The 259,609-nt window shown below is 45.1% G+C and overlaps 1 protein-coding gene across 3 annotated transcripts; it reads right to left on the reverse strand.

Annotated features, from left to right (window-relative positions):
• Positions 1–122,252: 122,252 nt before the first annotated feature.
• On the reverse strand, positions 122,253–241,476 carry GCGR (glucagon receptor). Of its 3 annotated transcripts, none has more exons than XM_082272686.1 (14): positions 241,228–241,476; positions 185,903–186,040; positions 174,697–174,793; positions 172,709–172,816; positions 171,766–171,881; positions 159,734–159,840; positions 158,333–158,480; positions 152,945–153,098; positions 141,386–141,446; positions 136,908–136,977; positions 133,503–133,591; positions 130,157–130,295; positions 128,372–128,413; positions 122,253–123,093 (listed from the first exon to the last, which is right to left on the reverse strand). In XM_082272686.1, exons 2-14 carry the CDS (start codon positions 185,954–185,956, stop codon positions 122,809–122,811), a joined length of 1,470 nt encoding a protein of 489 aa, XP_082128812.1. In that variant the 5' UTR covers positions 185,957–186,040; positions 241,228–241,476; the 3' UTR covers positions 122,253–122,808. The 3 variants fall into 3 exon arrangements, with proteins under 3 accessions (XP_082128812.1, XP_082128813.1, XP_082128814.1); XM_082272687.1 differs by lacking the exon at positions 241,228–241,476 and adding an exon at positions 216,998–217,071; XM_082272688.1 differs by lacking the exons at positions 185,903–186,040; positions 241,228–241,476 and having other exon boundaries at positions 171,766–171,876.
• Positions 241,477–259,609: the final 18,133 nt, after the last annotated feature.

Consider the following 259,609-nt stretch of genomic DNA (forward strand, 5'->3'; position numbering starts at 1 on the left):
GTCCCTTCTTAAAAGGAGGACTGTTCCACCGGTGGTGGACACCCCCCCCAGTCTCTAGATAGAACAAGGCAACCATGATTCTGGTTGAAGAGTTCCCGGCTTTAAGGCTGCATTCACATGTCAGCTTATAATCGCGGGCAGAACCGCCGCGGTTCCGCCCGCGATTCGGAGATTTATTGCAAATCGCGGGACGCCTAGCGTTGCCCGTTGATTTGCAATAGCCCCCCAAACGCCGAGCGATGTTGCCGCGATTTACGCCCGCCGAATCGCGGCAACATCGCGCAAACAAAATCGCGGGACACAATACGCTCCAAAGAAGCTCTTGTACTTTTTTGGAGCGTATTGCGTCCCGCGATTTTGTTTGCGCGATGTTGCCGCGATTCGGCGGGCGTAAATCGCGGCAACATCGCTCGGCGTTTGGGGGGCTATTGCAAATCAACGGGCAACGCTAGGCGTCCCGCGATTTGCAATAAATCTCCGAATCGCGGGCGGAACCGCGGCGGTTCTGCCTGCGATTATAAGCTGACATGTGAATGCAGCCTAAAGGACCCAGCTGACAGGAAGGCGGAGGCTGTGGCCCGCAATATGTACACTGTGGCTGGTTTGGCACTGAGGCCGGTATTTACCATTGCCCTGGTGTCACAAACTCTGACAGAGTGGGCTAAGCTTTTACGCCGTGACCTGGAGGGGGGGGGGGGGCAGCAGCTCCCCCCCTGCCTTTGCTGAGCTGGCGGACCAGCTGGTCCAGGGGGTGCAGTTTATCTGTGATGCCTCTTTGGACGCGGCTCCCCTAGTCGCTAGGCTCTCTGTTTCAGCAGTGGTCCTTCGGCGTACTGTATTAACCACTTAAGCCCCGGAGGATTTGGCTGCTTAATGACCAGGCCCAATTTTGCGATTCGGCACTGCGTGACTTTAACTGACAATTGCGCGGTCATGCGACGCTGTACCCAAATGAAATTGACGTCCTTTTTTTCCCCACAAACAGAGCTTTCTTTTGGTGGTATTTGATCACCTCTGCGATTTTTTTTTTTTCTTTTTTTTTGCGCTATAAACAAAAACAGCGACACATTTGAAAAAAAAAACAATATTTTTCACATTTTTTTTTATATGAAATTCTCTAAAAAAAAAAAAAAAAAGTAAAAATCTAAACTTTTTAACATTTTAGGCCAATTTGTTTTCTGCTACATATTTTTGGTAAAAAAAATCGCAATAAGCGTATTTTGATTGGTTTGCATAGAATGCATTAAGATAAAAAACCTTCTGATATTAGAACCACTTTAGGTGATTTGGTAACCGGTCGCAGGCCACAATGAAATATGGGGTTTTACTGGCTACCCAAACTGCAAATGTAAAGAAGCCCTTACTGTCCTGAGCCCCCTATAAGGCTGCTTTCACAGTGATGCCCTGCGGTCTACCCACACAGCGAGTGCAGCGCTGTGCACCTGCGGGTTAGCTGCACTTTGCCATAGGCTTCTAGTACATCTTGAGGGTCTGATGCACTTTCTGAAAGCGCACCAAAACTCCCGCATTCAAAAGTTTTGGTGCAGTTTTAGTAAAAGCATCAGTCCCGGTTCTAACTTATGCGATGCGGGAACCCTGCGGATCTACTGTGGGTTCCTGCATCGCATTCCCAGCGCAGGCAGTTCACACTGACATATGCGAATCGCTGGGGGTGTCAATTTAAAGTTAACGACACCCCCAGATCAGTTCACATATCGCAGTGCGAACTGACATTCGGACATGAATCTGATCGCATAGGTGTGAACCACCATGCGATCCGATTCTGCTGCAGACCCAAAAAAGGGTCATGTGCGAGTTTGTGCTGAATCAGATGCGAATTCAGTCATACAATCTGTATGGCTGAATTCACATCACACAGACATCACATGTGATTTTCAGAGCAGTGTGCTCCGAATTTACATGCCATGTCTGTCATCCCACTAATGTGAACCGAGCCTCAAACCCGCAGGATAGAATAGAAGTCTATGGCTCAGTCCAGCTAATCTGCAGGTGCACTGCATGTGCGAATCAGTGTGAAAGTAGACTGATAACCCTTTTTTATTTATTTATTCTTTTTTTTTTTTTTTTTTTTTTTATAAGGGGACAATGATGGATGGGGACACTGTGATGGGGGACATCTGATGTATGGGGACACTGATGAGGACCCCTAATGTAAGGGGACACTGGGGTGGGGGACATCTGATGGATGGGGACACTGTGACGGGGGGGGGGGACATCTGATGGATGGGGACACTGATGAGAACCCCTGATGTAAGGGGACACTGGGGTGGGGGACATCTGATGGATGGGGACACTGTGACGGGGGACATCTGATGTATGGGGACACTAATGAGGACCCCTGATGTAATGGGACATTGTGATGGGGACAATTGATGGATGGGGATACCTGATGTAAGGGGACACTGTGATCGGGACAATTGATGGATGGGGACACCTGATGGGAACAGCTGATGGATGAGGACACTGATGGGGACACCTGATGTATGTGAACACTGTGATGGGGAAAACTGATGGATGGGAATAACTGATGTATGGGGGCGCTGTGATGGGAACACCTAATGTAAGGGAACACTGTAGTGAGGACACCTGATGTATGGGGACACTGATGGGGGACACCTGATGTATGGGGACACTGTGATGGGGGACACCTGATGGGAACAACTGATGGATGAGGACACTGTGATGGGAACAACTGATGGATGAGGACCTTGTGATGGGGACAACTGATGGATGAGGACCTTGTGATGGGGACAACTGATGGATGAGGACCTTGTGATGGGGACAACTGATGGATGAGGACCTTGTGATGGGGACAACTGATGGATGAGGACCTTGTGATGGGGACAACTGATGGATGAGGACACTGTGATGGGGACAACTGATGGATGAGGGCACTGGATGTATGCGGACACTGTGATGGGGACACCTGATGTATGGGGGACAACTGATGTAAGGGAACATTGTAATGGGGACACCTGATGTATGCGTACACTGTGATGGGGACACCGGATGTATGCGTACACTGTGATGGGGACACCGGATGTATGCGTACACTGTGATGGGGGACAACTGATGGATGGGAACAACTGATGGATGGGGACACCGGATGTATGCGTACACTGTAATGGGGGACAACAGATGGATGAGGACACTGTGATGGGGGACACCTGATGTAAGGGGACACTGTGATGGGGACACCTGATGTATGTGTACACTGTGATGGGGGACAACTGATGGATGGAAACGACTGATAGATGGGGACACCTGATGTAAGGGGACACAGTGATGGGGGACACCTGATGCAGACTGGTAGGGGCCCCCAGTGCATTACTTTGCCCAGGGGTACATGACTTTATTAAGATGGCACTGTTCACACCACAATAGAGCTAAGAAGAGTTGTGGAAGAATACAGCATGTCTGCTCTGCTGCAGTGCATAGAAATGTCATATAAACTAACAATGAATTTCTCATCCCAGTTGGGGATGTTCTATACATTAATATTATTTATAAACCATTGAAAATGTTTTGTTTTATCTGATCAGTGCAAAATACACCAGTTGACCCTGTCAGAAATCTAGTGAGCTGATATTTAATAGAGTTTGAGGTTTTCAGTAGACCCATTTTAGGGTGACAACACTGTTCCTTCATAGATACAGAACTGTAAGAGTTGTCACTGTAGCACAGGAAGTGCGTTACTGGCAGGATCAGCAGGTGATAAAAAGAGAACCAACACAGCCACCACATCAAAGGCTGTTTATAGTTGCACTGCAACAAATTCTGTTCTAACAAGCACAATATAAACATTTCATGTGATGGTTCTGTTGTCCCAGCTGCAGCACATGACAGTAGTGATGTGCTTCGCCTCCGGAATGTACTAGACCCGGGTCGGTAGATTGCTCAACCCTTCAGCCAGATCAGCTTGTACTTAAACATAAGCGGGTTGCCTGGCACACGCAGAGGAAAAAAAAAAGTCTCTTGGCATCATTAGCCAGTTTGCTAGGAATTCCCAGTACGAAAGTGTGAGCTCATTACTTGATATTGAAATAATGTCAAATAAGAAGGCAAAAATAGACGCTGGGGCCTGTTGACGTGCGCTGCTTACTGATAGCGACTGAACTCGGGAAGAAAGTCACAGGTGTTGCCCAGGGCACAGTGCCAATACGTAGCAATAATCAGCAATACAATAAGCAGTTGAAAAAAAAATGTGCACACCGGTGTCTTATCCTTCAGTTTTTTTTGTTGCAAAACTTTATTGTCCATTAACAGACACAGAAATTCTTAGAATTCTCACACTGTTGGGTTATACTGTAATCTATAAGAGAAATGGACACTGGCAACAAAGAAACCATTGGTCAGCACAGTACAACCCGCCCATAACATAGTTGCCAACATTTGAAAAAAATTTTCCCGGGACACTTTGCAGCACAGCTATCAATTACTTACCACACCCACTTCCCTGAAGCCCCGCCCACTCTGCATAATTAATCTCCACCTACTTATCAGATTATAGGGCCTACTCAATAAAGAGAGAATTACGGGAAATTGAAAAGGGAATTTCAAACCTAGGGCCAAAGTAGCAGAGTTGGAATAATTCTCCCATTCAGCTGCACTACTTCTGCCTAAAGTTTAAACTTCTCATCACAATTCTCTGTAAATATAAATAAAGTGCAAAGTGTAAATAAGTACGATAAAATCGAATTATACTATTGGGTATAATTAGGTTTTAATGGCGCCAGGCGGCGCCATTACGTAACTGCGCATGCGCTCGCCCGGCCGAGCTTGTACAAGCTTTCCCGAGCCCAGCAGGCATCGAAACAGCGCATGCGCCATTATGATGTTGGCCCGTAACCATTTTTTTTACGGGCAGCCCAATTGACAGGGACAATGATCTACATGATTATGCACAGCCGAGCCACCCTGCCGCAGTAAAGCTGCGTGGGGCGGTTGGCAAGTGGTTAAAATAAAGGCAAATTTTTTTTTTTTTTTCATTTTTGGATACAGTAGAGAGGGATTAGAACACCTGTTAGAGAGATTCATAAACTGAACAAAATTATAAACCCAACACTTCTGTTTTTGCCCCCATTTTTCATGAGCTGAACTCAAAGATCTAAGACTTTTTCTATGGACACAGAAGGCCGATTTCTCTCCAATATTCTTCACAAATCTGTGTAAATCTGTGTTAGTGATCACTTCTCCTTTGCCGAGATAATCCATCCACCTCACAGGTGTGGCATATCAAGATGCTGATTAGACGGCATGATTGTTGCACAGGTGTGCCTTAGGCTGCCCACAATAAAAGGCCACTCTAAAATGTGCAGTTTTATCACACAGCACAATGCCACAGATGTGACAAGTTTTAAAGGAATGTGCAATTGGCATGCTGACTGCAGGAATGTCCACCAGAGCTGTTGCCCGTGAATTGAATGTTCATTTCTCTACTATAAGCTGTCTCCAAAGGTGTTTCATCCAACCGGCCTCACAACCACAGACCACGTGTAACCACACCAGCCCAGGACCTCCACATCCAGCATCTTCACCTCCAAGATGGTCTGAGACCATCCCCAGGACCTCCACATCCAGCATCTTCACCTCCAAGATGGTCTGAGACCAGCCCAGGACCTCCACATCCAGCATCTTCACCTCCAAGATGGTCTGAGACCATCCCCAGGACCTCCACATCCAGCATCTTCACCTCCAAGATGGTCTGAGACCAGCCCAGGACCTCCACATCCAGCATCTTCACCTCCAAGATGATCTGAGACCAGCCCAGGACCTCTACATCCAGCATCTTCACCTCCAAGATGATCTGAGACCAGCCCAGGACCTTCACATCCAGCATCTTCACCTCCAAGATGGTCTGAGACCAGCCCAGGACCTCCACATCCAGCATCTTCACCTCCAAGATGGTCTGAGACCAGCCCAGGACCTCCACATCCAGCATCTTCACCTCCAAGATGGTCTGAGACCAGCCACCCGGACAGCTGCTGCAACAATCGGTTTGTATAACCAAAGAATTTCTGCACAAACTGTCAGAAACCGTCTCAGGGAAGCTCATCTGGATGCTCGTCGTCCTCATCGGGGTCTCCACCTGACTGCAGTTCATCATCCTAACCGACTTGAGTGGGCAAATGCTCCCATTGGATGGCGTCTGGCACTTTGGAGAGGAGTTCCCTTCATGGGTGAATCCCGGTTTTCTCAGATCTTTAAGTTCAGCTCATGAAAAAATGGGGGCAAAAACAAGCGTTGCGTTTATAATTTTTGTTCAGTATAGTTACCATTGTCATTGAAAGTGAAAGAAAATCCCAATCAGAGCAATAATTGATAGAACATTTTCTAATGGGCACACTAGTTAGTGAGCCTGGTGACAACCAGGAGTTTCCTTACTTTGGAGAGATTCTCTCTCATTTCCTGTTTTGGATATGGGACAGGAAGTGAAGGGAAATCTCCCCAATGGGACACAGATAGTAAAAAAAACTTACAGGGTTATAACCCTCCCTTGCTCTCTCCAAAATGGAAAAAAAGTTTTGCCTACAGTTTTATTTAAGTGTCTGCATGTTCTAAATTTGGCAAATCTTCCACCAGATGGAGCTCAAATATCAGCACACGCAGTGAAACAATACGGCGTTTCCAGCAAAATAGTGCACTGGACTGTCCGTCATACTTTTTTTTTTTTTTTTGCACTAACGGTTAAATTTGCGGGACAAACTTTTAGGGGTCAAAACTATGTTTTTGCTAAAGTAGTGCTTGAGCCGAGATGAAGGGGGGTAGACGCCCTAAAGCTTGTTAGTGTAAATAGATAAAAAAAATCAGATGGTACTCAACTGTGTTGTTGCAAGCACACTAATACAGTTAGCTGCAGGAGGAAAATGGAGGAGATTGGTTCCTCTGTATGCTGTCCCCCGTTACTCCTCCTATCCAGTTCACTTGTGTTCTGCTATCCCTGGGCCCCTGAGTCCTCCCCTGGCAAACCCTACTGTGCTGCCCCCCCCTCCCTGTCCTGCCGGCTGCTGCAGGGGATGTGTCACAATAGAGAACCAGGAAGGGGTTGGTAAATATGTAATTTACCAGCTCCTTCCTTTTCTGAATGGACAGAGTCATAGTCAGTCACATTGTAAAAAAATAAAATAAAATTATAAAAAATAATACAATTAAAATTCCAAAAAATAAAAACTACTGACACCAGTGGGGGAACTTCCAGGATCACAAAGGTCACACTTGCGACCGGGCCCTGGAATTCCACCACCGTGGGGAGGCCCCAAGATGGCAGGAAGGGAACCCACTGCAGAACTTGTGAAAGGGTCCCACAACGAGAGTAAAGGGCCCCAGGATCAGTGGGAAGAGCCCCAGGCTTGAAGGGAAGGGCCCTGGGGGGCCCTTTGTGGTTTCTTGCACCGGGGCCCTGAAGGTTCTAGTTACGCCTCTGGACACTGCTGGGTGCGTTGCAGCAGGCGTACTCACGGGAGGACGTCATATGACGCCCTCCCGGGAACTGGTCGACTGTGCTGTAGCCAACATTTTGCTATAGCGCGGTCGACAAGTGGCTAATCTTTAATGGCATCCCATCGTATGTATTCTTGGTGAATCTTTATAAGGTAGGTTGCCTGGTCTTTCCTCAACCCTCCCCAATCATGCTCATGCATACAGAATGTGGTAACATGTGTGCATAGGTAATTTGTACACACATACTAGGGCCATGACAGAAGCCAATTAATGCATCAGCATGTCTTTGTAGCATTGGAAGAAATTGGAGAACCCTGAGGAACCCCACACAAACCCGAGGAGAAAGAACTCAAATACAGGAATCTTATTAATGGAGCACCTAAGAAATTTAAGAAGAGTTTTTTGTGACTACATTCCCCACCATCCACTCAGAACTGTAATTTTACGTTTAAATGGATGGACACTGAAAATACGGCTTATTCAATTTATACATGGCATGCTTCTTCTACAAAGCCAAGTCCACAGTTTGTTTCTGCAAGGACTTTTGCTTCAGTTCTACAGAAGGAACTTCATCTTGTACATAGTTCTTTTTGGAGTATCCCACTCAATTCCCCAACCCTATCATATGGCGCTTTTCCACTGCATGGTACGGATCGGTTTGGCGCTTTTCCACTGCATGGTATCGCATGGTATGTGTTAAGGCGCTTTTCCACTGCATGGAACCGAACTGTTCGGCTCGCTTTTGCGCTTTTCCACTGCATGGTACTGCATGGTACGGTGTTGGAACGATTCGGTACGGCAGCGCTTTTCCACAACATGGAACGGTTCGGTACGGTACAGTACAGCAGCGCTTTTCCACTACATGGAACCGAACGGTACGGCTTGCATAAACAGTACCACCTCAATTGTGGTTCCAAGAGGGTCATACCGGTACCATATCCCACAATCCTTTGCATGCAGCCTTGACTGTTTGTCACTACTAGCCACTGATTGGTCAGAGAATCGTTGTTATTCCACCCACTTACTACTTTAGTGGAAAAGCAAACCGTACCAAACCATACCGAACCTTTCCAACACCGTACCATGCAGTGGAAAACCAAACCGAGCCAAGCAGGGCCGAGTGGAGCCGAGCCGGTACTTGCAGTGGAAAAGTGCCATTAGAACGGTTCGGTACGGTTTGGTACAGCGGCGCTTTTCCTCTACATGGTATGGCTGTACCACCTCGGTTGGGGTTCCAAGGAGGCCGTACCGGTACCATATCTCACAATCCTTTGCATGCAGCCTTGACTGTTTGTCACTACTAGCCACTGATTGGTCAGAGAATCTTTGTTATCCCACCCACTTACTACTTTAGTGGAAAAGCAAACCGTACCAAACCATACCGAACCGTTCCAACACCGTACCATGCAGTGGAAAACCAAACCGAGCCAAGCAGGGCCGAGTGGAGCCGAGCTGGTACTTGCAGTGGAAAAGTGCCATTAGAACGGTTTGGTACGGTTTGGTACAGCGGCGCTTTTCCACTACATGGTACGGCTGTACCACCTCGGGTTGGGGTTCCAAGCAGGCCGTACCGATACCATATCCCACAATCCTTTGCATGCAGCCTTGATTGTTTGTCACTACTAGCCACTGATTGGTCAAAGAATCGTTGTAATCCCACCCACTTACTACTTAATGGAAAAGCAAAGCGAGCCGAGTAGAGCCTATAGAGTGCTGAAAGGTGCCGACTCGTACCACGCAGTGGAAAAGCAAACTGAGCCAAGCTGGGCCAAGCAGTGCCAAGTGGAGCCGAGCCGGTACTTGCAGTGGAAAAGTGCCAATAGTCATCCAAAAAATAAAACACCACCAAAAAGAACACCCCTGGACATGTTATTGAGCCAAAGAGTGACTGTAATCATGTGCCTGGGTGCGGGACATCTACTGGGCAAGAGAACCTGGGCAATTTTCAGTGGCTCCAACGGGGGTAGCGCTACAAGGGTTCCCCCAGTTATTTGAAGGGTTCCTCTAGGGAAAAACGGTTGAGCAAGGTACTGAGTGTTGAACTTTGTGTTCATTGAGCAGTGTATGGTCGTTGGCTGGAGCCCTGTGGCTTTTGTGTGTAATGACCTGAGTTCAACATCTCTCCAGGGAATCATTATTTTATTTACCACAAACCCATTTAGGAGATGACAGAGGGCTGAGATGGTTTCTTTATGGCCATCTAATGCAGCTTAATCAGGAGTTTCAGCTGTAACAGGACTCCATCCCATCAAGTCCTACTTCAGCCTTGGGCTTCCAGCATGGACGCAGGAATGGATTGAAGGAGAGACATCTCATAATCCTATTAAAGTGGATGTAAACCCTCACTGGATGACATTCAGTTTTGTACAATAATGTGTATCGTAAGCAGTTGCCATGTTTTTTTTTATTTTCACCTTTTTTTCTGGTACAATATTTTTTATTGAAAAAAAAAAAAACGAGGAGAACATGACAGAATATGCATGCAAAAGAAACAAGTCCCACACAGGGGACATAAACCAACTACCCCTGGAAAACGGTGTTGGAGGCAACTATGAAGGTCTGGGCACAAAGGCCGAGAGCTGGGTGTGGGGGAAGGGAATGGAAAACCCTATCCACTAGAGGTAGAGGGACCGTAGTCCTAGTGTGGGTGGGGGGAATAAAAAAAAAGGGGGGGGGTGTTCAAAAATTTCATCGGACCCATGAAAATTCTGGACTCTCGTCACTTCCGGTGACGCTACGTCAGAACCAGCTGGTGCGACAGCTGTTGCGAGCCCCGGTGCGCATGCACACAAGACATTTTTGAGGTCCGATTAAATTTTAAGACTTAGCGAACAGCTGACTGAGAGGAGGCGGAGCTGAGGTGGGATGGAGTTACACCGCCACGTCATCGAGTTCTTACAGGGAGGCGGTATGGAGCTATAGAGATGACTTAGAGGGGGCGGGACGTAGGTGCGTAATGAATGCATTAAAAGCGGCTCCTTCTATTCTAAGTATGCTAAATACAGATCCATATATATATATATATTCACTTCCTTCCCGCCTCCTCTAAGTCAGCTCTGCAACGTGTTGTAAAATTTTTCCGCGGGGGTGTGTGCGTCCCACCTCAGCCCCTCCTCCTCTGTCACCCGTTCGCTAAGTCTTAGAACTTCATCGGACCTTGAAAATGTCTTGTACGCATGCGCACCGGGGCTCGCACCAGCTGTCGCACCAGCTGGGTTATGACGTAGCGTCACCGGAAGTGGCGAGGTCCGGAATTTTCATGGGTCTGACAAAATTTTAGAACAGGTGCATAAGAAGAGAGGATTGAGAGGAAAAAAAGAGATAAGGAGACAGCAAGACTAGGAAGAAGAGAGAGGTTCTCGCAAGCTAGGTAAGGAACTATGGGAGCCAGGAGTGCCCAGGCGAGTCGGGTGCAGGGTCAGGAGAGCATATGACACTCATACCCACACTTTGAGAAATTTGAAGTGGGAACCATGAAGGGTACTGGACATCTTACATAGTTACATAGTTACATAGTAGGTGAGGTTGAATAAAGACAATAGTCCATCCAGTTCAACCTGTGTAGGCATGTGTGGCTGTAATCATCTCCCATACCCCTGAATGTTCTGATCCTTGAGATGTAAGTCTAAGAGTCTTTTGAAAGCCACCATACTACCCGCCGAAACCACCTCTTGTGGTAGAGAATTCCACAATCTTGTTGCCCTAACAGTAAAGAACCCCCCGCGTTGCCTGAGGTTAAAACGCTTCTCCTCTAATCGCATTGTATGCCCTCGAGTCCTCATGCAATCCCTTCGAATGAACAGCTTTTTTTCTAAGCTGGGATCCCCATTAAGATATTTATAAATTGCTATCATGTCCCCCCTCAGACGTCTCTTCTCCAGGGAGAATAAATCGAGCGATTGTAGACGCTCTTCATAGTCAAGGTCCTCCAATCCCCTAATTAGTTTAGTTGCCCTTCTCTGGACTCTCTCCAGCTCCAACACATCCCTCCTGAGGACTGGCGACCAGAACTGGACGGAATACTCCAGATGCGGTCGGACCAGAGTTTTATAAAGTGGAAGGATTATAGTCTTATCTCTGGAATGCATCCCTTTCTTTATGCATGCTAATATTCTGTTGGCTTTGGAAGCTGCCGCTTGACATTGCATGCTGTTTCCTAATCTATCATCAACCAATACTCCCAGATCCTTCTCCATTTTTGATTCCCCCAAGGGCTCCCCTCCTAACGTGTATTGTGATTTTATGTTTTTAGTCCCCAAGTGCAAAACCTTACACTTCTCCACGTTAAACCTCATTTGCCATGTCGTTGCCCACTCTGTTATTTTGTCCAGGTCATTTTGCAGGATATCTGCTTCATGTTGTGAAGTTATTGCCCTGCCCAATTTTGTGTCATCTGCAAAAACTGATATCGAACTACTGATCCCGACCTCAATGTTGTTTATGAATAAATTGAACAAGGTTGGTCCCAGGACTGAGCCTTGGGGGACCCCGCTTACCACCTCAGACCAGTCTGAGTATGCGCTGTTTATTACTACCCTTTGGACCCGCCTTTTTAGCCAGTTCCGTATCCAAGAGCAAACCCTGCTATCGATACCTGCAGACCTTATTTTATAAATTAAGCGCTTGTGGGGAACTGTATCAAACGCCTTAGCGAAATCCAAGTACACCACATCCACTGGTCTCCCCCTATCTAGCTCACAGCTCACCTCCTCGTAGAATGTAAGGAGATTGGTTTGACAAGAACGCCCATTTGTAAACCCGTGCTGATTACTGCTGATGATGTTGTTGTCCTTAGCAAACTCTACAATATAGTCCCTTATCATCCCCTCCAGAAGTTTACATACTACTGATGTCAAACTGACAGGCCTATAATTTCCCGGGATATGCCTCTGGCCCTTTTTGAATATTGGAATCACGTTAGCTTTCTTCCAATCCCCTGGTACATCTCCTGTCCTAATACTGTCAGCAAAGATCAGGAACAGTGGTCTCGATATAACTTTACTGAGTTCCTTGAGTACTCTCGGATGTATGCCATCCGGTCCTGGTGATTTGTTTGTGTTAAGTTTATCCAGCCTTTCCCTGATTTCCCCCTCTGTTAGCCATGGTGGCAAGTCCTGTTTATTACTACTAACCATACAGTCATGGTCAGTGTACCCCTCCTTTTCCTGTGTAAAGACTGACGAGAAAAAAGCATTTAGCACGGTTGCTTTTTCAGTGTCCTCTGTAACCATCCTCCCATCATTGTTAATTATGTGTGCAATATGCTCTGCCTTAGTTTTTTTGCTGTTGATATATTTAAAGAATTTCTTTGGGTTTTTTTTACTATCCTCCGCTATTTGTCTCTCAAAGTTGATTTTAGCCATCTTGATTTCTTGTTTACTTTTCTTATTTGCCTCCTTGTATTGCTCGAAAGCCGATACTGTGCCCTCTGATTTATACTTCTTGAAGGCCAATTTTTTCCCCCTAATAAGTTTTATGACGCTACAGTTTAGCCAGCCAGGTTTGGCTTTGTCTCTTCTAAATTTATTTCCCATAGGAATGCACTGCAAGATGCCTTTGCCTAATATGTTCCTAAAGCATTCCCATTTTTCCTCTGTGGTCAGGGATCCCAGGGTTTGGTCCCAGTTTACCCTTTCCATCATTGAGTACAATTTTGGAAAGTTTGCCCTTCTGAAGTTTAGGGTTCTTATGTTCCCCACTTGTCTTGTTATGTTGTTATTTACACTAAATGTGATCATCCTGTGATCGCTAGAGCCCAGGTTGTCCTGGACTCCTACCTCCGAGATTATGTCTGGGTCATTAGTGAGCAATAGATCCAGGACTGCGTTTTCTCTGGTGGGGGAATCCACCAACTGTGACATGTAATTATCCAGTAAGGTTTCCGTGAATAGGCGGGCCTTCTGTGAGTGTGCAGTCCCCTCTTCCCAGTCAATGTCGGGGTAATTGAAGTCCCCCAATACGATGACTGATCCCAATTTTGCCACTTTACCCATTAGTGCTAAAAATTCCAGCTCTACCTCCTCCCCTTGGTTAGGTGGCCTATAGCAAACCCCCACAATTACTTTTCCCTTTTCTCCTTCCCTATGGAGTTCAACCCACACAGATTCTAAATCCATGCTCATCCCATCCGTAATGTCACTCCTTTCTGTCACCTTTATATTGTTCTTGACATAGAGACATACCCCTCCCCCTCTTTTTCCTCCCCTGTCCTTCCGGTACACCGAATACCCTTGGATATTGGCCAGCCAGTCATGTGAGGGGTCGAACCAAGTCTCTGTTATTCCCACAAGGTCTATGTCCTCCTCATGTACTAACATTTCCAACTCATCCATTTTATTAGCTAGGCTCCTGGCATTAGCATATACCCCTCTTAGTTTTAAGGAAGTTAAGCGCAATTGGCGGTTATGTTTATTCCTGTTTGGTCTGAGGTTCTCCCGCACAGACCTGCCAATTGACCTTGTGGACCTACTGTCGCTGCTGCCACTACAGCTGCCTTCAGTCCTCTGCTTCCTCCTGACTGACTCTACTTCTGAGCCCTCCCCCCTGTCTCCTAGTTTAAAAGCCCCTCCAACTTGGTGGCCATCTTTCTCCCCAAAAGAGCTGTACCGTCCCCATTAAGGTGCAGCCCATCCTTACTAAAGAGCCGGTAGCCGACTGAGAAGTCAGCCCAGTTCTCCAGGAACCCAAACCCCTCCTTCCTACACCAATTCCTCAGCCACTTGTTAAGTTCCCTAATCTCCTTCTGCCTCTCCTGTGTGGCTCGAGGTACAGGCAGTATTTCAGAGAAAACCACCTTGGAGGTCCTTTTCCTCAATCTATTACCTAAGTCCCTGAAATCGTTCTTAAGGATCCTCCACCTACCTTTAACTTTGTCATTAGTGCCCACGTGCACCATGACCGCTGGGTCATCCCCAGCCCCGCACAACAATCTGTCTGCCAGATCTGCGATGTGCCGAACTCGGGCGCCCGGTAAACAACAAACTGTTCGGTTCACGAGATCTTTTTTACAGATTGCCCTCTCTGTCCTCTTGATAATTGAGTCCCCCACTACCACAACCTTTCTAACCTTTCCTGAGTTACGGCCCCCCTTCTTCCTGGAGCCGTCCCTCCCCTGGCAGCTGGGGGAGGGTGCATGCTCCAGCTCTGCCACCCCTGAGCTGATATCCCCCTCAACCTGCAACTCGACAGATTTGTTAGGGTGTACCAACTCAGGATTGGCCTCCCTGGCTCTCCTCCCTCTACCCTTCCTAACAGTCACCCAGCTGCGTACCTCTGCTTCTTGCGTCTCCTCTGTTCCTCCCTCCTCTATGCTGGCCCCTACCAGCGCCTGATAGGTAATGTCCAAGCTCCTTTCCAGGTTGTTGATGCCACGCAGTGTTGCCACTGTGTTCTGTAGGTCCAGGATCTGGTCTACCAGAGCAACAAGTTGCTCACATCTTGCACAGCAGTATTCGCCCTCGAATGGTTCATCAAGGAACGCATACATGCAGCAAGAAGTGCACTGAGTGGCATCCGCAATCCTGTCGGACATTATTACCCACTACTCTATGGGGATATATTAACGAACTGCTCTTCCTAACCTACACTACCTCTAACTTCCCTGGTACTGAACCTGGGGTACTCACCAGTCGCTAATATACTAACCAGTCGCTAAGATACTCACCAGTCGCAAAGATCCAACAGACGCAAGATTCCAGTCATGAATCATTAGGAAAGTCAGGATGCTCTTCACTTTCTGGGAATCAGACTAAGGGTTTCTTCCAGGCTTCGGCTATAGTGCGTTTGGCGGCAATGAAAAGGTATGTGGCCAATTTCTGTTGGTGTGAAAAGAGGCCCGGAATTGGGCAGTGGAGAAGCGCATGTCTTACATATTTGTTGAAGGGGACATGGAAGAGTGTCATCAAGAGGCCAAAGACCCTTGACCAGAACCCCACCAATCAGGGGCAGGACAAACCAGATGTGGATCTCACCCCGCACAGGCCACATCCCCGGAAACATCTATCACTATATGACGGGTTTGAGTGGGCAATACCCAGTACCAGTGGAAAAGGACTTTATAGGCTTTCACCTTTTTTTTTGTGAAGTACCTTCCAACCACACTTTATTACAAAAAATTGTATGTACTCACAAAACCAAAAACGTATAGGAATGTCACCGTTAAGCTCTATCTTACGCGTTTCGTCCGAAGTACACCTTCTGAAAATGCTATTTTCTTAATTGTCATGCTGACCTCTTAGGGCCCTTTCACATGGGCTTTCCAGTCAGGTCAGCCTGTCAGTTTTTGATGTGGACCTGACTGGACGCTCCATGCAGCCCTATGGGCAGTCTGTGTACACCTACCTATCTCCGAGTTCATCCAGATCCAGTAAAAAAAAAAAGCGGAAAAGGACTGCATCCTTTCCGTTTTTCTAGCCCCAGTAGCGGGACAGGGTTATCCAGGGCAAGGATGCAGAAAAGGGCCCCCCTCCCCCACTAATAATATATGCAGTAGAATAGGATTTAAAACCCTACGTCCAGTTTTAGCCCCTTAGCTTTGCTGCACCCAGAGCAACTGCCCAACGCTTGTGTTGGCCCTGTCCGGACCTAAACTAAAAGGATCAGAGGTAGTCTGATGTGAATGGACACAAGTCAGTTTATTTCAGCAACCACTGGAGCAATCATGGGTCCACCCCTGTCCGCTGTCTAAATGCGAAAACAAACCGAATGGGCATGGCTGTAAAAAAAACTGACATCTGTCATGTTCTGCTCAGGTTCAGCAGGGGATCTGCTCATGCTGAATGGAATGGAAGGAAGCGGCACCATGCAGAAGGGCCATTAGAAGGGTCTTTAGCTCTGCCTAAATGGCCTTACAATCACAATCATCCTTTACAGAACATTTCAGCGATCTTCCAATTCCATATCATATACATTGCTAGCCTTGTAGTTGAAGGCATTAGAAGTCTCCCGGGGGGGCCCGCTCTATTGTCTCATCCTCTGCTGCTACACCTTTGTGTCCTCAGGTTCCGATCAATACGTCTGCCATTAGTAAAAAGGAAATCAGCTATTAGTGTGGGTGTATAAAGGCCGGAGGATCATTCTAAGAAACCGAGTACCGTAACATATCTATCCCTAAACAAGATGGCAGTAATTCGGTAAACCCTTAGCAGTGTGTCATTTAATAGCTCATTTCAAGTGTTCCGTAGGAGTTCCGCCATTATCCTGAATGGGCACCTCATTTGATTAATACATTGAAAAATGTCTCCAATACTTTGTCCCTCCTGATTAGCAACATTTATGTTTCCTTTCCATTCTTTAATTATTCATAAATAAATTGTTATGTAGCTGTCAACAAAATGTATAAAAATATTTTATTGGATAAAGATGGAATAGGGAATAAGACAAAGGTAAGTGTATCCAAATCCTAGGCCTAAAAATGAATAGCCAATACTATGTAGCGCCCTCTAGTGTGCTAGGAGTGTAGATAGGTTTTTTGTTTAGAATAGTTACATTTGTGCAGGTTTGGCTGGTAGCCAAGCCTGTCTATGTTTTTTCCTGGGTTGGGCAGAGATCCAGGGAGAGCTGGATGACTCACAGGCAACATCACTGAGACCTCCCCCCCATACTTCTCAAACTTACTGGAAACTTCCAGAAGAATGGGAGGGGAGGTAAGGTGGAGATGCCTGGAGTATTCTGTGGGCGCTGACCAATCCCCAACCTGAGTTGGCAGGTGGCAGACACCCTCTAATACTCTGGGTCAGCCCAGCTGGGGAGGAGTATGTTTAGGTGGAAGCTGGAAGGCTGTCGGTGGCCTTTGAGGGAGCTCCCTAGTCTGGGGGGGTGACCTTGGGCCTGGGCCAGGGTTCCATCAGGACCCTCAAGACACACACAGGTGTCCTGGCCAGCAGGCACAGGAGCAGGGAGAGGGCAGCGGGAGAACACTGTCTCCAGGAGGACAAGGAACAGCCAAGAGGGCTGGTGAGTGCCACACAGTAGAGGACTGGGATGGGTGCAGAGCCAGTCAGGAGGACTGTGGTGGCACAGGCAGTGGAATGGGGCAGCTGCAGCCAGGAGGGCTGGCAGTACCTGAAGAAGTGGCACTGAGAGCAGTAGTCACAGATAGGACAGCTAGCACTAAAGACTTTCATTTTTGCTACACCATAGGGGCCCGCAGTCCCTGCCTGAAAAAGGGCATTCGCCCAGACCCAGCTGAGATTGTGCCGAGTTTGAAACCTGTGCTAGCTGGTCCTGGAAGTGATAGTCTGCAAGCAAGTGTGTGCTGGAGGTAGAAGAGGAGAGAATGTATATACTGGAATGTATATAGTTTGAACTCCCTACAGAGTTTCATCGATCAAATGGGCATCCCATGTGCACCTTTCCCCATCCAAGTTAAATTCCCCTGAATAAAAAAAAAAAACAAACAAAGCTGCAAGGACTGCTTCTTGTCTCTGAGTGACTGGAAATTCGTATGCCTGGCTGTGCAGAGTGGGAGACGATCACATTCACCAGCGCCCCTACGGGGGTTCCGCTACAACTAAGATCTTTAATAAAAATTCTGACCTTCCCCTAATTCTGAACTTTGATTAATTGGGTGACAACATTGCCTTACCGCTCACTGTTAGGAGTGGCAGTTTTGTCACCCTTCTGTGCATGGGGGAGACAGTTCCAGGAAGTATTATGGTGTCATTAGACCTTGCCGGGCACAGGCGCATGCTTGCAAAGGAAAGGCTTTTAACTGACCCTATAGCCCCTGTGATACTGACCCTAAACCCCTGTGATACTGACCCTGTACCCCTTTGATACTGACCCTAAACCCCTGTGATACTGACCCTGTACCCCCTGTGATACTGACCCTAAACCCCTGTGATACTGACCCTGTACACCCTGTGATACTGACCCGGTACCCCTGTGATACTGACACTGTACCCCCTATGATACTGACCCTGTACCCCCTGTGATACTGACCCTAAACCCCTGTGATACTGACCCTGTACCCCTGTGATCCTGACCCTGTACCCCCTATGATACTGACCCTGTACCTCTGTGATACTGACCCTGTACCCCTGTGATACTGACACTGTACCCCCTGTGATACTGACCCTAAACCCCTGTGATACTGACCCTGTACCTCTGTGATCCTGACCCTGTACCCCCTATGATACTGACCCTGTACCTCTGTGATACTGACCCTGTACCCCTGTGATACTGACACTGTACCCCCCTATTATACTGACCCTAAACCCCTGTGATACTGACCCTAAACCCCTTGTGATACTGACCCTAAACCCCTTGCGATACTGACCCTGTACCCTCTTCAAGACACACAGAGGTGTCCTGGCCAGGAGGCACTAAAGCAAAGAGAGAGTAGCAGAAGAACACTGCCAGGCAAGTCCCCAGCCTTTACCACCTGTGTTACTGACCCTGTACCCCCTTTGACACTGACCCTGTACCCCATGTGACACTGACCCTGTACCCCCTGTGATACTGACCCTGTAACACTGACCTTGCACCCCCTGTGGCAATGACCCTGTACCCCCTGTAACACTGACCTTGTACCCCCTTTGACTCTGACCCTGTAACCCCTGTGATACGGACCCTGTACCCCAGGTGACACTGACCCTGTAACACTGACCTTGCACCCCCTGTGAAAATGACCCAGTATCCCCTGTAACACTGACCTTGTACCCCCTTTGACTCTGACCCTGTAACCCCTGTGACACTGACCCTGTACCCCATGTGACACTGACCCTGTAACACTGACCTTGCACCCCCTGTGACAATGACCCTGTACCCCCTGTAACACTGTCCCTGTACTCCCTGTGTCACTGACCCTGTACCCCCTTTGACACTGTCCCTGTACTCCCTGTGTCGCTGACCCTGTTTGACACTGACCCTGCACCCCATTTGACACTGACCTTGTACCCCCTGTGATAATGAACCTGTATCCCTGTAACACTGACCTTGTACCCCCGGTGATAATGAACCCGTATCCCTGTAACACTGATCTTGTACCCCCTTTGACACTGACCCTGCACCCCATTTGACACTGACCCTGTACCTCCTGTTACACTGACCCTGTATCGCTGTAACACTGACCTTGTACCCCCTGTGATAGTGAACCTGTATCCCTGTAACACTGACCCTGTACCCCCTTTGACACTGATCCTGTACCCCCTGTGACACTGACCCTGTATCCGCTATGACACTGAACCTGTACCCCATGTGGCACTGACTCTGTACCCCATGTGGCACTGACCCTGTACCCCCTATGACACTGACCCTGTACCCCATGTGACACTGACCCTGTACCCCTGTGTGCAATTGTTGTTAAATTCAATCAGTTTAGTTGCACTGGAGGATCTCACAGCTGATAGCAGATAAGGGGCACTCGCACTCTTATTTTCACTTTTGGTGAAGCAATCCTATATTTGCTTCCTAATTTTATGATGACTTCCTCTGGCTGATGGGGGGTTTACAGTGAACTCAACTTCACCAGGAGTAAAAAAAAAAAAATCCATAGAATGACCCCATGAATGAGTACGTTCTTTGGATTATAGCACTTTCCCCAGGCAAGGGGGGGGAGGAGATTGTGTCAGGAAAGATTTAACACGCACTGATAATCCTAAATCCTAACAGCAGGTTTTTCTTTCAGATTAAATGTCAGATTTCCGCTCTCGATAATGAGCTCAGGCCGATATAAACAAAGTTTCAATTCACGGCCGAGCGCCCTGTGGGCCGATGGTAGATGCGGCCTCCATGATAACGGTCCTTCAGCACACAATAATCCAAAATTGTGTTATTTTTCTTGATCGTATTATCCACAAATGTTTCCATTCTTTTCATTTGTCTCAACGTAGGAAGAATTAACCGCATTCTTCGGAGGCTGTAAAGATTTATAAGGAAAATTAGAGATCCTTAAAATCCGGTTACTTTTATACATTGCAGCCGGTCCCGAGAAGTTTCTTATAAATGGATTGCAATAATGTAACTGTGCAACAAGTTTGTAAATCTCCATTCATAGTTACATAGTTACATACATAGTCAGGTTGAAAAAAGACACAAGTCCATCTGGCTCAACCAATTAAAAAAAAAAAAAAAAACAGCAATGAAAACCCAACCATACAATCCCATATACACAATCCTATACCTGCCCCAACCATACAATCCCATATACAAAATCCTATACCCGCCCCAACCATACAATCCCATATACACAATCCTATACCCGTCCCAACTATACAATCCCATATACACAATCCTATACCCTCCCCAACCAAACAATCCCCTATACACAATCCTATACCCGCCCCAACTATACAATCCCATATACAAAATCCTATACCCGCCCCAACCATACAATCCCATATACACAATCCTATACCCGCCCCAACCATACAATCCCATATACACAATCCTATACCCGCCCCAACTATACAATCCCATATACACAATCCTATACCGGCCCCAACCATACAATTCCCTATACACAATCCTATACCGCCCCAACCATACAATCCCATATACACAATACTATACCCGCCCCAACCATACAATCCCCTATACAATCCCCTATACACAATCCTATACCCACCCCAACCATACAATCCCCTATACACAATCCTATACCCGCCCCAACCATACAATCCCATATACACAATCCTATACCCACCCCAACCATACAATTCCATATACACAATCCTATACCCACCCCAACCATACAATCCCATATACACAATCCTATACCCGCCCCAACTATACAATCCCATATACACAATCCTATACCGGCCCCAACCATACAATTCCCTATACACAATCCTATACCGCCCCAACCATACAATCCCATATACACAATACTATACCCGCCCCAACCATACAATCCCCTATACAATCCCCTATACACAATCCTATACCCACCCCAACCATACAATCCCCTATACACAATCCTATACCCGCCCCAACCATACAATCCCATATACACAATCCTATACCCACCCCAACCATACAATTCCATATACACAATCCTATACCCACCCCAACCATACAATCCCATATACAAAATCCTATACCCGCCCCAACCATACAATCCCATATACACAATCCTATACCCGTCCCAACTATACAATCCCATATACACAATCCTATACCCACCCCAACCATACAATCCCATATACACAATCCTATACCCACCCCAACCATACAATCCCCTATACACAATCCTATACCCGCCCCAACCATACAATCCCATATACACAATCCTATACCCACCCCAACCATACAATTCCATATACACAATCCTATACCTGCCCCAACCATACAATCCCATATACACAATCCTATACCCGCCCCAACCATACAATCCCATATACACAATCCTATACCCACCCCAACCATACAATTCCATATACACAATCATATACCCGCCCCAACCATACAATCCCATATACACAATCCTATACCCACCCCAACCATACAATCCCATATACACAATCCTATACCCGCCCCAACCATACAATCCCATATATACACAATCCTATACCCGCAGTTGATACCCGCCCGTGTGACTTTTCATGCGACTTTGGAAATCCCGTTCAGATCGGTGCAACTTAACCGCTTGCCGACCAGCCGCCGTAGTTTTACTGTGGCAGGTCGGCTCTGTCCTACGAACTTACGTACCTGTACGTCGCTTTGCGGGACCGTGAGCCGGGGTGCGTGCGTGCCCATTCGCCACAGGGAAGCTGATCAACAGGTCCAGCGGCCGCTAATGCCATCCGGCACCCGCGATTGTTCCCTGTGGAGACAGAATGGCGGTTTGCCTGTACGTCATTTCGCGGGACAGCTTGGCCACAGGGGGGAGCCAATCAGCGGGTCTGGCGGACGCGATGCACCCGTGATCGATCCATGTGAAGACAGAACGTTGTAAACACGGCAGACCGCTGTTCTGTCAGTGATTATTTAGGAACACCAATCTCTATGTTCATGCAGCAAGCCCATCCCCCACACAGTTAGAAAGCACCCCTAGGGACACATTTAACCCTTTGATGTTGTTAACCCCTTCCCTGCCAGTGTCATTAGTACAGTAACGGTGAATATTTTTAGCACTGATTACTGTAGTAAAACAATACAGAGACAATCCCACCGAGGTTTGAACGAGGCACACACTTGTAGGAGGGTAAGAAAGTAACAAAAAGTAAGAAATGATAAAAATATACAATTTTATTCAAAAACAGTTATATAAAAAGGTGAGAGATACAATATCACACGGTTATGATTAAGAGAAAGTGATTTCGTGAAACGCGTCAACTGTGTTTGTCCCCTGTCTCTGATTTTGTCACTATGGATTGTTTTGAACAATTGGATCTTCAATAAATGGATTTTATCGTTTCATACCTTCAAGCCGGAGCGCGGTTGCCTTTTCTATTCATGCACAGCTGCCGGGATTGCGGACCTAACCAGCACCCTGTTTGATCGTTAGGACACATCTTTTCACTTGAGCGGTTTCCTTTCTCCCTGTGTCTTACTACGAGAGATACAATATCACTCAAAACCAATAAAAATGACACAGTACCAGTTGCAGAATATTGTGCTGCGGTCTAGAACAAAAAACGCCGGCACCGTGGAGACAGAACGGCGGTCTGCCATGTTTACAATATAACTATATACTGCGGCAGTCAGCCCCCTACAGGCAAAGTGACGTACTGGTACGTCGCTCACCCACGAGCCTGTAGGGGGTGAGTGCGCACCGCCGGCAGCGCGCTCCCGCCCCCGCTCGTTCCCTGCCATCCCCGCGCGTGTGGCCGGCGGCTCCGATGTCTCGCGATCTCCCGCAGGAGAGGGAGAAAGGCAGGCGGCTGATGTAAACACAACCATCTGTCATTCTCCCTTAGATCATCACAGAGGCTATTCGATCCTGCTATGTAGGATCGTATGTCTCTGTAATGATCTAACAAGCCACACCCCCTGACAGTTAGAATCACGCCCCTAGGGACACACTTAACCACTTGATCACCAATAAAGTTAACCCCTTCCCTGCCAGTGTCATTTTTACAATAACAGTGCATATGTATAGCACTGATTACTGTAGTAATGTCACTGGTACCCCCAAAAGTGTCCAAAATGTCAGTCAGGGGTCCGATCTGTCCGCCACAATGTTGCAGTCCCGCAAAAACAGATCGCCGCCATTACTAGTTTAAAAAAAAAAAAACAATAAAAATGACATAAATATTTCCCGTAGTTAGTAAACGCAATAACTTTTGCGCAAACCAATCAAAATACGCTTATTGCGATTTTTTATACCAAACATATGTAGCAGAAAACAAATTGGTCTAAAATGTTAAAAAATTTTGATTTTTACATTTTTTTTGAGAAAATAAAATATTGTTATTTTTTCAAAATTGACGCTCTTTTTTTGTTTAAAAAAAATAAAAATCGCACAGGTGATCAAAAACCACCAAAAGAAAGCTCTGTTTGTGGGAAAAAAAGGACGTCAATTTTATTTTGGTACAGCGTCGCATGACCGCGCAATTGTCCATTAAAACCACGCAGTGCCGAATCGCAAAATAGGGCCTGGTCTTTGAGCAGCCAAATCTTCCGGGGCTTAAGTGGTTAATTTATGCAAATATGCGGCCGCTTGGTGCCAAGGCCCACCCGCCCAGGGGCCATATATTTGCAGCTGGACTAAGGGGTTAAGGTGGTTTGGTGGTTTATAGGGGGTACAGTGGGCTTTAAATGGCTCCTGGTGGTGAAGGAAGCTTCTTTCCGCTATCTTGCCGCCTCTTCTCGTAACAAAATATGGCCCATCGTTACCCTCATTATTTTATTTTTTATTTTATTTTTTTTCACCTCAACACATAGAAATTAGGCGCCGTTTGCAATTTTTGCAACACACAGGCGACCAAGCATTATGGTGTGCTGTGATTTGTTGCCCAATGGATGGCGCTGCGACACAACCACATCCGTAACGTTGCGTTACTGCGGGAATTTACAATGTGTGACCATGGCACAATTGGTGTGAATTGGCCCCTCAGTCGTGGCTGAATGTTTTTTTGTATCCTGCGGTGAAAGATAAGAACGCTTAAAAGACGGATTTTAATCACAGTGGTGCTCACGGTGTCACCAGCAGGGGGCAGGAGAGCTCAGTCACTCTATCTGGACGCCGCTTGGCAGGCTCTGTGTATTTAAACTTGAACTTTTATCGATCAAAAGCCCTGTTACATGTTAACACTTGTGTAACTGATATTATTTAACCATTAATACCTATTAACAGGGCTGCAGTTAGAAATCACGGGGCCCCGTACTGCCTACCTAGCCCAACCCCCCCTCCCAAATATGTCAAGACAATATTTTCACTAAAATCATTATTAGCAGACACAAACATAACAGAGAATCTGTGTGAATTAGCCATTTTTTTAAATTGTTTTTTACATTTACAAAAATTAACATTTGTTTTAAAAAATGTTACAAATGTTTACAGTTATTTTATTTTACAATTGTTTAAATTATTTATTACAATCACGGCCGCCATCCAGGGCCGTCTTTAATATTGATTGGACCCTGGGCAAATATTTTCTTGGGCCCTCCCAAATCCACTTACCAACTATTTGCAGGCAGTGCGGGCTCAAAGGGCAGTTACTTTGTTAAAGACAGCCCTGCCGCCATCAGGGGGGAACAGCCCATACACATGTAGGGGGCCCGGGTGTCACGAGGGGCCCGGGGATCCCGAGTTGTTGCTGCTGTGGTATCTAGCAATTGATAATGCAGAGTGAGCCGACGTAGCTCACTTAGTTCCGGTTGCAGGGGGAAGGCGGAGGGATATTATCTGCACTCTGCCTCTGCCTGCAGACCGGATGCTGGTTGGGCGCCACACCAGTCGCAGGTCAGCCATATGGAAGAGCTGCACTGCAGGTAGTCTGCAGCAGGTCTGCTCAGTGCTCATTGTTAACTGGTCTGGAGACAAGTTGTTAGACATCACAATGGTAAATGAATTGGCAATGTTGCTGGATGTGGGACTGTGCTGTGAGATTGGGCTGTCTCTTGGCTGGATTGGGCTGTCTCTTTGCTGGATTGGGCTGTCTCTTTGCTTGATTGAGCTGTCTCTTTGCTATATGGGGATGTTTCTTTGCTGGATTGCGATGTCTCTTTGCTGGATTGAGCCATCTCTTTGCTAGATGGGGATGTCTCTTTGCTGGATTGGGATGTCTATTTGCTGGATTGAGCTGTCTCTTTGCTGGATTGAGCTGTCTCTTTGCTATATGGGGATGTTTCTTTGCGGGATTGGGATGTCTCTTTGCTGGATTGAGCCATCTCTTTGCTATATGGGGATGTCTCTTTGCTGGATTGGGCTATCTCTTTGCTGGATTGAGCTGTCTGTCTCTTTGCTGGATTGAGCTGTCTCTTTGCTATATGGGGATGTTTCTTTGCTGGATTGCGATGTCTCTTTGCTGGATTGAGCCATCTCTTTGCTAGATGGGGATGTCTCTTTGCTGGATTGGGATGTCTATTTGCTGGATTGAGCTGTCTCTTTGCTATATGGGGATGTCTCTTTACTGGATTGGGATGCCTCTTAACTGGATTAAGCCGTTTCTTTGCTGTATGGGGATGCCCAGGCCTAAAGCTGTGTAAAGAGCCCCAAAATGTCTGATGGCTGTCCTGATTACAATGTTTAATTATTATTATTTTTTTACAATTTGTGTCAGACATCACAATAGTAAATTAATTGGTAATGTTGCTGGATGTGGGCCTGTGCTGTGACTGTATCTTTGCGGGATTGGGCTTTCTCTTTGCTGGATTGAGCTGTCTCTTTGCTGGATTGAGCTGTCTCTTTGCTGGATTGGAGCAGGCTGAACAGGGAGGGGGATCGGTGTCAGAGAAGCAATTTTAGGAACGATGTCCCGTGCCTATATCTCCGCAGCAGCAGAAAGCTGGCAGGAGGGGGAGAAACTGGCTTTCAGCTGCTGCAGAGAGCCGCCCAGGGCTTCCTTCTGTAATTGCCCCTCTGCCTGACCGCATCGATTCCCCATGCTGTTGGGGCCCCCCCTGTGCCCAGGCCCCCTATAGGAGGGCTGGTGGTCCCCCCCAATCAGCGGCCCTGCCTAATAACGTCCCGCTAAAGTCCCGATCTGTTTACTCCTACACAGTGCGGTATTTATAACCCTCACACACTGCCGGGGCTCTGATCCCGCCGCACGTATTTATCAAACAGCTGTCCAGATTTCTTCAGCTAATACATATGTTACACAACAGTGTATTAATGTCACCAGCTAACCATATGCTTATATTACATCTCTGTAAACTTCTATTGCAATGGCTCAATGAATTGCAAGCCTCTATTACCCACCATCTTCTGGCTCTTGAAGTATCCATGGAGCCCGGTTAGCAGGTAAAAGAATGGTTGGTGTCCAGGCAGAGATATGAGGCAGGCAGCAGGGGAGAGAATGGTCGGTATCCAGGCAGAGATATGAGGCAGGCAGCAGGTGAGAGAATGGTCGGTGTCCAGGCAGAGATTTGAGGCAGGCAGCAGGTGAGAGAATGGTCGGTATCCAGGCAGAGATATGAGGCAGGCAGCAGGTGAGAGAATGGTCAGTATCCAGGCAGAGATATGAGGCAGACAGCAGGGGAGAGAATGGTCGGTATCCAGGCAGAGATATGAGGCAGGCAGCAGGTGAGTGAATGGTCAGTATCCAGGCAGAGATTTGAGGCAGGCAGCAGGTGAGAGAATGGTCAGTATCCAGGCAGAGATATGAGGCAGACAGCAGGGGAGAGAATGGTCGGTATCCAGGCAGAGATATGAGGCAGGCAGCAGGTGAGAGAATGGTCAGTATCCAGGCAGAGATATGAGGCAGACAGCAGGGGAGAGAATGGTCGGTATCCAGGCAGAGATATGAGGCAGACAGCAGGTGAGTGAATGGTCAGTATCCAGGCAGAGATTTGAGGCAGGCAGCAGGTGAGAGAATGGTCAGTATCCAGGCAGAGATATGAGGCAGGCAGCAGGTGAGAGAATGGTCAGTATCCAGGCAGAGATATGAGGAAGGCAGCAGGTGAGAGAATGGTCGGTGTCCAGGCAGAGATTTGAGGCAGGCAGCAGGTGAGAGAATGGTCGGTATCCAGGCAGAGATATGAGGCAGGCAGCAGGTGAGAGAATGGTCAGTATCCAGGCAGAGATTTGAGGCAGGCAGCAGGTGAGAGAATGGTCAGTATCCAGGCAGAGATATGAGGCAGACAGCAGGGGAGAGAATGGTCGGTATCCAGGCAGAGATATGAGGCAGGCAGCAGGTGAGTGAATGGTCAGTATCCAGGCAGAGATTTGAGGCAGGCAGCAGGTGAGAGAATGGTCAGTATCCAGGCAGAGATATGAGGCAGGAAGCAGGTGAGAGAATGGTCGGTATCCAGGCAGAGATATGAGGCAGGCAGCAGGTGAGAGAATGGTCGGTGTTCAGGCAGAAATATGAATAAGACAGCAGGTGAGAGAATGGTCGGTGTCCAGGCAGAGATATGAGGCAGGCAGCAGGTGAGGGAATGATCAATTTTCAGGCAGAGATATGAGGCAGGCAGCAGGTGAGAGAATGGTCAGTATCCAGGCAGAGATATGAGGCAGGCAGCAGGTGAGAGAATGGTCAGTATCCAGGCAGAGATATGAGGCAGGCAGCAGGTGAGAGAATGGTCAGTATCCAGGCAGAGATATGAGGCAGGCAGCAGGTGAGAGAATGGTCAGTATCCAGGCAGAGATATGAGGCAGGCAGCAGGTGAGTGAATGGTCGGTATCCAGGCAGAGATATGAGGCAGGCAGCAGGTGAGAGAATGATCAATTTTCAGGCAGAGATATGAGGCAGGCAGCAGGTGAGAGAATGATCAATTTTCAGGCAGAGATATGAGGCAGGCAGCAGGTGAGAGAATGGTCGGTATCCAGGCAGAGATATGAGGCAGGCAGCAGGTGAGAGAATAGTCGTGTCCAGGCAGAAATATGAGGCAGGCAGCAGGTGAGAGAATAATCAGTATCCAGGCAGAGATATGAGGCAGGCAGCAGGTGAGAGAATGGTCGGTATCCAAGCAGAGATATGAGGCAGGCAGCAGGTGAGAGAATGGTCAGTATCCAGGCAGAGATTTGAGGCAGGCAGCAGGTGAGAGAATGGTCAGTATCCAGGCAGAGATTTGAGGCAGGCAGCAGGTGAGAGAATGGTCAGTATCCAGGCAGAGATATGAGGCAGGCAGCAGGTGAGAGAATGGTCAGTATCCAGGCAGAGATTTGAGGCAGACAGCAGGTGAGTGAATGGTCAGTATCCAGGCAGAGATTTGAGGCAGGCAGCAGGTGAGAGAATGGTCAGTATCCAGGCAGAGATTTGAGGCAGGCAGCAGGTGAGAGAATGGTCAGTATCCAGGCAGAAATACGAGGCAGGCAGCAGGGGAGAGAATGGTCGGTGTTCAGGCAGAAATATGAGGAAGGCAGCAGGGAGAGAATGATCAGTATTCAGGCAGAGATATGAGGCAGGCAGCAGGTGAGAGAATGGTCAGTATCCAGGCAGAGATTTGAGGCAGGCAGCAGGTGAGAGAATGGTCAGTATCCAGGCAGAGATATGAGGCAGGCAGCAGGGGAGAGAATGGTCGGTGTTCAGGCAGAAATATGAGGAAGGCAGCAGGTGAGAGAATGATCAGTATCCAGGCAGAGATATGAGGCAGGCAGCAGGTGAGAGAATGGTCAGTATGCAGGCAGAGGTCAAGGCAAGCAGCAGGTGAGAGAATGGTCAATGTCCAGGCAGAGGGAGGCTGAGGCAGGTGACAAGCAAAAGAATGGTCTATGTCCTGGGAGAGGTCAAGGCAGGTGACAGACACCAGGCAAGAGAATGGTTGGTGTCCAGTCAGAGGTTGAGGCAGGCAGCAGGCAAGAGAATGGTTGGTGTCCAGTCAGAGGTCGAGGCAGGCAGCAGGCAAGAGAATGGTTGGTGTCCAGGCAGAGGTCAAGGCAGGCAGCAGGCAAGAAAATGGTTGGTGTCCAGGCAGAGGTCGAGGCAGGCAGCAGCTGAAAGAGTATTCAAAGTTTAGACAGAGAGTTCACGTTTAGTGACAGCTGCCTAAGGCTGATATCAGGCGGTGGCCAACTCTAGTGAACCTGCCACTGACAATTTCTCACAATCGTCAGGGGCAGGATCATTAAGAGGCTGCTTGTTTCTCCCTAGGGAATCACTCCCTACACTTTAAAGTATTACTTCAGGTAAACAACTCAATACACAGATGAAATATACGTGTGTTTGAAATTTACAAATGCAGCAATTTAGACATTGGATTAAAGGTTTAGCACTAAAAAAAAAATAAAAAAAATAAAAAAAAAGGTTTAGCACTTGGAAACACTTTTTAAATGATACCAGATCGGAAAACCCATGTGAAAGGGGCCTTACAGAGGAGGTCTAGAATTATTGCTTTCACTGTAACGATCGCTGCGATACCTCACATGTGTGGTTTGAACACCGTTTACATATGTGGGCGCGATTTGCGTATGTGTTCTCTTCTGCGCAAGCTCGGAGGGACGGGGCGCTTTACATTTTTTTTCCCCTATTTATTTTACTTTTTATTTTCTAATTTTAACACTGTCCCGTTAAAAAAAAAAAATGGATCACTTTTATTCTTATTAGAAGGAATGTAAACATCCCTTGTAAATAGAAATACGCAGGGCAGGTCCTCTTTATTGTGAAATGTGGGGTCAAAGAACTCAGATCTCATATTTACACTTAAAAGCGAAAAAAAAAATGGGCCCTTTAAGGCTGTTGGGAGGAAGTGACGTATGACGTCGCTCTGGTCCTCCAAGGCCATAGAGTGGAGTGGGGGCCAGCTTTACACTTAAAAGCACTAATAAAAAAAAAAGTGTCAGATTTAAAAATAAAATGGGCCCTTTAAGGCCGTAAGGGGGAAGTGACGTATGATGTCACCCTGATCCTCAAAGACCATAGAGTGGAGTGGGGGGCAGCAATACATTTAAAAGCAATAATAAAAAAAAATGTCATATTCCCCCCCCCCCAAAAAAAAATAGGCCCTTTAAGGCCAGGAGGCGGAAGTAATGTATGACGTCGCTCCGTCCTCCAAGGTCATAGAGTGGAGTGGGGGGCAACTTTACACTTAAAAGCAAAAATAAAAAAGGCATATTCCCCCCCCCCCCCGAAAAAAAAATGGGCCCTTTAAAGCCGGAAGGGGGAAGTGACGTATGACGTCGCTCCCGTCCTCCAAGGCCATAGAGTGGAGTGGGGGCCAGCTTTACACCTAAAAGCAATAATAACAAAAATGTCATATCCCCCCCCCCCAAAAAAAAATGGGCCCTTTAAGGCCAGGAGGCGGAAGTGACGTATGACGTCGCTCCGGTCCTCCAAAGCCATAGAGTGGAGTGGGGGCCAGCTTTACACTTAAAAGCAGTAAAAAAAAGGCATATCCCCCCCCAAAAAAAATTGACCCTTCAAAGTAGGAAGGGGGAAGTGATGTATGACGTCGCTCTGGTCCTCCAAAGCCATAGAGTGGAGTGGGGGAAAGCTTTACACTTAAAAGCAACAATGAAAAAAAATTCATATCCCCCCCCCCCAAAAAAAAATGGGCCCTTTAAGGCCAGAAGGGGGAAGTGACATATGACGTCGCTCCGGTCCTCCAGGGACATAGAGGGGGCCATCTTGCCCTCACTCAACTTCCTGCCTATCTGCACAGGGGATCGGATCGTTTGCCCAACTACCAAATGCTTCGGTAAGCAGGGAAAATGACCGGTAAGCAGCAGGAAGGGGGGGGCACCTCTTCTCCCGCCACTCATAAAAGTGATCCCGCCGGAAATCCACCGCTGGGACCATTTTTATGTTAAAGCGGACTGCCCGCCATTTAAAAATATACCGGGGTTATGGTGGCTATCTGCTACCGGTAACCCCGGTATTTAACGTCAAAGTAGCAATGTAAAGAAAAACGGTGGGCGGTCCGGGAGTGGACAGTAAATGAACACAGCGCGGCATTGATTTGTATCTTTTACATCTAGAGTTCAGCTTTAACCATAAGAAATAAGACACCTGGCGGTAGTAGAGGCTTGGCACGTGCCAGCATGGCGGGGTGTGTGCTGATAATAGGCGCGGGGTGTTTGCCAGGGAAGGCGGGGTGTGTTAGGAAGAGATAGCATCTAGCATGCCGCGGAGTGCCAAGCGGTGCTGTTGGGGTATATAGGCATTATTCAACATACGCAAAACGTCTGCTCGGAGGGAGAGCGATGGACTGTGCCAAACATGCTGCAAAGTTAATAGGGGACAGATGGCAAAGCTTCATACCAACAGCAGTGCACCAGAGGAAGGTCCACAGGTGACCAGGACACGAGAGTGCACACCCGCACAATACGCAGCAACTCCCACACCCATGGAGAAAAACATCTCCAAAATTTGGCTCCTTTCCCACCTACGTGAGATATCTTCTGCAGCATCTGACTTCATTAGAAGAATACTATTTAACATGGAATAGTTTACCTTTAGCTTCAGTTATAAATAAACCATATTCAGTAAGCTTCTCAGAGTGCTTCTGTGAAGGGCTGCAGCATCCCATCATATGATTCTGTGTTGTGTACCCAGTTTCATTGAGAACTACAGAGGGAAGAACAGACCCAGGGTCCAGGGTGCTAGGATTATGAGCTTGGGTTCGTCGGAACCTGGGAGACAGCTGTCCTGGGCCAATCAGCTGCAGCCAGGACCGCGCCCCAAAGCGGGGATGCTCATGACATCATTGACCTAATATGACCATATAAGGTAATGTCATATTAAGTCAATGACATCACATAAAGAAGCGGGGATGCTCATGACATCATTGACCTAATATGACCATATAAGGTAATGTCATATTAAGTCAATGACATCACATAAAGAAGCGGGATGCTCATGACATCATTGACCTAATGTGGCCATATAACGTAAAATCATATTAAGTCAATGACATCACATAAAGAAGCGGGGATGCTAATGACATCATTGGCCTAATGTGGCCATATAAGGTAATGTCATATTATAATGTCTGCTAGACTGGTCCCCACAGCACCTTCTCCCCTATGCTCCAGCAGTACCGTCTCGGCTCCACTCGGCCCTGCTTGGCCCTGTTTGGCTTGGTTTGGTTTTCCACTGCATGGTACCGCATGGTACGGTGTTGGAACGGTTCGGTACGGTTTGGTACGGTTTGCTTTTCCACTAACGGTTTGGCTCGCTTTTGCTCTTTTCCACTGCATGGTACCGCATGGTACGGTGTTGGAACGGTTCGGCACGGTACGGCAGCGCTTTTCCACTACATGGAACCGAACGGTAAGGCTTGCTTAAACAGTACCACCTCGGTTGTGGTTCCAAGAGGGCTGTACCGGTACCATATCCCACAATCCTTTGCATGCAGCCTTGACTGTTTGTCACTACTAGCCACTGATTGGTCAGAGAATCATTGTTATCCCACCCACTTACTATTAGTGGAAAAGCAAACCGTACCGAACCGTTCCAACACCGTACCATGCGGTACCATGCAGTGGAAAACCAAACCGAGCCAAGCAGGGCCCAGCAGGGCCGAGTGGAGCCAGCCGGTACTTGCAGTGGAAAAGTGCCATAAGTGGGTGGGATAACAACGATTCTCTGACCAATCAGTGGCTAGTAGTGACAAACAGTCAAGACTGCATGCAAAGGATTGTGGGATATGGTATCGGTACGGCCCTCTTGGAACCACAACCGAGGTGGTACTGTTTAAGCGAACCGTACCGTTCGGTTCCATGTAGTGGAAAAGCGCTGCGGTACTGTACTGTACCATTCTAACACCGTACCATGCAGTGGAAAAGCGCAAAAGCGAGCCGAACCGTTCGGTTCCATGCAGTGGAAAAGCGCCTTAAGGTTCTAAAACCATCAAGACTGATGCAAGATCCATAGCCCTACACTTAACATGATGATGCCATGGCACAGTTCACCTCCGGAGCATAGGGGAGCGCCATCTGCTGGGGGAGCCAAGGATCAGGTAAATTAAAGTGCTGCTACCTAAATAAACGAATAGTTAACCCTTGCAGTGGTTGCAAATTTCCCAGAGTTGGTCTTTAGGGTCAATGAGCCATGGCTGAATGAAGGAACGCGGCGGTCATACTGGTAGGTGGTCCTGGAGCCATGAGATAAAAATGTCATATCAAACGTCATTTGGTAGCGAAATTGTTTAATTCTCAACGTTTTGTCCCGTAAAAATGTTGCGGAGACAAAAAACCAAGATAAACTTTTCTGAAACCGTTGTGTAAACAGAATTAGGAACCGCAGCGCTTAATGAACAGTAGTCATTCTGTGAATCTCAGCATTAAACAGGAGTCTGTTTCTTTCTGAGAAATAATTTGTGGTTTGAATATAAAAAAGTAACAAAAAAACCTTTCCTGACAGACTCCATGGCAGCATACGTATCGGGTTTGGCCCCGCCTCCAAACCTACCCATAGGACCTCACTCCCATAAATCTTTGCTCCTGTTCAGCACACGTGTTCTTTTTTTGTCCTCCAAAGGATTACCTGATATCCTACCTGAAGATGGATTCCGGGTGATGGATGGCTCTACCTGTCGGGTATGGAGCTCTCCAATAAGCCCCAGCTGCTGCGGGGTATGGAGGAGGGGCGAAGATGTAGCAGCCTTGGCCAAAAAGCCCAGCTGCTGCGGGTGGCCGGTACCCTTGAAAGAGATAAGTCCGGTGTGCATCCATCCCTGGTGGTCTGCGGTTCGTGAGTACACTCCATGGCAGCTATGTTATATGCTTATATTTGCCTTTGTTTATATGTTTTTTCTCTTACCTGGTCTTTCCTGCCTTCCCTGGTGGCTAGTGGTCCGGGGCCGGTCAGCGGTTCACTTCCTGACCGGCCGCCGGTGCGGTGCGCTACTGCGCATGTGCGGCGCCTCCAGAACGAGGCTTGGTTCTCGCGCGTGCGCAGTAAGAGCGCGGCGCATGCGCAGTGAGTTGGCGTCGGCGGCGAGCGCTGATGACGTCACCAGGCGCCATATTTAAACCCCAGAACTGTCAGCAGTGTTGTGTTTATACACACTGCTGATACTGGGTGTTCCATACTCCGCATCTGATCGGTTTTTGGACGCCTGCTGTTCGTTGCCGCTCTGCCTGCTAACCTCTGGTTCTTGGTGAGTACTGGCCCCAGTTTGGGAGCCTCCCCCCCCCTCCTCTTTTGCTGGTTTTCTGACATTGCTGTCCGGCTCATTCTTGTAGGTCAGCATCAGAATGGAAGCTACTTTGCCCTCCGGTGGTCAGCCCGCCCCTAACAGGTATTTGGGGCTTCTTAGTGGGGCTGTGGGTTATAGGGGGTGGGGGTAGGAACTCAAGTGTTCCTAGCTTCCTGTCTGTTTTTTTTTCTGTTTTTTCTCTTGTTCACAGCCCTCCTCGTTCAGAGACTAGGCACTCTTCTCAAAGAAGTGAAAGACGCTCAAGCTCTCGCCACCGGCACTCTACAGGAAAGTCCCGTTCGGGCTCACATCATCAAAAATCATCTACTTCAGCCAGCCACGCACGGAGACCTGACAAAGCAGGTTGCAGAGGCTGTGGCGCTAGTGTCCCGGAGAGGAAGCTTTTCTGTGATAGATGTTTCTCCCAGGCTGCGGGAGAAAGGGATACTTCCGATCAGCGCATTGAGGCTTTGGTCAAGAGAGTGGTTAAGGACTCTTTGGCAGAGTTGGGTGTCAGTCGTTCTCAAGACACTGCAACGGCTTCCCCAAGCCCCTCCCCTGTAGCACTACAGGTACAGGAAGATTTCGAGTCAGCCCACACAAGCCATCAGTCGATGCTCTTGTCAGGTAGCGACTCTGAAGATGAGGATCCCTGCTTGGGTTTTGAATATACCTTGGTGCCTTCCCTGGTTAAAGCGGTCAGAGAGACCTTAAATTGGGAGGAGTCAGCTGTTCCCCCTCCCAAGCAGAAGAAGTACTTTAAACAGCTCAATAAGGAGCGTGTTAATTTTCCCTTCCTGGGAGAGTTGGGTGAAATCATCTTGGAGGAGTGGAAAAAGGTGGAACGTAAGAATTCCTTAGTATCCAAGATGGCTAAACTTTACCCCTTCAAAGAGGATGATGTGAAACATCTTGAGTCCCCTCCCCTAGTTGACGCAGCAGTCATGAGACTGGTCAAGCACGTGACCCTTCCCTTAGAGGATACGGTCTCATTTAAAGACCCGTTGGACCGAAGGATGGACTCTGATTTGAAGAGAATCTACCTTACAGCAGGTATGGCCTGTAAGCCAGTCCTGGCTTTGGCTGCTCTATCCAAGGCCATGGAGTCTTGGGCTGATGTGGTAGACGAATCGGTCAGATCTGTTTCGGAGGAGGTGGCCAGAAGCGCTCCAATCCAGGAGCTTAGGCTGGGCGCGTCGTTCCTTGGGGAGGCTTCCATAGACTTGATCCGTCTATTGGCAAGAGTTATGCTGTCCTCGGTCACAGCTAAGAGAGCTCTTTGGCTCCGCCCTTGGGTGGCGGATCCGGCATCAAAGCAAGTTTGGTGCCGTATTCCCTTTGAGGGGTCCTCCCTTTTCGGGAATAAACTGGACGAGGCCATAACCCGGGCTACAGGCGGTAGGTCTGGGTTTCTTCCCCAGGATCGGCGCCAGTTCAACGTCAAGAAAGGACAGCCTACCAGAAAATTTGTGCCTGACCGGGCCAGGGAAGCTCGTTCTTATAGACCTGGTCGGGAGTTCAACCGGAACTGGAGATCCAGACAGTCTTCCAGGAAGACGACAAAGAATGTCTCCTCTGGGGACCGCGAGCCCACTAAGTCCTTTTGAAGGTGGGCCCGCTCAGACATGTCGGGTGGGTGCACGTCTACGCTCCTTCCGACATGTCTGGGCGGCTTCGATTCAGGACCCCTGGGCCGTCAGGACGGTGTCTTCAGGCCACAAGTGGGTCTTCAAGGAGAGGCCAGGCTCAAGGTTCCTGCCTACTGCCATACCATGTCTAGAAGAAAGGCGTCAGATTTTGTTTTCTTACGTCGAAGCTCTCATTGCTCAAGGGGCTGTCATCTCCGTTCCAGAGTCAGAGCGAGGCCAAGGAATATATTCTCCGCTCTTTCTGGTCCAAAAGAAGAACGGATCATGGAGACCAGTAATAGATTTGACCTTCTTGAACAAATTCATAAAAAAAGAAAGGTTCAAAATGGAGACCCTGTTGTCCATACAGCAGTCAGTCCAGCCGGCAGATTGGATGGTGTCCATCGACTTGAAAGACGCCTACTTTCATGTCCCTGTGGACGAAGATTTTCAAAGGTTTCTCCGGTTCGAAGTGGGAGGATTACATCTTCAGTTTATCTGTCTCCCATTCGGGCTCTCAACATCTCCACGGACCTTTTCAAAAATCTTATTGGCCGTGGTAGCCCTACTGAGATTGAAAGGTATCCGTCTTCACCACTATTTGGACGATCTACTCCTGTTGTCCCAAGACAGAGACCAACTATTAGTTCATCTGGAGCAGGTCGTGTCCACTCTCCAGAAGTTTGGTTGGTTACTCAACAAGGAGAAGAGTCACCTGATTCCAACTCAGTCCCTGATCTACTTGGGCGCTCTGTTCGACACAGAGAAGGCGACTATCTCTCTTCCAGAGGAAAAGATAGGGACTCTCCGAGACAGGATTCGCTTTGCCCTCTCATCCTCTCATCTTCAGGCACGTCAATGTCTGAAGGTGATCGGGACTATGGTCGCAGTAGTCCCCATGGTGAAGTGGGCCCTGTGGAGGATGAGACCCTTTCAGAAGGGATTCCTTCAGCAATGGGATACGTGGCATCTGGATCAACGCATCTTCCTAACCCCTTCAATGAGAGCGAGTCTTCCTTGGTGGCTATGCAGAGACCACCTGCTGAACTGCCACTCTCTGAAACCAGCTCCGTGGGTAGTGGTTACCTCGGACGCCAGCAACATAGGCTGGGGTGCCCACTGTCTGTCGGAGGTGGCACAGGGCAGGTGGGAGTTTTCCACTCGAGGAATAGTATCCAACATACTAGAACTCCGAGCAGCATTCCAAGCTCTTCGAGCATTTGCTCACCTGACAAAAGACCAACCTGTCATGCTGCGCCTGGACAACACCTCAGCAGTGGCATACATCAGGAAACAAGGGGGTACACGCAGCTGGTCCCTATTGAGGGAAGTGGAGCCGATTATGTCCTGGGCACAGAAAAATCTCTCGAATCTTTCAGCGGTTTATGTTCCAGGAGTCCAGAATGTCAAAGCAGACTTCTTGTCCAGAGTGGATCTGGACAACAACGAGTGGTCCCTTCACAAGGAAACGTTCGACTGGATCCTAACATTGGGGTTTTCTCCAGAGGTAGATCTCTTCGCCTCCCCCTGCAATCACAAACTGCCGAAGTACTACTCAAGATTCAGAGATCCACAAGCATCAGGGATAGATGCACTCTCGGATCAGTGGAGATTCCACAGGGCATACGCCTTCCCACCAATTCCGATTGTGTTGCAGTTCCTTCGGAGACTCAGGTCGGAGCCAGTGGAGGTAGTGGCGGTGATTCCCTTCTGGCCGAACAGGCCATGGTTTCCCCTTCTGACGCTACTCAGTGTCCAAGATCCAATCCCGCTACCCTTCAGACCGGACCTGTTGTCCCAGGGGTCTGTACTCCATCCATGCCCAGACCGTTTACATCTCAAGGTCTGGATGTTGAGAGGAGGAGGTTACAGGCTTTAGGCTGTCCAGAAACGGCAATCTCGACACTACTTAGTGCTAGAAGAAGCTCAACGAACAGGGTGTATCAGAGAATCTGGGAAAAATTTTCTGCACAACTGAATACAAGGCCTGATCCTCAATCTTCAATTAAGATCCAGGATGTATTGAGCTTTCTCCAATCAGGACTGGATTTGCCTCTATCAGTGAGTTCGCTCAGAGTCCAGGTCTCGGCTATTTCTGCTTTTACAGGGATCTCCTGGGCCACTCATGCCCTAATTCGTCAGTTCTTCCAAGGGGCAGTGAGAATCAGACCTCAGAGAAAACCCAGGTTTCCCAAGTGGGATCTGCCACTAGTTCTGGATTTCCTGGCGAGTCAAATTCAAGACATGTTTGATTCTTTGACCATAAGAGAGCTTACACTGATAACAGTGTTTCTGGTGGCTATAACCTCAGCAAAAAGAGTGTCGGAAATTGGGTCCTTTGGGACACAAGAGCCTTTCTTAACCTTTTTTCCTGACAGAGTGGTGCTCATCCCCATGCTGGATGCGAGACCAAAAAGGACCTCTGTCTTCCATGAAAACATAGAAACAGTATTACCAACCTTTAGACAGGAAGAGGAAGAATCTTCGGTTCATCCGCTGGATGTTGGAGAGTGTATTAAGAGATATTTAAATGCCACTTCCTCTTTCAGAAAATCAGAACATCTTTTCGTTACCTTTTATGGAAAAAACAAAGGTTCAAGAGCCTCGACGAGATCCATTTCCTCTTGGATCATCCAGACCATCCAGTGGGCTTATAGGGCTAAGGGCTTGACCCCTCCAGCAGTAGTTACAGCTCATTCGACGCGGAGCATCTCTACCTCCTGGGCAGTATCCAGACATGTGGCTCCTGAAGTCATTTGCAGAGCAGCATCGTGGTCCTCTATTAACACTTTCTTATCCCATTACTGTGTTGAGCCAGCGGCTCTTTCTTCTGTGAATTTTGGTTTGCAAGTCCTGTCTGTTTGACAAAATGCATTAAAACTTTTCTGTTCAGCACCTGCCCACCCTGTGTGTACGGCGAGTTATTTCCCGATACGTATGCTGCCATGGAGTCTGTCAGGAAAACGGAAAATTTATATCAAATACTTACCGTAATTTTCCTTTCCTGATGGACTCCATGGCAGCAGGAGTTCCCTCCCGGATTTCTGTGGAGGATAGTTACAGAACACGTGTGCTGAACAGGAGCAAAGATTTATGGGAGTGAGGTCCTATGGGTAGGTTTGGAGGCGGGGCCAAACCCGATACGTATGCTGCCATGGAGTCCATCAGGAAAGGAAAATTACGGTAAGTATTTGATATAAATTTTCCGTTTTGCAGCTCACGTAGCGTCCACCTGTTCCCAGGCACAGTTCCAGCCAGCCGCCACTAGGGGCAGCAGATTGTTGCAGCAAACAATGGGATTTATTGTTTCATTGTTCCTCATTGTAGTATTCAGTGTAGTATTCTAGGCAATTAAATTTTATGGCTGCTCAGCAAGCGATGAGTTACATTTAATGAAAATGATTCAAGGGAGCGATAAGAATGTTTAAAATGAAAACAAATATATAAATATATTTCCTGATTATTGTTATCCGAGAACTGAAGTCATAATCCATCTGTCTGCTGGATTTTGCACCACAGATCTGATATTATCTATTTGCTTTGAGTGTATCATCTGTAAATGAGAGCCGGCATCCATGGCATGGGGTTCTGTTCATGGAAAAAGCAAACAAGTTTTTTTTTCTTATAGTTGTAGCGCTACCCCAGTACGAGCCGCTTAGTAGATTGGGTTTCCTGTTCTTCTGCCTTGACTCGGAGAACAACCTCAGCCCCACTGACACTCCAGCCAGTGGCGGCTGGTGCTCCATGGGCCCCCAGACGGACCACACCATAACCTCCCCCCCTGGACCACACCAGCCCGCACTGTCTACCCCCCCCCACTCACCCTGGGCAGGTAGCGGCGGCTTCCCCCTCAGTCTCCTCCCTCCTCCTCCTCCTTGGCCAATAGCATGGCTTTTCCTTTCGGCCAATCAGGAAATGGGTCTTAGGACCCGCTTCTTGATTGGCCAGGAGGAGAATTAGTGTGGCAATAGCGAATATTCATTCGCTATTGTCACACAATTGGGTGGGCTCACTGCGCCCTGAGCCCACCCTTTTTTGAAGCCTATTACAACCCCTGGCTCTAATCAGGTGCTTAAAGCTGAGTCGATTTTGGGCCATCCACTTCCTATTTGTCACCTGAAAAAGAAATGGGAAGTTACGATTTTTTTTTTACTTACCTTGTAATTGCAGAAAAAAATACTCACCTTTCTTCCACTTCCTCCCTCGGCCGCATGGCCCGCGCCGTCACTTCCGCTTTGCAATGATTCCTGGGAGCTGAACGCCATCGCTCCCAGGAATCAATGCGCCTGCATCGGCCCCGACATCAGTTCCGGTGCAGGCGCGTCATACCTTGCTAAACAGCTTCTGGGCATGCCCAGAAGCTGTGCAGGGATGACGCTGGGGCCCCGGAAGTGACGGCGGGGCCGATGCAGTGCATCGTGGGACGGAAGAGGGCGGAAGAGGACGCAGAAGAGGACGCGCTGGCTTCAAGCTGCCCACACCTGAGATGGCAGCGCTGGAGAAGTAATTTTAAAAGTGAGTATTTCTTCTAAAATGTAAGTGCGAACCAGGACAGATCAGAGGCTACCCATTGTGGAATGCACTAGCCCTGACTGTCCCGGGGGTATGTTCATTGAAATTTTTTTTTGTGGCCGGAACTCCGCTTTAAAAAAATAAAACCCCCATTGGAATCCATATGTCCGATGGCCTGCATGTAGATTAGGGAGCCGGCTGCATGGATGGGGGGGGGGGGGCGTCCCTGCGCCCCCAATGGACGGGCCACCACTGACTCCAGCTTATCCACTTCTGGACCTGAAGGATTTGCCCCCTTAATGACTAGGCCATTTTTTTGCGATTCTGCACTGCGTTGTTTTAACTGACGAAGCCTGTTGGAGCCTCTGGCTCTAATCACGTGCTTCAAAAAAAAAAAAGCCCATTAAAATCCATGCGTCTGGCGCCCTGCATGTAGATTAGGGGGCCGGACGCATGGATAGGGGGGGGGGGCGCTCCTACGCCCCCAATGGATGGGCCACCACTGCCTACAGGAAAGCCTATAATAAGACTTACCTGTAGATAAAATGAATATCTCCTAAACCCGCACGGTTTAGGAGATATTCACCCTGCATGCAGCCGCTGACGTCAGTGGCGCATGAGCTCTGAAGGTCCAGCATACCGTGCCGGAACTTCAGAGATTCTTGCTGGAACTGAGGGCTCCCGCGTGCATGCGCAAAAGTGACGTCATCGCGGCTTCGGCCACTCACAGCGCTGGAGCCCGCGATCCCAGAAGAGAGGACGGAAGAAGATGTCACCCCTCTCAGTGGTGACTGGGCACCGCTGAGAGGGCTTTGTTCTAAGATGAGTATTTCATAATGTGCCAGTATGTGATGCATACTAGCACATTAAACTGTTATCTTGCAGGTTTTTTTTTTTTTTCAGCGGGTTTACAACTGCTTTAATAGATGTGTCCTCTCACCAATCCCAGCGATACAGCAACAGGGATTTCACTGTACAAATGTCAGCTCACTTCTGGATCTGATCAAACAAATAAAAATGACATAAATCTTTCCCCTAGTCTGTAGACGCGATTACTTTTGCGCAAACCAATCAAAATTGGGATTTTTTTTTTTTTACATGGAGCAGAGCAGAATACAATGAATGAAAAATGATGATGAAAAAATGTGTTTTTTAATTATTTTTTTTTTTGGGAATGTTACATAGCAGAATGTGGAAAAAATATTTTTTTTTATTCAGAATTGTTGCTCTTTTTTTTGTTTATAGCGCAAAAAAATAAAAATCGCACAGGTGATCAAATACCACCAAAAGAAAGCTCTGTTTGCAGGAAGAAAAGGATACCAATTTTTTTTTGGGGGTACAGCGTCGCACGACCGCGCAATTGTTAGTTAATGTAACGAAATCGCAAAAAATGGCCTGGTCATTAAGGGGGAAAATCCTTCCAGTCCAGAAGTGGTTAAGAGAATGAAATAAGGAACAGCTACAGGTGATTAAATTAATATAACGAGCTGCTGGATTTTCAGCTATGTAGTCTGCTGAGATAAGACAAGACAAGAGGTATGTGCAACACGTGGGAATGCGATTTACATTTTTACTGCCTGCAAACTGCAAGAGATACACTTTCTATAATGTAGATGAGTCATTTCTATATGTTCTAGTTTGGACACTAAGAGCCGGTTCACACTGAGGCGATCCGACTTCGAGGGGCGACCTGTGAAGGGACTTCACATAATGGATGGCTATGCAAGTCGCTCCCAGGTCGCCCCAAAGTAGTACAGGACCATTTTTCTAAGTTGGAGCGACTCGTGTCACTCCTATTAGAACCGGTCCTGTGCTAATCAATGGCGAGCGTCGCTCTAGTCTGAATGGGGTCTCAATGTGTGTATATATATATATATATATATATATATATATATATATATATATATATATATATATATATATATATCTATACACAGTAAACCCCCGTTATATCGCGGTTCAGTTTTCGCGGTCCCGCTATTTTGCGTTTTTTTTTTTTTTTTTCTGTAAGACATTAATATTATTATATTAATTAGATCATTATTGATGAAATATTTTTGTGTTTTCCATTGCTCTTGCTCTGTCTCTCAGTATCTTTTATGTGTTTAAATATGTTTCTATTGCTTTAAAGTGTGTTTAAAGACCTTAAGAGCCCATTCACATTAGCGCGACTTGTCAGCCTGACAAGTTGCGGTCGGTCGCGGTCCATTGAGTAGTACAGGACCTGCTCTAATAGGAGCGACACAAGTCGCTCCGACTTAGAAAAAGGGTCCTGTGCTACTTTGGGGCGACCTCGGAGCGACTTGCATAGACATCCATTATGTGAAGTCCCTGCAAGTCGCGCTGAAGTCGCGGTGCACAGCGGTGCACGCGACTTCACAGGTTGCCCCCCGAAGTCGTGTCGCCTCAGTGTGAACCGGCTCTAAAATGCTTTTAAAAGTATCGTAAAAGTTCTAAAAACATGCCTTGGGTATATTTCTATTCAGCGGGTTATCACTTATTGCAGGTGGGTCCGCAACGTGTTCCAGCTCTATTTGTAGGAAAAAAAGGACATTAATTTTATTTGGGTACAGCATCACATGACCGCACAATTGTCCATTAAAATAATGCAGTGCCAAATCGCAAAATAGGGCCTGGTAATTAAGGGGGGAAATCTTCCGTTCCAGAAGTGGTTAAAGCACCTTGTTTTTGCATGTTTCAGCACAGTTTTTTGCCTATTTTTGCACTACATGGACTTTTTTGATATTGTACGTGTAGATATATGAATTTTTATAGTCTCTTTTTATTTATTTATTTATTAGTATCCATATTAGCTCATGTTGATTATTTATACTCACCTGTTGTACATTATTGTCTGTGGCGCAGCACTGTTGTCATTTTGAGACATTGTAACATTTTGTCAAACACTGTAACTAATAAACAGTATAAAAGATCAAAATGAAAGTGTTATTTTTTTTTTTTTTACCATGAGTTGCCACAAAGGACTAAACGGGTCCTTAGGTGCGGGTTGGGTTGGGTTGGGGGGGGGGCTTCTCACTGATTTGCTGCACTTTGGCCCAGTGTACCCGTAGTTTTGATGCGGGTTAGCTGTGCTTTGCCAAATAATCCTTTTATGTCCAAGGGTTTTGGTGTGTTTTCTGAAAGCGCTCCAAAACTACGGGACCTAAGGCTATGTTCACATGTGGGCGTACCGGATCGCGATCCGGAAATCATTGCAAATCGCGGGATGCCTGTGCGTTGTCCGTGATTTGCAATGGCACCCCAAACGCTGTGCGATGTTGCCGCGATTTCCGCCTGCCGAATCGCTGTAACATCACGCAAACAAAATCGCGGGACGCATGACACCCCAAAGAAGCTCTTGTACCTTTTTTGGGGAGTCATGCGTCCCGCGATTTTGTTTGCGCAATGTTACCGCGATTCGGCAGGCGGAAATTGCGGGCAACATCGCACAGCGTTTGGGGTGCCATTGCAAATCATGGGTATCGCACAGGCGTCCCACGATTTGCAATGATTTCCGGATCGCGGGCAGAATTGCGGTGATTCTGCCCCCGATCCGCTGCGCCCACATGTGAACGTAGCCTAATAGAAGTACATAGAGAATTGCAGCTAACCCACACCAAAACTGTGGGAGCGATGCGCTGCGGCCAAAGTGCAGCGGATCAGTGAGAAGCCACCCTTAAGTTGTGCTTGACATATTTTTATAGTTTTTTTATTACTGATATTTTGGTCATCGCGTATTGATATTGGCCGATATTTTCGTACATTAAAAAATTATTTTTTTTTTTTTGACAGGTACTCTTGTGGAGGGATCTGGGGATCTAAAAGACCCCAAACTCCTCCTCTGCACTTAAAAACATTCAAAACGCCAAGTTTGGCTGTTAAATGCTGTCATTTTTTTAAATTTGGCGCCGAATACCCGAAAGTGATGTCATGACATTTGGTTTTACATGGAGACCCGATCTGAGCCGAATGCGGCTTTGATCGGGTCTTCGGCGGCCACGCAGATAGGATGCCCGGGATGGGAGACCCGAGCGAGCCGCGGAAGGCAGCGGGAGGGGGGGGGGGGAACGTCCCCTCCCGCTCCTTGTAATGACAGCCGGGCAGCTTCTCAGCCGCATCGGTTTTCATTACAAGACAGCCGACTGTCGGCTATGGATGCCGCCGGTACCGGGGTGATGCCTCTAGCTGCAGACATCACCCCGGTACAAGCACTTTCCCAAAAAATCGGCAATATTGGTAACCTCAGGGGGCGATTCTGATATAATATTATTGTTATTATCATTATTATTATTTCAGGTACTTATATAGCGCTGTCAATTTACGCAGCGCTTTACATATACATTGTACACTCACATCATCGGGGAAAGTTCAGATCGGCTTTGCCGATAATCGGTTGATCCCTACTTTTAAGGCTCGTACACACTATAAGAAAATCAGGCGAACATTTTCATCCAAAGAATTTTCGTACGATTTTCGTATAGTTCGTACACAAACTTTCCACAGCCGATTCCGAATTTTCAAACAAACTCCAAAATTTTTCTCGTAGGGGGAAAAAAACGAACAATTTTCATTTTAATGTGTACTGCTTTCGTACAATTTTTGTTCAAGAAAAATAGGAAAAGAGAGACTGCGCCTGATCAGAAGCAATAAACAACAAAAAAAAAAGTCTTTGTCGTACGAGAATCTTCATACGAATTTTCATTCATCGGTTCCGATTTGCTGTGAAACGACGAGGAAAATAAGACGATCGGTCGCCCCATTTTCTTCTAGTGTGTACCCCACTTTAGTCTTGTTCCTGAAACCCTTTTATCCTTGGTGATGAAGGGGTTAAATATGACATGCTGAAGTCCGGTCTGAGCGTACAAAATCCTGTTTGTGCATTTTCTGTATGGAGGATCAATGAAAAATTCCACGGTTTTGTTATGTTGACATGAATGAGATTTCCTTGGAAATAACAAAAGCACAACACAAAGTAGCTACGGGTTTTTTTTTTTTTTTGGGAAAGCGTGTGACGAGCCGGCATCTAAATTGAGGACAACCCGGGACGATCGATATTGTTCCCCTGAGATAAGGCCGGAGCCAGGAGAGTCTGAAACCGGTGCGGAAACGTGCAATCCTGGCCGAGTGATTCTGCGTGTTTATATCGCTATCGTGCATCTTTTATGACAGTGTTGTTTTAACCATTTGTGGGGAAAAAAAGGACATAAATTTTATTTGGGCATGACCGCGCAACTGTTAGTTAAAATAACGCAGTGCCGTATCGCAAAAAATGGCAATTAAGGGGGTAAATCCTTCTGGTCCAGAAGTGGTTAAGGAGGAGCTCTGGTCAGTATAAAACATTAAAAATCAGCAGCTGGGTACAGCGTCGCACGACCGCGCAATTGTCTGTTAAAGTAATGCACTGCCGAATCGCAAAAAATGGCCTGGTCATTAAGGGGGAAAATCCTTCCTGTCCAGAAGTGGTTAAACATTATTGCTCTGTAAACTGGGGGGAAAACAATTCTGTGTATTCCGCTCCAGCAGCTAGAAGGTCGCAGTAAAAGAAAAAGCTAGATTTTGATTGGCTCCGGGGCTGAGCTGTGTCAGTTTTTTTTTAGAATCAGACCTGTGTACACAAAGCTTTTAGAATTTTCGGTTAGCCTTTGTTCTGGATCTCTGAACTTTGTCCCCGACATTCTCTGTGCTGTGATGTTTTTTTGCCGGGAGTCAGTGTGAGGTTTTGCTAATATTATACCGAGTTTGTGGAAAGGCGTTAATGTGGAAAAATATAAACCAGCAAACTCGGCGACAAACCAAAAATAGCGTGCAGGTTATGTTTGTTTTTTTTTTTTTTAACTTTTAGTTTTACGGTGGATCTATTGCAATCTCTAAAAATAACCTATTATAGAATAAAGTTTGGTGTAGTGGTAGCCTGCCTTCCTGCCTTCCTGCCCTCCGGCCTGCCTGCCTTCCTGCCCTCCGGCCTGCCTGCCTTCCTGTCCTCCTGCCTGCCTTCCTGTCCTCCTGCCTGCCTTCCTGTCCTCCTGCCTGCCTTCCTGTCCTCCTGCCTGCCTTCCTGCCCTCCTGCCTGCCTTCCTGTCCTCCTGCCTGCCTTTCTGCCCTCCTGCCTTCCAGCCTTCCTGCCCTCCTACCTCCCTGCCTTCCTGCCCTCCGTCCTGCCTGCCTTCCTGCCCTCCTGCCTGCCTTCCTGTCCTCCTGCCTGCCTTCCTGCCCTCCGGCCTGCCTCCCTTCCTGTCCTTCTGCCTGCCTTCCTGTCCTCCTGCCTGCCTTCCTGTCCTCCTGCCTGCCTTCCTGCCTTCCTGTCCTCCTGCCTGCCTTCCTGCCCTCCTGCCTCCCTGCCCTCCTGCCTGCCTCCCTGCCCTCCTGCCTCCCTGCCCACCTTCTTGCCTTCCATAATACGAACTGTGAACGTTGTACACAGCACATTCCACTCAAAGCCAAGTGGCGGCTGCTAAAGCAAACACAATCCTGGGATGTAAAAAAAGACAACAAAGGGAGGCTAATCGGAGGTATATTTTTTTTGGGAAGAAGAACAGGTCCAGGAACGTTGAATGGAGCTTCCGTAACCAAAAGCACCCTTAACCACTTCTGGACCGGAAGGATTTGCCCCCTTAATGACCAGGCCATTTTATGCAATTTGGCACTACGTTATTTTAACAGACAATTGTGCAGTCGTGCGACGCTGTACCCAAATACATTTGATGTCCTTTTTCCCCCACAAATGGAGCTTTCTGTTGGTGGTATTTGATCACCTGTGCAATTTTGTTATTTTTTTTTTTGGGCTATAAACAAAAAAAGAGCGACAATTCTGAAAAAAAAACAAAAACAATATTTTTCACTTTCTGCTATATAACATCCCCCCAAAAAAAAAAAAAAATTAAAAATCAAATTTTTTTAAACATTTTAGGTCAATTTGTTTTCTGCTACATATTTTTGGTAAAAAAAATTGCAGTAAGCGTATTTTGATTTGTTGGTGCAAAAGTTATCGCGTCTACTAACTAGGGGATAGATTTATGTCATTTTTATTGTGTTTTTTTTGTTTTTTTACTAGTCATGGCGGCGATCTGCGATTTTAAGAGGGACTGCGACATTGAGGCGGACAGATCAGACCCCTAACTGACATTTTTGACACTTTTGGGGGGGACCAGTGACATTACTACAGTAATCAGTGCTAAAAATATGCACTGTCACTGTACTAATTACACTGGCAGGGAAGGGGTTAACACTGTGGGTGATCAAGGGGTTAAATGTGAGCCTAGGGGAGTGATTCTTACTGTATGGGGGCGTGGCTTGTGAAATGACCACAGAGACCTGTGATCCTATATAGAAGGATCACGGGCGCTCTGTGATCATTCCAGAGAGAAGCACGGTCAGCTGTGTTTGCAACATCGGGGAGCGATCGCGGGTGCCGGCGGCAATTGGAGCCGTCTGCCCCGCGCATCGGAGTCCCCGCTGCCGAGTGGGGGCGGGAGCGCACCCCCTACCTGCAAGCGCGACCTACGTTGGTTTGCGTAGGAGGGGCGGCGCGGCCCTTAAGTGGTTAATAGTATCTGGAGCTCCCAACATGGATTCCCCCCCCCCCCCGCTAAGGTCAGCTGTATCCCTGGAGAAAGTCAGGAGGCATTAAAGTACCCATAAAGTCCAACTGACCATCCAAAAGAGCCTGAGGCAATATTGTAACAGTCTGAAAGACTACAAAGGGAATACATTTTATAAAACTGCAAAGGTCTGATTGGCTGACAGATATCAAAGAAACTAATTTTCAAACACAACAGAAAATCATTCTCCGCAGACCGTCATTAACGCGAGATAACGATCGCACAGTTGTAGGCGGGAGACCTGCTGTGACATCTGCGAAATCTGATTACAGGTGCTACGTGATGTGACAGAACAACAGACCATTTCCAGGAATATTGGTTAGATTTTAGAACCGCGGTTGTTCTTATGTTTGAGCATCTCGCTCTCACGATTGTCCACATCTCATTCGTTTATTTCAGTGTTAGTTGGAATGGATAAAAGGTCACCATTCTATACTTAAAGTGTATTTCCACTTTTGAAGCCACAGTGGGAGAATTTCTGAATTTGTCTGCAAAAGTGGAACTACACATCAAGCTTAAAGCGTAACTCCACTTTTGTTGAGAGAAAAAAACATTCCCCTCTGGGTGATCTCTGTACATTGCAGGGATTGTAACAAACTTTGTTGCAAACTTTGTTGTTATTCTGAATAAATCATTGTTTGTTCTTGTGACGGTGTTCACAGTCACTGGGGGTGAAAGACAGATAATTATTGGTTTGAATTGCTTCAGATGGGACAGTAATATTTGTCAGCAATATCGAAATATAGAAGATTTAATCCCACTTTACACTGGGAGACTTAGACCATTTCCTGTGACTCCTAAATAATGTGTGTATTATATATCCCTCAATGTCAGACAGGTTTTTCCTATTATTTGTGTATTGAGATAATGTGTATTCCAGCTTCAATGTGAGAGAGACACACAGACTGTCATTGGCAGCCTTGTCCTATTGTTTGCGTATTGAGATGGAATGTGGATTGTTCCTGTCCCATTGTTAACCACTTACCCCTCGGAGGATTTGGCTGCTCAAAGACCAGGGCCTATTTTGCGATTCGGCATTGTGTTACTTTAACGGACAATTGCGTGGTTGTGCGACGCTGTACCCAAATGTAATTGACGTCCTTTTTTTTCCCCACAAACAGAGCTTTCTTTTGGTGGTATTTGATCACCTGTGCGATTTTTACTTTTTGCGCTATAAACAAAAAAAGAGCGTCAATTTTGAAAAAATAACAATATTTTTCACATTTTTTTTTTATATGAAATTCCCCCCAAAAAAATGCAAAAATCTAAATTTTTTTAACATTTTAGGCCAATTTGTTTTCTGCTACATATTTTTGGTGAAAAAAATCGCAATAAGCATATTTTGATTGGTTTGCGCAAAAGTTATTGCGTTTACTAACTACGGGAAAGATTTATGTCATTTTTATTGTTTTTTTTTAACTAGTAATGGCGGCGATCTGCAATTTTTTTTTTTTGCGGGACTGCGACTTTGCGGTGGACAGATCGCACCCTTGACTGACATTTTTGACACTTTTGGGGATACCAGTGACATTACTACAGTAATCAGTGCTATACATATGCACTGTTACTGTAAAAAGGACACTGGTAGGGAAGGGGTTAACTTTATTAGAGATCAAGGGGTTAAGTGTGTCCCTAGGGGCGTGCTTCTAACTTTAAATGGGCGTGGCTTTTTAAATGGGTGTGGCTTTTGATGTATCCACAGAGACATACGATCCTACATAGAAGGATCATATGATCTCTGCAGTTACACCAGGGAGAATGACAGGCGGCTTTGTTTACATCAGCCATCTGCCTTTCTCCCTCTCCAGCGGGAGATCGCGAGTGACCGGCGGACATCGGAGCCGCCGGTCACTCGTGCGGGGATGGCAGTGAATGAGCGGGAGTGCGCGCTCGCCCCCCTATTGGCTTGCGGGCGAGTGACGTACCCATACATCACTTTGCCCAGGGGGGGCTGACCGCCGCAGTATATGTACTTGTGGTGGTCGGCAAGTGGTTAAATGTTAATGACCTCACATTGTTGTGTCCAGCTGGCTAGATAATTCGTTTTAGGTTAATTCTGTTTCTGTATACAAATTCATCTGCATATGATACTGTAATCAGGCAGAGGGGAGGGATTGTGTACACTGTATGGGAGTGACTGAGTGTAAAACTCTGTTTTCATTGGATTGTGAATTTCAGGACCTGTTCCCAACAAGGTCCACCTTGTTACTTATATAAGATTGCTAGAATTGTTTTTACCTTGTGTGTTTATTTGTAGCTTTTTGTGCTCGTGTACCAGTAAGTAGCGCCTCATTATACACCTAATTTCACATTTGAGTATCACTACTTAACCACTTAAGCCCCGGAAGATTTTACCCCCATTCCGACCAGGGGGTATTTTGCGATTCGGCACTGCGTGACTTTAACAGACAATTGCGCGGTCGTGCGACGCTGTACCTAAGCAAATTTGGCGTCCTTTTTTTCCCACAAACAGAGCTTTCTTTTGGTGGTATTTGATCACCTGTGCGATTTTTTTTTTTTGATCACGCGCTATAAACAAAAAAAGAGCGTCAATTTTGCAAAAATAGCAATATTTTTCACATTTTTTTATATGAAATTCCCCCCCAAAAAATGTTAAAATCTAAATTTTTTAACATTTTCGGCCAATTTGTTTTATGCTACCTATGTTTGGTAAAAAAAAATCGCAAAAAGCGTATTTTGATTGGTTTGCACAAAAGTTATCACGTTTACTAACAAAGGGAAAGATTTTTGTCATTTTTTGTTGTTTTTTTTTTTTAACGCGTAATGGCGGCGATCTGTGTTTTTTTTTTTTTTTTACGACATTGGGGCGGACAGATCGGACCCTTGACTGACATTTGTGACACTTTTGGGGTTACCAGTGACATTTCTACAGTAATCAGTGCTATACATGTGCACTGTTACTGTAAAAATACACTGGTAGTGAAGGGGTTAACTTTATTTGGGAGGGAGGGGCTGTGTGTATCCCTAGGGGCGTGCTTTCTACTGTGATTGGCTGTGGCTTGAGCTGTAAGGACACTGATCAACGGATCTACATAGTAGATCCATGTGATCAGTGTTTTTACAGCGAGGAGAATGACAGGTGGCTTGTTTACACAAGCTGCCTGACATTCTCCATCTCCCCCGCCGATCGCCGAATGACCGGCGGACATCGGGTCCGCTGGTCACACGCGCGGGGGGGTCCGTGACCGAGCGGGAGCGCGCCTCCGGGGGCGCGCGCTCGCTCCCTAGACCCTCACAAGCTAGTGACGTAGCCCTACGTCACTTTGCCTGTGAGGGGCTGACCGCCGACGTAGATCGGCGTTAGGCAGTTGGCAAGTGGTTAAATTGAAGGCAGCTCTACACATAATAATGTTTCACACCAGGGGAGGCGCTGTGCTCCTTACACTATCCCACAGTGCGATTTATGTCGCAATTGTATACGCTATATTGTTTTTTCTTTATCCCCCCCCACAAAAGTGGAGTTACCCTTTAAAGCTGAAGTTTGGGTACAACGGTTTTTATATAGTTACAGAGATCCATGTTGCACCAATGTAACTATATAAAATTGTATGCATATACCATACCTGGCCAATCCCTGTGGAAGCTTGAAATCACTGTAGTATATACCACCGCCGCTACAGTGATCTTCTCTGGCTTCCAGGCCCCATGCCGTGCCTCCCTTCCCCCCCCCCCCCCGATAGAAACAAGCATTAACCCTTGGGCAGGAAGTCTCTTGACACGGGAGCAATTTTACCTTTCCTGGATTTGGACTTTAACCAGTTACCGACCGCCCGCCGCAGTTTTACTGCGGCAGGCAGCTGCTCCTGGGCAGAGCGACGTAGGTATACGTCATTTGCTCTCAGGAGGCTAGGGGGCAAGCGAGCGCGCCGCCGGCGGCGCTCTCCCGCCTCTGCTCGTCAGCGGGGAAGCCGATGCGTGTGTTAGGCAGCCTGACACCTGCGATCGTTCCCTCACTGAGAGAGGAGGACGGTCGGCTGTTGTAAACACAGCCGACCATCCTTCTCCCTGGAATGATCATAGAGCCCATGTGATCCTTCTATATAGGATCACATGTCTCTATGGTCATTCAGAAGCCCCCGCCCCCCCACAGTTAGAATCACTCCCCTAGGCTCACATTTAACCCCTTGATCACCCATAATGTTAACCCCTTTCCTGCCAGTGTCATTATTACTGTAACAGTGCATATTTTTAGCACTGATTACTGTAGTAATGTCACTGGTCCCCCCAAAAGTGTCAAAAATGTCAGTCAGGGGTCCGATCTGTCCGCCACAATGTCGCAGTCCAACAAAAAATTGCAGATTGCCGCCATTACTAGTAAAAAAAAAAAAAGCAATAAAAATAACATAAATATTTCCCGTAGACAGTAGACACGATAGCGTTTGCGCAAACCAATCAAAATACTTATTGCAATTTTTTTTTCTTTTTTTTTTTCTTTTACCAAAAATATGTAGCAGAAAACAAATTGGCCTAAAATGTAAAAAAAAAAATTAGAATTTTTTAATTTTTTTTTTTTTTGAGAATGTCATATAGCAGAATATAGCAGAATGTGAAAAATATTGTTTTTTTTTTTTTTTTTTCAAAATTGTCGCTCTTTGTTTGTACCAAAAATATGTAGCAGAAAACAAATTGGCCTAAAATGTTAAAAAATTTTGATTTTTACATTTTTTTTTGAGAATGTCATATAGCAGAATGTGAAAAATATTGTTTTTTTTTTTTCAAAATTATGTTTGTAGCGCAAAAAAAATAAAAAACGCAGAGGGGATCAAATGCCACCAAAAGAAAGCTCTATTTGTGAGGAAAAAAGGACATCAGCTTTATTTGGGTACAGCGTCGCACGACCGCGCAATTGTCCGTTAAAATAACGCAGTGCCGAATCGCAAAATATGGCCTGGTCAGGAAGGGGGCAAATCCTTCCGGTCCAGAAGTGATTAAAGAGGAAGTAAACGCCTCAAAAAAATGTTTTCTTTTTTTCTTCCCTGCAAAGTAAATGCATATTGTGCTAGTATTATGCTATGGAGAATGTCGTATAGCAGAATGTGAACATTTATTTATTTTTTTTTTTAAATTGTCGCTCTTTTTTTGTTTGTACCAAAAATATGTAGCAGAAAACAAATTGGCCTAAAATGTAAAAAAAAAATTAGAATTTTTAATTTTTTTTTTTTTTTTGAATGTCATATAGCAGAATGTAAAAAATATTGTTTTGCTTTTTTTTCAAAATTGTCGCTCTTTTTTTGTTTGAAGCGCAAAAAATAAAAATCGCACAGGTGATCAAATGCCACCAAAAGAAAGCTCTATTTGTGGGACAAAAAGGACATCAATTTTATTTGGGTAAAGCGTTGCACGACCGTGCAATTGTCCGTTTTAAAGTATCGCAGTGCCAAATCGCAAGATAGGGCCTGGTCATTAAGGGGGCAAATCCTTCCTTTCCGGTCTTAAAGTGGTTAAAACAGAATTGTATAAAACCTTGAAGTAAGCGTTAAACGTCCGGTAAAACACAAAGAACTATAGCTTCCCTCTTCATTTTACAAATCATGTAACAAAGCAACAGACTGACAAAGTATACAAAGCAAAGACCATCCAGAATCTATTCAGGTGCATTGATCAAAGACCCGATACAGGTCTTCCTATAGAAGAGAAGGACTCGGTAAACACGAGACAGAGAGGAGTTACTGAAGACCCAACAAAGGCCATCTCGTTTAATGGAACATCCTTTTCGTGTCCGCAATTCACTTACAATTCCCACAATACGACTTAACTAAACATGATTCTTTAAATAATTGCCATGCGTAATTATTCGTCTGCACAAAACCACAATGATGGTGGGAACGGTGAGCTCAGGATGAGCAAGCGTAATGGACGGAGGAACAATGCTAATGGATGGAAGAGCGGATACTATTACATAGTGAGGCGCATCTGTTTTCCACAGCTGTATTGCTGGATGTATGGGGTGAGCGGCTCTGCAGTGTCTGCAATCAGGGAATGGTTTTTAGAATTGTGTCTGGCTTCATCTGCCTTCTTCTGAGGTCAGGTTGTTTGTTAACCACTTCTGGACCGGAAGGATTTGCCCCCCTTAATGACCAGGCCATTTTTTGGGATTCGGCACTGGGTTACTTTAACTGACAATTGCGCAGTCGTGCGACGCTGTACCAAGATAAAATTGATGTCCTTCCCCCCCCCCACAAATAGAGATTTCTTTTGGTGGGATTTGATCACCTCTGCTCCTAGAAGTTACAAGTGTTATCCTATGTTTCCATGCACACTATTTCATGCTAGAATCATTTTTCAAGCTTCAGCGTTTAGGAGCAGAAAAAAAAATTGTTTTTGAAGAGCTTTTGGGAGCAGAAAACCCCCTAAATGCAACTAAAAAGCTCCTAATAACTCTGTTCACACCTGAGCGATTTTCAGCTTAAGGCTACGTTCACATGTGGGTGCAGCGGATCACGGGCAGAATCACCGCGATTCTGCCCGCGGCCAGGTGCGTCATGTACCTTTCCCAACCCGGGCCAGGTGCGTCATGTACCTTTCCCAACCCGGACCATGTGCATCATGTATCTTTCCCATCCCGGACCATGTGCATCATGTATCTTTCCCATCCCGGACCATGTGCATTGTGTACCTTACCCATCCCGGACCATGTGCATTGTGTACCTTACCCATCCCGGACCATGTGCATCGTGTACCTTACCCATCCCGGACCATGTGCATCGTGTACCTTACCCATCCCGGACCATGTGCATCGTGTACCTTACCCATCCCGGACCATGTGCATCATGTACCTTACCCATCCCGGACCATGTGCATCATGTATTTTTCCCATCCCGGACCATGTGCATCATGTACCTTACCCATCCCGGACCATGTGCATCATGTACCTTACCCATCCCGGACCATGTGCATCATGTACCTTACCCATCCCGGACCATGTGCATCATGTACCTTTCCCATCCCGGACCATGTGCATCATGTACCTTTCCCATCCCGGACCATGTGCATCATGCATTTTTCCCATCCCAGACCATGTGCTTTATGTACCTTACCCAACCCAGACCCCCTATACCAGTGATGGCGAACCTTGGCACCCCAGATGTTTTGGAACTACATTTCCCATGATGCTCATGCACTCTGCAGTATAGTTTAGCATCATGGGAAATGTAGTTCCAAAACATCTGGGGTGCCAAGGTTCGCCATCACTGCCCTATACATTACATACTTCAGACTCCTGCACTCTGTATAGAGGTTCAGTATTTAAGCCCTTGCCAATTTAGACATACCTAGCATTCACCACGGCACGATGTGCGCTCTGCTAGAACCCCACCCACCCATTCCGCCCCCTACTCCGCCCCCATTCTCAGGGATTCTGATTTTTAAAAGTTCCCAGGTAATATTTTGGGAGGCCCTATTTTTTTTTTTTTTTTTTTTTTTCTTATTTGTTCATAAAAATGCAATAACTACACATATAATCTTATGGGAAGATTGTTGTTAAAGACTGGGTCACTTTAATATCTGAAGTACTGAGTAGGACTGTCTACTCCATGTTGTTTTTATAAGCGATTCAAGGGAGCAGTGGTGGAAATTGTTGCTGCGAGCCTCGGCGTGTCGGAGTTAATTTTAGGCAGGTGAAGGTCTGGTGCTGAGCGCGTTGTTTGATCAGGTCTTTTCACAGAGCAGAAGTTTAATCCCAGGTTACCGTTACCCTGGCAATCTGGACAAGATAATAATGAGTAATTGTGTTTACCTGCCCGGTACGCGCCTGGTCCTCCACTAATTTCCTTCAATTATACAATGTATCCATGTAAGAGCGCCGCGCTGATGTCACCGGGGTCCGAACACGCATACGGATAATATTAATTTTTGTCCTCACCTTAATAGCCACACTCTGGTCTGTCAAGGGGTTTGTTCACAGAATGCAAATAAGGCCACATGAGCGCGGGTGGAGAAATATACACAGGATATCGCCGGCAGAAAGCTGGCCGCTAGATCCAGTGTAAAAAGGGGTCCGTGGTGCATCTCGGCTCAGTTTTATATTTTGTATCAGTTGAGTTGTGATATGTACTATGTAGGCTGAGATCTTTCTTCTCCAAGACCAAAATGTGATGCACCTTTCTCCTGCGCTCAGAGACAGCGCCCCCTGTCCGACTTAATGGAAGATGTTATTCAACGGAACTCACACTTGGCTTCCCAAATGGCCACGGCCTTGCTGTCCCTTTACGACTGGGGTTGTCTGCAGAGGCGTAACTAGAACCTTCAGGGCTCCGGTGCAAGAAACCATGAAGGGCCCCCCGGACCCCTGGCTGAGGCCCTTCCCTTCAAGCCTGGGGCTCTTCTCACTGATCCTGGGGCCCTTTACTATCATTGTGGGGCCCTTTATTGCGGTCCCGCAGTGGGACGCTTTCACAAGTTCTGCTGTGGGCCCCCTTCCTGACATCTTGGGGGGTGGAATGCAAGGGCCTGGTTGCAAGTGTGACCTTTGCGATCCTGGAAGTTCACCCACTGGTGTCAGTAGTTTTTATTTTTTGACATTTTAATTGTATTATTTTTTTATCATTTTATTTCATTTTTTTACAATGTCACTGACTATGACTCTGTCCATTCAGAAAAGGACGGAGCTGGTAAATTACATATTTACCGACCCCCTTCCTGGTTCTCTATTGTGACACATCCCCTGCAGCAGCTGGCAGGAGAGGGGAGGGAGCACAGTGGTGGGGTGGGGGGGAGGGCAGGGAAGCACACAGGGGCCCAGAGACAGCAGAACACAAGTGAACTGGATAGGAGGAGTGGCGGGGGCAGCATACAGAGGAACCAATCTCCTCCATTTTCCTCCTGCAGCTACAGGAGGAAAAAGGAGGACAGTGATTTCTCTACATTCTGCCCCCGCCGCCCCTCCTATCCAGGTGTGCAGGGGAGCCGCACAGGTCCCCTGGAGCATGGGGCCCGGTTGCAATTGCAACCCCTGTAGTTATGCCCCTGACTTGGGTGGAAATCTTCCTCAGATCCCTTGTTAAACATCTGGAAGCAGTTAGTCAACTCAGCCCCACCATTTTATAAGGCCACTTATTTATCTGGTGGTTGCCCTACAAAGTTCCATAAAGTGTGGGATAGTGATTCTTGGATAGAATCGCCATCTATGAATATTGACCAGGACACATATGATTGATATTTTATATTAATGGTAAAATGTGAGCTTTTTTGTACTGGTGCTCTTTATTTGTGTTCTATTACATTGCTAAGTGATTATATCTAGGAAGGTGTTCTGCTTACCTCCTTCTTTCATCCGTAAAGGAGAAGTACAGCCAAAGCTCATTTGGCTGTTCTTCTCCTATGGATCACAAAAGTGCTGTTTGTTCTGCACTCCTGTGACCCATTTTCAGCAGACAGCTGGCTGAAGCCCGCTGTCGGCTGACGTCACAGAGCCGTTCCAGGCTTGAGAAAGATCACAACAATGAGTCGGGATCTGCCCACATTCCCTGGACCAGCACCTGGCTCAGCCTCTCAGGGAGCCTGAGCCAGCTGCTCCTGATCCCTCCACAGCTCAGCGCTCCAATGAACATGGCGGGGGAAGCGCAGAGGGCGGTGAATGACAGTCACCAGCTCTCTGCTCACTAAGCTCTGAGAACCCAGTGATCAGCGGTGTTTCTCAGTCTTAGAGCCAGTAGGGGACAGATGCTGCATCCACCTAGGTAAGTATGATTTTTGAAAAAAACAAAAAACCCATACTTCTCTTTTAACTACAAAAAAGCGACAATTCCTCCGATGTTGGGACTTTAAAGGCACTTTGATCATAGAACATATGGAAATGATTATTATAAAAATGTTTTTATTGATACATTATAGAATAAAACATTACAGAACCCAGTGTATACATGGCATGAACAACTATAAAAACACCAACTGTGAGAGATAACGATGATGTCCTGTAACTCCCTCCAACCGACGCGTTTCAGAGAGTGAATCTCTCCTTCATCAGGGGTGTGGGAGATGTCACTGAAAATCCATCATGTGGCATTACAGATGGACATTCCATATATTCATTAAAACCAAAGCTTGAGAGTTCTGCTTGACCGCCCAACCTTCCGCATACCTTCACACCCCCCACCTGATGACAGGACACTTTGCTCTCTTGCACAAATCTGGATGGAGCTCTCAAGGTCTCAGTGATGCCTGCTCCCTTGTCTTAGGGACAGCAGTTCAAACTTCTTTACTTGCTGTACAACAGACAATGATATATACAATGCAGGAGGTTGGGCGGAAGTTTTTTTTGTTGGAAGACAAGAAAAAAACCTTTTGGAGCCATTGGATTTGTAGGACAACCAGGCGGCGAGCATTGTCAAACCCAATATTTGCTCTCATCACAGGTTTAGAAATAAGGAGGCTGCCAATTCTGACTTCACCTTCTACTGACTTAAAAGGCAATCCCATCTATTAAAATATTCCACAAACCTTTAAACCTTCCATCAAGGCACCCCCAAAAATCAAACTCCAGTACAAAGGTGCCAAAGAAAATAACATTACATTTTTAAGATATTTGTGATATAAATATAACATTTCTTGATCAGTGATAAGATACACCTAGATATTCAACCAAATAAATCTGAATGACAGAATCTTACCACCTTCTTCTTTTGCCATTTTCAGCTATTGCACACGTGAGAACAGTATAAACCAGGTAAGAGATCATCAAAAGCCTCTATGTGGAAATGTTTTGCTAGACATTAAGAATATACAGTACGATCTGCTCTAGATTCAATCACATAAATGCATTGAAATGTTTATTGCAGCAAATCAGCAGAATTTTTATTTTTTTTATTTTTTTTTGCTACAAAACTCAGACATACGCTATATTGTCAAAAGTATTGGGACACCTGCCTTTACATGCACATGAACTTTAGAGACGTCCTAGTCCGTAGGACTCAATATTGAGTTGGCCCACCCTTTGCAGGTATAGCAGCTTCAACTCTTCTGGGAAGGCTGTCTACAAGGTTTTTAGGAGTCTTTCTTTCTTTCTTTCTTTCTTTCTTTCTTTCTTTCTTTCTTTTTCTTTCTTTCTTTTTCTTTCTTTCTTTTTCTTTCTTTTTCTTTCTTTCTTTTTCTTTCTTTTTCTTTCTTTTTCTTTCTTTTTCTTTCTTTCTTTCTTTTTCTTGCTTTCTTTTTCTTGCTTTCTTTTTCTTGCTTTCTTTCTTTCTCTCCTTTCTTTCTTTCTTTCTTTCTTTCTTTCTTTCTTTCTTTCTTTCTTTCTTTCTTTCTTTCTTTCTTTCTTTTTCTTTCTTTCTTTCTTTTTCTTTCTTTCTTTCTTTTTCTTTCTTTCTTTCTTTTTCTTTCTTTCTTTCTTTTTCTTTCTTTCTTTTTCTTTCTTTTTCTTGCTTTCTTTCTTTCTCTCCTTTCTTTCTTTCTTTCTCTCCTTTCTTTCTTTCTCTCCTTTCTTTCTTTCTCTCCTTTCTTTCTTTCTCTCCTTTCTTTCTTGCTTTCTTTCTTTCTCTCCTTTCTTTCTTTCTCTCCTTTCTTTCTTTCTCTCCTTTCTTTCTTTCTCTCCTTTCTTTCTTTCTCTCCTTTCTTTCTTTTTCTTTCTTTCTTTTTCTTTCTTTCTTTTTCTTGCTTTCTTTCTTTCTCTCCTTTTTCTTTCTTTTTCCATAGTTACATAGTTAGTGAGGTTGAAAAAAGACATCAGTCCATCCAGTTCAACCTATGATGTGTGTTTGCTGTTAACCATACATTGTATACCCCTGTATGTTGTACATTGTATACCCCTGTATGTTGTGGTCTTTAAGGTGTCCATCTAATAATTTTTTTAAACTATCAATGCTCCCTGGTGATACGACTGCTTGTGGAAGAGAATTCCACATCCTTACCGCTCTGACAGTGAAGAACCCCTTACGTACTTTAAGGTTAAACCGACTTTCCTCTTGTTTTAGTAAGTGGCCCCGTGTCTTATTGTATTCCCTTTCTCTGAATAGTTTGTTCCTTATGCTAGGGTCGCCAGTACAGTATTTGTACATTGATATCATATCCCCCCTCAATCGTCTCTTCTCCAGAGAGAATAAGTTCAATGCATGTAGTCTTTCCTCATAGCTGATGCCCTCCATTCCCCTAATTATTTTTGTTGCCCTTCTCTGGACTCTCTCCAGTTCCAGCACATCCTTCCTGAGGACCGGCGCCCAGAACTGGACAGCATACTCCAGATGTGGCCGGACCAGAGTCTTGTAGGGAGGGAGAATAATCTCTTTATTTCTGGAGTGAATCCCCTTTTTTATACATCCCAGTATTCTGTTGGCTTTGCTTGCAGCGGCTTGGCATTGCATGCCACTGCCAAGCCTGTTGTCTACCAGTACCCCCAGGTCCTTTTCTATCCTAGACTCACCCAGAGGTTCCCCCCCTAGTGAGTAGCTTGCTTTCTGGTTTCTGGCACCCACGTGCATTACTTTACATTTTTCAACATTAAACCTCATCTGCCATGTAGTTGCCCATCCCATTATTTTGTTCAGGTCCGCTTGTAAGGTTTCCACATCCTGCATAGAAGATATTGGCATGCTTAGTTTAGTATCATCTGCAAATACTGAGATTGTACTCGATATCCCCTCCTCTAGATCATTTTATGAATAAATTAAACAAGATTGGTCCCAGGACAGAACCCTGGGGGACCCCGCTTTCCACACCCGCCCAATCCGAGTACTCCCCATTAATTACCACCCTTTGCACTCTCCCCTGGAGCCAGTTCTCTATCCAGGTACTCACCTTATGGTCCATACCTACCTTCCTTAGTTTGTACAGTAAGCGTTTGTGGGGAACGGTGTCAAAGGCCTTTGCAAAGTCCAGATACACCACATCCACAGGCTTACCTTTATCTAGGTGGCAGCTCACTTCATCATAGAAGGTTAATAGATTGGTTTGGCAAGAACGATTTTTCATGAATCCATGCTGATTACTACTTATAATACCATTTTCTTTACTAAAGTCTTGTATGTGGTCCCTTAACATCCCCTCCAAAATCTTGCAGACTACTGATGTTAGGCTGACCGGCCTATAGTTACCCGGGATACATCTCGGCCCTTTTTTAAATATTGGTACCAAGTTGGCTTTTTTCCAATCAGCTGGCATCATACCCGTCTGTAAACTATCCTTAAAGATCAAGAATAATGGTCTGGCAATCACCTGGCTGAGCTCTTTAAGAACCCTCGGGTGCAAGCCATTTCTCCTTTCTTTTTTCTTTCTTCTTCTTTCCTCTTTCATCTTCCTTCTTCTTTCCTCTTTTCTTCTTTTCTCTTTCTTCTCCTTCCTTCCTTCCTTCCTTCCTTCCTTCCTTCCTTCCTTCCTTCTCTTCTTTCTTCTCCCTCCCCTCTTTTTTCTCCCTCCCCTCTTTTTTCTCCTTTCTCTTCTATCTTTCTTCCTTCTCTTCTTCTTTCTCCTTTTTTTTTCTTTCCCTCTCTCCCTCTGCCCCCCCCCCCCTTCCTTCCCTAGTTTGTATGTAGTTTAATGTCTGAATGTAGGCTGAGTTAGGCCTTTGGTGGCACTTTTGACATCGCGATACTTATGTACTTGGTTTGACCTCTTCATGTACATTGTATGTCTCATGCTTCCCCCCCCTATGTGCCTAATGCTCATTTACGCTTCCAGCGCTCAGACTCTGTGCTCTGTACTGTTGTGTTGTTTAATTTTAAAAACTCAAAGAATTTACACAAAACAAAAAAAAATGTAACTTAGCAAAGCTTGTTGCCATTTAATTAGAATAAATCTTAATCTTAAGTATTCTAATTGGTCATCCATTGTCACCTCTATGCAATTCCAGGCTAAAACTTTGGCTGTGATTGGAGTGCACCTTTTTATCTTCATTCCTGGAAGCACTCCCATCTTTACATTTCTGTGTTTTGCTTTCTATATCCCCTCTCATCCCAAGACATTTATGATGCCTCGTTGTACCTTGCCTGCAGGGATTGTCCTGTTACAGGGATGTTGGGACAATTGTCCTCTAATTAAATAAGCTCCAAGGAAACTGGTTTAATGTCCTAAGCTGATTTTCAGGTCTATGAGACATTCTCTGAATTAACGAGATTACAGCTCACTTCAACCCCTCTGGTACCAAGGAGACCCATTCATTTCGATCCAGTGACGCAAGTGGATTTAACTCATTCCAGAATTATTACTGACAGGCTTTCAAAGCGAATCTGTTGCTTGGAAATACCTTATCCGTCAATCTGTTTAATGAGTTACAAAATGTTCCAATATAGGTGTAGTGTGTGTGTGTGTGTGTGTGTGTGTGTGTGTGTTTTATTAATAGCTACTTTCTATCTTTAGATTTTAGCTACTTGCTCTCCTTCAGGCAATGCAGTAAAGAAGTGATGTCACGTTGAGGAGGAGTGGAGAGATGGAGCGCAAAATGGAGAAAATTTGGTAGGAAAGCTTGGGGGCATGGAGCGGTGGTTCGGGGGAAAACTGACATAGAGGTATGTAGAAGAAATGTCCTACAACTGATGCCATAGTTTAGACCCCTGGTGATAACCCGGAGCCCTTTGGCACAGTTGGGGGGGCCCTGCAGACAGTAGTTTTCCTGTAGGTGCTTTCTGTAGCCTTCCAGTAGGAAAAACGAGGCTTTATGCTTTTTTTCACTTTGATTATTTTTATACTATCTTACTCTTACAGTTGTGCTCATAAGTTTACATACCCTGGCAGAATTTTTGATTTCTTGGCAATTTTTCCGAGAATATGATTGATAACACAAACTTTTCTGTCACTCATGGTTAGTGTTTGGCTGAAGCCATTTATTATCAATCAACTGGGTTTACTCTTTTTAAATCATAATGACAACAGAAACTACCAAAATGATCCTTATTAAAAGTTTAAATACCCCGGTTCTTAAAGCGATAGTATACCGCTTTTTTCCACTTTTAACTACAGGTAAGCCTATAATGCGGCTTACCTGTAGGTACAATCAGGGCAGCCATCAGAAATTTTGGGGCCCCTTACACAGCTTTCGGCCTGGGCCCTTCTGGGCCTGACAACCAATATTCCCCAGGGCCCACCCTCTGGTCATCCCACCAAATCCTCCCACTGGCCATGCCACTGAGTCCTTCAGTGCACACACTTTTATTTTAACACTCTTACAACTTAATATATCAAAATGAATCCAATCCAGCAAAGATACAGCCCCAAATGTTCAGCAAAGAGACATCCCATTCCAGAAAATAGATGGCCTCAAATAGTCAGCAAAGAGACATCCCTTCAGCTGCATCGACTTACTCTGCGGCCACCCTGCTTTAGCAATTGCTAGTTACTACAACAGCAACAACTCAATCTGGTTTGTTGGTGGCTAGGCCCTTAAGAATCCCCGGGCCCCCTACATGTGTATGGGCTGTACCCCCCTGATGGCAGCCCTGGGTACAATTAATATCTCCTAAATCGGCACGGTTTAGGAGATATTTGCACTGCACGCAGCCGCCCACGCGAGCGGCGCATGCGCTCTGAAGGTCCGGCGGACCTTCAGCTTTCCCATGTCGGGAGCTTGCCGGAAAATGACTCCTGCGCGCATGTGCGGGAGTGACGTCATCGCGGCTCCGGCCAATCACAGCGCCGGAGCCACCGAACCAGGAAGAAACGCCGAGGGATCATGTCAGCTCCCACAGCGATGTCCGGGGGGTCCGTGTCGGGGGTTCGTTCTAAGGTAAGTAATTCATAATGAGCTAGTATGCGATAATATCACAATAAGTGTTTAGGCTATTACAATAAACCCCCCTCCATTGCGGGGGTTACGTTCCGGACCCAGCCGCGAAAAGTGAAATTCCGCGAAATAGAAAAACCCTATTAAAATGCATTGTAGGCGTGTTTATTTTACTGTCACTGTACGTGTAAAAGCATTTTAAGGTCTTTAAACACACTTTTAAAACAATAGAAACTCATTTAAACACATAAAAGATACTGAGAGACTGAGCAAGAGCTATGAAAAACACAAAAATCTTTCATTTTAAATGATTTATATAGTAAAATAACATTACAAAAAAAAAACACGAATTACCGGGACCGCAAAAACTGAACCGCGATGTAGCGGGGGATTACTGTACTTGCATTTACCGTTTTTAATCTATAGCTGCTGCTGCACCATTCACTTTAATATATCATTACCTATTCATACCATTGTTTAACCACCTTACCACCGGAGGATTTTCCTGCTTTACGTCCAGGCCACTTTTTGCAACTTGGCACTGCGCGACTTTAACGGACAATTGCGCGGTCATGCAACGCCGTACCCAAACTAAATTTACGTCCTTTTTTTTTTTCCCCCACAAACAGAGCTTTCTTTTGGTGGTATTTGATCACCTCTGCGCTTTTCATTTTTTGCGATATTAATAAAAAAAAGAGCGAAAATTTGGGGAAAAATTGACATTTTCTACTTTTGACAGTTAAAAAATATCCAATATATTCAATTTTTGTCATATATTTAGGCCAAAATGTATTACGCTCATTGAGGATTTTTTTGTCAAAGACATGTAGCTAATTTTTAACCGCTTTAAGACCGAAAGATTTTACCCCATTCCTGACCAGGCCATATTTTGCGATTCGGCACTGCGTTACTTTAACAGAAAATTACGCGCTCGTGCGACGCTGTACCCAAATTAAATTTATGTCCTTTTTTTCCCCCACAAATAGAGCTTTCTTTTAGTGGTATTTGATCACCTGTGCGATTTTTTTTATTTGAAAAAAAAAACAATATTTTTTACATTTTGATATACAACATTCCCAAAAAAAATTTAGAAATCAAAATTTTGTAACATTTTAGGCCAATTTTGTTTTCTGCTACATATTTTTGGTAAAAAAAAAAAAAAAAAATCACAATAAGCGTATTTTGATTGGTTTGCGCAAAAGTTATCACGTTTACTAACTACGGGAAAGATTTATGTAATTTTTGTTTATTTTTTTTTTTACTAGTAATGGCGGCGATCTGCAATTTTTTTTTTTTTCGTGGGACTGCGACATTGCGGCGGACAGATCGGACCCCTAACTGCCATTTTTGACACTTTTGGGGGTACCAGTGACATTACTACAGTAATCAGTGCTATAAATATGCACTGTTACTGTAATAATGACACTGGCAGAGAAAGGGTTAACTTGGTGATCAAGGGGTTAAATGTATGCCTCATGCTTACTGACGTGTGTGGGGGGGGGAGGGGATTGTGTGACACAGACACAGATCGCAGATTGAGCTATGCTGAATCCTGTAATCTGTGACTGTCTGTCACAGAGGAGATCCGCCCGCTATGTTTACACAAGTGGGTGGATTTCCTCACTTGATCCCGCCTCTCCTCCCCTGGCACGACTCCCGCTGTGTCTGAATACAGGGGAGGTGAGCCTCAGGCGGGGCGCGCGCGCACTGCCACCTAGAGGGGGCGGGATCCAGCGGCGTAGGTCTATGTCGCTGGACAATAACGAGCCACTTTGCCGCAGTACCAGCTCAGTGAGCGGTCGGGAAGTGGTTAATATACTCTTTGGCGCGGGGAATATACCTTGTTATATTTTTTTACGTAAGACAACTATTGACCTTGATCTATTGAGAAAAACAGCGCCGATTTTATATTACATTTTATCTGCTGATCTAACCCCGATATTTATCGTCAAAATACCGACATATATACATGGTGGGCGGGCCGGAAGTGGCAGGATCAACTTTTTTATTTTTACTCCTCAAACGAATATAACCGAATGTTTTATGTAAAGTGGAACTAAAACCAACGATTTAAAGCGGAGTTCCACCCAAAAGTGGAACTTCCGCTTTAGGGAGTCCTGACCCCCCGACATGCCACATTTGGCATGTCATTTTTTGGGGGGGGGGGGGGGGAGCGGGTATCTAGTTTTGACAGGTACCCGCTCCCACTTCCGCTCGGCGCCCTGAGCGGAAGTTCCCCTCTCCCCCTCCCTCCCTGCAATCTTCTGGGACACGTCAGAGGTCCCAGAAGATTGCCGGCCAATCACGGCGCGCAGCGCGACTCGCGCATGCGCAGTGGGTACCCGGCTGTGAAGCCGCAAACTGTAACAGCCGGGTGCCCACAGCAGTGATGCCGGCGCCGAGGGAGAGGATCGAGGCTTCCGGCGGCCGCATCGCTGGACCGTTGGACAGGTGAGTAAATGGCTGGAACTCCGCTTTAACAATTTAAAAAAAAAACAGTTACATTCCCGGCATGCCGGGATGCTAACTGTCACACCTGCTTGTGCTCTCAAACTGTCAACCCATCAAATGGCTGGTGTCATAACTGATCGCATGTGCAGCACTATGGCAGTTGCAGATCAAACAGAAGCTAAGATAGCGAAAGGAAGGAGGGTTTAGTTCCGCTTTAGCAGACCAATAAGGCATTGCGCCTCTCCCGCTGCCCATAAAAGTGATCTCCTGACAAATCCACCACCGGGGGCCACTTTTTATTAGATTCCCGATCACCTGGTGTGTAAAAATATAGTGGAGTTATGGTAGCTATCTGCTGCCATAACCCCTGGTACTTAAAGCGTAGTTCCAGCCATTTACTCACCTGTCCAACGGTCCAGCGATGCGGCCGCCGGAAGCCTCGATCCTCTCCCTCGGCGCCGGCATCACTGCTGTGGGAACCCGGCTGTTACAGTTTGCGGCTTCACAGCCGGGTACCCACTGCGCATGCGCGAGTCGCGCTGCGTGCCGTGATTGGCCGGCAATCTTCTGGGACCTCTGACGCGTCCCAGAAGATTGCAGGGAGGGAGGGGGAGAGGAGAACTTCCGCTCAGGGCGCCGCGGCGCTCCGAGCGGAAGTGGGAGCGGGTACCTGTCAAAACTATCCGTATCCGTGAAAACTTGATAAAGGAAAAGGAATTGGCAGCACTCCAGGTTGAGTCAAAATCCAGATTTTATTGACTGGACATGCGATTTGGCACTGCGTGAATTTAACGGACAATTGCGCGGTCGTGCGACGCTGTACCCAAATAAAATTGACATTCTTTTTTTCTCACAAACAGAGCTTTCTTTTGGTGGTATTTGATCACCTGTGCGATTTTTTTTATTTTTTGCGCTATAAACAAAAAAAGAGCGCGAATTTTGAAAAAATAACAATATTTTTCACATTTCCCCCCCCAAAAAAAAATGTAAAAATCTAATTTTTTTAAACCTTTTAGGCCAATTTGTTTTCTGCTACATATTTCTGGTAAAAAAAAATTGCAATAAGTGTATTTTGATTGGTTTGTGCAAAATGTATTGCGTTTACTAACTACGGGAAAGATTTATGTCATTTTTATTGTTTCGTTTTTTAACGAGTAATGGCGGCGATCTGCGATTTTTTTTTTTTTTTTTTTTTTTGCAGGACTGCGACATTGCGGCGGACAGTTTGGACCCCTGACTAACATTTTTGACACTTTTGGTGGTACCAGTGACATTACTAATCAGTGCTATACATATGCACTGTTACTGCAAAAATGACACTGGCAGGGAAGGGGGTTAACTTTATTGGTGATCAAGGGGTTTAATTTGTCCCTAGGGGCGTGATTCTAATGTAAAGGGGCGTGGCTTGTGATGTAACCACAGAGACATACGATCCTACATAGCAGGATCATATGATCTCTGCAGTTACACCAGGGAGAATGACAGAAGGCTTTGTTTACATCAGCCGTCTGCCTTTCTCCCTCTCCAGCAGGAGATCGCGAGTGGCCGACGGACATCGGAGCCGCCGGTCACTCGCGCGGGAACGAATGGGGGCGGCAGCGCACCCTCTGGCGGCGCGCGCTTGCCCCCTAGAGGCTCCTGGGCGAGTGACATAGCCCTACGTCGGTTTGCCCAGGAGAGCCAGACTGCCGCAGTAAATAGTCGTGCGGCAATCGGCAAGTGGTTAACGTCAAAGTACCAACGTAAATACACCGTGGGCGGTCCGGAAGTGGGTAACTTTTAGTGTTTTTATACCATTTAGCAAATTGTACCACACATGTGAACATGCCTTGCTATAACACATGGTAAAATGCGTGTTTTGCCATGCATGACCACAACACAGAAGCGTGAAGCCAGTCACTAATTGGGACTAATCTCTGTGTAATTTAACATTACAAGAGCCTAAAAAGAAACCCAGCATCTGTCAATGACTTGTCTAACGGAAATGAGCCCCGCTTATTGCCCTGTAATGACATTTCACAGGCTTGTCATGCTAATGACATCTTGGTTCGAACGTAAAAATCGTCGCTTTTTCCAACTTTCTACCCGTTTGCTGAACTCTGGCTGATGGATACCATCCCCTTCCCCCGCCTCGCCATCCAATAAAACAAAATTAGATTTCCTCTAATGAGCCGTTTGGCTGCTGGCTGATTTAACAGCTCTTTATGTAATCTATAGGGCTATTAACCCTTCGAGGAGAGCGGTGTGTTATGCCACAAGCCGTACATAGAGGAGGGATTGGCTGCCCTGGTATACAAGGACCTGCGTTTTTATGATCATCGGGGACGGATTTTCTGTGTCTGTAGCCAGGCACTTGGTAATAAGCGTAATCTGTCAGCAAGTGAAAAGCATTTAGAGCCAGCATCCTCCTGCTGCATATATTTAGCAGCCAGAGATGGCTGGGGGGGAAGCGGGGGGGGGGGGGGGGCTTGACAAAACATGAAAAGCAAATTAAACCTTTTTAGAAGCTGCGTCTGAGGTTTATTTTCTGTAATTACCGCTAATTAGCAGTTCCTTCCAATGTTTCCTTACATCAGTAATAAATGCACTGCTGAAAAAATTAAGAGAACACTTTGAAAACACATCAGATCTCGCTGGGGGAAAAATCTCATGCTGGATATCTATACTGGTATGGACTGGGTAATGTGTTAGGATCTATACTGGTATGGACTGGGTAATGTGTTAGGATCTATACTGGTATGGACTGGGTAATGTGTTAGGATCTATACTGGTATGGACTGGGTAATGTGTTAGGATCTATACTGGTATGGACTGGGTAATGTGTTAGGATCTATACTGATATGGACTGGGTAATGTGTTGGGATCTATACTGGAATGGACTGGGTAATGTGTTAGGATCTATACTGGTATGGACTGGCAAATGTGTTGGGATCTATACTGGTATGGACTGGGTAATGTGTTGGGATCTATACTGGAATGGACTGGGTAATGTGTTAGGATCTATACTGGTATGGACTGGCAAATGTTTTAGGATCTATACTGATATGGACTGGGTAATGTGTTAGGATCTATACTGGTATGGAATGGGTAATGTGTTAGGATCTATACTGGTATGGACTGGGTAATGTGTTAGGATCTATACTGGTATGGACTGGGTAATGTGTTAGGATCTATACTGATATGGACTGGGTAATGTGTTGGGATCTATACTGGTATGGACTGGGTAATGTGTTGGGATCTATACTGGAATGGACTGGGTAATGTGTTAGGATCTATACTGGTATGGACTGGGTAATGTGTTAGGATCTATACTGGTATGGAATGGGTAATGTGTTAGGATCTATACTGGTATGGACTGGGTAATGTGTTAGGATCTATACTGGTATGGGCTGAGTAATGTTAGGATCTGTACTGGTATGGACTGGGTAATGTGTTAGGATCTATACCGGTATGGACAGGGTAATGTGTTAGGATCTATACTGGTATGGACTGGGTAATGTGTTAGGATCTATACTGGTATGAACTGGGTAATGTGTTGGGATCTATACTGGTATGGACTGGCAAATGTGTTAGGATCTATACTGGTATGGACTGGCAAATGTGTTAGGATCTATACTGGTATGGACTGGGTAATGTGTTAGGATCTATACTGGTATGAACTGGGTAATGTGTTGGGATCTATACTGGTATGGACTGGCAAATGTGTTAGGATCTATACTGGTATGGACTGGCAAATGTGTTAGGATCTATACTGGTATGGACTGGGTAACGTGTTAGGATCTATACTGGTGTGGACTGGGCAATGTGTTAGGAAAGAAAGGAAATGAAAGTTATCACCCTACAGAGAGCTGAATTCATAGGCACCCCAGAAATCAAAGTGAAAAAATTATGCATTAGGCGAGTCCATTTTGCTGAAATTTCATTCTAGCAACTCAAAATGGTTGTCAGTAATTTGTACATCGGGACATGCTCCTAATGAGACAATGGATGGTGTCCTGGGGTATTTCCTCCCAGATCTGGACCAGGACATCACTGAGCTCCTGAACAGACTGAGGTGCAACCTGGCAGCATTGGATGGACTGAAACATAATGTCTCAGAGGTGTTCTGTTGGATTTAGGTCAGGTGAGCGTGGGGGGGGGGGGGGGGGGAATTCAATGGTATCAATTCCTTTATCCTCCAGGAACTGGCTGCATACTCTCGCCACATGAGGCCGAGCATTGTCGTGCACCAGGAGAAACCCAGGACCCACTGCACCAGTGTAGGGTCTGGCAATGGGTCCAAGGATTTCATCCTGATATCTAATAGCAGTCAGGGTGCCATTATCTAGCCTGTAGAGGTCCCTCCATGGATATTCCTTCCCAGACCATCACTGACCACCACCAAACCGGTCATGCTGAACGATGTTACAGGCAGCATAACATTCTCCACGGCTTCTCCAGACCCTTTCACGTCTGTCACATGTGCTCAGGGTGACCCTGCTCTCATCTGTGAAAAGCACAGGGTGCCAGTGGAGGACCTGCTAATTCTGGTGTTCAATGGCAAATGCCAATCCAGCTCCACGGTGCCGGGCAGTGAGCACAGGGCCCACTAGAGGACGTCGGGCCCTCAGGCCAACCTCATGAAGTCTGTTTCTGATTATTTGGTCAGAGACATTCACACCAGTGGCTGCTGGAGGTCATTTTGTAGGGCTCTGGCAGCGCTCATCCTGTTCCTCCTTGCACAAAGGAGCAGATACCGGTCCTGGTGATGGGATAAGGACCTTCTACCGCCCTGTCCAGCTCTCCTAGAGTAACTACCTGTCTCCTGGAACCTCCTCCATGCTCTTGAGACTGTGCTGGGAGACACAGCAAACCTTCTAGCAATGACACGTATTGATGTGCCTTCCTGGAGGAGTTGGACTGCCTGTGCAACCTCTATAGGGTCCAGGTATTGCTTTATGCTTCCAGTAGTGACACTGACCCTAGCCAAATGCAAAACTAGTGAAAAACAGTCACAAAATATGAACACGGAAAATGTTTAATTTGCCTCCATTCCTGTTTTGGAGGTGGTCCTATTGTTGCCCATCTAGTGTACCTGTTTTTAATTTCATTACCACCAAAGCAGCTAAAATCAATTAAAAACCCCCTCTGCTACTAAACCGACCAGATAAATATCCCAGGAATTTGACTTGATGCTGTACTCTGATTAAAAAGTGTTCCTTTAATTTTTTTTGAGCAGTGTAGTTAGAAGATGCTTGGGTCTTTGTAGAAAATTTGGCGGGCACGTTTTATTTTTCTTATATCCATTTGGGACACATTCCTTGTGCAATTATATCATTTTTATAATTTAAATAGCACCAATACTTTCTGCAGCGCATTTGTATAGGACATTGGCCTGTTCATGTTAGTCTCCGCCCCTGAGGAGCTTATAAGCTTATGTTCTTAATGCAGTCATACACATATAAATATAAGAGACAATCTTGGGAGGACGCCAGCATGTTTGTGGATTGAGTGTGCAGACTGGAGCACCTAGAGGAAACCCATAAAAACAAGGGCAGAACATAAACATTTCATGCAAGTGAAGGAGAAGAGAATTAAATTGGGGCTTTAGTTTTTCAAGGCAAAGGTTCTAATCACTTAACTGCCTCTGTGCATTTTGTACATAAATGGCAAGGAAGAGAGGGGGGGGCATGTATTTTTGAAATGCCTTTTTTAAATGGCTGTTCAAAAAACGCACACTGGTGGCCAGTGCACCCATGAATGATTGTGTCCTGAGCAGTCATTGGACAGTTCAGATCACCGTCACAATTGGGTTGATTTACTAAAACTAGAGAATGCAAAATCTGGTGCTACTGTGCATGGTTGCCAACAGTGGTGGCCATTCCATTGGGGGCGCAAGGGCGCCGCCGCCCCATCCGTGCGCCCAGCCCCCTAATCTACATGCAGGGCGCCGGATGCATGGATTCCAATGGGGTTTTTTTTTTGTTTAAGCACCTGATTAGAGCCAGAGGCACTAATAGGCTTCAAAAAAGGGTGGGCTCAGGGCGCAGAGCACTACGCCCTGAGCCCACCCAGTTGTATAGCAATAGCGAATGAACTTTTGCTATTATCACACGGATTCTCCTCCCAGCCAATCAGGAAGCGGGTCGTGAGTCGCCTTTCCCGATTGGCTGAAAAGAGAAGCGATTTTACTGGCCATTGGCCAGGAAGAGGGAGGAGGAGACTCACAGCCTCTTGGGAAGGGGAGGTAAGGATGCTGACTGTCCGGCTGGCCAGCAGTCCATCCGTCCTGGGGGGAATGGTGGATTTGACGGCTGGCTTGCTGGCCAGCCATCCCACGCCCGGGGGGTGGTGGAGGATTAGCTGGCTGTCCTGCGTGGGGGTGGGGGGGTGAAGTGTTGGTTTTACCACCCCCCCGAATTATCATGTACCAACCGCCACTGGTTGCCAATAAGCTTCTAATTTCAGCTTGTTCAATTAAGCTTTGACAGACAACCGGGGAAGCTGATTGATTGTTCTATGCAGAGCTACACCAGATTATGCACTTTTCAGTTTTTGTAAATCAACACCAATGTAAAGAGTGGCACTGTATCTTGTAATTGCTGTGAACCAATTGCAGCCATCACAAATGTAAACGCTTGTTGTGAATAAGCTGAATGTTTGTAAACACAGAGGGAAGGAGGATTGCGGCATATTGAAGGTGAAGAAGGAAGGGGGGATGTCTTCAAATGCCACTGACCAACCAGTGATAATAGGATCTGTCTTTTAAAGATGGTGGTGAGAGGGGGTTTAAAATGCCAACTGCCACCAATGATTGTGGGATGTATTTTTTTTATGGGGGGGGGGGGGAGAGTAGGTTAAATCACCACTGACCACCAATGATTGTAGGATTTATTTTTTAAAGGCAAAAAAAATGAAAGTTTGGGATGTGTACAGGGGTGAATGAGGTGCTTAAAAGTTTCAAAAATGTTTATTCTTTTTGTAAACCCTTTTTTTTTTCTTTAACTTTATTGGTATGATATAGGGGCTAACAAGCCCGCTATATGATGGCATATGCAGGTGACAGCTCCTCTTTATGGACACATCAGGGGTCTAATATCTCTTCTGCCCTCCATTGCAACTGATCAAGCACAGATTGCACTTGATAAGCTGCTTCCCTGGATATAGTAGCCAGGGAAGGACAGCTCTGAACCCGGAAGTGATCACCTCCACTGTTACATTTGTTTACTGTATGTAGTCCTGAGCTCTCTGGAGGATCATGAGAGCCCAGGAACCACTGGGCAGAGGGAGGGACCATACTGCACTGCACCTTCAAAGCCCAGTAAAAGTGACCTGTTAGGAATTCTATATTCTGTATAGCCTTACCGAACCGACAGTGCACACTTCACAGGGGTTTTACTGCTAAACTGCAGACAGGAATCAGGAACTTTATTACAGAGAAAAGACATTTAGAGCACATGTGTCAAACACAAGGCTCAGGGCCGAATCCGGACCGCAAGGCCATTTCATGTGGCCCTCGCACCTCTCCTGCAGCTACGGCACCACACCTTGTCTCAGCAATTGGCAACAAAAGGACAAATTAACTCTTCCTACAGATCCTGTGCCTCTCTATGCAGCTGCAAGCACCCCTTTTCGCCTCCCCTGGTCTCAGCATTTGGCAGACTCCGGCAGCTGACTCCAGCCCTCCTGTGGTCCTTCTCCTGACCCTTTATTCTTCTCAGCTCAACCCCCAGCTTCTTCCCAGAAGCAGGACAAAGGGGGAGCACTGTGATGTTAGGAAGGGTAGGGGACTCCCAACTTCTGATGTTGGGGTCTCTGGACATCTAGTCTTAAAGACACAACCAGCCCTTTTGAGGGCAACCAAAATGCCGATGCGCCCCACAATTATATGGAGTTTGACACCACTGTATAGAACATACCATATATGCAGATAGAAACTTATAAACACTGCCATCTACGGGCTGAAGAATATACAGTGGGTACGGAAAGTATTCAGACCCCCTTAAATTTTTCACTCTTTGTTATATTGCAGCCATTTGCTAAAATCATTTAGGATCATTCTTCTTCCTCATGAATGTACACATAGCACCCCATACTGACAGAAAAACACAGAATTGTTGACATTGTTACAGATTTATTAAAAAAGAAAAACTGAAATATCACATGGTCCTAAGTATTCAGACCCTTTGCTGTGACACTCATATATGTAACTCAGGTGCTTTCCATTTCTTCTGATCATCCTTGAGATGGTTCTACACCTTCATTTGAGTCCAGCTGTGTTTGATTATACTGATTGGACTTGATTAGGAAAGCCACACACCTGTCTATATAAGACCTTCCAGATCACAATGCATGTCAGAGCAAATGAGAATCATGAGGTCAAAGGAACTGCCTGAAGAGCTCAGAGACAGAATTGTGGCAAGGCACAGATCTGGCCAAGGTTACAAAAAGATTTTGGCAACACTTAAGGTTCCTAAGAGCACAGTGGCCTCCATAATCCTCAAATGGAAGACATTTGGGACGACCAGAACCCTTCCTAGAGCTGGCCGTCCGGCCAAACTGAGCTATCGGGGGAGAAGAGCCTTGGTGAGAGAGGTAAAGAAGAACCCAAAGATCACTGTGGCTGAGCTCCAGAGATGCAGTCAGGAGATGGGAGAGAGTTGTAGAAAGTCAACCATCACTGCAGCCCTCCACCAGTCGGGGCTTTATGGCAGAGTGGCCCGACGGAAGCCTCTCCTCAGTGTAAGACACATGAAAGCCCGCATGGGGTTTGCTAAAAAACACCCGAAGGACTCCAAGATGGTGAGAAATAAGATTCTCTGGTCTGATGAGACCAAAATAGAACTTTTTGGCCTTAATTCTAAGCGGTATGTGTGGAGAAAACCAGGCACTGCTCATCACCTGTCCAATACAGTCCCAACAGTGAAGCATGGTGGTGGCAGCATCATGCTGTGGGGGTGTTTTTCAGCTGCAGGGACAGGACGACTGGTTGCAATCGAGGGAAAGATGAATGCGGCCAAGTACAGGGATATCCTGGACAAAAACCTTCTCCAGAGTGCTCTGGACCTCAGACTGGGCCAAAGGTTTACCTTCCAACAAGACAATGACCCTAAGCACACAGCTAAAATAACGAAGGAGTGGCTTCACAACAACTCCGTGACTGTTCTGGAATGGCCCAGCCAGAGCCCTGACTTAAACCCAATTGAGCATCTCTGGAGAGACCTAAAAATGGCTGTCCACCAACGTTTACCATCCAACCTGACAGAACTGGAGAGGATCTGCAAGGAGGAATGGCAGAGGATCCCCAAATCCAGGTGTGAAAGACTTGTTGCATCTTTCCCAAAAAGACTCCTGGCTGTATTAGATCAAAAGGGGGCTTCTACTAAATACTGAGCAAAGGGTCTGAATACTTAGGACCATGTGATATTTCAGTTTTTCTTTTTTAATAAATCTGCAACAATGTCAACAATTCTGTGTTTTTCTGTCAGTATGGGGTGCTATATGTACATTCATGAGGAAGAAGAATGAACTTAAATGATTTTAGCAAATGGCTGCAATATAACAAAGAGTGAAAAATGTAAGGGGGTCTGAATACTTTCCGTACCCACTGTATCTCTAATATATCTCTAATAAATACTGATGTCTAGTAGTTGTTGCGAAAAATACAATTCTGTATTCCAACATTATTATACAGGATTTATATAGCGCCGACGGTTTGCACAGCGCTTTACAATATGGGGGAAGACAATTTAGTTACAATACAATTCAATACAGGAGGATTTAGAGGGCCCTGCTCGTTAGAGCTTACAATCTAGATCACTTTTACCTAAAATCCCATAGTCCGCTTTAAAAAAACTATAGGAAGCTCATGGCTACAGCTGTGAGCTTGCGTTGATTCTTTGAATACCAAGACGTTTATGTAAGGGCTGGGCTTGCAGCAGCTCTTTTCTCTGTGCTCAGGCTGCTCAGCTGTCGGATAATTGTCGGCACTCATTATTTCCTCAGTGGCTCACCTGGTTTATCTGCTTGTCAGTGCCTCCTACAGCTGGCTGGCTATTTAAGCTGCCTTGCTCATTCTTTTCCTACCTTCGCCTGGTCAACATATCTGGAGTTTCTCTGCTGTGTTCTTGTGAAAGCCTTTGCCTAGCTGACATCCCTTCTGGTTCCTTATCCTGTTTCTCTGCCTCCGACTACGCTGATTTCTGGTTTCCTGGTCACTGGCTCGTCTGACTTCCCGTTTTGGCTTCTGGCCCCTGCCTTGTATTTTGGCCATGTTTAGTGTTCTGTACTATTTTTTACCAATACATTAAAGGTGTGATTTTATTGCATTTTCTGTCTGTCTGATTCATTGTTCCTGACCATTTTTTAAGGTACTTTGGTAAACAAGGTGTGCTTGCAGTTTTACTGAAAAGGAGTTGATGTCAATCTACACTTAGAAGGTAGCTGCATCTGAGCAGGCTTTTATGTATTCTCTGTGCATTTTCTAGGCAACTTAAACTGAAGGACATAAAACTGAATCTGGAATGCAAACCATTATCGCTGCCTACAGATATTTCAACAAGTCAGCTTATTTACTGATCGAAATCAGCCGCTTGTGATATAGAGCAGAGATTCTAAGAAACAAGCCTGCATCGATGACACAACTGGCGGTATTCTTAGTTCATGGTTCTTTATAGGTCAGTAATGTGATGCGTACAAAGTTTTTTTTTTTTTTTTTTTCTTTTTAATGTTTTAAAGTGGACCCTGCATCACAATACAAGGTCTGATTATTCTTTAGTCTCCACCCTCCATGGAAAAAAAAAAAAAAAAGTTAAATCTGATCTCCAGGAAAATGTAATTATTTTAAATTCTGGTCTGTCCAAAGGAGTTACCACTATTGATGGTATTCCAAGGTCTTGCTTTTTGCTGTGTAGTGTAAAAGCAATGGCTTTAGGGATACTCGTGTCGGCACTCTTCTTTTGGCATTGGGACTGAAAGTTACGGCACTCACAGTGCAAGAAAAGTGTAGCCTTCCCCCCTCCTCTCACTTATTCCTGTTCACTGAATACAAGGCATTCTGTGAATGAACTCCTCCTTCATCCCATGTCGTCGTCCTCCTCCTTCATCCCACGTCGTCGTCCTCCTCCTTCATCCCACGTCGTCGTCGTCCTCCTTCATCCCACGTCGTCGTCGTCCTCCTTCATCCCACGTCGTCGTCCTCCTCCTTCATCCCACGTCGTCGTCGTCCTCCTTCATCCCACGTCGTCGTCGTCCTCCTTCATCCCACGTCATCGTCATCCTCCTTCATCCCACGTCGTCGTCGTCCTCCTTCATCCCACGTCGTCGTCGTCCTCCTTCATCCCACGTCGTCGTCGTCCTCCTTCATCCCACGTCGACGTCGTCCTCCTTCATCCCACGTCGACATCCTCCTTCATCCCATGTCCAAGTATAATTTGTATTGGTTCCAAACCTTTTGGCTGGTCTGCTCCTTGTTGAGCACAGGAGGACGCTCGCTCGGCACAGGAACCGTTCAGAGAACACCGCACTATCTCAATGAACGCAAAATGTCCTCTGGTTGAAATGCAGATTGTGACATCACTGCCCCCCCTCTTCACCTTCCCCAATCAGAAACCTCCTGTGTTCACAAGGCAGCTGGGAAGTCACAGGGCATGGGGCCTGGAAAGTAGTGGAGATCACTTTATTAGGCATAGCTTCCAGGCGGGTACCACAGGTATGGCACATACATTGGTTCAGCTTGGACCAATATAAGTATGTAACAGTGGAAAAATTGCCATATCTGGAATTCTTTAGTCGTTGGGTGAAATCGTTTTTCAGAGGAGAGACTATGTCATGCACACAAATACACGAAAATGAGACCGGTTTCTATGTCTTAAAAATGCACCACACTGCAGTGATGTCAACTACCCCATAGAACCAAGTAGGGTTTCCTCCGTTTTTCTGCAGGAAAATGGAAAGCGTGAGGGCACCATAAAATTTCCTATTCTGCCCTTTCTACCAACGTTTTCCCAAGAACTTCCAGCCAAAACCCCCGAAAAAGCACTTCCTGTGAGTTCCAACAGTTGGCGGTGGATTTTGGAGCTGCAAAGTTATGATGTCTCACTAATCTTTATATATACTGGTTTATCTCTTGCGGCCGTTGCTTGGCTTATATGTCAAACTCACGGCAAGCGGGAAGGATAGCAGGGCGCTGGTTACATATCTGTGTGATCGAAGCAAAGCCTTCTACAGTATTCAAGGTTCATACAGAGTGTACAAAGACCTCGTTACGTGCTGTATATGGCTTCCCTCCGCTAACAGCTCCGCTCTGCACTAATGGGCTTAGAGGGTAGCGGGGACATGAGATATAGTGATATTTTTGGAAATTCACGAGGCATGCTGAGTGTTAATCGGTGACAGGATATATTTAATGTATTGTGCCTCTTGAGATTCCTTTGTTGATGTATGTACTTGTCTACAGGCATGAGTGTTAAAGCTCATTACTATATATGACCTTTGCACCACACTAACATTCAAGCTGCCTTTGTCCATATTTATCAAGCATCTGTTGCTGTTGCGCGGTGACTAATCAGATTCTCCATTTCATTTTCCCAGGCCGCACTAGGAGGATAAAAGTGGGCTTCTGACTGGTTGCCGTGGGAAGAAAAAACAGCAGGGACAGTTTAACAAATTGTTCTCTATAAGGGGAGTATTTATGGTTGAGTCCGTGCCCACAGCAACCAATCAGATCTAATCCTTCAATGTAAAAAAAAAAAATAGGAATCTTTATATATCTGTGGGGGTACTTACTTTTTTCACATGGTAAATCTGCTCTTTTTTTAATTTTGATAAGTGGTATTCAATATTTTTAGTACAAGGACCACATCCTACGTTTTTTACAAATATTTGCAGGCCAAAAAAAAAAAAAATCCTCATCAGAGTTGACCCTTACATCAGGGTCCTCATTGGTTTCCCCCTTATATCACGGTCCCTCTTACTTTAGAATCGCCCCCACCTCCTACCTACATCACTGTCCCCCTTACATCAGAGTTCCTCCATACATCAGGGTCCCCATCAGAGTACTCTTTACATCAGAGTTCCTCCATACATCAGGGTCCCCATCAGAGTACTCTTTACATCAGAGTTCCCCTTTAGATCTGCTTTCCCTATACCTCAATCTGTGCGCAAAGAGGATATTTATTTTTTTGTTACAGGTACTTGTATAGCGCCATCAATTTTATGCAGTGCCTAACATTATATACAGTTTATATTTCGCACATTCACATTAGCCCCTGCCCTCAAGGCGCTTACAATCTAAGGTTCCTTGCATACTGGGACGGAAGTCACTTTGGTTGGGGGGCCCATGGAACACCGCTTACCTTCGAGAGGTTGGGAAATTCCTCTCTCAGCTCCCTAGGACCATCTTATCTGTAAGTCACCCTGTGTCTATTAGGGTCACAGGGTTGCCAAGACAACCTTTATGGACACCGAGAATATGGTTTGGATTACTCAAATGGGACCGTAATATTTATCTACAATATACCTCAAGGAATATATGAAGACTCTGGGACTCTAGGCCTAGTTGCCTATTGCCAATAAGAGATTTCCTCACACAGTCAGACTCCTAGCAGATGCTTTTATCATCAGCTCAACCACCTGTCTTCCACACATTGTTGAATATGCTGATTTACTCACTTGTTGTATACCGTTGGTTCTGTGTTTACACTTATGATAATGTGTATTGTATTTCAGGAGAACAACATTAGGACAACATTGGCCGGCCTCATGGGCAGCATTTGGTGGCTGGGGAGGGGTCACAGGAAGTTTAGGGTGGAGCGGTGTTAAGTGAGGAGCAAGTTGGGAGCAGCACGAGAGAGAGGAGTTTCCCACTCGCCCTCCCTATGTTTTTCGGCATGATATGGGTTTGTCATGGCAGCCTGGCAGTGGTGGGTCTTTGAAGGAGGAGAGAATTCTGGATAATAAGTATGGTCGGGTGGTATGGGGTTCTCGGGTACATTCCTGTTAACGAGGGGTTAACTCGGAATATGTAAAATGGAGGTCACTGCCAATAATGAGGATTATCTCCGAGCCATTGTGTTACGGCTTGGGGCCTAAGTGTAAGCAAAGGTTTTCGCAGTGAATACATTATTCGTGACAGACTTAACTGTACACGGAGTCCTCCAGTGCAGCGCTGTTATGGCTCCTTGAGGCTGCCACATCTTCACTTGGCTTTCCTTCCTGGTTCACGGGGTCCAGCGGTATGAGTGGCAGTGATGACATCACTCCCGTGCATGTGCGAGAGCCCTCGCCTCTGGCACGGAGCTCTGAAGGTCCGGCACAGTATGTTGTCCCTTCAGAGTTCATGCGCCGGTGACGTCACCGCCTGCATGTTGTGTGAAGATCTCCTAAACAGTGCAGGTATAGGAGATATTCACTGTACCTTACCTGTGAGTAGAAGTCCAAAGGTGGAGTTATACCTCCACTTTAAGATATGAGCTTTTTTTAACATTTTTTTTTTAAGCTATGTAGATTGTTTGTGTTAAATATGTGATACGTGGGGACAAGTTAAGAATGGAGGTCTTACAACTTATTCATTGCTAGAGAAGGAACGAGAGAGGAGAGAGGTGCCGAACAGTGGATGGCCTATTAATCCAGCGATGGTGACCATCTTGGGTTTTCAAGCACGCTTATCACAGAGGTGGATTGTTTGAATGGGAAATGGATTTAACACAGTTTGGAAAAGTCTTTGGTGTGAAGAATTGCCATAATCTTAATTGAAAGTCTGAATTGGTATTTATGGTGGAATAAAAAGAGGAAACTGGGTGCCAGGTCAGTGCAAGTAAAAACACTTTATTCCAATATCCACTTACATCTGAATAACTTGGTAATCCAAGATGGTAGACTGGGTGGGCTGGAGGGCTGCTGAGGAGGATATCTGGACCCGCTGAAGATGACAACTGGGGCTAACGGCATTAGCAAACTCCAAGGCTCCCACCGCCGAATGACCGAAGGTAAAACTGCCCGATAGAGAGACCACCACTCTCGACGGTGTCACAGGCTCTTACGCACCACTACTGGCTGCAACAAGACTGGGCACGCAAGCAACGCGTTTCTGAGGCCCTGCCTCCTTCAGGCTGACCCAGCACCGCTAGAGGGGGGAGAATATATACTATCAACCGGACAGAAATAGAACTAATCAGGAGGGGGAATGGGCGGGGTAGGGCTGTCCTACAAAACGCTCAGCAGAACCTTTCGGATAGCCGAGAATCGAGCAGCGATCCGGGCGGAGTGTGTGGGGGATTGCCAAAGGCAATCATTTCAAAGACCATTAAAATAATCCATATATAAAAAGGAGCAAGAAAGCTGGTGGGCTTCCATAGTCTTCCAATCCACCCATGTCTAATGTATCAAAAAACATAAATCAATACAATTACCTAAAAATTATTACCAAAAAAACATGTTCTGAACAATACATAATTTTTTATGGATGCAGCTAGATGCCAAAAAACTCAGTATTTTATTTTCCCTTAGGTGACCAGATTTTAGGTAAAAGTGGTCCCCACAGCAGATGCAGGGGGAGGGGGTGCCTTAGGTTACCAATTGGGAAACTCGGGAACCATCCGGCATCGGCAGTCTTTTCCCATAGAGATAAGCGATGGCAAGATGGCCACCACTCATCTCTATACCCTTCGAGGACAGGAGCGATGTCATGTCACCTCCGGTTCTTGGGCCATGTAAATATTTTTTTTTTTTTCCTCAAAGCAAAATATCCAATTTTTTTTTTTTTTGATCTTTTTGCTTTTATGAGTAAAGGAGAGATTTGGGGTCTTTTAGACCCCAGATCGCTCCATGAAAAGGACTTTTCATGATGTTTTGTTATCAGAGGGATGTTTACATTCCTTGCGATAGCAATAAAAGTGATAAAAAAAAAAGTTTTTAAAGGGACAGTGTAAAATGTTTTTAAAGCGCACCTGTCCCCACATGCACATAGTGAACGCATACATAGGTCACGCCTGCATATGTAAATTATGTTTGCACCACACATGTGAGGTATCGCCGCAAACTTCTGTGCGTTAGCAATATTTCTAGACCCCCTTTGTAACTGGTAACCTGTAGAAAATTTTCAAGCATCGCCTATGGAGATTTTTAAGGAACCATAGTTCGGCGCTATTCCATGGGCGTGGGCAATTGTAAAGGATGACATGTTGGGTATCTACAGTGCCTTGCCAAAGTATTCGGCCCCCTTGAACTTTGCGAACTTTTGCCACATTTCAGGCTTCAAACATAAAGATATAAAACTGTAATTTTTTGTGAAGAATCAACAACAAGTGGGACACAATCATGAAGTGGAATGAAATTTATTGGATATTTCAAACTTTAACAAATAAAAAACTGAAAAATTGGGTGTGCAAAATTATTCAGCCCCTTTACTTTCAGTGCAGCCAACTCTCTCCAGAAGTTCAATGAGGATCTCTGAATGATCCAATGTTGACCTAAATGACTAATGATGATAAATAGAATCCACCTGTGTGTAATCAAGTCTCCGTATAAATGCACCTGCACTATGATAGTCTCAGAGGTCCGTTTAAAGCGCAGAGAGCATCATGAAGAACAAGGAACACACCAGGCAGGTCCCAGATACTGTTGTGGAGAAGTTTAAAGCCGGATTTGGATACAAAAAGATTTCCCAAGCTTTAAACATCCCAAGGAGCACTGTGCAAGCGATAATATTGAAATGGAAGGAGTATCAGAAGACTGCAAATCTACGAAGACCTGGCCGTCCCTCTAAACTTTCAGCTCATACAAGGAGAAGACTGATCAGAGATGCAGCCAAGAGGCCCATGATCACTCTGGATGAACTGCAGAGATCTACAGCTGAGGTGGGAGACTCTGTCCATAGGACAACAATCAGTCGTATACTGCACAAATCTGGCCTTTATGGAAGAGTGGCAAGAAGAAAGCCATTTCTTAAAGATATCCATAAAAAGTGTTGTTTAAAGTTTGCCACAAGCCACCTGGGAGACACCAAACATGTGGAAGAAGGTGCTCTGGTCAGATAAAACCAAAATCAAACTTTTTGGCAACAATGCAAAACGTTATGTTTGGTGTCAAAGCAACACAGCTCATCACCCTGAACACACCATCCCCCACTGTCATACATGGTGGTGGCAGCATCATGGTTTGGGCCTGCTTTTCTTCAGCAGGGACAGGGAAGATGGTTAAAATTGATGGGAAGATGGATGGAGCCAAATACAGGACCATTCTGGAAGAAAACCTGATGGAGTCTGCAAAAGACCTGAGACTGGGACGGAGATTTGTCTTCCAACAAGACAATGATCCAAAACCTAAAGTAAAATCTACAATGGAATGTTTCACAAATAAACATATCCAGGTGTTAGAATGGCCAAGTCAAAGTCCAGACCTGAATCCAATCGAGAATCTGTGGAAAGAACTGAAAACTGCTGTTCACAAACGCTCTCCATCCAACCTCACTGAGCTTTAGCTGTTTTGCGAGGAGGAATGGGCAAAAGCTTCAGTCTCTCGATGTGCAAAACAGATAGAGACATACCCCAAGCGACTTACAGCTGTGATCGCAGCAAAAGGTGGCGCTACAAGTAACTTAAGGGGGCTGAATAATTTTGCACGCCCAGTTTTTCAGTTTTTTATTTAACAAAGTTTGAAATATCCAATAAATTTCGTTCCACTTCATGATTGTGTCTCACTTGTTGATTCTTCACAAAAAATTACAGTTTTATTTCTTTGTTTGAAGCCTGAAATGTGGCAAAAGGTCGCAAAGTTCAAGGGGGCCGAATACTTTCGCAAGGCACTGTATTTACTCGGCGTAACATCATCTTTCATACTCTACAAAATAATTTGGGTATATATATATAATTTTTTTTTTTTAATTCACTAAAGCTTGAAAAATTGCAACAATTTTATTCTCTAGGGCCTCTGAAAAAAATAAAAAATAAAATAAATATATATATATTCTATAATATAGTGTTTGGGAGTTCTAAGTAATTTTCTAGCAAACAATACTAATTCTTACTTGTAAATAACAAATGCCAGAAAAAGGCTGGGTCTTTAAAAGGCTATTGTTTAGTTCAGTTGATGACAAAGCCGGTTTTAAGGGCTTTCCAATGAAGTTAGATGACTTGAAGGCAAGTTCAAATGTTCTGATAATGGATATTTCCAAATTTCCAAATTTCCATGCTGACGTTCAAACAAAATTCTATTGGTGTACGGCCAGCTTTAAAGTGTTCACCAAACTGCTCGTGTGCACAGGCAATAAGCTTCTAAATAAAATTTGCTAGGAGAAGGAGTCTTTTTGGCAGAAGACGTAAAGCCTCTGCTGCCGAACAAACTCTACTTCCAAAAAGTTTCAATGGGGGACGCAGTTTTTAGTTCCACTTTAACGTTTATATTTTATCCTCTAGCGATGTGGACATATAAAAATAAAACTTTGCTTTTGGTATTTGCTTTGTTTATTATTATTGGAGCAAAACATTCATGGTAGGTTTCCGTGCGAAAGGGATTTGGAAAAGCGGTCAGGCACTTCTCGCTGTATAATGTAGAATATTACACTATCATTTTTCAGAAGATGAGTTGTCTCAGTGTTATAAATACATGTCTTTGTAAAAAACGATGTTTTAAGATAGAAGCGATAGAACCTCTCCAGTAGGCTTGATGCCAAAGGGGACGGGCTCGTTACCAGCAAAGGGCTCTCTTTCCCTATATATGATGTCACTTTTATTCCTTTTCAGTTTAATTCTTTAGGAATTTGTTTATCCTTTTATAGATTTATATTTTGCACCATATAGTGCACCTGGAGCTGAGGCTAGTGTAGCCAGGTACTTGGCTAAGAATGGAGAGCGAGAGAAACACTGGCTGCAGCTGCTCTTTGTAGCTGCTGCCCTGTGGTGCTGAACTGAGCCGGATCAGCAAGAAGAGGGAGCTGCTGGGACAAAAGAGTTCAATAGACAATCAGGCAGCACTGCACAGTGGGAAATGTAGTCCAGAGACTTTTGAACTGCTTTTTTCAGGCTATTGAGGATACGGCTTCCTCTTGCCATGAGGGAGCCTGGAGAGTACACATCACTGTCCAGTGTGCACCAGCACTGCTGCATAACGGCAGCCTGACAAGGATCAGGAGTGCTGAGTCCAGGTGTGCCGACAGCCAGAGTCACCTGGGTGCAGAGCAGAGATTGGACTAATCGCTGCATCATAAGGGTCCCAGTGAGCCACACTTTAGCAGTTAAGTGATTTTTTTTTTTGTCAAAAAATTTTCATCTATATCTATTAACCTTCTACGATGAAGTGAGCTGCCACCTAGATAAAGGTAAGCCTGTGGATGTGGTGTATCTGGACTTTGCAAAGGCCTTTGACACCGTTCCCCACAAACGCTTACTGTACAAACTAAGGAAGGTAGGTATGGACCATAAGGTGAGTACCTGGATAGAGAACTGGCTCCAGGGGAGAGTACAGAGGGTGGTGATTAATGGGGAGTACTCGGATTGGGCGGGTGTGGAAAGTGGGGTCCCCCAGGGTTCTGTCCTGAGACCAATCCTGTTTAATTTATTCATAAATGATCTGGAGGAGGGGATATCGAGTACAATCTCAGTATTTGCAGACGATACTAAATTAGGCATGCCAATATCTTCTATGCAGGATGTGGAAACCTTGCAAGCGGACCTGAACAAAATAATGGGATGGGCAACTACATGGCAGATGAGGTTTAATGTTGAAAAATGTAAAGTAATGCACTTGGGGGCCAGAAACCAGAAAGCAAGCTACTCACTAGGGGGGGAACCTCTGGGTGAGTCTAGGATGGAAAAGGACCTGGGGGTACTGGTAGACAACAGGCTTGGCAGTGGCATGCAATGCCAAGCCGCCGCAAGCAAAGCCAACAGAATACTGGGATGTATAAAAAAGGGGATTCACTCCAGAAATAAAGAGATTATTCTCCCGCTCTACAAGACTCTGGTCCTGCCACATCTGGAGTATGCTGTCCAGTTCTGGGCACCGGTCCTCAGGAAGGATGTGCTGGAACTGGAGAAAGTCCAGAGAAGGGCAACAAAAATAATTAGGGGAATAGAGGACATCAGCTATGAGGAAAGACTACAAGCACTGAACCTATTCTCTCTGGAGAAGAGACGATTGAGGGGGGATATGATATCAATGTACAAATACTGTACTGGTGACCCGAGCATAAGGAACAAACTATTCAGAGAAAGGAGATACAATAAGACACGGGGCCACTCACTAAAACTTGAGGAAAGGTGGTTTAACCTTAAAGTGCGTAAGGGGTTCTTCACTGTAAGGGCGGTAAGGATGTGGAATTCTCTTCCACAAGCAGTCATATCAGCAGGGAGCATTGATAGTTTCAAAAAATTATTAGATGGACACCTTAGAGACCACAACATAGAGGGGTATACAATGTACGGTTAAAAGCAAACACACACACACATCATAGGTTGAACTGGATGGACTGATGTCTTTTTTCAACCTCACTAACTATATTAGGAACAGACTTGTATTCTCAAAGATACCCCTTGCATTGGTCCATAGTTCCTCCTAGGGCACCTGTATCTGGTTCAGAAATGAAAACTACCCATGACAAAAATTGGTTTCATTCACCGCACTGCAAACACGAAAGCTTATTGCATAGCTTATGAATAATTGGAACAAATTTTCAGGCATTGTTGGTCACGTTGCCCAGTCTTTGCGTGGTGAGGTCAATTGCATACTGCAATTCAGCTGCTGTATTCTCCGACTGACTGTACTCATTTACAGTCTATTATTCAGGGGATTGGGAGGTGCAGCAATCCATTCCTGGGCCTTTCCTCTCATTAGGAGCCTAGATCCACAAACTGTACTGGACGTTTACTAATTGGTGTGCGAGACAGCAGATAAAAGGCCTGGTTCTATTTCTTTTGTGTCATAATTTGCTTAGATAACGGGAGCCTTGCCAGAAAACCAAATGCCGTAAGGCCTCAGACCCCAAAATGCGCAAATACAGGGATACCAGGAGGCCACTGCGTTCCTCTTGATGATTTCTGTTCATACATCACTGAATTTAAAAGCTTGATTAAAGGGAACGTTATGTCTTTTCAAGATTACACTACTACTGTTCTGAACAAAATCAGCATCATCATAATCCTTAAATTAGCCAAACATGGAGAAAATTTTATGCCATTTCCTTATGAATGAGCCACAGTTTGAGCCATTTGGTGGCCCTGTTTGACACTACTTCGTCTGACATCCTTCAGTCTACAAATTGAAGGAGCAAAGTGGAATACTTTTGGCCAAACAGTGACTGCAGCCAATAAGATGCAGCTACTGTTGGGGTATCCTTGCAGCCATGGGTGCTAGCTATCAGGTTACGATACCCCACAGCAAGAGGTTCGTCCATCAATATATCAATAGATTTCTCTCATTTAGCCCCAATGGGCTGAATGAGCGAAATCTAAGAGTGTATGGCTAGCCTTACTGTCAGGAATCAGGCTTGAGGCTGAGGTGACGAGAGGGCTCCCCTTGCGACCTCTGGAGATGGTGACAGAGGGAGTTGTGCCCAAAGGTGCACAGGTTGCCTGAAGGTGTAGCTGCTTCAGGAATCAGATCTGTAGTGAATAAGGTGGTCACCACCACTGGATCACTGGAAGAGCAGGCAAGTCAGTGCAATCAAGGTCAGTAGCCAGGCCAAGGGTCAAACACGGGAGGTCAATCAGGAACAGAGGCAGGTAGAGTAGTCGGGATCAAGCCAGGGTAAAACACGAGAAGTCAATCAGGAGCAGGCAGGAGAAAGTCCATAAAGCAAGCCGGGTTCAGAGTCAGGAGATCAGCCAGAGCAGGTCAAGGATAGCCGGGTCGGTAACAGGTAATCAAGCTGAAGTTCAAGGCACAAGGAACACAGGTACTGGCTGAAGATAATCCAGCAATGAATGATAGCAAGTGCTGAGTTTATATAGGCTGTGAATGCTGGCAATTAGCAAGCACCGTGGCATACACCAATGTGCTGTTGCGTGCACCAATGCGCCATCGGGCACCTATTGCTAACACTGGTTCGCGCGTTAGCACGGCCATCTTGGGTATTGGAATATCTGCCAGTTCTTCTCAAAGTTCTTCCCTGACACTTACTCTCTGATCCATCTATTATAAGCCCATACAGTTTTAATGCCCTGTGAAAGGAGGGTTCCCTGAAATGCGTTGCCTATTTTACCCATGTATAACCACTAAAAACCAGCTTGGACTCAATGACTGTTGGGATGGTGCTTTTTATTGCCTGTTTTAACCTTTGGATTCAACCCAAGGTGTTCCTCTTTGGTGTGTTTTTTGTTTGATGAGAACAGCCTATTCAGCACCAGAGAGCTGTAGAAACTGAATTTATCTTGAAAAGAAGGGATTTAAAGATCTAGCATCTCTTCACTCCTTCGCGCTACCATGTGTATGAATAAATAATAAATTATCAATAATTCCAACTCATCAATTTACAATATATGTAATGATAAAGTGCACTAGTGAAAAAATCTCAAATCAATAAATAATCCAATAGCGAGAAATGCAAATTCAGCAATTGCAATATATTTCTCATTATTGAATTTGTATTTTTAATTTTTGGATTATTGATTGATTTTGAGATTTTTTTACTAGTGCACTTTATCATTATATATATATTGTAATTTGATGAGTTGGAATTATTGATAATTTATTATTTATTCATACACCTGGTAGCGCTGTTTTAAAAATATTTTACATCTTTTCTTGGTTTTTATCTAAGTGAGCAGCAGCTGCAAGTGACACTATTTTTTTTTTTTTTTTTTTATCATAATTTAGCACGGGTTTTAATTTTACCTTTTCTCACAATTTTAGAATTCTGATGGCATTCTTAGCTGGGAAGCAAAAAGAGTTGTGATGTATAAGGAAGGAAGGGGCTGTACTAGGGAATCAATTTTTTTCCTGGAGTAGTCAAATTCCTTAGCAAGTTCAAATGCACATTATTTTTATTTTTTCCCTTTTTTTACCTTCAACTTTTTCGGGGACAGGGACTCTTTTAAAAAATTCAATTTGAGGTCTAGCTCAATGTTGCTTGCTGTTCTTCTAAAAATCCAACAACAGCAGTTCTTTCTCTACTAGAATGAACTCTAAAGAACTTTTTTACTGAATTGATAGTCACTTAAACCTACTCCAGATTCCCTGACTTAGCTTCTCAGACGTCCTTCGAGGAAACAAATGTATTAATACAAGTCACTTGAGTGCAAGCCTCCAAGTAAATCTGAGGGCAGGAGTCCAGAAGCTTCCTTTGTGGCAGTAAGGCGGATGAATTGGCTCATTAGCAGTCGTATTAATTGTCTTGATTTGTGAAACGGGAACATTATTATGACTGTCCTCAGGGCTCCAAATCATACAGCATGCCATGTCCTACGGAGTAGAAATAATTTGTGTATATCTCCTCCTTAGAGTAGTACCAATCCCTGCATATGCAAAATGAAATGATTGCAAGTCAAGACCTTTCCAGGAATTAGCAAACTATAATGTATTAAACCAGAAAAACACACAAATCCAGACAGGCTTTTTTATAAATTAAAATTATGCAATTGATATACCATTACTGTATTTATTCTGTAGATCAGCCGTTCCCAAACTCTTTACCCTAGAGTAACCCTTAAAGTAATTTCTGGGTATCAGGGAACCCCTGCTAAAACCAGTTCATTGGGGTAAATGACCACCAATGTAAGGAGCATTCTTCCCATTGACCATCAATGTTAGGGACATTCTGTTAGAGGCAATGTTAGAGGCCTTACATATGGCCTCCGTGTATCTCTTTATGAACAGCTGATAATGCAATCAGGAGAGCAGTTATGCGGGTGGCATACTCTGCATCCAGGGGGCAGGACTGTGGCGTAGATGCATTGCACCACATAAAAGCAGTGTCGGGACAAGGTCGCCTAGAGCCCAGGGCGAACATGCCAAACTGCAACCCCCCCTTCAAGATGTAAGTAACATTGTGTCAGAAACCCCACCCCCCAAAAAAATAAAGTTTGGGCACTAATCTGCATGGTTACCCCTAAGCATAAATTCCTGATCATCCCAGTATAAGACCTCCCCTTTCTGAAATCCCCTCTCCCCACACAAATCAAAGCACAAAGTGATGTGCTTCCAATCCTCAATCCAGTGCTCCAACCACCAGGGGCAGTGCAAGCTCACCTCAGTTTAAGGCCCACACGGGGTCAACACAGCATAACAGGGGTAGCCACTAAGGGCAGTGGCGGCCGGTGCGTTGGGGGCGCAGGGGCGCCGCCCCCCTATCCATGCGTACGGCCCCCTAATCTACATGCGGGGCGCCGGACGCATAGAGTTCAGTGGGGCTTTTTTTTTTTTTTTAATCACATGATTAGAGCCAGAGTCTCTAATAGGCTTCAACAAAGGGTGGACCCAGGGCACAGAGCAGTGCGCCCCGAGCCCACCCATTGTGTAACAATAGCGAATGAAAATTCGCTATTGTCACACGGATCCTCCTCCTGGCCAATCAGGAAGCGGGTCATCTCTGCATTGAAAGGGGGCACGATGGTATCTCTGCATTGAAGGGGGCACGCTGGTATCTCTGCATTGAAAGGGGGCATGCTGGCATCTCTGCATTGAAAGGGGGCACGCTGGCATCTCTGCATTGAAAGGGGGCACAATGATCTCTGCATTGAAGGGGGCACGCTGGTCTCTGTGCATTGAAAGGGGGCACGCTGGTCTCTGTGCATTGAAAGGGGGCACGCTGGTCTCTGGCATTGAAAGGGGGCACGCTGGTCTCTGTGGATTGAAAGGGGGCACGCTGGTCTCTGTGGATTGAAAGGGGGCACGCTGGTCTCTGTGGATTGAAAGGGGGCACGCTGGTCTCTGTGGATTGAAAGTGGGCACGCTGGTCTCTGTGGATTGAAAGGGGGCACGCTGGTCTCTGTGCATTGAAAGGGAGCACGCTAGTCTCTGTGCATTGAAAGGGGGCACGCTATACCTTAATTACTGAAGGCCCCTTTCACACTTTTGTGACCTCCAAGTCACGCAATTTTTTACAGCGTTTTTTGCCGCAAAGCAATGCCTATTACATTTTTCTGTTTGCGCTCCCCCCCCCCCCCCAAAATTTTTGAGCACCAGCCGCCACTGCCTAAGGGTAATGTTCCTCAGTACAGTAGCTTGACAATCCTCTGGCAACTCCAACATAAGGCCCTTAAGGTTCCAGTTCAACTCCATGAAAAGGAAAAAAGGCTCCCAATAGTGCAGTATGCGGATTAAAAAATCTCGCACACTCCCAACTTCATAAAATACGCTCCAATTTATTATAAAAACTCAAGCAGTTAACATCACAAAAGTTCTCACGTGATCCATCCATAAGGTCCCACCGCACGGCTCCACCTCTACGCCATACGCCACTAACGCACGTGGCTTTATCTGAAGGTATATGAAGCAATTAAAACTGTTTCCAAAAGATTCATTTTTTGCGGTAGTTTCTCTTTAAAATAAACTCTTGGAGTGTAATTCTATTAGAAGAGATTTTGGAACCGCAATGCAAGAAAATGGAGAGCTGGAACATCACCGAAAAGCTGTAATTGCAGCCTCAGGAACAGAACATTGCTCTGAGTCTAATGTAAGCCGAAGTGTCTTGTTGTTGTTCCTCTCCTTTTCAGGAAAATTATCTAATTTTTGTAATTATTAATTATCCAAATGTTCATGTTTTTATAGTAATGTCTTCTAAAAGGTGCTATTTTTTTCATTAGAAGTCTTTAGATGAAAGAACATAAAATATGAGATGGGAGCAAAACAAGGTAAAAGGATCCAAAGTCCCAAATATGAATATATGATACCAACCCATCATGAATGGATGTAGGTGCATGACTCGATGATTAGTACTATCTATAGATGGCTACTATTTTTCCTGAATTTAATTAGAATACTAGTGGGACAGCTTAAGAATCCATGCACACAGGATGTTCAAAAAAGTCTTTCTGGACGTTGGATTGCTGGCAGGAAACTGCTGCTTTAAAAACACGCTTTTAACAGCGTTTTTTAATTGCGTTTTTCAGAGTTTTGGTGCGTTTTTGTAAAATTACACCAGCTTACATTTAGCTCTGTAATGTAAAAAATGTTGATTGCTGATAAAAGCGTGTTTATGCGCGTTAATGCGCGCTTTTCAACATTGACCAATGAGAAGCACTTCCTTCTCCTTGGACACTTTACCAGAAGAAGCTGCCTCAGCCGCACCTTTCTTTGGTCAGCAAAGTCACATGACTGTTCTGAGCAATGAGTGCTTGCCATTGCTAGCACTATGATAAATGTTCACTCTGGGGAGTTGTATGGTGTACGGTTCACTACGTCACAGCTGCTATGTGCAGTGGGGTTCAGAGAGGTGGTCTGGATATTTGGAGTGAGTTCACCATTTCACTATTGGTGAAAGGTGAACTTAACCTTTGAAGAAATTGTAAAAAAAGCCCTTCAGACAGGGGCTGACTGGCAACTTTTGGCCAAGGGGGCAAGTACAAAACCATGGTGCCAAGTACAAGCCCAGGGGGGCAAGTTTGACCCATGGTGCAGGGACTCGGCCCCCCTCCTACTCTCCCTCTTCCCAGGCCTCCTCCTGACCCCCATTCCAGGCTGAAGCTCTGCTCCAGGTATTCTCTACTCACTGGCCGAATTCGGTTTCCCAAACTGGCCCGCAGGGGACGGTTGGGGGGAGCTGGAACAGCTCGGTTGGGGCTGGCTGGGGGAGGAGAGTCTCCAGTAGGGCATGGAACTGACCTCTGTTCTAACACAGTCTACAAGTAGTAAAACAAAACATCCTGCGCTCGAGTGCTGTCTGATGGAGTAAAAAGAGGTGCACTACAAACTCAGATGTAGAAAGAGCTATTGGTCTTGCTGCCCCCTTTTTTGTCTTTTCTAACACAGTCTACACCATCTGTCCTGGGGGGAGGCCTGTGCTCTGTCCTTGTCTTCAACCCACACTAAGTAGGTCAGCGGCAGGGACCTTTTACTTCTCTTCACCAGGAATCCTTTAGGCACGTCTTTGGCAGAAGTGGTGCAGCCTTTTTATGGGGCATCAGAGTGGCCCAGGGGGCAATTTCCCCCTTGCCCCCTGGCCCAGTCCTCCCCTGCCTTCAGATCTTCTAAGCTTCCCCATTATCCAAAGCTCCCCCCCCTCCCATCACCTTATCCAAAACAATGGAGAAAGTTTTTTGGCTGGCGTTTCACATGAACTGTAGAACCCCGACCTATAAATTTTCTTCTGTCCCCCTATCTGTGATATGCACTTATATATATACTGTATGTGCACCTACGGAGTTATCTTATACAGTTTCTTTTTCCAGATGGCTGTGTTCTTTTTTATTAGAGACTAGCTAGTACATTGGCAATTCCTATGGCTGGCGGTAAGAGGGCTAACATAAGTCATATGCGGCAGCACGTCCTGCATGTGCATACTCTGCTACTGGGAACCTATGAATGCTTTCGGCAACTACTTATCGCGGCAATTATGCCCCTTCTACAGTCAAATGATCTCACTAATTGTTATTCAGAAACAAAGGTGTTTGTGGCTGCAGGCGTTATCTAATTACTGCATCAATCTGCTCCCAGATGTTGTTGGGTCTGCCTGGGTATTATCCATCTCTGTGGAGACGGAGCTTAAAGCCTTGGCAAGCAGAAAAACAAGTGTGTAAATCTGGGTACTGGATGCAAACTGCTCGAATGACCTTGTGACCGCACAACAACGATGGAAGCTGTCCACTTGTTTTGAAGTTGCAAGCTCCAGCGCTGATGTTCTGATCCTGGCTTCATACTTGACAACCCACTGACCTGAAACAAGCTTCCAGTTGGTGAAATCAGTCTTGAAGAGTAAGTAAGTCCCAGCAACAAACCTGTTTTATTTGGCCCCCATTGGTCTGTTTTAAATATACAATTAAAACTAAAGGGATAAATACTCACCTTTCCAAAGGTCATCTTCTGGCATCTTCTCCTGTATAGACCAAAACAAAAAATTGGTGCAAAACACCCATCTCCTGTGCTCTGAGCGGTAATCTTCTAACCACATCCAGCCGCACTCATGCGGCTACCGAAGACTTTCTACTTGCTTTGCTTGGATACTACGGCCTTGCAGCCCCTTTTTCAAGACCAGGGTAGTCTGAGACCGCTAAAATCAAAGAACAAACACAAGGGTGCACCGGCCTAGTGCATCATCCTCTACAAAAGGTTTTATTGGATAAAAGGTATAAAAATACTCACGAACAGAGTCTTGGTAAAAGCATATCAAATGGAAACCGTGCCATCCGCATCAGAACCCCCAAGGTATAGCGTGCTCTGAAGCTAGGCTTACGCTTTTCGAGGCTTCGCCTTGCTCTGAGGAAGAGGTGAAGCTTTGAAACGCGTAAGCCTAGCTTCAGACTCTTGTTTGTGAGTATTTTTATACCTTTTATCCAATAAAACTTTTATAGAGGATAATGAACTAGGCTGGTGCGCCCTTGTGTTTGGTCTTTGATTTTAGCGGTCTCAGACTACCCTACTGGTCTTGAAAAGGGGCTGCAAGACCGAAGTATCCAAGCAAAGCCAAGTAAAAAGTCTTCGGTAGCCGCATGAGTGCGGCTCCATGTGGTTAGAAGATAGGTGTTTTGCACCAATTTTGTTTTGGTCTATACAGGAGAAGATGCCAGAAGATGACTTTTGGAAAGGTGAGTATTTATCCCTTTAGTTTTAATTGCATATTTAAATCTTCTCCTGTGTGCCAGTTTTCAGCCATCTTCAATGGCCGGCGCAGGATGGCGTCAGGAGTTATTCCGGCACACAGGGAACTAAAGGGATAAATACTAACCTTTCCAACGGCCTTCTCCTGTGTGCCGGTTTTCTGCCATCGTCATTGGGCAGCGAGGGATGACCTCACTCGTGCACAGGAGCTAGTTATTCTGGCACACAGAGATCGGGCCAGTCGTTTGTAAGCTGAGCTGCGCAGCTCCGTTTATAGTCTAGGGATCATTGTTCAGTGGGCTAACCTAACTGGTTCCTCCATGAAATTCCTCCACACAAATGAAATGGATGGAGGAATCCCCCCCCACTCCGCTGGGACATTATATTCTGACAGCGGGACACTCTGCTGTCAGAATACACAGATCAGTGGCTGCCACTGATCGACAAAGTTTTCCAGCCTGTCCCTAGGGACTGCCACACACTGATCAAAATTTGTCTGGTCCCTGATGGAACTGGCTGAATTTTAATCAGTCTATGGTCAACTTAAGTAATTTAGTGGTGTGCGAGACTGAAGGGGTGAGCAGAAGAGTAGTGGGATAGATCTGGGTGTTGTCAACAATAGAGATGGTATTAGAAGCCATTTGAGAATATCAAGTGATTTGGGGAGGAGGTAGAGATTGAGAATAGAAGGGGCCCATGATGGAGCCTTGCATTGAGGGTAATAAACATCAAATGGGCACTCTGGATTCTTCAAAAGTTGAAAATCGCTTGCGTTCCTCTGAAACATTACCCTCTTTTTGGGATTTCAACAGTTTCTCATATGCATGTTTATATGGCAAAAGCATCCAAAGTATACTTCTGTAGACAACAGAAAATATGAAATCAAATTTATCCTAAGTGCTAATTTCTACAAAACAAAAATGTAATTTAAAAGGCAAAAAAAGTGAAATTAATATCAATATTCTAGTCTAACTATACAGTTAGTCCCTTGCATACGAGCTTATAAGTTGCGAACTTCCAAAGATACGAACATGCATTTGTATGTCCACTCGTATGAGTTTGTAGTGCACTTATTGTGTACAGTACTTTATCTTTATTTCAACCTTTTTTCCCCATGTATTATTTGTAATAAATGTGTTTATAAACCTATTACAGTAATTTTTAGGGCCGATTGTGTTGGTTGGGTACTGGAGTTGGACTTACAAACAAATTTGACTTCCGAATGTGCTCTCGGAATGAAACTCTTTTGTATGTGAGGACTTACTGTAAAAATCTAGAAACACAGAAGAGATATGGCAGAAAAAAAACAAGTGATCGATCCCATCTGCTACTTTTTTTTTTTTTATGTATTTATTTTAGACCAGTGTTTGTCCTAAGCATATTTGAATCCACCTACTGTTGACTAGCTCACTACCTCTGCTAGAAGTCTATTCCAAGCATCAACTATGATGGTGGCCACTGTGCTCATTGGGACCTTCAAAAAATTTCTGTACCCTTCCCCAGATCTGTGCCTCCATACAATCCTGTCTCAGAGGTCTACGGACAATTTCTTGAACTTTATAGCTTGGTTTGTACTCTGACATGCACTGTTAACTATGGGACCTTACATAGACAGGTGTGTGCCCTTCCAAATCATGTCTAATTAACAGAGATTAGAACAGGTGGGCTCCAATCAAGTTGTAGAAACATCACAAGGATGATCAGTGGAAACAGCATGCACCTGACCTCAATTTTGAGTGTCATGGCAAAGGCTGTGATACTTATGTACATGGGATTTTTTTTTTTTTTTTTAAATTTGCAAAGATTTTAAACAACCTTCTTTCACGTTGTCATTATGGGGGATTGCTTGTAGAATTTTGAGGAAAATAATGAATTTAATCCATTTTGGAATAAGGCTGTAACATAACAAAATGTGGAAAAAGTGAAGCGCTGCGAATACATTCCAGATGCACTGTAAATTAATTTAGTGACCAGGTCCCTTTTAGGCTGTCTCTAGCTGAGTGCTGTGGCTAATCAGTCTCAGTAATTCATTGCGGATAGGCTGCTTCCAAATGGGCAATATCAGTGTGGCTAAACCAGTCAGTCAATGTGCTTTTTCAACTTGCCTCAGCTGCCTGTCAATTCCTGGCCAATGGCCACCAGAAAGCCCATACCCGAAGTCTCTGCTGCAAGACTTCGCATAGCACCCGCCAGTGGTAGCTGGTGCTCCATGGGCCAGGGGGGCGGCAGACGGACCACACCATACACCCCCCCCGGCTTCCCCTGCCTCTCCTCCCCCTCAGCCAATAGCATGGCCTCTCCTTTCAGCCAGCTGGTCTCAGGACCCGCTTCCTGATTGGTTGGGAGGAGAATCAGTGTGATAATAGCTAATTTTCATTCGCTATTGTCACGGAACGGGTGGGCTAGGGGCGCAGTGCTCTGCGCCCCGAGCCCGCCCTTTTTTGAAGCCTATTAGAGCCTCTCGCTCTAATTACGTGCTTCAAAAAAAGAAAAAAACCCATTGGAATCCATGCATCCGGCGCCCTGCATGTAGATTAGGGGGCCGGACACATGGATGGGGGGTGGCACCCCTGCACCCCCAATGGACGGGCCGCCACTGGCGCCTGCTGATGTGCCCCATAGAAGTGAATGGCGCAAAAATGTCACAAAAGTGCTGCATGTAAAATTTCTGTTCTTCAAACAGGCTTATGGGAGTTGGCCTTCCAACTCCTGAGCACCTAACAGTGGGCCGGGTGCTGCCGAAAAAGTGATCCATCGTGGATCAAGATTTGGCAGCATTGCCCACGTGAATTGTGCCTTGCAAGGTTTGTGGTTGCTGGCCGTTGTGGGCAGTCATGGCAGGGAGAACTCGCTGTATGCATGCGTACTCCCAGATTGCAAAGTTTTGACAGTCTGTAATCTTTACTGACAATTTTGAACTTTGCGGAGTTCACCTGTTCACTCCTATAAACTTTCTGGAATCATTTAAGAGTTTACAAGACTTCACTCGACCACGGATAAATGTGTCCGATGATAAAATTCCGTATTTCCGCGTGGAATGTAAAAACAATCTTCATCAGCAATAAATCATCTCTCTGTTCTGGCCTCAGTGCACACTCCCACAAACCTGATCATACTGAATACTTATTTTTAACCCTGATGTTTTTGCCATGATGCTGGAAGATATTATCAAAAAAGGCTGAACTGGGCCAAAATGAACAAGTTCTTACGCATAACTGGTTATGTTGTTGTCTTTAAAGGGAAACTTGTTTTCTTTTTAGGGAGTTCTAAGACTTTCCTGGAAGTAAAGTTTACTTAAATCTCTTCTTTACTTGCTGCACCATATGTCCATTGTTGTATCCCATCTACAGGTATGGAGGTTTTGCCTTTAGTGGCTGATTGTCATTTGCCACTTTGACTTTAGACCAGCCATTCTCAGCTTGGGTTTCTCCAAAGGTTGCCAGTGGTTCCTTGAGTGGTGGCTGTTTGAACTCCCATCTGATGGTACCTGGATAGTCCCAGGTCCAACAACACCATTTGGTAGAGCTTTTTAGCTGTACGTAAGGGTGACATTCTGATCACAGTTAGGGTCATAGGGTGGCATTTTTCCTAATGCCCACCAATGTAAGGAGCATTTTTCTCACTGACCACCAATGTAAGGGGCATTTTGCCCACTGACCACCAATGTAAAGAGCATTTTTCCAGCTGATCACCAAGGTAACAAGCTTTCTTTCCACTGGCTATCAATGTAAGGAGCATTCTTACCACTGATCACCAATGTAAGGGGCATTCGTACCACCGGCCATCAATGTAAGGGACATTCTTCTCACTGACCATCGCTGTAAGAGGCATTCTTCCTACTGGCCACCAATGTAGGGCTCATTCTTCCTACTGACCACCAATGTAGGACAAATTCTTCCTACTGGCCACCAATGTAAGGGACATTGTTCTCACTGACCATCACTGTAAGGGGCATTCTTCCTACTGGCCACCAATGTAGGGCTTATTCTTCCTACTGACCACCAATGTAGGGCACATTCTTCCTACTGGCCACCAATGTAGGGCACATTCTTCCTACAGACCACCAATGTAGGGCACATTCTTCCTACTGACCACCAATGTAGGGCACAATTTTCTTCCTACTGGCCACCAATGTAAGGGGCAATCTTCCCAATGACTAACATAAGGGGTGTTCTTCTCACTGATCACCACTTTAAGGGTCGTTCTTCCTACTGGCCACCAATGTGAAGTACATTCTTCCAACTGGCTGCCAATGGAAAGGACATTCATTTCACTGACCACCAATGTAAGAAGCATTCTACCCGTTGACCAGCAAAATAAGGGGCGTTCTTCTCACTGATCACCACTGTAAGGGTCATTCTTCCTACTGGCCACCAATGTAAAGGACATTCATTCCACTCACCACCAATGTTAGAAGCATTCTACCCACTGAACACCAAAATAAGGAGCGTTCCTCTCACTGACCACCAATGAAGGTAGCATTCTGCGCACTGACCACCAAAATAAGGGGCATTCTTCTCACTGACCACCAAAATAAGGGGCATTCTACCCACTGACCACTAATGTAAGGGGCATTCTTCCCACTGCAAGTAATAAATGTGTGTTGGCATGCAGTGACGTGATTTGAATAGAGTACATAAACAACAATTGTTTTCTATGTGTCCTTGTGTTGCGTCTGCGATGATCAATGCTGATCAACGCAGCTCCATGCACCTGGTGTGAGCATTTACAGTTACACTCCTCTATCTAATGTCTCTTCTCTATCCATTGTTATATCTACAGTATTTGTCTTATTTATTGTACCTCTCCATGTACTGTATTGTATCTCTACTACTACATTTATTGCATCTATTGTATCTATCCATCCACTGTCTCTACTGTTTCATATCCACTATAGCTACTGTATCCTATGTGCTGTATCTTCCCATCTACTGTGTCTACTGTATCTATCCTTACATCTCCCCTACTCGGGTCCATAGCCCTCCCTCCTTTGACATTCAGGAATCCTAGAGACTCTCCAGCTACAATGAGTGAATAAGAGCTGTAGGGGATGAAGTCGTGACCACAACTCCTAGCTTTAAGGGTGCAGAGCCATATGATACTACCATGCCAAAAAAAATTGTCACAACAGATACAACTAGGAGGTATCCAAAGGCCTGCAAATGCTTTAGTGTTCTGTTCAATGCTATTTATGACCGGTCCACATGAATGATTATACTTCCCATTAGAAACTCTTAGATAAAGTTAGAAGACACATTACACGTCACATGGTCTGCATGGACATATATTTATTGAACATTCTGCAGGGTAATCGGTTTATACATATAAAATGTTACATATATTTAATATATACATATGTACGTTTTTGGACTGACTGAATACTGCGTAAATCCGACAGGCAACTTTTTGTAGTCCAACACTAAAGGGAACCTGTCAGAATGGCTGATACCTGGCACGTTGGGCTGTTTTTTTGCAGAACTTCTGGAAGCAGCTCCTGGGATGGACATGTCACCATGTGATGGTACAGATCTGAGATCTGCTCTGCAACTAACATGGCTTCCTGGGGTCAGGCAGTGCCAGCCACCCAGCACATTATAGGAGGTTCTCTTTGGAGAGAAATAAAAGGCAGTTGACCATTGAACTCCACACATGGCACCTCTCTGGGAACATAGATTAAAATGTGAAGGTTGACCACCTTGGACCAAATCTAAGACTAATATATTCTTTTTAACTGCACAAAAATGAATTGGTCCAAAAACTGTAATGTCTCCTTTTGTTGACAAAAAGATAAATAATAGATGGATTGAAAATTAGATACGTTATATGATGTTTCAAAACTATATAATGCATGGAATGTATTACCTACATTTCTCAAAGGGGACTGAGTATTTCAGTAGAAGACCTGGGGCTCCTGGTAGCAGACCCGGGGCTCTTTTGGTAGCAGACCCGGGGCTCTTTTGGTAGAAGTCCCGGGGCTCTCTTGGCTAGAAGTCCCGGGGCTCTCTTGGCTAGAAGTCCCGGGGCTCTCTTGGCTAGAAGTCCCGGGGCTCTCTTGGCTAGAAGTCCCGGGGCTCTCTTGGCTAGAAGTCCCGGGGCTCTCTTGGCTAGAAGTCCCGGGGGCTCTCTTGGCTAGAAGTCCCGGGGGCTCTCTTGGGTAGAAGTCCCGGGGGCTCTCTTGGCTAGAAGTCCCGGGGGCTCTCTTGGCTAGAAGTCCCGGGGGCTCTCTTGGCTAGAAGTCCCGGGGGCTCTCTTGGCTAGAAGTCCCGGGGGCTCTCTTGGGTAGAAGTCCCGGGGGCTCTCTTGGGTAGAAGTCCCGGGGGCTCTCTTGGGTAGAAGTCCCGGGGGCTCTCTTGGGTAGAAGTCCCGGGGGCTCTCTTGGGTAGAAGTCCCGGGGGCTCTCTTGGGTAGAAGTCCCGGGGCTCTCTTGGGTAGAAGTCCCGGGGCTCTCTTGGGTAGAAGTCCCGGGGCTCTCTTGGGTAGAAGTCCCGGGGGCTCTCTTGGGTAGAAGTCCCGGGGGCTCTCTTGGGTAGAAGTCCCGGGGGCTCTCTTGGGTAGAAGTCCCGGGGGCTCTCTTGGGTAGAAGTCCCGGGGGCTCTCTTGGGTAGAAGTCCCGGGGGCTCTCTTCGCTAGAAGTCCTTCCGTAGGAATCCCAGGACTCTCATTAGAAGACCTTTGGCTTGTGTCCTGGGTGCCATGGCCTAGTAACGCCCATGTTTAGTACATTTCTGGAACACATGGACATTTCCCCATATTTTATTCCTTTAAATATGCTGCAAGTACAGAAAACAAGTTATGATGTGCCAGAACAATGCTGTGCGCTCCAACCTTCCCCATTGACATGACAACACATTGTATTTTCAGCTCTTATTTTCAAAGTGCGCGTTGTCAGCACCGCCTAATTCAGATCTACAGACCTGTCCAGTGCTCACTTCCTGTGTTATCTCAGGGAGAGTAATTATCCCTCCCAGTCCTTATCTTGGCACTACAGAATGACTTGCTTTGATGTTGTGGAGATAGAATAGTGGGGTCTGCTTAGTTTAGCAAAGGAACACTAGGCAGGGCTGACACCTCTCAGTCCACAAAAATGCTGAGTTTTATCAGCCCTCAACTGAGTACATTTCTGGCAGATCAACAGGTATTTCTTGGAGGATCTTTGTAGGGATAAAACATGGATATACTGCACGTTTATTTTTACACTTAACAGACTAAAAGAAAACCAGTAAGAGAAAACCAGTCGAAGAAGTTTACTGTTAGGGCTCATGTATGCTTGCAGTTGGGTCGGGAAGGGGGGGTTTTAAAAACAGGCAGCTGAGCCGTGTTTTTGACCACACCCCAACTGCTCCCCCTTAAAGTACAAAGGCAGTGTGCCAGGGGTGTACCCAAGCTCCAATGCTTTGTAGCAGGAATTCTACCCCCTGTCTCATTTAAAGCACATTCCCGCCCCCCACATCTGAACCATTCAGGTGAACAAGCCGTGCTGTAGCCTCCCCACAACTGCGTGCATTATGAAAAAGGTTCCTGCACTACTTTTTACCGATTTTCATTGCGACTTGCATAGACTTCTGTTAAATGAAGTTGCAAGCCGCAAATGAAATCAGAGGTGCAAATTGCACTGATGTGCGGCTTTGAAATCGCATTGAAGTAGCGCAATTTTTACAGCTGCACCTGTGTGAACCACGGCTAAATTCCCTTCTTGGACAGTTGTCACGGGGGCCCCTTTAGGAAGATTTCACCTCCTAGTACTGATCTGGTGAGAACTTTTTAACATTTCGGATTTCCTATCACTTTCTGTCCTGGCAACAACACACAAACATCCCTGAAGAAGCCACAAGGCGAACCGCATTGGGAGGAGTCCCGTCCCCTGAGTCATTGGCCACTCGGTGTCCTGGCTGATGATATTGGGGCGGTACCCCCAAGTTTCTTTCCCTTTGTTGGGTGGGGGGGGCTGTGTTATGAGTTATATTTTCTATTCAATGTGAATTAATGTCATATATTGTTCTATGTTATGTCTCCATTGATTGGAGTTTTTCTAATCTATATCCAAGAAAAAATGTTATATTTACAACAGCTGACCGTCGTTCTCTCTCAGCGGGGAGCGATCGCGGGTGCCCAGCGGCAATCACAGCCGCCGGCCCCATGGATCGGCTGCCTAATGGGGATGGGCGTGCGCACCAGGAGTGCTCCCGCGTACAGCTACGTCGGTTCGCGCAGCCAAGAATATCTGCGGCAGGCGGTCGGCAAGTGGTTAAATAAATTTAGTTGATTGAGCTCAGAATGGGATAGACTAATCAATTATAGGTACCTGTGTCCCAGAGTAAATAGACATAATAGGGAAAAGGAAGGGAGGAGGGGCTAAGGGGGACTTTAATGGGTACTGTCCAATGATCAATAGTCATTGGTCATTAGACGGTACCCCTAAAGTCCCCCTTAGACATAATAGGGGAAGGAAGGGAGAAGGGTCTAAGGAGGACTTTAAGAGGTACCGTCTAATGATCAATAGTCATTGGTCATTAGACAGTGCCTCTAAAGTCCCCCTTAGACATAATAGGGGAAGGGAGGGAGGAGGGGCTAAGGGGGACTTTAAGGGGTACAGTCTAATGACCAATAGTCATTGGTCATTAGACGGTACCCCTAAAGTCCTCCTTAGACATAATAGGGGAAGGAAGGGAGGAGGGGCTAAGGGGGACTTTAATGGGTACTGTCCAATGATCAATAGTCATTGGTCATTAGACGGTACCCCTAAAGTCCCCCTTAGACATAATAGGGGAAGGAAGGGAGGAGGGGCTAAGGGGGAATTTAAGCGGTACCGTCTAATGATCAATAAAGTCCCCCTTAGCCTCTCCTCCCTTCCTTCCCCTATTATGTAAAAAAAAAAAAATGCATATCCATTTTTTGGTCCTTTCTTGTGCCATTGAAGGCCACTAGAATTGAATGGGCTGCGTTGACGCAACCACAGGTATGGAAAAGTATCTCGGGGCCATTAGGGTAATGACTCCCTGTCCCTGCAGACCACACACGGTAAATGGCGAATATTTAAAAAATTGTGCTCAGAAGGTCACCTCGACATAAGGAAATTGTCCGAATTGAACATAACATGAGCCCAAGAGGAGACATGGGTGGAAATGTGGAATTTGGGCTGTTAAAGTGTCGGCGTTATCTCCGTCTGGTGCCAGGGAAGGGGTTAATCATGAACCAGAGCGTGGCTTTAAAGCCAAAAAAACAAGCTAACAAGGGTCAAGGTCGCAGGGGGGGAGGTTCTGCGGTGGGGATTGGACCGGATTCAAAGATGTCTGCACAGAAGCCAGTGTAGTGGTGACAGATTTTAAATTTAGGAGACTGAAAAAAGTAAAAGGAGAGGGGGGGGGGGGAGGAGAGGGGGTTTTGTGAGTGAGAGAAACCAGTGGCTGGGATTCTGATGGAAAAAGCAGAATTTATCTCAGACAACGTGAGTAGGCTGTGCAGAGAGGAAGAGTAGAGAGGCAGCATGGGGTACGTGCAGGGTAGCAGCGCACACGCCGAAAACGAGGGCCACAAGTCAGGGCGAAGGGCAATGGCGATGATCAAAACGCGGTGTCTCCATAGTAAACGACTTCTATTTTAGTTCTCCATTGACGCCAAGGCCTGATTCCTGCACGTGTATTTTATAGTTTACACATTTTACAAGCCGAACCCCAGATAAACTGCCAAATATACAATTGAAATACGTAGGTGGGAGGTCTATCCATTCCGAAGTTTTACACAGCTCAGCCAGCCTGCTGACCTGACTTTTCTCTACTGCAGTTAGGTCACCTCTCTGCCCCCAGCCTATTACTGGACCGCAGGGGCGTAACTACAGGGGTTGCAGGGGTTGCAATTGCAACCGGGCCCAATGCTCCAGGGGACCTGTGTGGCTCCCCTGTACACCTGGATAGGAGGGGCGGCGGGGGCAGCATGTAGAGAAATCACAGTCCTTTTTCCTCCTGTAGCTGCAGGAGGAAAATGGAGGAGATTGGTTCCTCTGTATGCTGCCCCCGCCACTCCTCCTATCCAGTTCAATTGTGTTCTGCTGTCTCTGGGCCCCTGTGTGCTCCCCTGGTCCCCCCTCCCTCACTGTGCTGCCCCCCCCCCCACTGTGCTCCCTCCCCTCTCCTGCCGGCTGCTACAGGGGATGTGTCACAATAGAGAACCAGGAAGGGGTTGGTAAATATGTAATTTAACAGCTCCTTCCTTTTCTGAATGGACAGAGTCATAGTCAGTGACATTGGAGGCCCCAAGATGGCAGGAAGGGGGCCCACTGCAGAACTTGTGAAAGGGTCCCGCTGCGGGACCGTACTAAAGGCCCCCGCAATGAGAGGGCCCCAGGATCAGTGGGAAGAGCCCCAGGCTTGAAGGGAAGGGGTGTCCGGGGGGGGGCCCTTCATGGTTTCTTGCACCGGGGCCCTGAAGGTTCTAGTTACGCCTCTGTCGTAGTATTTTGTATTTCTCCAGTCTATCCATTCCTGAGTTTTACACAGCTCAGCCAGCCTGGTGACCTGACTTTTGTCTACTGCAGTTAGGTAGCGCAGCTAGGTCACCTCTCCGCCCCAAGCCTATTACTGGACCGTGAAGGAGCACCGAGACACTAATGCATCGGTGGTCAGGTTTCTTGATCTAGGGGGCCCTTAAGTATTGCCCCTGACATCACTAAAGAGCCACGCATAAAATTTAGTGGATATTTAGTATCCGAAGCAGCAGAAGCACAGCTGGATTTGGCCAGGAGATAAGAGGTGGTGAAAAACTGTGGACATGCTAGAGAACACTGGGTCAGAGTTTATGAGCATGCTACAAGAGATGCTAACATGTAAACATGCTATAGGAATTGACGATCAGGGTAGGGAGCCACACACCAGCAGTCAGCCCAGTCATCATGTGTGGAGGATTAGCTTCAGGATTAGCTTCAGCTTGTCTCCTCCCAAGCCATGCCTCAGTGATGCATTTTATAGAGGACCTCTATGACTAAGCCTGTGGGAGAGCGAAACGCATCAGCAGGACATGGCTTGTGAGGAGAGAAGCTGCATTAGATCCTCCATACATGGTGACTGGGCTGATTACTGGTGTGTAGCTCCCTACTCTTTCTCATAGTCCGTCTCAGGCTGGGCAAGCCCTGTTAGATGCCGGCACCCAACAGAATTTGGGTCACTGAGTTATTGCATTCTAGCACTTTGGTTTCTTGAGGACAATTATTTGAGGGACCCCTCGGCCTCCCAGGCCTCTGCCCTCAGGAGACTGACATGCGTGGTTGAGCAATTACACTATGAGCAGACGAAGAGGGGGTTGTTCTTTCATAGACAGAAACAGTTCGAACAGGGTGAGCGTGCTGGGAAACTGTTGGCCTACCTGGCGCATATGGAGAATAGACCGCCTGTGGTTATAGCGTTGCACTCCCCTTCGGAGGTTCCGGTAACTGATCCTAGATTGGTCACAGCTCAGTTTGGCAACTTTTATAGAGATCTCTATACCTCTACATCCGCTCCGGGTACCCTGGAGCTAATGTCCGAGTTCCTTGCTAACACCCCACTTCCTCAGCTCTCCGAGAAGTGTGTGTGGATTGCATGGGTTGTTACCGACATGGAGTGAAAATTTCATGTCAATAGCACCTTTAGAAATACATTTACCTAGAAAAATGGTGGCATCTTCATTTCTTATTTTGCCCGCTCTAAATGTATAAATTATGAAAAATTTGGGGAAAACATACTCCGATAAAACATTGATGTAGCTCCCGCACTTTTGTGCGCTGTTCTGGCAGACTAATTTTGATTCCAGTTGTCCAGCAACCATAGACCAGCCAGCTAGCGTCTTTGAACATGGAAAGCTCAGGGCATCGCTGGCCATAGACTAGGAGACTTTCAAACGAACATTTGTACCAACAATCATATGAAAATTCTTGATGAATGTCGTTCAAAAGTACTTCAAAATGTAATTTTCTTTAACTTTCGATCTTGGTAGAAATGGGATTTCTCGAAGGAAAACCACATACCCTGTTTGAAATTGGTGAGAAATTTTCCATATTGCACTTTCCAATTTTTCCATCTCTGCAGTCGAAAACAACCATTGATCAGAAAAAAGAAAGAAGGTTCTTGAAAATAAAGTTTTTAGAAGAAATGCTTCTAGCATATGGCCAGCTTGGGTCGTGCCTGACTCACTCCCAAATATAACTTAAAAGCGGCCACTTACAACTCCAAATGGGTCACCTAGCAACCCCACTCTAAAAAGAGGACAAAACAATATCTAAAAAGCATAAGAGTAAATCAAATGCAAGGTTGTCAGAAAATCACAATTTGACAATTGGAGGATACAAACTTAAAGCAGTCCTATGAACTATAAAAATTGAAAGAAAAATAAATACATTAAAGGATGCAGCAGATATCCCAAAGGACATAAATGTAGAAACCTGCTGTAAAAATAAATGGAAAAATTACTAAATGAAAAGAAGAATGTTACTTTAAAGGCAACTCCACCACTCCACCTTTTAGACTATGCTACGTTCATATTTAGGGTATAACATGGTTGCAAGTGCTGCACACTATACAGTGTGGATGGACGAATGTCCTGCTGGGCTGGGCTCTGGAATACCCGATCATCGGCTTTATCTGATTGGAGGCATCTGCTTTTGGCCAACAACTTTCTGCGCTGCTCCGTCATTTTTTCAATTGAAGGATGTTGCCCAGGAAGCACAAGTCCACCTACTAAACCCATTTTTGACTGGTTCATGAGGAACCAACCAAAATCGGAACAGTGTATGGACAGCTTAAAAGGTGTTAATTGTCTCGGTGATAAATCCAATTGTCTTTCATATAAAATAAACATGTCAATGTTTGAGCCCTATTCTCGTCAGAACGATAATATTTAATGTCTGAATCCAAAGGTTTTTCTATGTAACAACTGTGCCCAATTACCTCCCCTGATTGATCATGGAACATGCTCTATAACTACTTGTTGGATCCCATATAGTTGTATAACTCTCCACATTTGACATCATGGAAAGCACTTCTCTGGAATAGTCTGGGTATTCCAGCAAAACAATGGCCCTGTCCTTTTCAGTCGACTTTATTTTTTAAAGTTTAGGTCATTCCATAATGATTCAAGGGTTTGTGGTTTCCATGAGATTGGAAAAGGTTTTCACCCAACTGGCCTGAAGGCACGTGTCATACTTCGCTGTGTATAGAGCTATCGATGTTAAATTGCCCATGGGACATATATTCGCTTTTCACCTTGAATTGTCCCATTTGATTAGAAGTGGTCACAGATTCCATCTTGACAGCAAAGCACTTGTTTAATTTTCAATGTCAAATTCAATTTAAACAAATCAACTTCAAATTGGGAGGCATTAACCTTGCCGTAGAGCAAAACTAAAGTCCCTTGCTAAAAAAAATTGTATTTCTTCAGTTAATAATGGCCTAGACAACAGGTTCCTGATTACCGCTTCTTGTATCCTCCTAATTTTTATGTGATATTCCAGAAAGTGTTTCTTTTTTTTTTTTTGGGACCCTACCTGGGTCATTGTTTAGAGGGAAAAAGGAAGTCCTCTTTTGTGTTACTTTGTGAATTAGACCGCATTGAGTCACCATCTGATGATGGGTTTTCCATTGATCTATCTAATTTAGAGGAGGAGCTCAGATTTTTCAAATGATCATCCACAGTGACCTCCCCTCACTACTCGGCAGGTAAATCTTTTCTGTTGGAGACTCCTTAGAGCAGGCATGTCCAACCTGCGGCCCGGGGGCCGAATGCGGCCCAGAGCCCCAGGCAATGCGGCCCACTGCCCCCTGACAATTTATTTTTCTTTTGATGAGGAGGAAGGAAGTCAGGTCGGGGGCATGGCCACAGCGGCTTCCAACCAACTGCCTCGGAAGGGATCATCCTCTAGTTGTGTTAAATTAGTGCTGGGGGGCGGCAGCAGTGCTGGAAGGGCACGGCGGCGTTTTATTACTTCTATACCTTAATTATAGTTTATATTTTATATGCGGCCCGAGAAAGTTTCTCTACACTCAATGTGGCCCATAGAAGCCAAAAGGTTGGACACCCATGCCTTAGAGCTAAGCATAAACCATACCCTCCCGATAATCCACACACCGGTTTAACATTTTCCCTCATGATCGGTTTCTATCTATAATTTCTATCTGTTGACCTTGGTGTGTTAATCTGTAATTCTTGTGAGTTTTCTCTTCTGCTGTTTTTTTTTACTTTAAATAACAATTCTAATGAACAGAGTAGAAGTTTGACTTCTTTCATCACAATCGACATGTAGTTAAAAGAACTTGCCTAGCCACTTCCCGCAAAGTGACGTATATTTACGTCGGCAGACTTTGTGGGGTTATACTGGGATGATGCCTCTAGCTAGAGGCACCATCCCGTTACTGTGGTTTAGAGCCGACAGTCTGCTTTCCGTCGGTAATGACCGATGCGGCTCGGGAGCCGCTCGATCGTTACCCGGGTGAGTGGGAGGGAACGTCCCCCCCCCCCTCCCGCCGCCTTCCGTGACTTTGCCCGGGCCTCCCGTCCCACTGCGTCCACCGGCTGGATGGTGTCCAGATCTAAGCCGGAAGCGGCTTTGATTGGGTCTCCGATGACGTAACCCGGAGGCGGCGTCCATGACGTCACTGCCGGGTTACTCTGCTGCAAAAGGCGGCAGATTTAAAAAAACTACTGTATGCAAAAATTTAGTTTTCGGCGTTTTGAATACATGGAAGTGTAGTGGAGGGGTTTGGGGTCTTTCATAAAGAGTACCTGTCACTGCATATTGGTGTCACAAGGGATGATTTTTTTTAAAAACCTGTAATAAAGTTAAAAAAAATGAAAATAAATAGGAAAAAAATTTTTTTAGCCGCCCCGTCACCGTTAGCTCGCGCACGAAAGAAAACGTATAAGGAAATCGAGCGGCGAATGAAATCACTGTTCAAACCACACATGTGAGCTACACTCTAACTCTAAACTGGTAACCGTTAACATTTTTTAAAGCGTCGCCTATTGAGATTTCTATTGACCGTAGTTTGTCGCCATTCCATAGGTGTGCGCAATTTTAAACTGTAACATGTTGGGTATCTATTTACTCGGCGTGACATCTTCTTTCACAATATACAAAAAAATGGGCTAACTTTACTCTTTAGTATTTTTTAAATGCAGTGAAATGTGCTTTTTTCGTAATTTTTCCCAAAACATTGCGTTTTAAAGACCGCTGCGCAAATACCGCGTGACAAAAAATATTGCAATGACCGACATTTTATTCTCCAGAGTCTTTGCTAAAAAAAAAAATATATATATATATATATATATATATATATATATATATATATATATATATATATATATATATATATATATATATATATATATATAATGTTTGGGGGTTCAAAGTAGTTTTCTAGGAAAAAATACTGATTTTAACTTGTAAACGAAAAGTGTCTGAAATAGGCCTGGGGCTTAAGTGGCTAGAGACTTTACACCATTTTTTGCAGGAATCGTGATTATAGCGGATTCCTGATATGGCATTCTCTAGGAAATTTTCTTGTTCTATAATATTTAGAAAGTGCCTGACCATAAGGCTTGAGATTCACCCTTTTCCGCAGCCTATTGATCCCTCTTAATAAATCAAAAGAAGGCTTACGACCAAATGTTTTCTATGTGTACACATGGGAATAATATATTCTCAATCTTCTCTGCAGTGTAGACACATCCAGTTGGTCTCTGTTCCTCATGGTGACTCATTTGTCAAGATTAGATTTGTCAGAATAAGGAATGCACTGTATTTGCCGATGTACTCATCAAGACGTTGGAGTGGTCATTCCTGGGTTCAAACAAACCATCAGCCAGAATGTCAATATAAATATAGGAATATAGCGCACTCATCCTTTTTTTTGCTTAGGAGTTCTGGAATGATATATTGTTATATCCTATATATTACATCCGATTGTAAAGGTTGGGTGGTAGGACAGTGGTTATTTATCACGTCTTCCATGTTTTCCTCCTTGTAGGGCGCTAAGCAAGGGTCACATGAGAGGTCTACCCAAGGGTGGGTTCTTCTGGGATATACTGGGCACCTTGAACAGGGCCACTTTACTACACATGGGGTATCTTTGTGTTGTGCTGTTTTCATCAATGCCCTAGGACAAGGCTGAGACTGCCGTGGGGGAAATACTTAACCTTAAGGGCTCTTTCACACTGTCCGTCCGTCGGACGGACTCCGTTTTTCTCAGCGGGGGATCGATACGCCGATCCCCCGCTGAGCAGAATGACAGCTGTTCTCCGCACTGTGTGCGGAGACACAGCTGTCAGAGCCCCATACATCTCTATGGGGGAATCGGATGGGAACGGACCGTCGGTCCGTTCTCATCCGATCCGCTGGACGGATGGAAAATAGGGTTTCCATCCGTCCAGATTTGACGGATCGGATGTCAGTGCACATGTCTCTGCTGACATCCGATGCCCCATAGGGATGCATGGGGGGACCGTTCAGATCCGCCAAAAAAAGGACAGGCGGATCTGAATGGTCCGCCTGTGTGAAAGGGGCCTAAGGCTTGCCTCAACTGTTAGAGATGAATGTACGCCATGCAAACTTGCACTGCAACAGTCCTCCAGTTAACTCTCAGTTCCCCCGTGACAGTTTACACCTTCTCTGTAATCTGCATTTAGGAGGGACATGCTGAGCTCTGTCCACAGCCTCCCATCCAGCATTTTTCACTACTACTCCCCAGTACTGGAGTGTGCCCTACTGTGCTACACATGCACTAAACTTAACTCCTGAACCAGGGGTGGACTGACAACTCATGGGGCCCCCGGGCAATCAGAGATCATGGGGCCCCCTGTGTCCACACTCAAGCCACACAAAGCCCCACCTACAAATTTCAGCTCAGCCACATAGAGTGGGCATTTAAAATATCTACCACAGCATAGCCTGCATGGAAGTTCCTGGCTTCTTTATGTAGTGTGTAGCCTCTCATCGGGCCCCCTACTGACCCTGGGCCCTTGGGCAGTGCCCTAATCCCCGAATGGTCAGTCCGCCCCTGTCCTGAACCTCTATACCTCTGAATTGGATGGGAACCTCTGGAACACGAATCCACTCCCATTGCTCTGGGAGACCTACCACTGGTGGAAGTGCTGACAACATCTCCCTCGCTGCTAGAGGCCTTTCCACCCATAGCAGGTACACGCTATCGATAGGCTGCTTGTTAAACTTCTGTTACCCTAGGAAACCACACCTCCACATTACTCCAGTCTACACCGATGTCTTCATACCCCAATGTGGTAATACCCACTTGGTGAACTATGTGTGTCCGTTACTTGCAATATACCTCTTTAGTAACTTTAGACCAGGCAAAGACAACATTTCAATGCTTTACTTAGTAAAAGTGCAAAATGAACTTTCCAAAGTGCAAGGTTATTCCTACATCCATACTCCTAACTACAGACTTTTGCTGCTCTGGCATACCTGCAAAGGTGAAGTAACTACAGTAATTCCAAGGCAGTCTCATGTAGATGTAAATCCTTCAGAGGCATGCTTCAGTGCTGGCGTCTTCGGGGTGAACCACAGGTTCCAATGACTTTACATCCCAATGGTGATTATCTCCTTCTGCTCCTCATGGGTATCATTCTCTGCCTCTCTCCCTTACGGGCCTGGTTACATCTTTCTCTCTCGGGCTCTGCATGGGGGAGAATCCCTGCACTCTTTGTCCTCTGGACAGAACCCCCGTCTATGACCACTGTCCCATATTTTTAAATCACAGAATTAGTGGGCCAGACCTAAACAACCTGCCAAAAGACCAAAGAACCGGGAAAGGCATTAACTCCTACCCTCCCAGCTGTCATCAACATCCGATCGTCAGGTGACAGGTGGGAGGTCACCCACATCACCTAAATTTCCAGAACCAGATGGACTACAGCGCTGAGCAACAAGGGGTCAAACGCAGTCCCTTGAGCCCAGATTCTGCAGAGGTCTACTGCAGAATCCCAATGCCATTTCTCTTGAGCGAGATATCGCTGGGATTGGTGATCGGGTACTACGCCCATCCTCTTTACACCCAAGAACACTGCTGAAGACACCATTGCCTTATTCACTTTACCAAGCCCTGCAAGGAGACATTTACAACCATTTGTTTCTACATTAATGGAATGTTTCATTCACCAAATTTGCCAAGTCACATCGGGCCCATTTAAAAGAGTTAACTGAAGTGTGTCTTCTACCTCAAAGAACTACTCTATACCCCCCCAGCTAAATGGAATAGTCTGACTCGAACTTGATCATTGATCATTCTCCTACGCTTTTCGGGCCTGCTGTCATAGACCTGAAATTGGTTGAACTCCGCTGGTTACATACCACTAAGGGATTTCAGTTGATTATCCATTTAACTTGGCTTATCAAAGGGTAACAATGACCAATGACTGTTTACCTGCTGCATTTTCTTTATTGATGACCTTATTTACTGCAAAACAAAAAAGTAAACAAATCCAACTGGTTCACTGTGAATTATCGTGTGTTTGCATTCAAGTTTCTTTGCCTACAGAAAAATGTCTGAACCCAGAGTGTCAGAAGACTTGCAAGGTCAGGGCAACTATTGGGGTGCAGCATCTTTGAGCCCCCCTTATGGGGGGGGGGTAGCGCTACACACCATTGTGGATAGAAGCTGCAAAGATACAGAACCCATGTCAGGTTTTGATTGCTGTCTGATATCTCTATTAGTCCTGGTGGCCATTGTCTCCAGTACAGAGAGTGAAGGGGAATTCCAAATATTAAATTGTCACCAGAACAAGAGTTGTGGGGAAAATATCCAATAACCAAACCTGTTCTGCTGACAAATGTGGATATCCCTGTGCTTTTGGAGAGATTTACACCTATTTTTTCCTGAGCGTCTTGGACATGAAGTGATAGGGAATCTCCTGGAATGGACATAGACAGCAAAAAGATAAGAGATTCCTTATACTTTCAATGGCTATAATGAAGTTTCAGCTTTATGGACACGTTAAAGCCTAAATAAAAAACAGAAAAATTGGCACAAGGGACATAACTTACAATCTGTATTATGTTTCCCTTGTTCTGATAGGTGAAATCCTCCTCCGTCCATATCCCATCCACCCCTGGAGGTGTGGTGACCAGAACTGGACAGATTTGGTTTTATAAAGTGGTAGAATTTATCGTTTTATCTCTGGAGTAAATCCCCTTTTCAATGCATGCTAATCTGCTGGCTTTGCTTGCTGCAGCTTGACAATGCATGCTATTGCTCTCAGTCTGTCATCCACTAGCACGCCCAGATCCTTCTCCATCCTCGAATCCCCCAAAGCTTCTCCTCCCGTAAGTAACATGCATTTATGGTTTTAACCCCCTAGTACATTGCTTTTACATTTTTAAATGTTAACCCTCATTTGCCATCTAGTTGCCCACTCTAATAATTTATTGAGGTACTCTTGTAAGGTTTTTGCCCGGTCTATTAATTTATTGAGGTCCTCTTTTAAGGTTTCTATATCCTGCTGTAATGTTATTGTCCTACTCATTTTTGTGTCATCAGCAAACACTGAGACTGAGCTATTTATCCCATTCTCTATATCATTTATGAATAAACAGAATTGGTCCCAGGACAGAGCCTTAGAGTACCCTACTTGCCACTCTAGACCATTCTGACACACGTTTTTTTAACACCACCCTTTGGATGCGTGCCTGTAGCCAGTTTTCTATCCAAGAACAAACCCTATGGTCCATGCCTACAGACCTCAGTTTATAAAATAGGTGTTTGGGGGGCACTGTATCAAATGCTTTTACAAAATCCATATACACCACATCTACAGGCCTAACTTTGTCCAGAAGGCAGCTCACTTCCTTGTAGATGGCTAACCGGTTGGTTTGGCAAGAACAAGCTTTTTTTAAACCCATGCTGATTACTACTCGGGATACTGTTTTAATCCGCTAATTTTTCGATCTAGTCTCTTATCATTCCCTCATATAGTTTACATACTATTGATGTTAGGCTGATATGTTTGTAATTTCCAGGAATTTATCTCTATCTACCCTTCTAAATCCTTTTGAAAACATTTTAAACCAATTTTAAAAAGGGTACCATCTTCTTTATGTAAAACATATCTTTCTAGCTGCATCCTGTGCAACTTCAAACAAGAATACAGTGGCAGCTGTCATTGACATGGCACCGTTTATCAGCAAAGCCATCTGATCATCTCATTTATGCTAATATGGTGATCACATAGATTTCTCTAGCAAATTTTTGCCACTAATCTACAAGACTCATTTATGGAATCTCAACAGGCAAACCTGTTTTTTCTATGGCAACATACATTTTGGCAAACTCACTCCATACATTCCTAGCAGTCAGGTACAAGGCATATTTACAAATTTTTCCACATGTTCCTGTTAGAAGCATTCAGACTCCATAGCGAGTGTTCTTTATTTCACATAAAGGGTATGTTTCGGAAATGGCACTGGGGTTATGTTATGTGATCCGTTAACATGCAACTAGTACTCAGTGCAGTTCTTGCTAGTTGCTCATTAAAAGTACATTACAGGTCCTCAAAGTCTATACATTATTGTGTACTTTATGCAGCTCAGAATATGATATGTGGGCATTAGAACACGGATGGAGCGGGGGTTAAATTGGATTTGTATTTCGGAGCACAGTAAACAGAGTAGATTGGCCAGTGTGAGTAATTCATTAAACATTGACGTTGGCTAATGACCGTGAGTGCATTTGCTCAGTCATTCTATATATGTATCACAGAGCAAACCCTATAAGAGAGGTAGAAAATACTACCATCACTGCCCATTATACTGGTTCAATAAATACATTTCTGTGGGCTTCTTCACTAAGGCAAGACCAAGTATATTTTGTCTCCACCTCTACTGCAAGGCCAGAACAAGTGCCACAGCCTTGCTGCCCTACCAATTTGTGTGTTTTAAGGGGGTACCGGGGTGGGGGATGCATAGCACTGCAGTTTGGTGTGGTCTGTTGAACAGAATGAAGATATCTCTGGTTTAAGTTTTTTTCCAGTAGGAGAAGCCCTCAACAAAGCAAAACTGGAAGACTATGTAACTGTAAAGAAATGGCTTGCTTCTCTTGCTGCCCCTGATGATGGTCACCAACATACAATCTTGAGAAGTCACTCCTTAAAGTCTGCAGAGAAATCAGCACTTCCAAAACCATTGATCTCTTGGGTCTCCACAGCTCTCACTGGTTCCACTTGTTACAGGACACAATGATGATGTGGAGGTTACAACGGGGAACCATTAGGAGTTGCTGGGGGGCCCAGGAGATTGACATTCATGGTAGTACCTGTTTTCCAGTGGACATTTGACCATGTCAGAATTGCAATAGGCAGTGCGGGAGGCAGGAAAAATTGAGTATTCGGTTTATTCTTTATCAATGCTCAGTTTTCTCAGACTTTTTACTTAATGTCTCTAACAACTACATTGGTGATTGTTAAAACCATGGAAAGTAAAGCCACCTTGACAGTCTCTCTTCTATTTCTGTCTATTGTTGTCTATGTGCATGTCAGTTGTCAGAGAGGGTAGTCAAACCCCATGCAATCAGTTTTGCCAAGGCACGCCAAACACTGTGCATTGGTTTTACGCTGCGTGGGTGCTATCACTTTTCCAGCCCATTCACACTGCCGCGACAGGATTTTGTGGGGCGACCTGTGAAGTTGCGGTGCACAGCGTGCACCACGACCTCGTTCTCTCTCCCGGCCCCCCCCCCAGCGCTGCAGGGTTGCCTCCTCCCCTCTCTCACAGGCTGCTGTGGGGGATGCTGTCAGGATAGAGAGCAGGGAAAGGGGCCAGTAAATGTGTAATTTACGGGACCTTTTCTTATCCTAATGAATAGAGTCAGTGATCCATGCCGATCATGGACTCTGTTCAATCATAATTGAGGCATAGTATTTGTTTACTATGCTTCAGTTTGTGAATGAACGGGAAGCTCTGTTCCTGTCCATTTTGTGCTGCTGAAGCTACAGTGGAGAGGGCTTTGTCCCCAATTTGCTTTCTCTGTCTCAAAGGTGAAACATCAGAGGTCTGTTTAGACCCCTAATATTTTACCAAAGCCCCCCCCCCCCCCCAATGGGGCTCCAAAAAAAATAAAAAAAATAAAACCAAATGTTAAAAAAATAATGAAAATAAAATCCTACTGACACCAGTGGCGGAACTACCAGGGTCGCCAAGGTTGAACTTGTGACTGGTACCTGGTGTTCCGCCACAGTGTGGGGTCCCTTAGGGTTTCTTGCACCCTGAATTTTCTATTTACGCCTCTGATTCTAGTGGGGAGATCTCACTGTTGCTGTTGAAGTATCCAAAAATGTAAAAAGACAAGGGGCAGCTTCAGTCTAACAGGTCCACCATAGCTGAAATATCACTGTTGAGTATGATCGTGAGATTTGAAAAAATGGCGCCTCCTAGTGATAAAATTCTGCATATGTTGATACAGCAGCCATCAATTTTTGGTATAACCAAAAATTTTACAGATTAAAGAAATTTGAGGCGCTGTATATCAAAGTGCTAAGTGCAATAAATAAACAATTCATATACCTTAATGATGAAAAAAAATCAATTAAGTGTTCAAAATCTATTTTAATTAAATTGTAAAAAAAATAATGTAATAAAGAATGAGCAATAATAAACCCTAGTGATCCAATATAATAATAAATAAAATGAGTGTTAAAAGTCCATTGAAATTTCCAAGACAGCAAATCCATTGACAATGTTGTGTTTGTTGTATCTAATATAAAGGGGTACCGTCATCCCAAATCTGTCTATAAATATCAGAAACATAGTTTAAATGGGCCCTGGGTGTCAGAGCCCAACACTAAGAGTATTCCGATTGGCAAGGAGGAACAGTGAAAAAGAAGACTCAAAGAAAGAGAAAAAAAAAATAAAAAAAATAAAAATTAAAAAAATTTTTATTTATTTATTTATTTTTTCTCTTTCTTTGAGTCTTATTTTTCACTGTTCCTCCTTGCCAATCGGAATACTCTTAGTGTTGGGCTCTGACACCCAGAGCCCATTTACACTATATGTTTCTGATATTTAAAGACCACCACAATTGTGCCAAAGTGCTCAAAAAGATCTTCTTGTTATAAGGTGCTGGTGCTTAATAATCCTTCAACCGTTAATAAAAGGGGTCACTCACCAGACGACTAAGGGCCTCTAGGACCCAACTCGCTTTGCTATTTATTCCAAATGGGATAACCTCCTTGGGGATGGAATAGACTCACTGGATAGCCCCCTGGGCTCACATTAGGGAGGGTACAGTGCTTGTCCCACAATATGATGGTAAAAACGTCCCCCAAGAAAATTAAATAGATGATTGCGCAATACGGTTTTTAATGTATTGTTAAAAGTAAATACAGATGAAGGAGAGAGGGGCGCAGGTATCCAATTTAATTTAGAGAAGTGCAGGTATCCAATTTAATTTAATGTAGATTTTATTGCATTAAATTGGATACCTGCACTTAGAGGCGCCTCTCTCTCTCTCCATCGTAGCCCCGAATACCTGGTTTCAGTTTTCCCTGGATGGCAGCCCTAAGCTCATGGATGTCCTAGCGCATATCCAGTACATTGGATTTTAATACCCCCTCTCTTTGGTATTTTTTCTTTTTTACTGACAAATGGGGGTACAGCGCTAAAGTAAATACGTGCTATAAACAATAGGATACACTTACAAAATAGGCAGAATCCGCAGCTTGTGCTAGCTGGTAGAACTCATAACAAATACAAAAAGCCTCTGGAGGAGCCGTGCTGCCGTGTCACCGCTCGTAGTCTCCGCCCCTAAACGCGTTGCGTCACGACTTCCTCAGTAAGGGGTCTTGCACTATTTTCACTCCTGGTATGCACTGTTTTCACTTGCACTGTAGTGAGTGATTTGCACTGTATTTAATTTTCAGATTGAATTTCATATATGGATTATTTTATTGGATTTATTATTTGATATATTATTATTGTTATTATTGTCAAAATATTTTCAAGCACTTTATTAAGCACCTGCCACTTTAATTCAATTTTTTTTTTTTGGAATTGATATTTACATAGCAGGCACTTTATTAGCACTTGATACCTTTTAGCACATATTTACTTTAGCGCTGTACCCCCATTTGTCAGAATTAATATCTACTTTTTAGTGAAAAAGTTTTGGTATAGCAGCTTAGTGACTTCTTCTTTCAATCATCGATTGCACTGATTTCTCACTTTGCACATTTTTTCTTTTTTGCCATCACCTTCCCCTCCCCCTGTACTGTTAGCTCTAGCGCCTATCCCCTTGTTATAAAAGTAAATACAGTTTGATTACTCACATTTAAAAAGTGCCAAAATCCAGCACACAATACAGGCAATGCAAAGATCCCGCAACTCCGCTCAAACAAGGCGTGTATTCCAACAAAAGGTGGAAGTGACAAAACGGGAAGTAATTGCCACTGGATCGACCTCAATGGATATCGCAGGGTTGCGTTATCAGGAAGTTCTATTCCACCCCCAAGGAGGTTATCCCATTTTCGAATAAATAGCAAAGCGACTTGGGTCCTAGAGGCCCTTAGTCGTTTTCCAGTGACCCTCTTATCAACGGGTGAAGGATTATCAAGCAACAGCACCAGTGGCGGCTGGTGCTCAAAATTTTGGGGGGGGAGGGGGGCGCAAAAAGAAAAATGTAATAGGTATTGCTTCGCGGCAAAAAACACGGTAAAAAATTGCGTGACTTTGAGGTCATGGTACAGGCATGGTACAGTTGATGGTACAGGTCATGGTAAGGGCATGGCACAGGTGATGGTATAGGCATGGCACAGGTCATGGTACAGGCATGTCACAGGTCATGGTATAGGCATGGCACAGGTCATGGTACAGGCATGTCACTGGTCCAGCACCTTATAACATGAAGATCTTTTTGAACACTTTGGCACAATTGTGGTGGAATTGCTGTCTTGGAAATTTCAATGGACTTTTAACACTCATTTTAATTATTATATTGGATCACTAGCGTTTAATATTGTTCATTCTTTTTTTAAAATTTAATTAAATAGATTTTGAACACTTTAATTGATTTTTATTCATCACTAAGGTATCTGAATTGTTTATTTATTGCATTTAGCACTTTGAGATACAGCGCCTCAAATCTCTTTAATCACTGTTGAGTAGACTGACCCTTTAAGGCTGTCAGAAATGAAGTGATCGGTTACCTGCATCAAGTAGTCAGATTCAGTGGCGGCTGGTACTCCAATGGTCACACCAGCTCCAGCCCGAACACCTAATGCCCTCCTCCCCCCCGGTCGCCGGCTCACTCACCCTGGGCAGGCAGCGACGGCTTCCCCCTCGGTCTCCTCTGTGGGCTTCTTCTGCGTCTCCTCCCTCCTCCTCCTCGGCCAATAGCATGGCTTCTCCTTTCGGCCAATCGGGAAACGGGTCTCAGGACCCACTTCCTGCTTGGCCAGGAGGAGAATCAGTGTGGCAATAGCGAATATTCATTCGCTATTGTCACACAACTGGGTGGGCTCAGGGCGCAGTGCTATGCGCCCCGAGCCCACCCTTTTTTTGAAGCCAATTAGAGCCTCTGGCTCTAATCACGTGCTTCAAAAAAAAAAAAAACCCATTGGAATCCATGCGTCTGGAGCCCTGCATGTAGATTAGGGGGCCGGATGCATGGATAGGGGGGGCGGTGCCCCTGCGCCCCAATGGACGGGCCGCCACTGGTCAGATTCTAACTCTTATTAGCTATGAGCAATACAGATATTTTTCTTTTCTGCAGTTTTTATAGGGCTGCCTTACAATGTGATCTGTTTATTAGCGACTGCTGGTTGCACGGAAATAATACAAATATTTGTTGTCCTTTATGTGGGTGTTTATTAGTGGTAATTGTTTCTGGGTGGTTAAAACTTAAAATGGTAAAGTACACTTGCCATGAGAGAAATATGGGACTGCCAGAGCTGACCTGATGCTGGTTGACTGGCTCTGTCTGGCTTCAGTATTTCTGAATCAATCACCTGGAAAGAGCATGCTGCAAATGAATATTACAATTCCTTGCTATCGGTCAGTGACTCGTAGTATTGACACCAGAGAGTCAGCATAGCCAGAAAACCACCATTGCATGGCTATCTCAGGAAAATTTAATATTTCCACAGTTTTTAGCAGACCAAGAGACAGTTTCATGTTGAGTACCAACAGACATTGTTGGGAGTTGGTGACTGGGTAGGTGGGAAAGCCTGACATGCCAATAGTGAAGGCGTCTGCTTGTGCCCCTCACCCGCCCCTCCCCGGGGGGTATAAAATGAATGCTTGGCTGAACATTGGTGTCTATGTGCATGTCGGTTGTCAGAGAGGGTAGTCAGAGAGTCTGCATGTCCAATTGTCTTGATTAAATTATGGCTGTCTTTTGGTGGTAAACCCCATGCAATCAGTTTTGCCAAGGCACGCCAACCACTGTGCATTGGTTTTACGCTGCGTGGGTGCTATCACTTTTCATGTCTCTTGACTGCCTGATCTAAAAGCCTTCAGTTGTCTAACGGGAGAGGGTAGGGGGGCATTGCATAATGCCTGTGTCCCCTTATTACTGTAGAAACAACAGCACTCATTCCACAAGTAACAATTACTACTTGCCCCATGGTTTTTTAGTTTGGTGCATGTTTATTTTCCATACACAGGTCAATGTCCTCTTGGGTCTTATAGGTCAATGTCCTCTTGGGTCTTATAGGTCAATGTCCTCTTGGGTCTTTGGCAACCCATAAAGCAACTTGGTATTTTAATGGGTCCACTTTAGAGCAGGAAAGGTAAGTGCACATACGGTTTACCTACTGAAGCTAGAGAAAGATCCAAGTTTCTGTGTTGGTCTTCCCACGGTACAGCATGAATAGCCAGTTGGCAGACCTGAGCTCAGTGTTGGGTCAGATCTTGCACCGTAGATTGCAGATGGCCCCAGAAGGCAGGGGGGAGCACATGGAAGGGGAGTATGTGCCCCTTACTCTAAGGCCAACCTGTTCATTTGCCTGGAATGTGCAAAGTACAGTTATGCTTTGAAGGCATTACCAACCATATAACCCTAGGCCAGTGATGGTGAACCTTGGCACCCCAGATGTTTTGGAACTACATTTCCCATGATGCTCATGCACTTTGCACTTAGTCTGGGGTGCCAAGGTTCGCCATCACTGCCCTAGGCAATGGTGTACCCTGTGTATCTATCTGCATAGGGGGTAATCAACATCAGACCTACTATGGGAGATTCCTCATCATTGGTTTACCCATTTAATACTGCTGATCAGTCAATTCTGGAATATCCAATACTTTGAGGTTTCAAAACGCCACAACTTAAGTCCAAGGATAGAGGTAAATGTCACCATTGACTGGGAAGCTCTTCTCTTATGTTGACTCGCAGAGCATCTCAGAATCCATATTTTCATGTTGCACTAGCCCGTTTTTGTGACCGTTCCAGGGTATAACCAACGCTTATTTTACTATGTGAGGGCCCTGGCTTATGAAGTATGGCGGCTTCTGTTTATGCGGTCCAACTTTCCAAGCATAGGCAACCAATAACGTTCATACGTTCGCAAGTCAGTGCAAAGTGAAACCCAGATGCAGAATGTGCTTTAATTGCAGTGATGTTTGCTGCCCAGCTCACCCCAATCACACCAGGCCTTCTGGTACAGACCAGAAGTTCCAGATGGCCAGTCCCAAGATTGTTCATGAATACCTTGTCCCCGGGTGGCTTGCAATGCTTTGGCTTTAGAAAATGTGTTCCGAGCTGCTGTCGGGATAGTCGAAGCTGTGCTGTCGTTCGCTCAGCATGATCTGTTCGGTCGCACTGCTGCCCATCTTCTCATTGTACCAGGTGTCATCACTGTTCCGCGACTTGCTGGCCCCGTTGTTGCACCCGTCGACCAGGTTGTGCTTTTCGCAGATGCTGCCAGGCCCAGCTCGGGGAGGTTGGCTGTTCGTGTTTTTGTATTCGTCCTCAATGTCTTTCCCGAGTTTCCAGCGCTTCCATTTTTTCAAGAGCTCGGATTGAACCTGGGGGAGGACAGAATGACAGACTGTTAAATGGAATGAGGATGGCTGCTCTGTTTCGGGATGTTTTAGTCTCCTCGCAAATCAGTCAAACTTGAACATATTGAACCTAATCCAATGAATGTTTTCCTCATCTGCTAAATATTTACCCCTCATCACCGTCTGCCTGCTTTTTCCCATCTTGCATACTAAATTCTGGCTCTTTCTTGTAAGATGTATGATGGCTCGTCTGCTGTGTTTCCATTTTCTACCCCCTCTCTTTTAACTGTTATTCTATCTAGCCCGTTTAACCACTTCTGGACCGGAAGGTTTTACCCCCTTAACCACTTAAGCCCCCGGAAGATTTTACCCCCTTCCTGACCAGGGGGTATTTTGCGATTCGGCACTGCGTGACTTTAACAGACAATTGCGCGGTCGTGCGAGGCTGTACCTAAACAAATTTGACGTCCTTTTTTTCCCACAAACAGAGCTTTCTTTTGGTGGTATTTGATCACCTGTGCGATTTTTTTTGATCATGCGCTATAAACAAAAAAAGAGCGACAATTTTGCAAAAAAAACAATATTTTTCACATTTCTTTGTATATGAAAAAATATTAAAAAAATCTTCCCCCCCCCCCCCCAAAAAATGTAAAAATCAAATTTTTTTTAACATTTTCGGCCAATTTGTTTTATGCTACATATGTTTGGTAAAAAAAAAAAAAAAAATTGCAAAAAGCGTATTTTGATTCATTTGCGCAAAAGTGATCGCGTTTACTAACAAAGGGAAAGATTTGTCATTTTTGTTGTTTTTTTTTTTTACGCGTAATGGCGGCAATCTGCGATTTTTTTTTTTTTTTTTTTGCGGTACTACGACATTGCGGCGGACACATCGGACCCTTGACTGCCATTTTTGACACTTTTGGGGTTACCAGTGACATTTCTACAGTAATCAGTGCTATACATATGCACTGTTACTGTAAAATTTACACTGGCAGTGAAGGGGTTAACTTTTTTGAGAGGGAGGGGCTATGTGTGTCCCTAGGGGCGTGATTCTTACTGTGATTGGCTGTGGCTTGAGGTGTATGAACAGTGATCAATGGTCTTACATAGTAGAACCGTATGATCACCATTCCTACACAGGGGAGAGTGACAGGCGGCTTGTTTACATTAGCCGCCTGCCTTTCTCCCTCTGTACCGACGATCGCCAAGTGACCGGCGGACATCAGGTCCACCGGTCACACGCGCGGGGGGGGGGGGGGGGGGGTCCGTGACCACGCGGGAGCGCGCGCTCGCTCCCTAGACCCTCACAGGCTAGCGACATAGTACTACTAAGTGGTTAATGACCAGGCCCTATTTTGCGATTCGGCACTGCATTATTTTAACGGACAATTGCGCGGTCGTGCGACTCTGTACCTAAATAAAATAGATTATTTTGGTGGTATTTGATCCCCTGTGCGATTTCTTTATTTTTCGCGCTATAAACAAAAAAAGAGCGACAATTCTGAAAAAATATATATTTTTCACATTCTGCTATATAACATTCCCAGAAAAAAAAAATCAAATTTTTTAACATTTTAGGCCAATTTGTTTCTGCTACATATTTTTGGTAAAAAAAAAAAATCGCAATAAGCGTATTTTGATTGGTTTGCACAAAAGTTATCGCGTCTACAAACTACGGGAAAGATTTATGTCATTTTTATTGTTTTTTTTTTACTAGTAATGGGGGGCGATCTGCGTTTTTTTTTTTGCACGGGACTGCGACATTGCGGCAGACTATGGGACCATGTGACTATGGGAATGTTTGACCATTCCTCCAGAAGCACATTTGTGAGATCCGGCACTGATGTTGAACGAGAAGGCCTGGCTCGCAGTCTCCGCTCTAATTGCAATGGAGTGCGACTCAAAGTTGGAGCACATGTTGCACCAATGTAAACCGGGCCTACAAGGGAATTTTTTACTTTTGTCCTTTGCACCCTCACTTCAAAATGAGCGAGAAAAGGAGAATATGATTGGCTGAGCTGGGATGTCTCCTATGAATTAACTTGCTCTCTACACTCTTTCCAGTTCCGCCACATCCTTCTAATGAACCAGCGCTAAAACCAAACTGCATATTCAAGATGAGGACTTACTAATGCTTTGTCCCGGGGCAATCCCTCTCTCAAACGCTTTGAAAAATTAATCCCCATAAATGTCCCCTTTTTATTCTTTCTCAATGTCTTCCAATGTGGCCGGCCCAGTGACTCCCGACCTCCGATTTTTGATTTTCTCACATAATTCTGCACAATATTTGCTCTTTAACCTCCAGCCTTCAGAAAACTTCCATTACTGTTTGGCAGCAGAGCTTTGTTTACAAACGGACATTGATTTAAATGTTTTACTATAAATAACGGGAAGCAGATGTTCGGAGCAGGAAGCAGAATATGAGGAAGGAGCGAACGCAGAATGGAGAATGTCACAAGTGACAGTTATTGTAGGGAAAGCAGCACTTACATAATAAGAGCCCATTCCCACAGGGGCGACACGACTTGCCGGGGCGACCTGTGAAGTTGCGGTGCACAGCGTGCACCGCGACCTCGGCGCGACATGCACGGACTTCATATCATTGAAGTCAATGCAAGTCGCCTCCAGGTCGCCCCAAAGTAGTACAGGACCCTTTTCTAAGTCGGAGCGACTTGTGTCGCTCCTATTAGAACGGGTCCTGTGCTAATCAATGGCAGGCGACCCACCGCGACTTGTCAGGCGACCAAGTCGCGCTAGTGTGAATGGGGACTTAGTGTATGTATGTGTCGCTCTCTCTCTCTATTGCTCTCTCACTCTATCGCTCGCTCTCAAGCTCTCTCGCTCTTTCTCTATGGCTCTATTGCGCGCTCTCTCTCTCTCTCTCTCTCTTATCACTGTATTAGTGTGACGGGAGAGGTCAGTGTCAGTTACTCAGTTCCCACCCACAGTGACGGCTGCTTCATTAGGGGCGCCCCCCCAATCTATGCGCTCGGCCCCTAATTTACATGTAGGGCGCCAGACAAATGGATTTCAAGGTTTTTTGGAAGCACATGATTAGAGCCTGAGGCTCTAATTGACTTCATAAAGGGGGGGCTCAGGGAGCAGAGCACTGCACTAGTGATCGACCGATATCGGTTTTTCATTGCCGATACCGATTCTTTTGGTCAATGCGTATTTTTTTTTGTTTTTTTACAGGTACTCTTGTGGAGGGATCTGGGGGTCTAAAAGACCCCAAACCCCTCCTCTGCATTCAAAAGCATTCAAAACGCCAAGTTTGGCTGTTTTGAATGCTGTCATTTTTTTAAATCTCGGCGCCCGTACGATGATGAGTGACATCACTTTGGGGTTTTTGCATGGAGACCCGATCAGAGCAGAATGTGGCTTTGATCGGGTCTTCAGCGGCCGTACAGGCTGGTTGCCCGAATCTCCCGGTGGGATGGGAGACCCGGGCGAGCCACGGAAGGCGGCGGGAAGGGGGGGACGTCCCCTCCCGCTCCTTGTAATTACAGTCAAGCATCTTCTCAGCCGCATTGGTTGTCATTACAAGACAGCCAACCGTCGGCTATTTACGCCGGTACCGGGGTGATGCCTCTAGCTGCAGGCATCACTCCGGTACAGCACTTTCCCGAAATATCGGTAATATCAGGCCCAGTGTTCTGCGCCCCGAGCCCACCCTTTTTTTTTAGCCTATTAGAGCCTCTGGCTCTAATCACATGCTAAGAAAAAAAAAGCCCCTTTGAACTCCATGCGTCCGGCACCCTGCATTTCGATAAGGGGGCCGGAGAGGTCTCCAAATTATCCAAACAAAGTCCATTTTCCTGTCCCAGGCTTTAAGGTGGCCAGTGTGAGTGGAAAATGCTGTGGCTTCAGTGGGAGTAAACAATGCTCCATTATTGGTTTTAGTGGAAGGAATAGTGCCCTTGTCCGTGGAAGCAAGTTCCTAAATGTTGGTGTAAGTGGGAGAAATAGTGTCCCAACCCTGGTAATAGTAGTAGGACTAGTACCCCATTGCTGGTGTCAGTGGAGGGAATAACGCCCTACTGTTAGTGTCAATGAATAGTGCCCCATTGTTGGTGTCAGTAGGAGAAATAATGCCCCATTGTTGGTGTCAGTAGGAGAAATAGTGGCCCATTGTTGGTGTCAGTAGGAGAAATAATGCCCCATCATTGGTATCAGAGGGAGAAATGGTCCCCATTGTTGGCAGCAGTGATAGGAATAGTGCTTGAGTGTTGGTATCAGTTGGCAGAATGGTGGCATATTGTTAGCAGCAGTGACAAGAATGGTGGCCTATTGTTGGGTTCAGGGTAGAATGGTGCCTCATTGTTGGCGTCAGTGGGTAGAATGGTGCCTAAAGGGCCAGATAACGACAAGCAAAAGGCCGTATCCAGCCCCTTGGCCACAGTTTGGAGACCAAAAGCACTAGAGCATCACAGTAATGTACCAGTTCTAAATCATTTCTTACTCCACCCACAGGGCTGGCCCAAGACCAAAAGTCACGTCCACCAGTGGACCGGTTCACCAGTCTCCCATTGTCTGTCCTCAGTCCACCTGTGTCTGCCGGGGCAAGCACCCTAGCTCATCCAGCCTGCCCTGCGTGAGACGGAGTGTCTGACGTCATTGCGCACACTACAATCATGTGAGGGACGTTCCCTAGGGGAGACACTCAGCCTCCTCATACTCATCAGTTAGCCCTATGGGTAGCAGTATGAGATGGGGAATTGACGCCCATAACGCGCCGCAAACTGACGACACACAAAACTGCTGGAAAAAAGATCTTGGGAGTCAATTTGCCACCCCTCTCCAAGTGCCTCCTGGGTCCATTGGAGCCAGCAGGACCCATGGTAGGGCCAGTCCTGTCCACCCATGCGGTATTTGTGTGTTCTGTAAAGGCTGCCAACGGTCAAAAAACCAAACACCACATAAACGGTTCAAATCCATGGGTTGTGATGCACTACAATGAGTTATGCTGTGTTTCCTAGGTGCAAAGGGGGGCCATTTAAAATGAAGGTTGTTTTTTGCATGATGGTAACCTACAATACTGCAACATGCTGCTGCGAACCCTGGTCAAAAATGAGCATTTAACCCCTGCAGTGCATTAGAAGCACTAATGCAAGGGATTTTTTTTTTTTTTTATTTCCCCAGAATTCAGCTTTTACGGTTCCTTCTCCGTAAACTGCTTGGTGTTGACAAACCAAAGATGCTGGACTTTTTATGTTCATTGTCGTTCTTTGTTATTTTGGGCTATTTAAACAGCTAGAAAATTAAAACTTGCACAGGTCACAAGGAAGGATCCATCACTTACCTCTTTGTTGACAAAACAGTAGAGCACAGCTACCAGCATTCCCTGCAGAAACCAGAGAGAAACGAGAGTCACGTCAGCTGAAAAACGAACATGGACAGATACAGTCCGGGGAAAGGGGTTGGGGGTTTGCATTGCCTAGATATTGATATGGAAGGAATAATCAGGTTGGTATAGGGACACCTATGCCTATTGATCATATGATGTATCCTTCAAAATGGGACTGGGCCAAGGGGTAAGCAGAAAAGGTGGTTGCAGTAGAAGGTGAGTCCAAAAAAGGCAGGATCTGCAATTTATGATGCTCATGGAGGTTGGGGGGGGGGGGGGGGGGAGACAGTGCTGGACTGGTGCCACTCGCAGCTGCCTAGCGGCAAGTTACTGTGTGGCGGGTGTAGAAGGAATCACTTCCAATGGGTTGTATACCAATTATAGGTGGTAACTGATAGACTCAGTTGGGGTCTAAGGCTGCTACCTTTCTGTTAACGACAATGGAGGTGTCACCGCAGTGAACACCTTGGGTGATTGGAGAGGAGCAGTTGATGTCCAAAAAGAGAAAGGTCTCACTTGATGGATTTTATAGTTATATTGGAGATAAAAGTAAACAGGTAGAGCCAACGCGTTTCGGGGTATGGCCTCCCCCTTCTTCAGGGCTGTAGTTACATTTTGAGAAGGTTAAATTTGATCAGAAGCTCTGCAGTAGCCAGCCTTGTGGAACAGAGACAGAAGGAGGGAGATCTTGTCGCCAGGAGGTGCAATCTTGGGGATTCCCCAGGACCACACACCTCCTGTCAAACTTTTAATTTAAAATAGGGCTTTTTTTTACCTTGGGTGCTAAAGGACCTCATCCTGATGCTAATCCAAAAGTCCCGGCTTCCTGCAGCCTGGGGTCAGTACTCAGCACCTGGGAGAGTTTCAGTTGCATCTGGAAGTGGCCAGCATGGGAGTTTTGCACTCAATCTGACATTTAGTGATTTTTATTGGAGTTGTCACTCAAGTAGCAGCCTATCCCAACCGTTAAACCCCAGAAAAGCCATTGAATTAATTATCAGGTCTCCGCAAACCCCTGCTAAAGTAAAAGTTTTCCAAGGTCATTGGGAAGAATGTCCCTTTATATTGGTGGCTGTCAAGTGGAAAAATGTCCCTTCCATCGGTGGGGGGTCAGTGGAAAGGATGCCCCTTACATTGGTGGGGGTAAGTGGGAAGAATGCGCCCTTACCTTGGCAATAGTCATTAGGAAGAATGTCCCTTATGTTGGAGTTCAGTGGCAAGAATGTCCCTTACCATGATAATGGTCAGTGGGAAGAATGTCCCCTACCTTGGGATGGTTATTAGGAAGAATGTCCCTTATGTTGGGGTTTAGTGGGAAGAAAGTCCCTCACCTTGGTGTTGGTCAGTGGGAAGAAAGTCCCTCACCTTGGTGATGGTCAGTGGGAAGAAAGTCCCTCACCTTGGTGATGGTCAGTGGGAAGAAAGTCCCTCACCTTGGTGATGGTCAGTGGGAAGAATGTCTCTTACATTGGTGGTCAGAATGCCACCCTTACAGATCGCTTAAAAAAAAAAAAAACATTGGTGTCAGGCAGTTGGCTTAGCCGAGTAGTGTTGGACCCAGAACTATGCAGGCAACATAAAATAGATAGTCAATCAGTCACACCTCAAGGAACCCCCAGCAACCTCTGGAGGAACCTAAGGGTTCTAAAGACCCGTGGTTGAGAATTACTACACTATAGTATTCTGTTTCACTCCTTCACCAGCAGCTACATTATTCTCATAAACCCCACTTTAACTTACCTGGAATGAGCCGATAAAGAGGTCAAAGAAAAGTTTCACTAGTCTCAGGGTTCCCATTGCCGTCTCATCGGTGACCAGCGCAAACACCACTTCATGTATTCCCAGCAGAGGGATGAGTGTGAGCGTGGATCTTGCCAGCCTGGTAGAAGACAATGGAACATACAGGTGAGGCTATTATACCATCTCCACCCATGTCAACACCCCGTCTTGATTACTTTTTAAAGTGCCCATGTAGTTATGGAGAAAACTCGCCATAGAGGCAGCAAAGAATATAGGAACTGCATTTTTTTGCCCTATGAAGGTTTTAGAGTTATTTGAAGAGTAATATTAAACTTCATCTCCCATTCCAACATACCCAATAATTGACCACTTAAGGTAGGGTGACCAGACGTCCCCGCCTTCCAGGGACAGTCCCCAGACTAAGGACACTGTCCCCAGGCCAAGTCTGTCCTTGGTTTTGTCCCTGGATTCAGGGCCGGATTACTATAGGCAGGGCATCCCATGCTGGCTGGTAAGAGTTTTGATATACCACATTTCGGGTGGAAGAGTGAAAGGTCAGGACTTTATATCTATTACACTGGCTGGTGTCATCTTCTCAAGTGTTTTAATATGTTGAGTTGGTAAGGGTATTACCTCTCTTTTCTTTACACGTGGGTGCCAAGAGGGATTTGGTGTTTGCACGTCCTCTTCTTCACCTTCATTCACCATCAAGAAGATTTCAACCTTTTTTTCATTTTGGACTTGTTTGGACTGCTCATATTTTTATAGCACGTTTTTGTTCACATTGTGCACCATTTATAATATCTGTGTATATTTAAATATTAGGTATTTTGTTCATTGTGTTTTCCCTTTGGTTCAACACACATGGTTTAAACACTGTTTACATATGTGGGCATGACTTGCGTATGCGCGCGAGCTCGTAGAGACGGGCGCTTTAAATTATTATTTAATAAGCATTAGGCTGCATTCACCCCTGAGCGTAGCGATTTACTGGCATTTATATTTTAGCGTTTTAAAAGCGTCTTACAAGCGTTTTTGTTTTGTTTAGCCAATAGAAAGCACTGGGGGGGCGGATGATTTTGTTTGAACAGAAAACGTGCGACAAAACGCTCGTAAAACGCTCAAATCAAGGGTTCCTATTGCAGTCTGTGGGGCCAAAAACACTTGTGATCTGTACTTTTTCGAGTGAGCAGAAAATTGCTCAGGTGTAAACAGGGCCTTAGCGTTTTATTCGTGTTTTTACAGTACATGAAGGGCAAAATAAATAAATAAACATATAAATAAACGCTCTAAAAAAGCTATTAGGTTATTGACAGATAACGCTTTTTCAAGTAGGTAGTTTTCGTTCACTGAGTGTATGACTTCCGACAAATTCGGGATAATCTTTGATTTCCAATTTCTCAATATCATGTTCTCTATGTTGGAGTATTGTTTAAATTCTTTGAAAATTCAATAAAAATCTATTGAAAGTAAAAAAGCTATTAGGAGCATTTTAGGTGCATTTAGGGTTTTTTCTGCTCCCAAAAACTCTACAAAAAATTAATTTTTTCTGCTCCTAAACGCTGAAGCTGGAAAAATGATTCTAGCGTAAAAAAAAGTGTGCATGGAAACATAGGAGAACACTCGCTTCTAGGAGTACAGTGGATCAAATACCACTAAAAGAAATCTCTATTTGTGGGGAAAAAAGGACATCAATTTTATTTGGGTACAGCGTCGCACGACCGCGCAATTGTCCGTTAAAGTAACGCAGTGCCAAATCGCAAAATATGGCCTGGTCAATAAGGGGATAAAATCTTCCAGGGATGAATTGGTAATTTGCAGGGATTTCCTCTCACTTCCTGTTTAGCTATGGGACAGGAAGTGAAGGAAAATCAATGCAATGGGACAAAGATGGCGAAAAAAAAAAATGTTGAAAGGCAGAAGGTGCATTCTATGCATCAGGATAAAAAAAACCTTCTATGTGTAGCTCCCCTCAGCCCCCCCCCCAGCCCCCCTAATACTTACCTGAGCCCATCTTTATCCAGCGATATTGCAGGAGTGTCTCAGCTGCCCAGGACTCCCCTCCTCATTGGCTGAGATGGCAGCATGGCGCAATTGGCTCCTGCTGCTGTCAATCAAAGTCAGTCAGCCAATCGAGAGAGAGAGGGGGCGGGACCGGGTTGCGGCTCTGTGTATAAATGAACACAGGGAGCTTTGACTCGGCTCGGGTGCCCCCATAGTAAGCGGCTTGCTGTGGGGGCACTCAACAGGAGGGAGGTACCACTAGCACAGAAGAGGGACCTGAGAAGAGGAGGATCCGGGCTACTCTGTGCAAAACCAACTGCACAGAGGAGGGTATAATGTTTGTTATAAAAAAAAAAAAAAATGAGACTTTACAATGACTTTAAGCCCTGCCAAGCAAGTAAGAGAGGGGGGTGTGGTCTAGTAAAGTCCATTTATTTATTTAGGCAGAAAAGAACAAAGCTGCCCTGGGCCCCTCCCTGTGTTTAGCTGATGGGGCCTGCCCCCCCCCCTGTTTAGCTGATGGGGTCTGGGTCCCCCCCCGTTTAGCTGATGGGGCCTGGGTCCCCTCCCGTTTAGCTGATGGGGCCTGGGTTCCCCCCCCCGTTTAGCTGATGGGGCCTGGGCCCCCCTGTGTTTAGCTGATGGGGCCTGGGCCCCCCCCCTGTGTTTAGCTGATGGGGCCTGGGCCCCCCACCCCTGTGTTTAGCTGATGGGGCCTGGGCCCCCCATCCCTGTGTTTAGCTGATGGGGCCTGGGCCCCCCACCCATGTTTAGCTGATGGGGCCTGGGAACACCCTGTGTTTAACTGATGGGGCCTGGGAACACCCTGTGTTTAACTGATGGGGCCTGGGAACACCCTGTGTTTAACTGATGGGGCCTGGGAACCCCCCCTGTTTAGCTGATGGGGCCTGCCCCCCCCCCCTGTTTAGCTGAAGGGACAGGGCCTGGATCCCCCTCCCCCGTTTAGCTGGTGAGGCCTGACCCCTCCCCCCTTTAGCGGATGGGGAATGGGCTCAGTACAATAGGACCAGTTGTACTGCCTTATCAGCAGCCCGGATTGTAATGCGCAATGTGAGAAGCCAGGAGAGGATCTGTAAAAGCGTGCACAGCTGAAGGGAAGGCTGAGGTTCAGCTTTAACCTGACCCTTCCAAAATTACCCCAAAACCTTCGCCATTGGTAAGAACGAAGTACTACATCTTCCTTGCCGCCTCGTTTGCAGCATGAAGTTTATCACTACAATACAGGAGCCCATTAACTGGCAAACCACAGTCTGCCCTGCGCAGCATCGGTGCCATCCCCGCGACTTGTGTCGCCGTTTTGCGGGTGTCACATGTGTCTCACCTGAGTTTATAGTCTGTGTACCTCATCTGATGAGCTCGCATCTTCGACAACAGAATCTGAATTATCCTCATGAATATTAAAAAGTTGATCTGCAAAGTATGAGAAAAAAAAAGAAGAGCTCCATTGTCATGGAAATCTAAACATTTGACATTCTTCTACATTTACAAGGGAGGGATTGTCTCATGGCAAAACAATCCGGACTGTTAGAGTGCAGCTGCTGCATCCCCACGGATCTTCATGCAAACAAAAAAATATTTTTTTCCCCCAACTATTAAAGTACAGCTAAAGACAATTTCTTTTTATTGTGACCACAGTGATCACTAACCAAGCCCTGGATTCTCCTTGTGCAGGGTGACTGGTCTGGTCCCCGCCCCCTCCTGCAGTTTTCTGCAGGCAGCCTGTAGTGGGTGGAGCTTGCTCTGTCCCTCCCACAGCCCTGCTCTCTGCACAGGCTATGTACAGCACAGTGATGATGTCACCAGTACTTCACAGGGTGATATCTGGGTTTGCAAAAAGGCATTTGGTGCACAAAAAGTGGATTTATATCCTTTGTGGTTATTTAGTAATATACACTGCTCAAAAAAATGAAAGGAACACTTTGAAAACACATCAGATCTCAATGGGGAAAAAGATCATGCCTGATATCTATACTGGTATGGACTGGGTAATGTGTTAGGATCTATACTGGTATGGACTGGGTAATGTGTTAGGATCTATACTGGTATGGACTGGGTAATGTGTTAGGATCTATACTGGTATGGACTGGGTAATGCGTTAGGAAGGAAAGGATGCCACATTGTTTGATGGAAATGAAAATTATCACCCTAAAGAGGGCTGAATTCAAAGACACCCCGAAAATCAAAGTGAAAAAATGATGCAGCAGGCGAGTCCATTTTTCTGAAATTTCATTGCAGGACCTCAGAATGGTCCTCAGTAGTGTGTGGCCCCCATGTGTTTGTATGCATGCCTGACAACATCGGGGCATGGTCCTAATGAGAAGACGGATAATGTCCTGGGGTATTTCCTCCCAGATCTGGACCAGGGCATCACTGAGCTCCTGAACAGACTGAGGTGCAACCTGGTGGCATTGGATGGACAGAAACATAATGTCCCAGAGGTGTTCTATTGGATTTAGGTCAGGCGAGTGTGGGGGCCATTCAATGGTATCAATTCCTTCATCCTCCAGGAACTGGCTGCATACTCTCACCACATGAGGCCGGGCATTGTTGTGCACCAGGAGGAACCCAGGACCCACTGCACCAGTGTAGGGTCTGACAATGGGTCCAAAGATTTCATCCCGATATCTAATAGCAGTCCGTGTGCCATTGTCTAGCCTGTAGAGGTCTGTGCGTCCCTCCATGGATTTGCCTCCCCAGACCATCACTGACCCCCCACCAAACCGGTCATGCTGAACGATGTTACAGGCAGCATAACGTTCTCCACGGTTTCTCCAGACCCTTTAATGTCTGTCACATGTGCTCAGGGTGAATCTGCTCTCATCTGTGAAAAGCACAGGGCGCCAGTGGTGGAGCTGCCAATTCTGGTGTTCAATGGCAAATGCCAATTGAGCTCCACAATGCCGGGCAGTGAGTACAGGGACCACTAGAGGACGTTGGGCCCTCAGGCCACCCTCATGAAGTCTGTTTCTGATTGTTTGGTCAGAGACATTCACACCAGTGTCCTGCTGGAGGTCATTTTGTAGGGCTCTGGCAGTGCTCATCCTGTTCCTCCTTGCACAACGGAGCAGATACCGGTCCTGCTGATGGCTTAACGACCTTTTACGGCCCTGTCCAGCTCTCCTAGAGTAACTGCCTGTCTCCTGGAATCTCCTCTATGCTCCTGAGACTGTGCTGGGAGACACCGCAAACCTTCTGACAATGACACGTATTGATGTGCCATCCTGGAGGAGTTGGACTGCCTGTGCAACCTCTATAGGGTCCAGGTATGGCCTCATGATACCAGTAGTGACACTGACCCCAGCCAAATGCAAAACTAGTGAAAAACAGTCAGAAAAGATGAGTAGGGAAAAAATGTCAGAGGACTCCACCTGTAAAACCATTCCTGTTTTGGAGGTCGTTTCATTGTTGCCCATCTAGTGCACCTGTTTTTAATTTCATGAACACCATAGCAGCTGAAACTGATTAACAAACCCCCCTCTGCTACTTAACTGACCAGATTAATATCCCAGGAGTTTAATTGACTTGATTGTTATACTCTGATTAAAAAGGGTTCCTTTAACTTTTTTGAGCAGTGTATTTAAAAAAAAAAAAAAAGTTATTCTAAGCTTGAGGTTCAACTTTTAAGAGTGGAGAGGATTAGGATCTCCTATCAGGATTTTGTCACTGTTGAGTTCTGCAGTAGGAAGATTTTCCTCACTTCCTGTACTGCCTGACAACCCTCACCCGGGCACGAAGTGAGGGGTATTTCCCATATGGGCACACAGACAGCAACAAAAACCTGACAGAGGTGCTAATCCCCCCTCTTTTTTTTTTAAGGGTTAGACTAGACCTACACTTTAATTTATGGAAAGAGAGGGGGGTACCCTCCAAAAAAAAAAAAAAGTAAAGTTCAACCAAAGTATACAGTACACTGTATATAATTTAAAGTGGTTATAAACCTCAGACATGAAATATGAACAAAGCATATCCTTCTATAAGTGTGTACTTGTCCCAATCCAGAGCACGAAGGTCTCTTTCACACTTTGACCCAACTTGAAGCAATGCCTGTGTAATCTTGAGGTCTATGAACCTCAAGTCACATCAAAGTCAGGCCAAAGTAGTGCAAGGACTACTTTAAAGTCGCTGCCACTTGAAGTTGCACAGATATGAATGGAAATCATGGAGTACAACTTGTCATGCCACGTTGCAGTCCCAAGTCGCACAAGTGTGAAAGGGGCCTATGTGTCATTTCTGTCTACTATGTTGTGCCTCCGCTATCGGCATGACATGTTGTCCTAAAAAAAAAGGGAGGAATCTTCAGCACACAGCCTGTGATTGAAAGACTCAGCTCTGTGTGAAGGGGGGGCATGGATGTGTGCCTCTTCCTTCCAATCATCCCTAAGAACTCTCCTCACTGACCTCTGCAGTGTGTAATTTCAGCTCCCCACCCATTGTTTTCTGAAAGCTCAGGCAAGCTGTATAAAGTCTGAACTTTGAACTGATGTAGAGAAGAGAAGACTGCAGATAAACAAGTACAACGTACGCAGGAGGTCGTTGCAGATAAACAGGTACAACGTACACAGGAGGATTTGCTTCTGTGTATCATCTGAGGCCTGTTACTTCACTAGGTATATGTATATTTAAATAGTGCACTGTGCTTAAAGCTAGCATTGCACCTCAATAACTGGGTAGCTGCCCCCCCCCCCCAAACACAGGATAAAAGTGCAAATAAATAAAATATAATTACCGTTATTGCAAGGAGCACCGATGAACGTATTATCCACCAGTATCCCATATTGATGTTTATGGTCCAGCACCTGAGTGATAAAACAAAAAAAAAAATTAGGCACTATCTTGGGGGCAAAAAAAAAAAAAAAAGTCTGCAAAAATTATTTAAAGTCTATTGATCTAAATCTCAAATTTTTGAATCTGATGATCATCCACCTGTTTACAAACTAAGAGTTTAGGTGCGCCTCCAGTATAAGCGTAATTTGTTCTGAATGGAGTGTAGAAGGGCTAGAGTCGGTACTAAAAAAAACAAAAAAAAACAAAAAAATTAAAAAAAAGTAAATCGGTACTCCAATACCAGTTACCAATGCCTACCACAAGTGCTTTGTTTACACTTCAGCTGTTAGCAATGGTAAAAAGCATTGAAAAGTTATTTTACAAATGAAATACAATTTTTTTTTTTCATTTATTATTTATTTTTTATGTGAAAATTGTAAATATATGTTAAAGGTGTAAAATGTTAGCGAACAAAAAAAAAAAAGGTGTAATTATTAATAGTTTATAAAATAGAAATGAAAAAAAAAAATCAGCAGGAAAATATTTAAATGGAGGACAATTAGGAGTTAATTAAGACTGGTTGAAGTTAAGGGTAATAAGGGGTTAAACCGAAAAACATTTAATAAAAAAACAAAAAAAAATATTATTTTTTTTACCTGACAGGTTGTTGCTTCAAATTGACTTCATCTGCAGATCAATTTTTATCCCTTTGATCTGTAAATGATTAAACAGAAAGATACAAAAATAAACCATGTTTCTTTTTATCTTTCTGTTTCAGTGGCTGAGCGATGTTGTTGATAAACATTACCCGGCTGACTGCTCCAATTGCCAGGACTTCACTTACACTTCAGCTGTCAACAGGGGAACCCCGCTGACAGCTGAATCATCGGTTGTTAAGGACGCGGCTGCCCGCTCCTTCACAACCGACAATTTCTGGCTTTTTTTATTAATACATTTCAGCTGTCAGTGAGGAAATCCCACTGACAGCTGAAAGAACTGAGCCTGAACGTATTGGTTTCAGGCATCTGAGCATTTGCACGAGTATCGATACCCGTGCAAATTGTTGGCAGCTTTAGTGTAAGGCTCCGTTCACATATAGGCATTTCGAATCACAGGCAGAACCAATGCCGATTCCAAACCATTGCAAGTCGCAGGACGACCGAGCGATTCCCGTGACTTGCAATGGCACCTCAAACGCAGCGCGATTTTGCCCCGACAACTTGCGGTAAACTTGCACAAACAGAATCGTGGGACGCCTGAGGCCCAAAAGAAGTAGAAGAACTTCTTTTGGTCGTCAGGCGTCACAAGATTTTGTTTGCGTGATTTTACCGTGATTCGTCGGGCGACAAACGCTACAAAATCGCGCCACGTTTGGGATGCCATTGCAAGTCACGGGAATCGCTCGGGCGTCCTGCCACTTGCAATGGTTCGGTATCGTGGGCAGAATCGCAGCAATTCTGCCTGCGATCCGAAACGCCTATATGTGAATGGAGCTTAAGTGAAGCCCTGACAATTGGAGCCGTCTGTGCCAGGTAATGTTTATCAACAACATCGCTCATCCGCTGAAACAGAAAGCTAAAAAGAAACAGTTTATTTTTGTATCTTTCTGTTTATTCATTTACAGATCAAAGGAATAAACGTCAATCTGCAAATGAAGTCCATTTAAAGCAACTTGTCAAGTGCAAAAAAATATTTTTGTTTTTTATTAAACGTTTCTCTGTTTAACCTCTTCCTAACCCTTCATTTACTTCAATCAGCCTAATTAACTCCTTATTCTCTTTCTCCATTTAAATATTATTTTCCTGCTGATTTTTTATTTTTATTTTTTTGTTCGCTTTTATTTTATAAACTATTAATAATTACACCTTTTTTTTGTTGGCTAATATTTTTACACCTTAAACATATATTAACAAGTTTCACAAAAAAAAAAAAAAAGTGCAAAATTAAAAAAAATAAAATGTATTTCATTTGAAAAATAACTTTTCAATGCTTTGTACCATTGCTAACAGCTGAAGTGTAAACTAAGCGGCTGTGTTAGGCGATTTTTTTTTTTTTTTTTTTTGTACCAAAAATATGGAGCAGAATACAAATTGGCCTAAAATGATGAAAAAAATTAGATTTTTAATTTTTTTTTTGATGAATGTTCTACAGCAGAAATGTAAAAATAGTTTTTTTTTTTTTTTTCAGAATGGTCGCTCTTTTTTTGTTTATTGTGCAAAAAATAGAAATCGCAGAGGTGATCAAATACCACCAAAAGAAAGCTTTATTAGTGGGAAAAAAGTACATCAATTTTATTTGGGTACAGCGTCGCGGGACTGCACAATTTTCAGTTAAAGTAACGCAGTGCCGTATCGCAAATAAATGGCCTGGTCATTAAGGGGGTAAATCTTCCGGTCCAGAAGTGGTTAATAGTCTATATTCAGACAAAGTATAAGTGGCTGCAAATATCAGGTGAGTATCGGCGGTGGAGGTTTACGGGCCGGTCTGTTGATATCTGGCCGCGCTCCAGTGCTCCAGGAAATTGGCCAGTCGGTGTGATAGGCCTAATGAGTCTTATCATGTACAGCGGCTCCTAGATAAACACCAGCCATTTCATACAAATTAAGCTGTGTGAACATCACCTGTGGTTGCTTTGCTTAGTCAATGTTTTGTTAGCATTGGCACCTGTTAATGTCCTACAAGCAGAACGCCAAACCGCAGCGCAAGGACCGCGGTAGAGCAACACACGCTCTGCTCTTACAGACAGCGCCCGATTGTCATACTACGGGGCTGCGCCGACACGACTGGAATCTGGGCGATAACAAACCGGCTCTGGGATTCAAATTACTCATTTATCTGGTGTGAATGTGTACAATATAAACATTAATCCAGCGGCACCATTAAAGCTAAAAATGTAGTCAGATAGAAAAGACACACATGAATGCAGCTTTGTATTCCTTGATAAATAATTCAATTATTATTATTTTTTTTTTTTATGTGTAGCACCCTTTAGTGTGTGCTAGGAGTGAGTATAGGAGAAAAGCATATTGCTGGCCAAGAATAACCCGAGTCATGGAATTTGGTCTGGGTTATTAGAGGCCAGGGCTGGATGGCTCATCTTGACAGCTCGCTCTAGTACCTCCCCCTGGTCTAGAAGGTTGGAGAATCTTCTAGTACTAGAGGGTGGGGGTTAGGAGGCGCTGCTATGCATATTTGTGGGGCCTCAGAACAACGGCCCACCTCTGGGGATTGGCTATCAGAATCGGTGGCGGCTGATGCTCCATGGGCCGTGGGTGACGGCAGATAGACCGCACCATACCACCACCCCAGGCCACACACCATACTCACCACCCCCCCATTGCCGACTCACTCACCCTGCCTGGACATGTGGAGGGAGGGCAGGCAGCAGCAGCAAACGACGGCGGGGGATGGCACCCCTGCTCCCCCCAATGCACTAGCCGCCACTGATCAGAATACCGCTACCTATCATATTCTGCAACCGGAAGGGACATTCGGATGAGAACAACTTACTGTGCATGCGCCATGAGTTCCAATAGGTTTCCTAATGTGACAGAACAAGAAGTAGCGGTGGACATCTTCTTACACCCACACAAGTCTTGAATTTTACATTTATTTTGGAAATAAACTCACCTTATATAGATTATTTCACCGCGACCAAGTTAAATAGTCTATTGCACGATATAATCTGTTTGTTGCTGAGCAGTGAGGGGTGTACCAAGATGGCCGTCGCCACCTTCTGCCTGCAGGTTTCTCGCTATATTTACTATATTACAATAATAATAGAAATATAATACTGTTATTCAGTATATAAGGTGAGTTTACTGCTAAAATAAATGTAAAATTCAAGACTTGCATGGGTGTAAGAAGATGTCCGCTGCTGCTTTGTGTACTTTCACATTAGGGAACCTATTGGAACCAATAGCGGCCATGTTGGAATGCATGGCGCCTGCACAGTAAGTTGTTCTCATCCGAACGTCACTTCTAGTTGCAGAATCTGATAGGTAGCGATATTCTGATAGAACACCGGTGTTCTGCCGAAAACGCGTTTTGTAAGGATGAAAGCAATTTGACTGATGAAGCTCCTAAGGCAATAGATTGTATGTTCCAAATTATAGAATCTTCTCCTGATCCTTTCCCAGTCATACAACATTCAGCCCTGGTGAAGGGGCATTTTCTACCCTGAAACGCATTAACCTCTTAAAGGAATACTATTAAACTTGCTTATGGATTGTAAAATTTTCTTGGCTCTCATCCAGTGTTTTTGATGCATTATTACGGGAACCCACCAACCCACCAGTGGTCCTTGTGTTCCGGAGCTACCTAGCTAAAAGCAACTAAGAAAAATTCAACAACTCCAGGGATCCTAGCACAATTATGTTTTTCTGCACAAATCATATGCCCAGCATTGGCACCGATCGACAGCTTCCTGCACATACTTACTGATCATTCTCATATGTATACTTGACAGCCACCCAAGGAGCCATAAATAGAACTGGGGCACCTAGAAAACAGAGAATGAAATAAGACATCATTTAGATCCTTATGCCTTTTCTTTGCATTAAATACCCCCCCCCCCTTTAGATACTTCTATAACACTTTATAATGCTGTACATTCACAAGTCCTTGCCCTCAAAGAGCTTACAATCGAAGGCAGTGATGGCGAACCTTGGCAACCCAGATGTTTTGGAACTACATTTCCCATTAAGCTTATGCACTCTGCAGTGTAGTTGAGCATCATGGGAAATGTAGTTCCAAAACATCTGGGGTGCCAAGGTTCACCATCACTGATCTAAGATCTCATGTACACACATATAAAGGGACAATTTGGATAGGAGCCAATTCACCTACCAGCATTTCTTTGGAGCATGGAAGGAAACCCAACAAAGCATAGTGAGAACATGCAAACTCAATGCAGATACTGTCTGGGGACCCAAGTGCTGCATGGCAGAAGTGCCAACGAGTGGCAGGATAAGATCATCCACTGGCCAGGGAAATGATGCCAAATTGAGCCACCTCCCTTCATTATGTGCAAGGGGAGAAGAGGGGGGGGGGGGGAGAGAGAGCACAACCCACACCTACTCCCGACTCTCTCCTCCTCTCCTTGCCATTTCCCGTGCTGGGCTGGCCAAAGTAGCAATGCCATTGTCCCTATCCCTGTCAGCCTTAAAGTAGAAGGAACTTGCGGGCCCTGGTGCCAACCACAATACACTGTTAGTTACCAGACTTCCCTACTAACTTGCTATCATTAAAAGCTCCTAAGTTCTCATTGTACACAGAAGTTTTAGTCTACTTAAATGTTTTCAATATTAAATGTATTACAAATCTTGTTTTTATAAATAGGTTGTGATCCTGTATATGGGGGCAACCATATACATTCATTCCATACAGAGGATCTGCCTGGTACACAGTGGTTGTTGTTGTCCTTTGTCTTATTGCTAGTCTACCATTGAGGTCTAACTGACCAGGTTCAAGACAGTGTGCTGCTTTCAACTTAAAGAAGTTGAAATCTATCTATCATTCAAATTTTTTTTACAGTTCTGTCTCCTATGGGACAAAGTACACATAGTACTGCAGCCAATCCGAAAACAGCTATGAAGGAGACAGAAGGTTCATAGCTGCAGCTTGCCTAAGCTGTGAGCACTTTCCTGAGACAAGCAACGGAGAGAGGTATGCAAAGGCGGACACATCCCCCCTTCCTCTACATTCTTCTTGCTGCTGCTTGTCTTGGGAAAGTGCTTACAGCTTCAGCTTTCAATCATCTGTCTACTTTATAGCTGTTGTTGGATCGGCCGCAGGAGGAGGGTAGGGTGCAGGCCAGACCTCATAACTAAGGTTAGAAAGCACTTAGAAACCTGGGACAAAGTACTACATGTAGGGATGCACCGAAATGAAAATTCTGGGCCGAAACAGAAAATTCAGGATGACCTTGGCCAAAAACCGAAACTGAAAATGACAGTGTCTCTTGTATTCTCTCCCTGTTCCCTATCTTTCTCTTCCAGACACAATTTTTGTTTTATGGCACTGCTGAGATAGTCCCTCTCTAGCATCCCCTCATTGTCTCCAATATCTCTCTTTTGTTCCCTACTCTTCTCTAATAAACCGCACTCTTCCTCTAGCAGTCACTTACTTCTGTAACTCTGTTAACTTTCTATTCTTTTCTTGCCCTCAAACTCCTTGTCCCCCCCTTTTGACATACATCAGATCCTTTAGTGACAATCATCTGCCAGCAGTCACTTACAGCAAGAAGAAGAACGTCCGTGGGCGGGTCCGGAGCTGAGCAGCAGGCGGCTGGTGTGCTGAGTCTGAGCGCGCTGGTCTGAGACTGCGAGGGCGGGACCCGGCTCCAGAAAAAAACGCCACCCAGGCTATGCTGTGGCAGGACAGGCACAGGCCAGCCCCCGACATATTTGCCCAATCACAGGGCGCCCCTGCCGGCCATCCAGAGCCTGAAGATGGTGGCTGAAGCAGGGAGACACCATTAGGGAAAATGAAGGTCAGACGGCCCCTCCAGCCTCCCCCCACGCTCCCCCACTGGCCGGGACAAGTCCCGGTAGAGTAAGTTAGCCGGGACAAGATCAGCTATGATTTTCGGCATATATGACCCGTTTTCGGCCGAAATGGGATAGGCCCGTTTTCGGCCGAAATGGGATAGGCCCGTTTTCGGACAAATATTTTGGTTGCCGAAATTTCGGCGCACCGCTAACTACATGTAATCTGTCCTACAAGGGATGGATCTGTAAAAAAAGAGGCGGACTGTCAATGGTCTGCCTGAATTGGGTCCCTCAAGATCCTCTGCATTGGTCGAAACCACATGATCAATGCCAATGCATACATCACATGAGTGAACACTAGGTTTTTGTTTCTTTGTGACCATGGGGATTGATTTACTACAACTGGAGAGTGCAAAATCTGGTGCAGCTGTGCATGGTAGCCAAGCAGCCTCTAGCTTCAGCTTGTTCAATTTAGCTTTGAAATAAAAACCTGGAAGCTGATTGGTTTCCATGCACAGCTGCACCAGATTTTTTTCACGTTCCAGTTTTAGTAAATCAACCCCGTGAGTTAGAAGCCTATTCAAAAATGAATAGGCTGCAATACCACAACACAAATTAATTGTATGTGTTGGCAACACATGGCATCTTGGGAACTAGAATCCTCAAACTTTAGAGCAGAGGTAGACCATCAGTGGCCTTGCCTACTTCAGTCCCTTAAGATCCTCTGCTTTGGCAGAAACCACAAGGCCAAAGCCAATCTATAAGTCACGTGGGTGAACACTAGGTTTTTGATTTGTTACCATAAGCTAGAAGCCTTTTCAAAATAAATAGGCTGCAGTGACACGTGGTAACTAGTGCTGGGAGAAGGTCATCCAGCGCCAAGGGCAAGGATGCCAAACTGCGCCCCCCCATTCCCTTAGAGTTAGGGTCAAGGTGCCCCCCCCATCCCTGCAAAAAACCATTGCGCTCAGAGCAACCTCCCCTCCTGCCCACCCCTTGTCCCGGCCCTGGTGGTAACACACCATATCTTTGTGACTAGGATCAACAGACTTTGGAGGAAAGGTGAACCAACGATGGCTTTGCCTAAATCAGTTCCACAAGTTCCTCTTCACTTCCAGAAAGCACAGGACCAATGCATGAGGCTGGGTTCACACATATGCGGTTTACAGCATGGGGTCTGGTGTGTATCTGTTCACTGGTTCAGGTGTGATTCAGGTCAGAATTTTAGCCTGAATTTGCACCTGAACCGGACCCAAACACGCACAGGACCCTTTGGAAATATAGACTGCGGCCACCCCGAAACTGTGTGAACCGGCCCAAATTTGCGTATGTGTGAATCCGGCCTTAGTCACAAGGTTTTTTGGTTTATTATAAGAAATTAGAAGCATATTCAAAATGAATAGCCTGTTAAAAATTCACTCACAAGAGTAGAAGAAGGAGTCGGCCTTTCTTCTACTCTTGCCTGTCTTTCTTCTACTCTTGTGAGTGAATTTTTAACCATCTTTTAAACTGTTGTTAATAAACTGATACACTTATGATGGTGTCTTCTGCCTTTTTGTTCACATTAAAACGCATGTGCGATAACAAACTGCAGCAGCGCGCACAAGTTTGAAGAGGCAAATTTTAAGATACATTTTTATTTTATTTCACTGATTATATGTAGTAGGCAGTGTAAGAGGAAATGATTGCATCATCCAGTTTCCCAGAGCTTACACCTTGAAACCCCAGCTTTCTATTTTCAGTTCCTCTTATGTTTAGGCAATGGTCTGGATTCAGCATTTTCTGATCTGTCTATATATATGTAAAGTCAGCTGGATTATATGACTCCCTGTAATAACATTTTTAAAAGAGAACTATGGGTTTTAATGTTTTCCCTCATTTACTGCATATACTCGAGTATAAGCCGAGTTTTTCAGCATGTTTTTTCATGCTGAAAATGCCCCCCTCGGCTTATACTCAACTGGCTTCAGTGACTTTTTAAAAATGGCGCCGCTCGGCGCCGACGTGTCACTGCGCATGTGCCGCATGCCCGGGAATAGCCGAACATGTTCGGGCTTTCCCGAGCATCGGCGGCGCATTTGCGGTGATGTATTGGCGCGATTTTTAAATCGAAGATGCCTCACCGACAGGTAAGTGAGACTCCTCCACAGCCCCTGTATTTCCTCATGCAGTGCTGCGGGCATGGTACAGGACATTCTCCTGTACCATGTACGCAGCACTGCATCTCCTGTGCCATGCCTGTACATACTGTGCCATGCCTGTACCTACTGTGCCATGCCTGTACCATCACCTGTGCCATGCCTATACCATCACCTGTGCCATGCCTATACCATCACCTGTGCCATGCCTATACCATCACCTGTGCCATGCCCTTACCATGACCTGCGCCATCTCCTGTACCATGCCCGCAGCCCCTGTTTTGTGTCTCGTGGTGGTCCAGTTGGGCCCAGTAACTGCTGCATTTCCCACCCTAGGCTTATACTCGAGTCAATACGTTTTCCCACTTTTTTGTGGTAAAATTAGGGGTCTCGGCTTATATTCGGGTTGACATACTCGAGTATATATGGTATACTCACCCAGGTGGATGCAGCATCGGTCCAATGCTGCATCTGTCTCCCAGCGCCTCTGCACTGTGAACCGAGCGATCAAACACCGCTGATCGCTCGGTTCCGACAGCTCCCTGAGCAGAGAGCGGCTGACTGTCAGTCACCGCTCTCTGCTCTGCTCTGCTCCCTCCTCGCTCATTGGAGGGCTGAGCTGTGAAGGGGTCGGAGCGGCCGGCTCAGGCTCTCAGCAGCTCGCTAAGAGAGGCTGAGCCAGGTGTCAGTCCAGGCACCTTGGCGGATCCCGACTTCCATTGTCGTGATGACGCGGTGCCTGGACTGACTTCTGTGACGTCAGTAGAGAGCGGACTTCAGCCCACTCTCTGAAAATGGGCCGCAAGAATGCAAAACGAATTGCACTCCTGTGATCCATAGGGGATGTACAGCCAAACGAGCATTGGCTATACTTCTCCTTTAAATATTTCTGGCCTGATAATATATCTTGATGACTGCTCTGGTCTCTGCTTCTTTCTTTAGTGTTCTGTAGTGGGCAGAGCCTAGTAGGCCCCTCCTACAGCTCTGCCCTCTGTATAGGACAGTGATGATGCCACTGATACCTTTACAAGGTAATATCTGAGTTTGTAGAGACATATGATATGCACAAGTCGAATAAGATCACTGGTGACCATTGAGGAATATATTTAAATTAAATGTTTTACAGTCGGAGTTTAGCTTTAACATGCATGTGACGTTTCAATGAACATACCAAAAGATGATTGAAATAAGCACCGCAGACCTACTGGATAAGGAAGCTGTCAAAATGTCTCCCAAATACACCAAGTATTAACTGAAAATTGTGTGGTCGTGCAAGGCTGTACTCAAATAAAACTGATGTAATTTTTTTCCCACAAATAGAGATTTCTTTTGGTGGTATTTGGTCACCTGTGTGATTTTTATTTTTTGCGCTATAAACAAAAAAAGAGCGACAATTCTGAAAAAAAAAAAGAAAAACTATATTTCTCTAGCGCTCATCGACAGACGTAGTCCTCGGTGATACACCACCTTCGGGTTATGTTACCTCCGCAGGAGCAGGACTAGACAGGAAATTAAAAAGCTCTGGCCACACCCTAGGGGCAGTCCCAGAGGGTATATCCTCCTCTCTCACTGCCTCAGCAAATCAGTTATTTTCTGTCTAGTTAGGAGTAAGGACCTAGATACCTTGCTGGGATCTTAGGTCCTGGCAAGAAATTTTTTTCTAAAAGGATTTTTGGACAGCTTTTTTTCTCCAGTGTTCCTGTGAGATCTTCAAGCAAGAAAGCTGAACTGGGCGACGGGCTGGATGTTGAGATCCGGTGGTCACCCCAGTTCAGCCTACGAGCGCGTGCAGGCCATAGCTCCGCGCTGAGTCGGCCGCGACAAAGTCCCATTAAAGGACTGAACCCGCGAGTTAAACGTCTCGCTGAAACGCCAAAGACCATGAGTCACGGCGTCTGTATCGGTCGACAGCCCTCCCGCCCCGGTGGAGAGGGGTACTGTCAGGAGTTGGTGCCCGCCTGGTTCCGGTATGGTGAGTAGTATGTTCCCCCTGTTTTCCCTGACGGGTTTTGTGGTGAACGCGGGCCCCTCTCTGTATGGTAAGATAGAGTTTCTTTCTATCCTATAACATGTCACAAATCCTCCTACTTTGAGTGTGATTTTATGTGTGCAAAAGCCAGGAGGCTTGGTTTGGGAGCTAACAATCTATTGTATACATGTTTTAAAGATGTAATCTGTGGCATTCTGGGAATCTTATGGGTTAAGTATAAGCTACCTACCAGTCAGAAGCCATGGACATGTAGACTGCCTTCCAAGTCAGATCTCCAGCTAATAGCAGGCCTCCCGAACGGCCATGCGGTCCGCCAGGGCCGGTACCGCCAAACACGCCATATCCCCATGCAGAGAGAGTGTTGTGTGCCTGCAGCACACCGCTAGTCAGCACAGGCCGCCGCCATTTTTTTTGCTGGATCGCACGAGCCGCCATTTTGGCGTAGCCTCGTGTCTCCAGCATGGGGGCGGCCATGTTTTAGGTGATTCTACACCTCGTGGAGCTTGGGGGAGGCGCCGGAAGGCGTACTGAGGGGCGGAGCCGCCTCCTTTCTTCCTGGGCAGCCAGCCAAAAGACTTCCTGTTTGTCTAAGACAGCGCTGTAAGCTGTTGCAGTTCAACTCTGAACATCAAGTGGTGAGCCTGGGGGTCTATCTCTCTCTCTCTCGATCGATAGGGATCCCTAGCAGGTAACACTAAGGGGTTTTTTGTGGCGCTGAGGGTCAAAAAAAAAAAAAAAAAAAAAAAGTTTTTTCTTTACTTTGAATTATATCATCCAGGTAGTAACTGGAGTTATTATGGACCCTGCCACACAGATTCCCCCACCTGTTTCCCTCGAGGGGGCCTCGGGACCCGCCGGTGTACAGAGTATAGAGTCATTTACAGCAATTTTGGAGTCTATGGTGGCTCGGGTGGAGGCGGCCTGTCAGGGACGGGGGTCAAGGAAGCGACCCCCGCCTACCCCTATACTATCTGACACCTCTGACTCTGATTCAGAGATGGTCACTGCAGTTGCAGGTTCCTCTGCAAGGGTTGCTATCCCAGGTAAAGCCCCCTCAGAAAGTGAGGAGGACGCTTCTTCTCTTGCTATAATTCAGGAAGAAGCATTGGTGGACGCACTAGTTGTGGCAGTGCAAGAAACCTTAAAACTTGAGGCTTTACCGGCAGAGGCAACTGAAACAGAGAGGCCTTTTGGGACTAATAAGCCCATCAAGACGGCGAAGGCTTTTCCTGTACCTAAATGTTTTGGAAATCAGATTAAAGGAGAATGGGAACATTCTAAACGTACCTTTACTATTTCCAAGCGTATTGCTAGACGCTATCCGTTTGAGGAATCCATCATTAAGAAATGGACGGTACCACCAGTCGTGGATCCGCCTATTTCCAGGCTGAATAAAGCCACGGTTATTCCAGTGGAGGACACTTCGTCCTTTAAGGATCCGGTGGATCGAAAGATAGAAGCGGAGTCCCGCACTATCTTTTCTCTGATAGGGTCAGCATTTAGACCAGTAATTGTTATTGGTCTAGTTTCCCAGACACTTACAGAATGGGCGAAGATGGTACGCCAAGATCTTAGGGGAAAAGATATTCCCCAGGAGACATCTGATTTGATAGAACAGATCATACAAGGGCTACGGTTTATCTGTGACGCAGCCTTGGACACTACTCCCTTGTTAGGGCATGCATCTAAGTTAGCAGTGATCCTCAGACGTGTGCTGTGGTTAAAATGCTGGTCAGCTGACCTAGGTTCCAAAAAGACTTTGACCAATCTCCCTTTCCAGGGGAATCGTCTATTTGGAGCCAACCTAGATGAAATCATTAAGGATGCCACCGGGGGCAAGAGTACTTTTTTGCCACAGGCTGCAAAAGCTAAGGAACCTCGCAACAAGCGAGGACCTTTCTTTACCGCCCATAAAGGACGCCCGGCTGGTACTTCCGGGAAAGGCAAGACTCCTCCAGGAGGGTTCAAGAAGGGCTGGTCGGACAAGCAGAGGACCAACCCAGCCAAACCCGAAGTAAAGGAGTACACAGCCTGAAGGTGCGCCCCCACCCAATTTCAGGGTGGGGGGACGTTTTCACCGGTATTCAGGACATTAGATCGAGCATCAACCACTACTACCGGTGCGATTCTTCCCTTCCAACATTTAAGTACAGGAAGCGGTAGTTACCGTTCCCTGTATAGATCTTTTCCTTTACCTTTTCCTAAGATTAGTCCCGATACCTCACAGGAATCGGATCTGATTGACCAGATAGGCCAAGTAGCCTCTAGTCGGGTGACTTCGGTCCCTGAGGTTCAACCAGAAAAGATCACCTTGCCTGATAACTATCAGGTATCTGATAAATGTGTGGGAACAGAAAACGACCAGACTTTCTCGGATGGTCGGGGCCAGATACCTCTAGGGACGCCTGGTTCAGATCCAATCAGCGCCAGTGGTCCTAGAAATTCTAGGCTGGCCTCTTCAAGCCGGCCTGGCCAACTTGGACAGGTTAGTCGCAGACGTTCCGTGGGAACTTCGTCTCAGGGAGTGTCTGTAGTCTCAAGGACCTATTTACCTTCGTGCTTTACAGTCGCTGGTTTTAATGGCCTGGCCATTGAGACCCAAGTACTGAAGGACAGAGGTTTGTCTACTTCTGTCATTCCTACCCTTATTAAAGCAAGGAAAGCGACTTCCAGCAAAGTCTATTATCACACATGGAAGACTTATATTGCGTGGTGCGAATCTTTAGGATTTCCTCCACGTACCTATTCGGTGTCTCGAATATTGGCCTTTTTGCAACAAGGGGTTGAGCAGAAGCTAGCCTTGAGCACCATCAAGGGTCAAGTTTCAGCATTAGCAATCTTCTTTCAGAAACCTTTAGCTACCAAATCCTTGGTGCGGAATTTCATCCAGGGGGTGCGGCACCTGGCTCCTCCAGTCCGCGCGCCCTTACCGCCCTGGGATCTTAATTTGGTTTTGTCGGTTCTACAGAAACCTCCCTTTGAAAACATCAGGGAGATTCCCTTGCTTACTTTATCCCAGAAGGTGGTCTTCTTGGTGGCTATTACTTCTGCTCGCAGGGTGTCAGAACTGGCTGCATTATCATGCCAGTCCCCATACCTAGTGATTCATAGGGATAAGGTAGTACTTCATCCTAAGCCATCTTTTCTTCCTAAGGTGGTTTCAGATTTTCATCTGAATGAAGATATTGTACTACCTTCCTTGTGTCCTCAGCCCAAGCATCATCGGGAACATGCGTTGCATTCCTTGGATGTGGTTCGGGCAATCAGGGTATACCTGAAAGCTACGGAATCATTCCGTAAGACGGATTCACTTTTTGTGATCACGGATGGCCCCAGAAAGGGTTTGCCTGCATCTGCCGCGACCATTGCCAAATGGATTAGACAAACGGTGGTACAGGCTTATTCTATTAAGGGTCAGAGTCCTCCGTTCCCTGTTAGGGCGCACTCCACTCGAGCGCTCAGTACTTCCTGGGCCTTTCGCCATCAGGCGTCAGTGGTCCAGGTATGTAAGGCGGCCACTTGGTCGTCGGTACATACCTTTACTAAATTCTATAAAATTGATGTGACGGCATCGGCGGATGCCTCATTTGGCCGCAAGGTGTTGCAGGCCGCAATTTGAGGAGACCGGTGGTCTACCTCGAGGGTTTTTTTCTGTTTGAAAAATTTTTTTGTTGAGTCTCATCATTAAGGATGAGCATTGTAAACTTCTAGTTGGCACCGGTTGGGCCTTCTAGATTGGGATTTGATTTCCATTTTCCCACCCCTCAGTTGTGATACTGCTCTGGGACGTCCCGAAGGTGGTGTATCACCGAGGACTACGTCTGTCGATGAGCGCTAGAGAAAAATGGATTTTTGTAAAATCTTACCGTAAAATCCTTTTCTCTTAGCTCATCGACAGACGTAGTCCCCGCCCCTCTGTTTTGGAGTTGGGTTGGGTTAAATTCTCTAAGCACTGCTTTTTCACATACCTGATTTGCTGAGGCAGAGAGAGAGAGGATATACCCTCTGGGACTGCCCCTAGGGTGTGGCCAGAGCTTTTTAATTTCCTGTCTAGTCCTGCTCCTGCGGAGGTAACATAACCCGAAGGTGGTGTATCACCGAGGACTACGTCTGTCGATGAGCTAAGAGAAAAGGATTTTACGGTAAGATTTTACAAAAATCCATTTTTTTCACATTCTGCTATATAACATTCCCAAAAAAAAAAAAAAAACTTATAAAAATTATAAACGCATAAATTGTAGGCAAATTTGTATTCTGCTACATATTTTTGGTAAGAAAAAAAAAAAAAAAAAAAGCACTGATTACTGTAGTAATGTCACTGGTCCCCCCCCCCCCCCCCCCCAAAAGCGTAAAAAATGTAAGTTAGGGGTCCGATCTGTCCACCGCAATGTCGCAGTCCCGCTAAAAATCGCTGATCACCGCCATTACCAGTAAAAAAATAAATAAATAAAAATGACATAAATCTTTTCCCTAGTTTGTAGACGTGATAACTTTTTTGTACACACCAATCAATATACACTTATTTTTGGTTTAAAAAATCCCAATATGTAGCAGAATACAAATTGGCCTAAAATTATGAAAAAAAATTGGATTTTTTATTGGGAATGTTATATAGCAGAAAGTTATATAATAATAATATATATATACATATTTACACACACATTATATAAATATACTGTATGTATATTATATATATCTCCATTCAGGTGTGAACAAAAAAAGAGCGACAATCCTGCAAAAAAAAAAAGTAAAAATAAAATTATATATATATATATATATATATAAAAAAAATTATATATATAAAATTTTATTTTTACTTTTTTTTTTTTTTTCCAGAATTGTCGCTCTTTTTTAGTTCACACCGAATGGAGGGAACATTGACACAGGAGAGGCTGCACCTGTGTGGCTGGCCAGATGAACCCGGCAAGGTGAGGGCAAAAAAGAAAAAGAAAAAAAAATTATATTTCCAAAAAATAAATAAAAAGATCTTCTTTCAATAGTAATAACCGGTTGAGCATTTGAGGAACAAAAAAAGAGAATGCCGCCTTGGGGGAAGCGACACATTTATATAGTATAACCAGTCCTGATTTGGCGAGGGGCGGAGCCTATAACCATACGTGTATGCTGTCACGCTTGTGTCAGGAAAAATAAAAAATTGCAGAGGTGATCAAATAACACCAAAAGAAATCTCTATTTGTGGGAAAAAAAGGACATCAATTTTATTTGGGTACAGCGTCGCACGACCACACAATTGTCAGTTAAAGTAACGCAGCGCCGAATCGCAAAGAATGGCCCTGGTCATTAAGGGGGAAAACCTTCCAGTACAGAAGTGGTTAATGTAAGGTAGTTCTTTAGGAATCGGCTCATTGTGTGTACTCACCCCATCCAATACAGATGTACAGCATAAAGTAACTCCTTTCCGAAAACACAACCAGCACCAGTAGATTGTGCAGGTAGATCCCCTCTACCAGCAGCCAATAGTAGTTGGCAATAGTCGCATACTGCGCTAACACATAGGCAACACGGCATCCAGTCTGCAAGATCAAGAGGGAGGCAAAAAATGAAAGGGATATATTTTAAAGAGTCCCTGTCACCAAATAATAAAAAACAAATACAGTTACGAGCACATATACATCACGAATAGTATATATAGTATACTGTATATATATATATATATATATATATATATATATATATATATATATATATATATATATATAGTATACTGTATATATATAGTATACTGTGTATATATATATATATATATATATATATATATATATATATATATATATATACAGACACACTTGCAGTGTTTTTTCCTTTCCATAAACGAATTTTTATTCATATGCAATGTGAAAATAGACAACTTTAGGAGACAATTGCCTAGCTCAACCCCCTTCCACAGTATAGCCCTCTCCTTTTCTGGGAGTAAGATTACTGTCTGTGCTGGCCCAGCTCCTCTACCCCTTCGCTCCCTACATTACCTTTTGTGTAGCTGCCATGGGAGGAGTGAGGGGGAATACTATAGAGCAGGGACCTCCCAATTTTCTAAACAAAGGACTAAGTGAAACAGTCAATCAGACTTTAGGGGAGCCGGACATCATTGGGAGTAAACAATGCTCCATCTTTGGTATTAGAGAAAGTAATTGTGCTGCCTCATTGGTGTCACTGGGAGGAATAGTCCTCCATCTTTGGTAATAAGCGGAGGAACAGTGCCCCATCGCTGGCGCCAGTGGGAGGAACGGTGCCCCATCGTTGGTATGAAGGGGAGGAACGGTGCCCCATCGCTGGCACCAGTGGGAGGAACGGTGCCCCATCGCTGGCGCCAGTGGGAGGAACGGTGTCCCATCGTTGGTATGAAGGGGAGGAACGGTGCCCCATCGCTGGCGCCAGTGGGAGGAACGGTGCCCCATCGCTGGCGCCAGTGGGAGGAACGGTGCCCCATCGCTGGCGCCAGTGGGAGGAACGGTGCCCCATCGCTGGCGCCAGTGGGAGGAACGGTGCCCCATCGTTGGTATGAAGGGGAGGAACGGTGCCCCATCGTTGGTATGAAGGGGAGGAACAGTGCCCCATCGCTGGCGCCAGTGGGAGGAACAGTGCCCCATCGTTGGTATGAAGGGGAGGAACGGTGCCCCATCGTTGGTATGAAGGGGAGGAACGGTGCCCCATCGTTGGTATGAAGGGGAGGAACGGTGCCCCGTCGCTGGCGCCAGTGGAACGGTGCCCCATCGCTGGCGCCAGTGGGAGGAACGGTGCCCCATCGCTGGCGCCAGTGGGAGGAACGGTGCCCCATCGCTGGTATGAAGGGGAGGAACAGTGCCCCATCGCTGGCGCCAGTGGGAGGAACAGTGCCCCATCGTTGGTATGAAGGGGAGGAACAGTGCCCCATCGTTGGTATGAAGGGGAGGAACGGTGCCCCGTCGTTGGTATGAAGGGGAGGAACGGTGCCCCGTCGCTGGCGCCAGTGGGAGGAATGGTGCCCCATCGCTGGCGCCAGTGGGAGGAACGGTGCCCCATCGCTGGCGCCAGTGGGAGGAACGGTGCCCCATCGCTGGCGCCAGTGGGAGGAACGGTGCCCCATCGCTGGCGCCAGTGGGAGGAACGGTGCCCCATCGCTGGCGCCAGTGGGAGGAACGGTGCCCCATCGCTGACGCCAGTGGGAGAAACGATGCCCCATCGCTGACGCCAGTGGGAGAAACGGTGCCCTATTGTTAGTAGGAGTGGGAATAACAATGGCCCATTGGTGTCAGTGGATGGAATTGTGCCTCATTCTTGGTGTCAGTGAGAGGAATAGTGATCCAAGGGCCAGATAAAAGGCAAGCAAAAGGCTGCATTTGGCCTTTGGAGACCACTGCTATAGAGTGTACAGCTTTGAGGCTGCTGACTTCACATCCAAGATGGTGGCAGCACTCTCCCAGCTTTTGGAGGTCTACACAAGGGAGGCTTTTACAGGTCAATAACATACATAAAATTACAATAAATGCAGCTATAATCTTATGGGATTGAAATAAAAGGTCGGGTGACAGGGTCTCGGATCATTGTACCGTTTCCCTTTCCATTCCTCGATCTCCTCTGCAATGAATGATCCTGCATATGACACTTCCAGGTTCCAGCTGTCATTCTACCGCTTCTGTAGCCACGGTAGCAGCTAATCAAGCACAATCTGGGCTTGGAGTGGAGGGCAGGGGAAACATTTGGGGTCTAATTGATCGCTGAAGTCTCCATAAAGAGGACCCGTCACCTGCCCAAGAGCTTGTTAGCTCCTTGCGGGAGAAAAATTGTTGAATAAAAAAATACATTAAAAAGGGTTACAAATATAATTTACAAAAATAATTATTATTAATAAATAATAAAATATAATGAAAAAAAAAATGAAAAAAAAAATGGAAAAAAATGAAAAAATAAAAAATCCAGAGCACCCCATCAAACATGCACGCAAATGCAAACAGCAATAACGTCACACAGGTATCACCATGAACATCAGGGAAAGATCAATAATTCTAGGGCCATATAAATTTGCTATAAAATAGTAACCCATAAAGGCTTTTAAAGCATTGTCTATGGATAATTTCGGGTACCATAGCATTCCGCCATTTCAGAGGTGCACACAGTTTTAAGGCTTGACATGTTGGGTATCTATTTAGTTGACGCAAGCCCATATTTTTAATATATTATATTATATATATATATATATATATATATATATATATATATATATATATAAAATTTGGTACAATATTGTATTTGTGTCTACTAAAAATTTAATTTATTTATTTTCTTCCTAAAAATATGCTTTTGATAAACAGTTGCTCTAATATCGTGCACCACAAATAAAATTGCCATTTTATTCTACAGGGTCTCTGTTTTCAGAAAACGTTGCCGTAATGTACGCGATTCTGTCATTTGCAGCCATGTGCATGGAGCCTATAGTGCAGGGATATGCAAACTGTGGCCCTCCAGCTGTTGCAGAACTACAAGTCCCATGAGGCATAGCAAGACTCTGACAGCCACAAGCATGACACCCAGAGAGGCATGATGGGACTTGTCGTTTTGCACATCCCTGGGCCACAGTTTGCTTATCCCTGCTATAGTACAAACAGCCGAAAAGGCGCCCCCAGAATCCCCATGCATCATGGCTCAGGGTGCAGATAGTAGGATGACTCTGATATAATGGTGGATGGGGTTGGCTGCATTGCAATAAAATAAATCTCTGAGCTTCACACTGAAGTGTATATCGCAATAAAGATTTATGTAACGCGTTTCAAAGTACTTCCCTACGTCTTCCTCCAGGCATGTGCTACAACAAATCAAAGCTGTTTATAGCCCAGATTTGGCTGTTCTGGAGCTCAGAGATTTATTGCAGTCTACCCCATCCACTGGTATCAGAGTCATCCTACTGTCAGCTCCCTGGACCGCGCTGCACTTCCATTTGTCAGCCGACAGTCGGCTTGTCAGATTTACAAACACTCCCAGAGGCTGCAGCTGCCGAGAGTGTGTGTTAAATACCCCACTGACACCGATATATGTTAGTGGCAGTAAAAGGGTTAACACATATCTAACCCCCAAAAAATGTAATTATATATACAGTATATTGCAGATTAGCAATCCGTAGATGTAGTGGCTGAGTTTTTTTTTTGTAGTTGCTATAAGCTTGATATAACCTTTATGTTGTTTACTATTAGGCTTTAGTTTAGATCAGTGGTCTCCAAACTGTGGCCCCAGCGTCAGATTTGGCCTTTGGGACACTTTTCCTCCCACTGACACAAACAGTGGGGCATAATTCTTGTTACTGACATCATCAACTGGGCACTATTTCTCCCACTGATCCCAACAATGGGGCACTATTTCTCTCACTGACACCAATAATGGTGAACTATTCCTCCCACTGACACCAATGATGGGGCACTATTCCTCCCACTGACACCAACAATGGGACACTATTCCTCCCACTGACACCAATAATGGTGAAATATTCCTCCCACAGATGCCAACAATAGGGCACAATTTCTACCACAGACGCCAACAATGAGGCCCTATTCCTTCCACTGATGCCAACAATGGGGGGTACTATTGCGTCCACTGACTCCAACAATGGGGCACTATTCCTCCCACTGACACCAATGATGGCGCACTATTCCACTGACACCAATGATGGGGCACTATTCCTTCCACTGACACCAATGATGGGGCACTATTCTTCCCACTGATATCAATGATGGGGCACTATTCCTCCCACTGACACCAATGATGGGGCACTATTCCTCCCACTGACACCAATGATGGGGCATTATTACTCCCACTGACACCAATGATGGGGCACTATTCCTCCCACTGATACCAATGATGGGACACTATTCCTCCCACTGATACCAATGATGGGGCACTATTCCTGCCACTGACACCAATGATGGGACGCTATTCCTCCCACTGACACCAATGATGAGGCACTATTCCTCCCACTGATACCAATGATGGGGCACTATTTTTATGTTTACGATTAGGCTTTAGTTTAGATCAGTGGTCTCCAAACTGTGGCCCCACAGCCAGATGCAGCCCTTGCTTGCCTTTATCTGGCCCTTGGGACACTTTTCCTCCCACTGACACAAACAGTGTCACTACTTCTCCCATTGACACCAATGATGGGGCACTATTCCTCCTAATGACACCAATGATGGGACACTATTCCTCCTACTGACACCAATGATGGGGCACTATTCCTGCCACTGACACCAATGATGAGGCACTATTCCTCCCACTGACACCAATGATGAGGCACTATTCCTCCCACTGATACCAATGATGGGACACTATTCCTCCCACTAATACCAATGATGGGGCACTATTCCTGCCACTGACACCAATGATGGGGCGCTATTTCTTCCACTGACACCAATCATGGGGCGCTATTCCTCCCACTGTATTGTTTACTCCCACTGATTGCAGGTGAATTTCTGTTTCCAATAGCCACAGTCCGGCCCCCTAAAGTCAGAAGGACAGTAAACTGGCCCTTTGTTTGGAGACCATAGCTTTAGATCCTTACTGTCAAATTTTAGCCCTGATGAAGGGGGTCTTTTCTAACCCCCCCCCCCCCCCCGAAATGGTCTGTGGTTTGTTTTCCTGGACATAACACACAATTGTACTTGATCTCCTTCCATTGGTTTGGTGCTCTCTGTCCTCTACACTTTATTCCATTTAGGACAGACATCAAAGCAAGTAGGATAAAGCCTGTTAATAATTACTTGGCATAGTCCCGTGACCCTCTCACCTCGTTGCTGATCTCCACGTGGTGTTCAAAATCTACTTGGCTGTAACTCGTCTTCAGCAAGGTGTCGCTCACAAGTAGGCAGACCCCACGCAGAATGAAGGAGATGAACAGGTTGATGTGGATGTAATTCCTCATGCAGTGAAGTTTACTGCAAGAAATACCATAGTGACATATTCAACACAAGTCTCTCATGTGCCACCACCACGTAAAGAGACTCTGCCACTTTATGAATTTAAGGCCTGAATGGGCAAAGTTGCAGAGTCTCTTTAAAACCAAACTCCACCCCAATGTAAGAATAATGCCATTTACATGAATTTTTCTACCGAAATTTTTTTGACCAATTCATTGACGTCACAGGCCCTCCTTTTTTCCTCCTGTGGCAATGGTGGATGGTCCTTTTCCTGGAGAATGCCGCAGTCACATATTGGTGTGTAAGTGCTCTGCAGTGGCCATAGGTATTGTGAGCTCAGGTTGGCATGCGCCCCCCCCCCCCCCCCCCGTTCCCTTCCATCTAGGAAGGACCTGGACTCACAGAATGTGGAGAGGATGATGCTGAGCATTTACCCAGAACCAGGGGGGAGTCCATGAAGGCCTGGGAAGACTGCGGAAGGGCTAGATCCCTTTGTCAGGTTTTCACTGCTGTCTGTTTTCTATCTAGTTCCAGAATGGTCACTGGGAATAGGATAGGAATATAGACCGCAATAACAAAACTTCATGACTGTAACTCGCTTATCGCCATCCCCTACTCTGGCACTACTGGGTATTAAAGATGCGTTTGGGTTTGGTCCAACGAAGAACCATAAAGTCAGTCTAGGTAAATGATAGCACCAGCATCCTACCCCTTTGTGTACACATTGAGGCCATCTCTTACTCTCACAATACTGGGTATTAGGGATGGGTTTGGTCCAGCCATGGACCATGTGGCCAGATTAGGTCAATGATGGTATGAGCATCCTACCCTTTTATGAGCATGCAACTGCCAGGGGAAGGATTGCCCTAATCCCAGCTGATAGGGCTGAAACTGACCGCTTCCTTCCAGGTTCAGCTGGAAAATGGGTCGGAACTAACCCAAGCTCATCCTTACTGGGTATCAATGGTGGTGAACACCTACCTCACCCTATAAAACTGCTTATATTTTATTTATTGTATTATGCAAGGAGAAAAATCCTTCTTCATTAGCTGTCCTCCAGGGAATCTACTGCTATATCTGTACAGAATCATTCCTCTTGCACTGCCTTTACTGAATCAAGTGGGATTTTCTTTAATGCAGTCTGAGTGAAGCAGAGGGGATTTAGGTATATATTACAGGCTTTTGGATATAATGTGTATAATGGGAAGGAATAAGCCAGGCGATATAGAAAATATTTCTCCCCACATTAGCAGAATCCATCCATAAATTACCTGAATCCGACAAGGATGGCGAGGGCCAGTATGAGAGCGGCCACCGAGCTGGAATATCCTACGGTGTACATGACCTTAAAGTTTTCATAGGTCTTGAAAAAAATTTCCTGTAAATGTAAAAAGAAACAAAATTACAAAATACTCTTCTGTCTCGAATATCCAGATGCATTATACAGTCTTCAAGAGTTACAGAAAGAACCTCATTTATCAAAGATATTTGTGCGGTCAACAGCTAACCAATTCTTATAGAGCAGGTTTGAAAATGTAACATAGGGGTTTGTGCCAGAATTTTAAACGAACTCCCCCACCCAATACCCACTGAGTAGAATCCATATGGGAAAGGGTAAATGACCCATGCCTCTCCTGAGGGGGGAGACAGTGAGAAATGGGGGTTTTTAAGTGCTGAACAGTAATAAATCAGTATAACAAAAACATGGAAAATCACATAATATTTTATTTATACAAAATTTGTTAAAAAGCAGCAGAAGTGTAAGCTCCATGCGAGATACCAAATACTAAACAACTATATACTATAACCATCAATGCTTGGATGGAAGGTGTAAGGATCAACGTGTTTCGCCCAGAAGGGCTTCTTCAGGATCCACCTTGTAGTATTTACAGAGCCTTTAACTCAAATAATGAAGAGCATATTCAATGGAAAAAGGGTAAATGACCCATGCCTCTCCCAAGGGGGAGACAGTGGGAAATAGGGATTTTTAAGGGCTCAACAGTAATAAATCAGTATAACAAAAACATGTAAAATCACATAATATTTTATTTATACAAAATTTGTTAAAAAGTAGCAGGAGTGTAGGCTCCATGCAAGATACCAAATACCAAACAACTATATACTACAACCATCAATGCTTTGACGCGTTTCGTCCCAGAAAGGCTTCTTCAGGATGCACCTTGTAGTATATACAGAGCTTATAAAGCTGGATACACACTATACAACTTTTGTTGGTAGATTTCTTTTAGATTTACCTTCAACTATGTAGTGCAAGGGCCTGCCTGATTGCATACAAATTGAAAATGTTTAGGTTTGGCCTCATATTATACGGTTTTGGTAAGTCTAAAGGAAAAAAATCTGAAGAAAATTGTATAGCGTGTATCCAGCTCGAATAATGAAGAGCATATTCAATGGAAAAGGTTAAATGACCCATGCCTCTCCCGAGGAAGAGACAGTGGGAAATGGAAATTTTTAAGAGCTCAACAGTAATAAATCAGTATAACAAAAACATGTGAAATCACATAATATTTTATTTATACTAAATTTGTTAAAAAAAACCGCAGGAGTCTAATCTCCATGCGAGATATCAAATACTAAACAAATATATACTATAACCATCAATGCTTGGATGGAAGGTGTAAGGATCAACATGTTTCGCCCAGAAGGGCTTCTTCAGGATACACCTTGTAGTATTTAAAGAGCTTATAAAGCTGGATACACACTATACAACTTTTGCTGGTAGATTTCCTTTAGATTTACCTTCAACTATGTAGTGCAAGGGCCTGCCTGATTGCATACAAATTGAAAGTGTTTAAGTCTCAACTCATATTTATGGTTTAAGTCTAAAGGAAAAAATCTGAAGAAAATTGAATAATGTGTATCCAAATTAACTCACATAATGAAGAGCATATTCAATGGAAAAGGGTAAATGACCCATGCCTCTCCTGAGGGGGAGACAATGGAAAATGGGAATTTTTAAGTGCTCAACAGTAATAAAATCAGTATAACGAAAAGCTCCACGCGAGATACCAAATACTAAACAAACATATACTATGACCATCAATGTTTGGATGGAAGGTGTAAGGATCAACGCGTTTCGTCCCAGAAGGGCCTCTTCGGGATATACCTTGTAGTATTTACAAAGCTTATCACTCACATAATGAAGAGCATGTTCAATGAGAATATGCAGAAAGTCCAGTAGCCCACTATTAGGCCTCATGCACACTGGACGTTTTAATAGAGGCTGTTTTTGGCATCAGATGTTTTTTTCTACAGCCAGTAAATTCCCCAGCATGTCCTCCTACGTCTCCATGTACACACAGGCTGTTATCAGCAGTTTTTGGCAGGGGCGTTTTCTGGCTGGGAAAAACCCCAGAACTAGTGGGTTTTAGGTGGAGTTTTTCAACTGTAAAAATGCTCCAACTCTGATAAAAGCTGAAAAACACCAAGAAACGCGGCTATTCTGCGTTTGTCAACTTTTTTGAGCCATAAGCTTTTGTGGGAGATTTGTTTGCTAAAAAAAACGCTGAAAAACGCTACTGCAAAAATGCTAAAAAAACGCCTTCTACAGATACAGCTTTCTACTGGCGTTTCGATAATGTCCTGCGTGCATGAGGCCTTAAAGTCAATATATAAGTTTAAAGTGTAGAGATGAAACCAATAAAGAACGAATGCCGCCATAAAATAATAGTCACATAAGTGAAAAATAAAGTGAGAATATTAACTAAGCCTCGATCTCATTGCATCAAGGATCCAGTAAGGGAATGATGGTTTTATCCAAACCCTAGAGCACCAGGGTAAGGTAAACCAATAAATCCCAGTAATAAAGACGACTGACATGCCACATGAAGGGCACTGAAGAGCCAGTCAGTCTTCTCTACCACTGGGATCTATTTGTTTACCTGACCCTGGTGCTCTAGGGCTTGGATACACCCATCATTCCCTTACTGGATCCTTGATGCAATGAAATCGGAGTTTAATTAATTAATATCCTCACTTATTTGACGATTCTTTTACGGCGGCATTTGTTCTTTATAGTTTTTTCTCTACACTCTAAATTTGTATATCGACATTAATTAGTGTGCTACTGGCATATTCTCATTGAAAATGCTCTTCATTATGTTACCTTGCTTTGTGCACTGGTGAGCAGTCATGTTGGAACAGGAAGGGACCATCCCCAAATTCTTCCCACAATGTAACTTGCATTAAATTTTCCAAAATGTCCTGCCATAAGAGTTCCCTTCACTGGAACTAAGGGGCCAAGCCCAACCCCTGAAAAACAACCTCACACCATAATCCCCCCCCCCTCCACCAAATGATTTGGACCAGTGCACAAAGCAAGGTCCATAAAGACATGGATGAGCGACGTTGGGGTGGAGGAACTTGACTGGCCTGCACAGAGTCCTGACCTCAACCCAATAGAACACCTTTGGGATGAATTAGAACAGAGACTGCGAGCCAGGCCTTCTCTCCAACATCAGTGCCTGACCTCACAAATGCACTCATGGAAGAATGATCAAACATTCCCATAGACACAGGCAGGCCAGTTAAGTTCCTCCACCCTAAACTCGTCCATGTCTTTATTGACCTTGCTTTGTGCACTGGTACAAATCATTTGGTGAAGGGGGGGTATTATGGTGGGGAGTTGTTTTTTAGGGGTTGGGCTTGGCCCCTTAGTTCCAGTGAAGGGAACTCTTAAGGTGTCGGCATACCCAGATATGTTGGACAATTTCATGCTCCCAACTTTGTGGGAAGAGTTTGGGGATGGCCCCTTCCTGTTCCAACATGACTGCACACCAGTGCACAAAGCAAGGTCCATAAAGACATGGATGAGCGAGTTTGGGGTGGAGGAACTTGGCTGTCCTTACCTCAACCCGATAGAACACCTTTGGGATGAATTTGAGCGAAGACTGTGAGCCAGGCATTCTCGTCCACATCAGTACCTGACCTCACAAATGGGCTTCTGGAACATGGTCAGACATTTCCATAGACACACTCCTAAACCATAGGCGTGCGCAGCCTATTGCATTAGGGTGTGCACCCCAAAGCTCAAACACACATGCGTGTGTATATATATATATATATATATATATATATATATATACACACACATACACACACTATATATATATATATATATATATATATATATATATATACACACACACACACACACATAAACACTTGTCAAAAGTATTGGGACACTAAAAGGTTTTTGCACTTAAGTTAAATTGTATGGCAAATATCTGTAGAGGGGTTCCACCATCACTGCTAAGTTTTGAAAAAGATGTATGCCTTATTTTCCTTTTGATGTGTATTACAGGTGAAATTACATGTGAGGCACTGATATGGACTGATAAACAGCACTAGTAGGCGCTTGTTCTCAGCACTGACTGGCACTGATGAAGCTGCACTGATGGGTACTGATAGGTGGCACTGATAGGCAGCACTTATTGGCAGCACTGATGGGCACTAATAGGCATCACTGATAGGCGGCATTGGTGGGCACTGATTGGTGGCACTGATAGGAAGCACTGATAGGCACTGTTAGATGTGTCTGATGGGCACTGATGAGGCGGCACTGGTGGGCACTGATAGGTGGCACTGATGAGGCGGCACTGCTGGGCACTGATAGGCACTATTAGGTGACACTGATGGGCACTGATGAAGTGGCACTGGTGGGCACTGATAGGTGGCACTGGTGGGCACTGATAGGTGGCACTACTGGGCACTGATAGGTGGCACTACTGGACACCACTTATGGACACTAACAGGGGAGAGGGGGAGTTTCACATTCAGCACAGTGAGACTTGCAAGAGCTGCTCAGTGTGTGTGCAGTGGCGTACCTAGAGAATTTGGCACCCGGGGCGGATCCTATATCTGGCACCCCCCCAACTTTAAAATGTAAGCACCCACAAAAATTTGTAATGTTTTCAGGAATATTTATTGCACAAAATTCACAGCCCCCCCCCCCCAATCACAGTGCCCCTTGCAGTCTGCCCCCTGTCTCTCTAATCACAGTTCCCCCTTTTGCACTCTCTGCCTCCCCTGCACAGTCCTACCTTCAGCATAAATAGATAGCTAATATTATTAGCAATGTGTTTACAGGAGATGGTCAGAGACTACAGACATGATAAAGGAGATGGTCAGAGACTGCAAACGTGATACAGGAGATGGTCAGAGACTACAGACATGATAAAGGAGATGGTCAGAGACTGCAGACAGGATACAGTAGATGGTCAGAGACTGCAGACATGATACAGTAGATGGTCAGAGACTGCAGACGTGATACAGGAGATGGTCAGAGACTACAGACATGATAAAGGAGATGGTCAGAGACTGCAGACGTGATACAGGAGATGGTCAGAGACTGCAAACATGATACATGAGATGGTCAGAGACTGTAGACATGATACAGGAGATGGTCAGAGACTGCAGACGTGATACAGGAGATGGTCAGAGACTGTAGACATGATACAAGAGATGGTCAGAGACTGCAGACATGATACAGGAGATGGTCAGAGACTGAGGACATGATACAGGAGATGCTCGGAGACTGAGTACATGATAGAAGATAGAAGAGCACTAGGGGGGCCGGAGAGCACAGGGCAAACAGAGAGCACTGGAGGAGCTGAAGGGAACGGTGGGGGGGGGGGGCTGGAGAGAATAAAGAGGGGATTTGGAAAGCATTGTAGGGGGGTTGGAAGGCGCGGGGGGGAGCACTGGGGGGGGGGCGAGCACGGAAAACCAGGAGGGTGGAGAGCACTGGGAGGGACAGCGAGCACTTGGGGGGCGGGCAGGGAAAACCAGGGGGGTGGAGAGCACTTGGGGGGCGGCAGGGAAAACCAGGGGGGTGGAGAGCACTTGGGGGGCGGCAGGGAAAACCAGGGGGGTGGAGAGCACTGGGTGGGGGACAGGGAGCACTTAGGGGGCGGACAAGGAAAACCAGGGGGTGGAGAGCACTGGGGGGGACAGGGAGCACTTGGGGGGAGGGAGATGAAAAGCACTGTGGGGGGCTGAAGAGCATGGGGGGTGCTAAAGAACAGGGGGGTCTAGTGCCTTTGGGGGGGGCTAAGAGCAGAGGGGGGGATTACGAGCACCGGGGGGCTAGCAAAAGAAGTTGTATAGGAGGGGGATGGGGCAGCTGCATATAGATGAATTGATCTTTCCCTATTCTTCCTGCAGGAGGGAGAGGAGGAGAATCAGTTATTCAGCAGCTGCAGAAAGAATAGGGAAAGATGAATCCCTCTATATGCAGCTTCCCCACCCCCCTCCTATCCAGCACACACACTTGAGCAATGGGAACGCACTCACCTTCTTCCCGCCGAGGCTCCGCCCCCTTCTTCCCGCCGAGGCTCCGCCCCTCCCCGCGAGGCTCCGCCCCCTTCTTACCATCCCGGCTCCGCCCCCCGCTAGCAGCACGGACTGAAGGAGCTGCCACTGCAGCTGCCTTCACCCTGCGATGTGGGATCTCAGAGAACGCCGGCTGACACCCCACATTGGTACCCCACTGTGTGTATGACACTGTCATGTAATGTAGCTGCTTTCAGGGAGAAAGCCCAGCTGTAAAAAAAAGCGGTGATGTCGGGGGTGGGCGGGATCAAGCAGCTGTCAAACACCAGCCAATGATTGGGCTGCTTAAGAAAGGGGCGGAGCCACATAAACGAAGCGGCCGCCCAGACCCCATCCTATTGGCTGGTGTTTGATAGCTGTTCGGTCCCGCCCACCCCCGACATCACCCCTGAGTTTTGACAGCTCGTCTTTCTCCCTGCAAGCATTAACATTACCTAACAGTGTCACACACACACTGAGCGGCTCTGACAAGCCTCACTATCTGCTGGAGCCAACAGCACAGCCGCCTCTCCACCAAGTATCTCACTACCCTCAGTGGCAGAGATGGAGAAGCTGGCCCAACACCAACAGACACAGGGTGATTAGGGTGTGCCCAGGCACACCCGGCACACCCCGTGCGCACGCCTATGTCCTAAACCTTGTGGCTTCCCAGAAGAGTTGAAGCTGTTATAGCTGCAAAGGGTGGCCAACTCAATATTGAACCCTACGGACTAAGATTGGGATGCCATTAAAGTTCATGTTTGTGTAAAGGCAGGCGTCCCAATACTTTTGGTAATATAGTGTATATCATTTAATGACTACAGCTTCTTGTAGATTGACCTGCAGTTCAGCTTTTAATACAAGACAGTGCTTGCACCTTCCGTGTTTCTATCTTGACAGGCCCCCACTGAATTATGAATTGAAGTAGAAAATCACTTTAAATAGACCCAGTTGTTATACAAAATCTCTGGCTTTGGCATACCTGTATATAAACTGCAATCCACAAAACGTATACAGCCAGGAATCTGAACAAATGACTTGTTTATAGCCGTGTCTTCTGGATCGACCACGGCGGCAGGAAGTAACAACTCAAAACGCTTGCAGCTTTGGCAGAAGAAGGGCCAAAACCTGAAAAACCCACGGGTGGGAATGGGCTGAGGAATTTAAAAATGGCACAAATCCCACCACCCTTCAGGAACTGCCAGATAAAGGAACAATGAGACTCAGGAGACAGACACCTTATCAGGAACGGGGGCCTACAATGACTACGAGGCCCTGGCAGTCTGCACAGCCCGGCACCAACAATCGTTCTTCAAGAACCTCCGACACCAATCAATGAGGTCACTGGGCTTGACGTAAATGTTTAAACAAATTTGTGTTCCCAATTACATGTACTACATAAAACAATGGTTTTCTTATCTTATATGCCATAGATTTAGTAGAGTGCTGGCAATGGAAGAAATATCCTCTGGGCTACTTGCGCTTTTACAAATGAGTGCTGGCATTCAAGTATTTGTTTGCACGCCATGTGTAAGGTGCCATTTACAGCCCCTGAAGCTATTTTCTTACAAATTACCATGATGTTCCTGTACCATACCTGGCCCTTGGGTCCTCTGAAGGCCAGACCACACAACAGAAAAATATTTGTAGATTCTACTCTTCTTGTGGATCATTCCTACCCTCCAACTATGCAATAGGGGGCTTCAGCACCCAATAGAAAGGTGCGCAGGTGGAGGATACTGCTATCCAACAGGGTGCCTCAGCAGCCAATAGAGAGATGCTCAATTGGATCTCCCCACTATCCAAAAGGTTGCTCCAGCAGCTAACAGAAAGGTGCCCAATCAGATCTTCCCACTATCCAGTAGGGTCCCTCAGAAGCCAACAGAGAGGTACCCAACTGCTGGAGTACCCAATTGGATAGTAGGAGAATTCAGTTGAGTACCTCTCTGTTGGCTTCTGAGGGACCCTACTGGATAGTGGAAAGATCCAATTGGGCACCTTTCTGTTAGCTATTGGGGCACCATTTGAATAGTAGGAGGATTCAACTGGGCACCTTTTTATTGGCTGCTGGACCAACCTATTGGATAGTGGTTTGATCCAACTATACACCTCTCTATTGGATGTTGAGGCACTCTATCTGATGTGGAAAGGATCCAGTTGGGCACCTTTCTATTGACTGCTGGAGTACCCAATTGGATAGTAGGAGAATTCAGTTAACAGAAAGGTGCCCAACTGGATCCTTTCAATATCAGATAGAGTGCCTCAACATCCAATAGAGAGGCGTCGAGTTGGATTATATACCACTATCCAACAGGGTGCCTCAACAGCCAATAGAGAGGTGCCCTATTGGATCACACCACTATCCAAAAGGTTGCTCCAGCAGCTAACAGAAAGGTGCCCAATCGGATCTTCCCACTATCCAGTAGGGTCCCTCAGAAGCCAACAGAGAGGTACTCGACTGCTGGAGTACCCAATTGGATAGTAGGAGAATTCAGTTGAGTACCTCTCTGTTGGCTTCTGAGGGACCCTACTGAATAGTGGGAAGATCCAATTGGGCACCTTTCTGTTAGCTATTGGGGCGCCCTTTGAATAGTAGGAGGATTCAACTGGGCACCTTTTTATTGGTTGCTGGACCAACCTATTGGATAGTGGTTTGATCCAATAGGGCACCTCTCTATTGGGTGTTGAGGCACCCTGTTGGATAGTGGTATAATCCAACTAGACACCTCTCTATTGGATGTTGAGGCACTCTCTGATATTGAAAGGATCCAGTTGGGCACCTTTCTATTGACTGCTGGAGTACCCAATTGGATAGTAGGTGAATTCAGTTAACAGAAAGGTGCCCAACTGGATCCTTTCAATATCAGATAGAGTGCCTCAACATCCAATACAGAGCTGCTGAGTTGGATTATACCCCTATCCAACAGGGTGCCTCAACAGCCAATAGAGAGGTGCCCTATTGGATCACACCACTATCCAATAAGTTGCTCCAGCAGCCAATAAAAAGGTGCCCAGATGAATCCTCCTACTATTCAAAAGGGAGCCCCAGTAGCTAATAGAAAGGTGCTGTGACGGGAGTCACTTTGGTTGGGGGGAGGGGGGGGGCATGGAATCCAGCTCATCTTAGAGAGGTTGGGAAATCCCTCTTATGAGTAAGTCACCCTGTGTCTATTAGGGGCACAGGGTGACCAAGAACATGATGGCCAATTACTTAATGGACACTGTGAATGTGGTTTGGATTACTTCAAATGGGACAGTAATATTTATCCACAATGTCCCTCAAGAAATCTATGATACATTAATTCCACTGTATCAGAATGATGGAACATTGTATGAGCTTTGCCTCCGACTATTGTAGGTCGGAGACGGACAGTCTGCTACTGGTGTCTCCTGCTAATGTCTGTTTAACAAGGTGTTCTGTGGAATATACTTTGTTTTCGCCTTTTGCTGGCAGTCTGGTTCACCCAGGCTGGTTTAAGTGCTGAGTTAAATAGCATGTTAATTATAACACTGTCTAGGTGTGGATTCCCATTCACCTATTGTTTCTGTCCAGATGGCTAGGTAATTAGCTCAGGTTAAATAGGTTTATGTATATAATTTCATCTGCATATGATAATGTAATCAGGCTCACCTGACCTGGTGGGGTATATATTCTGTGTGAGTTTGTTCAATAGAGGTTCCAGATCTTATGCAAGCTATTCTCGGCTAGTCTTGTATATAGCGGCTAGAATATCGGATATCTATGTTCAAGACTGGAGGAAGCGGTATACTGATGGAAGCACACAAGCGCACTGTTGGTCGGTTCCATCACAGATGCCTAATTAGATCTTCTCACTATCCAATAGGGTGGTTCAGCAGCCAAGAGAGGTGCCCAATTTGATCCTCCTACTGTCCAATAGGATGCCCCAGCAGCCAACGGCAAGATGCCCAACTCTATCCTTTCACTGTCCAATAGGGTGCCTCAGCATCCAATACAGAGGTGTCCAGTTGGATTATACCACTATCCAACTGGGTGCCTCCACAGCCAATAGAGAGGCACTGGATTGGATTACCCCAGTGTGACGCGAGTCACTTTGGCTGGGGGGGCTTGTGGAACCCAGATTGCTTTAGGGAGGTTGGGAGACTACTTGTCCAGCTTCCCCGACCCCTCTTATGTGTAAGTCACCCTGTGTCTATTAGGGGCACATGGTGACCAAGAACCCCAGTCGGTCTGCACTAATCAGACTCGCTGTACAACCATACTGGACTCCGCCTTTCATGTTACCCCGGTTATCCTGGGTTCTATATGTGGTTTGTGTTGGGGGAGTGAGAGGCTCTTTCACTTGGGACTGTAATATTTCTGAACAGTGTCCCTCAGGAAATATATAAAGATATATTGCAGCTTGCTAGGATATTGCATAAAGTGTTTTCATAGACCCTTGTTAGTGGGATGGGGGTTTGTTATTGTTGAATACCTGCATTCCATTGTTCATGTCTGCCTTGAGTAAGCTTATTATGGGATGTATATGTTTGTGTGGATTGGCTAAGGGGGAGGGGTTGTCAGAGTTTATATTTTCTTCTGCTTTGTGTTTCAATAAACAGTTTGATTCTGGTTTCACTCCAAAACTTGTACTGTCGAGTTCTTGGGGTAACTATAGCCAGATTCACGGATCCCGTGTTCCAGAGCTTAGGAAGCAGGTTCTTGGCGGAGATACCCAGTCGCTGTGTCCGGATTCCGTCACACCCACTATCCAATATGTTCCCCCAGCAGCCAATAGGAAGGTGACCAATTGGATCCTCCAACTATCCAATAGGAGGCCCCAGCAGCCAATAGAAAGGTGCCCAACAGGTTTTCCCCACTATTCAATAGATTGCTCCAGCAGCCAATAGAAAAGTGCCAAATCTGATCTCCCAATATCGAACAGAGTACCTCAGCAGCCAATGGAGAGGTGCCCAATTGGATCTTCCCACTAACCAATGGCTTGCTGCAACAGCAAACAGTAAACTAGATTGTCTCACCATCCAATAGCAGCGTATTCCACCCAGCACATATAAAGAGGGAACATAGATTATTGAGGCATTGCATTGTGGGATGTGTTGGAGAATGCTCTGCAGCAGCACATTTTGCAAAAGTCAGAATCCGCACCCTGCAGGTGCCCGGGTTTCAAGGGTTTTCATGGTGGCAGTAATAGATCCTCAAACAACGTATACCTAAGCACCTTGCTGTGGATCTAAGACTCAAATACAGGTTTGTTTTTAGACATCCATTCAAGCATGGTATTTGCTAAGGTGTTCAACCCTACAAGCAGAGATGTATAGTAACTAAGTAGAAATACTTCCCTACTGTACTTAAGTACCGAAAGGCGATATCTGTACTTTCCTAGAGTAGAATTTTTTTCTCCTACTTCCACTTTTACTTCACTACATTTTTTCGATGATTTCAATACTTCTACTCCGATATTTTTTTTTGTGCTGCATAGTTACTCGTTACTATTATAAAAATTACCACTGCCAGAACAGTAGTTGGCAGGATTCATGAAGCTCAAAACATTGTGTATTATCAGCGCATACGAAAATAAATGCTACTGTATGTATAAATAAAAGCTGCATTTGAAATAATAAAAGACAATATGATGTTCAAACTTTTGACTTCTTTCTTTAATAACTACATAACACAGTACTTGTACTTTTACTTTCAGTACTTGAGTAGCAAAATTAAAAAAAAAAAAAACTACTTGCAATACTTAAGTACAAAAAATGTTGAATACTTTAGTACTTCTACTCAAGTCACTTTTTGATCGAGCACTTCCACTTCTACTCAAGTCACTTTTTGATCGAGCACTTGTACTTTTACTCAAGTATGGGTTTCGAGTACTTTATACAACTCTGTCTGCAAACATGGACACTAGAAGCCTTTAAACTGGTTGCCCATCGGGCTGGCAGCCAGTTCCTTCTCCTCCTTAGATTTTACCCAAATATGAAATGTAATTACCTCAGCTTTCAGGTCCTCCAAGTCCCGCTGACATTCAAGGGTTTCATTCTGACGGTTCGATGACTCCACCCATTGCCCGTCGGGACCGCAGTGCTTGTACACGAAGCCATGCTGCACTGAGAAGGGACACACTCGTTATCGTACAGAAGGACATAAAAAGTTAGTCTACCCAATACTGATATTTTATAAAGAGACTCCAATAAACTGAATAACCAGCTGGCTACTAACTTTATATACTATACTACTATACTTTATGTATAGATATAGAAAAATTTATAAATACCCTTTTTTTCCCCTCTTTTATATAAGTTTTTTTTTTTTTTTAATATAAGTGATCACATTCCCTCATTCTCCTCCCAGCTGCATAAGAGCTGGGGGTGGAGAAGCAACAGCACACTGATCTTCCCAGTGAAAGGCTGTGCAGAGGGGGGGGGGGCGTGTCAGGACAAATCTGATCATTGGAGAGCAAACTGAGTTCCCAAAACAGCTAGAGAACTGACCATGATGAGCTCTCCTACTTAGTGTGGTCAGTTTTAATAGGAAAGCAGAGGGACTGGCAGGAACACCAAGGATTTCACACAAAGGAAGCAAAAAAAAAGAGGACAGGACACTTTGGATAAGTCAGGACAAGTCTGATCATTGGAGGAGAGCAAACTGAGTTTCCTAGAACAGCTAGAGAACAGACCATGGTGAGCTCTCCTGCTTAGTGTGGTCAGTTTTAATAGGAAAGCAGAGGGACTGGCAGGAACACCAGGGATTTCACACAAAGGAAGCAATACAAAGAGAACAGGAGACTTTCTCATACAAGTACATGGTACAGCAGGCACCTATCAGGAATTTGAACTGCTGGGGTAACAAACACTTGAAAAAAAAAAAAAAAAAAGCAAAACCAATGCTAGTGTCCCCTACAACAACACACATAGAAATAATGAAAAAGCTTTACCTTTATTATACCAGGGTAGGTACCAAGGGCATGAGACGTTGATTGTTGTGTTGGGCGGAGCATCGGGCCAGCAAGCAAAATTATCAAATGTCCGGTTACAGACCAGCCCTGAAAATCAAATGCACCGATTATAGATCAATCGTTATAAAAGAGAACTTCAAAACATCATCTTTGAAGCCTAAATATTGATCAATCATTATAAAGAGAACTTCAGAACATCATCTTTGAAGCCTGATTATTGATCTGATGTTCTCTTTATAAACGATTGATCAATAATCAGGCTTCAAAGATGATGTTCAATCGTTATAAAGAGAACTTCAGAACATCACCTTTGAAGCCTAAATATTGATCGATTTGTTATAAAGAGAACTTCAGAACATCATCTTTGAAGCATGATTATTGATCAATCGTTCTAAAGAGAACTTCAGAACATCATCTTTGAAGCCTGATTATTGATCAATCATTATAAAGAGAACTTCAGATCAACATTTAGGCTTCAAAGATGATGTTCTGTTTATAACGATTGAACATCATCTTTGAAGCCTGATTATTGATCAATCATTATAAAAAGAACTTCAGAACATCATCTTTGAAGCCTGATTATTGATCAATTGTTCTAAAGAGAACTTCAGAACATCATCTTTGAAGCATGATTATTGATCAGTCGTTATAAAGAGAACTTCAGAACATAATTTTTGAAGCTATAGAGAAGGGACGGTTTTGCCGACCTAATGCCTCGTACACACGCAACGATTATCGGCCGACCGATCGTCCGACTTTTGTCCAGAGTGTTGTTTTGTTGGTTGGAATGTGCCTAGACTGCACACGAACTTTCTCGGCCAACAAAAATCTACTTCAGAAGTGATCTCATGTTCTGGTTTACTTTCCGTGGGTTTTTTCTTCTCTGAGCATGCCCAGTCTTGCTCATCAGATTTTTGTCTGCTGAAATCTGTACTGACTGACGGAAAATCGGCCGTTGTGTTGACGGCCAACAAAAATTTTATAGCCTGCACACCAGATTTTTTTCGGCCGAAAAGTCGGAGTCGGTTGTCGGAAGCATCATACGAACCAGCCAAAAATCGGCCGATCGGACGTTGGCCGAAAATTCCCGGCCAATAATCGATGCGTGTGTACGAGGCATAAGGATCTAGCAAGATTTGGAAGCCTGAGTTTGAAATACAATACATGGTTTTAGCCCTTTCAAACCTGTAATCTGCAAGTAGACTGATACCAAAAGGCGAAGCACCGTACCACCAGATGGGCCCCATAATTTGTGCTAACCTACTAATCCATGGACCACCACAGACCCCCTAGATGCCAAACTCCTGGGAAAAACCTTCCTATAATCTGACCCGGTTGACATACAAAATATAAGGAAGAGCACACGGGAAGATTTCTCCTCCTGACCATGCTTCCGGAATGATCTTCCAGCAATTGCCACAGCTACTATTTTTGTGGCTCTTCCCAATCAATTGGTCATCAACCTCCACTCAGAAAAGGTCTTTTGTACCTACCCTGTCCTTTCATTTCAACTCTTGGTACTTCCTTCCACAGTCATGTAGCCCCTATTTTTTTTTCCTCTGGGTCAAAGAATCACTACTAGTTATCAAAATTAAGAAATCTCAGAGAAATTCAATAGGGAGGATGAGATTAACCATTTCCTTACTGGGCACTTTGAATGACAATTATGCAGTCAGGCTTACTTACAGTGGCAGCCGGTTTATTGGGGGCGCAGGGGCCCCTATCCATGCGTCCAGCCCCCCTAATCTACATGCAGGGCGCCGGACGCATGGACTTCAATGGGGCTTTTTTTTTTTTTTTTTTTTTTTAGCCATGTGATTAGAGCCAGAGGCTCCAATAGGCTACAAAAAAAAAAAAAAGGGTGGGCTCGGGGCGCAGAGCACTGCACCCAGAGCCCACCCAGTTGTGTGACAATAGCAAATGAAAATATATAAGCATGCGTGATCAGATAGGACTGTAGCTTTTACCTGATGAAAAGGGCTCCTTCAGCATTTTGTCATGGCACTCCATGGCGTATTTCTTCCAGCTGTCACGCAGGTAATTCATCATCTGAGCAGAGGCAGCCTGACCGAAGAAGACATGAAAATCAATCCGGGGACACAGAGAAAAGTGGAGTTATGTGAAGGTGATCATTGTCCGGAAGTATCATTGCTTCCTAAATGACCGTCAGCCGACATCCTAGATCTTTGCAACAAAGAGGAAGCAGGCAACTATCACAATTAGGGAGGACTTTTGTTTTATAACAAATTCATCACTTCAAGAAGGTGGACCTTAATGAGCACCGACTAATAGTGGGTTTATGCCAGGATTTAACAAACCCACCTTAAAGTAGAACTAAACCCAATAAATCTCACTATACATTATCATGTTGTTTTAAAATAATTTTCAATCTGCAGCTCACCCTAAAATGATCCCTGGTGATCAGGGGAGGACTGGGCCAGGTGGCAGGGGGGCAATTGCCCCCTGGGCCGCTCTGATGCCCCCATAAAAAGGCTGCACTGCTTCTGCCACAGACATGCCTAAAGGATTCCTGGTGAAGAAAAGTAAAAAGTCCCAACCACTGACCTACTGAGTGTGAGATGAAGACAAGGACAAAGCGCAGCCCTCTCTCCCCCCCCCCCCCCCCAGCATGGATGGTGTACACTCTGTCTGTGCAGAGGCCGGTTTCATGCCCCACTGGAGACTCTGCCAGCCCCAACCGAGCTGTCCCAGCTCCCCCCGACCACCCCCTGGCCAGATTCAGCCAGTGAGTAGAGAGTACCTGGAGCAAGCTTCAGTCTGGAATGGGGGTCAAAGGGAACACAGGAAGAGGGAGAGTGGGAGGGCGGCCGAGTCACTGCACCATGGGCCTCTGGTTTGTACTTGCCCCCTGGGCTGAAAGTTGCCAGTCTGCCCCTGCTGGTGATCCTGCACAGGGCCGGGACAAGGGTTGGGCAGGAGGGAAAGCTGCCCTTGGCACTGTGGTATCATGTGAGGGGGGGGGGGGGGGGGCAGGGAGTAAGTATTGTTCTAGTTGAGGAAGTTTTGGGGGGGATTGCTAAGAGTGGTGATTTAGGGGGATTTGTGTTGGGAGGGGGATGGGGAGGAAGAAGATTTGTGCTAGAAGCAGGGATTTGGGTGAATTTGTGCTGGGGAAGGGGGGATGTGTACTAGGAGGGGACATTTTAGGGGTGGAGGATTTGTGCTAGGTGGAGTGAATTTTTTTTTTGGGGGGGGGGGGGGAGATTTGTGCTGAGAGGGGGGATTCCAGCAGGGGGGTGGATCTTACTGGGAGGAGGGAGAATTTATGCTTAGGGGTAAGCATGCAGATTAGAGCTCAGTGGTTGTTGTGTGGGGGGAATTTTGCTGACACATACCCAATACTTGGGGGGAGGGGGGATACAGTTTGGCACGTTTGCCCCAGGCTCTAGGTGACCTTGTCCCCCCCCACTGATACTGCATGAAGACCCTTGTTCAGGCACTTTCTGGTATGGGCTGGCAACTCTATTCCAAATTCTTCAGCGTTGTCCCCCAGTCACTTGTGCCTCCTGGTTAGGACTGCATGTGGCTGTTTGTCCAGGCATGGTCCTCCATTGTCCCTATTGGGAAACTGGCCCAGAGCAATGATATGCAGGTGATCCTGGAGTGTGTGCATGCAAACCATTGTCATCGCTAGACCCGGGCGCCTGAAGACACGTTCCCTGGGACCTATGCCTGGTACCAGAGGCGTAACTAAAACCTTCAGGGCCCCTGTGCAAGAAACCATGAAGGGCCCTCCGGACCCCTGTCCGGGGCCCTTCCCTTCTTCCCACTGATCCTGGGCCCCTTTATTACAGTCCCGCAGCGGGACCCTTTCACAATTTCTGCAGTGGGCCCTCTTCCTGCCATCTTGGGGCCTCCCCACGGTGGTGAAATGCCAGGGCCCGGTTCCAAGTGTGACCTTTGTGCGATCCTGAAAGTTCACCCACTGCTGTCAGGAGTTTTTATTTTTTGGTATTTTAATTGTATTATTTTTTATCATTTTATTTTATTTATTTATTTTTACAAAGTCACTGACTATGACTCTGTCCATTTAGAAAAGAAAGGAGCTGGTAAATTACATATTTACCAACCCCTTCCAGGTTCTCTATTGTGACACATCCCCTGCAGCAGCCGACAGGAGAGGTAAGGGAGCACAGTGGGGGGGGGGGGGGGGGGACCATGGGAGCACGCAGGGCCCAGAGACAGCAGAACACAAGTGAACTGGATAGGAGGAGTGGCGGGGGCTGCATACAGAGGGACCAATCTCCTCCATTTTCCTCCTGCAGCTACAGGAGGAAAAAGGAGGACAGTGATTTCTCTACATGCTGCCCCCCCCCTCCTATCCAGGTGTACAGGGGAGCCGCACAGGCCCCCTGGAGCATGGGGCTGGTTGCAATTGCAACCCCTGTAGTTACGCCCCTGCCTGGTACATCAAGTGTAGAAACACCTCTGATGGTAAAATCATTCTGACTGGCCAGTGTTCATGGCACTGTCTCCAAACATCTCCATACTACGTTTGTTTGTTTTTTATAGATAATATTCCTGAAGACGCCCAGTGGGAGGGGGCGAAACGCGTAAAGCGGGGACGGCAGAGTGACGTCATATCTGGTGGTTGGAAACGCATGAGGAGGCGGCGGTCATGCACCTATTCATGCTTGGAATTGTTTTTAATTTTGTAAGTGGACTTGCCTTTTCATTTTCAATAAATAAGACAATATAATGTGAAGGTATATTTAGGGCCAGGGCAAGGGGTGGGCAGGAGGAGCGGCTGCCCTGGGCGCAATGGGTTATTGCAGGGATGGGGGCGCCCTGACCCTAACACTAAGGTGAGGGGGGGGCACAATTTGGCATATTTTCCCTGGGCGCTGGATGACCTAAACCCAGCACTGTTTAGGGCAATAAGAAAACAGCAACACTTATGGTAATGCATTACGATGATCAAAACAGAATAAAGAAGTGAAATTTAAAGTGGAGTTCCACCCAAAAGTGGAACTGCTACTTATGTTTGCTCCCCCCCCTCCAGTGCCACATTTGGCACTTTTCGGGGGGAAGCAGTTACCTATTTTTGACAGGTACCCGTCCCTACTTCCGGTGGACTCAGCGAAGTAAGTCACAAGCCCAACCCCCCCGCCCCCCTCTTTTGGCCGCTGACACACCATTCAGAATGCACAGCGCACTTCATGCATGCGCAGCAGGGAACTGGCTGTGAAGCATGCCTACTAGCACATTATGCCTTTACTTTCCAGGTAACAAAAAAAAAAAAAAAGACTTTACTTCCTCTTTAGCACACTGGTGTAAAGCCGGCTTTAAAGTAAATATATTTATTATATTACTTTTTTTATTTATATATTATATTTATTTTATTAAAATTATTATTATTTATTTTATTAATTTTTTATTGAATTTATTTTTATAAATGCTGCTGCAGCAAAGCCTTTTCTAGCTACGGCATAGAGAAGATGTTGTCTGTGAACTGTCACTCTTATTTACCTCTCTGGATAATACATGTGGCTCTGTGTAAGCAGAGGATGTGACATGCACTCCTGGTCATTCCCTCCGAATATGAACTGTTGGAGAATTTCCAAGAAATGCTGGACTCGGGAAAATCGATCGCTGGGGACGTTCTGGGGACTGAGGCGTACAACTGTCTAAGAGGCGAGCCCTGTGCCGATTCTTCCCATCGCCTTTCTAGAGACAGAACAAACACAACTCTTACCACATTCTTTTTTCTGTTTGGGACAGGATGAGAATTTTAGTTTGGGACTAAATGGCAATTGATATCAATAATGATGGCGGCCGCCGGCCCCGCGACTCAGATTCTTCACAGGCTAATGGGGGCGCACGTGCGCCTCCAGGATCGCTCTTGCAAACCGCCGTAAAGGTACGGCGGGCCGTCGGCAAGTAGTTACACACAACTCTTGCCACATTCTTTTTTCTGTTTGGGACAGGATGAGAATTTTAGTTTGGGACAACATGGCAACTTATACCAAATAATGATGGCGTCCGCCGGCCCCGTGAGTCAGCTTCCCCCCTGGCTAATGGGGGCGCGAGCATGCTTCTGGCGGCGCACGCGCGCCCCCATGAGCACTCCTGCGAACCGCCGTGCCGTCGGCAAGTAGTTACACACAACTCTTGCCACATTCTTTTTTCTGTTTGGGACAGAATGAGAATTTTAGTTGGGGACAACATGGCAATTTATACCAATAATTAAAAGTGTAAAAAAAAAAAACAAAAAAAATAAAAAAAACTTTTCTTTATAGTGAATGGTACATTAACCAGTTCTGTACCGGAAGGATTTTCTCCCTTAATGACCAGCAGGCCACTTTTTGCGATTCAGGGCTGCATTATTTTAACGGATAATTGTGCGGACATGCAATGCTGTACCCTAATAAAATTGATGTCCTTTTTTCCCCCACAAACAGAGCTTTCTTTTGGTGGCATTTGATCACCTCTGATTTTTTTTTTTTTTTTTTTTTTATAGCGCAAAAAAATAAAGGCGACAATTCTGAAAAAAAAAAAAAACTATACAGGTCCCTCTCAAAAAATGAGCATATTGTGATAAAGTTCATTATTTCCTGTAATGTACTGATAAACATTAGACTTTCATATATTTTAGATTCATTACAGACAACTGAAGTAGTGCAAGCCTTTTATTGGTTTAATATTGATGATTTTGGCATACAGCTCATGAAAAACCCAAAATTCCTATCTCAAAAAATTAGCATATCATGAAAAGGTTCTCTAAACGAGCTATTAACCTAATCATCTGAACCAACTAATTAACTCTAAACACCTGCAAAAGATTCCTGAGGCTTTTAAAAACTCCCAGCCTGGTTCATTACTCAAAACCGCAATCATGGGTAAGACTGCCGACCTGACTGCTGTCCAGAAGGCCATCATTGACACCCTCAAGCAAGAGGGTAAGACACAGAAAGAAATTTCTGAACGAATAGGCTGTTCCCAGAGTGCTGTATCAAGGCACCTAAGTGGGAAGGAAAAAGTGTGTCAGAAAATGCTGCACAGCGAGAAGAGGTGACCGGACCCTGAGGAAGATTGTGGAGAAGGACCGATTCCAGACCTTGGGGGACCTGCGGAAGCAGTGGACTGAGTCTGGAGTAGAAACATCTAGAGCCACCGTGTACAGGCGTGTGCAGGAAATGGGCTACAGGTGCCGCATTCCCCAGGTCAAGCCACTTTTGAACCAGAAACAGCGGCAGAAGCACCTGACCTGGGCTACAGAGAAGCAGCACTGGACTGTTGCTCAGTGGTCCAAAGTACTTTTTTCGGATGAAAGCCAATTTTGCATGTCATTTGGAAATCAAGGTGCCAGAGTCTGGAGGAAGACTGGGGAGAGGGAAAGCCAAAATGCCTGAAGTCCAGTGTCAAGTACCCACAGTCAGTGATGGTCTGGGGTGCCATGTCAGCTGCTGGTGTTGGTCCACTGTGTTTTATCAAGGGCAGGGTCAATGCAGCTAGCTATCGGGAGATTTTGGAGCACTTCATGCTTCCATCTGCTGAAAGGCTTTATGGAGATGAAGATTTAATTTTTCAGCACGACCTGGCACCTGCTCACAGTGCCAAAACCACTGGTAAATGGTTTACTGACCATGGTATTACTGTGCTCAATTGGCCTGCCAACTCTCCTGACCAGAACCCCATGGAGAATCTGTGGGATGTTGTGAAGAGAAAGTTGAGAGACGCAAGACCCAACACTCTGGATGAGCTCAAGGCCGCTATCGAAGCATCCTGGGCCTCCATAACACCTCAGCAGTGCCACAGGCTGATCGCCTCCATGCCACACCGCATTGAAGCAGTCATTTCTGCAAAAGGTTTCCCGACCAAGTATTGAGTGCATAACTGAACATAATTATTTGAAGGTTGACTTTTTTTGTATTAAAAACACTTTTTTTTTTTATTGGTCGGATGAAATATGCTAATTTTTTGAGATAGGAATTTTGGTTTTTCATGAGCTGTATGCCAAAATCATCAATATTAAACCAATAAAAGGCTTGCACTACTTCAGCTGTGTGTAATGAATGTAAAATATATGAAAGTCTAATGTTTATCAGTATATTACAGAAAATAATGAACTTTATCACAATATGCTAATTTTTTGAGAGGGACCTGTATGTTTCCATAGTTGTATAATAAATTTAGTGCCAACTTCAATATCTAAAATGTATAAAATAAATATATTAGTGTGGCAATTAGTGCCTAGTGCAATATGCAATAATAAATAAATGGTTTATAAAGTGTATAGATGCACGTATGAGTCCGAAATGTCAGTGTCACCTACAGGGTAGCAGATTGTGTACAGAAATAAATAGTTATATATATATCCTGCATATAAATGAATATAAATAAATATGTACAAATCCAGCAATAAATATATGTAAATCCAGCGGTATAAATAAATATATGTAAATCCAGCAATAAATATATGCAAATCCAGCAATATAAATAAATATGACTAAATATCCGCAAATCCAACAATAAATATATGCCAATCCAGCAATCGGTGAAACGTGCAATGACAAATTAGTGCAGGAAGTGTCCAAAAACTCTTATAGTGGTGCAAAGTCCATAAAGAAATATTAAGGTGCTCTTTTTTGCAATAGCCCGGAGTGCCGTGAGTGGGCGAAAAGTAAGGTGCTCCCCCTCTCCTGAGGTCCCACGCTTACCAGAATCAAATACCCCTACAGGGGTGGATCACGGGTCGATATTGGGGATCGCTCCCATACACCTGCAATCCGGTCTCTATTCCTATCCGTCCTCCCCCAATCAGCTCGGTCACACTCCAAATCGCTAAGCAGTGGCACGCTCCTGTGTCTGGGAGTGATCAATATTCGGCTGTTCCGGTCAGTCAGCTCGGCCTCCGCTCGCTCTCCTTTTAGCCCACTGGATCAGCCACCTCTTCCTTGTCTGTCTGAATGATCTGAATGGGAGTATAACTGTGTCCTCACTGAGTACACAGTTATACTCCCATTCAGACAGACAAGGAAGAGGTGGCTGATCCAGTGGGCTAAAAGGAGAGCGAGCGGAGGCCGAGCTGACTGACCGGAACAGCCGAATATTGATCACTCCCAGACACAGGAGCGTGCCACTGCTTAGCGATTTGGAGTGTGACCGAGCTGATTGGGGGAGGACGGATAGGAATAGAGACCGGATTGCAGGTGTATGGGAGCGATCCCCAATATCGACCCGTGATCCACCCCTGTAGGGGTATTTGATTCTGGTAAGCGTGGGACCTCAGGAGAGGGGGAGCACCTTACTTTTCGCCCACTCACGGCACTCCGGGCTATTGCAAAAAAGAGCACCTTAATATTTCTTTATGGACTTTGCACCACTATAAGAGTTTTTGGACACTTCCTGCACTAATTTGTGATTGCACGTTTCACCGATTGCTGGATTGGCATATATTTATTGTTGGATTTGCGTATATTTAGTCATATTTATTTATATTGCTGGATTTGCATATATTTATACCGCTGGATTTACATATATTTATTTATACCGCTGGATTTGTACATATTTATTTATATTCATTTATATGCAGGATATATATATATATAACTATTTATTTCTGTACACAATCTGCTACCCTGTAGGTGACACTGACATTTCGGACTCTTTATAAAACCATTTATTTATTATTGCACAATATTGCACCAGGCACTAATTGCCACACTAATATATTTATTTTATAAATTTTAGATATTTAAGTTGGCACTAAATTTATATACAACTACGGACACGTATATATTTTTAATATTTTATTTTTTATTTTCTATTTACCAACTTATAGATTTACTTTGGGTGACCACACCTGTTGCACTTAGCACGTTTCGCACTCTGGTTGCATTTGTTTTACAGCGGCATATGTACACAGGCACATTGTATGTATATCGGTAGTATATATGCCACATATAAGATTTTATATATAGTCCTTTTTATTTCTATATACCTTTTACCTTGAAATTCACTACCACTTGTCCCATAAAGGTTGATTTTACACATCACCACAGAGATTTATTACCACTAGAAAACACACCTTATTTAGTTCTGGGATAGGTTGTCCATTTTAGTTTGGCACAGGATGGAAATTTTATTTCGGCGAAGGATGGGAATTTTCATTTTGGAAAGGATGAGAATCTTAATTTGGGACAGAGTGCCATTTTTAGTTTGGCGCAGGATGGAAGTTTTAGTTTGGCACAGGGGGGGATTTTAGTTTGAAGCAGGTTGGGAATTTTAGTTTGGCACAGGATGGAAGTTTTAGTTTGGCACAGGGGGGGGGGGGGTTTTAGATTGAAGCAGGTTGGGAATTTTAGTTTGGCGCAGGATGGAAGTTTTAGTTTGGCGCAGGATGGAAGTTTTAGTTTGGCGCAGGATGGAAGTTTTAGTTTGGCGCAGGGGGGGAATTTTAGTTTGGCGCAGGATGGAAGTTTTAGTTTGGCACGGGGGGGGGATTTTAGTTTGGCACAGGATGGAAGGGTTAGTTTGGCGCAGGATGGAAGGGTTAGTTTGGCGCAGGATGGAAGGGTTAGTTTGGCGCAGGATGGAAGTTTTAGTTTGGCACAGGTTAGCAATTTTAGTTTGAAGCAGGATGGGAATTTTCATTTTTGACAGGATGAGAATCTCAATTTGGACAGAGTGCCAATTTTAGTTTTTGGTACAGCATGGAATTTTTCGTTTGGCCTAGGATGGGAATTTTTTTGCTTGGGACTGGATGAAAAGTTTAGTTTGGCATAGGATCTCATTTTTTATTTAGGACAGCATGAGATATTGCGAAAATATAAGTTTGGGATAGGTTGGCAAGTTTAATTTGGCACAGGATGGGAATTTTAGTTTGCCATTGGCAGGGAATTTTCATTTTGGAAAGGATGAGAATCCTAATTTGGGACAGAGTGCCAGTTTTAGTTTGATACAGCACACAATATTTAGTTTGGCATAGGTTGGCAATTTTAGTTTGGCACAGGATAGGAATTTTCATTTTGGACAGGATGAGAATCTAAAATTTAAGTGCTAATTTTAGTTTGGTACAGCATGGGATGTTTCGTTTGGCCTAGGATGGGAATTTGTTGCTTGGGACAGGATGAAAATTGTAGTTTGGCGTAGTTCAGCCTTAGATTTTGGAGATAGAGAAATTTGGGATAGGTTGCAAATTTGGGATAGGCTGCAAATTTAAGTTTGGGATAGTTTGGAAAGTTTAATTTGGCATAGGAGAGGAATTTAAGTTGGCCATAGGATGGGAATTTAAGTTGGCCATAGGAGGGGAATTTAAGTTGGCCATAGGAGGGGAATTTAAGTTTGGCACAGGATGGAAATTTTATTTTGGCACAGGATGGAAATTTTATTTTGGCACAGGATGGAAATTTAAGTTTGGCACAGGATGAACATTTTAGTTTGGCACAGGATGAACATTTTAGTTTGGCACAGGATGAACATTTTAGTTTGGCACAGGATGAACATTTTAGTTTGGCACAGGTTGGGAATTTAAGTTTGGCACAGGATGGAAATTTAAGTTCGGCACAGGTCAGAAATTTTGTTTTGGCACAGGATAGGAATTTTAGTTTGACACAGGTTGGGAATTTTAGTTTGGCACAGGATGGAAATTTTCATTTTGGACAGGATGAGAATCTCAATTTGGACAGAGTGCCAATTTTAGTTTGGTACAGCATGGGATGTATTGTTTGGCCTAGGATGGGAATTTTTTGCTTGGGACTGGATGAAAAATTTTAGTTTGGTATAGGATCTGATTTTTTTTATTTAGGACAGCATGAGATTTTGGAGATAGAGAAATTTGAGATAGTGTGCAAATTTAAGTTTGGGATAGGTTGGCAAGTTTAATTTGGCATAGGATGGGAATTTTAGTTTGGCACAGGATGGGAATCTCAATTTGGCCAATTTTAGTTTGGTACAGCATGGGATGTTTTGCTTGGCACAGGATGGGCATTTTTTGCTTGGGACTGGATGAAAATTTTTATTTGGCATAGGATCTTGATTTTTCTTTTTTTTTAGGACAGCATGATATAGGGTGCAAATTTGGGATAGGGTGCACATTTGGGATAGGGTGCAAATTTGAGATAGGGTGCAAATTTGGGATAGGGTGGCAAGTTTAATTTGGCATAGGATGGGAATTTAAGTTGGCCATAGGAGGGGAATTTAAGTTTGCCATAGGATGGGAGTTCTAGTTTGAGACAAAATAGCAATTTTAATTTGGAATAGAATGGGAATATTAGCTTGGGATAGATTGGGGGTTGTAGATCTGGGTAATAGATGAATTTTTAGCTTTGGACAGACTGGGAATTTTAGTTTGGGATAGAATGGGGAAGGATGTCCCCCTTTTTTTTTTTATAAATTCTTTATTGAAAGGTATGCCAAAAAACACAAAAATTGTGACATAACACAGGAAGATAACACACAATACAGAAATATCAGTACAAGATCTGAAGGAACGGCCCCACTGGGCAGTTAGCAACGACCCCCGCGGAACCCCCTCTTGCAGACAAAAAATATGAGATAGGGTACAAAATATCAGGCACTTATAACGAGTTATGTACTATGCAAGGGTGGGAAGACGATGTAGACCCTATAGATCCCCATACAGAGCCACGACCAGGATGTCCCCTATTAAGGAGATTCTCCTCCCATCCCTTTGCCGGCGATAGTGGTCAGAAAGTGCAGGAAGTGAGGGAAACCTTCCCAGTGACAAAAGCGTTAGCAACAAAATCCTAACAGGGGTTCTAAATCTTCCTCACTGTTAAAGCTGTGGCACAAAAAAAACGTTTTGTTAAATATATTCCTCAAATGCTGCAAAGGATAATAATCAACTTTGTGTGCACCAAATGCCCAAAAAGGTATTCCCATTATAAAGTAGCAGTGACATTATCATTAGCAGGTCCCACCCATTACATGCTACCTGCAGAAATCTACAGGAGGGGTAAAGACTCTGCACTCTCCTACTATTAGCATGATCATTACATTGCAGAATAACTGGATTGGTTTGTTGTGATGCTTCCACCCACTATCTGGTCTGAGCTCTGCTGTACAGGGACTACATGTCACTACAAAGTCCAGGTACTGCATTGAAAAAATACATACTGATGAATTAATGAGCAGAGAGGTGCATTCATTTGTATCTTTAATATCTTCATGTATTGTTTGCACAGTTACCTGGTATAGCGCTATCAGCACCAGAAAGACACGGAGGCGGATAGGCTGGGGCATCACTGGGCACCGACAACCTCATCTGGAGGATTTTGTGATTTCTTGCAGTGGAGCTTTCAGGATAAGTGTGCACGGCTGCAGCAGCTGGAAACAGAAGAAAAGAAAATAAAAGAAAAGAAGTTAATACAAAAGATCCCACAACCACAACTCAAGTTTTAACCACAAAAATACACAACACCATATGTCAGGGGTTTTCATTTTCCTTTTCTTGTTGGAACTTAGAAATATGCATTGCTTGTTTACTAAAGCCAAGCTCCAGGCAAGCAGATGGTTAACCTAGCAAAGGATTTGTACAACTGTCCATCCCGTCCTGAAATTTACACAGCTCTGCTACACAGCACAGACAGGTTTGTGACCTGACTTTTTTTCTACTATAGTTTAAGTGGAACTCCACCCAAAGGGGAAGTTTGGCTTTAAGGACTCGTCCAAGCCGGGATCGAGTCTAGAAGCGGGTAGTCATCCAAGCCGGGGTCAAGTCTAGAAGTAGGTAGTCAGGGTATCAGGAAACCAGACCACACGAAGATGCAGGTAAAATAAAGCAGTTTATAGGAGCAAACAACAAATAACACACAGCAAGAGTAATGAGCGAAATCAGGAACAGCTGGGGTTGAGTCCAGAAGCAGGTAGTCATCCAAGCCGGGGTCAAGTCTAGAAGGGGGTAGTCAGCCAAGCCGGGATCGAGTCTAGAAGGGGATAGTCATCCAAGCCGGGATCGAGTCTAGAAGGGGGTAGTCATCCAAGCCGGGATCGAGTCTAGAAGGGGGTAGTCATCCAAGCCGGGATCAAGTCTAGAAGGGGGTAGTCATCCAAGCCGGGATCGAGTCTAGAAGCCGGTAGTCATCCAAGCCGGGATCGAGTCCAGAAGCGGGTAGTCATCCAAGCCGGGATTGAGTCCAGAAGCGGGTAGTCATCCAAGCCGGGATCAAGTCTAGAAGCTGGTAGTCATCCAAGCCGGGATTGAGTCTAGAAGCTGGTAGTCATCCAAGCTGGGATTGAGTCTAGAAGCGTGTAGCCATCCAAGCCAGGATCGAGTCTATAAGCGGGTAGTCATCCAAGCCGTGATCGAGTCTAAAAGCGGGTAGTCATCCAAGCCAGGATTGAGTCCAGAAGCGGGTAGTCATCCAAGCTGGGGTCAAGTCTAGAAGCAGGTAGTCATCCAAGCCAGGATCGAGTCTAAAAGACGGTAGTCATCCAAGCCGGGATCGAGTCTAGAAGCAGGTAGTCATCCAAGCCAGGGTCGAGTCTAGAAGCGGGTAGTCATTCAAGCCGGGATCGAGTCCAGAGGTGGGTAGTCATCCAAGCCAGGATCGAGTCTAGAAGGGGGTAACCGTCAGCCAAGCCGGGATCGAATCTAGAAGGGGGTAGTCGTCAGCCAAGTTGGGATCGAGTCTAGAAGGGGGTAGTCGTCAGCCAAGCCGGGATCGAGTCTAGAAGGGGGTAGTTGTCAGCCAAGCCTGGTCATACATGGGGGAACACAGAGAACAGAAGACTGCTAGCAGTAATGCCCCTTGGAGCACAAACACAAGGGCAAGGACTGCAACCCATCAGGTGATATATATATATATATAGTCAGGTGTGCAGCATCATCACTGAGCGACGCCCAGGCAGCAGTCTGCACATGTGCACAAGATGGCTGCCAACAGGAAGGCAAGGTAAGACCTTGACAGTGCCCAGTAAGCAAGTGGTTAAAACCCTACTTGTCAGCGGTTTGTGACATTTTGAGTTAAATATCACTTTAAGTAAGCTTCTTATCCTGCTTCCTTTTCAAGTGGAATTTTATTTAAAGGAGAGAAGCGAAGTGTAAACACAATTTCCTCTTTGCGTCTTTGGTTTTAACACTCTTAGACATACCTAAGTGCGCACATCTGTGGGGAAGCTCTACTATTGGCCCCGTAATTGGCTTTGTGGCAGAGTAACAAATACACATTTAGAGATAATGGAACACCCTCCAGGTCGGCTAAAGTTTGAACTTCTGCAGCTTCTGTGCCGACTCCTGACATATTGTTTATTAGTGACCTACTAAAAGGGATTAAAGGGAAACCAGAAGGAATTTTTCACGTGGTAAGCTTTTTTTTCCCTCTAATATTACAACAGAAGTCATTTAATAGGACTCACATTTTTACGTGCCGTCTTTGTCACTTTATCTTAATTGTATTTCACAATATCTTTTTTTTTTTAACCGGTTGCCGACCGCCGCAAGTACATATACTGCAGCGGTCAGCCCCGGCCAGGCAAAGTGACGTCTATATACGTCACTAGCCTGTCACTTGCTTGTGAGCCAATAGCAGGCGAGCGCGCGCCTGCGAAGGCGCGCTCCCTCCCCGGCTCGTTTCCTGGGAAGTCCGTGCGGTCACTCGCGATCGTCCACCGTGAAGGGAGAAAGGCAGGCGGCTGATGTAAACAAGCCGCCTGTCATTCTCCCCTGTGTAAGAATAGTGATCATACGGTTCTACTATGTAGGACCGTTGATCACTGTTCCTACACCTCAAGCCACAGCCAATCACACTTAGAATCACGCCCCTAGGGACACACATAACCCCTCCTTCCCCAATAAAGTTAACCCCTTCCCTGCCAGTGTAATTTTACAGTAACAGTGCATATGTATTATTATTATACAGGATTTATATAGCGCCAACAGTTTGCGCAGCGCTTTACAATGTGAAGGAAGAGAATACAGTTACAATATAGTTCAAAACAGGAGGAACTAGAGGGCCCTTCTCGTTAGAGCTTACAATCTATAGCACTGATTACTGTAGTAATGTCACTGGTACCCCCAAAAGTGTCAAAAATGTCAGTCAAGGGTCCGATCTGTCCGCCGCAATGTTGCAAAAAAAAAAAAAAAACGCAGATCGCCGCCATTACGCATTAAAAAAAAAAAAAACAACAAAAATGACAAAAATCTTTCCCTTAGTTAGTAAATGCAATAACTTTTGCGCATAACCAATCAAAATACGCTTTTTGCAATTTTTTTTACCAAACATATGGTAAAAAAAATTGGCCCAAAATGTTAAAAAATTTTGATTTTTACATTTTTTTGGGGGGGGAATTTCATATAAAAAGATGTGAAAAATATTGTTATTTTTGCAAAATTGTCGCTCTTTTTTTGTTTATAGCGCAAAAAGTAAAAATCGCACAGGTGATCAAATACCACCAAAAGAAAGCTCTGTTTGTGGGAAAAAAAGGACGTCAAATTCGTTTAGGTACAGCATCGCACGACCGCGCAATTGTCCGTTAAAGTCACGCAGTGCCGAATCGCAAAATAGGTCCTGGTCAGGAAGGGGGTAAAATCTTCCGGGGATTAAGTGGTTAAATGGCTGCTGAAGCAAACTCAGTTACGTGATAAGCCAATATTGGATTCATCATTAAGATACCAGAAAACATTTTTTTGACGCATCCAGCTGCAGAATTATGCAAGGAGTTGTCATCAGAACCATCTGGAGCCTCTTAAACTGGATGAGAGCCACAAGGAAGTGCTAAGAGGACCGTACAGCTGTACATGCCTAAAATCCCCCAGCTCCGCATCTGAACCACTTCTACAAATCTACCCCCATCCTGTACCGCAGAGGCTTTGTGTGCCGAGAACTGAGGTGATGGCACTTACCAAAACACAAAAGTATATCTGCCAAAAGAGAAATAGGTGGGGTGCCCTTGCTGGCCCCACTCTGAAGATGCAGGTTGCCAGGCTGTCTCGGACTTCTTTTCTTTTGAGTCATTGACTCCGAGCAAGCATGCCACAGATACAGATTCCTTATCTGAATGCTTGTTCCAGGGCAGTGACTGGTCAAGCAGGGCAGTATTCCAACATGATAACGACCCCAAACACACCACCGAGACGACCACTGCCTTGCTAAAGAAGCTGAGGGTAAAGGTGAGTAGCTCCAGGTCTCTAACATCCACCAGCTCTGTGATGTCATCATGGAGGAGTGGAAGAGGACTCCAGTGACAACCTGTTACATAGTTACATAGTAGTTGAGGTTGAATAAAGACAATAGTCCATCCAGTTCAACCTGTGTAGGTGTGTGTGGCCGTAATCATCTCTCATACCCCTGAATGTTCTGATCCTTGAAATGTAAGTCTAAGAGTCTTTTGAAAGCCACCATACTTCCCACAGAAACCACCTCTTGTGGTAGAGAATTCCACAATCTTGTAGCCCTAACAGTAAAGAACCCCCTGCGTTGCCTGAGGTTAAAACGCTTCTCCTCTAATCGCATTGTATGCCCTCGAGTCCTCATGCACTCCCTTCGACTGAATAGCTGTTTTTCTATGCCGAGATCACCATTGAGATATTTATAAATTGCTATCATGTCCCCTCTCAGGCGTCTCTTCTCCAGGGAGAATAAATCAAGCGATTGCAGCCGCTCTTCATAATTAAGGTCCTCCAATCCCCTAATTAGTTTAGTTGCCCTTCTCTGGACTCTCTCCAGCTCCAACACATCCCTCCTCAGGACCAGCGATCAGAACTGGACAGAATACTCCAGATGTGGTCGGACCAGAGTTTTATAAAGTGGAGCTGTGAACATAATGGTGGCCACACAAAATATTGACACTTTGGTCCCAATTTGGACATTGTCACTTAGGGGTGTACTCACTTTTGTTGCCAGTGGTTTAGACATTAATGGCTGTGTGTTGAGTTATTTTGAGGGGACAGCAAATTTACACTGTTATACAAGCTGTACACTCACTACTTTACATTGTAGCAAAGTGTCATTTCTTCAGTATTGTCACATGAAAAGATAGAATAAAATATTTACAAAAACGCGAGGGGTGTACTGACTTCTGTGAGATACTGTAAATAGATGTAGCACCCTCCTAGGTAGGTGCTAGGTAAACACATTTGGTGGCTCTGTTCTGCTCATCAGGAGAGCCTGATCGGTTAAGTTTAGTCTGTCACATGTTCCCAGGTGTCACTTGTTGGGTCTAGGGAGTCTCCCCACTGTATCCAATAAGGGAGCTTGTTGGACAGTGGAGGAAACCTAGCCAATAGCACACCAGGTTTTATGACTGTCCCAGTGGGCGGGCATTGCCGCAATGCATCCTGGGATTGGGAATAAATCCTGAGGGGGCATGTGACAGGGTGTCTTTTGGCGGGAGTAAAGTCCCAGGAGGAGGTGGACGGCTGTCTCTCCTCCTGCAGGTGTGAGGAAGGGGGTCCAGGCGGTCGGACTAGGGACCAGGAGTGGAGCTGTGCTGCAGAGGATCGCAGAGGATCCAGTGTGCTGACCAGAGGAGCTGTTGGGCAAAGGACTTTAGGAAAAACAATATCTTGAGTACTAAGGGGCCTGCCCAAGGGTCTGCCTAAGAGAAGGGACCACTCCAGAGAAGTCAGGGGATCAAGGAGCCAGCTCACCTAGAGTGTTACAGTAAAGGGGGTGCCAAGTAGTTAAGCCCTAAAGCAGGGATCCTCAAACTACGGCCCCTTCAGGTGGTGCGGCACTACACATCCCATGAGGCATTGTAAAACTCTTGACATTTTCAGACATGACTAGGCATGATGGGAATTGTAGTTCCTGAACAGCTGGAGGGCCATAGTTTGAAGACCCTTGCCCTAAAGATTTAGGACAAAGGGGGCGCAAGGAAGGGCCCTGAAGTTGTTCAGCAGTACAGTCTACCTCAAAGAATAGCTTGCCTTAGGCCAGAGTCACCTCAGGAAGCTTAACCGCTTGCTGACCGCCCACAGTATATTTACTACGGCAGTCAGCCCCTCCTGGGCAAAGCGACGTAGTACTAGGTCACTCGCCCAGGAGCCTGCAGGGGGCGAGCGTGCACCGCCGGAGGCACGCTCCCACCCCTGCTCGTTCAGGTACAACCCCGTGTGAGTGACCGGCGGCTCCGATGTCCGCCGGTCACTCGCGATCTCCCGCTGGAGAGGGAGAAAGGCAGGCGGCTGATGTAAACAAAGCCGTCTGTCATTCTCCCTGGTGTAACTGCAGAGATCATACGATCCTGCTATGTAGGATCGTATCAATGCAACACAAAGTGCAAACATAGAGTCAACAGATGAAGATCCATCCATGAAGATACATCCATCATTGTACTGTCATAAAATATGGCGCATTCATTGATCTTCAGTATGTGAAGCCTACAAACGTCAGGATACATTTGGTGCAAAGCTGTATGGAAACCAGAACCTCAGTGGTAAACCCATTCACAGTCCAGGCAGTGGAAATAATGATACATCTGATAAAGCAAACGCCAATAAAGGTGTTTGAATAAATATGCATAAACTGAATTCTACTAAAGTACAATCCAGAAAATATCATCAGCATATCGGCTCTTCCTGGCAAGAGGTGCAGAAGTTAAAGCAGAGTTCCGGCCTCGGGGGTGAAATTTTGATAAAAATACCCCCGGGACAGTCAGGGCTAGTACATTCCACAATGGATAGCCTCTGAACTGTCCCGGGTCACACTTACCTGCAAGAAGAAATACTTCATTTGAAAATTTCTTCTCCAGCGCTGCCATCTCAGGTGTGGGCAGCTGAAGCCAGCGCATCCTCTTCTGCGTCCTCTTCCGTGTCCTCTTCGTACCAGAATGCACTGCACCGCCCCCGCTCGTCACTTTCGGGGCCGGTGTGTCATCCCTGGAGATGCCCAGAAGCTGTTTAGCAGGGAATGAGGCGCCTGCACCAGAATTGACGAGCGGGGCCGGTGGAGGCATATTGATTCCTGGAAGCGATGACGTTCAGCTCCCAGGAGTCATCGCAAACAGGAAGCCACCGCGCGGGCCGCGGCCGAAGAGGGAGGAAGTGGAAGGAAGGTGAGTATACTTTCTTCAAAAACAAGGTAAGTGAAGAAGAAAAAAAAAAATCGGGAATATCCATTTGATTTTTAGGGTATTCACAGCAAGCAGATGGGCCAAAGTTGTTTTTAATCCAACAGCCCACCTCAATGGACCATGATCAGCGACTCATAGGTTTTTTATCACTGCATATAAACCAGATCCCACTGAAAAGCCATAAATCATCCTTGGCAGTTCAAAGACTCAATGCAGCCTGCGCATCTGCATCCCTGCAATGTGGAAACAGACCACCCCTCATTCAATATCTATGTGTTTTACCAAAATTAATGAAATCTGGCAGATGGAGGACCTCACAGCTTCTATCTACAACAGAGAAAATACATTTAAAGACACATGGGGTTGATTTACTACATAGAAACCGGCTTTCAGGTTTTTTTTTGTCAAAACCTAATTAAGCAATCTGAAGTTAGAAGTTGATTGGCTATCATGCACAGCTGGACCAGATTTTGCACTCTCCAGTTTTAGTAAAATCAACCCCATGGCATCCTTTGACCCCTTTATATTACTCACCTGCAGTGTCGGCTGGTGCTCCATGGGCCGGGGGAGGACCACACCAAACCCCCCCCCCCTCCCGGACCACACCAGCCCGCTCACAACATACACCCCCCCCCATAACCCCCCCCCCCCAGGACCCATTTCCTGATTGGCCAGGAGGAGAATCCATGTGACAATAGCGAATATTCATTAGCTATTGTCACACAACTTGGGTGGGCTCAGGGCGCAGTGCAGACTTATATTTAACCACTTGTCGACCAGCCGCCGTAGTTTTACAGCGGCCGGTCTGCTCTATTACGCAAAACTACATATATGTACGTCGCTTGTGTAATAGACAGTGGGGGAGACGCACACACGTGCCAACTGGCCAGAAAGGGAGACAATCAGCAGGTCCAGCTAATTTTTTTTTTATTGCCTTGGTTTTATAGCAGAAAGTAAAAAAATATTTCTTTTTTTTCAGAATTGTCGCTCTTTTTTTGTTTATAGCGCAAAAAATAAAAACCACAGAAGTGATCAAATACCACCACTATTTGTGGGGAAAAAAAAAAGGACATCAATTTTATTTGGATACAGTGTCGCACGACCCTGCAATTGTCAGTTAAATTAGTGCTGTATCATAAAAAATGGCCTGGTCATTAAAGGGGGTAAAACCTTCTGGTCCTTCAGTGGTAAAGTATGCCGTCCCAAGCTGACCCAGAAATTTCCCATGCAAGAATGCAGCCTCTCCACCCCTTATACCAGGGATCCTCAAACTATGGCCCTCCAGCTGTTGCAGAACTACACATCCCATGAGGCATTGTAAAACTATGGCATTCACAGACATGACTAGGCATGATGGGAATTGTAGTTCCTGAACAACTGGAGGGCCATAGGTTGAAGACCCCTGCCTTATACCTTTCCCATTTTACACTTTCTCCATAACTAACCATGTGAATCCATCCTTAATTCCCCTCCTCTGCTCAATGCATGGGCTCCCCTTAGCGACTGTGGACCACCCTGGCATATCGTTAATTCCATGTCATTCACCAAAATTAATTGTCCATTGTTAACTTTAAATAACAAAACATCAGATTCTGCAGGTACAGGCTGGTTTCAAATTCATATTATACATGGCATAGTGGAAATAAATAATGTAATATGAATAAGTCACATATGACGAAACGCATCAGAGTCGTTTGTTCCTGCCTGTAATCACTCCACATGTTCAATACTGGTTACCTGCAGTTGCTTGCAAGTGTTTTTGACCATTTTTTGAAGCAGTTTTACACTATGTGCGTATACTTTGGCTTGTTTTTGCATATCGGTTTATTGCTTGGAGATCAAGCCATCATAATCCAGAAATATAAGGCCTGATCGATAGCGATTGGAATCTGCCGACTTATGAGGATCATCTGGCTTGATTGACCCATTGGTGAGCGCATATACCTCCATTGTTGGTGTTGGGTTCCATCTCACTGATGATTATTGGAATCTGAACACTTTCTTTGACTTCTCATCTGGTTCTCCAGCCTTCTTCACATAGTTTATGGACTATTGTTTATTTATATTTATTTATGGATTATTGTTTATTTATATTTATGGATTATTGTTTTTTCCCTTACATTTTGGATAATATCCATTTTACCTGTTTTATGAGGGATGTGTTGGAGCTGGAGAGAGTCCAGAGAAGGGCAACTAAAGGACCTTAATTATGAAGAGCGTCTGCAATCGCTTGATTTATTCTCCCTGGAGAAGAGACGCCTGAGAGGGGACATGATAGCAATTTATAAATATCTCAATGGTGATCTCAGCATAGAAAAAAAGTTATTCAGTCGAAAGGATTGCATGAGGACTCGAGGGCATACAATGCGATTAGAGGAGAAGCGTTTTAACCTCAGTCAACGCAGGGGGTTCTTTACTGTTAGGGCTACAAGATTGTGGAATTCTCTACCACAAGAGGTGGTTTCTGCGGGAAGTATGGTGGCTTTCAAAAGACTCTTAGACTTACATCTCAAGGATCAGAACATTCAGGGGTATGAGAGATGATTACGGCCACACACACCTACACAGGTTGAACTGGATGGACAGGTGTCCAACACAAGGCCCAGGTGTCAAACACAATGCACAAAAGTGTCAAACACAAGGCCCGCGGGCCAAATATGGCCCGCCAGGCCATTTCATGTGGCCCTCGTACCCAGGGCATTTTTTCAGATAGAATGTGGTGGAACTCCACCTCCAGCTCTTGCAGATCCCTGCCTACCCTGCATGCACTCACGGCGGGGAACACTAGTGCCAACCAATGATCTCCCTGCAAATGAGAGAGAGAGAGAGATACACGGAGCCACCTACACTGCTGGGAGGCACTAGAGCCATGCAGATGAGATGTGAGGAAGCTTTTTGGGGGTGGGGGGGGGGGCACCCTGCACACTCCTGAACTCTGCATGCCCCATACTTCCTTTCTCTGCATTCTGTACGTAGTGCACCCATAAAACCTGCATTCTGTATATATCATACACTCCTCAACCCTGCAGCCTGTACACAGCGCACCCCTGAACTCTGCAATCTGTACGTAGCGCACTCGTGAACTCTACACTCTGTACAATGTGTACTCCTAGGTATCTAGGTGTACTATTTAAGTAGATACACAGTCTTACAGCTACAACTGGCTCTTTGGGGACAACCCTAATGCTGATGCGGCCCACAATGAAATTGAGTTTGACACCCCTGGACTATTGTCTTTATTCAACCTCACCTACTATGTAACTATGTAATGTATACTTTCTTGTGTATATATATAACATTTTAGCGCTGCACTTTATTATATAATTTTATACTGTATTCTTGCCTTGGGCACATCTTTTTGTATTGTTAAAAATGTAAAAACCAAACTATAGAGTGGAATAAAAAAATAAATAAAGGCGTCCACATCAGAAATTAATAAAGCAAGCAATTTTGGAGTATAGGAGCTAAATGGACTTGCAAACCTTCCAACATCCAACTTTCTAAACATCTTGAGTATATATGAGCCATATGTACTGTATGCATCCACTTGAGTATAGTTCATGGAAACGCAGTTTCAAAATATTAAAATCAACAAAATGACTCAACTTACACATTGGATCAATGTAAATAAGCATATATGAATTCAATAGCATTCCGTTGCCAGAAAAAGCAATCATCATTGGAAAGGCCCAACCCAGCATGCCTAAAGCTGGCCATACATAAGAAGAATTGTGTTTGAAAAAAATGTATTTCTTAACATTTGTTTCATTTTCTAATAGTTAATGGGGTCAAATCAAAATAGCTTTCGATTGTAGTGCCAAAAAAAAAAAAAAAAGTAGGGTTAAAAAATGTTTCCCGAGTGATTGAAATTCTATCATTCAGAAATTCTTTTTGTTCAGGAAATTCCATTCATTCCAAAGTTGAATGGTAATAGCAAATAAAAATTTGAAGTACTTTTGTTAAGTCTCTGATGGCATTATCGAATGTAATAACGAGGTTTTCCACACAAAACCAGCCCAAGTTTTTTGGTTTATTGATGGATAGAGTATTGGAGAGTTAACATTTTGTTTTAATTTAATTTAAAATCGTTGGTGTCAGTGGGGGAATAGTGCCCCATCATTGGTGTCAGTGGGAGGAATAGTGCCCCATCATTGGTGTCAGTGGGAGGAATAGTGCCCCATCACTGGTGTCAGTGGCAGGAATAGTGCCCCATCACTGGTGTCAGTGGGAGGAATAGTGCCCCATCATTGGTGTCAGTGGGAGGAATAGTGCCCCATCATTGGTGTCAGTGGGAGGAATAGTGCCCCATCATTGGTGTCAGTGGGAAGAATAGTGCCCCATCATTGGTGTCATTGGGAGGAATAGTGCCCCATCATTGGTGTCAGTGGGAGGAATAGTGCCCTATCATTGGTATCAGTGAGATAGGTAGTGCCTCATCATTGGGGTCAGTGGAAGGAATAGTGCCCCATCATTGGGGTCAGTGGGAGGAATAGTGCCCCATCATCGGTGTCAGTGGGAGGAATAGTGCCCCATTGTTGGTGTCAGTGGGGGGGGGGGGAAATAGTGCTTCTGATCAGTGGAAGAAAGTCAAGCAAAGGGCCCCACCTGGCCCATGGGCAACAGCTTAGAGACCACAGCTTTAAGCCATCTAATTATGTCATATTTGTCAACAAACACAGTATTAGTAACCACTTGCTGCCCTCGTAACGCACATGCATGGTGGCAGGGAGACTAGACTTATTGCTTACTTGCCGTCCATGAACAGCAGGGATTTCTATGGTGAGAGTGCGCTCACTGCATGCTCCCAGCACAGAGACTGAGCTGTCAAAGTCAGGTCCTGGTCTCTAATAATGATTGGTAGCCAATGGGACTGACAGCACATGTGCTCCTGGCTTTTATACAGTATCCCAGAATGCACTGAGGCGACCCACCTCTGCCAATCAGCAAGAGTGTAGCAAAGCCTATGCATCCATTCGTCAGGTTTCCTCCCACTGCCCAACATGCCTCCCTATTGGACCAGCATGAAACTCTCTCTAGACACAATGAATCGCATGCTGAGCACAATGAGCAGACCTAACTAACAGATCCTGCTCTCTGGTAAGCAAAGAGCAATATGGATTTGCCTGCAGCCCCTCTAGTAAGTAGACAGAGCCAAAATCTATACTCTCTCACTAGCACCTACCTAGGAGGGTGCTGTAACAGATCCCCAATACTTGGACCAAGTATTTCTGTCTCATGTATGTCAGAATCTCACGTGATGCAGTGACCGGGCCCCTCAATTCCCCCCAAACATCAGCCTTAGCTCAATGAAGGGTAAAACAAAAGACACTTTATTCAACAACTCACTTCCAATATATACAGTCTCAGGTGTTTGATTTCATTATCAAATGCAAATATAATTGTATACGGAACATAGTTAACATACCTTGGCCATCTGGAAAGAGACTGCAACATTATCATAATTAACTCAACAAACAACAAGCCCCCAAAACAAAGCCGAAAACGCATTCCTAGAAGTGTAAATACACAACCCCCTCTAAACAGATGAGAGTAGAAGACGTAGGCTTGCAGACTGCCCATCTCCGTTTTCAAAATACCTTCTTATAAGTGTCAATACACATCCCCACAGTAGATAATAGCTGAGTTTGACGTCGTTAGCATCTCTTTAGTCTCTCATGTGGAGAAGTCTTCTGCTGTAACACGCAGCTTTAGGCCTGCAACATTGATCCCAGTCTCAGAGTCGGTATCTTGGGGTGACATCGATTTTGAGTCCAAAGTAACACTACTCCCATGGTCCTCCAGCATATACCACCACACAGAGGTGCACTCCCCTACAAGCCAGGACCCATAGTCCGTAGGCAGGAATCTGGCCTCCACACACCTCCAGTAGCCCGTGGCGAATATCCCAGCAAATGGGCGTTCGTCACAGGTGCTACACAGGGAATGTAACGGGAGGAGTGAAAACACCCGAACCCCAAAGACGGACAGAAACAGCTCTAAGTATTATGATCGTGCAATTTCACCAATGTGGTCTTCAAGAAATATTAGCAATGACTCAGCCCAACATTCTCCATCTACAAGTCCGGGTAGACTGATCCTTTAGTGATGTCACATCTCCAACAATGGTGATATTGTAAGGCAGGACAATGGGATCGTCAATTTTGTACACAAATAAATAGAAGAATACAATACTAAACATACAGTATATATAGATTCAGAGTATTAGGGGGATGGGATGCAGTTCTATTCACCTGGACAGGTGTGCAAACAGGTGAAAGGGGTTATGGAATTATTCAGCTACATGGGGTATACAAGCAAGGGTCGTTCACTCTACAGAAAAGGCCATTAGGGATTATTGGAATTTATATATTTACATATTTCTGACTCCTTTTTCCATTTTGCGAAAGCGGATTTTCAAAGCTGGCTGATTTTCCAGGCACAATACGCAATTTGAAGTCCCTTGAGTGCCATTATTATGACCACAGTGAATTGAGGGTATTCTAAATCCTTGGTAGAATGTTTTTTTTTTCCAGGACTGTCTGAGATTCTGCACGTTACTGGTCTACAAGTTCTAAATGCCTATCCAGATCTATGAACACGCTTGTGTTACACTCCAGCCAAAAAGAAGATAAAAATTAAATGATACAATGAAATGATACAAAGCAGCTTTGCTGCAATACCCAGCTTCAATCCAGAGATTTCCCGCAAAGTAAGATGTCCTCAGTCTGATGGTCAGCATCATTCAGACCACTTTTAGTGGGACATGGGACAGTGAAAGGAAAAGCAGTACAGTGATGACCTCATCTCTCATTCTGCTCTCTCCTCCCAGTACATTAACGGATTTGCTCCTTGTGCTGATCATCTTCATCGTCCAGCCCTGCTTCACAGGGACTTTAAGAGTTTGCCTTACAGTGGTGGCAGTGATGGGGGGTGGGCTGTACACACTGGGAGTGTGTGTACACTTCACAAGCCAACTTTCTAATGACCCCTGGGTTGTGCCCCCCTTTCCCCCCCCCCCCCAGGTACAGCCTACTGTCTGACCTGAGGGCCTGGGACCCACATTGTGGGTGCTGTTGGGTGGAGGTGAGGCATATTTGGTTGCTAGGATGCCAGCATCCAGGTCACACAGTTGGTAGTATGCTGGTGGCAGAGCTGCACAGCATCATCAGTGCTAGAATGTTGACAGCAGGGCCCCACAGCATCATTTGTTACTAGGACGCAGGTTGCTGGGGTACACAGCATCATTTATTACTAGGACGCAGGCGGCTGGGCCACACAGCATCATTGGTTACTAGGACACAGGCAGCTGGGCCACACAGCATCATTGGTTACTAGGACAAAGGCAGCTGGGCCACACAGCTTCATTGGTTACTAGGACAAAGGCAGCTGGGCCACACAGCATCATTGGTTACTAGGACGCAGGCGGCTGGGCCACACAGCATCATTGGTTACTAGGACGCAGGCGGCTGGGCCACACAGCATCATTGGTTACTAGGACACAGGTTGCTGGGGCACACAGCATAATTACTAGGATGCAAGCGGCTGGGCCACATAGCATCATTGGTTACTGGGACGCAGGCAGCTGGGCCACACAGAATCATTTGTTACTAGGACGCAGGTTGCTGGGGCACACAGCATCATTTGTTACTAAGACGCAGGCGGCTGGGCCACACAACATCATTTACTAGGATGCAGGCGGCTGGGGCACACAGCATCATTTGTTACTAGGACGCAGGCGGCTGGGGCACACAGCCTCATTTGTTACTAGGATGCAGGCGGCTGGGCCACACAGCATCATTTGTTACTAGGACACAGGCGGCTAGGGCACACAGCATCATTTGTTACTAGGATGCAGACGGCTGGGCCACACACCATCATTGATTGTTATGCGGCAGGCCGCCACCTGTACCACAACAATCAATAATTCTGTGGGAGCTGAACATGCACCGAGGACAGAGTGTCCTCTATTGACAATCCAGCCTCAGTGCTGCCCCCTACCGTGCCTCCATAAGTGCAACCTGAGGCGACTGCCTTAGTTGGTCTCACATGCTGCATAGCCCTACAATTGAATAAAGTCAGTTTAGCAGAGGAATCCCTGGTGAGTGCAATAAAACATTTCTTTTGAGAACTCTCCTAACCACAAAGTCACACAATGTCAGTGATACCGAAACCTTAGTGACGTACTAGAGCTCATCAAAGCAAAAAGTTCAAAACCTTATTAGAGACACTGAGATATGGTGACACGTAATGATGCAGGAACAGATCAAGAAGGTTTGTTGCTTGTTCAAATTTATGAAAAAAAATTCATAAAATCAGGAAAAAAGTATCTGTGTTGAGTGCCGGAACCAATCAGATCGTTTCTGGGTCAAAGGACAAAAGATCAATGCTGACCGTACCAGCCAGTTGGGTCAAGCGGAGCAGCAAACTGGACTGAATGTATTTTAATCAGATTTTGCCTCCGTTAACGGCACTATACCTGTTGTTGTGCACCCCATGGCCGAGCCATGGACTTTGCTAAAACAAAAGGCCTGTTCATTAGACAGATTAAACCCTTTCACATTTCTATGTTTAATCTGGCTAGAGAGAAGATTTACCATGTTGGCTGAACACAGACACACGTAATATTGTTCTTATACACCCTTAGGGGTGGCATTCCAGGGCCAGATCAAGCCAGATTCCACGGCAGGCACCTCCAGCCAGCTACGCAGCTCTGAGCACAAAAGGGAGTCTCTGCTGTCTTGCTCGGCTCTAGAACTCACGATAAGGTCACGTTGTGAGCTGCTACCTTCCCCAGGCGCACGCAGGAAAATGTCCCTAATTGCTAAATAATTACTAATGAGTTGTCGCTGCTGCAGGTGGCCCCTGACCTCAGTCCAAGTTGAGCTTCTGAATCCACAACATGCAGCCAGGACACCTGTAGAGCAATCCAAGTTCACAAACGCAGTTTCCAAGGGGATTATGGAAGGAAGCAGCGATTTCCGACAGCCCAACCAACAAATAACTCTCCACCCCAGATGGAGCCCCCTGTCCTGTGTAGAGAGGACACATGGCTTCCAGTTCAAAATGCTAACAATGGAGTGAAGGACAAAAGGTTGTCGACCTCCAGCAATAATTTAATGTTTGGAGGTGGTATGGTCAACTTGTCTATTTAGACATGTGCTAAATCTATCAATGAATCCGATCAACCCTTTTATATCAAAACAAGATGGTTCAGTAGCTAAAGCCTAAACATTGGGTGAATGTCAAAAGATTGTTGAACTCCAGCAACCATTCCCATCCATGGGGCAACTACGGTCAAGCTGGCTTTTTAGACATGGGTGACTGACTATCAATAAATAGCATCAACCCCTTTAATGTGAACAGGATAGTTCAGTCACTAAAGTCTGTCCAACAACCACTCAATGCATGAAGCCAGTAGGGTCAACCTGGCCATTTTGACACGGCTTATTAAATCTAATAATGAATTAGATTAACCATTTTTATTGGAACAAGAAGGTTTAGTAACTAAAAGTCTGATAATCAGGTTGAAGTGAAAAGTCATTGACCGCCCAACAATCATTAGAAACATGGAGCCCAACTAGAATTAAGTGGGTCATTTAGATATGGCTGACTGAATATATCCATGAATAAGAGTAACCCCTTTTATATCTGAGGAGGATGGTTCCATAACTAAAGTCTGAAAATTGGATGAATGTCCAAAGGTTGTTGACCTCCAGCAACCAGTCCATGCATGGGGCCCACTAGTGTCAAGTTGGCCATTTAGACATGGGTGGCTATAGCTATCCATGAATAGGATTAACCCTTTTATATCTGAACATAATAGCTTAGTAAATAAAGTATGCACATTGGGTGAAGTTTAAAAGGTTGTTGGCCTCCAACAACTATTCAATGCTTGAAGCCAGTAGGGTCAACTTGGTTATTTAGACATGGCTGATTAAATATATCCATGAATAATATTAAACCGCTCTTATATCTGAACATGATGGTTTAGTGACTAGTGTGCTAAAATTGAGTGACTGTCTTTAGGTTGTTGACCTTCAGCAACCATTCAAACCATGACAAAGCCACTAGGGCCAAGCTGGCCATTTAGACACGGTTGACCAAATCTATCCAATAATAATAATAATAATAACAACCCCTTTTTATCTGAAAATGATGGTTCAGTTACTAGTGTCTGAAAATTAAGTGACTGCCCAAAGGTTGTTGACCTCCAGCAAACATTCCGTGCATGGGGCCACTAGAGTCAAGTTGGCCATTTAGACATGGCTGACAATCTATCGATGAATAATATTAACTCTTTTTATATCAGAACATGAAGGTTCAGTAACTAAAGTCTGAAAATTGGGTGAATGTTAAAAGGTTGTTGACCTCCAAGAACCATTCCATGCATAGGACCACTAGAGTCAAGTTGGCCACTTAGACATAGCTGACTAAATCAATCTATGAATAAAATTAACCCCCTTTTATAGCTGAACATAATGATTTAATGACTAAAAGTATGAAAGTTGGGTGAAGGCCAAAGAGTTCTTGACCTCCAACAACCATTCAATGCACAGGGGCCTCTAGGGTCAAGTTGGACACTTAGACATGGCTGACTGAATATATCCATGAATAAGAGTAACCCCTTTTATATCTGAGCAGGATGGTTCCATAGCTAAAGTCTGAAAATTGATGAATGTCCATAGGTTGTTGACATCCAGCAACCAGTCCATGCATGGGGCCCACTAGTGTCAAGTTGGCCATTTAGACATGGGTGGCTATAGCTATCCATGAATAGGGTTAAATCTTTTTATACCTGAATATAATAGCTTAGTAAATCAAGTATGCACATTGGGTGAAGTTTAAAATGTTTTTTGCCTCCAACAACTATTCAATGCTTGGAGCCAGTAGGGTCAACTTGGTCATTTAGACATGGCTGATTAAATATATCCATGAATAATATTAACCCCTCTTATATCTGAACATGATGGTTTAGTAACTAGTGTCCTGAAATTTAGTGACTGTCTTTAGGTTGGTGACCTTCAGCAACCATTCAAACCATGACAAAGCCACTAGGGCCAAGCTGGCCATTTAGACATGGTTGACCAAATCTATCCAATAATAATTATAACACCCCCTTTTTATCTGAAAATGATGGTTCAGTAACTAGTGTCTGAAAATGAAGTGACTGGCCAAAGGCTGTTGACCTCGAGCAACCAATCCATACATGGGGCCACTAGAGTCAAGTTGGCCATTTAGACATGACTGACAATCGATGAATAATATTAACCTTTTTATATCAGAACATGATGGTTCAGTAACTAAAGTCTAAAAGTTGGTTGGATGTTAAAAGGTTGTTGACCTCCAAGAACCATTCCATGCATGGGACCACTAGAGTCAAGTTGGCCACTTAGACATAGCTGACGAAATCAATCAATCTATGAATAAAATGAACCCCTTTTATAGCTGAACATAATAGTTTAATGACTAAAAGTATGAAAGTTGGGTGAAGGCCAAAGAGTTGTTGACCTCCAACAAACGTTCAATGCACAGGGGCCAGTAGGGTCAGGTTGGACACTTAGACATGGATGACTAAATTAACTGATCAGGCCCTCATGTCCCCTAATCATGTATCTGTTTTGAAGTAGCTACAATGTGATTTTTCCACACCAAGTCCTTCGTTATCATTGCATCCAGCCATAGTTTTGTAACTTGTAAAACTTTCATAAAAACTTCCTGAAACAACCTAATAAATTCTTTCATATCTGAAATGGTTCAATTACTGAAGTTGGAGTGATAGAAAGTGTAGAAGAAGGGAACTGGATTATTTGGCACGTCAAAAAATGGGAGATGCCAACCACCAAGCAGGCAAATATACAAACAACCCAGAACTACACTCTAAATTGGTGGGCTAAAAGTCACATCTAGCACTAAACTGTTATCAAAAGTTAAAAATATTCAACGCAGAATTCATCCATAAGTAAGGAGTAACAGCTGAGAAATAACTAATCTCATTGTATCTCAACTGGGCTACAGCGGACATGAGATGAGGGCCAGTGATAGAAACAAGAACGCATTTTTGGGGATTTATTTTTGTAGCACCCTCCTAGGTAGGTTCTGGAGCAGAGGCCTTCAAACTATGGCCCTCCAGTTGTTCGGGAACTACAATTCCCATCATGCCTAATAATGTTTGTGCATGTCAGAGTTTTACAATACCTCATGGGATGTGTAGTTCTGTAACAGCTGGAAGGCCGTAGTTTGAGGATCCCTGTTCTAGAGAGAGAAAGTATAGTTTTGAATCCTGTCTGCTTACCAGAGGGATTGCAGGTAAATCTTTATTGTTTTCTTCCTACCAGAGAGCAGGATCTGCTAGTGAGGTCTGCTCAATATGCTCAGGTGCAACTCAGTCTGTCTGAAAAGTGTTTCACACTGGTCCAATAGGGTGCATGCTGGGATACTGTATAAATTGGTGCATGCTGGGATACTGTATAAATGCCAGTAGCACATGTTCTCAGGGTCTTTCAGCTGGAGGGAGGGGTTGGCTGCCTCCTCCTCTGTAGAAGTTGCCATGTGGCCTCAGGTGGTCAACCTGAGGTCCTAAAAAGAGCTAGAGAGGAACTGAACTCAGAGGTCCTGTAAAGCTGACTAGGAGGGGAGACACTAGAAGGATCTGTTTCTGCATACAGTGAGTACAGATCTGTGTCACGGGCCTGACCTGAGGGGGGCCCCGTGACATAGATCTGTATTCACTGTATGCAGAAACAGTGAGTACACAGTGAGTACAGATCTGTGTCACGGAGCCTGACCTGAGGGGGGCCACCCCTGCAGCTAGAGGAGTCAGTGGACGGGTGTCAGTAAAGGGGATGCTAGAGAGTGTCCTGAAGAAAAAAGTAGATCACTAAGTCTATTGCTGGAGAAGGAGCAAGGAGACTTAACCCTTTCCATACATAAGGCAGTATGGTTCAAGCAGTGTGTCTGCTCCCACAGGCAACCTGGTGAGACCAAGTGAGAGTTGTCCTTATCCAATGAACATAGTTCCAGTTGGAGTATCCCACTATTCCATTCTTCCATCCAAATTCCACAATAAATATTAAAAACCAATAACCCTGGACTGTTCGTTGAGTAACGAGCCATCAGTATGTGTGAACTGTCCCTAAGTGACCGTGTGCTGGTATTAAGAGAAAACCCAACAAGTCATCATACAGCAAACCCTAGGGGGACAGTGCTACATTTTTTGTTTTTTCTTTATAGGGTGGATGTACTTTGTAGAGGTGTTTGGAAACAGGTTGATAATCATTTAGGAGAGATGTCCTGTGAAGCACACCTCAAACCCAACGCAGGCTTATGTTAAATGAGAAATAGAATTAGTAGAGCGTTTCAGGAAATCCACCTCTACCACAAATATAAATTCTATCACAGCCACAGCATGCACAGAACCCCGTCATGTCTCTGCAAACTGCTTAATAAAAGGTCAACGCACCACAGATCGCCATATCTGTAGAATCAGACGCACACGTGGGCGTACGCCGTACAGTAAAGAGAAGCAGAAGGGGCTCTACAAAGCACACTTCCATAAAATAGCAACCGCAGCACGAAATAAAGACAAATATTTTACATTCAAATTCCATTTTTTAAACTACATCTAAGCCAGGATCTCAGCCCAGGAAGTAGATGGAGACACTTAATGATGCCTGGAAAATGATGGTGCTGTCCCTCTGAAGAGAAACACGGATGAAAGCGTTGTCAGGGAGAGTATGGTAATAAATACCTGCAGGTGTTAGAAATCACTTAGCAAATAAATAAATTGATTGAATGGTATGTCCATTTTGTTATTAAAAAAAAAAATATATAGATATACACCTTATTACTATTATTAGCACAAAGAGAGTGCAAATAAATAAATGGATTCAATGGTAGGTCAATTTTGTATAAAAAAATATATAATAATAATAATAAATATATATATATATATATATATATATATATATATATATATATATATATATATATATATATATATATATATATATATACACACACACACACACACACGCACACACACACACACACACACACATATATATATATATATATATATATATATATATATATACACATACATATACACACATATATACACACACACACACCTTATTACTATTATTAGCACAAAGACAGTATAACAGCACATGTGTAATAGGGGTCATGCACTAAAAATATGAATACATAATAAAGCGACGCATCTTCGAGATGTGAACAACGCCAGTGGGATTCAGCCATTTCAATAGGGACAGAATAAAGCTCTCAGCCGGGAACCAGAAATAATAAAATAATAAAGGGCAATGGCAGGATCACCGGGCAATTTTTTGCATACACTGAAGCGAAAAAAAAAAAAAAAAAGAGCAATTAGGAAGGTGCATTTTGGGGATTTTATTTTCAAGTGGATCTTTCCGTGGACGGTGAGGTTATAATGTCTATACTGATGTTGTTAATACTACTACTACCTCTACTGTTATATTATTGTTGTTATTATTCTACAAAAAAAAAAAAAAAAAATAGTGCAATGTCCCTCTGAAATATTATATATTGCTCAAATTCATAAACAAAATGTGTAAAAAAAAAAAAATTATATATATATATATATATATATACACGTTTTGTTTATGAATTTGAGTAATATATATTATTCCAGAGGCAAAGCGCACTATTTTTTTGTAGGATTTTTATACTTGCTCTGTGTCGGATGTTTATAGTCTACAGCAGTCCCTTTAGGGTGTATTCAATCAGACCCCACCCAGGGTGTACCGAGCGCAGGATATTTCCTTTGGTTTATTATTATTATTATTAATAAAAATAATAATAATAATGTTTTACCATTATCATAAAATTATATAATGAAAATATCATAAAATATAATAAAACAATTATAATATAATGTTTAATAATTAAAAGGACAACAGTAAGAGTCGGTTCACACTATGGCGACACCGCTTCGGGGCGACTTGAACAAGTCGTCGTGCACCGCGACTTCGGCGCGGCTTGCACTGACTTCACATAACGGAAGTCAATGCAAGTCGCTCCGACTTCGGCCAAAAGTAGTGCAGGAACCTTTTTCTAAGTCGGAGCGACTTGAGTCGCTCCTATTAGAATGGTTCCAATTGCACAGAATGGAGCGCGACTTGTCAGGTGACCAAGTTGCCTGACAAGTCGGAGTAGTGTGAACCGGCAGTTAAGCAATAGTATTATGAACAATAATAATAATAATAATAATGTGATATTATATTAGGTTATTATTAATAATAACATTGCTTTACAGTTATCCTATTAAACATTATAATTTTATTATTTTATGATATTTGTATTATATAATTATTATAATAGTAAACCATTTTTTTATTATTAACAATAATAAAACAATAATAGTATAACATTTTTTTTATTTTTTACTATTTTCATTTTTAATATTATTTCTCTTATTATTCATAATAATTATAATAATTAAAACATTATTTTATTATTAACAATAATAATAAAACAATAATAGTATAACATTATTATTTCTTATGTTTTACTATTTCTAATATTATTATTCTTATTATTTCTAATAATAATAAGTAAAACATTATTTTTTATTATTAACAATAATAATAATAAAACAATAATAGTATAACATTATTATTTCTTATGTTTTACTATTTTCATTTCTAATATTATTATTCTTATTATTTCTGATAATAATAAAAAAAAATGTTTTACTTATCAGAAATAATAAGAATAATAATTTTAAAATGAAAATAGTAAAACATAAGAAATAATAATAATGTTATACTATTATTGTTTTATTATTATTGTTAATAATAAAAATAATGTTTTACTTAACAATAATAATAAAACAATAATAGTATAACATTATTATTTCTTGTGTTTTACTATTTTCATTTCTAATATTATTAGAAATAATAAGAATAATTATAAGTAAAACATATTTTTTTATTATTAACAATAATAATAAAACAATAATATTATAACATTCTTATTTCTTATGTTTTACTATTTTCATTTTAATATTATTATTCTTATTATTCATAATAATAATAAATAATAACAACAAACAACAACAGTTTTTAAACTATGATCCTATTATTTTATTATTTTCATTATTAGCCTATGATCATTATTTATTATTATCGATTTCAAAGAATTAAAAATAGCTAGAAAATTTTTGGTGCATGTGAAGACTTCAGTAATTTTTTTTCTTAGAACAACATATTTTTGTCCCCCCAGTCTAGAGAGAAGTGACCGGCTTATCCAGGATTGCTGCCTCCAGCTACACCACTTCAGAGCCGGCATTTCACAATGCTGCTGATCTCAGACTCAAAAACTGATGACGGCGAATACATTTTCCACTCTGCAAAGTGTTGTACGTGCACAGGAGGCGCAACTGTATGCAGAGTCATGAGGCTCTCCACTTCCACCTTCCATTCCAAGGCAGAAGTTTCCCAATCTGACCCTGAAACCAGGACTGCTTTTCCCATAATGCCACTCGTGGACCAGTGCCTTGGGGGGCAGCACTAAGCATTTAATTTACAAACAGTGATCATTTTTTTTCTTATATTGCCTCCAATCCACCTTTAGGTGTTTGTGACTAAATTTAGTGGGCGAACTGCAAGGCATGTTGGAGGAGTCACAAGACTCCTTACAGTTCTGAAAACATGAAGCCATTTATCATTCCTCTGGTTTGCTGCCCTCTACAGCTGAAAAGTAGTCCTGGATTTAGCGGGGACCCCATGTTGTTACTATTAGCAGGTAATTTTTAGTAACATCATGGTCACATGATCATGGTATCACTGTGCTTGATTGGCCAGCAAACTCGCCTGACCTAAACCCCATAGAGAATCTGTGGGGAATTGTCAGGAGGAAGATGAGAGACACCAGACCCAACAATGCAGATGAGCTGAAGGCTGCTATCAAAGCAACCTGGACTTCCATAACACCTCAGCAGTGCCACAGGCTGATCCCCTCCATGCCACACCGCATTGATGCAGTAATTCATGCCAAAGGAGCCCCGACCAAGTATTGAGTGCATCCTATACTGTACATGGACAGACTTTTCACTAAGCCAACATTTCTGTATTAAAAATCTTTTTTTTTTATTGGTATTATGTAATATTCTAATTTTCTGAGATACAGAATTTTAGGGTGTCACTCGCTGTAAGCCATAATCATCAAAATTAAAAAGAAAGAAATGCTTGAAATATATCACTCTGTAACACATACAGGGCCGCTGATAGGGGGGAGGGAACCACCAGTCCTCCTGTAGGGGGCCCGGGCACACTGGGGGGGCCCCAAGAGCACAGGGAATCGGTGCGGTTGGGAGGAGGGGCAATTACAGAAGGAAGCCCTGTGTGGCTCTCTGTAGCCAGTTTCTCCCCCTCCTGCCAGCTTTCAGCTGCTGCAGGGAGAGACACAGACACAGGGCATCATTCCTGTAATTACTTCTCTGACACCGATCCCCCTCCCTGTTCTGCCTGCTTGTGATCCCCCCTCCCCCAGCGCTGCAGGCTTTCCTGTAAAAATATAACAAATTGTAAAAAAAAAATAAAAAGATTTAAAAAAAAAAAACACAATTAAAACATTGTAATAAATTAATTTTAAAAAAATTGTAAAATAAAATAATTGTAAACATTTTAAAAAAAATTATAATTTATTTAAAAAATGTTTACAGTTATTTTACAATTTTTTTTAAATTAAGTTTAAGTTTATTACAATGTTTAAGTGTTTGTAAAAAAAAAAAACAAAACACTTAAACGTGTATTAATTTAAAAATAAATTGTAAAATAAAATAATTGTAAACATTTTTATAATAAATTATATTTTAAAAATGTTTACAATTATTTTATTTTACAATTTTTTTTTAAATTAAGTTTATTACAATGTTTAAGTGTTTGTAAAAGAAAAAAAAAAAAAACACTTAAACGTGTATTAATTTAAAAATAAATTGTAAAATAAAATAATTGTAAAACATTTTTATAATAAATTATATTTTAAAAATGTTTACAATTATTTTATTTTACAATTTTTTTTTAAATTAAGTTTATTACAATGTTTAAGTGTTTGTAAAAAAAAAAAAAAAAACACTTAAACGTGTATTAATTTAAAAATAAATTGTAAAATAAAATAATTGTAAACATTTTTAAAATAAATAATAATTTATTTATTTTTTTAATGTAAAAACAATTAAAAAGGGCTAAGGCCCCGTTCACATAGGGGCGACGCTACTTGGAGGTCGCGGTGCGAGCAGCGCGCCGCGACCTCGGAGCGGCCGCCACGGACTTCATAACATTGAAGTCTATGGCGGTCGCCTCCTGGTCGTCCCAAAGAAGCTCCGGACCCTTTTTCTAAGTCGGAGCGACTTGTGTCGCTCCTATTAGAACGGGTCCGCAGCTTCCCTATGGGAGGCGACCTGCGGCGACCTGTGAGGCGACCAGGTCGCCCTAGTGTGAACCGGCACAGTGTATTTTTAGTGAAAATATTGACTTGATATATTCGGGGGGGGGGGGGGCCTGCCAGGTAGGCTGTATGGGGCCCCGTGATTTCTAACAGCAGCCCTGAACACATCTATATAAAATATGCGAGTTTCACTTTTTGAATTGAATTACTGTAATAAACTTATTGATGATATTCTGATTCTATGAGATGAATCTGTATGAATGCGGAGCTTCTCAGAGAAGTTCTTTGGTAGTAATTTTGCAAAAAAGGAACAACTTAAAAAAAAAACAATAGCAAAGCATTGCTAAAACAAACACAACGATGACAGCTCTATCCTGTTCCATGACGTCATTCATCCACATGGTGGCCTCCATGTTGGAAATGAACCCTTCATGATAGAATTACAGGAGCCCCCATAGATGACCTCCTACTGCATGGGATAGCTGCTGGCTGACCCCCGACCTCCATACTGCCAGAGTCCCCGGCCATAAATGCCAGTTGAGAAAATCAGAAAGAAGTCATTATCTGCATGCGTGTTCCAGGGTCAGCGATTCAAGATATTGAAGCCGTTGGATCAGCATGACAACCAGACAACTAAACCAAAGGCTGGGAGAAAACTTATTTTGAATTTTTGTTTAGGTTTTTCAGTACAGTAGACTTTAAGTTCCTATTCACACATCCCTGCAAATCCACTGAGGGTTCCCGCATCGCACCCGACTCGCAGGCAGGTCACACTGCCATATGCGAATCGCTGGGGGTGTCAATACAAAGTTAACGACACCTCCTGATTAGTTCGCAGTGACAACTGTCAGTTCGGACAGGAATCGGATCGCATTAGGTGTGAACACCCATGTGATCCGATTTTGGCGTGGACCCAAAAAAAGTTCCTGTGCGAGTTGTGTCCGAATCCGATGCAAATTCAGCCATAGAATCAGACATTGCGTGTAATTTTCAGAGCAGTGCGATCCGAATCACAAGTGATGTCTGCTGACATCGCATATATGTGAACCGGGACTAAGGCTTAACTCTGGACCTAAGAGTCCATTCAGACTAGCGCGACTTGTCAGACGACTTGGTCGCCTGACAAGTCGCGGTCGGTCGCTCGCCATTGAATAGTACAGGAGCCGTTCTAATAGGAGCGACACAAGTCGCTCCGACTTAGAAAAAGGGTCCTGTACTACTTTGGGGCGACCTGGAGGCGACTTGCATTGACTTCAATGATATGAAGTCCGTGCAAGTCGCGCCGAAGTCGCCCCACAAAGTCGTGTCGCGCCAGTCTGAATGGGCTGTAAAAAAATTCATAACGGAAAAACAATAATATTATTATATTTATTATTATTATTATTATTAACCAGTTGAAGACCGGGCTTTTTCTGGCATTTTTTGTTTACAAGTTTAAATCAGTTTTTTTTTTTTTTGCTAGAAAATTACTTATAACCCCCAAACATTATTTACATGTTTTGTTTAGTAGAGACCCATAGGCAATAAAGGAAGATTGTTGCAATTTTTTAGATCACACGGTATTTGCGCAAACACAATTTAAAAAGAAAAAATACACTTTAACCACTTCTGGACCAGAAGGATTTGCCCCCTTAGTGACCAGGCCATGTTTTGTGATTCGGCACTGCGTTCGTTTTAACGGACAATTGCACGGTCGTGCGACGCTGTACCCCAAAAAAACGTTCCCCCCCCCCCCCCACAAATAGAGATTTCTTTTGGTGGCATTTGATCACCTGTGTGATTTTCTTTTTTTTTTTGCGCTAAAAACAAAAAAAAGAGCCACAATTCTAAAAAAATATATATATTTTTTTCACACTCTGCTATACAACGTTCCCCATAAAAAAATTAAAATTTTTTTTTAACATTTTAGGCCAATTTGTTTTCCGCTACCAATTTTTTTTTTTTTTTTTTTAACCAAAAATCGCAATAAGCGTATTTTGATTGGTTTGCGCAAAATTTATCGCATTTACTAACTACGGAAAAGATTTATGTAATTTTTATGGTTTCGTTTTTTTTTTTACTAGTAATGACTGCGATCTGCAATTTTTAGCGGGACTGTGACATTGCGGCGGACAGATCGGACTCCTAACTGACATTTTTGACACTTTTGGAGGGACCTGTGACATTACTACAGTAATCAGTGCTAAAAATATTCACTGTTACTGTAATAATGACACTGGCAGGGAAGGGGTTAACCCAGGGGCGATCAAAGGATTAATTGTATGTCTAGGGGGTGTTTTCTAACTGTGTGGGGGATGGAATTATGGAATCAATACAGAGACCTGTGTTCCTAAATAGGAGGATCACAGGCACTCTGTGCTGATTCCAGAGAGAATAACGGTCTGCTTTACAACAGCAGACCACCGTTCTCTCTCCATGGGGAGCAATCGTGGCCGCCGGCCCCGCAGATCAGCTTCCCCGCTGGCAAATGGGCGCGCGCCTCTAGGATCGCAACCGCGAAGCTCCGTACAGAGACAGAGGGAATTTGTTTCTAAAGTGCTGCATTTGTAAATTTTATAAGCCAGTATAAAAGGAACCAGGGCCGGTGCTTCCACTAGGCAAACTAGGCAGCCGCCTAGGGCGCATTGCCACCTAGGGGCGCAGCCACGAGTCGGCACTCTCCTTTATTAATGATCCCTGTGAGCTGAGGGGAGGGGCAGCAGTGGGGGAGGAAGATGCTAGGTGTCTGGGGCAGTGGCGGAACTACCAAGCCTTGGCTTTCCACCAATATTGGGGGAGCCCCAAGACGCAGGAAGGGAGCCCACCGGAGTGCTGCCTGCATGATGATCCTCTTCGGCTGGAGCTGTGGTGAGCACTGTGGTCCAGGAGAGGAGTGTCCTAGGAAAAGGAATCACAGTGAAGGAGGACAGAGCGCGGGCCACTCTCTTCATACAGCTCAGTGAGCATCCCCAGAGCAGGGGATCGGGGTCCCTGGGTGTGACATGGAGGATCCCTGGTGTGAAAGGGAATCGGGGTCACCAGGTGTGTCATGGGGAATCGGAGTCACCAGGTGTGTCATGGGGGATAGGGGTCACCGGGTGTAACAGGGATTCAGGGTCACCAGGTGTGCCATGAGGAATTGGGGTTCCTGGGTGTGCCATAGGAGATTGAGGTCCCCAGGTGTGACATGGAGGAACATCAGGGTCCCCAGGTGTGACATGGAGGAACATCAGGGTCTCTCTGGGGTATGACATGGAGGAACATCAGGGTCTCTCTGGGGTATGACATGGAGGAACATCAGGGTCTCTCTGGGGTATGACATGGAGGAACATCAGGGACCCCTGGTGTGACATATAGGAACATTGGGGTCACTGGGTATGACAGCATGACATGGAGGAACACAGGGGTTCCCTGGTTGTGGCATAGAGGAACATCGGGGTCAGTGGGTATGACAGCAAGACATGAAGGAATATTGGGGTCCCAGAATGTGACATGGAAAAACATCAGGGTCCCTGGGTGTGACATAGAATGACATCAGGGTCCCCAGGTGTGACATGGAGGAATATGGGGGTCACTGGGTACGACAGCATAACATGGAGGAACCATCAGATCAGGGTCACTGGGTATGACATAGAGAAGTTTTTAACCCCTACCGTTTTTTTTGGGGGGGGGGGGGGCGCAAGTAGCTGGTCTTGCCTAGGGCGTAAAATAGTCTAGCACCGACCCTTAAAGGAATAGTAGTGGTTTAAAAAAAAAAAAAAAAAAAAAAAAACTTGTTGGTTCAACCAATAAACTTTTTGTATAATTCTCCTTTAAGGGGGCGTGATGGGGGTGTATCCTATGCCTAGATACTTTTACTAATCAGTATCCCTCATTCCCATCTCGAAATGTTGGGAGGTGTGCATAGTATAAGCACCTCCCCCACAGTAACCAAACACATTTTCTAGCACACATTCCACCCTTCGATCGTGCCTGGTGTTAACCCCGTCCCTGCCAGTGTCATTAGTACAGTGACAGTGCATATTTTTAGCACTGATGTATTAGTGTAACTGGTCCCCAAAAAAAATTGTCAAATATGTCAGTTAGTGTCTGATTTGTCCGCCGCAATTAGTCACTGATCGCTGCCAATACTAGTAAAAAAATATATAAAAATTAAAAAATTCCATAAAAATACCCCCTAGTTTGTAGACGCAATAACTTTTGCTCAAACCAATCAATATTCACTTTCTTTTTTCTTGGATATAATTGTTTAGGATGTGGGTCTAGGACTCACACAGAGTTGATATTTGTTGCTATTTATCAATCAATATAAACTTATTGGGATTTTTTTTTTTACCAAAAGTATGTAGCAGAAATTGATGAAGAAATCTGAGGTTTTACATTTTTTTTTCTGAATGGGTTTTAGAGCCGGTTCTTACATATGGGATGTCAGACATCGCATGTGATTCAGAGTGCACTGCTCTTGCAAATCACATGCGATGTCTGTGCACTGCGAATTCAGCCACACAGATTATATTGCTGTATTCGCATCGCATTCAGTCCACACTCGCACAGGACCAAACCAGAATCGGATTGGATGGGTGTTTGTACCTATGCGAGCTGATTCATGTCTGAACTGACAGTTTGCACTGCGATATTCGAACTGATCTGGGGGTGTCGTTAACTTTGTATTGACACCCTAAGCAATTTGCATATGGCAGTGTGAACTGCCTGCGAGTCGGGTGCGACGCGAGATTTGCAGGGTTCCCGCATTGCATATATGTGTGAAGTGGCACTTAAAGTGGTAAGTAAAAAATACTTTTTTTTTTTTTTTTTTCAAAAGTGTCAAAAATGTCAGTTAGGGGTCCGATCTGTCCACTGTAATGTCGCAGTCCCGCAAAAAAAAAAAAAAAAAAATCGCAGATCGCTGCCATTACTAATAAAAATAAAATAAAAGTGACATAAATCTTTCCCCTAGTTTGTAGACGCGATAACGTTTGCACAAACCAATCAATATACACTTATTGGGATTTTTTTTTTTTTTTACCCAAAATATGTAGCAGAATACAAAATTGGCCCAAAATGATGAAAAAAATTGATTTTTAAATTTTTTATTGGGACTGTATATATATATATATATATATAGCAGAATGTGAAAATTGTTTTTTTTTTTTTTCAAAATTGTCGCTCTTTTTTTTTTTTTTTTTTTTTAATATAAATAATATAAATATATAAATAATATATAAATATAAATAATAATATAAATAATATATAAATAATAATATAAATATAAATAATAATATATAAATAATATAGAAAATAAAAACCGCACAGGTGATTAAATACCACCAAAAGAAAGCTCTATTTGTGGGGGGAGGACATACATTTTATTTGGGTACAGTGGCGCACGACTGCGCAATTGTCAGTTAAAATAACGCAGTGCCGTATTGCAAAAAATGGCCTGGTCATAAAGTGGGGGGGGGGGGTGAAATTTTCCGGAGGGCAAGTGGTTAATAGGCTGTCCTACATGCCAAAATCTAACTAAAGTTTGCGCCACACCAACCCCATGGTACTCTGCTGCTGTGCATATTGGTGCACATTGGGGTGCAATTAGGGACGCCGCTGCACTTCTACAAAAGGGATTTTCTTTTTTTTTGTGCATTAGGGGGACGTGCGCTATTTTGCGTGCATTCCTGCCTCGCACAAGTGTGAACTGAGCCTTACAGCAAAACAAGAAGAAAAAAAAGTACAAGTGAGAAAATGAGAGCGTGTGAGCCGTTCCTTCTGCATCATAGAAAATTAATGTTTGACCGGAGGGCCGCCGACCAGGCGTACTATGAAGCAATCTCTATAGGAAGCAATGTATATGTAGAGTTTCCATACCGGCCTGTCCTGCACAGACGCGTGCCCGCTCCTTCCCATTCTGCAGCCATTAGGCGATTAGTAACCTGCAGATCATTGCACAACCCAGGAAATGCTCACCTAACGACACGCATTATAAATTAACAAAGTCCAAAGCAGTGATGGCATGGAATTCAGCCGAGCCGATATCCGGGGAAACAAGCTCTGCGCGACGTTTCAAAACTTCAGGAGAGAATCGGGTCTCTGGATAGCGAGTTCGTTGCTGCGTGAGCGGTGGCGTAGTACAACCGTATAGACAGGGGACAGATTCACATGGGCAGCAGCGTCTAATACCCTCTAGAAAAAAAAAAGGATTCGCAGCGAATCACTTTTTTTAGGCTGCGTTCACACCTCTGCATGTTGAGAGTGTACACAAAATTGTGCGTCTTTCTGATATGCAGAAAAATTATTAATATACAGGATTTACAGTATCTCACAAAAGTAAGTACACCCCTCACATTTTTGTAAATATTTTATTCTATCTTTTCATGTGACAACACTGAAGAAATGACACTTTGCTACAATGTAAAGTAGTGAGTGTACAGCTTGTATAAGGCTCGGTTCACACTTATGCGATGCGGGAAGGCTGCAAATTCGCAGCCTGTTCCCGCACAGCAAACGCACCCTTGGCAGTTCACACTGCCATATGCGATATGCTGGGGGTGTCAATGTAATGTTAACGACACCCCCAGTTTGATCGCATATCGCAGTGCGATCTTACAGTTCGCACAGGATCGGATCGCACAAGTGAGAACCAGAGTCCTGATACGGCTCGAAAAAAGGGTCCTGTGCGACTTTACTGCGGGTGCAGTGCGAATTTAGCCATACAAAGTGTATGGCTGAATTCGCACCGCACACCCGATCGCATGTAATGAAGGAGCAGCGCGCTCCGATATTACATGCGATCGCCGCAGCCGCACTAGTGTGAACCGGCACTAACAGTGTAAATTTGCTGTCCCCTCAAAATAACTCAACACACAGCCATTAATGTCTAAACCGCTGGCAACAAAAGTGAAAATGTCCAAATTGGGTCCAAAGTGTCAATATTTTGTGTGGCCACCATTATTTTCCAGCACTACCTTAACCCTCTTGGGCATGGAGTTCACCAGAGCTTCACAGGTTGTCACTGGAGTCCTCTTCCACTCCTCCATGATGACATCACAGAGCTGGTGGATGTTAGAGACCTTGCGCTCCTCCACCTTCTGTTTGAGGATCCCCACAGATACTCAATAGGGTTTAGGTCTGGAGACATGCTTGGCCATCCATCACCTTTACCCTCAGCTTCTTTAGCAAGGCAGTGGTCGTCTTGGAGATGTGTTTGGGGTCGTTATGTTGGAATATTTCCCTGGGGCCCAGTCTCTGAAGGGAGGGGATCATGCTCTGCTTCAGTATGTCACAGTACATGTTGGCATTCATGGTTCCCTCAATGAACTGTAGCTCCCCAGTGCCAGCAGCACTCATGCAGCCCCAGACCATGACACTTCCACCACCATTGCTTGACTGTAGGCAAGACACACTTGTCTTTGTACTCCTCACCTGGTTGCCACCAAACACGCTTCACACCATCTGAACCAAATAAGTTTATCTTGGTCTCATCAGACCACAGGACATGGTTCCAGTAATCCATGTTCTTAGTCTGCTTGTCTTCAGCAAACTGTTTTGTGGGCTTTCTTGTGCATCATCTTTAGAAGAGTCTTCCATCTGGGATGACAGCCATGCAGACCAATTTGATGCAGTGTGCGGCGTATGGTCTGAGCACTGACAGGCTGACCCCCCACCTCTTCAACCTCTGCAGCAATGCTGGCAGCACTCATATGTCTATTTCCCAAAGACAACCTCTGGATATGACGCTGAGCATGTGCTCTCAACTTCTTTGGTCGACCATGGCGAGGTCTGTTCTGAGTGGAACCTGTCCTGGCAAACCGCTGTATGGTCTTGGCCACCGTGCTGCAGCTCAGTTTCAGGGTCTTGGCAATCTTCTTATAGCCTAGGCCATCTTTATGTAGAGCAACCATTCTTTTTTTTCAGATCCTCAGGGAGTTCTTTGCCATGAGGTGCCATGTTGAACTTCCAGTGACCAGTATTAGAGAGTGAGAGCGATAACACCAAATTTAAACACACCTGCTCCCCATTCACACCTGAGACCTTGCAACACTAACGAGTCACATGACACCGGGGAGGGAAAATGGCCAATTGGGCCCAATTTGGACAGTATCACTTAGGGGTGTACTCACTTTTGTTGCCAGCGGTTTAGACATTAAGGTCTGTGTGCTGAGTTAATTTGAGGGGACAGCTAATTTACACTGTTATACAAGCTTTACACTCACTACTTTACATTGTAGCAAAGTGTCATTTCTTCAGTGTAGTCACATGAAAAGATAGAATAAAATATTTATAAAAAATGTGAGGATGTACTTACTTTAGTGAGATACTGTATATCACCTCATGGCTTGCAGTCCTTTGCCCTTGTGTTTGTGCTCCAAGGTGCATCTCTGGTAGCAGTCTTCTGTACTCTGTGTTCCTCTGTGTATGACCTGGCTTGGCTGACGACTTTCCTGGCTCTTGATTCCGGATCGGCAGATGACCCACCTCTGGACTCGACCCTGGCTTAGATGACTATCCTCTTCTGGACTAGACCCCGGCTGCTTCTCTGGCCGCTGGTGGCCAGGTAAACAAAGGGGCGAAACTGAAGTGAAAAATTCTCTGTAAACCTGGAAATGGGGGGGGGGGGGGACGAGTGAGGGGAAGGACAAACCGTTCCTCTCCCCCTGTACAGGGCAGCCATCGCCACATCGCTCCGGTCCCTCTGCGATAGGACCGGAGAGCCTGGCAGAGGTGGTGGAAGGGGGGGAGGGGTGGTACCCCATTCTGCCACCTGCAGAAGTGATTGAGTGGCTAATTAGCTACTCAGATCACTTCTGCTTTGTAGGGAAATGCCTCTTGAAAATAACGGTACCGGGATGATGCCTGTAGGTGCACCCACCATCCCAGTATAACAACTGAAACCCAAGGACGTACGGGCACGTCCTTGGGTGGGAAGTGGTTAACCACATCCCTTAAGCCCCTCCCTCCAGGCCACGCCCACATCTTACCAAAGCACGGTACGAGCGCCGCAGCTCTTGTCCCTCCTCCAGTGTTCCTCATTCTGAAGTTCAAATGTTGGGAGGTATGGCGAACCCCTTCCTTCCCGGCGTCATTAGTACAGTGACAGTGCAGATTATTAGCACTGACCACTGTAATATTGTCACTAGTGATGTCAGCAGCAGTCAGTTCCCCACAGTGTCAGTTAGTGTCAGATTGCTCCGCCACATCGCAGTCCCATTATAAGTTGCTGATCACCGCCATTACTAGTATGGTTATTACGCCCTCTGTGCACTCATCTGAAAGAGGCACAAGACAAGGGGAAGACATCTGTTGCTCATAGCAACCAGACACTTCAGCTATAACCTGTATTAGAAAAATATCAGACTTTGCAAAGCACAGTAATCCATAGCAACAAAGCAGATCTCAGAGTACCACAGTCAGATGGCTTCTAATTGGTTGCTCCACTAGCAGCATGTTTAATGAGTTCTACAGTAACCCATGCTTTGGGTGCATTCTCCAGCCGAAGAGATGCAAACCTAGCCATTTCCATCCTCCCACTGCCGCCACTCTGGCAGATCCCGGGCCCCTCTGACATCTGCTCCATTCCCATGCAGGTGACTGGGTGAAACCATCTACAATTAGGACACCGCAGTCCCCCTCCCCCACCAGACACACTGGGACTGCAGGCACCATTCATATAGAAATAACCCAAAAACCTGTGTTAAGTGAGCGATAAAACGGCCTCAGCTGCTAACACAAAAAGGAGAATATATAACCTTCTAAATAATAAATACAACAATTGTGTGCAGTGCTAAAACAATATGAATAATATCAATAGTGCTGTGCTTGGGAACTAAATAAAGGTCCAAAAGGTGCAAAAAATTTCAAATTCCAAAAAATTTGTAATAAAAGTGTCCGTCGTGCATATAGAGCGTCAAAACACTCACCAGATGTAATGTTAAATATTGCAGTAAAAATAGTTACACCACGAGTGAATAATAATCTTGAAAAGGTGCTCCGCCTTCACCATATGTATGCACCAGAAATCGCATATCAATGAGCCTGAACAACAATCCAAACGAGGGCTAGAAAGCCGGCCTGGTCAGTGGGACCACCCCTTGGGTCGCCGTGCGCTGGGTATGCTGTATAAATGCTCACCAAGTGGAGCCAGAAATGCTGATATAGTGTAGTATTATATTTAAAAAGTATTAAAAATACATGGACAGTATCTCCCAAATATGAGTACACCCCTCCCATTTTTGTAAATCTTTTATTCTATCTTTTCATGTGCCAACACTGAAGAAATGACACTTTGCTACAATGTAAAGTAGTGAGTGTACAGCTTGTATAACAGTGTAAATTTGCTGTCCCCTCAAAATAACTCAACACACAGCCATTAATGTCTAAACCGCTGGCAACAAAAGTGAGTACACCCCTAAGTGAAAATGTCCAAATTGTGTCCAATTAGCCATTGTCCCCTCCCCGGTGTCATGTGACCCTAACAAATCTGTCGAGTTGCAGGTTGAGGGGGATATCAGCTCAGGGGTGGCAGAGCTGGAGCATGCACCCTCCCCCAGCTGCCAGGGGAGGGACGGCTCCAGGAAGAAGGGGGGCCGTAACTCAGGAAAGGTTAGAAAGGTTGTGGTAGTGGGGGACTCAATTATCAAGAGGACAGAGAGGGAAATCTGTAAAAAAGATCTCGTGAACCGAACAGTTTGCTGTTTACCGGGCGCCCGAGTTCGGCACATCGCAGATCTGGCAGACAGATTGTTGTGCGGGGCTGGGGATGACCCAGCGGTCATGGTGCACGTGGGCACTAATGACAAAGTTAAAGGTAGGTGGAGGATCCTTAAGAACGATTTCAGGGACTTAGGTAATAGATTGAGGAAAAGGACCTCCAAGGTGGTTTTCTCTGAAATACTGCCTGTACCTCGAGCCACACAAGAGAGGCAGAAGGAGATTAGGGAACTTAACAAGTGGCTGAGGAATTGGTGTAGGAAGGAGGGGTTTGGGTTCCTGGAGAACTGGGCTGACTTCTCAGTCGGCTACCGGCTCTTTAGTAAGGATGGGCTGCACCTTAATGGGGACGGTACAGCTCTTTTGGGGAGAAAGATGGCCACCAAGTTGGAGGGGCTTTTAAACTAGGAGACGGGGGGGAGGGCTCAGAAGTAGAGTCAGTCAGGAGGAAGCAGAGGACTGAAGGCAGCTGTAGTGTCAGCAGCGACAGTAGGTCCACAAGGTCAATTGGCAGGTCTGTGCGGGAGAACCTCAGACCAAACAGGAATAAACATAACCGCCAATTGCGCTTAACTTCCTTAAAACTAAGAGGTGTATATGCTAATGCCAGGAGCCTAGCTAATAAAATGGATGAGTTGGAAATGTTAGTACATGAGGAGGACATAGACCTTGTGGGAATAACAGAGACTTGGTTCGACCCCTCACATGACTGGCTGGCCAATATCCAAGGGTATTCGGTGTACCGGAAGGACAGGGTAGGAAAAAGAGGGGGAGGGGTATGTCTCTATGTCAAGAACAATATAAAGGTGACAGAAAGGAGTGACATTACGGATGGGATGAGCATGGATTTAGAATCTGTGTGGGTTGAACTCCATAGGGAAGGAGAAAAGGGGAAATTAATTGTGGGGGTGTGCTATAGGCCACCTAACCAAGGGGAGGAGGTAGAGCTGGAATTTTTAGCACTAATGGGTAAAGTGGCAAAATTGGGATCAGTCATCGTATTGGGGGGACTTCAATTACCCCGACATTGACTGGGAAGAGGGGACTGCACACTCACAGAAGGCCCGCCTATTCACGGAAACCTTACTGGATAATTACATGTCACAGTTGGTGGATTCCCCCACCAGAGAAAACGCAGTCCTGGATCTATTGCTCACTAATGACCCAGACCTAATCTCGGAGGTAGGAGTCCAGGACAACCTGGGCTCTAGCGATCACAGGATGATCACATTTAGTATAAATAACAATATAACAAGGCAAGTGGGGAACATAAGAACCCTAAACTTCAGAAGGGCAAACTTTCCAAAATTGTACTCAATGATGGAAAAGGTAAACTGGGACCAAACCCTGGGATCCCTGACCACAGAGGAAAAATGGGAATGCTTTAGGAACATATTAGGCAAAGGCATCTTGCAGTGCATTCCTATGGGAAATAAATTTAGAAGAGACAAAGCCAAACCTGGCTGGCTAAACTGTAGCGTCATAAAACTTATTAGGGGGAAAAAATTGGCCTTCAAGAAGTATAAATCAGAGGGCACAGTATCGGCTTTCGAGCAATACAAGGAGGCAAATAAGAAAAGTAAACAAGAAATCAAGATGGCTAAAATCAACTTTGAGAGACAAATAGCGGAGGATAGTAAAAAAAACCCAAAGAAATTCTTTAAATATATCAACAGCAAAAAAACTAAGGCAGAGCATATTGCACACATAATTAACAATGATGGGAGGATGGTTACAGAGGACACTGAAAAAGCAACCGTGCTAAATGCTTTTTTCTCGTCAGTCTTTACACAGGAAAAGGAGGGGTACACTGACCATGACTGTATGGTTAGTAGTAATAAACAGGACTTGCCACCATGGCTAACAGAGGGGGAAATCAGGGAAAGGCTGGATAAACTTAACACAAACAAATCACCAGGACCGGATGGCATACATCCGAGAGTACTCAAGGAACTCAGTAAAGTTATATCGAGACCACTGTTCCTGATCTTTGCTGACAGTATTAGGACAGGAGATGTACCAGGGGATTGGAAGAAAGCTAACGTGATTCCAATATTCAAAAAGGGCCAGAGGCATATCCCGGGAAATTATAGGCCTGTCAGTTTGACATCAGTAGTATGTAAACTTCTGGAGGGGATGATAAGGGACTATATCGTAGAGTTTGCTAAGGACAACAACATCATCAGCAGTAATCAGCACGGGTTTACAAATGGGCGTTCTTGTCAAACCAATCTCCTTACATTCTACGAGGAGGTGAGCTGTGAGCTAGATAGGGGGAGACCAGTGGATGTGGTGTACTTGGATTTCGCTAAGGCGTTTGATACAGTTCCCCACAAGCGCTTAATTTATAAAATAAGGTCTGCAGGTATCGATAGCAGGGTTTGCGCTTGGATATGGAACTGGCTAAAAAGGCGGGTCCAAAGGGTAGTAATAAACAGCGCATACTCAGACTGGTCTGAGGTGGTAAGCGGGGTCCCCCAAGGCTCAGTCCTGGGACCAACCTTGTTCAATTTATTCATAAACAACATTGAGGTCGGGATCAGTAGTTCGATATCAGTTTTTGCAGATGACACAAAATTGGGCAGGGCAATAACTTCACAACATGAAGCAGATATCCTGCAGAATGACCTGGACAAAATAACAGAGTGGGCAACGACATGGCAAATGAGGTTTAACGTGGAGAAGTGTAAGGTTTTGCACTTGGGGACTAAAAACATAAAATCACAATACACGTTAGGAGGGGAGCCCTTGGGGGAATCAAAAATGGAGAAGGATCTGGGAGTATTGGTTGATGATAGATTAGGAAACAGCATGCAATGTCAAGCGGCAGCTTCCAAAGCCAACAGAATATTAGCATGCATAAAGAAAGGGATGCATTCCAGAGATAAGACTATAATCCTTCCACTTTATAAAACTCTGGTCCGACCGCATCTGGAGTATTCCGTCCAGTTCTGGTCGCCAGTCCTCAGGAGGGATGTGTTGGAGCTGGAGAGAGTCCAGAGAAGGGCAACTAAACTAATTAGGGGATTGGAGGACCTTGACTATGAAGAGCGTCTACAATCGCTCGATTTATTCTCCCTGGAGAAGAGACGTCTGAGGGGGGACATGATAGCAATTTATAAATATCTTAATGGGGATCCCAGCTTAGAAAAAAAGCTGTTCATTCGAAGGGATTGCATGAGGACTTGAGGGCATACAATGCGATTAGAGGAGAAGCGTTTTAACCTCAGGCAACGCGGGGGGTTCTTTACTGTTAGGGCAACAAGATTGTGGAATTCTCTACCACAAGAGGTGGTTTCTGCGGGTAGTATGGTGGCTTTCAAAAGACTCTTAGACTTACATCTCAAGGATCAGAACATTCAGGGGTATGGGAGATGATTACAGCCACACATGCCTACACAGGTTGAACTGGATGGACTATTGTCTTTATTCAACCTCACCTACTATGTAACTATGTAACTATGTAACTATGTTAGTGTTACAAGGTCTCAGGTGTGAATGGGGAGCAGGTGTGTTACATTTGGTGTTATCGCTCTCACTCTCTCATACTGGTCACTGGAAGTTCAACATGGCACCTCATGGCAAAGAACTCTCTGAGGAGCTGAAAAAAGAATTGTTGCTCTACATAAAGATGGCCTAGGCTATAAGAAGATTGCAAAGACCCTGAAACTGAGCTGTAGCACGGTGGTTAAGACCATACAATGGTTTAACAGGACAGGTTCCACTCAGAACAGGCCTCGCCATGGTCAACCAAAGAAGTTGAGTGCACGTGCTCAGCGTCATATCCAGAGGTTGTCTTTGGGAAATAGACGTATGAGTGCTGCCAGCATTGCTGCAGAGGTTGAAGGGGTGGGGGGGGTCAGCCTGTCAGTGCTCAGACCATACGCCGCACACTGCATCAAATTGGTCTGCATGTATATTGTCCCAGAAGGAAGCCTCTTCTAAAGATGATGCACAAGAAAGAAGACAAGCAGACTAAGAACATGGATTACTGGAAACATCTCCTGTAGTCTGAGGAGACCAAGATAAACTTATTTGGTTCAGATGGTGTCAGGCTTGTGTGGCGGGAACCAGGTGAGGAGTACAAAGACAAGTGTGTCTTGCCTACAGTCAACCATGGTGGTGGGAGTGTCATGGTCTGGGGCTGCATGAGTGCTGCCGGCACTGGGGAGCTACAGTTCATTGAGGGAACCATGAATGCCAACATGTACTGTGACATAGTGAAGCAGAGCATAATCCCCTCCCTTCAGAGACTGGGCCGCAGGGCAATATTCCAACATGATAACGACCCCAAACACACCTCCAAGACCACCACTGCCTTGCTAAAGAAGATGAGGGTAAAGGTGATGGACTGGCCAAGCATGTCTCCAGACCTAAACCCTATTGAGCATCTGTGGGGCATCCTCAAACGGAAGGTGGAGGAGCGCAAGGTCTCTAACATCCACCAGCTCTGTGATGTCATCATGGAGGAGGGGGAAGAGGACTCCAGTGGCAACCTGTGAAGCTCTGGTGAACTCCATGCCCAAGAGGGTTAAGGCAGTGCTGGAAAATAATGGTGGCCACACAAAATATTGACACTTTGAGCCCAATTTGGACACTGTCACTTAGGGGTGTACTCACTTTTGTTGCCAGCGGTTTAGACATTAATGGCTGTGTGTTGAGTTATTTTGAAGGGACAGCAAATTTACACTGTTATACAAGCTGTACACTCACTACTTTACATTGTAGCAAAGTGTCATTTCTTCAGTGTTGTCACATGAAAAAATAGAATAAAATATTTACAAAGATGTGAGGGGTGTACTCATATTTGGGAGATACTGTCCATGTATTTTTAATACTTTTTAAATATAATACTACACTATATGAGCATTTCTGGCTCCATTTGGTGAGCATTTATACAGCATACCCACGGCGACCCAAGGGGTGGTCCCACTGACCAGACCGGCTTTCTAGCCCTCGTTTGGATTGTTGTTCAGGCTCATTGATATGCGATTTCTGGTGAGTGCATACATATGGTGAAGGAGGAGCACCTTTTCAAGATTATTATTCACTCATGGTGTAACTATTTTTACTGCAATATTTAAGATTTACATCTGGTGAGTGTTTTGACGCTCTATATGCAAGACGGACAAAGTTATTACTAATTTTTGGATTATGGGCATTTTATGCACCTTTTGGACTGTGTATTTAGTTCACAAGCACAGCACTTAGCCTAGGTTCACACTGGGGCGGCTTCAAAGTCGCCCGACTCTGAAGCCACCCCGTGCAGCGCGACCTCAGCGTGGCTTGCAAACGACTTCACTAATAGAAGTCAATGCAAGCCGCCACCAAAGTAGTGCAGGAACCTTTTTCTAAGTCGGAGGAACGATTAGAATGGTTCCATTGCACTGAATGGAGCGCGACTTGTCAAGAGGCTAAGTTGCCCCAGTGTGAACTGGGACTGAGTGTTTATTGATATATTTATATTGTTTTAGCGCTGCACACAATTGTTGTATTTATAGAAATAACCCAGCTGACTCCTTACCAGCTTCAGCGGTAACCGGTTTGCCCAGAGCGGCGCGTTCACGTGTTCCACCTTTTTTTTTTTTTTTTGTCGTTAAGCCAGAGCTGCCCCCACATAGGGCTACATGACCCCTAACCCCTAAATCCCATGGGAACAACTACAGGAGACACAGATCTGTGGGAAGCACCAAGTATACACCGCACACACAAATAAAACTGGCATGCTAAGCACATTTCTAAGCTTGTGTATGTTATATACGCTCACCGGCCACTTTATTAGGTACACCCGTTCAATTGCTTGGTAACACAAAATGCAAGTCAGCCAATTACATGGCAGCAACTCAATGCATTTAGGCATCTAGACATGGTAAAGACAACTTTCTGAAGTTCAAACTGAGCATCAGAATGGGGAAGAAAGGGGATTTAAGTGATTTTGGACGTGGCATGGTTGTTGGTGCCAGACAGAGCGGTCTGGGATTTTCATGCACAACCATCTCTCGAGTTTACAGAGAATGGTGGGTGTAATGGATCACCTGGCACCCTGACTGGGTACCTCCGTTGACGGATACTCCTAGTGCTTCCCGAGGGCTCCAAGCACTCCACCAGACACCATAACCACCGCAGACCCCACGAACCGGCACAGCTTGGTTGGGGTCTCGCTGTCTTCTACCCACCCTGCAGTGGCGTAGCGTGGGGGGTGCAGGGGGGGCCGGCCGCACCGGGCGCAACATCTGGGGGGGGGCGCACTCGCAGCTCTGCCCTGCCTGGCTCACTCATTATCTCACTGCAGTGCTGGCTGTGGCGGCGGCGCTGTGCGAATCCGATCCGAGCCGCCGGGTCGCCGCCCACTGTGGAGGGGGGTGGGGTGGTGCCAGGCGTGCGGAGAGCGAGGAACAATCTGGGGGAGGGACAATGCACTGCAGCGGCCGCCCAGCGCAGCGCTGAGCGCGGGAGCCACACCAGACCAGCCCAGGCATGCAGCAGCAAGAAGAAGCTGGCAGCGGCGGCAGGTGACACAGGCCAGAGAGGAGAGAGCCAGTGGTGACAGACGCAGGAGGAAAACCTAGGAGCCGGAGGACCTGGAGGAGAAGACATAGCCTGCTGTGATCGGGTGCACCTGCAAAAAAAAGGTAGGAGTCACGAGTGACACAGGAGTCAGGACTGACTGGACTGTGACTGGAGTAGTACTGGGCTCAGTGGGCTGGCTGTGTACAGTGCTAGTAGTGACTAGACTGAGTCTGATTGACTGTCTGTGAGAACTGAAGAAGAACACTGAATAACTGTATGCATATGGGGGGGGGGGTCAGTGTAGAGGAGGGTGTGTCAGTGTAGGGGGGTCAGCATAGGTGTCAGTGTAGGTGTCAGTGTATGGGGGGATCAGTGTAGGGGGGTCAGTGTATGTGGAAATGTAGGGGGGTCAGTATAGGTGTCAGTGTATGTGGCGGTCAGTGTAGGGGGTCAGTATAGGTGTCAGTGTATGGGGGGGGGGGTCAGTATAGCTGACACCTATACTGACCCCCCCCCCCATACACTGACACCTATACTGACCCCCTACACTGACCGCCACATACACTGACACCTATACTGACCCCCCTACATTTCCACATACACTGACCTCCCCCCCATACACTGACCCCTACACTGACTCCCCCCTACATTTCCACATACACTGACCCCCACTACACTGACCCCTACACTAATAGCTATACTGACCCCCCCATACACTATTAGTGTAGGGGTCAGTGTAATGGGAGTCAGTGTATGTGGAAATGTAGGGGGGAGTCAGTGTTGGGGTCAGTGTATGGGGGGGGGGGGTCAGTGTATGTGGGAATGTAAGGGGGTCAGTATAGGTGTCAGTGTAGCTGTCAGTGTATGGGGGGGTCAGTGTAGGTGTCAGTGTATGGGGGGGGTCAGTGTAGAGGAGGGTGTGTCAGTGTAGGGGGGTCAGCATAGGTGTCAGTGTAGGGGTCAGTGTAGGTGTCGGTGTATGGGGGGGGGTCAGTGTATGTGGAAATGTAGGGGTGTCAGTGTATGTGGCAGTCAGTGTAGGGGGGTCAGTATAGGTGTCAGTGTATGGGGGAGGTCAGTATAGGTGTCAGTGTATGGGGGAGGTCAGTATAGGTGTCAGTGTATGGGGGAGGTCAGTATAGGTGTCAGTGTATGGGGGAGGTCAGTATAGGTGTCAGTGTATGGGGGGGTCAGTATAGCTATTAGCGTGGGGGTCAGTGTATGTGGAAATGTAGGGGGGAGTCAGTGTAGGGGTCAGTGTATGGGGGGGTCAGTGTATGTGGAAATGTAGGGGGGAGTCAGTGTAGGGGGTCAGTGTATGGGGGGGTCAGTGCATGTGGAAATGTAAGGGGGTCAGTATAGGTGTCAGTGTAGCTGTCAGTGTATGGGGGGGGGGTCAGTGTAGTTGTCAGTGTATGGGGGGGGGGTCAGTGTAGAGGAGGGTGTGTCAGTGTAGGGGGGTCAGCATAGGTGTCAGTGTAGGGGGGGGGATCAGTGTAGGGGGGGTCAGTGTATGTAGAAATGTAGGGGGGTCAGTATAGGTGTCAGTGTATGTGGCGGTGAGTGTAGGGGGGTCAGTATAGGTGTCAGTGTATGGGGGAGGTCAGTGTAGGGGGGTCAGTATAGGTGTCAGTGTATGTGGCGGTGAGTGTAGGGGGGTCAGTATAGGTGTCAGTGTATGGGGGAGGTCAGTGTAGGGGGGTCAGTATAGCTATTAGTGTAGGGGTCAGTGTAGGGGGTCAGTGTATGTGGAAATGTAGGGGTCAGTGTATTGGGGGTCAGTGTATGTGGGAATGTAAGGGGGTCAGTATAGGTGTCAGTGTAGCTGTCAGTGTATGGGGGGGGGGGGTCAGTGTAGGGGGTGTCAGTATAGGTGTTAGTGTAGGGGTCAGTGTATGGGGGGGTCAGTGTAGGGGGGTCTGAATAGGTGTCAGTTTAGGGGGTGTTAGTGTATGGGGGGGGGGTCAGTGTATAGAAATGTAAGGGGGAGTCAGTGTAGGGGTCAGTGTATGGGGGGGTCAGTATAGGTGTTAGTGTAGGGGTCAGTGTATGGGGGGGGTCAGTGTAGGGGGGTCTGTATAGGTGTCAGTGTAGGGGGTGTTAGTGTATGGGGGGGTCAGTGTAGGGGTCAGTGTATGGGGGGTCAGTGTATGTGTCAGTGTAGTGGGGGTAAGTGAAGGGGGGGTCAGTGTAGGTGTCAGTGTATGGGGGGGGTAGGTCTGTGTAGTGGTCTAGTAGGTTTGTGTAGGGGGCGCAAATTACTTGCCTTGCCCCGGGTGCTGACAACCCACGCTACGCCACTGCCACCCTGGACCTATGACAAGGCTCCAGGTTCCAGTGTGTGAACCTCTCTTTCTCCAGAGAGTGAAGCAGGAACAGGAACAAGCTCTTACAAGAGCTTAGTGATTATTCAAGTGTGTATGAAGAGAATAGCAATCCCTTATAGTAGATTCCCCCAATAAGAGACATGACTTTAGATTGAGGGTGAAGTAGAACTCAAGGTTTAATGGTACAGCTGCTCTTTTATACAGTTTTCCACCACAAGGTTACTACCCAGGTGGACCTTGTGGGGAACAGGACATGAAATTCACAATCCAATAAAAATAGCGTTTTACACTCAGTCACTCCCATACAGTGTACACAATCCCTCCCCTCTGCCTGATTACATTATCATATGCAGATGAAATTGTATACAGAAATAGAATTAACCTGAACTAATTATCTAGCCATCTGGACACAACAACGTGAGGTCATTAACATTTAACAATGAAACAGACAGACTTCACACAATCCACCTCAATAGATAGACAATAGGACAAGACTGCCAATGACAGTCTGTCCGTCTCCTACATTGAAGTACATGGAATACACGTCTAGGTATTGCTATGATTATTTAGGTGTCACAGACTTCATGGCAACAGGCTATAGGTCTCACAGTGTAAAGTGGGATTAAATCATCATTTTCCTGGAGAGATATTGTTGATAAATATTACTTTCCCATTTGAAGTTATCCAAACCATTTTCTCAGTGTCCCTTAAGTATCTGTCTTTCACCCCCCAGTGATGGCGAGTACCGTCACAGTGAGAAAAAGAGAAAATATCCAGTGAGCGGCAGTTGTGTGAAGGAAAATGCCTGGCTGATGTCAGAGGAGAATGGGCAGACTAATTCCAGATGATAAGGCGCCTCCAAGTGCCGCTTGTAATACCTTTTATTTGCACACGGAGAATAGAAAGCTTGCAGGTTAAGCGAATGAACAGACATGTGATGACATCACTCGGGGGTCCATTCCTGAACCTGTGGCTTCATCTTCCTCGGCCGTCCAGCAGCAAGGAGAGATGGTGAGGTGGAGGAGCCCGGCCAGGGACAGTTCCTCCACCTGAGACTGTGGAATGCACGCCTCGCCTGTGGAGCACACGGGGTGTAGTGACGTCAGGGGGCGGTAACGCGTTTTGGAGCATGCGCAGTACTGCTCCTTCCTCAGACCGTTGTCTGTTTATTCGCTTATCGTGTATATTTTTTATAGTCCGTGTGCAAATAAAGGTATTACAAGCTATACTTAGAGGCACCTTTTCTTGCCTCATCAGTTGGGAGTCGCATCTACCATTTCAGAAGAGCTGCCCCCTGCATGACCACAGAAGCCCATCTACCCCTTCCCCCCCCCCCTTTACCATTGAGGACTGATCTCCCCAACAGAAGCGCCCTATGTTTCATGTACTTGGTTCCAGATGATAGAAAAAGGCAACAGTAACTGAAATAACCACTCGTTACATCCAAGGTATGCAGAATACCATCTCTGAACGCCCAATACATCGAACCTTGAAGCATATGGACTACAGCAGCAGAAGACCACACCGGGTGCCACTCCTGTCAGCTAAGAACAGGAAACTGAGGCTACAATTGGCACAGGATCACCAAAAATTGGACAATAGAAGATTGGAAAAACGTTGCCTGGTCTGAGGAGTTGCGATTTCAGCTGCAACATTCAGATGGTGGGGTCATAGTTTGGCACATGGATCTATCCTGCCTTGTATCAACAGTTCAGGCTGAAGGTGGGGGGTGTAATGGTGTGGGGGAGGGTAGGGGGGGGTAACGGTTCAGGCTGCTGGTGGAGTAATGGTGTGGGGGAGGGGGGGATATGGTTCAGGCTGGTGGTGGGGGTGTAATGGAGAGGAGAGGGGAAGGTAACAGTTCAGGCTGGTGGTGGAGTAATGGTGTGGGGGAGGGGGAGGGTGGGGTAATGGTTCAGGCTGGTGGTGGGGGTGTAATGGGGAGGGGGAGGTAACAGTTCAGGCTGGTGGTGGGGGATGTAATGGGGAGAGGGGGGGTAACGGTTCAGGCTGGAGGCAGGGGTGTAATGGTGTGGGGGAGGGGAGGTTAACGGTTCAGGCTGGAGGTGGGGGTTATTTTCTTGGCACACTTTTGACCCCTTAGTACCAATTGAGCATCGGTTTACACACTATGGCCTACCTGAGTATTGTTGCTGACCATGTCCATCCCTTTATGACTACAGTGTCCCCATCTTCTGATGACTCCTTCCAGCAGGATAATGCACCATGTCACAAATCTCCAATCATCTCACCACTGGTTTCTCCACCATGACAATGAGGTCACTGTCCTCCAATGGCCTCCACACTCACCACATCCCATCCAATAGAGCACCTTTGGGATGTTTGGACATTTAGTAGGTGTAATGGTCAGGTGTCCATATATGTTTGGCCATAAATAATAGTAGAAGTGACGGTCAGGTGTCCACATATAGTAGGCAGGGCCGCTGATAGGGGGGGACCACCAGCCCTCTTGTAGGGGGCCCGAGCACACAGGGGGGCCCACACAGAGAGGGGGATTAGTGATGGACAACAAATACAGAAATCTTCCTCCAGCACCTGAATCTGATCTGTCCTTCTCCCTGCTATCAGCTTTTATCTGTTGAGAAAGAGACAGTCATCCCTCACTAATCCCCCTCCCTGTGTGCCCCCCCCTCCCAGCACTTATCTCTGCTCAGGAGTTTATTTGTAAATTGTAACTTTGTTTCTCTCTCTCTCTGTCTCTCTGATCACTGAGCTCCAACTGCCCAGCCTGTAGATTTTTCTCATCTCAACTTTTTTATTTAACAGTTTTTTTTTTTAGATTTAGCAGGAATTATGTGAGTTATGTTATATTTGTGTCTGATAATAGTGATTTTGTTGTAATTTTAGCTGAATATATCTTTAATATTTTCTTGGGGGGCCCTGCCAGGTAGTCTGTATGGGGCCCGCGATTTCTAACAGCAGCCCTGATAGTAGGTCTAATGATCAGGTGTCCATAATAATGTTTGGCCATGTAGTAAGTGAAATGGTCAGGTGTCCAAATATTGCAGATGTAACGATCAGGAGTTCATATTTGGCCATAATAATAGAAGTGACGGTCAGGTGTCCACACATAGTAGGTCTAACGATCAGGTGTCCATATAATGTTTGGCCATGTGGTAGGTGTAATGGTCAGGGGTCCATAAACCATTGGCCATGTAGTAGGTGTAATGGTCAGGGGTCCATATACCATTGGCCATGTAGTAGGTGTAATGGTCAGGGGTCCATATACCATTGGCCATATAGTAGAAGTAGCAGTCAGGTGTTCACATAACATTTTGGCCGTATAATAGGAGTAACGGTCAGGTGTTCACGTTTGGCCATGCAGACAGAGTTGTTCCTACAATGTATAAAGTAGAAGGCAGACTATTCCATAAGGCTGCATTCACATGTCAGCGTATGATCGCGGGCAGAACCGCCGCGGTTCCGCCCGCGATTCGGAGATTTATTGCAAATCGCGGGACGCCTAGCGTTGCCCGTTGATTTGCAATAGCCCCCCAAACGCCGAGCGATGTTGCCGCGATTTACGCCCACCGAATCGCGGCAACATCGCGCAAACAAAATCGCGGGACGCAATACGCTCCAAAGAAGCTATTGTACTTTTTTGGAGCGTATTGCGTCCCGCGATTTTGTTTGCGCGATGTTGCCGCGATTCGGCGGGCGTAAATCGCGGCAACATCGCTCGGCGTTTGGGGGGCTATTGCAAATCAACGGGCAACGCTAGGCGTCCCGCGATTTGCAATAAATCTCCGAATCGCGGGCGGAACCGCGGCGGTTCTGCCCGCGATTATAAGCTGACATGTGAATGCAGCCTAAATGTAATAATAATAATAATAATAATAATAATAATAATAATAATAATAAAGCAAACTGCATAGCAATCCCATTATGATCCCAGAGCCCCCCATCTGAGACATCGTGTTCACTCCTCACTCGTGAAGAACTACAGGGACCAGCCTCAGCCTCCCCAATGAATGCAGCTTTATTCAGTAAGAAAGTGCAGAGTCAGAGTCATCAATAAATATAATCAATCTATTCAGTCATCAAAAACAAATTGATTTACCATAGTCATTTATACTGAATTATTATTATTAATTTAATAAATGCCAGACAGCAACAGACGGAGTTTATGAGATTGCAAGTGAAAAAGTGGTGAAGGCTGCTGAGAAATCTGAAGAGACATTCAGAAATGGGAACTGATCCACAGAATGGAATCAGTAATCGATCGGGACGATCAATATACAGAAATAATCACAAGAATTGGGTTTATACAGGAGAAGAGAACATTTTCTGCATTTGGCACGGCAGTGGATGGATACAATGAATTATTTTTAACTTCCACCCCGAACCAATAGATACTTTTGATGGTGACAAGTTGAATTGGCTGCCAGATCTAACCCTGACCAGTGACCACGTCCAATCATGTGTGGTCTCACTCCTCCCATTGCAGCCTTTCATTCATTTTACATTCTGGACAATGCAGCTGCAACCAATCCAGTTGCAGCGATCCTGTACTGAGTCCCTGAGAGACCGGCCATACATGAAATATCAGATTTGAGCGGACTGACCCTTTGAAAACAATGGTCTTAACCACTTAAAGGACCATCCCACGGAGATAAACTGCGGCAGGGCGGCCCTCCTGCATGAACCGACGTACCTGTATGTCAGCTCATGCTCTGGGGCTGGGACGCGCTCACCACTGGCGACCTGATTAGACACAGTGGCAGCCAATCAGCAGGTCTGGTGGACGCAATGTCTGCTGGGAGAGAACGGAGTCTCCTGCCGGCCACATCGCTGGACCATGGGACAGGTGAGCGTTTATTAAAAGTCAGAAAATACACTTTTTGTAGCTCCTGACTTTTAATAAACACAAAAACGGGTGGAACTCCGCTTTAAAGAGGAAGTAAACTCCTCCTTTTTTTCCCCTGCGAAGTAAATGCATCGCATACTAGCACATTATGTGGCACTTACCTGCAACGAAGCCCGCGTTGTCCCCACTGCCCGCCGCATCCATCTTCGATTTGAAGTGTGGGGGAGAATGTTTACTAGGAGGGGAAATTTTAGGGGTAGATGATTTTAGCTAGTAGGGGTGAATTTTATTATTGGGGGGGGGGGGCAAAGTTTTGTCCTGAGAGGGGGGATTTAGGGGAAATTTTTGCTGCAAGGGATTTGTGGGGGAGAAGATGTGTACTAAAAGAAATTTTAGGGTTAGAAAATATGTGCTGGGGGTGATTTTTTTTTTTTTGGTGGGGGGGGGGGTAGATGTGTACTAGGAAGAGAAATTTTAGGGGTAGATTTGTGCTAGGAGGGGTGAATTTGTTTTTTTTTGGGGGGGGGGGGGATTTGTGCTGCAAGTGATTTGAAGTGTGGGGGAGAAGATGTGTGCTAGGGGGACAAATAACTAGGGTTGGAGGACTTGTGCTAGGAGGGGTGAATTTTTCTTTTTTTTTTTTTGGGGGGGGGGGCACATTTGACCACATTTGAGTTGGGGGGGATTTGAAGTGTGGGGGAAGGAGATGTTAACTAGGAGGAGAAATTTTAGGGGTAGAGGATTTGTGCTAGGAGGGGTGAATTTTTCTTTTTTTGGGGGGGGGGGAAGGGGGGGGCAAAGTTTAGTCCTGAGAGGAGGAAATGGGGGGGAGGGCACATTTGACCACATTTGAGTTGGGGGGGATTTGAAGTGTGGGGGAAGAAGATGTTAACTAGGAGGAGAAATTTTAGGGGTAGAGGATTTGTGCTAGGAGGGGTGAATTTTTTTTTATTTTTTTTCTTGGGGGGGGGGGGCAAAGTTTAGTCCCAAGAGGGAGAAATTGGGGGGGGGGGGCACATTTGACCACATCTGAGTTTGGGGGGGATTTGAAGTGTTGGAGAAGAAGATGTTAACTAGGAGGAGAAGTTTTAAGGGTAGAGGATTTGTGCTAGGAGGGGTGATTTTTTTCCCGATTTTATTTTTTTGGGGGGGTAGGAATGGCAAAGATTTGTGCTGAGAGCGGGGGGGGGGGGATTTTGGAGGAATTTGTGCTGCAAGTGATTTGAAGTGTGGGGGAGAAGATGTGTACTAGGAGGAAAAATAACTAGGGTTAGAGGATTTGTGCTAGGAGGGGTGAATTTTTCTTTTTTTTTTTTCTTGGGGGGGGGGTAGGGAGGGCAGAGATTTGTGCTGCAAGTGATCTGAAGTGTGGGGGAGAAGAGGTGTACTAGGAGGAGAAATTTTAGGGGTTGGAGGATTTGTGCATCTTTATTTTTTTTTGGGGGGGGGGGGGATTTCAGCAGGGGGCTGATTTTTTACTGGAAGGAGGGGTGATTTATGCTTAGGGGGTTAGCATGCAGATTAGTGCTCAGTGTTTTTGTGGGGAGATTTTTGCTGACATATAATGCTCATACATGGGGGGGGGGGGGCAATTTGACATGTTTGCTTTGGGCTCTGGATGACCTGGTCCCAGCACTGCTCTCGTCTCTGTCTGGTGATCCTGCCATAAAGGTCAACCAATTCGTTCAGCCACCTCCATTTGACAACACTCTATTTAGTTTGCCAATTGTGTACCTACGTTGTCACCCTGTCATACAAGTGGCTGTTTCAGCACCCATTAAGCAGTCCTGGTCCATTGTGGAAGCATGCCTTGGGAAATGCCAGCCAGGCATTTACAATGTATCTAAATCGGCTACTTTCATTGAAATATTCCCTGGTGATCCTGCCATAAAGTTCTTTGTTCAGGCATGTTGTCACCTTTAGGAACCCATCCTGATAAATGCCATAGAGCCAAAGTCATTTCTAATGTATTTATCTCTGCTACTTTCATTAAAGTAATCCCTGGTGATCCTGCCATGACAGTCCTTGCTCAGGCACCCAATTTTATAGGGTGACCACGCTCTGACACAGTTTCCCAATTGCATGTCTATGTTGTCACCCTGTCTCAAGGAGTTCCTATGGAGACTACAAGTGACCATTTCAACACCCATTACACAGGCATGATCCACTGTTGTCACCATCAGAAAACCCACCCTGATAAATGCCATGGAGCCAAAGTCATTTTCCATGCATTTAACTCTGCTACTTTCATAAATAGAATCCCTGGTGATCCTGCCATGAAGGTCCTTGTGCAGTCACCTCCTGTTATAAAGTGACAACACTTTGCAACCTCCTCCCAATTTTGTGCCTACGTTGTCACCCAGGATTCAGATGGAGACTACAAGTGGCCATTTCAACACGCATTACATAGTCCCAGCTGCTTTTATAGGGTGACAACGTTCAAGCCCTGTCTCCCAGTTGTGTGCCTAGGTTGTCACCCTCTTACACAGGCTTCATAAAGAGACTACGAATGGCCATTTCAACACACATTACACAAGGATGGTCCAGTGTTGTCACCATCAGGAATGTATTAAAATCTGCAACTTTCATTAAAGTAATCCTGCCATAAACGTCCTTGCTCAGGCACCTGAGTTTATAGGGTGACAACGCTTATCCCTATCTTCCAATTGTGTGCCTTTGTTGTCACCCTGTCACATGGACTTCAGATGGAAACTACAGGTGGCCATACAGCCAGTCGATTTCAATGTATTTAAATCTGCTTCTTTCATTAAAATAATACCAGGTGATCGTTCCATACCAGTCCTTGCTCAGGCACCTGCGTTTATAGGGTGACAACGTTTATCCCTATCTTCCAATTGTGTGTCTATGTTGTCACCCTGTCATTGTTAGGTACTTCCAATGTATTTAACTCTGCTACTTTCATAAATAGAATCCCTGGTGATCCTGCCATGAAGGTCCTTGTGCAGTCACCTCCTGTTATAAAGTGACAACACTTTGCACCCTCCTCCCAATTTTGTGCCTACGTTGTCACCCAGGATTCAGATGGAGACTACAAGTGGCCATTTCAACATGCATTACATAGTCCCAGCTGCTTTTATAGGGTGACAACGTTCAATCCCTGTCTCCCAGTTGTGTGCCTAGGTTGTCACCCTCTCACACAGGCTTCATACAGAGACTACGAATGGCCATTTCAACACACATTACACAGGCATGGTCCACTGTTGTCACCATCAGGAATGTATTAAAATCTGCTACTTTCATTAAAGTAATCCTCCCATAAATGTCCTTGCTCCGGCACCTGTTTTTATAAGGTGACAACGCTTATCCCTATCTTTCAATTGTGTGCCTATGTTGTCACCCTGTCATATGGACTTCAGATGGGAACTACAAGTAACCATACAGCCAGTCATTTTCAATGTATTTAAATCTGCTACTTTAATTAAAATAATACCAGGTGATCATGCCATAACAGTCCTTGCTCAGGCACCTGCTTTTATAGAATGACAACGCTCTGACCCGGTTTTCCAATTGTGTGCCTAGGTTGTCACCCTGTCACATGGGCTTCAGATAGGATCTACTGGTGGTCATACAGCCAGCCAGTCATTTTCAATGTATCTAAATCTGCTACTTTCATTAAAATAATACCAGGTGATCATGCCATACCAATCCTTGCTCAGGCACCTGCTTTTATAGGGTGACAACGTTTATTCCTATCTTCTAATTGTGTGCCTATGTTGTCACACTACCACCGGGCTCCAGACAGAGACTACAACTGGTGATTTCAACACACATTACACAGGCATGGTCCACTGTGTCACCATCTGGAAACTCACCCTGAGAAATTCCATAGAGCCAAAGTCCTTTTTAATTATTTTAAAATTTGCTACTTTCAGTAAAATAATCCCTGGTGGTTCTGCCACAAAGGTCTTTGTTCACGCACCTCATTTTATAAAGTGACAACGCTCTGCACCCTTCTTCAATTTTACGCCTATGTTGTCACCCAGGCTTCAGACAACGTATTACATAGTCATGGTCTACTGTTGTCACCCAATAAATACCAAAGAGCCAAAGTAATTTTCAATGCATTTACCTCTGCTACTTGCATTACCATAACCCCTGGTGATCCTGCCATACAGGTCCTTCCTCACATACCTCCATTCATAGGGTGACAACCCTCTGTCCCCAACTCCCGATTGTGTACCAACCATAGGTGTGTGCATTCTATTGCATTAGGGTGTGTCCCCCCCCCCCCTCCCCCAAAAGCTCACACATGTCTTTCTCTGCACTGGACAGTGAATGAATGGGAAGTGCTCTGTGCTGAGCGGCTTCCTGTTCATTCACAGACCGAGGCATAGTAAACACCATTTACTATGCTTCAGTTATGAATGGACACAGTGAGTGTGTTTATTTAGGAACGGGCTGGTAAATGACATACTGATCAGCCCCAACCCCCACTCTCTATCCTGAAACATCCCCCACAGCAGCCAGGGGGTGAGGAGAGGAGGGAAGCCAACAGCACTGCGGGTTGGGGGCGCAACATGGGGGGGGGGGGGAGCCAGGGCAGTAAGGTGAATCCGCACCGCACAGATTAATTAGGGTGTGCCCAGGCACACATGGCACACCCCCTGCGCACGTCTATGGTACCAACATTGTCACCCTGTCTCACGGGCTTCAGATGGAAGCTACAAGTGGGCATTTCAGCACATATCACACGGTCCACTGTTGTCACCATCAGGAAACCCACCCTGAGACATGTCATGTAGCCTTTGCTTGGGGGGGGGGGGGCATGTAGACATGAAGTGGCTGTGAAGAGGCTGTATGAGATCAGCAGCACTATGATAAAAAAAAATAAAAATAAATAAATAATAATTTGATTTAAAAAATAATTAAAAAAAAAAAAAAAATGAACGCTATCAAATAGGCATTTGTGGCATACATCTACTTACCAAAAATAAGTAAAATAATATTTAATAGGTTAGCCATTAATTTTATCACGTGTGTGTGTGTATATAAAAAAATAAAAGTGAAAGAAAACAAATAGGCATTTGTGGCATACATCTACTTATATATATATATATATATATATATATAGTTAACCTAATTATATATTATATATATATTTATATTTATATTAGAAAAAAAAAAAAAAAAAAAAACATTTCTGACATACATACATCTAAGATTACAAAATAAAAACAATTATTTAATAGCTTAGTTACTAAATGTTATTCTTTAGTCCAATTTCCCCTGATATATGTTTAGTGGAAATTGGACTGAAGAATAAAATTGATAACTAACCTATTAAATATCACCAAGTAGATGTATGCCACAAATGCATTTTTGTTTTTATATATATATAAATATTAATGAAAACAAAAATGCATTTGTGGCATACATCTACTTGAAAAAAGGAATATTTAAATAGGTTATTAGGCTGTTAATTAATATAATATAAATATAATAAAAAAAAATGTATAGTATAAATATAATAAAAAAAATTAAAAAAATGATATATAAATAATATTATATTATATTATATATTTATTACATGGCAAGTTATTAAAAGAAGAAAACAGCCTATAAGTTTGATTTTAAATCGAATTAAAAATCTTGGGATGACCCCAGGGGTTGAATAATTCCTGGGACAGCTGTGGGAGCCCCCGGGAAATCCTAGCAGGCACCCATACATTGGTGTGCAGGGTGGCAGAGCGAAGCAATGTACTCACAAAGTTGTTGGCAGGGCAGCAGTCTGCAGGAGGCACTTGCAGAGTTGCACGCTCATAGGTCTGCAGAATCCCTTTGGGTGCTCCCAGGAAAATTCACCCTTCAGCACCTAACCCAGCAGCAGATCCAGAGCCCTCTTCATTGTCCCTGCCCTGGGTGACAACTGAACTCCTCCAGGAACACAACTCCTCCTGCAGCACACAGAGCAGCTCAGAGTCCCCCTTCCAGCAGCCAAGCGCTTTGCCAAAGTCTGCAAGTTGACAGCTCCTGCAAGCAGGCAGCTCTGTGGGCGGGGCCACCACCTGTCACTTAGCCCTGTGGGCGGGCTTAGGACAGGCTTGCAAGGCTTTCCATCCACAGCTGCAGGGTCCTAAAATACAGAGAAATCTTCAGCAGCATGGAAGCGATTCTCAGGAATTCTTAGTAACTAGTCGCTGTCTGCACTTAATAAAACTGCATGGTAAAGTTTTAATGGGTTTTTATAAATGAACCACTTCAGCCCCCCTCACAACCAGGCCATTTTTTGTGATTCTGCACTGCGTTATTTAGCTGACAATTGCGCGGTCGTGCGACACTGTACCCAAATAAAGTTTATGTCCTTTTTTCCCCACAAATAGAGATTTCTTTTGGTGGTATTTGATTACCTGTGCGATTTTTATTTTTAGCATTATAAACAAAAAAAGGGTGACATTTCTGAAAAAAAGGGTGACATTTCTGAAAAAAAAAAAAATATATATATATTTTTCACATTCTGCTATAGAACATTCCTAAAAAAAAAAAAAAAAAATGTAAAAATCAAATCAACTTTAGGCTACATATTTTTGGTAAAAAAAAAAAAAAAAAAAAATTGCAATAAGCGTATTTTGATTGGTTTGCGCAAAAGGTGTCTACAAACTAAGGGAAAGATTTATGTCTTTTTTATTTTTTTTGTATTTTTTTTTTTTTTTACTAGTAATGGCGGCAATCTGCAATTTTTAGCGGGACTGCGACATTGCGGCAGACAGATCGAATCCCTAACTGACATTTTTTGCACTTTTGGGGGAACCAGTGACATTACTACAGTAATCAGTGCTAAAAATATGTACATTAGGCCAATTTGTTTTCTGCAACATATTTTTGGTAAAAAAAAAATTGCAATAAGCCTATATTGATTGGTTTGCGCAAAAGTTATCGCGTCTACAAAATAGGGGAAAGATTTATGTCACTTTTATTTATTTTGTATTTTTTTTACTAGTAATGGCGGCGATCTGCAATTTTTAGTGGGACTGCGAGATTGCAGCGGACAGATCGGACCCCTAACTGACATTTTTGACACTTTTGGGGGGACCAGTGACATTACTACAGTAATCAGTGCTAAAAATATGCACTGTTACTGTAATAATGAAACTGGGAGGGAAGGGGTTAACACCTATTTGATCACCTGTGCGATTTTTAAAAAAAAACAAAACATTTTTTTGCGCTATAAACAAAAAAATACCGACAATTTTGAGAAAAAAAAACAATATTTTTTTACTTTCTGCTATAAAAACATACCCAATAAAAAAATGTTAAAAAAAAAAAAATTTCTTCATCAATTTAAGCCAATTTGTATTCTGCTATGTTTTTGGTAAAAAAAAAAAAAAATTACCAAAAAGTGTATATTGATTGGTGTGTGCAAAAGTTATCACGTCTACAAACTAGGGGAAAGATTTATGGACTTTTTATTTATTTTTTTTAGCAGTGGCAGCGATTTTTAGCAGGACTGCGACATTGCGGCAGACAAATCGAACATCTGACACTTTTTGGGGACCAGACAATAGTACAGTGATCAGTGCTAAAAAATATGCACAGTCAATGTACTAATGACACTGACAGGGAAGGGGTTAACATCAGGGACAATCAAAGGGTTAAGTGTGCTCCTAGGGAGTGCTTTCTAACTGTGTGGGGGATGGACTGGAGATAGAGAGAGATCTGTGTTGATTAGTAGGAACACAAGATCTCGCTCTTCCTGTCTGACAGAATGGCGGTCTGCCTTGTTTACATAGAAAGACCGTTATGTCATTCCTCCAAAGTACGATCGTGGATGGCCAGCAGCCGCAATCCACTGATTGGCTCCCACTGTGTCCAATACATACAGGATCCATTATAAATGACATTGTATACACATACGGGATCCATGATATAACACATTGTATACATACGGGATCCATGATATAACACATTTTATACATACGGGATATATTATATAATACATTGTATGCATACAGGATCCATTATATAATACATTGTATCCATACAGGATCCATTATAAATGACATTGTATACATACCAGATCCATGATATAATTCATTGTATACACACCACATACATACATACGGGATCCATGATATAACACATTGTATACATACGGGATCTATTATATAATACATTGTATACATACAGGATCTATTATATAATACATTGTATACATACGGGATCTATTATATAATACATTGTATACATACGGGATCTATTATATAATACATTGTATACATACGGGATCTATTATATAATACATTGTATACATACGGGATCTATTATATAATACATTGTATACATACAGGATCCATGATATAATACATTGTATACATACGGGATCTATTATATAATACATTGTATACATACGGGATCTATTATATAATACATTGTATACATACCAGATCCATGATATAATTCATTGTATACACACCACATACATACATACGGGATCCATGATATAACACATTGTATACATACGGGATCTATTATATAATACATTGTATACATACGGGATCTATTATATAATACATTGTATACATACGGGATCTATTATATAATACATTGTATACATACGGGATCTATTATATAATACATTGTATACATACGGGATCTATTAAATAATACATTGTATACATACGGGATCTATTATATAATACATTGTATACATACAGGATCCATGATATAATACATTGTATACATACGGGATCTATTATATAATACATTGTATACATACGGGATCTATTATATAATACATTGTATACATACAGGATATATTATATAATACATTGTATACATACAGGATATATTATATAATACATTGTATACATACAGGATCCATTATATAATACATTGTATACATACAGGATCCATTATATAATACATTGTATACATACAGGATATATTATATAATACATTGTATACATACAGGATATATTATATAATACATTGTATACATACAGGATATATTATATAATACATTGTATACATACAGGATATATTATATAATACATTGTATACATACAGGATATATTATATAATACATTGTATACATACGGGATCTATTATATAATACATTGTATACATACGGGATCTATTATATAATACATTGTATACATACGGGATATATTATATAATACATTGTATACATACGGGATCTATTATATAATACATTGTATACATACGGGATCTATTATATAATACATTGTATACATACGGGATCTATTATATAATACATTGTATACATACAGGATATATTATATAATACATTGTATACATACAGGATATATTATATAATACATTGTATACATACAGGATATATTATATAATACATTGTATACATACAGGATATATTATATAATACATTGTATACATACAGGATATATTATATAATACATTGTATCTCTCTCTCTCCTTGCAGGGGAGGAAAATGACAACAAACAAAAGTGTACAAGAAAAAAATAAAAAAATTGGATCAAGGTTTGATGTAGATCAGTGTCAGGGTTTCAGGGTTGTGGGGTTGTTGGGGGGGGGGGGGAGTATTTGTGCTAGGGGGATTTGGTGGATGGGGCGAAGATTGGTACTGGAAGGGGGGAATTTCAGTAAAGGGGGCGGAATTTTTTTTGAAGGAGGGGGAATTAGGGGGTAAGCATGCAGATTAGTGCTGTTTTTTTTTTTTTTTTTTGGGAAGGGGGGGGGGGGTTTGCTGACATAATGCTCATACATCTGGGGGGGCACAGTTTGGTATGTTCACCCTGGGTCTAGATGACCTTGGTCTGGCACTGGCTTTAACGCTCAAAGCTGACCTACTGTGTCACAACCTTGTGCATTGCTCACAGGTGCGACCCTATTTACTTCAATGGGCCTCATTCAGCAGCGGCTCCACCTGCAGTTTGCAACACGCCATATCATTTTGGCATGGAAGCAAAGCACCACAGCTGAGGCTGTGATTGGCTACATTTCTGTGTGTAGGTGGATGATAAAACCACAGCTCAACTGCATGCTTATTTTTTTTTTTTTTTACTGCCCCCCAGCCACCCGTGTGAAAGCGCCCCTTACCTTTCTCTGATATAAAGTGATGTTTCATCCTCTCCTCTCTTCTGATTCTTAGATGGGAGGCTCTGCCTTCATTATAATCACCTGGGGGCAATGAGAAAAGCTGCTGTGCCTGCATCCCTTTAGAAGGGGGCTGACCATAGACAGATCCCCACCAAAATCAACTTCCTATCGATGTGAAATGTGATTGGTAGTTCAGGATAAGCATCTGGTATAAGCTGCGGGCCAATCACACAAGCCGGACGTTTCGTTTTCTGGGGATATTTAACCACTTTAATAAGCCCCGGAAGATTTTACCCCCATTCCGACCAGGGGGTATTTTTTGATTCGGCACTGCGTGACTTTAACGGACAATTGCGCGGTCGTGCGACGCTGTACCTAAACAAATTTGGCGTCCTTTTTTTCCCACAAACAGAGCTTTCTTTTGGTGGTATTAGATCACCTGTGCGATTTTTTGATCACGCGCTATAAACAAAAAAAGAGCGTCAATTTTGCAAAAATAGCAATATTTTTCAAATTTCTTTTTATGAAATTCCCCCCAAAAAAATGTAAAAATCAAAATTTTTTAACATTTTCGCCCAATTTGTTTTATGCTACCTATGTTTGGTAAAAAAAATCGCAAAAAGTGTATTTTGATTGGTTTGCGCAAAAGTTATCGCGTTTACTAACAAAGGGAAAGATTTTTGTCATTTTTGTTGTTTTTTTTTTAACGCATAATGGCGGCGATCTGCGATTTTTTTTGCGGTACTGCGACATTGGGGAGGACAGATCGGACCCTTGACTGACATTTTTGACACTTTTGGGGTTACCAGTGACATTACTACAGTAATCAGTGCTATACATATGCACTGTTACTGTAAAAATACACTGGTAGTGAAGGGGTTAACTTTATTTGGGAGGGAGGGGCTGTGTGTGTCCCTAGGGGCGTGCTTTCTACTGTGATTGGCTGTGGCTTCAGCTGTAAGGACACTGATCAACGGATCTACATAGTAGATCCGTGTGATCAGTGTTTTTACAGCGAGGAGAATGACAGGTCGCTTGTTTACACAAGCCGCCTGACTTTCTCCCTCTCCCCCGCCAATCGCCGAGTGACCGGCGGACATCGGGTCCACTGGTCACACGCGCGGGGGGGTCCGTGACCACGCAGGAGCGCGCCTCCGGGGGCGTGCGCTCGCTCCCTAGACCCTCACAAGCTAGTGACGTAGCCCTACGTCACTTTGCCTGTGAGGGGCTGACTGCCGACGTAGATCGGCGTTAGGCAGTCGGCAAGTGGTTAAGACCGGAAGGATTTGCCCCCTTCCTGACCAGGCCCTATTTTGCAATTAGGCACTGCGTGACTTTAACTGACAATTGCGCGGTCGTGCGACGCTGTACCCAAATAAAATAGACGCCCTTTTTTCCCCACAAACAGAGCTTTCTTTTGGTGGTATTTGATCCCCTAATGCGATTTTTATTTTTTGCGCTATAAACAAAAAAGAGCGACAATTTTGAAAAAAAAAAAAAAAAACATTTTTCACATTCTGCTATATAACATTCCCAAAAAAAAAAAAAATTAAAAAATCAAAATTTTTTTAACATTTTAGGCCAATTTGTTTTCTGCTACATATGTTTGGTAAAAAAAAAAAAAAAAATCCCAATAAGCGTATTTTGATTGGCTTGTGCAAAAGTTATCGCGTTTACAAACTACAGGAAAGATTTGTCAATTTTATTGTTTTTTTCTTTTTTTTTTACTAGTAATGGCGGCAATCTGCGATTTTTAGCGGGACTGCGACATTGTGGCAGACAGATCGGACCCCTAACTGACATTTTTGACACTTTTGGTGGGACCAGTGACATTACTACAGTAATCAGTGCTAAAAATATGCACTGTTAGGCCCCTTTCACACTTGTGCAACTTCAAAGTCGCACGATTTTACCGTGATTTTGCCGCGATATAGAATGCGAGTTTGACTGGGCTTATAATGTCTTTTCCTCAAAACGCATCAAAATCGTGCCAAAAGTAATGCAGGGACTACTTTGAAGTCGGTCCGACTTCAAGTCGCACAGATATGAATGGGGCTCATTGGAAATAATGGAGAACGACTTGTCATGCGATTTTGCAGTCCCAAATCGCATTACAAGTCGCACAAGTGTGAAAGGGGCCTTACTGTAATAATGACACTGGCAGGTAAGGAGTTAACAATGTGGGTGATCAAGGGGTTAAATGTGAGCCTAGGGGAGTGATTCTAACTGTGGGGGGGCGTGGCTTCTGAAATGACCATAGAGACATGTGTTCCTATATAGAAGGATCACAGGAGCTCTGTGATCATTCCATAGAGAAGAACGGTCAGCTGTGTTTACAACAGCCGACTGTCCTTCTCTCTCAGCAGGGAGCGATCGCGGGTGTCAGGTGGCAATCGGAGCGCGCCCGCCCCCTAACTTCCCACGCGCGACCGACGTAGGTCTACGTCGGTTTGCGCATGAGAGCCACCCTGCCGCAGTATAAAGGCGGCGGATGGTTGGGAAACGGTTAAAAATACCGAATTTTTGATGATTTTTGAAAAAATTCAACGTATGCAGATTTAATTAGAAAGATTAATTTTTATTTATTTATTTATTTATTTTTACTTATGCCGGTTAAATGTAAAGTCACTTTTATAGCTTCTATCAACCAGTTCGGTAAATTGAAGTTTTAACCACTTTACCACCGGAGGATTTTGCTGTCTTCCGTCCAGGCCACTTTTTGCGATTCAGCGCTGTGCGACTTTAACTGACAATTGCGCGGTCGTGCGACGCCGTACCCAAACAAAATTTACGTCCTTTTTTTCCCACAAACAGAGCTTTCTTTTGGTGGTATTTGATCACCTGTGCGATTTTTACTTTTTGCGCTATAAACAAAAAAAGAGCGTTTATTTTGAAAAAATAACAATATTTTTCACATTTTTTTATATGAAATTCCCCCCCAAAAAAATGTAAAAATCTAATTTTTTTTAAATTTTTGGCCAATTTGTTTTATGCTACCTATGTTTAGTAAAAAAAAATCGCAATAAGCGTATTTTGATTGGTTTGCGCAAAAGTTATTGCGTTTACTAACTAAGGGAAAGATTTCTGTCATTTTTGGTGGTTTTTTTTTAACGCGTAATGGCGGTGATCTGCGATTTTTTTTGCGGGACTGCGACATTGCGGCCGACAGATCGGACCCTTGACTGACATTTTTGACACTTTTGGGGGTACCAGTGACATTACTGCAGTAATCAGTGCTATATATATGCACTGTTACTGTAAAAATGACACTGGCAGGGAAGGGGTTAATTTTATTGGAGAGGGAGGGGTTAATGTATGCCTGGTGCTTACTGACGTGTAGGGGGGAGGTGACTGTGTGACAGAAGGACAGATCGGATGTCCAGCTATGCTGAACACTCCGATCTGTCACTCCCTGTCACTATGGAGATCCGCCCGCTGTGTTTACACACAGCGGGCGGATCTCCAGACTCGATCCCCGACGATCGGGGCAGAGCAGCGGCAATCGCCGCTGCTCCTCCCCTGGCCCGACTCCCGCTGTGAATGAACACAGCGGGAGCGAGCCTCCGGCGGCGCGTGAGCGCCGCCCACAAGGGGCGGAGTCCAGCGACGTAGGTCTACGTCGCTGGACGGGATCGCGGCACTTTGCCGCAGTAGCCTCAATGTGAGCGGAGGTAAAGTGCTTAATGTTGTGTTTAAAGCCAAAACTTTTTTACATTTTTATTTATTATTATTTATTTTTATTTTTATTTCAAATAGAAAAAGCTAAAGTTTATTCTGCTGATATTTTACCTTCCCGGGTTCATCCTCCCTTCATCAACATGCTGATGACATTTTTAAATAAAACCCATTTTTATTGCATGCCTCACATCAGGCATTATCACTGGGTCTCTGTGCTTCTCTATGCAATGCTGGCAGTGTGTTGTACATTGCTTCCTAAAAACATCACAGCATCCTGCCTCTATACTCCTCTCTTGAGTCCAAACCTCTGATGTAAGCAGTGGGAGGAGTTATTTCGACATGGTTTAATGAGTGGATATCAGTCTGGAGCCGGGGTCTCCAATTTTTTCAGTAAAAGGACAAATATTTGTGGGCCAAAAAAAATCCCCAACAGGGTCTTCCCTTACATCAGGGTCCCTAACAGAGCCCTCCCATTCATCAAGGTCCCTATCAGAGTCTCCACTTACATCAGGGTCCCCTTTAGAGATCCCTCTTATATCAGGGTCCCCCATTAGAGCCCTCCCTTACATCAGGGTCCTCATCAGAGTCTCCTCTTACATCAGGGTCCCCATCAGAGTTCCCTCTTACATCAGGGTCCCCATCAGAGTTCCCTCTTACATCAGGGTCTCCTCTTACATCAGGGTCCCCATCAGAGTTCCCTCTTACATGGGGGTCTCCTCTTACATCAGGATCCCCTTCAGAGCCCTCCCTTACATCAGGGTCCTCATCAGAGTCTCCTCGTACATCCTTGAAAATAAGCCCTAGTGTGTTTACAACAGCCGACCGTCCTTCTCTCTCAGCGGGGAGCAACAGCGGGTGGCCGGCAGGCGCACGACACACCAACATATATGAATAAAGTGCGGACATGGCGTGGGTGACGCTGCTCCTGATGACGTCACATCAACGAAACGCGTAGAGCGTCATCGCGTCTTTTCCGCATTGTTGGAACGCACTTCCGGTTGTTGGAACGCAAAGTGTTCTGGAAAACTTGTGAATATCTGCTTTTGGCAAGCAGGAACTGAAGACAGTTGCAGTAGAGGCCTGGCAGAGCATCACCAGGGATGAAACCCAGCGTCTGGTGATGTCTATGTGTTCCAGACTTCAGGCTGTAATTGACTGCAAAGGATTTGCAACCAAGTATTAAAAAGTAAAAGTTTGATTTATGATTGTTAATCTGTCCCATTACTTTTGGTCCCTTAAAAAGTGGGATGCACATATACAAACTGTTGTAATTCCTACACCGTTCACCTGATTTGGATGTAAATACCCTCAAATTAAAGCTGAAAGTCTGCAGTTAAAGCACATCTTGTTTGTTTCATTTCAAATCCATTGTGGTGGTGTATAGAGCCAAAAAGATTAGAATTGTGTCCATGTCCCAATATTTATGGTCCTGACTGTGTGTTCACTCATATGGAATGTTTTTTTTTAATTGCACGGAGTCACCTTTCACATGTCCCTTTATTTTTTGGCAGTTACTGTATATATTTGATCCATTACTAAGGATTTATAAGATCCCCAATTTAGTGGTGGTTTACACTCGATGTCACTAATTTACGCACATTTGTCACTTTGGTATCTAATTTATATTAGGAAGAGCCGGTGTTCTATCAGATTTCCCTACCTACGTCATTTCCGGTTGAGATCAGCTGTGGATTCGTCATGCACCAGCTGTAGCCGCGTCACACGTCCTATTGGGCATGCGCAGAATAGGTAGGGAATTTTGATAACATCTTAAGTGGTCAGGCAAATATCTGGGCGTATGCGCACCAACGTGTCGGGCCGAGATCTCTTATAACAAACATCCATCCGATCTCCATGGCCCACACTGCGCCGAGCTGACAATGAGTCAATCCTATTTCCTACCCACACGCGCACGCCCACTGTCTCATTGTCGGGTCGGCGCAGTGTGGGGCATGGAGATCGGATTGTCAGGTCGGTGCAGTGTCGGCTCGGTGCAGTGTCGGGTCAGCGCAGTGTGGGCCATGGAGATCGGATTGTCAGGTCGGTGCAGTGTCGGCTCGGTGCAGTGTCGGCTTGGTGCAGTGTCGGGTCAGTGCAGTGTCGGGTCGGCGCAGTGTCGGGTCAGCGCAGTGTGGGCCATGGAGATCGGATTGTCAGGTCGGTGCAGTGTCGGCTCGGCGCAGTGTCGGCTTGGTGCAGTGTCGGGTCAGTGCAGTGTCGGCTCGGCGCAGTGTCGGGTCAGCGCAGTGTGGGCCATGGAGATCGGATTGTCAGGTCGGTGCAGTGTCGGCTCGGCGCAGTGTCGGCTCGGTGCAGTGTCGGGTCAGTGCAGTGTCGGCTCGGCGCAGTGTCGGGTCAGTGCAGTGTCGGCTCGGCGCAGTGTCGGGTCAGCGCAGTGTGGGCCATGGAGATCGGATTGTCAGGTCGGTACAGTGTCGGGTTGGTGCAGTGTCGGCTCGGCGCAGTGTGGGCCATGGAGATCAGATGGATGTTTGTTATCAGAGATCCCACTGCCCGACCCGTTGGTGCGCATGCACACTAGGACTTTTGCCTGACCCCTTACGATGTTATCAAAATTTCCCTACCTATTCTGCGCATGCCCAATAGGAGGTGTGACGCGGCTACAAGCTGCTGCATGACGAATCCACAGCTGATCTCAACCGGTAATGACGTAGGTAGGGAAATCTGATAGAACACCGATCACCATATTTTTATTTAACAATTTTATATTGTCACGAAGTGAATGAATTATTGCACTTTGACACTTTAATCTTGTGTTTGTTTGAGCAAAAATTGTTGATTCATTTATAATTGATTTGATATAGGTCAGAGGCGTAACTAGAACCTTCAGGGCCCCGATGCAAGAAACCATGAAGGCCCCCCCCCCCCCGGACCCCTGGGAAAGGGCCCTTCCCTTCAAGCCTGGGGCTCTTCCCACTGATCCTGGGGCCCTTTACTCTTGTTGCGGGGGCCCTTTATTACTGTCCCGCAACGGGACCCTTTCACAAGTTCTGCAGTGGGCCCCCTTCCTCCCATCTTGGGGCCTCCCCACGGTGGTGGAATGCCAGGGCCCGGTCGCAAGTGTGACCTTTGCAATCCTGGAAGTTCACCCACTGGTGTCAGTAGTTTTTATTTTTTGGTATTTTAATTGTATTTTTTTTTTCTATCATTTTATTTTATTTTTTTACAATGTCAGGAACTATGACTCTGTCATTATGAATGAAGCCTTGATACAGACTTAATGCAGCTAAACAGTATGCAGGTAGACGCAAAGTCTAAACAGTGCCCTTGAAAATGAATTGTTGCATTATGAAATGTATTTTAGCCACATATAAATGCAGATCTGACACCGCCAATGTGAATGAGACCTCAGAGGGAGTTTCCAGGTTGCCCGCCCCAGGAAGCACCAATTTGTTACTTAATCTGCTAAAGCAGCAAGTTCACCGGGCCAATGTAGGAGGGACCTGGATGAGCAGCGGGTGAGCAGATATGTCCAGGCAACCGCTGATTAATTTGTTGTTCTGCTTGTGTCAACACACCGAGCTGCTGCTCTTCTGGTAAAATTGCTGGCAAATTTTCCATAATTGTCTCTTATAAAGCAGAATGAAAGCTGCCTGTGCGTGAATGGGAGACAATGGGGGCATATGCTGCGCCTGGCCCATAGGTTTCCAAGTTAAACGGACACATCTCTCCTTACTTCTGTAGCATTACCTCCGTAGGAGTTGCTGATGTCAGGGTTCCCCACTGCTACACAGCCAGTCACACAGAATTTCCTTCTTACATCCAGACACAGAAATCAGTCCTTTTTTCTTTTTTTTTTTTTAGGGGATGATAACTTAGATGAGTAAGGGAATTACGGGATGCCCAACTTGAAAATGTCCAACCATGGACAGCTTCCTCCCTTTTTACAGATTCCTTTTTTTCCTTCCAACTGCACAAACCCATTTCACAGTGGCGGCCTGTCCATGCGTCCGGCCCCCTAATCTACATGCAGGGCGCCGGACGCATGGATTCTAATTAGGTTTTTTTTTTTTGAAGCACGTGATTAGAGCCAGAGGCTCTTATAGTGTCACGTACCTGGTAGGTGAGCCTGACGTGCAGAGGAGGGCCTCTCGTACAACTCCGGCTCGTGGGCCTCTGATAGTGAGACAGCGGCCACAGAAGCACGGTGACGTAGGAGTGCCTGTAATAAGTCCAGTAGTGGCCGCAGTGAGCGGGCTGGTATGAGACTGCTGGAAGCGAGCTTGCTGGGCTGGAGTTGTAGCAGGCCGGATGAGCAGGGTGCAGGGTCAAACAAGTCGGGTAGGTAATGGTCGGGCAGGAAGGACATAGACGATAGGCAGCAGAGTAATCGGGTCACAAGCCGGGTCGGTACCAGGAGAGCAGCAATGCAGGATCAACAGGCAGAAGCGAAATCCAGAAGACAAGCCAGGGTCAGGGTAGGAAGCAGACAAGCACAGGTTAGAGACAACAAGCCGGATCAAGATCAGAGGTCACAGGAAGTCAGGAACAATACACAGGAAGCTGCAGACCAAACAGCAATGAATCCATGCAGAGAGTCAGTTTAAATAGCCAGCTTGGCGCCATCTAATGGCGGAAAGGTATAACTACCTTATGGACTTCTCTGACAAATAGGCTTAAAAAAAGGGTGGGCTCGGGGCGCAGAGCACTGCGCCCTGAGCCCACCCAGTTGTGTGACAATAGCGAATGAAGATTCTCCTCCTGGCCAATCAGGAAGCAGGTCCCGATTGGGCAAAAGTAAAAGCCATACTATTGGCCAAGGAGGAGGGAGTAGATGCAGGGGAAGCCCGACCCATGGAGGAGACTGAGGGGGAAGCCTCTGCCACTGCTGTTTGCCAGTCCAGGGTGAGTGAGCTGACGACCGGGGGGGGGTATGGTGTGCGGGCTGGAGCTGGGGGGGGGGTATGGTGTGGTCCATCTGCCGCCCCCCAGACCATGGAGCACCAGCCGCCACTGCTTGTAAAGCTTCTGCTGGATCACTCCTGGAGGAACTAACGGTCTCTTGTTGGTTCAGCAACAGCCCATTACAGGTTAGGAGCTCTCAGTCCCTTGGTAAAGTAGCACATGTGAAGTGAACAACATCTCACACAACCTTCTGCTTCCCCTTTAGACACTGATCCCAGCTTTACTTCTTGCAGAAATATTAGCCCACCTGGCTGCCACCTGCCCACCTGGCTGCTTTCTCTTCCCAATCCTCCCAACTGACACACACACACATGGAGATTCTCCAGGGCAAGGTTGGATGAAGACTTGGCACACCACTGTCTTCAAGAGAGCACTGCTACAAATGGCAGTCTCCCCCATTGTCTGTACCTGCACCATGCTGATCTACTCACTGTCTCTCCAATGCCTCTCCAGTTAGAGTCCCTCCAACTGCCTTCTGTGGTGGGACCCTTTCAGGCAAACCTTCCGAGCTCCAGCCCCGGGTAAAACCCCTCCCGGGCAGGCCACTGGCAGACTCTCCAGGATTAGCTAAGGGCCCCAAAATATTCAAGGCAACCCCTCCTAGCTTCCACCCACTATCTTCTAGAACATTCTCCAACATTCTAGAAACAGGATGATTCACTCTGCCCTAACCTCTAATAACCCAGAGCCAGATTTCATGACTCAGGTTTATCCTTGGGCCAGATAGATTTTCCTGTTCTACCTCTAGTAACACACTAGAGGGTGCTACACTTATAACCATTAAAGTCCTTGTACTGTTCAGAGCTGATGTGCTTCCTTCTGAATTCTGAATAGAGGGGACAGTCAGTAAATCTGAGACCCTCTAAGAGTCAAACTCCTGGTGTGTGACCCTCAAGAAGTACTTCCATGTCTGGAGCCATAAGCAAAATGTCCCACCCTGCAACACTCTTCAGTGAAGGTTTCCTTCTCCATCAAAGATTCCTCCAGCAAGCTTCCTTCAGGCCCTCAGCACATGGCACCTGTTGAGGCCTAGTAGCAATAACGTTTGGAACACAAAAAATACATTCTCCCTTCCGTGGGAGATTTCTCCCAAACAGATTCTTCCAAACATTTATCTTCTCCTTAACCACACCTTCAGGGTCAGCCTCCCAGGGATTGGCTAAGGGCAGATAAATATTTATAACCTCAGTGATCGATCCTCCGACTCAGTTTCAGGAATACTCTTTCAGAAGTAGGCAGAAGCAATCAGCCACCAGGTTTAGGGGTATGTATGTGGTTTATGTGGGTACAGCAGGTAGGTACGCAGACCTAGGAACATAGAACAGGGATGGTGGGAGTTCGTCATAATTGGCACAACCAGTGTACAGACCTGGGAACTCAGAGCAGGGATGGGTGGAACCCTTCATTATGGGCACAGCAGGGGTACAGATCCAGAAACTTAGAATAGGGATGGTGTGAAGTCATCATAATGGGCACAGCAGGTGTATAGACTCTGGACCTCAGCACAGGGATGGTGGGAACCCCTCATAATGGGCACAACATATGTATAGACCCGGGAACTTGGCACAGGGATAGTGGGAACCCTCTTAATGGACACAGCAGGGGTACAGACCCCGGAACTTATAACAGGGATGGTGGGAGCTTATCAAAATGGGCACAGCAGGTGTGTAGACCTAGGAACTCAGCACAGGCATGGTGGGAACCCCTCATAATGGGCACAGCAGGTGTACAGACCCAGGAACTCTGCACAGGGATGGTGGGAACCCCTCATAATGGGCACAGCAGTTGTGTAGACCCAGGAACTCAGCACAGGGATGGTGGGAACCCCTCATAATGGGCACAGCAGGTGTGTAGACCCAGGAACTCAGCTTTGGGATAGTGGGAATCCCTCATAATGGGCACAGCAGGTGTGTAGACTCTGGACCTCAGCAAAGGGATGGTGGGAACCCCTCATAATGGGCACAACATATGTACAGACCCGGGAACTTGGTACAGGGATGGTGGGAACCCCTCTTAATGGGCACATTAGGTATACAATTTAGCACTGGGATGGTGGGAACTCCTCATAATGGGCACAGCAGGTGTACAGACCCGGGAACTCAGCACAGGGATGGTGGGAACCCCTCATAATGGGCACAGCAGGTGTACAGACCCAGAAACTCAGCACAGGGATGGTGGAAACCCCTCATAATGGGCACAGCAGGTGTACAGACCCAGGAACTCAGCACAGGGATGGTGGAAACCGATGATAACAGGAGTTGTACAAGAAACACAAAACTTTATATGCATGTCTGGAGGTCATTAGAGGCAGAAAGATTCATTGCCAGGAATGAGGGCAAAACTGAACACGGAGAAAAACGGAAAGTTCAGACATACTCATACTAAAGAAACATTTATCTCCTGATTTTTCCATAAGCCAAACATTGCCAAGCCAGCACAGTACTGGAAGATTCAGATGTTTCCCTTTCTTTGTCCAAATACATGGCCGACGTGTGTATCTTCCCCGTGTATTAATATGAGATCCTTCCTGAAGCAGCACTCCGGCATAGAGTACATTGTAAACACTTTAAGTGTATGCGCTAAATGCATGCACACAGCAGGCTGCAGAAAGTCGCAGCAGCCAATCAGATCTCAGTTTAAGGTCAGGGATGAGTTCAAATGAGAGTTTTCATTCTCATACCTTTTGGCCAAAATGTGGGAAATTTCAGCAATGGAGTCAACAGGGAAAGTTGTTTTTAAAGCTGAGCCCTGATTGAAATGCAGGGATGCCCCCAGCATGTAGGAGAGGAAGTAAGTGCACCTTTACTTGGATCTGCTCTGCCTTCTGATGTGATAGCCCAGGCTTCTGATCTGATGGGGGGACACTGATGGAAAGGGAGGCTTCTGATCTGATGGGGGAGGGGACACTGATGGGAAAGGAGACTGCTGATGTGATAGTGGGACTCTGATGGAAAGGGAGACTTGAGATGTGATGGGGGGACACTGATGGTAAGGGAGGCTTCTGATGTGATGGGGGGGGGGGGGGGACACTGATGGAAAGGGAGACTTGAGATGTGATAGGGAAACTCTGATGGGAAGGGAGGCTTCTGATGTGATGGGGAAACTCTGATGGGAAGGGAGGCTTCTGATGTGATGGGGGACACTGATGGAAAGGGAGGCTTCTGATGTGATGGGGGGACAATGATGGAAAGGGAGGCTTCTGATGTGATGGGGGGACACTGATGGGAAGGGAGGCTTCTGATGTGATAGGGTAACTCTGATGGAAAGGGAGGCTTCTGATGTGATGGGGGGACACTGATGGAAAGGGAGGCTTCTGATGTGATGGGGGGACACTGATGGAAAGAGAGGCTTCTGATGTGATAGGGTAACTCTGATGGAAAGGGAGGCTTCTGATGTGATAGGGGAACACTGATGGAAAGGGAGGCTTCTGATGTGATAGGGGAACTCTGAAGGAAAGGGAGGCTTCTGATCTGATGGGGGGACACTGATGGAAAGGGAGGCTTCTGATGTGATGGGGAACTCTGATGAAAAGGGAGGCTTATGATGTGATGGGGGAACACTGATGGGAAGGGAGGCTTCTGATGTGATGGGGGGACACTGATGGAAAGGGAGGCTTCTGATGTGATAGGGGAACACTGATGGGAAGGGAGGCTTCTGATGTGATGGGGGAACACTGATGGGAAGGGAGGCTTCTGATGTGATGGGGGGACACTGATGGAAAGGGAGGCTTCTGATGTGATAGGGGAACACTGATGGGAAGGGAGGCTTCTGATGTGATGGGGGACACTGATGGGAAGGGAGACTTCTGATGTGATAGGGGAACACTGATGGGAAGGGAGACTTCTGATGTGATAGGGGAACTCTGATGGGAAGGGAGGCTTCTAATGTGATGGGGGACTTCTGACGTGATGGGAGGTGGGACCTTTGATGCAAGGAGAAGGCCTTTGATATGGTAGGGGGACTCTTAAGTTATGAAGGAACTCTGATGGGAAGGGAAGCTTGTGATGTGATGGGGGAACACTGATGGGATGGGAGGCTTCTGATGTGATGGGGGGAATCTGATGGAAAGGGAGGCTTCTGGTGTGATGGGGGGACACTGATGGGAAGTTAGACTTATGATGTGATGTGGGGACACTAATGGGAATGGAGGCTTCTGTGGGAGAGCTCTGATGGGAAGGGAGACTTGTGATGTGATGGGGGTTTCTGATGGGAAGGGAGGCTTCTAATGTGATTGTGGGACTCTTTTGAAAACGGAGGCTTCTGATGTGATTGGGGGGGGGGGGGGGGCTGATGGGAAGGGAGACTTGTGATGGGGATCTCTAAAGGAAGGGAGACTTGTGATGTGATTGGGGAACTCTGATAAAACGGGAGGCTTCTGATGTGATGTGATGGGGATCTCTGATGGAAAGGGGGACTTGTGATGTGATGGGGGTTTCTGATGGGAAGGGAGGCTTCTGATGTGATTGGGAAGGGGGGGGGGGGCTGATGGGAAGGGAGACTTGTGATGTGATGGGCGAACTCTGATAAAACAGGAGGCTTCTGATGTGATGGGGTCTCTGATGGGAATGGAGGCTTCTGAAGTGATGGGAGAACTCTGATGGGAAGGGAGGCTTGTGATGAGATGGGGGGTGGGGCGCTGATGACAAGGGAGACCTGTGATGTGATGGGGATCTCTGATGGAAAGTAAGACTTGTGATGTGATGGGGAAATCTGATGTGATGGGGTGGACCTTTGATCCAGCGAGAAGGCCTTTGATGTGATAGAGGGACTCCTAAGTTATGGAGGAACTCTGATGCAAAGGGTGGCTTGGGACGTGATGGAGGGACTTTTATGGGAAGGTAGGCTTATGACATGATGGGGGGGGGGGGGGGAAGACTCCTATGTGATGGGGGACCTCTGATCTGAAGGGAAACTTTTGATGTGATGGGGGGCTCTGATGGGAAGGGAGGCTTCTGATGTGATGGGTAGACTCTGATGAGAAGAGGGGAAGGAGGACTCTATGGGGAAAGGGAACTCTGATAGGAAGTGAGGCTTTGTATGTGAAATGAATGTAATGGAGGTAGTTGTGTACATCGTCCCAGGCTTGGGTACCATTCAGCTTTCTTACATTACAAAATGCGGCGCCTTAACGTTTTTCATACTTCCAAAGGTTGCCGCGGCTGAAGTTGAGTAACGCTGCTCTAAGCCGCCAGGAGCTGATGGGCAGACTGAGCCCCTAAGACCGCCATCATCAATCTACGGACAGAGTTGGGTAGAGCTCGGAGCCACATCCATCGAAAACTCCGGAATCCTCTGCCAAGCCTCAGACTGCGGACGGGACAGACAGTATAAATCAGACGTTTGTAGATAATCTTTCCCTAGATACGAATAATCAGATATTTGGTTATTTGCCAGAGAACTACAAAGCCAAGTATTCACGCCGAGCTTCTTTCCTGCCAATTGGCGGAT

The sequence above is a fragment of the Pelophylax lessonae genome (assembly GCF_965119305.1).
Source record: "Pelophylax lessonae genome assembly, chromosome: 11".
Taxonomy (NCBI): domain Eukaryota; kingdom Metazoa; phylum Chordata; class Amphibia; order Anura; family Ranidae; genus Pelophylax; species Pelophylax lessonae.

Bases quoted from the DNA above. Each gene is read 5' to 3' on its own strand.
- GCGR (XM_082272686.1), bottom strand. From the start codon at position 185,956: ATGCCCCAGCCTATCCGCCTCCGTGTCTTTCTGGTGCTGATAGCGCTA. The intron at 136,978-141,385 runs GTAAGTATGTGC...TTTATCACTCAG, and splicing joins TATACATATGAGAATGATCA to GTGCTGGACCATAAACATCA. The intron at 123,094-128,371 runs GTAAGTGATGGA...GTCCTCCCCCAG, and splicing joins ACTGTTTTGTCAACAAAGAG to GTTCAATCCGAGCTCTTGAA.